We start from the raw sequence: 263332 nt of genomic DNA, 5'->3' as shown, positions 1-263332 counted from the left end.
GCTCGCTGGCACAGACCGCCTACACGCCGCGCGCTGGTCGGTCCCCGCCGCGCTGGTCACGCCCCGCCCCCCCGCCCCTGCGGGGTATTTTCAGATTCCTTTGGGTACCGCCCTCCTTTGGGTTCTGAAAAATGGTTTTATGCAAAACAGGATTTAAAAGCCAGGATACATTTTTTCCCCCCAGTCCTGGCAGGTTACCGGGGGCCCTCCCCCCCAAACGGGGAAGGGTAAATGAGGCAGCTTCCTCCTCTCCCGACCCCTGCGCAGGGCGCGCCCCTTCCCAGCCGCTCGCCCGGAGCCGGCTTCGCCCTTTCCTCCCCGCGGTCCTGGGCGGTGTTTTGCACGCTTTTGACCTCTGTTCCTTGGGCCCTATGCTTGCCCTTCCTTCCCAGGCCAGTCGCGCCAGATTTGGCTGCCTCCCACTGGAGACCAGTGGTTGCAAGGACCACGTTTGACCTTAAACCCAGACAGGTCGCCTTTCCTGTGTTATAGGTAAAAAGATCGTGTTGCTTTCGCCTTCGAGTCAAGATCACTAGCAGGAGAACAGCTCCTCTGTGCCTTCTTGCTCCGCTGTGTTTCAGCTGGGAGAACGTTCTGCCGCCCCATTTCACAATTGGCACGCCCTCGCCAGGGCTTTGTTTTTCTTTCAGTAGCCATGTGATTTATAACCCCCTCCTCTCAGAGTCCTCGCTAGTCCCTTTAAGGTTCAACCAAGTAAACGGCAGGGCCTCTGTCCCAGAAAACAGTAAAAAGGAACAGGCCAGGGTCCATAGATTAAACAGAGCGGAGCAGGGAGAGCACTGGATTTTTCCAGCCTCGGTGCACGCCCTGCACCCTTCCTGCCGGTTAAACAGGCTCTGCCCCATTCCCCAAAGACAACCCACACCTTTCCATGATAGCCCTTCCTGGGCCCGCAATTCCACTCTCCGACGTCTACCTGTTGAAAGCATCGGCCTTCTTCCTCTGCTCAATTAGATGTCAGAGCATCACCTCCCGAAGCCCCAGAGTGCAGTTTCCCACCATAGCGCTTGCTCCTTTAGTGATTCCCATATGCTCTTTATGGCACTGAGGAGACTTCAGTAAGCCTTACTGCAGGGCCCCCACGCAGGGGAGACCTCAACATGCGTCTGCAGTGTCACTTGTCCGCCCATCCTTCGTTCGCAGCCCCTGCTTCAGCGAGGCAGCCCTGTCCCACTCTGGTCTGGTCCACTCCACTCTGTTCTGCACTGCACCTGCGCTCCCGGCTGCTCCAGCCAGGGTAGCAAGTCTTCAGTGGAAAGGACAAGTGTGTTTCCAGCGCCAGAGGGGAGCTGGGTTATATAGACAGAAGTGCCCCCTCCAGCCATCCCTGATGGATCCGTCCTCATGCAAATGAGGACTCCAAATCCTTTCAGTTTGACTGGTCAGGGTAGAGATGCTCTGATTGGTTGAAATTGTGCAACTCCATGTGGAAAGCCTCAGTCCTATTGGTTGAAATAGGATTCCAGGAACTCCCTTATAAGGGCTGGCTCAGATGGCAGAAACAGTGCAGGCAGGCAGTTCAGTACAGAGGATGGTAGTTCGGTGCGCTCACGTGCAGTTTGTGTGAGAGGCCTCTGTGAAGGAATGGCTGTTTGGCTCTGTTTTGTTTGTTTGTTTTTGTTTGTTAAATTTGAGCACAGTTAACCACCAGGAGCCCGTCTTAGTAGGTATCTCCTCTCTCAGGGTCCATATACCGAATGAAACCAATTATGCTAGGTTCTGGTCCTAGTACTGTTGCTGTGGACTAAAGTGTAACCTTCCCCAAGTTTATATATGTTGAAGCCCTGACCCCATCCCCACCCCCCACTGTGATGGTGTTTGGAGGTGGGGTCTTTGAGAGATAATTAGAATTAGATAAGGTCCTGAGGGTGGGGCCCTCATGATGGGATTAGTGCCCTTATAAGAAGAGAACAGAGAACTTGCTTCTTCCTCTCACCCTTTCCCAAACCCTCTCCCATGTGAGGACAGAGTGAGAAGGAGGCCAGGAAGAGAGCTCTCATCAACAAGCCATGATCTTAGACTTCCCAGTCTGTAGAAATCAATTCCTGTGATTTAAGCCACCCAGTCTGCAGTAATTCACTATGGCAGCCAGAGCTGACTAGTACAGCTGTGCAACTATGAACAAGCCACACCATTCATCACGTGGACTCTCCTCTGTCAAGTGTGAAAGTTAAACACCTATCTGCCAGCTGGCGTAGCTCAGTGGTTGAGCGTCGACCTATGAACCAGTAGGTCACGGTTCGATTCCCAGTCAGGGTACATGCCCGGGGTTGCAGGCTCCATCCCCAGTGTGGGGCATGCAGGAGGCAGCCAACATCATTGATGTTTCTATCTCTCTCTCCCTCTCCCTTCCTCTCTGAAATCAATAAAAAAACATATTTTAAAAAAATTAAACACCTGTCTCACTTCACTAATTTGTGTAATTCCATGAAAAATGAATGTACAATAATGGAGATCATGAAGAAACTTTAAGAGGTGAAAGGAGGGTGAAGCAACACATACCATGTACAAGTGTTTCTAGGAAAGTATGTGTGGAAACAGTGTCAAGTGACTGCGCAAGTTGCAGATCTGTTGTGGAGCCTTGAGTGTGTCTTGTAGTCCCACTGGGGCCTGTTTCCCTGCCCAAAAAATCAAGGACTTGAATTTGGGGTTCTCTCTATTCCTGTGAATCTAAATGCAAGTGACATTACTGAGTTCAGAGCAGTGGCCCCGATATTTGTGCTTTTGGGGCTGTCTATTCAAGACTGAGCTTTAGTATCATGGGATTCGACAAGGAAATATGGAAAAATGATGTAGGGAGTGTTCCTTCTAAAATTAGTTATGTCCTGAAAAAAGTTTAGTTGCATTTTCAAGTCACTGAACGATCATTAATAGGAGTCTATTGCCCCATTTATCAATATTCTTAACTTTAAAGTGTTACCCTCATACCTATCCTTGCAATCCTCAAACAATAATTTTTCATACTAAATATGCTCAGGGCAGTTACCAAGTCATTTGAAGAGTACTGTGTTTTCATTTCGTCACCCTCTGTGCGTCAAAAAGTCCTAAAATAATCCCGTTTCTTTTGTCTTCTTAAAAATCAGACTATCTCCTAAGAGTTCTCTCTTCCATGTACACTTCAGAAGTTTGCACTTCATTTTGGGGGTGGCGGTGGGGTAAAGTTTATGTCCCTAAATGTATACTTAGATGTATACTTAGGTGTATACTTAGATGAGCAGCCCTCACTCATTCATTTGACGCTTTCTTACCTAACACCCATTCAGGTGAGGTAAACCAGGTTTTTGCTCCCAAATCAGGATGCTTTTCCAAATCAACTAGGAAATTGTATAAAAAGGCAAATTCCTAAGCCCCTACCTCAGAAATTCTAAATCACCAAGGATAAGGTGATATAAAGGAATCAGATGTCAGAAAATATTAATCTAAAAAAAATCCCTCTGTGGAGCCCAGCCAGTGTGGCTCAGTGGTTGAGCATTGGCTCATGCACCAGTTCAATTCCTGATCAGGGCAGGTTTTGGGCTCGATCTGCAGTGTGGGGTGTGTAGGAGGCAGTTGATTAATGTTTTAATCTCTCTATCCCTCTCAACTTCCTCTCTCTAAAATCAATTATACACACACACACACACACACACACACACACACACACACACTGAGTGGCCAGAGTATTATGACCGCCTGACATTTGTAGGCAAATTAGCTATTACGGCCAGGCCATTATAAATAGGAAAGCAGGTTGTTTACTACGACAGTAGAAGTGATTTTTTTCTGAAGATATGGGTAAGCAACGCGATTTAACAGCTTTTGAACGTGGGATATATATATATATATATATATATATATATATATATATGTATTTTTTTATTGGCCATTCTTTTTGCTTGCATTTTAATATAGCTTTGTCATAGTCTTTAAAATCACACTTCTATTCATCAACAGAAGCCACTCAATAAAAATGTGACTCAAGGGGTTAGAAAGTCACCCAGCTGTCCTGTCTTTCTCTTCTGCTTCGAAGGCTGCTGTGTTTCCTGTTACTGATGATGGGATCGCTTCTCAGAGGGACATGGGGCTTGAAGCAGAACAGGTTTAACCTTATATGATTCATATCTTTGCCACATGACTAGGTAATTACGATTTAAATATTTTAACTTAGAGTCTTCTTTCTACCTCCTACGGGTCTAGATGACAGAACACCCAAAGTCAGTCATGCCAGAGCAGGGTCTAGGCCTGGGAAGGGATCTGGCCCCGGAGTATACATGTAAATACCTTTGTTTCCAAAGATAATATCGATTTAACTGATCACAATCTGGGTGTGCGGGCAAGTCTGAAAATACAGGCTTGAAAAACAACTTTAAACACACTACACGTATCGTAAGTTTTGTTTCGATGGCGAACTGGTTTACAGGCTTAAAGGGAATAAGGGTTGTAAGGCCTAAAACTTATGACACTCTTGGGGGCCCTGGTAAAGACAAACAGTGTAAGGTTGTTGCGGGTCTCTGCCAGGGCCTTGGAGGAGACTGGGGCAAGAGTGGCCCTGAAGCTTAATCTTTATTAGCTCTGAGAAAACTGCCTCAGGCTGCAAATCCCTTTTGGAGGAGTTGTTATGGCATCTGACTCTGTCTCTTTACTGACTTTCGTTTGTTGTCCCCGAGTCTTTATTTGAAAGAAGCCACCTGTTCCTTGTACTTGGTGAGTTCTGCCTCTACGCAATGGCCACTTCTCCGCTGCCCAGAACGGTGCCACATGTTGTTAGTGCCTCTCGTTCGGTGTTTCTTTGAACGATTTCTTCTGCTTTCCGTGTAAAACATATAAAATGAGGATTAAAACAACCTCAGTGTGGGGAACTCCTTGCACTAAAACTTCTTTAAAAAAAAAAATTTATTGATTTCAGAGAAGAAGGGAGGGGGAGAGAGATAGAAACATCAATAATGAGAGAGAATCATTGGTTCGCTGCCTCCTGCACAACCCACACTGGGGATCTAGCCCACAACCCAGGCATGTGCCCTGACCGGGAATCCAACCATGACCTCCTGGGTTCATAGATCGATGCTCAACCACTGAGCCACTCCGACTGGGCTAAAATTTCTTATTATTGCTGACTTCTATATGGTATTGCTTTTCCAAAAAGCTGATATGAAATAACTCAGCTTGAGATGCCCCAAATCAAACAGTCTGAAGATATTTGGGTCATCTTTCTACGCCATGCAGACGTTCTTTCTATAATATCCATAATGGAAGGCTGCAGAAACACAGCTCTGTGCTTAGAAATGTTGTCCTTTTATTGAGCGAATCTTCATCATATATTTGAAGATGGCTGTCATATCCCACCCTCCCCTCCCCATTCTCAAAGTCTTTTCTTTCATGTGAACAGACTCATTTCTATAATTATGTTTCTGGTGACATTGTTTCTAGACCTCCTTGCCATCAATGTGCCTCTGTAGACATTCTAATTCACCTATCAGCCCCTAAAAATGTGGATTCCAAAATTCCTGGTTGTGTGACTTTAAATGATTTAATTCCATCAAAGGTCAGCACTCTCTTTGCAAAATAAGATAAGGCCTTTTTAGCAGAGATCTTATACAGACTAATTGGAACAAAGGATAAAGCTCTTACACGTTTTGCCCAGTGTGTAGCACATAATAAGTACTCAACACAGAAGAGTCGGTAATTGTGGTTGGTTGTTTATGGTGGTGATTATGCTGGTGCAATTCAGCAAAAGAGAGAATTCAGGGGGAGAAGCAAGTTTGGGGAAGAGATAATGAGATTACAGCAGGAGCTCATCTTTGTATCGTGCTTTTCAATTTTCAAATTTCTTTTGGATCCATTATCTCATTTCATGTTCAGAAGAACCCTGTAAGTTTCACTTATTCCATTTCTAGGACTCCACTCAAGGAAAATAATCCAAAATGTGAATAAATAATGGAAAATGCTTCTAAGATATGGTAAATTTTTAAAAAGCAGAATGCAAAATTGTATATATAGATTTCTTTCAAGTACACATTTAAAGTAACCTGAAAGAAAAAAAAAAAAACAACATATGAATTTTTTCTGGAGAGTTGGATTGTAAATGATTGTTTTATTCTTCTAAATATATTTCTGTGTTTTTCAAATGTTCTATAATGGATATGCATAGAGGGAGGAACGGCACACTTTTTTGTCTTATTAACAATGTCTTCTTTTTTTTTAAATATATTTTATTGATGTTTTACAGAGAGGAAGGGAGAGAGATAGAGAGTTAGAAACATTGATGAGAGAGAAACATCGATCAGCTGCCTCCTGCACATCTCCCACTGGGGATGTGCCTGCAACCCAGGTACATGCCCTTGACCGGAATCGAACCTGGGACCTTTCAGTCCGCAGGCCGACGCTCTATCCACTGAGCCAAACCGGTTTCGGCAACAATGTCTTGTTAAATAGATAGGTTAATCATTATTACCTCCATTTTATAATACAAGCACTTCTATTGATAATAATAACTAACACTTACCTACTACTTACCATGTACCAGGCATTGTCCTATGCATCTTAATGTATATTATGTTTAGATATGAGTTTAGAATTTATTAGAATTGTCTGATTTTTATGTATTTGCCTGTAATAACAGAAATGTCTACTCAAACTGGCTTAAATAAAAATAGTACTTATTGGCTTACGTAACTGGAAAGATCTACAGGTGAAGGGGCAGAGAGCAGGCATCGCTCCTCCAGGAGTTCAGTTCGCACCTCTGTCCTGGTCCTCCTCATGGGGCAGCTTCATCCACAGGCTGACCATGAGTCATCTGCAATGGTTTTGGATCCTACTCTACATCAGCACAGGAGATTGGCCAGAAGAAAAGACAGCTCCTGCCCCAGTCTCCCAAACAAGAGTCCTGAGGTTCTCTGATTGAACAAGTTAGGTCCCATACTCACTCCTGAATCAGTAACTGGGATATGGTGCAGGGGGAGGGGCAAAAATATGACCTGATGTGTGTGCTAAGTCAACCAGGACCTCCCAACGCTACGGAGGTGGGAGCAGCTTCGGGGGAAGGGTGAAAATCAAATAGGAAGGGAGAATTGGGAAGAAGATATTAGGTAGGAAATTGACAATGTCAATGACTACATTTCTCAACATTTAGTTTACCTTGGATCTCACTGCCAGGTTAGCCACAAATTTCATCTTCCCTCCTTTCCAACTGCCCTTCCTGGGGTCCTCATTTTGGTCCTCTCGTCGTTGTTCTGCGCATCACTAAATGTACGTTTATTAGGTAATCTATGAAACCACTCAGCTTTAAATGACTTGAAAACCTTTGAGTTGAAGATAAGATGTAGAGCAAACTAATAAGTCATATTCTTCTTTCTGGACAGATATTGGCAGTGTCTGTTTGTTGTTTCAATTAAGACATGTCAGAGAGTGAGCCGGCCTGTCTCTGAGAGAGCCTCACAGCGTAAGAAGGATTTGGTGGGACCCCCAAGTTCCATCACTTCCTGGTTGTTTTTGTTTGTTTGCTGTTGTTTTGCTCTATTTTTAAACATAGATATATAACGACTTCATGGAGATGTGGTTTACATACCACACAACTCACCCATGTAAAGTTCACAACTCAACTGTTTTTTAGTTTATTCAGCGTTGTGCAAGTATTATCACAATCCATTTCAGAACATTTCCATTACACCCCAAAGAAACACTGAACCCATTAGTAGTCGCTCTCCATTTCCCCCAGCCGCCCTCCCTCAAGCCTTAGGCAACCGCTAATTTACTTTCCGTATCTCCAGAATTGCCTCTTCTAGTAGACATTTCCTATAAATGAAATCATAAAATATGTGCTCTTTTTGTGACTGGCTTCTTTCACTCCGCATAATGTTTTCAAGGTTTAACTATGTTACAGTGTGTGTTAGGACTTCATTCCTTTTTATTGCCAAATAATACTCTGCTATATGTGTATATCACATCTCATCTATCCATTCATTGGTTGTTTCTACTTTTTAGCTTTTATGAATAATGATTTCATGGGCATTTGGGTACAGGTTTTTGTGTGGACATGTGTTTTTATTTCTTTGGGGTACATAGCGAAAAGTAGAATTTCTGGATCACATGGTAGTCTTCTGTTTTGCAGATCAGAAATTTGATCTTATTAGAACCTTTGCAGTACTATCTCAAGGTAACCAGAGTCAAAGAGCTTGCCATATAGAACTAAAAGATAGTACACCAATTGACGATGGGATTACAGATTTCAGTAGACTAGAATACTCACACAAGCTATTTTGGGAACCCTTTTCATGCCAAGGCATGTGAGAAACTAAAAATTATTTCATTTAATTTTAATTTATTATTTTAAAATATACTTGCATTGATTTCAGAGAGGAAGGGAGAAGGAGAGAGAGAGAGAGAGAGAGAGAGAGAGAGAGAGAGAGAGAGAGAGAGAGAAACATCAATAATGAAAGAGTATCATTGATCAGATGCCTCTGCACCCCCACACTGGGGACTGAGCCCACAACCCAGGCATGTGCCCTGACCAGGAATGGAACCGTGACCTCCTGGTTCATAGGTCAACGCTCAACCACCGAGCCACGCCGGCGGGGCCGTTTAATTTTTAATTTAATACTAACAACAAGTCTCTGGGGCTCAGAGAGATTACAGCACTTGTTCCATGTCACACAGAAATTCGGTGGAAACAGTAGGATTTGAACCTAGGTCTGCCTCTTTCCAGAACTGTCTCTCTTGGGTACAGACTAGACACATGCTGCTTTAAACACACATATTTCCCTGTCCGTTTGTCGGAAACAGGTATTTCCCGTCTCTTCACCCACAACACTGTCCCTTCTGCAGGGGCTAAGTCTCAGTGGCTTCACTCTCCGAAGGCGGCCTGGCATCCAAATTCTGGGGGCGCTTTCCCGGGGCTCTTTTTTTGCGGGAGCAGTTGCTCTGATCCCACGTTCTGGCGCAGTCAGCAGCCTTCCGCGCGGCTCCTGGACGCCTGCCCTGGGGACGTTGGATGATGTCTGTGCTATTTTGAGATGAAAAGAGCTCTGCATCCAGCAGTCCAGCCACCTAGTCGAAATCAGCTTGTAAAGCCCCTGTTCCATTTGACATGACGAGGGAGGGCTGCTGCAGACCCGAGCTGTTTCCAGATAATGCGATAGGAAACCGGTCTCGCTCCTTTTGTGGATGGTGGCAGACCAGACAGGAGCCCTTCGCCGCGGGGTGAGCAACCCCACCGTCATGCCTTCAGATGTTGCTGATCTCCGAAGGACCAGATTGGCTCCAGATCTTTCCAGAAAACCGGGGTTGTGGCACCTGCGCGTTGCTGGTATCCACACGCTCAATTACACTCTTTCTTTTGGGTGTCATTTAAAAATGAGAAAATGTCATGAAACGAAGATGCATTGGAGTTTTGTTAAGTGTGTTGGATGTGACATTGTTGTGGTTATGTGAGAAAATGCTTCTCCTTGGAAATGCACACTGAGAAGTATCTAAGGGTGAAATGGAAGAATAAAGGGTGGCTCCTAGATGAAGAGCCTCTGAGGAGCAGGCAGAATGGAATGTTTGATGCAAGTTCAGTTAATCCTTGAACAATGGGAGGGTTGGGGAATCCCCATGCAGTTGAAAATTCACATGTCACTTTTGACTCCCCTAAAATGTAACTACTAATATAATAGCCTGCTGTTGACCAGAAGCTGTACCAATAATGTCAACAGTGGCTTAACACATATTGTGTAGGCTATATATATGGTATACTGTATTCTTACAATAAAGTAAGCTAGAGAAAATGTTATTAAGAAAATTGTGCCCTGACTGATTTGGCTCAGTGGATAGAGCGTCGGCCTGCGGACTGAAAGGTCCCGGGTTCAATTCTGGTCATGGGCATGTACCTTGGTTGTGAGCACATCCCCAGTGGGGGAAGGGGGGTGCAGGAGGCAGCCAATCGATGTTTCTCTCTCATCGATGTTTCTGACTCTCTATCCCTCTCCCTTCCTCTCTGTAAAAAATCAATAAAATATATTTTTTTAAAAAGATAGTGCTCTCCTACTAAAAAAAAAAAAAAAAAAAAAGAAAATTGTAAGCCCTGGCCAGTTAGCTCAGTGGTTAGAGTGTCGGCCCGAGGACTGAAGGGTCTTGGGTTCGATTCTGGTCAAGGGTATGTACCTCGGTTGCAGGCTTGATCCCCGGCCCAGTCAGAGCTCATGCAAGAGGCAACCAATTGATGTGTCTCTCTCGCATTGATGTTTCTCTCTCTCCCCCCCTCACTTCTACTCTCTCTGAAAATCAGTGGAAAAAATATCCTCAGGTGAGGATTAACAAACAAAAAAAATTGTAAGAAAGAGAAAATATATTTATTTATTGAAAAAAATCACGTCTAAGTGGACCTCACAGTTCAAACCTGTATTGTTCGAGGGTCAAGTGTAATTTAAAAGTGCATTACCTGGATCATTGAGATTTGACTGTGTGAATAGTCTTCCAGATCTGCTGGAAATATTTACTCTGACGTGCACAGAGAACAGTAAAGATAAACTATAGGACAAATGCATCAACCGACATGTTTGGTAAGGATAAGTGATACTTGACTACTTGAAGATCAAGTTAATATCACCAAATAAAAAGATTAGGACAATTTCAAGTCGTAAAGACGATGTATGGGGCAATAACCCTTCCTTGCAAGAGGAGTTATTCTTGTCACGGTTGTTGTTAATCTTTTGCTCTTGGCTGCTGCCCTCCACAGATTAAGGTTGAAGCTTTCAAGACCCATGAGGTTGAATTATCACTGATAAAGGGTGCAGATAAGTCTAAAAATTTGTGCTTTCAACAATAGGTTTTCTATATAATTGTTCGTCATGCCATTTTGCTTAGTTCTTTATGAAATTTTTTGGGGTGTTCAATCTTGCGTTCTGGTTTTTCTACCACTCAGCTAGAAGTCAATTCTAATTTGAGTTCAGAGGTGTCTGATGAAAACCAAACAAAGTGAGTTCTCCACTGTCCATCTACTTTATGTTATCCATGACCTCTTAGTTCCTCAAACTGCTAACTCCCTTTATAGCCACTCCCTTGAGGAAATGCAAGGACTTCTTTTTGGAAAAAAAAAAAAAAAAAAAAAAAGTCCGTTTACCCCTGCTTGAGAAATTCTGCCATAGGGAGATCTGGGAGTGAGAACAGGAAAGAAAGGGCTAGGTAAGACGAAGAGAAAATCATCATGAGACAATCAGTTAAAGTGAACTTCTGGGATTCTTTGTGTCTTTCCATTATTTAAGTTTCCACTTCTTATCAAAAATTGATGTCGTTTTTAAAGTAAAAACAAATAAAAACAAACAAACAAAAAGCCGATGCAGTGCCATTTGGCTTGTGTATGTTCAGTAAATACCGCAAAATTTCCTTGGAGTTAGTAGCTATTTCTGCTTGCTACTAACTAAGTCACTTGGAATCACTGAGCACTATCAACGTTAAGGGAAACTGGACATTCTCAAGCAACTGGTGCCACCTTAAACACTAACAGGCTATAGCTACTAAGTTCCTGGGCTAAAGACAGTCTATATTTGTGCGGCGATTGTATTTTCTGAAGCTAAAATTGAGACTTCTAATCAGATGAGATGAAATATTTTATTTTTTTCATTGATTTGTAGAGAGAGTGGAAGGGAGGGAGGAGGGGGAAGAGAGAGACACACATATGGATTGGTTGCTTCTCGCCACCCCCACTTCCCACTGGGGGTTGGGAACCTGCAACCAAGGTTTGGGCCCTTGCCTGGGAATTGAACCCCTGACCCTTTGGTACACAGATGGATGCTCTAACCATTGAGTCAAATTGGCCAGAGCTGAAATATTTTAAATCAGAATATTTAGCCAACATATATACTTGGCAGTTAAAATAATATTTTCCCATTCTACCCCCCTATTAATAGCTGCTTTCATTGTTATGTATTGGGCAGCCTTGATTGTAATCAAACTTTTGCATTAAGATAGAGACCCAAACAATGAACATGTGTTAAAGAGGAAATAATGTATAAAAATAAAGAGCAGTAATATAACTGGAAATCACGGTGCTTAAATATTTCATAGTTTTCAGCAATGTTAGGTCTTAATTTTTAATACATTTAGTTGTTTAGAACAGTTGTTAGGCCACTTTGAAAGACCGGTTTACAATTCTGGCAGATCTGACTGGCAAGAACTAGAGAGTGAAAAGCAATCCTGTTATATTCAGCATGGGGAAGATTCTTCTTAGGGTTTATGTACAATTTTGGTTTCTCTAATTGAAGAGAGGTGTGCACAACTTGCGATTGTCCCAAAAAATCAACCAAAACATGCAGAGGCTAGAAAATGAGCCATATGGAATTTATCATCCAGATACACTCATACAAATGTGAAATAATGAATGTTCAAGTTTAGTCATTACAACATACTTACAATAACAAAAGGTTGGAATGCACCTACAAGTTCATTAAGTTGAGACTGGTTTGCCCTAACCCCGTGGTCGGCAAACTGCGGCTCGCGAGCCACATGCGGCTCTTTAGCCCCTTGAATGTGGCTCTTCCTAAGCCTTAGGAGTACCCTAATTAAGTTAATAACAATGTACCTGCCTATATAGTTTAAGTTTAAAAAATTTGGCTCTCAAAAGAAATTTCAATCTATGTACTGTTGATATTTGGCTCTGTTGACTAATGAGTTTGCCGACCACTGCCCTAGCCGGTTTGGCTCAGTGGCTAGAGCATCTGCCTGTGGACTGAAGGGTCCCAGGTTCGAGTCCAGTCAAGGGCACATGCCCGGGTTGCAGGCTCAATCCCCAGTGTTTCTACCTGTCTTTCCTTCACCCTTCCTCTCTGAAATCAATAAAAATATATTTTTTAAAAAAGATGAGACTGGTTTGATGAATTATAGTGCATCTATACAATGGAATTTACTGAAGCTGTAAAAAAGGTTGAATAAACTCTTTCTATTGTGTTAGGGAAAGATCTCCAACATACATTGTTAAGTGGGACAAGTTCAGAATAGTATATGGATTATGCTGGCATCATGTTAAAAAGTAAAAGAAGGGATAATATATACTTATACCTGCTTGTGTGTGCATAAAAATAATTTATGGAAGCATACACAAGAAATCAATGAGGGTGATTACTTATAAAAAGTAGGTGGGAATTGGAATAAGTGGGTGATGGAGAAGCAAAGAGATTTTGTATATTATAGCTTTTTATACTTTTTGATTCTTGCAAATTGTATTACTTATTTAAAGACCTAAATACATAATTTAAAACAAATAGCAAAAATGAAAAGAGCTCTGGCTGGTTTGCTCAGTGGGTTGCAGCGTCGTCCTGATACGCCAAGTTTGCGGGTTAGATCTCCAGTCAGGGCACATACAAGAATCAACCGATGTGAGCGTTGACCTATGAACCGGGAGGTCAAAGTTCAATTCCCAGTGAGGGCAGGTACCCAGGTTTTGGGCTCAATCCCCAGTGTGGGGCATGCAGAAGGCAGCCAATCAATAATTCTCTCTCATCATTCATGTTTCTATCTCTCTCTCCTTCCTCTATGAAATCAATAAAAATATATTTTTAAAAAAGAATCAACCAATGAAGGCATCAATAAGTGAAACAACAAATTGATTTTTTCTCTTTTTCTTTCTTTCTTCTTTCTTTCTTTCTTTCTTTCTTTCTTTCTTTCTTTCTTCCTTTCTTTCTTTCTTCCTTTCTTTCTCTCTTTTCTTCTCTCTCAAATAAATAAATGAATAAATTTAAATGAAAAGAAACAGTATGAAGAATCATGAGAGGAATGAGGTCAACACTTATGAAAAGCCCTAAAAAACACATCTTATCTGAATACCTCCATAATCGGTGCCGATTGCCACATGGTTAATTCAATTACAAAGACAAACAATGAATGGATGGATTGTACCATAATACAGTGCACTCACGATTCAAAGACATGGCCCTAATTTACAGAAGAGAAGATTGAATTAATAACTGATTTTTCCAAAAATGACAAAGATTAGTCAATGAAAGGATAATACAATTCACTGCTCTCTGGACCCAATAGTGTTTGCAAAGCACCTTACAGTTTGCAAACTGCTTTGACATGTATTATCTCATAGGACAGAACTTTCTACTTCTCATTTCACAAATACAAATGAGAAATAGAAATAAAGAGAAGATGAACACTTGCACATGATCTCAGCCAATAGGACAGGATACTTGCAACCGGAACCAACTGGAAACACGAGGAGTATAGGATCACTGGGCTTACAAGTCACTGGACCCCTTAAAAGTACTTATAGCTTTAAGATTCATCTACTTCTGCTTTTTGCCCAGAGTTATTTCTCCATTATGAATTGTTTGCCCTGGTTCAGAGATGTAGCTGAATTTCCCACTCATTTCTTCATAGTAAAAGGCATAGAAGACCTTTTTACCTTCCATCCATTTCATCTTAAGTTTTAATGTCAGAATGGTGGAAAAGAGCTGTTCAAATGCAGATTCCTGGCACCTCTCTCCAAAGGTTCTGAGTCATTTGGGTCTCAGGTGGAGCCTAGGAGTTTGCTTTATCGTAAGCATGTGGCTATACTTATGCCGGTGGTCCCAGCATTGCCCGAAATAATATGCTCAACCACAAGGGAGATGATTTGGAACTAGGAACTCTGTGTGGCTGAGTCCTCTCTCCAAAGCTCATTATTGTTCCTGCAAAGAGGCTAAGGGGATGAGCTGGGAGTGACGATTGGCCTCCAGTGATTTGAAGAGAAGCAATGGTAACTACACGTGGTGCTAACAATACTGGCCTAACTTTCAGGAAAGATTCACAGAATTAGATGAAAACTCATCAGATTTGTTTCCTTTACTTCTGAAAATCTGAAAGCAGGCGATGAACTCACCTTGGAGGGTCTGAACAAGCTGCCTATTAGCTTCTAAGGAGAATTTTAAGTGTTGACCATGTCTATTAAAGACCTAAGTGGTTTGAGATTTGGTTACCCTAGTGACTGCCTCTCGTCTGCAGCGTGGCAGCAATTTGCGATCAGGGGGAGCATAGCAACTCACAGGGCCCCAGTCCACCTGCAGGAGAGGGAGCCAGAAAACAACAGGCCTCCTCGGGAGGACCTCCCTCCCACGTGACCTCCTCCCACTCCAGTCTTGCTGAAGCCTCTAGTTTGGCTGCCTTCGGAGTTTGGACCAACATTTATCTTTCTTCTGCTGGCCTCGCCATAAGAGAGTATTTTTGTGAAGGCTGCTTTAAAATTATTTAAAGTGGCTTAATGCCTGAAGTCTGTCCTTGACTGGAGGCTTTCACAGTGTTAAATACCATTCTGCGTGCCTTTAACTTTGTACTCATTCCCCAAGGTGGTGATTCAAAGGACATGCTTATATTAATTGAATAATAAATACTTTATAGGTATTCTAATAAAATCTGATTTAAAGTTTAAGTGGTGTATTGACTCATTCTCAAATAACCGTAGAGCACACATCTGTAAAAGCCAGATAGAAAAATGCAGATGAGAATAAACCCAGTGGAAAAATTAAACAGTGGTGCACTCGGCGAGAGATCACAGAAACAACGGAGAGAGTGGTAAGAAAAATCTCATGAATTTGGGAAAGACATATTCACCAGGAATTTTATATGCTATTTCCCCCCCCCAATTCAAAGATTACCTAGTGTTAGCTGATCTTGTTGCCCTCCCTACCTGCCAGTAGAGCAAGTTCCCTACAAAAATAAGAGGCGTTTCACCCTGGCTGGGGTGGCACGGTTGGTTGGAGCATCATCTATACACAGGAAGGTCATGGGTTTGGGCGCATGCGGGAGGCGCAGGGGGCAACTGATCGATACTGATGTTTTTGTCTCTCTATTAGTCTGATTTCCAAAAAGAGAATAGATAGATGCAGTGACTAGGAGTTTGTCTAAGGGTGAAACTGGATTGGCTATTACATAATTGCCTATTATCATATCCTTTTTAAATATATATATATGTAATTTCAGAGAGGAAGGGAGAGAGAGATAGAAACATCAGTGATGAGAGGGAATCATTGATGGGCCACCTCCTGCACGCCACACTGGGGATCGAGCCCACAGCCTGGACATGTGCCCTGACTGGGAATCCAACCATGACCTCCTGGTACATAGGTCAACGCTCAACCACTGAGCCCCGCCGGCTGGGCCTTCATATCCTTTAGAACTCTTTCCTCACAAATAAAATGACAAGGAGCCTTAGGTGGGTGAATGCACTTCTGACTCTTGGTAAGATCTTTACCTGAAAATCTTATAAGGGCTCCGAGATGCTGGCCAGGACAGAAGCCCGAGCAGCTCAGCAGACATAGCAGCAGAGGAAAGGCGAAGAGGGCTCTCCTCAGCTTTGTCTTCCTCATTCACGCATCACTCACAGTCTCCTCATCCGGAGTTGCACCTGCAGACCTCTCTCAAAGTTCGGAAGATGGAAGTAGGAGCCCTGGAAAGCGCAGGGAGTGGCCATGCTGCTGCCATAGATTCCAGACCAGCACTCGCCACAGCTCTTTCTGAGACGCGGCCCTGCTCTGTCCTGTGCTGTGCAACACAGAAGCCACAGGCCACCCCCGGGCGCTTGGAAACGTGCCTAGTATGAGTGAGGAACTGAATTTTAAATGTTGTTTAGTTTAATAAATTCAAACTTAGCCACACATAGCTGGTGGCTACTACATCAGACAATGCAACTTTATACCTTTGGGTGGCTTTTCCAGATATTACAGGCCACATCCAGATTTCTTGACTATTGGAATATCCTCAGGTGAGGATTTAAAAAAAACAAAAAACAAACAAACAAAAAAAAACAGGAGAAGTAGGCGGCTGAAAAGTGAAAGGCTGGAGAGAAAAAAAAAAATCCTTATCTATTTCTGAGGAGAACACATATACAATTAATTCTAAATCAGGTAGATAGAAAAGGAAAACGTCGTCACTGACCATTTGGTATCTCTACACCGCCAAAACACGATTTTGCTTTCCCCCCTCCAAACCGAATGGAGTGAATGGACAGATGAATTTGGCATTATGTAACACAGTGAAATATAAATGAAAAGCAAACACCAGGCAGGCCTAAGTGGATGTGGATTAAATTAAATATTTACACTCTACACAACAGAGCTTTTGTAAAGGGCAATTTTATAAACCAGAAGCCTCCGTAAGAAAAGGGTGGGGGAAATGGTTTTGTTTGTAGAAGACCCGGCTGTTTGACACCCAGGCCAAAAGCAATCTAACCCAGCTGCCAGCAGGCGCCTCGGGTTTCACAAAATGAAATGACACAGCTGTGTTTACCTGCATTCGCCTAAGTCAGTGGTTCTCAGCCTTGGCTGCACATTAGAATCCCCTGGGAATCTTTTTAAAATCCTGATTTCTGGGCCTCATCCTCCGGAAATTCTGTTTCTTTGTTATGGGGTGGGGCCACAATATTAGTAACAAAGAAACAGAATTTCCGGAGGATGAGGCCCAGAAATCAGGATTTTAAAAAGATTCCCAGGTGATTCTAATGTGCAGCCCAGGTTGAGAACCACTGGCCTAAGTGAATAAAAGAGATGGGAGGCACCTATATCACTCAATGTTGATAGCAGTTGTTTTAGTTAGGTTTTTTTGTTGTCATGGACTCAATTCTTTTGTGTTTTCTCCAGATTTTCAGCATTGAGCTAAAACATGTATTAAGAATTTTTTTTTCTCAACTGGAAGAAGATATTTGCCAATGACATACCTGGTAAGGGGTTACTATCCAAAATTTATAAAGAGTGCATAGAACTTAACACCACAACAAGCTAACATTTGGTATCTAATTAACAAATAGGGTAAAAGACCTGAATAGATATTTCTCCAAAGAGGAGATAGAGATGGCCAATAGACATGAAAAGATGCTCAATGTCACTAATCATCAGAGAGATGCAAATTAAAACCACAATGAGCCCGGCCGGCGTGGCTCAGTGGTTGAGCATCTACCTATGAACCAGGAGGATATGGGTCAATTCCCAGTTAGGGTACATGTCCGGTTGCGGGTTTGATCCCCAGTGTGGGGCGTGCAGGAGGCAGCCAATCAATGATTCTCTTTCGTCATTGATGTGTCTATCTCCCTCTCCCTTTCCCTTTCTCTCTGAAGTCAATAAAACAAACAAACAAACAAAACTTCAACCACAATGAGATATCACCTCACACCTGTCAGAATAGCTATCATCAATACATCAACAAAAAAGTGTTGGGAGGATGTGGACTTTTGGTGGGATTGCAAATTGGTGCAGCCACTATGGAAAACAGTATGGAGTCTCTTCAAAAAAATTAAAAACAGAACTACCGTATGACCCAGCAATTCCACTTCTGGATATTTATACAAAGAAATCCAAAACACTAATTTGAATAGACATATTATGTTCATTGAAGCATTATTTATAGTTGCTAGGATACGGAAACAACCTAAGTGCCAATCGATAGACAATTGGATAAAGAAGGGGTGGTACATATATACAGTGGAATATTACTCAGTCATAAAAAGAATAAAATCTTACCCTTTGTGGCAACATGGATGGGCCTAGAGCAGGGGTGGGCAAACTTTTTGACTCGAGGGCCACAATGGGTTCTTAAACTGGACCGGAGGGCCGGAACAAAAGCATGGATGGAGTGTTTGTGTGAACTAATATAAATTCAAAGTAAACATCATTACATAAAAGGGTACGGTCTTTTTTCCCCCCAGTTTTATTCATTTCAAATGGGCCGGATCCGGCCCGCGGGCCGTAGTTTGCCCACGGCTGGCCTAGAGGGTATTATGCTCAGTGAAATAAGTCAGACAGAGAAAGAGAAGTACCATATGATTTCACTTATATGTAGAATCTAAATAACAAAATAAACAAACAAAAAAAAACACACCAGAAACAGACTCACAGATACAGAGAACAAACTGTTGGTTGCCAGAGGGGAGGGAGCTGGGGAGCTGGGTGAAAAAGGTGAAGGGATTAAGAAGCACAAATTGGCAGTCATGAGGATGTACAGTACAGCACAGGGAATATAGCTGATAATATTATAATAACTAGGTATGGTGCCAGCTGGGTACTTGAAATATCAGGGGAATGGCTTTGTAAATTATATGATTGTCTAAACACTATGCTGTATACCTAAAACAAATATAAGATAATATTGAATGTCAACTGTAATTGAAACATTTTTAAACTAAAGAGATGAAATATTAAAAGAAGAAAGAATAATTTTTTTCAAAAGAGAAAAGCATAGAGAACAACATAGTTAACATTCATGTGCCTACTACTCAGATTGAACACTTGTTCATAAGTTGTTATATTTGCTTTGAATATTCCTCTCTCTTTTTTCCAAAGAAATAAAATTCTCTAGCTACACCTGGATTCCCCTGTATACCCATCCTCAGTTCCGTTGCCCCCTCCCTTTCCGCAGGAGCAACCATTAGTATAAGTTTAATGTGTTTTCCTACACATTTGAAGTACTCTTCCTACATCTATATCTATATATATAAAAAAGCCAAGCAGCCGGAACGACCAGAATGACTGGTTGCTATGACATGCACTGTGGAGGCCAACCAGCCCAATCGGGGCCCCAATTGGCCCCTGCCAACCTCCCATGGTCCCTCCCCACAGTCATGCCCCAATCAGCCCCCCCACCCCAATTGGGGGCGGGGCCAGCCGGCCAACCTCCCGTATCCCCTCCCCCACCCCGCCCTCCTGGCCTCGATCAGCCCCCATCTGGGCTGGCCGGCTGGACCCCACCAGTACATGAATTCATGCACCAGGCCTCTAATATGTGTATATATTCATAAACAATAGATATCACTGTTTCATGTGTTTTAAAATTCACAATGTTTTCCAAAAGAGACATACAAAAGGCCAATAGGTACATGAAAAGAAGCTCAACATCACTAGTCATCAGGAAAATGTAAATCAAAACCAAGATGAGATATCACCTTACATCTGTTTGAATGGCTATGATCAAGAAGCTAAGAGATAAGTGTCAGTGAGATTGATGCGCTGTGACTGGGAATATGAATTGGTGCAGCCACTATGAAAAACAGTATGGAGTTTGCTTAAAGAGTTAAAAATAGAACTACCACATGACCCAGAAATTCCACTTTGGGGTATATACCTAAAGAAAATGAAATCAGTATCTCAAAGAGACATTTGTGCCCCCATATTCATTGTAGCATATTCACCCAACCAAAGTGTCAGATAAATGGATCAAGAAAATGTGAGATATACTGATATATATATATATTTCAGCCATAAAAAAAGAAGGAAATCCTGCCATTTGTGACAACATGAATAGACCTTGAAGCCATTATGTTAAGTGAAATAAGGCAGACAGATAAGGGCGAATACTGTATGATCTCACTTATATGTGAAATCTAAAAAAGCCAACTCAGAAAACAGAGTAGAATGGTGGTTTCCAGGGGCTGGTCGTGGGGGAAATGAGATGTTGGTCAAAAAATACAAACTTCCAGTTCTGGGGATGTAATTACAACATGGTGACTGTAAGTTAACAATACTATATTGTTGTATCCTTGAAAGTTGCTAAAAAGAGCAGATCTTAAATGTTCTCACCACAAAACAGAAATGGTAATTATTAGGTGATGGAGATGTTAACTAAGCCTACTATAGGGTTATACATTTCATAATACATATATATCACATATATTATCACATTCTATACCTTAAACATGTCAACCATATTTCAATAAAGCTGGTTAAATCCATGTTGAAATACATGGCATAAATTTCTACAAATTACTCTTGTTTTTTAACTTTATGTTTCTGAGAGATGTTGAAGCATACAAACATATCATAATTCGACAAGTTACTTTTTTCCCCCCATTGGCCCCTTCCAGCCGGCGGAAAATACTTTCAACAATAAAGATTTTTTAAAAAATTAAAATAAAATAAAAAGCACCACCACGATGATAAAAAGTAACATTTTTGTAGAATTGTACCGTGTGTAGTCTCATGTTACCTCATTTGGGCTTTACAACAACCTGGGAGGCAGATACTATAATTAATCTCATTTAACAGATAGAGAAACATAGTCCAAGAAGTTCAGGGACTTGCCCAAGGCTAAATAGGTAACAAGAGGCAGAACCTGAACTCAAACTCGGGCCATCGCAGGCAGGAGTTTCTGTGCCCCAACATTTTCCCTCCCAGGGGCAATGGAGAGTGGCAGGCAGAATTCTTCCTTGCTGACCAAGAACTGAGAAATCAGTAAGAAACAAGGAAAACAGAGAAAGTGAGAAAAATCGTCTTTTTGTTCAGATGTGTAGTGTTACTAAATTTTGCCCTGATGTCCATCACTTGGAAAAGACAGACCAAAGTTTATGAAGATTGTAACTACGCCAGGGCTACAAGTGTTACTCAGCAATTACGCAGGTGAACGAACATATGTCTATCATAGCAAGCCACTCTAAGCCAATAATCGAAGTTCAAATCCTTATCTATGGGAGACACACATTCAGGGTAGTGGGGTATGTGTCCTTAATATCATCCTTTAAGTTTCAGGAAAGTTAACTAAACATTTAGAAACCTTTTTAAACATTTTCAGACATTTTTAAACATTTCTATATGTTACCACAACAGTAGCTTAGATATCATTCTAGCGCATTTTCTTTTTCTTTTTTTAAAATATGTTTTTATTGATTTTTAGAGAGAGAAGGGAGAGGGAGAGCGGAGGGGAAACAGCAATGTGAGAGAAACACTGATCAGTCACTCCCCTACGCACCGTGAGCTGGGATCGAACCTGCAACCTAGATATATCCCCTGACCTGTCATTAAACCCACAACCTTTTGGGGTATAGGATGACACTCCAACCCAGTGAGCCGCCTCACCAGGGCTGAATATGAGATCTTTTTAAGTTGTTTTAGCCCTTCTCTACCCAGTCAAGTGGAGTACAGACACGAAATGTGGACATGGACAAAGTAGTAAAAGTAGTTATTTGAAAAACTAAAACGTTTGTGAAACTTCGAAATGTGCCTTAGAAATAGGAGTTAAGTTGAATGAAGGCATGTGATGTGTTTAAAGTCGCTTACTAATAAATGTTTATTAAACGTTAGTGATTCACTACAGTATTGAGTATCTTCTACATGCCTGGTAGGTTTTTAAAAACAGCTTTATTGAGTTATTTATTTTTAAAATATATTTTTATTATTTATTTCAGAGAGAAAGGGAGAGGGAGAAATAGATAGAAACATTAATGATGAGAGAGAATCATTGATCAGCTGCTTCCTGCACACCCCACACTGGGGTTCAAGCCTGCAACCGGGCATGTGCCCTGACCGGGAATTGAACCGTGACCTCCTGGTTCATAGGTAGATGCTCAACCACTGAGCCACGCCAGCCGGACGAGTTATAATTTACATACCATAATGTTCTACCAGTATAAGTGTATATTTAGTGACTGTTAGTCAATTTACAGAGTTATGCATCCATCACCACAACCCAATTTAGAGCATTTTCATCGCCCCAGAAAGATCCCTCATGTCATTTGTAGTCACTCTCCTTCCCCTTCTCCCAGCCCTAGGCAACTGCAACCTACTTTAAGGTCTCTCTTCTCTGGATTTGCCTTTCCTCGTGTAAACTGACTTACACAAGATGTGATTTTTTTGGTCTGGCTTTTCTCACTTAGCATAATGTTTTCGTGGTTCACTCATGAAGAATGCGGCTATGAACATTCACACACAAGTCTTTGTGTGAACATATGTTTTCATTTCTCTTGGGTGGATGCCTAGGAGTAGAATTGCTGGGCTGTATGGTAAATTTATGTTTAACTTTTAAAGAAACGGCCCAACAGTTTTCCAAAGAGGTGGCACCATTTTATGTTCCTACCAGCAAAGTATGGGAGCGCCAGGTGTTGTACATATATTCTTTTTTTTTTTTTTTTTTCCTAGAGAGAGTGGAAGAGAGGGAGAGAGACACATCAATTGGTTGCCTCCTGCACGTGCCCTGACCAGGGCCAGGGATCAGAGCCTTCAACTAAAGTATGTGCCCTTGACCAGAATCGAACCTGGGATCCTTCAGTCCATTGGCCGATGCTCTATCCACTGAGCCAAACCAGCTAGGGCCATATATTCTTCCGCATAGATATGTGTGATCATATCATAACCACTATTTTATCGGTGGGAAACCTGAAGCTGAAAGGGGTTAACTGACTGGCAAGAGGTCACACAGCCTTGACAAAGCCCCTATGCAACCACATCTGACTCTACATCCCATTCTTTCCTCCCATTCCTGTGGGACTGGGCTCTGTGCTGCGTGTTCCTTTTCATTAGCAAATATGCAGTCCATTTTCCACACTGTCGCCTGAATTATCTTTCTGAAACACACTTTTTTTTAATTCAAAGAGAAATGATGGTATTTTATTATTTATTGAGACTCATGGTGTTGCAAATACAGCAAAGGGTGCTGCGTTAGCTCTTCTGTTGGCCCAGGAGCCTGAGCTGGAGCCGCACAAGAGCACAGGTGAGTGAGTCAAGGAGCCCAGGGCCAGGGAAGGAGTCTAGACGGTCTTTTTGCCACCTGGCCCCGGACACCAAGCCCCGGATACCAAGCCCCGGATGCCAAGCCCCGGAAAGGATTGACATGACTCACTTATTTCTCTGAGTTTACTGTGAAACCCAGTCCCGCTTCCCGATGACACAGCAAAAGAGCAAGCTGGGCAGTGGGGAGAGGTCCCCATCACCGTGGACTTTAGCATCATTGTAACCGCTTGGCTGGCCACAGAACAGAGAGGAGATTTTTGCTTTCCTCTGGTCTCTGAGTCAGCAACTAGTTAGTTACTGAAAGCTCATCCGCTAACAAGTCCAGGCAACTGCTGCTGGCTTTGTTCCCGTCGCCTGGTCCTTTATGGTTGGTCAAAACACACCCAGCAGGGTGTGCAAATTGATTACATAAAGACATGGGGGACAACATAGCCAAATTGAAAAGATCAAGCAAGAATTATTGCTCTCTATCATTTTTTTCCTTCAGCAGGAGGTTGATAAAAGTCTGTCTCCTCTCATTCACATCTGTTTACATCACCGTCTCCAGGGGCATCCTGTCACAAGCCCGCAGTGTGACATTTTCATTCATTCATCCTTCACGTGGGGTCGCATCTTGTTCAGCTCTCTGTTCCCTGCGGTGCTCAGCGTGATGTCTTACAACATTCGACCTTCGTCGTGTCTCACCTGGACTGTTGCAATCAATTTCCCGGTGGTCACCCTCCACCCATATCTCCATTGTGCAGTCCATTTTCCACACTGTCGCCCAAATTATCTTTCTAAAACACATTTTTTTTTTAAATTCAAAGAGAAATGATGACAGTTTATTATTTAACTGGACTCATGGTGTTGCAAAGATGGCAACGGTAGCCCCGCACATGTCTGTGCATTTAAAGATGCCCACTATATATGCATGGCCCAGGGACACAGGCAATGGGGTGGTAAGGGCCTGGGGCAGGGGTGGGGGCGGGCTGGAGGGAGTCAATGGGGGGGGGGGGAGGGAAAGAGAACATATATAATACTTTCAACAATAAAGAATTATTTTAAAAAAATAAAGATGTCCACTGATTTATGGTATGTCCAAAAGAAAGGAAACAAATATTTTAAGGCTTTTGATTGCTGTGGAAAAAACTCCATATTCTTTAGCAGGTTATGAAAGACCTGGTGCAGCAACCCGCAGTTTGATTTCTCACTTTCCTCCTCCCCTCTCTGCTGAACCTTCAAAGGACCACGTATTCACTTTCCTTACATTTCCTAGCACCTGTGGCGGGCCTGATCCTAAAGCAGTGTTCAATAAATACTTTTTGGTAGGTTGGTAGTTGTTTTGACCTGTTAAGAGCTATATTAATTCTATAAGTCTTCAAAGAAGATGTCTACTAATTCCCAGGAGTTTCTTCATAACAGAGGAAGTATAAGAAAGGTCAGTAAATGATACTTTTTTCTTCTCTTCAGAGTGGAATCACTGATCCATTCAATCTATGTCTTAAATTGTTTTAAAGGTCAAATCTTCTTTTTTTTTTTTTTTTAAATTGCAAAAGTTGACCGACTGGTGAGGTCACCAGTTCAATTCCCAGTCAGGGCACATGTCCAGGTTGTGGGCTCCATCCCCAGTAATCCCCAGAAGGAGGTGTGCGGGAGGCAGCCGATGGATGTTTCTCACATCAATGTTTCTATCTTTTTCCCTTTTCCTTTCTCTCTCTCTAAAAAATTAATAAAAACATATTAAAATAAAAATTTAAGCTCAGCTAGCGTAGCTCAGTGGTTGAGCAACAACCTATGATGAACCAGGAGGTCACAGTTTGATTCCCCGGCTGGGCACATGCCCAGGTTGCGGCTTGATCCACAGTGGGGGATGTGCAGGAGGCAGCCAATCAATGATTCTTATCATTGATGTTTCTCTCTCTCTCTCCCTCTCCCTTCTTCTCTGGAATCAATAAAAAAAATATTTAAAAAAATAAATAAAAAGCCCTAACCGGTTTGGCTCAGTGGATAGAGTGTCGGCCTGCGGACTGAAAGGTCCCAGGTTCGATTCCGGTTAAGGGCATGTACCTTGGTTGCGGGCACATCCCCAGTTTGGGGTGTGCAGGAAGCAGCTGATCGATGTTTCTAACTCTCTATCCCTTTCCCTTCCTCTCTGTAAAAAATCAATAGAACATATTTTTAAAAATAAATAAATAAATAATAGAAATTTAAAAAAAATTGCAGAAGTGTTCACCTCTCAAAGTAGAAGACATTCTTAAAGAAATAGTAAGAGTGCTAATTTTCCTAACATTAGACAAGTTTAGTGGAATGTAATTTGAAAGGCTTTAATGGTCATTTAAACTTGAACTGCTAATTATTTTCTTAAGAAAACATGAAAATAAAGGAAAGAAAAACATAAATGAGAGGTCTCTATAGGCTATCAATGTTGCTCACACTCGACAAACTACATGAGTCAACATTTAACAGTTCTGCAAATGCTATTCTGGGAAATGGATGTGTTAAAGCCACTAAAAGAACTTAAAATTTAGCAAGTTTCAGATTAGCATTTGTAAATTTAATGATGTATAAAAGCACTTGCAGAATTCTGGGACAACAAACATGCTGTTTTTTTCTACCTAGTTATGCTGCTGATAGTTTAGACTCTATGCCCCAGACCGGCCTTCTGGCTAACATTTTCTGCTCAATAAAACCTTACTTTAAAAATGACTTCAATAGCTAAGAGCTGGAAACAGCCCAAGAGCCCATCAGTAGATGAGTGTATAAAAAAGCTGTGGTACATTTACACCATGGAATACTATGCAGCTGTAAAAAAGAAGGATCTCTTACCCTTGAGACAACATGGAGACACCTGGAGAGTATTATGTTAAGGGAAATAAGCCAGTCAGAGAAAGACAAGTGTCACATGATCTCACTCATATGTGGAACCCGAAGAACAAAATAAACTGATGAACAAAATAGATGCAGAGACATAAAAGCCTGGAACAGACTGTTAAATCTCAATAATTATTACAAAGTAGTGATTCTAAGTTTTTATGGGATCTTAAACTCCTCGGGATGCACTGGGAACAGAAATCTGTCCTTGGGAGAAATCACACATAAAGTTGAACATGGTATTTTTTTTTTAATTAAATTTTAGAGAGAGAGGAAAAGAAAGAGAGAAAAACATCAATTTGCCGTTGCACTTATTTATGCATTCATGGGTTGACTCTTGTATGTGCCCTGTAATTAGCTAGTTTTTTTTAAAAAATATATTTTATTGATTTTTTTTACAGAGAGGAAGGGAGAGAGATAGAGAGTTAGAAACATCGATGAGAGAGAAACATCGATCAGCTGCCTCCTGCACATCTCCTACTGGGGATGTGCCCACAACCCAGGTACATGCCCTTGACCGGAATCGAACCTGGGAACTTTCAGTCCGCAGGCTGACGCTCTATCCACTGAGCCAAACCGGTTTCGGCATTAGCTAGTTTTTTAATCATAGGAAAGGAGCAGAGGGGGAAGCCAGACATTATAGGCATGTCATTTGGGCAGCTTCACCAAGAAGCTGAAACTTTGCATTCCCCAGGGAACCACTGGCCTGTTCCCTGCAGGTCACTGGGGGAAGGAGCCCAACAAAGGGGAGACAGACACATGCACAGTGAAGGTGGGGTCATGGGGAAGGTACCTGCCAGTCAATCTAGCCAAGGGAACCATGTGTTGACCAGAAATGGTGGAGCCAACGCAAGCCCGTGAAAATTTGGGGATACATAATCCCCTAACCAGAGGAACTCTCTCTTGGCTCTCGCATTCACCCATATGGCCCATGTGGACTCACACACAAGGGACTAATGGACCGCAGCAGGAAACAAGCTAAGCTAGGCTGATGCTGGACTGGACTCGGTTCCAGCATGGAACGGAAACTCTGAACACTGGCTCTGCTTTTAGCTCTGCTGAAGCCCCAGCTACACTTCCTCTATGACTGGACTAAGGGAAATGGACCTTTGAAACTCAGGGCTTGATTCCACAGAAATAAGACTTTCTACAATAACTCATCCTTCCGAGGGTCAGAAAATTCTTTTTCTTCTGCTATCACAAGAAATTCACCCCCAAGAGGAACAGGTGGGGACGAGGTCTTCTCCCTGCTGGTAACCATGGGATCGAACCTGCAACCTTGGCATATCGAGACGATGCTCTAACCAATTGAACTACCTGGCCAGGAACTGAACATGGAATTTTGCATAAAATGTTTAGAGGGATTCATAGTCTCAAGGTTAAAAACCAGGATTTTAATGTTCTTCTCTAACCTGGAGGAACACTGCCAACAATTCATATATGAATAGACTGAATGATCAGGGTATGAACACAACCTGAATAGTTGAGATGTTTGAATGTGTAGGTTACTTTGTGTGAAGAAACAAACAAAAAAATGTATGTTTTTCTATGGACCTAGTCATCAGCAATTATTACATTTGTAGGTATTGGTAATTAATGTTTCTTTGTTGTGAGGAAATTAAAAAAAATTAACTTAAAATTTTTGCTTTTTGACTTGACTAAAATGAAAAGAAATTGGGTTCCATACTAGAATTTGAAAAGACTCCTTGAGGGAAAAAAATTCCTGCCTAATTTTCAAGCTCTCTACTGGTTATCTATATATATAAAAGGCTAATATGCAAAGTGTCCCCTCAGGAGTTCGACCGGGAGACTGGGAGTTCGATCGCTCGCTATGACGTGTGTACCGGGGGCAGCGTGGGATGAAGGCAGGCCCTGGTGGGCAGCTGGAAGACCCTGATCAGCCCTGATAGCCGGCCAGGCCTAGGAACCCTACCTGTGCACGAATTTCGTGCACCAGGCCTCTAGTTTTAATATGAAAAGAAGGAGAAGTTAAGAGAATATTTATATCCATGACCACAGGAGTAAATAAAAAACACTGGTAAGGAGGCAAAAGGTCCTACTAAAATTTAAATCTAGGCAGTACCTGTCTCTTGCTAATGTTTGACGAGAAGGAGCAAAAAGCTCAAGCAACTTAAAATCCAAACATGAAGTATCACGGTAGGCATTTAGAGTCCAATAGAGTTTCCTCTCATTTCTTACTGGTCTCCTACTTTTTATAATCAGAGAAATTTCTCTAACCAGAGGTGCTTATTTCCTCTCAGTCTTTAAAATTATGCATCCAGGGCCTTGGTAACAGTATCACTGTGTTTCCTCTTCTATAGTGCCATATGTGCTGAAAAAATCCATCTAATTTTTTTTTCCCATCTGATTTGCATCAATTAAAAACATCAATATAAAAAAGCATTTACATTTTAAAAAAATGGGACGAGGTGGAATCTCCTCCCTCGTATGTTTTTAGTTGCCCCATTTTCTGCTGGCAGATCTTCTTTCGGTTCCTGGTCAGCCACTTTGATCTGTTTTACCTTTGCTCCTCTTTTTGGTCTGTGGATTTATCCTTTTTTGCAGCCTTTAAAAACAATTTTTAAAAAAAATTGACTTCAGAGAGGAAGGGAGGAGAGATAGAAACATCAATGATGAGAATCACGGATGGGCTGTCTCCTACACGCCCCACACGGGGTACTGGAGACCACAACCTGGGCATGTGCCCTGATGGGAATCGAACCAGAACCTTCTGGTTCATAGGCCGAAGCTCAACCACTGAGCCACACGGGCCGGGCTGTAAATCTTATTTAATCTTCACAATAACGCAGACAGGTAGATGTCGTGGATGGGAAACCTGCTCCCTGAGGGTGCAACGTTTTCAGGTCTCTTGGAGATCCAGTCGCCATCCATTCATATCACGGGTAGAACGAGAGCTGCGGTTCTTGCTCCAAAGCTTGAGCTTATTTCCATGCACTCGATTACCCTTGGAGAAGGCAATTTTAAGGGATGGTAGGGTGTGGGGGCCCTTGGTTAAGAAAGGGGTTAAACTACTGGTTAACCAGCATTGAATAATACTCCACGTTTCCGAAAAGCCATTGCCTTTATCTGAATGGTCAGGAGAAAGGACAGACGCAGTGAAGCGCTCCAGGGCTGGGCAGGGACCTAAGAGGGGGCGGGTCAGAGGTGGAAGGAAGCCCTCGGGCCCGGGCACAGCCCCGCGACCCTGGAGCCCGAGGCCGGGGCGCGGCTTTCCGCGCCGAGCACCGGTTCAGCTGCGCGCTGGGCAGGAACGCCGCTGCAGGACACGTGGCCTCTCGGGGGCCTGGAACCCCCACCTGCATGCAGCGCGTCCCCTCCACCTGGAGCTCGGAGGCTGGTGGTTTCCCCGCCCCGGAGCCCGCGGGACCCCGAGAGCCTGGCCGACTCTGCATCCGAAGAGTCGGCTTTTCTGATTGGCTTAGAGTGCGAACGCAGGCGAGCCCTGCCTGAGACCCGCTCTTTGATTGGATTTTCAAAGAACAGCAGAGCACGAAATAAAGAGGCCTTCCGTCATTGGGCCATTGTGTGGATCTCCTTTTGCCTTCTCCGCCGAGTGAAAAAGCCGCTCGGAAATCTTCGTCATGAGTCTTAAATCTGGGCCTGTCAGTTCGTCCCAGCGTTACTGGTATCTAGGCTGGGCATGGGGTTTATAGAGTTCAGCCAATCACATAACGCCGAGATCAGGTTGCCAGGCAGATTATGGTAATGAGGCCCCGCCTTTTATGCTGCTCCCACTCTGCGGCGGGAAGAACCACCTGGAGGTGGCGGGGGGGGATTGATTTCCATCACCCCTAGGGAGAGAGGATCGGGGACCCGCTGATCTTCCAGCTCCCCTCACCCAACATCGTGTAAGTACCTAAAGGATTAAGGGAACCGGATAAGCCGGCGTCCAGAGTACCCCAGCGACTGGGAGGGTGTTTCGTCTTTGCTTAGTCCCACCCAAAATGGCGCCAAGCGCTTTCCGCGTCTCAGAGCCCGGCCGGGGCCAACCGACCGCGGACCCGGGTTGGGGGGGGAATGGATGGTGGTGGTGGGGGGGAGAAATCCCGGCGGCACCGCCCGATGGTACAGTCCAGCCGGGGCTGGGACGCGGCACCTCACTCGGGGTGGGGGGGTCAAACCATCGGCACCTTCTTAGGGGAACGGGGCAGACCCCCCTGCAGGCGTCCCTCCCGGCGCTGCGTCCCGCGACCGCCTCGGCGCCGCTGCGCCCCCGTCTTCCCCGCGCACACGTCCTCCCCGCGACCCCCGATGGCTCGCACGCTCTGCCGGCCGCGCGCACCTCTCTCCCCTGCCCGCGTTGGTTGGGCCGGGACGGCGGTTGGGCGCCCGGCGCGCTCCTGGGCGGCGGTTGGGCGGGCGCACGGGTGGCTGCGGGGCGTCCCCGGCGATCGGGGCCGGGTTTGGGGGGGGTGTGCGGGGGTGGCGGCGCGGCCCGATCCCAGGGGCCGGGTGGGTAGCGGGCCTGCGCCGTGGAGCGCCCTGCTTTGTCCCCGGAGGCCGCGCCGCCACCTGCCATGGATGGCCGGACCCCCGTTCCTTTTTACGAGTGGGCGTCCCTGGGACCCGGGAGGCCCCGTTTCCTGGAGGCGCGCGGGGATGGCGCGCTGGGGCTCGTCTCCGGAATGAGTGGCCGGGGGCGCGCTGGTTGGAGGCCGAGGTCCACCTGTGCTGCATGCAGAGTGCAGAGGCGGGCGTGGAAGGCCGCGGGGGAGCGGGGGGATGGTTGGTGTTTCGGCTTGCAGCCCATCCTCCGCGTTCCCGAAGCCTTGGTTAGCCCGTGGCCAGGTGTTAGGTCCCCCCCCCTCCCCCCCGTCTCCTAAGGAAAGGGAACGCAGCGCTGCAGAGTTTGGGGTGCGTGCGCGTTCGGCCCGGCTCGGCGGGTTTGTTGGCTTTGCGTTTTCAACCTTTGCGTACGGCCAAGCACCCGCAGGGCTGCCGGGGGTGCTGTCATCGAGGATGAAACGCGCGCTGCGTCCCACCCAGCTCAGCCCGGTGTCTTCATGCGCCTGTTCAAATCTTGCCGGGCGCATCGCACCCAGAACTTCTCTAAACTGTTAACTTAACCTTCATTAAACGCAACATCACTCGGGACTGGTTCGTGGCCTCTTTTTCCGACCCGTTCCTCTGTTGCTTTCAGTAGGAAGGTCTACTCTATGTTGTTAGCACTCTCCCACCCGCCCCTCACCCCCAGCGCCTAAGGAGCGTCATGTTGGTGAACCAACCATACGTGTTGCTGTACAATCGAGAAACAAACAAACGAAAAACCCCAAAACGGATTGGTTGGATGGAGCAAAGCCGACTTTAAAGCAATGTTGATTCAATCTGGTATGTTTAGAAAGGAACTTGTAGGCTTACTCTTTTAATAAATTGAGGCGAAACGGGCATAAAGGGAACCATGTTAAAGTGCAGAATTTAGCAGTAGATGCACATTTTAAAAACTTGGACCAAGACGTTTTCTTCGCCCGGTGAACGTAATTGAGTCTGTATTCTAGAAACGGCCAGGTATCCATGTCTTCAAAAGCTCTGGATGCTTTTTCATTCTTTAAAATAATTGCAATATTTGAATCATTTTACCTTTCAAGCGCATAAGCTAGTGGGAGAGGTTTCTGAGTAACAAGCGGAGTTGTTTAAAGAGTCGAGAAATATCCAGCTATAATTTTGATTTCCTTAATTTTACATGGTCAGCATTGGTAAATACATAATTTCATCGGGTAAAAATAGTAAACTGTTGAACATGCTGTCACTGCAATGTTTGAACTGTTTAGTCATCGTTTGCGTTAAAATAGAAGGCTGATGTACTTTGACCTGTTCACCACTAAAGTACAGTCTTTCCCCACCCCCGCCCTCACCTCCTTTCCAAAATGTGTAGACATACCAGAAATTTGTATTCTTTTTTTTCATGAGCAGAATTTATCAGCTACTGTTGAAATTTATCATAGGTACTCTGAGAATAAATGAGAATTTGGTCTGGTGTCGAGTCAATGAGTTAAGAAAAACCAAATGCTTGCCACAACCAAATCTTTGCAGAATGGTTCTGCTCGGATTCTCCTGGCGGGAAGGCAAGAGGGGGGCTCCCCTCTGACTTGACCAAATCTCTGTGGCAGCCTTCCTCTCCCTCGTCTGGCGTTTATGAGATGTAGTTGAATCACTACTAAAGTTGAGTCACTAGACAGGGCGAGGGCGTCTGGCCTTTGTCCTTCTAGTATCAGTGTGAGAACTCCGGTTCAAGACTTCTGTGGAACACACTGAACTGGCGCCTTTCCAGCTACCTCCTGCGGCTCCCCCTGTGACATTGGTACTTGACTCTGAAACATTGTTTCCATTCCCTCTTCGCAATCCTGCAGTGCCTTCCATTGCCTGTACCTGTGCAGATTTTTAAGTTTGTTCAGGTTGTGGAAAACACCTGGAAGTATGTTTTGTTTTATTTATAATTTTGAAATAGTTTAGAGAACTAGGGAGTGCAGAAATGGAAAGGGAGGAGGAAGAAGGTTATGGATAATCCCAAGTCGTCACAACTACAGCAAGACTAGTTAAAATGTGGTGAAAACAACTGCTAAAAATATTTTTTAAAAATTCATTTCTTAGTTGAAGTCTTGTTTTAACAGAATGATTGGAGCTAAATGCCCCCTTTCTTTACCCAGGTCCTTCACTTCTAGTGGCAGGTTGCAGGCCACAGCCTCTTTCCTGCTGTGATCCCTGAGATCTGTGCTGTCCCACGTGGTCTGTGGGGCACTTGAAATATGGCCAGTGCTGCAAATATGAAATACATGCCAGATTTGAGACTTAGAATGAAAACCCCCAAATACTTCTGTTTCTAAAATACTGATTACATGTTGAAATATGTTGCAGATATTAAGTTAAATATATATTATTACAATTATGTTAGCCTGTTTTTTATGTTAAGAAAACGTGGCTACCAAAACATTTAAAATTACCCGTGCCTGGTGTGGCTCGGTTGGCTGGCTGGGCATTGTCCTGCCCACCGAAAGATTGCTGGTTGGATTCCTGGTCAGGGCATGTGTCTGGGTTTGAGGCTCGATCCCCGGTGATGTTTCACTCTCCCATGGATGTTTCTCTCTCTCAAGGCATCGTCCTCCGTACTCCAAGGTAAAATAAAAAAATAAAAATAAAGTTACATGTGGATGGCATGTGTGATTCTCATGAACTGTGCAGCCTGAGACTTAGTCTGGTACGGGTGGGCGTTCCCAAGTAGCAGTGCTGTCATCATACAATTTTTTTATCTTTTTGTTTTTATATTTGTTTTTGCATTTATCTTTTTGTTTCTTTAGTTTCTACTAATAGATACTGCTAATATGTTGATGTATTTGATCATTTTAGTGCTGTCAGCTCTCACAGAAGCATTATTATTTTGCAGAACACCTTAATCTTAAGACGACCAGAAAATTGAGTTAACTGTTATGGAATTAACATATTCAATTAATCCTTTGAACTTAAAATAATAAAATGACAGCTGCTGAGCACACAATCCGTTAACCAAAAAGTTGAGCTGCCCTTGCCGATTTGGCTCAGGGGATAGAGCATCGGCCTGTGGACTGAAGGGTCCCAGGTTCGAATCCGGTCAAGGGCACATGCCTGGTTGCAGGCTCGATCCCCAGTAGAGGGTGTGCAGGAAGCAGCCGATCAATGTTTCTATCTTTCTCTCCCTCTCCCTTCCTCTCTGAAATCAATGAAAATATATTTTTTTTTAAAAAAAAGTTGAGCTAAGCATAAGCAACTAAAATTTCCCAAACTTGGTCTGTTACTTACCCATTGATTTTTTTAATGTACCAATTTTCAAAGATTTAAGAAAGATCTCTGTGAGAAACTTAAAATTGAGAAAATCAAGCTCATAATTTTTTTTCTCCGGTGATTTAAGAAAAGACCGTAAGTCCAGCCAGAGTGGCTCAGTTGGTTGAGCATTGTCATGTGCACCTGAAGGTGGCCGGTTTGATTCCCAGTCAGGGCCCATGCCTGGGTGTCAGGTAGCTTCCCCAGTTATAGCATCTACAAAAGACAACCGATCCATGTTTCTCTCTTACATCAATGTTTCTCTCTCCCTTCCTCCCTCCCTCCTCCTCTCTCTAAGCATATCCTCCCGTGAGGATTAAAAACAAACAAATCATAATAGTTTCATTCTAAGTGTGAAAGTCTTTGGACCAACTTGTGGGACAACTGTCCTTTTAAACACAAAGAATCATGGCCTACAGGTAAAAATCATGTTGTTTCACACCTGTATTTGAAAACATTGACCGTTTTGCCCTCCTTGACCTTTGTAGATGTGTTTCCTTTACTATCTATGGAGGTTTGATGCTGTGTAGCACTTAACACCATGGGCTCTAGAGGCAAAGGAACCTAGGCTGATTCATAGCTCAGCTCAGTTGACTTGCTGTGACCTTGGGCCCATTAACTTCTGTGAGCCTAAGTTTCTTTTTTTAAGCCTTCGTTTCTTTAATCATTAACTAGTTTCTTTATTTTTATTTTTATTTTTTAAAAATATATTTTATTGATTTTTACAGAGAGGAAGGGAGAGGGATAGAGAGTTAGAAACATCCATGAGAGAGAAACATCGATCAGCTGCCTCCTGCACACTCCCCACTGGGGATGTGCCCGCAACCAAGGTACATGCCCTTGACCGGAATCGAACCTGGGACCCTTGAGTCCGCAGGCCGACGCTCTATCCGCTGAGCCAAACTGGTTAGGGCCTAGTTTCTTTATTAAAAAAATATATATTTCTTTATTGATTTCAGAGAGGGAGAGAGAGAGAGACAGAGAGAGAGACAGAGAGAGACAGAGAGAGAGAAACATTAATGATGAGAGAGAATCATTGATCTGCTGCCTCCTGCACACCCCTTACTGGGGATCGAGCCCTCCACCCAGCTATGTGCCCTTGGCTGGAATTGAACCTGGGACCCTTCAGTTCCCAGGCCGATGCTCTGTCCACTGAACCAAACAGGCTAGGGCGACTAGTTTCTTTATTAATGGGAATGATAATAGCATCAGTCTCATAGACGAGGTGGGAGAGTGCTTGTGTTCACGTGCCTCAATAGTATAAATGGCTCAACAACAAAGAAGAGTAATGGGGCTCAGTAATGTCTACTGATTTTTGGACCCATTGCTTCAGCCAAATTGGTCTTCCCATTGTCCCTACAGCATTCAGGGGTTTTCCTTCATGTTTTCACTCCTTCATTTCTTGATTGGGATGTTTGTTCCTCTCTGCCCACTCCTTTCTCCCGCCCCAGTTCTGCCCACTGAAATCCCACCCATTCTTCTGGAGCAGTGGTTGGTAAACTTTTTTTTTTTTTAAACCAGTGACTAAATATTTGTGGCTTTGTGGGTGGTATGGTCCCTGTTGCAATTATTGCCCTCCCTCCCTATAGTGCGAAAGCATGTCTGTGTTCCAATTAAACTTTATGGACCCCCAAACTTGAAGTAACATATCTTTCATGTGTCATGAAATATTCTTCTTTTGAGTCTTTTCAACTATTTTGGAAAGTATAAACCATTCTTAGCTCACAGGCCCTACAAAAGCAGATGTCCTGCTGCCCTGCCCGTGGGCTCTGGTTTGCCAACCCCTGAACTAGAGCAAATTGAAAGCACACATTCCTGCCAGCGGCTCTGTTGAGCATTTTATTTGAAAGTGATTCCTTTTGTCTGCGAATGTCCTACAGTATTTTTGTACCGTTTGGTTGTAATAATGATGTTTATTGAGTGCTTAATTTGTGTCCTGTAGCAATGATTTGTGCTTATTTCTTGCTTCCTAAACATAAATTCCTTAAAGCAATGGATATTTTTTTTAGCCCCCCTCATATAGAATGACTTTTACTTACTGGACTCTAAAATGTCTGGAGGAATAAAAGAGTGAATACAATTAACTTAAGACATTCAAAGTGATTACGGAAGCCTTTTTCTTCAAAATTCTTAGCGTTGCATGCAAATGCTTCCATTTTCTTAGCATTGCTTGAAGATTTCGAGGCCCATCTCTTGGGGGTTATTTTCAGTCTTGCTGCAAACCACGATGACAGCTGTCCTCCTGATGGTGGGATAGCTGTAACCATTGCTTTGTGTTTGACTAACTTTTTAAGTGTCCTTTCTAAGGCACCTGTTTCTGTTAAATCCTTGATGCGCGTCATTGACAGAACAGTGTAGTAACTATATTATGAATGAGAAAAAGGAGGCAGAAGCTTAGTGAATTATGTGAGAGTGGTGGGAGCTAAGGCTAGGAGCAAGGTCTTTGTATTTCTCAATCTCAGGCAATGGTGTGATATTAATAAGATTTCAGTCTCTTACCTTTTATTCATCTCTTTCATTCTTTTTCTCTTGGAAGTTGATGAATTGAACTTAATCTGGGTTTTATGTATTTCACAATTTGATTAGTATGAGGACCTATGGCCAATAGATGTTTAGGACACTTGTCTATGTGACATGTAAGTTTTCTCAAGTATGTTGAACCTATTGAAATGACATAACTATAAAACAGTAGCCCTAGATTTAAAACTAAATTACGTAGCATTAATTGTGCTTTGGTGAACTTTGTTTCATTTAAAAATTTTAAGAAAGTTTATATTCAATATTTATATAGACTTATCCCAAAGCCTAGGTATCTCATCAAAATATATTTTTATACATTTAAAAAATCATATCTTTTTTCATGTTCATGGTTTTTCAACAGTTAAGTCTAACAAAATGTGTAAGACTTTTACAGAAATATTTTTAAAGGTTTATTGAAAGTGACTTTAATTAAATCTAAATAAATGACCCTAATCAGTTTGGCTCAGTGGATAGAGCATCGGCCTGCTAACTGAAAGGTCCCAGGTTCGATTCCGGTCAAGGGCACATGCCCGGGATGTGGGCTTGATCCCCAGTGGGGGACTTGCAGGAGGCAGCCGATCCATGATTCTCTCTCATCATGGGTGTTTCTATCTCTCTCTCCCTCTTCCTTCCTCTCTGAAATCAATAAAAATAAATTTTTAAAAATCTAAAATGGAAAGGCACACTGGTTCCAGGATTGGAAGATTCAATATTGTAAGGAGCCAATTCTTTGGAACTGACTTGTAGATTTAATGTAATCCCAGAAAATTAAAAAAAAAGCCCAACTAGACAAGCCAATATTAACATTTTTGTCAAGGCCCAATAAATTGCAAGACATTCTTTTTTTTAAAAAAAAAAATACTTGTTTTTATTGATTTCAGAGAGAGGAAGGGAGAATGAGAGAGATAGAAACATCACTGATGAGAGAGAATCATGGATCGGCTGCCTCCTGCACACCCCCCACTGGGGATGGAGCCCGCAACCTGAGCATGTGCCCTGACCGGGAATCGAACTGGTGACCTCCTGGTTCCTAGGTAGATGCTCAACCACTGAGAAAACTCTTTACTAGAGATCAAGAAGAGTTATAATAATTAGACAGTGTGATATTGGCATCGGGATAGACTAATAGGCCAATAGAACCGTATAAGGAGTCCAGAAGCAGTCCCACACATATTCAAACACTCGATCTATGACCCAGGAGGCATGGCAGATAAAACGCAAACAGTAAACCGTTTAGAGGTTAATATAGAATTCATGGCCTCAGTACAGAGAAAGGTTTCTTAACTAAGATGTTACCTGTACTCATAGAATACTGGGCAAGGGTCTTGAACAGGCACTTATCCTGTTCAAGAGAAATCCAAATGTCTAACTGACACATGGAAAGATGCTCAATCTTGTTAATGCAACTTACAGCCGTGTTACTGTGCACCTAAAGTAGTGGTGGCAATACCAAACCCTGAGGCTGTTGAGCAGTAGGAACAGTCATACCTGGCTGGTAGGAATATTCATTGGTCTGACTACTTTGGGAGATAATTTGGCATTACCTAGAAAGTCAAAGATATGCAAACTCTTTTTTTTGTTTTGTTTTTTTTTTAATATATTTTTTATTAAGATATTACATATGTGTCCTTAGCCCCATGTTACCCCCTACCCCCCCCCCCCCCCCCCGCTCATGCCCTTACCCCCCTGTTGCCCGTGTCCATTGGTTATGCCTATATGCTTGCATATAAGTCCTTTGGTTGATCTTTCCCCCTTACCCCCACCCTCCCCTACCTTCCCTCCAAGGCCTGACAGTCCAATCAATGCCTCTCCGTCTCTGGATCAGTCCCTGTTCATCAGTTTATGTTGTTCATTATATTCCACAAATGAGTGAGATCATGTGGTGTTTATCCTTCTCTGACTGGCTTATTTCACTTAGCATAATGCTCTCCAGTTCCATCCATGCTGTGGTAAATGGTAAGAGTTCCTTTTTTTTCTTCCTCTTCTTAAAGAATACCTTTCAGCATTTCATATAATGCTGGTTTGGTGGTGATGAACTCCTTTAGCTTTTTCTTATCTGTGAAGCTCTTTATCTGACCTTCAATTCTGAATGATAGCTTTGCTGGATAAAGTAATCTTGGTTGTAGGTTCTTGCTGTTCATCACTTTGAATATTTCTTGCCACTCTCTTCTGGCCTGATATGCAGACTCTTTTAAAGCCCAGCGATTCCACTCTTAGATAAATACATACACATGAGAGAATCAGAAAAAATATTTGGAGTAATCAGTTTTCCTGATGTGAATTGATTCAGTTAATATTTGAGGGCTGCTAGGTTCTGTTCTGTTTTTTTTCCCCCCCCACAACAGTGAATAAATGTTATTTATTTTTTCTCTCTCTGCTGAGTATTTTATTTATTTATTATTGAATTTATTGGGGTGACATTGGTTAATAAAATTACACAGGTTTCAAGTCTAATATTTAAGGTTTGTATCCATTTTGAATTTAATCTTGTATATGGTGTAAGAAGGTTGTCTAGTTTCATTTGTTTGCATGTATCTGTCCAATTTTCCCAATACCACTATTTATTGAATAGATTATCTTTACCCTACTGTATGTATGTTTTTGCCTTCTTTGTTAAATATAAATTGACTATGAAGGCATGGGTTTATTCCTGGGCTCTCTATTCTGTTCCATTAATCTATATGTTTGTTTTTATGCCAGTACCATACTGTTTTGATTACTATAAACTTGTAAGTATCATTTGATATGAGGTAGTGTGATCCCTCCACCTTTGTTCTTCTTTCTCAAGATTGCTGTGGCTATTCGGGGTCTTTTGTGGTTCCATATAAATTTTTGGAATATTTATTCTAGTTCTGTGAAATATGCCACTGGTATCTTGATAGGAATTGTATTGAATCTATAGATAGCTTTGGGTAGTATGGACATTTTAATGATGTGGATTCTTCCTGTCCATGAACACGGTATATGCTTCCACTTATTTGTACCTTTTTCAGTTTCTTTCTTCAGTGTCTTACATGTTTCTGAGTACATCTGCTCAATATTTTAATATTCAGTCTAGCTTTCAGTTCTTAAAACAACGCTAGGCACAGAATAGGCATTTAATAAATATTGTTATGTTTTTAAACAATTATTTGAATTTTTAAAATGGGTACCCTTCACTATAAGTTTATAGTTACCTCAACTCTCTATTGACTGATTTGCCCAATTCAATCTGTTTGCGGCCTGGAAAATTACAACCTTCCCTGGTTCCTTTGAGATCAAGCCTAGCCTGGTGATTGCATCAGCTGGTGGGAGACCAAGGGATTAGCAGCAGCAGGTCCAAGCCAAGCTTGGGTTTGGCAGTTTTGCCTAGGAGAGCGGTGCTGCAGAGAAGGGAAAAGATATCTAAGCTCGGTAATAAAAAGAATTTGGGTTCAAATCACACTTATCAGTGCCATGACCTTGGACAAGTAACAATTTTAGGTTGTTGTGAGGATTACTCAAATATCTGCGTATTTAAATATTTACAGACATACTGAGTATTTAAATACAGTACTCAGTACAGCTCACAGTGCCTGGCATGCGATAGGTACATAGTAAATGGCAGTAGCTATAATTATCACTATTGTACTGGTTTTTTACTTAAGTAACATTGAATTTCCACATTTTTAATCAGATGAACTATGATTATGCTGATATTTAAAACAAAGACCTGCATCTATTAGGGGATTCTAATGTTGTGGTCTCATTTAACTCCAACACTGGATTTGCAAATGAATCCAACCATGAAATGGATCAGCAAGTGTTTGCAAAGAGTAGATAAGGCTGAGATTTCTAAACAGGAGCATGATGCCATTAATTTTGTCTTTCCTTATGGAAGAAAATGCCAATCACATAGTTTTAAAATTCTGTCAATTTTAAGTTGAAATGTACATGTTTTCTAGTGAAATATATCATTTGAGAGAGCACTTGCCCACACTTAAGAGATACTTGTTCCCCTAAAAATTGTTTAATAATGAAAATATTAAAAATGTATCTTAATTGGAAAATAGACTTTTCTGGATAAAATACCTTCGTGATCTAATACTTAGCCTGTATTGATCATAATTTAAATAATTATTAATATTTGTAATACACTCTACCAGTGATTTTCAACCAGTGTGTTGCAAGAATTGTTAATACCTGACTGTTTAGTCAGGGCTACTGACTTCTTTTCCCTTAGCTTGTCAAATAAAAATAATGATAGCAGCCAACACAACAATAACAGTTCGGTTTGAATGAACCAAAATTACATCTACTTTTTTTTGGTCAGATCGGCAAAAAATATTATTTATTTTTTGGTGTCACAGAATTTTAATAGCTTTTGTATACCATGAGCTGAAAAAGGTTGTAAATCTCTGCTCTATACCACTGTGCTCTACTATAACAAGCATCCCACTATAACTTAACAGTGAGCCTGCGGATCAGGTAATACAGGTGGCATTATTCCAGTTGTCCAGATAAAGAACGTTTACTTGCCTTCCAATATTTTCCCACTCCTCTGTACTGAGAAAACATTTTAAGAAACATCCTGGCTTGTGGAAGACAACTTTGAATGTTAGACTAGCGGATGCTGGCCTGCCGTCGCAGTTTTATTAAGATGGAGGAGGTTCCATTTCGATGACAAATCTTAATTATATGCCAGTAAGATAGAGTTTTTAATGAAGGCAATAATAACTGCCTCACTGGGCTCACCATCTTGTCAATCAGATGCTTGCTTTGGACACTTCTGTGTTTCATATTGGACTTAGCAACCAAGGAACTGAGGTGGAGGAATGAGATTTTGAAAATGAACAGAAGGCGAAGCCCACATTCCCCTTTCACAGGGGGAGTGAATGGGATATGAAGGGAATTACTTCAAACCAGTAGCCGTTCGCTCCTTAGTCCTGGGCCAGTGCCATGGTTCAGCCTCCTGGATAAAAGGCTGTGTGTGTTTCAGGAGTTTGACGTAGAGCGAACATGTACTTACACTGTTTTCTTTTGTGTTATATGCATAGTGTGAAATTATGAAAATTGTGCTCTAGAATAATTTCCTCCAAGCAATTTTAGTATTCTTTTTCCAATTAAAACATTTTAAAGCACTTGAATTTTTAAAAAATATTTTAAAAATGGATTTCAGAGAGGAAGGGAAAGGGGGAGAGAGAGAGAAACATTAATGATGAGAGAGAATCATTGATTGGCTGTCTCCTGCACGTCCCCCACTGGGGACTGAGCCTGCAACCCAGGAATCGAACCATGACCTCCTGGTTCATAGGTCGATGCTCAACCACTGAGCCATGCTAGCCCAGCTAAAGCACTTAAGTGTACTGAGGAAACAGCTTATACTTTCTAGTAATTAAGATTATGCCTCATTACATTATCCAGTGTCTTATACTAAGGTTGTATTTGTGATTGTCAAGAGCCAGAGTTTACCACCCAGACCCACTTGTACGAAAGGCTGTCAGGGCCCCAGAAAGCCCACCTGCAAGTCGCTTATTCAGTTACTGCAATTGCTAGTTCAGCAACAGAACCTGAGATATGTGGGCCAGATAGCTTTCTGCGTGCAGGTGTGCCAGGGCCACAGATTGTACTTGTACCCCTGCTGTTTGTCTTGCAAATGAATGTCACTGTTCAAAAAGGTAACTGGAGGGAATTGTGCTGGAGCTATGTAAACCTATCATTCATAGTCGAAAAACATAGATAATATTATTTGGTGAGTCATTTGTATCAATCTTTCAGTTTTCAAGTGTTCCTCATAAAACCATATTTATAGACAGAGCTTATTTAAAATATTCCTGATAAGTATATGGAATAGATCTCCGTGTTGTCATGTGGTGAAGGGAAGCTGGACAATCAAATGCCCATGAGAGTAAATGGTTGGCAAGGAGGACCACCCCAGTGCATAGCCACCCAGCCTTTGCAGAATTCTAAGGTATAAATACCACAGACATACTGGGGAAGCTGGTAAGTCTTTAAGAAAGGTGTAAGGATTGTTGCTAAGTGTTATTCAGTAATATAAAAGTCTTTTTTAAGGTGAAGACTTTGAGCACTGAAGGTTTGTGTATGAACGTCTGTTCATACCACTAAGTTGGAGTAAGAATTCAGGGCTCTAATCTTTGCCCAGTGCTTACTGAAGACAGTTCTTGGCCTCATTATAATCACTCCCTCAGATTACTTACAGAATGACTCTCCAAAAGGAGTTCCTGCCATGAGAAAATATTTTTCTTTTCTTATTGTGGGAGAGTTAGCCAGATCTGGCTGACATCAGGAGTGCCTGGGGAGGTTTGTAAACAAAGATTCCTGCTCTTTCCTGGACCTCTGCAACTGACATTGGCCTTTCTCCTAGATCCCCAGGTGATTTTGATACAACTATGGGAATTGTAGTACTTAACTTGAAGTCTTTTAGAGGCCCATCCTAGCTACTGTTTGAAGCTTTTCTCTCATAGTTACTAGTCCCTGAGCATGGCCTAAATTTCTCTTGTCTCTAAAACTTTCTCAAGCTGTTTTAATCAGAAATGCCTTTACTGAAGTAGTAGCAAGTATAATTTTTTCTATCTACCTGTCTATTGCAACTGGGAAGGGGGGAAAAGGAACCCAAGTGTTCATTCCTTTTAACTCTAGGAATGTACATGAATTATTAGGGTGTATTAATAATTATATTAATAACCCGGAGGACCACAATCAATTTTAGAATATTTTCATAACCCCAGAAGAAACTCCATGCCTCTTAGCCATTACCCCTTAATTCCCCATTTCGTCCCAATTTCCCATGCAACCACTTACCTAGTTTCTATTTTTATTGATTTGCCAGTTCTGCAAATTTATGTAAATGGAATCATTCAGCATGTGGTCCTTTGTGACTTCTTTCATTTAAGAGAAAAAAGTTTTCAAGGTATTTTCATTTCTTTCTTTGTTTTTTGGTAAATAATATTCCATTATATGGATAGTACCCCATTTTATCTACCCACTCATCAGTTGATAGACTTTTGGGCTGTTTCCACTTTATAGCTGTTATGAATAATGCTGCTGTGAACATTCATGTACAAGCTTTTATGTGAACATATGGTTTTATTGCTCTTGGATTGTTATATCTGGTGACAGATCACTGGGTCATTTGGTAACATGTTTAGCCTTTAGAGAAATTTCCAGACTTTTCAGTAGTGGCTGCACCACTTTACATTCTTACCAGCAGTGGATGAGGGTTCTAGTTTTTCTGCACCCTCACCAATACTTGCTATTATCTGCTGCTATATCAGAATTTTGAATGAATTGAGAAGATTAAAATATACTACAAACATGAGTAGGGTAGAAACTAGAATAGCATTAACAAAGGCTATATGGTATAGTTAGTTGACATGGCTTTAAAAAAGTTGCCTAGTCCTGGCCAGTGTGGCTTAGTTGGTTGTCATGCACCTGAAGGGTCATGGGTTCGATTCCTGGTCAGAGCACATACCTAGGTTGTAGGTTTGATCCGGTAGGGGCGAGTATGGGAGATGATCGATTTTCTCTCTCTCTCTCTCTCTCTCTCTCTCTCTCTCTCTCTCTCTCTCTTTTTCATCAATTAAAACAAAACATATCCTTGGGTGATGATTAAAAATAAATGTTGCCTAGTGTTATGTTCAGAGATCAGTATTTTGCTGAAATTCAGGCTCTAGGAATGATGTTCAGCTATTATTCTGAAGCTGTAATATCCTGTACGTTTTCTTAGCTGGACAATTTTTAGTGGAGAGTTTACAATCTGTATGATTTGAATTTCAAATATTCTGCTTACACAATAGCAGGTAAAGAACCCAACTGCTTTGGGGTGGAGGGAAGGAGGTGTGGGCAGGGGCTGGGAGGAGGGGAGTAAAGAAGGGGAAATGGGAGATATCTGTAATACTATCAATAATAAAAATATATTTAAAAAAGGGGAAAAAAAGGAACCCAAGTGTTCATTCCTTTTAACTCTAGGAATGAACATGAATTATTAGGGTGTATTAATAATTATATTAATAACCCGAAGGATCACAACAATGAACATTTTCAAGTGTTTCCTTTGTGCCAGGTACGGGGTTTTATTTCATTGATTTCATAGTTCTGCCTCAGGGAGTAGAACAATATTATTCCCATTTTATAGATGAGGGAATTAAGGCTTGAGAAGTGAATTAGCTTTACCCAGTCATGTAGCAAGTAGACAGTGGCTGAAGAGTTTGACTCTCAGCTGGGTTACCTCTCGTCCACATTCATGTGGCAGGACTGGATGTGGCAAAAGAGGAAGTTTGATTAATAGTAGGCTACTGGAAGGCCATGTTAAAACATCAAATATTACATAAGAAATTGCCACAGGCCTGTTACATGAGGGAATACTCTATGAGTTATTTCCAACAGTTCCCACGGTCATTTCTGAACCTGTGCCCATCCTGTTAACTAAAGCAGGTGGGAGGCCTGTGGGGAAGAGTGAGATATGTATTCTATTCCCAGAACTGCTCTACCACTGACCTTGGCTGTGCCAAGTGGAGCCTGCCTCTTGACCACTATGCGCTCAGCTCCTCTGTGTAATGGAGATGGTAATATTTGAGTTAATCTTACAGCGTTGTCATGGCATGACCCAAGATCATGGATGTGACAGCTTTAGAAACTGTACATCATACATCAAAACACACCTTGACTTCTCAGAGGATTTCTTCTGACACCATATTTGGCTTACAGCGTGTTCTTTGCGCTTTCAAGGACTGACTTTGATGTTGTGTACCTGGGAAGCAGCTGCATTCCGCGTACCTCTTCCAATAGTGTAGTTGGCATCAGTTCAAGTTCTCTCAGGATATTCTGATGTGCTAGTCTATGTACCAGATGATGTCATGTATAAATTGCTTGTCTCCCTCTGTGTGTTTTTTCTTTCCTGCTCATTAAAGTTCATTTACAAACATTGAAGTCATACATATGCCCAGTTTCTTAACTGGGGAAGCAGTGTGCATCATCATTCTAAATGGCAGTACATTTTTTATTTATGAGAATTCATCCTAAGGGATTTTGTTAAGTAACAAATTTCTTCCGAAGGCAGGAGAAGACGGTAGCATGCATTTGTTCAAGAAACAGCTGTTGATGGCCAGGGTGTCAGGCGCGGGTCTAGGCGCTGAGGGTGAGGGTGCTCTCGTGTGATCATTGGGGGTGGGGTTGGAAGAAGACAATGCACAACTATATGCATCACTTAATTGATGATAAACACTTTGCACAGCTTTAAAGGAGAGTAATATGAGGGAGGGTGGGCAGGAAAGGCCTCCTGAGGAGGCAGCACTGATTCTCAGATCTGAACGTGGAGGAGGATGTGCTAAGCATTCAGGTAGAGCTCCTGCAAAAGCTCAAGGGCTGGACTGTGCCCCGGAGGAGTGGAAGCAGAAAACAGAAGAGCAGGCACGGAGCCAGCGGGCAGCACAGCCAGAGGTCAGGCCACGGAGGAGGCTGTGCCGGAACTGCCCAGACTGGGGGACACCGGGGAAGCTTCCCCGCTCGTGTTAGGAGAGGGAGAGTTTTAAGGAGGGTGTGGATGTTGTAGAGAGAGGTCAAGTAAGATGACAGCCTCCCCGTGAGCCTTGGACTTGGCAATAGACATTTAAACAGTGCACTCTCGTGGGAGACCAAAGCCCGGCTGGGAGGGCTTAGGAGGGGATGTGCGGTGAGGAAGGCAGGTGGACTGTAGATGTCTCTTCAGAGCTTTTATTGTGTGAGAAAGAGCAGGTAGTGTTGTAGGTGAGCAGGAGGCTGGGTTCAGGGGAAAGGTTTTGCTTGTAAACATTTTATCGAAATACATGTCTAGAAAAGTACACACTTAAACATTTTAATAAACAGCCCTGACCGGTTTGGCTCAGTAGATAGAGCGTCGGCCTGCGGACTGAAGGGTCCCAGGTTTGATTCCGGTCAAGGGCATGTACCTGGGTTGTGGGCACATCCCCAGTAGGGGGCGTGCAGGAGGCAGCTGATTGGTGTTTCTCTCTCATCGATGTTTCTAACTCTCTATCCCTCTCCTTTCCTCTCTGTAAAAAAATCAATAAAATATATTTAAAAAAATTTTAATAGAGAATCAGTAAAATGAAAATAAAGGTAGGAGATATTACGCAGATTTGCGGATGTGAAAGTTCCAGGAGGGAGGGAGAAAGTGACGCGGCAGAGGACTCCTGGTGGAGCCCAGGGGGTTCCAGAAGGCCGGCCCCCGCTCCGGAGCAGCGAAGTGGAGAGGCCGGTCTTTGGTAAGACTCCACTGTAATGTGTGTAGAAGGAGTATTTAATTTAACACGTTTAATTGCAAAGTTAGGAGAATTACATTTGAATAACAATATTTTTGCTGGAAAGACCAAAACTGGAATTAGGGTCCACCAAGGAACAACTCAAAATCTGTTGTCAGCCCTGGAAGGTCAAACCCGGGAGCAGGCCTACTCTTCTAGTCCATGGGAACTGACAACCACCCATGTCAGCTCCCGGGGGAGCTCTGGGATTGAGGGCCTGCCCTGCTGCAGCCGCCAGTGGAGGGAAGGTGTGGGTGCCCCCGGGAGAGGCCACCCTGAGGCTCCCAGGAGCCGCTGGTGGCCTGTTCCTTGATGCACGTCCATTCACTTTGTGAGCACCTCGCAGGCTGGGCGCTGATGATTTGTGTGCTTTTGCCTGCGGTACACTCTGCGGCTGTGAGGTTTGTACCTACAGTCCTGGGAGAGTCGAGCGGAGGCCTCCTGATAGACTTCTCCTTGAAATGGCCTTCCCGTTTTCCCAGCCAACCAGCGTCCTTTGCAAGAAGGAGAAGGCAGGCGTCAGGATTTATCCTTCTCTAGAACGGCCCCGAGTGCTGGCTCCTTTTACGCCCTCAGGGGTCTTCATGCAGACTCCTCAGGCCAAGACCCCAACAGGGCCCTGAGCCCAGGTTCTTCTTTCCCTTGGGTCAGTGCTGAGCAAGCTCTTTCAGGGACTTGATGGGGTTCCCATGCATCGCTAAGGAGCTATCAAATAGTGTGGGAGGACCAGTCTTTGTTCCTTGGTACATGAAACATTCTAATCTCAACTAGAAAAAAAAAAAAAAAAAGCTGTCTTGGGCTGACGTGAAGAAGTACTTGCCTGCGTGCCTCTTTTGAACCAGAAGAAAGGAGTGCGCGATCCCGATCAGGAAAGAACCTTCTTTCGCAGAAGAAAACCTTTTGTTCATAGTCTCTGAAGTCCTTTAGCGCACAAGGAAAGTAGGAGGAACCATTGTGCCGTGAGGATTTCTGCCCGGGAAGTGGAAGGGCAAAGGGACGCACATGGAGAGGAAAAGAAGGTCAAGGTCGCTCTTGCAGACCTGCTCGATGGCTTCATTCCTTGCAGGCTTTGGTCTCCCTTGTTTTCTAATCTGCTTGTTTTTCTGTTTTTTACTTAGACCTTACAGTAGTTCAGTTCTCTTCTGGTATCATCCTTGATGGTGACCAGAAACAAATTAGGCGGATGTCTTTAGGGTACATCCTATAACGCAGTGGTTCTCAACCTTCCTAATGCCGCGACCCTTTCATATAGTTCCTCATGTTGTGGTGACCCCCAATGTCATTGTGACAAATGGAACATAATTAAAAGCATAGTGATTCATCACAAGAACAATATGTAATTATATATGTGTTTTCCGATGGTCTTAGGCGACCCCTGTGAAAGGGTCGTTCGACCCCCAAAGGGGTCGCGACCCACAGGTTGAGAACCGCTGCTATAATAGTTCTTTGTAACTGAATAGTTCCGTCTCATGCTATTCAAGTGCTGCTTTCTCTGAAATCTATCTGCCATTGCCTGTTTACGTTATCCATTTTCTGCAGTGTTTTTTCTGGAGTTCTTTTTCCAGTGGCGCGTGATTTTATCTGGAGTTCTTCTGCAGTCTTGAGCATCTCATTGTTTGCTTTATTAATATTTAAAACAAATGTTAAATGTGAGTGGCGACAGTAGAAATACCTGGAGGACCCCATAAGATCACTTTTTTCATTCTTAACCTTTCCCTTTGGATCTCTCTGTATAGATGGAAATAGTCTGGATCCATCGTGGCCTAATCAGAAACATTTCTGGGGCGTGGGGACCTAGTCAAAGGCTTTCTGTTACCATTCTTAAAATTTGTTGAGAACCTTTATGAAAGCCTGGCTTCCCTGTTTATTTACTTTCCCAGGAACCTTCAGGTCCTTCGGCATATTTCCCCTAACTAAAATGGTGTTTATTTTGCTTCTGAGTGGAACTAACAACATATTTTAGTCCTATTACTCCACCCTCATTTGTGGTTTCCAGTCGCTCTTCGGTTTGGGTCACGGTAGGGTAAGATGACAAACAGAGTGACCTCAGCCTGACCAGACCCACGACTGTGGGCAAATGCCGTCACCTCTCCGCAGTCACTCCCCCCTCTGTAAAATGGGGAACTCCCACAGGACCGAGGTGAAGAGCAAGGAGGTTTCGGAGGGCACTTCGAGAACTTTCCCCGGCTGGGTTAAAGTGTTGTTACTTTTAACTACCCATGTCCACTTTTTTTCAATGCTGATAATTGGTTGTGAATGTTTTAAATTGAGAAACTTATGTGATGGATTATTTGGGCTTCCCCTTCTCAGCAACAATGGGGAATTTGTGCTGAAACTTGTATAATTTTGTTATTTGTTCATTGCTACTTCCGCTGCCAGTTCCTGTTCGCCATTTAGAACTAAGTTCAGTATTTTTTCTTTTCTGTTCTAAAACTGTTTGTTCTAGAAATCAGTTAAATGTTAAATCTCTGCTTGCCATTCCAAGTGAGTGAACATAATACTTGGTCTAATTTTGAAGCTCTCTCATTTCTGATTTTGTACTCTTTAGTTTTCTGAATTGTGAGGATGTGAGTTTTAAACAATTTAATTGGGGCATTGTGGACATTACAGTAATTAAATGGTAAGTGTTAATTGGACCAGTGTCTGGCATGCGGTAGGCATCCACTACACGTTAGCTACTGCATATCCTGCCCCCGCGACTGTCCTCATTGTCTTCCCTCGTCCACCCAAGGGGCTCAGTGCCAGAACCAGAGGACTGTGCTCCGTGGTAGGTTCTACGGACAGCGGGATCGGGAGTTTCCCAAGCCTTGCACTAAAAAAAGTGTGGAGTGAAACCCAAGATGGATCAGGTCCGGAGTCAGAGATCCAGGAAATAAACCCAGAACCAGAGCCTGAGAGTTTGTGAGTTTGGAACTGGGAGATGGAGAAAAAGGAGCAGTTGATATAGGTCCACAGGGCAGCCTGTGGTGACTGGGCCTTTAACTGGAAAGTGAATTGGACAAGGGCCTTCCTTCTTATCCTCCTGTCTTTGTCCCCTGTCCCCCAGAGTCTCAGAGGTAGCTTATGTGGGTGAGGTATTTGCACCTAAGAACTGGGAAGAATGAAATTGAGGTCTGACAGGACATTGGAAGTAATAGCAATCACTGCTATTTATTGTTCACCTACTATGTGCCAGATGGACCAGTATCTGGCACGCGGTAAGCATCCACTACATGCTAGCTACCAGATGGCACATAGTAGGATGCTCTTTATATGGTAGTTACCTTGCTACAAGACCAGTTGATTGGCTCTCAGGAATTCCGGGAGTGGGTGTGTTAGAGGTTAGCTCCTTTGCCCTGAGCTGAAAGTGATGGCAGTAATGACAGGGACAGCACAGGTTTATTTGGCTGGGCAGAGGAAGGACCAGTGGAGGTCAGAGTTGTTTGTGAATGTGAAGAGTAAGGGCTCTGTGTGGCCATGGGGTTTATTGATGATTGCAGTGGGAAAGGGACCAGTGAAGTCCCATCTCCACCCTGGTGGGGAGGGCTGGAGGTTACTACAAGGTCATTTACAGCATGTTTTAATGTGAAATTTTGTTATTGTGGTAAAATATGCATACAGTAAAATTTACCATTTAACTTTTTTTAAAAAAATACATATATTTATTGATTTCAGAGAGGAAGGGAGAGGGAGAGAGAGGTAGAAACATCAATGATGAGAGAGTCCCATCATGGTGTCCCCTTCCCAAACCCCAACTGTAACTGTTGAGTTTATGTACCTGGGAAATCTTTCTGATGGGAATAGTCTTGTAGATTGTTCTACCTGTACTTCCAATTCTTATCCAGTTGGCTTGGAGCAATCTATTTCATTTTCCCATTAATTTTACTCTTATTCTCTCCCTTCTCCCCCTCACTCCTCTTGTGCTTGTTTAGCTCTTGCTTTCTTAGACTCCCCCACTCTATTCCTTTTGTCCTCCTCCCTCATTTCCTTCCAATCTTATGTTCTCTTCCAGAATACTCTCTCTCCTTCTGTTTCTTCATTAAATTCCTCTTTTCTTCTCTTTCTTTTTACACTCCCTTCTCCCCTCCCACTCGTTAGTTTCTTCTTGCTCTACCATTTTAAATTTGTGACTCAGAATTGACCCATATCATTTTTTCATTTACCATATAAAATGCTCATCATAATGTAGATTCTGTTCAAGCACTTTGAAAATATTAACTCATTTAATCCTCTTTTTAAAAAAATATATTTTATTGATTTTTTTATAGTGAGGAAGGGAGAAGGATAGAGAGTCAGAAATATCGATGAGAAACATCGATCAGCTGCCTCCTGCACACCCCCTACTGGGGATGTGCTCGCAACCAAGATACATGCCCTTGACTGGAATCGAACCTGGGACCCTTCAGTCCGTAGGCTGATGCTCTATCCATTGAGCCAAACTGGTCAGGGCATCATTTAATCCTCTTTACAACTCTAAAGTAAAGCCCATTCTTGTCACCTTATTCAGATGATGACATTGAGTCATAGATCAGTTCGGTAATTTGGGTAAGGTCATCTGGTAGGTCAGGGGTGGAGCCAGGATTGGAATCCAGGTGTGTGGCTCTAGCATACCCACTTCACTGCATGTAGGAATGCAGCTCAAGGGCAGAGGGGCGTTGTAGTTCATGCTAAAATTAAACATAAAACGTGCTTGTCCCATCAAGCTCTAAAATGTTTAGAAGTACTGGGGATTGAGCCCACAACCCGGGCATGTGCCCTGACCAGGAATCGAACCCAGGACCCTTCAGTCCACAGGCCGATGCTCTATCTACTGAGCCTAACCGGCTAGGGCCAGATTGTTTATTCTTACAGCCATCAGCCTGGGCAATTAAGATTTTCTTTTTCTGTTTTCTTTTTAAAATAATTTTTTATTGATTTCAGAGAAAGGAAGGGAGAGGGAAAGAGAAACATCAATGATGAGAGAGAATCATTGATCAGCTGCCTCCTGCACACCCCCTACTGGGGATAGAGCCCACAACCCGGGCATGTGTCCTTGACTGGAATCAAACTTGTGACCCTTCAGTCTGCAGGCCAGCGTTCTATCCACTGAGCCAAACCGGCTAGGGCGACAATTGAGATTTTCAAATGAGGATATCCAGGCTCAGTTTGTGGCTTACTGGCATCGCACCCATTAAGCACTTGGTAGGTCTGGAAGCGTAGAATCCAGACAGGTCTGATTCTAAAGCTCATACTTTCAACTGTACAACACTATTCAAGAAAAAAAATAACTAGACTCGAAGCTTCTGGAAGCCAAGTATCTTTTTTTTTCTTCTGATACACTGATGTTTTTTTAAGGGTCTAGAACAGTACCTGACATATGCTAAGTTTCTTAATAAATATTTGTTGAATAAAGTCATTAGAGAGGATGGAAGGCAAGCATGACCTTCTCTTCTTGGAAATAGTCTGTAACATTTTGGACAATGGATGAGAGAACAGGATGTGGGTGACCATTTTCTAGACAACTCATCGTTTGGTTCTCTAGTTCTTTCAGGTCTGCAGAAGGGGCAACAGGGTGAGCAGTTGGAGGAAGTGTATCCCTAGTTAGCAGAGCCCGTCAGCACCGGCCTGGTGGACAGCGCTGAGGTAGCTCCCAGATGCTACCTCCCATCTCCTGTAAATCCTGATCAACAGGGCTCCTTTACACCTGAAACCAGTATAAAACAATACCGAATGTCAACTGTAATTGAAAAATAAAATGATAAAAATCACAGATGGAAAAACAAAGATCCACAGGGTTTTATAAATTATGTCGTTAAAAAGGAAAACAAATACGGCAAGCCTTACTATAAAGGACGTTCATGTCCAGGGCATTTGTTATTTGACACATGGCTAGGTTTTAAAAATATGACATGTTTTGAAAATTCTGAACCTCTTATAAGCTCATCTGTAAAATATAAACAGTGATGTCTTTGAGCGCCACTCTATGCCAGATCTTGTACCTAGCATTTTCACATATATCATGGAAGCTGCACCATAACTCTAGGAGGCAATTACTATCTCCATTTTACATGTGGTGATATTGAGAGCTTAAGTGATTTGGCCAAGGTAATATAAGTAGTGAGCAGTAGAGACAGTCTGGAAGCCAGGATTCAATTCAGATTCTGCAGATTTTCTACTTTACTGCTTACCATCTGAGCTTAAGGCTAGGATAGGCGTTAGAAAGCATTTTCTGTTCTTATTTTGCAGATGAGGACACAGATGCTAGAGGATTTTAAATGAATTAGTGTGGAGTCATGTTTAGAATTCAGTTTTCTTGAACAAATTTTTTTAAAAATATATTTTATTGATTTTTTACAGAGAGGAAGTGAGAGGGATAGAAAGTTAGAAACATCGATGAGAGAGAAACATTGACCAGCTGCCTCCTGCACACCCCTTACTGGAGATGTGCCCGCAACCAAGGTACATGCCCTTGACCAGAATCGAACCTGGGACCTTTCAGTCTGCAGGCCAACGCTCTATCCACTGAGCCAAACCGGTTAGGGCTTGAACAAATTTTTAAACAGTAATTGCAGAAGGCCATGCTGGTGTTTCAGTTTAGTAGTTACAGAAGCTCAGTAGGCCTTATAACTATGTCTTAAAGAACAGGAACTACTAACTGCGTATGCTGTATCTCTGTTTTGGATTCTAGACACTTCTTGAATTAAAGGGTTTCACCATCTTAGGCTTCCTTATTTGCTAACAGTATTCTAAAATTATTGGGAACTGCTGTTGTGGGCAGTTGTTGTTTTTTTTTGGCAAAATTGTGGGCAAAATTTATTGCTAAATTTTACTGACAGAGTTTCCTATGCGTGTATTAACTGTTCCGTTCTGCTCCACATCTGCTAGGTAGTTATTTCCCCTTTTCCTTGCCTGATGGAATTTTATGTCACGCATCTACTTCCTTATTTTGGTAGAATGAGAACAAAGATATTTCAGTCTGCCCCTTCCCATTTCTGCTTACTTGCTCCCATTCATCCTTAAGTTTCACCTTCTCGGAGAAGTCATCCCTGAAGGCTGTGGCTGGGATTGGGTGGCCTCTTCTCTCTCCCACTGCACATGGTGATACCTTTAAACCACTCCATACACCTGTCCCATACTGTCATGAGCAAACACATTCCCTGCCCTGAAAGAACTTAGAGTTGAGAGGGGGAGGCAGACCATTAGTCAGAAAAATGCAATATGATTGAATATCTTTTTTAAAAAAGCTAATTTGTGAGTATTTATTTTATAGCGGGCACTGTGCTAAGCATTTTACATGTATTATTTCATGTCATTCTCTCAATAACCTATGGTCCCCATTTTACAGAAAAGGAAGAGGAATTTAGGGAACTTCTGTGTTTTGCCCAAGGTCGGTAAAGTCTGAGAATTGCTACCCAAATCCAGGTCAGAGTCCAGGCTCTTAACCACTATTCCTCTTGAGCTAACTGCTGCCCCTCCACTGAGCCCTTGCCCTGTGTATCCTCAGGGCCCTCGTGCTCGGGGGCGGGGAGGAGGGGAAGATGAGCTCCAGTGTTGGAATTCATTCAGAAACTAATAATAATTTAACAGCCATTCAGCCACTTACCTGATTCAGTGTCTTCCCTCAGAGACCAAAAGAATTCAAGATACTAACATGCAAAACGATATATGTCCAAAGTTATTCATCACAACGTTGCTTGTAAGAGCAAAAGATTAGAAATAACCTAAATTTTTATCAACATGAGATTGATTAAATAAATTATGATATATTCTTACAATGAAATGATGCAGCTATAATAAAGAATGAGGATCCAGCTGGTGAGGCTCAGTGGTTGAGCCATACTGGTTCAACCATGAACCAGGAGGTCACAGTTCCATCCTGGTCAGCGTACATGCCCAGGTTGCAAGCTCAATCCCCAGTAGGGGGCGTGCAGGAGGCGGCCGATCAATGATTCTCTCTCATCATTGATGTTTCTATCCCTCTATCCCTCTCCCTTCCTGTCTCTGAAATCAATAAAAACATTAAAAAAAAAAAGAATGAGGAAATGCTGTATGGATGAGGACAATGTAAAAAGTATGGTATTATGTGGAATAAACAAGGTGTAGAAGAGATGCCACTTTGTATAGAATCAATATTATTTGCTGTATGTGGTTAGAGAGGCAAAGAGTATAAAGGGTATCCCCAAAAATGTATACATACACTTTAAATAAATATAAAGGCATTGTTTATTAAAATACATTTCATTTTCAGATTTCAGCTATCAGCTGTTAAAGTGTGTATGCATTTTTTGAGACACCCTGTTGTATATGTTTTGGGTTGTACATGCATAAAATATCTTTGGAAGAATAGACAGGAAATTGATCCTACAAGGTGCTTCTGAAGAGTCGCTAGGGGATTCTAGGTAGGGAGATTGTCTACTGTACATAACTTTTTGTGCTTTTTGAATTTTGAGTCGGTTGAATTTATTCCCTATTAAAAAAGATATAAATAAGATTAAAATAAAAGCAACAATAAGCACCTTTCTAGGCACTGAAACAAATACAGAAAAGCACTCTGGGCTTGTATGTTTCTTTAGTGTGTGGGATAAGCCCGCCTTCATCCTCATCACATCCAGTGCTAGCGTAGTATACACTTGAGGATTTGTGCAATCGATGAACCATCTTGGAAAAAACTCTCAAATTCCTGTATGTGAAGGACACATCTTTTTTGTGGTGTTCCTGCTAAAAATAGATCTTCTGAATGTGACCATGAAGAAATGGCAGACTGCCTCAAATTGAGACACATTCTAAAAAATAGATAGCCTGTGCATTTCAAAAATGTCAAGGTCGTGGAAAACTACGAAAGACCGGGATCTGTTCCAGACCAGAGGGGACTGGCGGACAGGATAACTCCGTGCACTGTGTGCGATACGAGAGGTTGTTTCTTTCTCTGCAAAGCACATTAATTAGATAATTGGCAACTTAAAAAAAATATATATATATTTATTGATTTCAGAAAGGAAGGGAGAGGGAGAGAGAGATACAAACATCAATGATGATGAGAGAGAACCACTCATTGGCTGTCCCCTGCACAGTGCCCACTGGAGATCGAGCCCGCAACCCTGGCATGGGTCCTTGACTGGAATTGAACCTGGGACCCTGCAGTCCGCAGGCCAAGGCTATATCCACTGAGCAAAACCAGCCAGAGCAAGACAGTTGGCAACTTTTGAAGAAGGTCTGTAAATTAGGTAATAGTACTGTTTCACTGGTAATTTCCTGATTTTGATATTAATACTGTGGTTACGTGGGAAAATGTCCTCATTTTTAGGAAATAAGCATGAATTTAGTAGTGAAAGGGCATTGTATCTGCAACTCACTCTCAAATAGTTCAGGTAGAGAGAGATAGAGAGGGAAGAGAGTATTCCGTTGTATATATGTACCACATTTATTTCTTTTAAAAAATATTTTTATTGATTTTTAGAGAGGAATGGAGAGGGAGATAGAGAGGGGGAATATCAACCGGCTACCTCCTGCAAGCCCCCAACCCGGGCATGTGCCCCGACCCCTTGGTGCATGGGACCACACCCAACCAATTGAGCCACTTGGGTGAGGGCCAGGTGTTTATATTATCATTGACATTTTCTCCTATGTTTCTTAATATTTTTGTTCCTTTTAAAAAACTAGCTTTGTTGTGGTATAATGAACATATTGTACAACTCATCCTGAATATCTTTTCAGATCTGCTTAAATAGTGGTGTTTGTAAGGAGTTTTTAAAAACTAACTTTATTAGGCTACTAGAGGCCCGATGCACAAAATTCATGCAAGGGGCTCGGCCCTCGGAGCCCTGGCTTTGTGCAGAAGGTTGTCTGGAAGGACATCCAGAAGGGCGTTCGGCTGACTGGTCTAATTAGCATATTATGCTTTTATTATTATAGATAATTTATACACGATAAAATTCACATATTTTAATTAAAGAGGTTTTTTTTACTTTGGACACATTATTCCCTGTGTAACCACCACTGCAGTTCAGATACAAGATGTAGAACCTTTCCATTTCTTCAGAAAGTTCCCTCTGTCCCGTTGTTGATGCGTTCACTGCTGGTGCACATGGTCCCAGGTGGAGAGCAGAGCGGGGTGCTTGCGGGGTGAGCACAGTGGTGGAGGGCGGTGAGGATGGTGGTGTTGAGGTGACGCAGAACAGGCTCCTCATGGATCCCCGAGGCTCCCCCCGCAGCTGGGACTTGGCAGTTCTGTGTTTCTTGGCAGTCTGAGTCAGGCCCAGACGTTGGGCGTTTCTGCATCTTTTCTTTCTTTCTTCTTTGGGCCTTAATGTGGTTCGGAGTTTGGAGCATGTGTAGTCTTAGAATGTGCTTCTCAGCTTGTTTCCATGGTGGGAGATAAAGGAGCCTGCTAAGTTCTAGCTGGGCTAATAAGCAAATGAAGAGAGATAGATGAACAGGGAAATCAACATTTTAATACCTGTGCACAGGGAATTCACATAAACATGAACATTTTGACGACAGGCAACATTGGGCATGTATGACCTTTTGGACAAAGGAGAGAAAGGGCTTGGGCAGGGTCTTAGGTTTCAGACGTGAGAGCAGGCAGTGTAGCTGTAGTTGAGGAAGAGCTGAGCACACAGGGCAGGCACCTCAGAAACAATAGGACACGGGTATCTAGTTCAGAGGCCTCTGCCTGGCGCCCTCCCATTTACCATATTGATTCAAATTAGGTAAGGCGAGCATCCCAAGATTCCTTTCCTGGAGCGGGTCTTTCCATCTCAGCCTCTTAGGCAGGAAGAGAGAGCGTCAAAGGTCCTTTCTGAGTCTCTTGTTTCTTAATAACCAGTTTGAAATCAATATCCCAAAAGTCAAAACTTTGGTCCCCTTCATCACTAGCAAGGGAGGAAATTACGTTTAGTTCAATGATGTTCTGGGCAGATTTACGTCTTCTGTCTACACAGGCCTCTTCGGTGGGGTGGCCGGAGGCGGGTTATCAGGCACGGCTGCCCCGATGCCCAATTAAACAGCAACCCCACGGGCTTGTAAAATGTCAGCATTCGCCTTAACCGGTTTGACTCAGTGGATAGAGTGTCGGCCTGCAGACTGAAGGGTCCCAGGTTCGATTCCGGTCAAGGGCATGTACCTTGGTTGTGGGCACATCCCCAGTAGGGGGTGTGCTGGAGGCAGCTGATCGATGTTTCTCTCTCATCGATGTTTGCTAACGCTCTATCCCTCTCCCTTCCGCTCTGTAAAAAATCAATAAAATATTTTTTTTTTAAAAAGTCAGCATTCTATCATCATCTAAAGCAGTGGTTCTCAACCTATGGGTCGCGACCCCTTTGGGGGGTCGAACGACCCTTTCACAGGGGTTGCCTAAGACCATCGGAAAACACATATATAATTACATATTGTGTTTGTGATTAATCACTATGCTTTAATTATGTTCAATTTGTAGTAATGAAATTAGGGGTCACCACAACATGAGGAACTGTATGAAAGGGTCACGGCAGTAGGAAGGTTGAGAACCACTGACCTCTAAAGGGACGATTGATTTCCCTAAAATGCCTGTTTTGGAAAAGAATAAGGTTTCAAGAGGTAGGCTCAGTGCGGGTTGATGTTTGGTAAGGCTTTGTTCACTCATCACTCCTATACTGACCAAATGGGAAACAAAGTTTATATTTGTGCTCCCCCAATGGGGGCCCAGAACATTTAGCCTCCTCTGCCTGCCATTTTTTTCTCGTTTTGTAACTTTTGTTATTCTGCTGTGCATTTCTGAAGGTGGAATGGGAACTCAGCGTGTAAGCAGGTGTGGAAGAGGGGGGCTCGGGCTGTGCAGCACTCAGACGTGGGTGTGAACCGTCACTACCTGCATTTAGAACCTCATTCTCCTAATCGGAACTAAGAGAACTGCCTTAAGTATTTAAAAAAAAAATTTTTTTTAATTGATTTTAGAGAGGAAGGGAGAGAGAGAGAGAGAGTTAGAAACATCAATGATCAGAGAGAATCAGATTAGCTGCCTCCTGCATGCCTCACACTGGGGATCAAGCCCACAACTGGGGCATATGCCTTGACTGGGAATCGAACTGTGACCTCCTGGTTCATAGGTGGATGCTCAACCACTGAGCACACCGGTCGGGCTGGGCCACCTTAAATATTTTGATGAGGGTTACATTATATCATGTGTGCCTAGAACATAGCCAGCATGCTAGACATTGCATTAGTATAAAAATTTTTCTCTACTTCTACCTTTTTGTCCAGGTGTTTTCTTTTACAGAGTTTTATTTTTCTCTCTTTGTGGTTGAAATGATAATTTATTAAAATGTATTCATCTGTTTAAAGCCTTGGTTCCTTTTCTCTCTTTTTGCAGGCACATCGCAGAGGCATCCCTTCGTCCTTCATGAACACCTGCGTGGTAGACAGGTGACTGCCCCCCGCCCCATGCTGCTCTAGGCGCCCCGACGTGAGCTGTCCAGGGAAAGGATGGATTCCAAAGACGAGAGCTCACACGTGTGGTCCGCGGCTGCAGAACACGAAGAGAGCGCCGCACAGGTGAGGGGGGTCTCCAGCGTGGGGACATGTGCTCACAGCCAAATAGCAGCTTCCAAACAGTAGTGAGTAGTCGGGAGGGAGCCGACCTGCAGAACCGGAGGTGAGGGACCCGCAGTGCGTCCCCATGCGATGCAGAAGGGCTGAGCTACCAACCCCGTGGCTTCTCTGCTTTCCCCAGCTCATGTCACAGTCTGTCTCACTCCTCATGTTCTTTTGTTATTGGTGCTGAAAGTGTTTTTTTTTTTTAAATTTATTTAATATATTTTTATTGATTTCAGAGAGGAAGGGAGAGGGAGAGACAGATAGAAACATCAATGATGAGAGAGAATCATTGATCGTCTGCCTCCTGCACACCCCCACACTGGGGATCGAGCCTGCAACCTGGGAATGTGCCCTGACCAGGAATCAACCATGACCTCCTGGTTCATAGGTCGACATTCAATCACTGAGCACGCCGGCTGGGCAAAAGTGCGTTACTTTGATGTTATCTAGTATATGGTTTTGTTTTTTTTGCGAGTAATGAAGTTCAAGGTATGTCTACAAAGTGAGTGGCTTTTCTTTCTTTTCCAATGAGGAGTGTAAACCTCTGGTTGAAAGTTGTCCCGTTGAGTTAGTAGCTCTGGAGGTTAGTCACTTACGCCAGTGCCGTGGTGATTGCGATCTCTGCCTTTGAAACCTCTGCCTTGGCAGCCGCCGGCTCTGGGCACGCTCCTTCCGGCAAAGCCAGGCCCTCTGCATGTTTGCTGTGCGCCGGGGAGCCAGCTTTTGTATGTGACCACAGTATAAAACTTAGTTTTTTCAGCATTATAGTAAATATGGAATTCTTATTTAATTTTTCACTGAATGACATGACCACAATAATATCAAAATGAGGATGCTAATTCAAACCTTTAGATGTACGCGTATAATTTAATTTAAACAATATAGTAAATATTACAGCGAATAAAATGGATCATCTGGTATGATTTAAATGTCTGAGTCTGAATACTTAAAATAACGTTCCGGAGATGCTTCTAGCAGAGCCATCGAGAATGCTGTTTTGTTCTCATGGAAACCATTTTGAAGGTACTTCAATGCAACTATATATTACCATGTATTTTCTTTATAAACAGAAATGTAGTGTATTGAAGAACAGAGTAAAAGAAAATGTGGTTACGGCACTGTGTGGCCAGGGTCCCCACACGTGGGTCACCAGACAGCAGAGCTCACCTCCCGCACTGCGTCCTCTCCCCCAACCCTGCCTTCTCCCTGCTGGGGACTCGGGGTTAGCAGGACAGCGAGGGGAGGAGGAACTGTTTTTTGCTTTTTAAAGCACTGAAACCAGGGCAGGGTTTTGATGTAAATGGGCAAATCTAAAGTCACAAAATTATTTTGCAGCACTTAAATGTGCAGCACAAGTATCTTATAAGCCTAATTCTTCCAATATATAAACTGCACCTTCATGGACAAATTAAATTTATGTAGAAGCAGGACTGATCACTGAGTGTGAAAGTGGAAGTTTGCTTTCTTTCTGTGGTGCTGATTGCATTTGCTCTTTAGGTTTCTGGGGATGAAATTAGCTTATGTCATCTTTGGGTCCTATTGTTCTCCATCGGAGAAAAAGAGTTAGGTCCAAAGACAAGACAGTATAGGAGTAAGGATTCCAGCCTATGCTTGGTGTGCGTCACGGACTGTGAGTGATCAACTTTAGTATCAGCACATAAATTATTTCTCTCCCCAAAGTGTGTTTGGCCATCTGCTTCTGTACCTTCAATATCAGACTCAGGCGGCGTGCCAAACTCGAGCCTTCTAGAATTCAAAACCTCTGAAGCTGACTACTCAGAAAACATGTTAGGAAATTCAATTTCTGCTTTAGTTCTTGGTAGATGGAAAATTATTTACCCTGTTGACAACTGAAAGAGTTGTCCAGAACCCCTTAAAAGTACTTGGTTAGAACTTTCTGTATGTTGATCTAGCGGGCAAGGAATTCTGGTACAGTCCTTGATTCAGCAAAAATTTACTGACGTGCCTCCAGTGCAGCCGTGGAGTGTGAAAGAATTCGGAGGAGAGAGGGTGACCTTATTTTAAAGTGTCTGCTGAAAGGCACGATTAGTTACAAAGTGGAGTTTTTATGATGTGTTAACAGCAATTGGCTTTTGAGTCTTGAATATATTTTTTTAACATTACAGAATAATTTTGATTTTGGGAATGTTATTGACCTGCAGCCTCCAGTCTTACTTCCAGGATTAGTTAATTCCCCCCATAAGCTCCCGCAATGAGATATCCGCATTGGATATTTGAGGCACAGGGGAATTTAAATCAGTGGCCTGATAGTGAGCAGTAGATCATGAGTGACGAGTTGGCCTGCCTCCCGGTCACTAACTCCGCAGAGGTGGGACTGTATCAATCCCCCTCCTTCGTGGGGGATATTTTAGGCTCACAGCTGTGTACTCCGCTTGGTCTGCACGGATCTTTGTGAGACTGGTTTTGTGCTGCAGGGGTAGTTGCTACAGACGTGGCTGCTTTTTGCCCCAGGTACACTTTGTCCCAGACGCCGGAACTGTGGCTCAGATCGTCTACACCGATGACCAGGTTCGGCCGCCCCAGCAGGTGGTGTATACGACAGATGGTGCCTCCTACACGTCAGTGGACGGTCCCGAGCACACGCTGGTGTACATCCATCCCGTGGAAGCCGCGCAGGCACGTGAATGACTGTTGTGTATCGTTTGTTTATTAATCCGTTGATTCACTCATGACTGCTGTTTACCCTCTGCCAGTCACCACGGTGGCTGTTGATACAGGAAATGTTCACATAAGATTTATGCTTTCAAGGAGTTTATAACCAGCTTGGCAGAGGAAGATACGATTTATTTATTTAAATTAAATGTAATGAGTTAGAAGAGTGATTTTCAACCTTTTTCATTGCATGGTACTAATGTAAACTAATTACTAAAATTCGGCACACCAAAAAAAATATTTTTTGCCGATCTGACCAAAAAATAGGTATATTTTTTATTGATTTACCAAAAAATAACAACAATAGTAATAATTACCTACCAGAGTGACTTTTTAAAAAATCAGGTGCCTATACTTGTGTATAAGGATTTCTGGCACAACGAATTAACCAATCAGACATAACCTTATTATGCAACATATCCAGTAAGATGCAACTCTATTATATGACCTATATATTTATAGTTCAAGACAGGGCACCCACACCAGACAGCTATTGTGGTGTTTTCTGTTGTTATTTTTTAATTTGACAATCTAAGGGAAAAGAGGCCAGTACCCTTGACTATGTAGTCAGGTATTGCACGTTTTTTTTTTTCTTTTTCGTTTTTTTTTAATTCTTGCGGCACATGGTTGAAAGCCGCTGAGTTAGAGCACTGGGCTTGTATCAATTCTTCTCCCCAGTGATCCTGGACTAGATCAACATGTTACTTTTCCTAAGTATCAACAAGCAGGCCAAAAATGGCATTTAGTTCTGCATAGCTTAATCAAAGATGGGTCAGGGAAAACATACAGAGTTGTAGTTAAATGTATAAGCAAAGGTCCCACTAGCTTATTCACTGCTATTTATTAGTAATTCATTACCGATTTGCAGGACTGTCACAGAGTGAAGGTAAAAGCTGTACAATTATAGGTTCTTTTTTTTTTTTTTTTTTTTTGCCAGTGACTTGGGGTATTAGTCTCCAAATGTATGACACAAATATTCCCCAATATATAACTTTGTTTCTCTTGTTAGCACTTTTTTTACACTGGACAAAGCACTTTTAAACATATTAAAAAAATTAAGTTCCATGCTTTTATCGTAGGATCCTGGTAATAAAAATGTGCCCTTATGTGCAATATTTAATCAGGAGACTCAAATCATTTCCAAGAAGAAATGGAGCCTACCTAATTGATACCTTTCAAATGGGTATAAACATGAAATTGCCAAACATGGAGCTGATAGTTTTGGAATGCCTCTGCTTAGGCATAGTCCCCTAACGGTATTAAAATAAGATCACATAGTTAATGTAAAGACTGTTCTGTGTCCAGCTTTTAGTTTATTACCAAATGTCTGAATTCTTTTTTTTTTCTTTATGGATTAAGGTATTACATATGTGTCCTCACCTCCCCATTGGCCCCCCCCCCCCAAGTCTGAATTCTGTTAATTTTTAATGTCAGATTTAAGAATCTGGCACTGGCTGAAACTCTCTTTTACATTCTTTTGCAATCGAAACGTAGCCATAGTTCTTATTCCCATGCGTTTACTCAAGGCCTGGGCAAATTAAAGTCTTTTAAAGGTTTTAGGGGAAAGAATATTTTTCTGGACTGGAGGTTTTCTGTGGTGCCCTGGGCTAAAATAATTTTGAAGATTTTTCTTCTGTAATCAGCTTTGCTGCATCATGACATAAATTATGTGTTTATGAGAACTTCCTTTTAAATTGTGATTTTACTGGCTCTTCTGAAAAAAAAAATCTATGGAACATTAAATTGAGCTTATTTTTCTTCTGCTCTTCTGATAATGTGTGCGTTTTATATTTGAAAGAGTTGCCATGGCTGCATGTGCAGTACTCTTCTATATTTTTATGTATGTTTATCATTTTCATTTAATTGTAGGTCTCCTCCTTGTGGTTCACAGTGTAAGTGTGAGCGAATGCACCCCCGTTCATGGCGTGTCTTTTATGTTTTCATGACAGGCCTTTTAAATTAGCCGTGACATTCAGCCTCAAGAGAGGCTTTGCTGACGAGTAAAATGTTGACGTATGTTAGCCAGTTGAGATGGTTAGCCTACACAGCCTCTGTGGTGCCATCTGAATGAAAGGCTTTAGCTAAATGTAAGATTGCTATCGTTATCTTCTTTATTAATGAAGGATTATTACTAGCTATATGGGAGTTAACTCTCCCACGAATTGGTGCTTAGCAATAGGATAATTTTTTCTGTGTAGGCGAGCTGTCTAAAGATCTATTGATAAATTTGTTGTTGTTTTTGTTTTTGTCTAGACTCTGTTTACAGACCCCAGCCAGGTAGCTTATGTCCAACAGGATGCTACAACTCAGCAGGTAATGAGTTCCTTTTTGCCTCTTTGCTGTTTGGGATAATATTACGAATGTTACCATTCCCTGGAATGTTCCCCAACCCTCTGCACTGTGTATTCTCTTGAATGCGTGCTTCTTATATAGGAAAGTAAAGTTGATGGCAGCCTTCATCATTCTAGCTTCTGAAAAACTGAGATTCTTTTTGGTTACCCTTTAAAACATTTCTTTCCTTTCATCCATATTTCTAATATAGCCTTTTTGACTTTGAGGGATTTCCTTGTTCTCCTCCAGATTGTGAAAGTGATAAAGAAGGTGCAGGAGCTAGATGTTGTCAGTCTGACTCCAAATAGTTTTATTTTCATGTCAGGTAGTATGACTAACTTAGCCACACCACTGAGCGTCTCGAGTGATTATTAAGTACATTCTCAATTGGTAAGCACTTTCTGCTTTTGAACTTAAAAAAATATATATATTTGTTTTTATTTATTTCAGAGAGAGGAGGGGAAAGGGAGAGAAAGAAACATCAATGATGAGAGAAAATCACCTATCGGATTCCTCCTGCACTCGCCCTACTGGGGATCAAGCCCAAAACCCAGGCATGTGCCCCGACCAGAATTGAACTGTGACCTCCTGGGTTGTGGGCTGGATCCCCAGTGGGGGCCATGCAGGAGGCAGCTGATTGATGATCCTCTCTCATCATTGATGTTTCTATCTCTCTCTCCCTCTCCCTTCCTCTCTGAAATCAATAAAAATATATTTAAAATATTTTTTAAAAGGAAAACAAATATAATAGATTGAAATACATTAAATATATTTAAAACCCATAAGCTCATACCGATATTAAAAGCAATAATGCACTGGCCACTTTTTGAGGATGCTAAGGGACCACTACATTCATTCTTCAGGAAACTGGTAAATGACCAGAAAGAATACGGCCTTTCTTCCCTGAATGTACTCAGGTAAACAATTACTTGATGAGGGAAATATCTTTTTAGAAGCATTCCAACTAATAAATAAAGAAGGGAGGCCTGGCTTAGAATATCACCATTTTTCATCTTTAATGAAATATGGACCTAGGCAGTGATCATTAACAATAGTCTGAAACCATCAGGAAAAAGCTGACGAGGCACCTTATAACGGATGGATCAACCCGACCCTCTGAACATTGTTAATATCATGAAAAAGAGAGAACCATTCATTATAGGCCTCCTGCTGTTGTGTACCTTCTACTTCATTTCATATGAAGTATTCCTCTCCCCAAATTGAGCCTGAATCTGATTGAGTCTCTGGGTTCTGCTACCAGCTTGTAGGAAGCCTGGTAGACAAACTAGAACAAGTTCAGAGACACACAAGGCTGTAGTCAGCAAAGTCCATACTGTGGGAAACTGTCAGGCAAAAGGCCTACTTTCTTCCACATATAAATTGCAAAGGAAAAGAAGAGGAATGGGGATTTACAGATTAAAGGAGACTTTGGACAAACCAGTTGTAAAAAAAAAGAAAAAATGAGACCACTGAGGAAATCCTAACATTAAGTGGCTATTTGATGATATTAAGGAATGATTAACTTTTTAGATATGCTAATATATCAAATTAAAAGTTATTTTTCTGTAGGCTTATCTACAGAACTATTTACAGATGAAAATGAACAATGCCCGAGGTTTGCTTCCAAATAATCTAGTGAGGGAGAAAATGCGTGGGAGAGTAGTTGAAGTAAGGTTAGCCGTGAGTTGATACTTGAAGCCGAGTGATGGGTGTGTGAGGTGTATTATACTATTCTCTCTATTTGGCATATGTTTAAAATTTTTCACTATAAGTGGGAAAGTTATTTTGACAAGATGCCCTAAACAGCTTTTCAGAAGGTGAAAAAATTTACATTCCTACCAACAATATATGAGAATGCCCATTACCACACACCCTTCCGTTCTTTTAATATTTTGCCAATCTGATATGCAAAATGGTATTCTGTTGTTTTACTATTAAGGCATATTTTAATTAGAAATGGTGTTGCCATTTGCACCTCAAAGGGCCCTTCATCTTCTTCAATCTCCAGAAACAATCTGTTTCATGTTCTGTACAAAAGGAAGGTTGGGCTCAGATAGCTCTGTGAACAGTGACATCACAAGGAAGTGTAACCGTGGGCTTAGCATCTTTCTTTATTACAGCTTCCTTTCAACCCTCACGGTTTTTATTCCTGGCTATAACACCTCATTGATTGTCAGCTTACTCTGTGACCTGGATACATTCCGGATAGAGAGTTGGATGAGCATTTAACACAGACGATAAAAGCTTCCCCCTCCCCGCTCCCCCTTAGCAAAAAGGTTCCTATTTTCAGTGGTGGCAAAACCCATTTGAAGCCTTTTTCTTTCTTTTAAAAAAAATTTTTTTTTTTATTGATTTCAGAGAGGAAGGGAGAGAGAGAGATAGAAACATCAATGATGAGAATCATTGATTGGCTGCCTCCTGCACGCCCCCTACTGGGGGGGTGGAAATTGAGCCCCCAACCCAGGCATGTGCCCTTGGCCAGAATCGAACCTGGGACCCTTTAGTCCGCAGGCCGACGCTCTATCCACTGAGCCAAACGGGCTAGGGTGGAAGCCTTTTTCACATGTGTCTTCCCTACCCGATAAGCAAGGCACCCGCGGTCTCCAGACCCCGAAGCACAGTCTCTTCTTTGTTTCTGAAAATGAGCATGTGCGACTCCCCACACGCTGAGGAGGAAATATGCTGCTGATCATGGGCCTCGGGGGGACCTGAAGCATTCTGTTGCGTTTGCTGCTGTCCAGTGTGGCTTCCTATTTCACTCCTCCCATAGATTGCCTCCTGAAACGCATTACATAGTTTCAGAGGTCATTACAGAGCGAGGCATTAAGTGGGACGGAGAACGTGCACCAATAAGTTTAACAAATTCTTTTTCCTCCTGCCTCCCGTGTTTTATTGTGGGTGACAAAATGCACAGGATTAAAGTACTTTTGTGTTGAATTCTCTTCCTGTGAGTATAATTGCCACTCGACCTTGCCGCCTGGCTGTTGTCTCCGGAGCAGGGGTGGGTGTCTTGAGGCTCTGGGGTTCAAGGTGTATGTGAGGCTCACCTCCGCGGTTGCTCTCTAAGGGCCATTGTGATGTAGCGGAAAAAGCAGAATCAGAATCTGAATTTTATCTCTGCCACTTAGGAGCGATGTAGTAATGTTACCTGGCCTCAAAGGAATTTAAAAATATGCCTCGCTCCCAGTAAGTGTCAGTTGAATTTGAATTAGTTTTTGAAAAATATGTTGTTTTTTAAAATTGATTTCAGAGAGAGGAAGGGAGAGGGAGAGAGAGATTCTCATCAGTGATGAGAATCATTGATCAGCTGCCTCCTGCACGGCCCCTGCTGGGGATTGAGCCCACAACCCGGCATGTGCAGAATTGAACAGTGACCTCCTGGTTCCTAGGTCAACACTCAACCACTGGCCAGGCTGAATTTGAATCATTAATTGAACAAATTTATAATGCATGCCTACTGTGTGTTGAGGTCTATGCTTTCTGGAAATAGACAGTGTGTCCCTAGCAATGATTGTCATGGACTCTTCTCATCCCTTTTCAGCAGTAGTTTGCGCGATTCTGCTGTGCATTCAACCTCTGCTTCAACATCAGCCTTTCCAGATAATGCTGAAGTGTCGGGCCTTTTCTTTGCCACAGTCTTTTAGGGGAGCTCAGCGCGGGGGAGGAGAAGGTTGCTGGTACTATTTTAATGTCAGCTTTCTCAGCAGTGGCGAGAAGCCAGCGGTAACCTTGCCCAACCACAGTCTTTCTAGCAGCATCTGCGGGGGAAATACATCTCCGCTCCGCTGGAATGCCTCTGAATTGCTGAATTCATTCTTTGAGGTTGGCTCTGCAGAGATATAAAGAATTTATGAGGAGCAGAGGTGGATATATGCTTTGGTTTGTTCAGTGTGTGATAACATTCATCACTAACACAGGCATAAAATTTAAGTGCTCAGAATAAAGGGCGACATTGAAACTGTGCTCTGAGATAACAAGTGGGGACGCAGCAGCTTTGCTGGAGGATCAGGGGCGGCTGCGAGGGGAGGTGGCAAACGCAGTCCTGCTGCCAGACAGGAGTCCCTGGTCTTTTTCTGGTTCAGGCTTCACTCGGCGGGTATTTCCTTCTGCTTTTATGGAAGCCGAAGCTGAAGCAGCCCCCAGCATGCTGTCCTCCCACGTAAAGCTTCTAGAAGGCCCTGAGCTGCAGAGGTGGGATGCCATGCAGGAGTCGGGACTCCTGGGTTGCAGGCATGCATGTTAAAACAGGCTCGCACTGTTGGAGGTAACTGATTTTTATCTGCTTTCTGGAGCCTGAGCATTTTATTTTATTTTTTACTTTTTAAAATATTTTTGTTGATTTCAGAGAGGAAGGGAGAAGGAGAGAGAGATCTAAACATCAGTGATGCGACAGGCATACCAATCAGTTGCCTGCTGCACACCCCCTACTGGGCATCAAGCCTGCACCCCGGGCATGTGCCCTCACTGGGAATCGAACCTGGGACCTCTTGGTCCATGGGATGATGCTCAATCCACTGAGCTACACTGGCTGGGCGAGCCTGAGTATTTTAAACGTTGGACAATGATCTTTTTTTTTTTTTTAACATATTTTATTGATTTTTTACAGAGAGGAAGGGAAAGAGATAGAGAGTTAGAAATATCGATGAGAGAGAAACATCGATTAGCTGCCTCCTGCACATCTCCTACTGGGGATGTGCCTGCAACCCAGGTACATGCCCTTGACCGGAATCGAACCCGGGACCTTTCAGTCCGCAGGCCGACGCTCTATCCACTGAGCCAAACCGGTTTCGGCGACAATGATCTTTTTAAAAAATAAATTAATTAATTAATTAATATTTTCTTTATTGATTAAGGTATTACATATGTGTCCTTATTCCCCCATTGCCCCCCCAACCCCCTCCACTCGTGCCCTCACCCCCCCTCCCTAGTGTCTGTCTCCATTGGTTATGCTTATATGCATGCATACAAGCCTTTTGGTTGATCTCTCCCCCTTCCCCGCACCCTCCCTTGCCTTCCCGGTGAGGTTTGACTGCCATAGCGTCAGGCTCTGTAAACACTCGCAGAACTTCCTCGTTATAGAGTTTAGGAAGCTCTTGGACTTGGTGCACAACTAACCCACCACGGGGGTTTCTGTGACCAGCAGCCCAGTTCCTTTAGGTGCCTACAGGAACTCGTGTCATTTCCCAAGGGACCGATATATTTTCACAAAGTAATCCTCATTGAACATAGAACGTTCAGCAGTCTTTTACATATAATGTTATCTCAGTCCTTACAGAATTTTTGATAATAATATATTATTATTAATGTTAAGCACTTACTAAATGCCAGACACTTTACTACTAGCCTCATATACATTATTGTTTCATTTAGTCCTCCCTCACAACCTATTGGTGTAGGTTTATTGCTGTGTCCATTTGACAGATAAGGAAGCTGAGGTTCAGAGTAGTTTGTTACCTTGCCAAGTAGGGGGCCAGGATTTTAATCCACATCTGACGCCAAAGCCCATGCGCTCTGCTTCCCTGAGTGGCAGTTGAAGAGTCAAGGTGGACTCACAGGAAAGCGCATAACATTGAAAAGCAGGTGGTGTTTGGCAGTGGCTACGAAGCTATGGGGCTTGCCAATGTGTGAGAGGTCAGAATCTAGCTTCTAAAAGATCTTGGCAGACTGGAAGGACAGAACAAGCAATAAAAGGAAATTGACTGGAGAGAAATGCAGAATCCTCTCATTTGAGTGAAAATCAGCTGTTTAAGTTCTGAGGAGGAGAGAAGTGGATTAATAGCTCTCTGAGAGGGAAGAGGGGCCTGGGCATTTAATGATCTGCAAATGCGAGATGGGTCAGCCGGGGAGCAGAGGCCGTCATAAATGCTAATGCTACATTCAGACAGATATGGAATCCACCGGGGAGCCCATGAAGACAGCAGGATGAAGAGGGGCTGGAAGTTCGGCCATGTGACTGGATTAGAGGTTTTGGTCTTGACGTAGTTGAAGAACTGTCTTCAGGTGTCTGGAGAGGGAAGATGTAGGGCCCGTCCAATGCATGGGAGATACGGACAGGGACATCTCCACGCCACCGAGACCATCACTGAACTCTCCAGCGGGGTCCGGCTGCTCTGGGAGGTGCTGACTGGGGAGCAGGGGCTGGGTGACGTGGATGGGATTCTGTGCCTCCAGGTGCACAGGTCAGAGCAGAGAAGTCAGGGAGGGCTAGAATGTCAGGATGGGTCATGGAGAAACTGGAACGGGATGTCTGCTTTAGAAGATTGGTGCGGGAAGAGGATTCTAGGCAAGGAAAACGCCAGGTGGGGAGATAAAGAAAAAGGGAGTAGACATTAAAAAAGACATTTCTGTATTTATTTATTTATTTTTCTGTTAACCCTCACCTGAGGATATTTTTGCATTAATTTTTTTAAAGAGAATGGGAGGGAGGGGGAGAAACACAGAGAGAAACATTGATGTGAGAGAGACACATCGATGGGTTGCCTTCCACAGAATCCCGGGCTGGGGATTGAGCCTGCAATTGAGGTTCGTGCCCTTGACCGGCATGGAACCCGGGACCCTTCTGTCCGAGGACCCATGCTCTATCCACTGAGCCAAACCAGCTAGGGCCTTGCTGTATTTATTAAATTGTAAGGGGACATGGCTTGACTGTAACTTAGGGTTAATTGGGACTAGTTGGGCAGGAGAAATAAGATTGGGTAAAAGGAATCTGGGTGGTCTGCAACCCATGGCACTCATTTAGGTGAGAAAACTCTCGGAGGGACCTTTTATGTTCTGCCAGCAGATTTGGTAAGGTGGCCTTAACCCAGTACATGACCCAAACCTCCCCTTATTTGCAAAAGACCGATTTCAGCACGCTGAAACACATAGATACCACTTTCATTCTCAAGACCTCAGCCTCTCTGAGGGGTAGGGGGAGAGCTGCTCACCATGGAATTTTACCAACTGCAGGTTGCACCATGTGCTTAGTTTGAGAAGTGAGTGGTGGAAGGTAGGTAAAATCATTACCTACAGTGCTGTGGCCGCCCTGAAAAGGCAGGAGGGACCTCCACCCAAAACTGAGTTCAGAGGTCGAGACTGATGATACCACACGCACACCACAAGGCTATGAAAAGGTCTGCTGCTCACATCCTTGCAGTCCCAGGGGAGGCAGGGCAGGCCTCTCCAGCAGGTTGGAAATGGCTGGAGAGGGAGTAAGGAATGGCTCAGGGTTTTGTTCAGATGCAGGGTTCGAGAGCACCTGGTCAGATGCTGGTGGGGTTTGAAACTCCTGCCAGTATCAAAGGAGGGAGCACCTGGGACTTCTCATCAGCTTGCCCGGATGTGGGGCAGAAGCAGCAAAACTGAGGGCAGACTCTGTTTACAGCTGATGGATGGAAATCACTTTTCCAGGACCTTGGAGGGGGCTCGTGTGAAGAATACCCGCTCCCACTACCTGAATGTCACGTGTGTCCGTGTCTACAGTAACTGTAAGGGGACGTGTGCTAACTTTGTCATGCGACTTTGTCCAGGCCTCGTTGCCGGTGCATAACCAGGTGTTACCTTCCATCGAGAGTGTGGACGGCCCGGACTCTCTGGTCACTCTTCAGAACCCTATGAGTAGACTGGAGGCCAAAGAGGAAGAGGATGAGGATGAGGATGAGGACACAGAGGAAGAGGAGGAGGAAGATGGTGAAGACACAGACCTGGATGACTGGGAACCGGATCCCCCTCGGCCCTTTGACCCGCACGACTTATGTGAGTACCGGCGAGTTCTCATGAGTGAGGCTTCCTGTGTGGACCGAGCTCCCTGCTCCAGGGCATCGAGCCTCAGCTTGGACATGTGCCCTGACCGGGAATTGGACCCTGACCTCCTGGTACATAGGTTGACACTCAACCACTGAGCCACACTGGCCGGGCTCCCCAGATTTCTCCTGGGACCTTCCGTGTGATGGTGGTAAAGCCCGTTTGCATGGGGCCAGAGTTCACCTTCATGTCCAACAGAGAACCATCTCATGTGTTTTTCCTTGAATGTATGTGTTTTCAAGGCCACTCTTTAGTCAAAATATGCATAAAGTCACTTTCTCTTATAGACATTCAGATAAAGTAACTCTTCACTATTGGAGAATTATTGAAATTGGAAATTCCTATTTCCTAAGCCAGATCATCACACAGCCAGAGTTGGTAAAATATGATTGGCTAATTAAATTAGCTAAGGGTCATGAGTATGATCTCCGTGTGGTCCAGTGGCTATATATACATCATTCTGACGGTTAGCTGACAGAGGGTGCTACGGGGAGAGAGGCAGTGAGTGTGGATGCTTAGTGCAAACTGATCACTCGGAGAATGAGCCAGCGCGTCCTCTCCGGGTGGGCCCGATTGTGCCATCCAGGTAAATGAAGGCTGGGATGTTAAATTCATTCATTGAAGCATGACCTTCACGGAGTGCATTAAACTCTCAAACTGCACAGCACGCTCTCTGTTTTTGTTCCCAGACAATGAGATTTCTATAATTTCTTTTGAAAAAATTGATTAAATGGTATTGTCAGGTTTTCTTTTTAACAGCTTTATTGAGACATAATTTATACACTATAAAATTCACCTTCTTCATCTCATCAGATTTTATAACATTTAGCCTAATAAGCTCTTCTTTTTTTCTTTTCAGACATATTATAATTGATTTGTAAATTTAGTGGCCACTATTGGAATTAATACCAGTAGAGAAATAAGTCACAGCCACAGCCTGCTTATTATTTTTGGCAGGCGTAGCTGATTTCTGCCTGATTTTAGAGGAGAAGTTCAGGATTTTATTGGCCTATGAAAGCTAATATATTACAATTGAATGGGTATTGTAATTATAGGAGTTAATTGAATTTTGGTCTGAAAACTTGGGGGTTTTTCAGCTTAGAACTTTTTAATTGATTTTTTTAGGGGGGGAAAGGGAAAGAGAAAGAAAGGGAGAGAGAAAGAGAGAGAAAAAGAGAAACATCTATCTGTTCCACTTCTTTATGCATCTACTAGAGGCCCGATGCACGAAATTAGTGCAAGAGTAGGCCTTCGCAGACCTGACTGCCTCACCCCTTGCAGCCCCGGCTTTGTCCCGAAGGTTGTCTGGAAGGTCGTCCGGATGGCCATTCCCCTTTTCAGCTGTTCGATCAATTTGCATATTAGGCTTTTATTACTATAGATTGGTTGATTTCTGTATGAGCCCTGACCGGGGATCGAATGTGCAGCTTTGGCGTATCAGGACGCTGCTCTAACCAACTGTGCTACCCGGCCAGGGCTCAGCTTTAGAACTTTTTACCTGAGATCAAGTCATGTTGAAAGGTCTGACTTGCGGGTTTGCTGTTTGTTGCAGGGTGTGAGGAGTGTAACAATGCACACGCCTCAGTGTGCCCGAAGCACGGCCCCTTGCACCCCATCCCCAACCGTCCCGTGCTCACCAGAGCCAGAGCCAGCCTCCCCCTGGTCCTCTACATTGACCGGTTCCTTGGAGGTGTGTTCTCCAAAAGGCGCATCCCTAAGCGCACCCAGTTCGGCCCCGTGGAGGGACCCCTGGTCAGGGAGTCCGAGCTGAAAGACTGTTACATTCACCTCAAGGTAAGCTATGCTTTATTCGTAGTTCACTCTTGTTCTCATTACTTGTAAAGGGCACACATTTTCCTACTGAGCCTCCTAATCCAGTTTCCAAGCAGTTGATTGCTAAGGCAGGACATGAGCAGCTCTCAAAGGTGTCAGTGTTAGGGGCTGTATTAGTTGGCTAGAGCTGCATAACAAAACGCCAGTTAAATGACGGAAAGGCATTTTCTCACAGTTCTGGAGGCTAGAAGGCCAAGATCAAGGTTTTTGGGGGGTTGCTTTCCTTTGAGGCTCCTCTCTGACGTGTAGAGGCCGCCTTCTTCCTGCGTCTCTGGTCATCTCTCCCTGGAAGGCTGCCCTGGTGTCTCTCTCTGTGTGTCCCGATCTCTTCTTGTAAGGACACCCGTCAGGTTGGATTAGGACCCACTCTAATGACCCCACTTAAACATAATCGCCTCTTTAAAAGCCCTATCGACAAATATAGTCACATTCTGAGCTCTTGGGAATTAGGTCTACAACATATGAAGTTTTTTTGTTTGTTTTTTGTGGCAGGGGTAGGGGGGATGGCACATAATTCAGCCCATAACAGGTGCTCTAACATCTCCCCCGCAAAATGATTAGAGCACAGAGGATTGTGTAAACCAGGGGTGGGGAACAACAGCCCTGGGGCCGTATAAAGCCCGCAAAATCCTTTGGTCTGGCCCTGCCAAGGCAGTAAGGGTGAGTTAATTAAATGTTTGACCAAATAGAGCAGGCTAATTTTTTTAAAAATATATTTTATTGATTTTTTACAGGGAGGAAGGGAGAGGGATAGAGAGTTAGAAACATCGATGAGAGAGAAACATCGATCAGCTGCCTCCTGCACGCCCCCTACTGGGAATGTGCCTGCAACCAAGGTGCCCTTGATCAGAATCGACCCTGGGACCCTTCAGTCCGCAGGCCGATGCTCTATCCACTGAGCCAAACCGGTTAGGGCTGGCTAATTTTTAAATTGATAATATTTTATGACCTGTGAATGAGGTTACAAATATCCAAATGGCCCTTGGCAGAAAAGAGGTATCTAAGTACCAAGAATGTTTTCAAGAAAATCACTTTTCAATTTTTGAAACTAATGTGGATTCTTTTGCTAAAGAATAGCTCACTATGTTAAAGTATATTTATACTGATCTTTTTTTTTTTTTTTATGTTTGATGCTTTTGCTTCTGTTTAACCAGTTGGGGACTGCCTCTTTGAGAGCCACTCTGGAGAGCCAAGAAAGGGCAGTGGGAAGGAAAAATATTTGGGGTGTGTGTTTTGAGAAATTAGGTGCTGTCACGGGGAGGTGTTCTTTGGTAAATGCTCTAGATCTCTAAGAAAGAATATTCGTTTATAAAGAGAAATACAGGCTGAACATTATAAATGAATGCAGTTGAATCCCAAATGAAAGCAAGTTGTAATAAATTTTGCTTGCATTTTCTGGCTTATTTGTAGCATTTTTTGATGTGTTAGTTAATGATAAAACATCATCAGAAGCTATACAATCAGGTTGTTAACTTTGAGGTTTTGCCATTCTCCTATAGGTGGGTCTTTGGAAGTATCCTTTCCCTTTTATATTTGGCAAGACACAATTCCAGGAGCTATGCAGAGGGGAGAATCGGGACATATGGTTTAATCTTTTGTTATTATGATGCGAATGCAGAGCCTATTGAAGATTTTACTTCTGTTGTTCGGTGTGGCTTTGAACTTTCTCTTCGGTTGCAGGTTTCCCTTGACAAAGGGGACAGAAAAGACCGGGACTTGCACGAAGACCTATGGTTTGAGTTGTCTGATGAGACCCTTTGTAACTGGATGATGTTTGTGCGTCCAGCCCAGAACCACCTGGAGCAGAACCTAGTGGCTTACCAGTATGGCCATCACGTGTATTACACAACAATAAAGAACGTGGAACCCAAGCAGGAACTGAAGGTACGGAGCTGCCTCAGTGGGGGCTCTGCTAGGAATTGTGATTAATTAATGCTTTCTCTACTCCCCCCCGCCCCCCGAATTTATAACAGCAAAACCACAATCACCTAAAAATCCAACCACAGGGTCATGGCTAAGTACATTTTAGAATACAGACTTTGTGGAATAGTATCCGCAGTTAAAAATGAAGTCTCTCAAAATTAATATTTTCATGTTGCTAAAATAATGTTCCATAACAATGATGTAGGATTCATTCATTTAGGGATTAATACACGGAACTCTTCCTGGTTTCAGACACGAGGAAAAGGTGGATGGTTCCCTGTGTTAGGAAACTTGTATTCTAGATGGGGGAGGGAGGCGGGGAGCGAGGAGGATGGGCAAAGGATATAAATAAGCAAATGATATCAAATAGTGGTGAACATTAGGAAGGAAACAAATGGTGCAAAAAAAGCAAATAGAAGGAACGGGACCAGTTTAGATTGCTGGAGAGAGAGGGCCTTGCTGAAGAGATAATTAGGCCGAGAACTAGCTAACGAGAAGGGGCCAGCAGTGGAGCAGGGTTAGTGGACGGTGAAGAAAAGAATCCAGCATTCCCATGGTGAAGCAGCAAGGGCAAGTGAAGGTTGGGGTGGGAAAGAACTGGCATGTTTGAGGAACTGACCCCGGGCCTCTTGGTTGAAGAAACAGTGAAGCAGAGTGATGAGGGCTGGGATTGCTTAGCAAGGTAGGACCAGATTATGTGCCCTGAGGAGGCTGCCAAGCATGTCAGGTTTGTCACCAAACAAGAAGCTGTTGCTGGCTTTTAAGCACGGGAATGGCGGAATCTGACGGTGTTTTAAGAAAACCACTCTAGCTTCTGTGTGGAGAATGGGCTGGAGGGAGCAAGAGTAGAAAAGAGGAGGCTCATTGGCATGTATCTAGTGGCAGAAACAGAGATGAAGAACATTCGAGCAATCACCAGTTTTTGCTAAAGGATTACAGAAGAAAACAGAAGTCCAAGATACCTTTTGCGTTTCAAGTCTGAGCAGTTGGGTGAAAGGTGGGGTATTTATTGAAATGGGGAAGGTAAGCAGTGGTTAGTAGGGGAGTTGGGGAGCATCTTGAATTCAGTTCTGGGCATGTTAAGTTGGAGCTGTTTGTGAAACGCCTAAAATACCAAGTAGGCGATAGAATGTACGTGGAGGGAACAGGGAGGGTCTAGGATGGAGATACTGATTTGGGAGTTATTAGCGTAGAATTGGTTGGAAATGGATATGACCACCTTCGTAACAATGAAGAAGGCCCCGAACTTGGACTAAGCTTTGAGAAACACCAGTATTTAGAAGTCAGGGAGAGGAAGAAGAGCCAGACATGGAGCAGATGCAGGGAGCGGGGAACAGACCAGGAAGGGCGGGACAGCATCTGGAGCCCTGGGTGAGAGCCGTTTGGTGACTGGTGGGGGCCGGAGCCGCTGTGATGACAGCTGTGTGAACACCCGTGTTTAATACAGATAAAAACATCAGGAGAGGCTGTGTTTTATTTAGATGGAGAGACATGAATATCACCTCTTGTGAAGTCGTTCTAATAACAAAAACAATTTTTTAAAAAAAAAGGCAAACGAAAACACGCTGTGTGTCTTGGCAGATGAACTTCCTGAGTGCCCATCTGCCGACTGGAGTTGGAGGGGTTGGGCCCAGTGGGGTGTGTTGTTGCTGTGAGCTGCTCTCCACGGGCTGTGGAAAGGCCCACATTGTTTCGTATGAGCAGGAGAAGTATTTGAGAAGTTAAGCTCGCAGAGAACGCCTGGTGGTAGCCCGCAGTGCCTGATGATGCGCTTGGTTTTTGCAGGTGTGGTACGCCGCATCCTACGCTGAGTTCGTGAACCAGAAAATTCATGACATTTCTGAGGAAGAAAGGAAAGGTGGCTGCCTTGTGTTTTTTTTTTATATATATATATATGTTATATATGAGTTCTAATTTACATAGATTGTATCTTTATGCAATCCCTAGTTTTTCTATCTCAATAGATTTAGAAAGATATTCCAGTAGGCTTTCTAGAGCTACACATCCCTGTCTAATTCTAGGATCAAATGACAGTGACATATTTACATCTCTTTCATGAGTGCCGGGAAATAGTATTTAACGTAATGAAAACCTGCACCTGCTAAATCAGAGGGTGATTCCTATCTAGATGTAATCTCTGGGGACATAGCCAGACAGGCATCGATTTTGTTTTTAATATAAGTGTTACGGTAGGATAATCTCCATACATAGAAATGCACAAATTAGAAGTATACAGCTCGGCGACTTTCCATGCAGTGAACATACCTGTGTCACCTGCACCCAGGTGCAGGTACGGAACAGGACCTGTGTCCCAGGAGGCCTCTGTGCTTCTTTCAGTTGCGCCTCACCCCAATGTGATGCCTCCTGCCTTCCCTCCCAGACACGACGAGCTGGCACCGAGCTTTGTCTGATAGAAGTGTGTGATGTGTACACCTCTGGTGTGCACCTTTTGCTCAACATTATGTTCATGAGCTTCATCCATATTGTTGTGTATTGTTATTTGATCGTTCTCATTGCTATGTGACCTAACTCCAAGTAGGTAGTGTCAGAATTGCTTTATATATACAACCCAAATTACGGTAAAATAGACGAATGAATTGTGGTATATTCATACAATAGAATACCAGATCGGTTCTTGGGCCATGTCACCTCCCTGGCACATTGATGTGTGCTTAGCAACCATGGACGATCACCTGAGCTTCGAGGCCCAGGGTTTTTTTGAGATCTCATTACCGAGGCGCCATGGAGTGACTCACTGTCCCTGGGGTTGAACTTACCTTCCAGCTCCTGCTCCACGCCCTGGCTGCTATCGCCTTGCTCAAAGCAATCTGTAATCAAGTGGCCTGGCTTTCTGGCACAGCCAGCCCTCATCAGAATCATCTCATTAGCATAAATTCAGGGATGGTCAGGGACTACTATCAGTCACAAGAACACATATTACTTGGGAAATTCCAAGGTAGAGTTTATCTCCCAGGAGCCAAGGACAAAAGCCGGTTAAATTCATCATTATATGGGAGGGTCATTTCCAGCTTTTGGATCTAATGAAGAGTGCCTCTGTGAACATTCTTATGCATGTCTTTTCGTGAACATGTGTGTGCATTTCAGGGGTGTGCCTCTCGGAGTGGAATTGCTGGGTCATAGGTTATGCATATAATCAACTCTGAACATTGTGCCAAAGTGGTTATATTGGGCATTGATTTTCAAGTTATTTGTGATAAAATATACCCTCAGATTTTGAAGCTTGCATCTGAATCACTAGGCTATCTGAATACAGATTCACACTGTAGCACTTTCTGTCCTTCCAGTGTGGTGAGGCTGTGTGTGTGTGTGTGTGTGTGTGTGTGTGTGTGTGTGTGTGTTGGGGGGTGGAAGAGGATAGTATGAGGATGTTTGTTCCTTTGATGTCTTACATCATGAATATATCAGAAAATAAGGTCCTAAAAATTGTTCTCTGTCAAACTTTAGCCTTTGATTTTAAACAGTAATGCAAGTAGCAGACACTCTGTATGTTTATGAACTTGGCTGTGGTGAGATGAGTGGGGGAGGATGCTTGATTTTTATTGGTGTCTATTGATCATCAGCCTTTATAACTTCTCTCCTGTGACTGTAGTTCTTCGAGAGCAAGAAAAGAATTGGCCCTGCTATGAATGTAACCGCCGATTTATAAGCTCGGAGCAGTTGCAACAGCATCTCAATTCTCATGACGAGAAACTGGATGTATTTAGCAGGTAGAATGATGGGGAAGGTTTCAGAAACTTAGGTTTTCAAGTCCAGATTCACTTCATACTGTCTATAAACTAATGAGTGTTTGTGTATATGTGTGTGTGTAGACAGATAACCAGGTAGGCTGCTGAGGGGAATTTTTTATGTCATTTCCCGCCCACTCCATCCTCACTTATCATAAAACTCTTTTCCAGCATAACCAGTCGCCAGCAATGGGAGGGCCTTTTACCTTAGTTAAATCTCCCCTAACTAAAGATCCTAAAGTATGAATTCTTGAGATAGCATACACCTTGGAAATAATCTGCACCTTTGATTTTCAGACTGTTTTTTTTTTTTGTAGTAGAATTCCTTCATTATATGTTTAATTCCACTATATCAAAAAGATAAACAAGGGAGAATCATACCGGATGGGGTGGGCAGGAGCCAGAACAGGTAGGCCTTATGAGTAATGGTGAGAAATGTGGATTTTATTCTGAGTGTTGGTAAGAAATCTTTAGAGTGTTTTGATCAGAGAGTATTGTGGTGTCAATTATATTTTAAAACATCACCCGGATAAAAATAAAACCAACTTAGCTTATATTGGAGCAAGAGTGAAGACAGGGAGTCCAGTGAGAAGCTCTTCCAACTGACCCGGTGAAGAATGAGTGGTTTGGAAGGGAAAGGACCAGAGGACAGAGGTAGGGCTACCAACCTCTGTAGGATTTGAGAAGAGAGGAGACGGTGTGGGCATTTAGGGAGTGGGAAGTAAATGGTCTGGGAAGTACAGTAGGATTGCCTGCAGCCTGGGGAGCTCGCTGAGGCCATGGCCATGAATTACAGGGAGACCACCAGCGTGGCTGTGCCATCTCCAGCTCCTTTGCTGCGAGGTGCCGTGCAGAGTGGGCGGAGGGTTGGGTTGCACAGTCCACTGACCCACGCCTGCCAGGGCTCTAGCTTCTTTTTTTTTTTTCTGAATAATTTGAGACATCTCTTTGAGCTCTCTAGAGAGCAAAGATGAGACATTTAAGAAGTGTACTATATATTAGCAGAAACAGTAGTTTCCATTTTTAAAAAATCAGGAAGAATATTAAAGTAAGGAAATTAAGATTTGGGAAAGTATTTGTTAATAGCGCAATACGTAGCCATGACTCATTATAACCCAATCTCTTGTCTTCAGAACAAGATGCAGAGGGAGGGGACGAGGCAAGAGGCGATTTGGCCCAGGTCGACGGCCAGGGCGTCCTCCAAAGTTTATCCGCTTGGAAATCACCAGTGAAAATGGGGAGAAGTGTGATGATGGGACACAGGTACTGGGACTGATGGGAAAGATGCTGGTTTAGAGGGCATACGGGCACTACTATTGTAGTTAATTAGAGGATGTACCGGCACTACTATTGGATTTAATACAGATGCCCTTCCGAGGATGACAGCTCTGCCAGGCCAGCCCTCTGCTGCCTGTTGCTTACAGTGTGGCTGGAGACCCAAAGGAGAACTTCACATCCACAGCCTGGGGCAGCAGCCCCCGCCCAGTGTAGGCTGGGAAAGGGAGTCAGGAGCAGTGCTCTCTAAGGCATCCATGAAGATGGAACAGGGCATGCTTGGTTTTTTTAAACTTGCTGTTAACATTTTGTAAAATGCAATAAAAATGAATTAGTAAAAAAAAAGTGTGGCTAGAGAAAGGCAAAGAAAACTGTATTTTCAGATATTACTTAGAACAAAAACCCAGCTTTCCTGCCCTAAAGCTTTGAATTTGTCTGGAGATATTGGGGGACTCTGTTTAATTAGTTTAAAAATTAAAAAATGATGTTCCAGAAGAGTCTTTTCCTCGTGAAGCGATCTGGAATGTCTCATAGTTTTCACGTTCTATGGGTAGTTATCTAATTAACTTCCCCAGGAGGAAAATACTTTTTCTGAGCATTACGACTCTAGTCATTTCAAAAAAGCAGTAATTCAAAACCATAGCTGACATTCTTTCAAAGCACGCTCATCTCTATCTAGGTGAGGGAATAATTCTTGGTTATTGCAATTTCAGGACTTGCTACATTTCTCCCCCAAGGAACAGTTCGATGAGGCTGAGCCAGCTACTCTGAATGGGCTGGACCAACCAGAACCGACCACCCTCCCGATCCCTCAGCTGCCACAGGAGACCCCGTCTTCCCTGGAGCAGGAGCCGGAAGCGCACAGCCTGCACCTGCAGCCCCAGCACGAGGAGAGCGTGTTGCCCACCCAGAGCACCCTGACCGCCGATGACATGCGCAGGGCCAAACGCATCCGAGTAAGTGGGAAGCAGGGGCTGGCCTTTCTCCAGTCAGCCTGCTGAAAGGCGCTGTGTTTTCCAACCTGTTCACCATCCACTTCAAAATCTTGCATCTAGCTTATCCCACGCTCAGTCCCCTTATTTTGGAAGAAGGTGTTAACTGGGTCTCAGTGTCTTTGTGCCCTGTGGCAGGCAGGTTGGGTGGCTGGTTCTAGAGTCCATCCGTTTATTAAGGATGCAGAGCTGGGCTTTTGGCAGCTCCTGGACTGGGATAGTTAAAGTCGCAGAGCTCTCTGGCTCCCTAAACTCACTGATTGGAAATGGAGAAATAAGTACATTTCATTATAATAGCTACATACATTTCAGCCAGGCTCATCTGTGTCTAATCATAGCTCTCAAGTTACCCTGGGGCACCTTCAGTTGGTTAGCTGCAGTTTTCAAGGGGAGACTGGCAAGTGTCATTAGCCATCGATGCAAAGGGACTGTGTCCAAGCTGATGTGGCAGGTACGACCCACAGCCCCCGGGAAAGCTCAAAGTTATGCTGTAGGTCCGGGAGCAAGTCAGCATCTCCCCTGTGTGCCCTGCATCTTGACTCGAGGCCACAGGGCTGTAGGGCCTCTCTGACTTCCAGGCGCACGCGTCTTATTCTTACTCTGCAGATAGCCTTTGAGTCCGAGTCAGGAGCTGCAGGGGTGCGTGTGGAGAGCAATGTGGTTTTGTGGAGTAAGTGCCTGTGCTGCCAGTTTGCATTCAGAAAACAGTGTCTTAAGCCCCTGTTTTTGAGCAGGATGTGTAAAGACTTTTATTAGTACTTTATGTGTGGACGATTGGACTCTTTCTGTATAACTTCCCAATTTCTAGATGGCTCATGGTTTTAGCTAATGTTTCTGTTGGTTTTCTCACTTGCATAGGTGCAGCTTATATTTCTTTTGGCCTTCTTATATGCCTATATGCTAGAAGGGACCTTGAAAAATAGTGTAGTCCATGTCTTATGCAAATGCGTTTAGTCATTAATAGCTACGTGGTAGCATCGAAGGGCTCTGAGCCCTCTGAGGCTAAGTGACATCTGTGAGGGTCCTGCAGTGGAAACATATAACACTTGTGGCTCCATGTATGTTATTTCAAAAGTGTATGTAAACACACAGAACTAGAGACCAGAAAGGCAAACGGCTGCGAACCAGTACCTTCCCATCCATCATTCCACGTTACTTCCTAGTCTGCATTTCATGCTCTTGCCCAATTATTGTCTTTTCTGCTTTGGCCATTCTGATTTTTCACTAAGTCCAGAGACATGCTTACTAGATTTAATTATTTTTTGACGGAAAAACCTCAACCCCACCCGTGTAGTGAAGATATGGACATACAAGCATAATCTAGCTGTGATTGTACTTGTGTTCTTGAGTGAGTGGGTTGCCGGTTTCTGTACAAGGCTCCTCCTGTCAAAGCAAAAGCCACGTGCATGTGGCTTCTTAAAGGTCAGTCTTAGTTGAGCTATTTTTCCCCCCTCACACATTCTAAAAGGTAGGGCTATGTATTTTTTTCATCTTTTCTGTCCGGGTTGGTAATGACCAACTGAAAGGAAGTCTTCCAAGCCAATTGGTAATGTAACTATTTTTCTCTCCTCTAATGCTGCCTGCTCAGCTGGAGCTGCAGGTAGGTTGGTTTCTGTGTTTCAATAACAGAATGTTCCTTTAAGTGTTTGCCTTACCTGCTGTCCTTTGCAACCCATACTGACTAAATCCTGGTAGAAACTACAGCTTGGTTGCAGCAGTGAATGCAAATTAGTTAATGGATAATGATCATTTATTTTCCAATAGATCAGCGAGTTAATCATGGGCTTCGGATTCCTCAGACACAAAAGGAAGGGTAGGACTAAGTGATCAATCCAAGGTCCCTTCCAGCTCTAAGACAGTTTGAGTGACGCGTGGACTGGTATTGAATTCTAACGCGTGTTCAGCATGTGCTGTGTACAGTGGAACTTTCCCCGAGGCCTGACTTCTCAGAGTTTGCAGTCTGATTGGGAAGACAGTGCTAATATAAGGTGCTAAGAGCTAAATATAAAAGTATAGCGTATAATAGTTAAAGGAACTTCGAAGAGTGAAAGGCAAAAAAAAGATGACGGCGTCAGGGAATAGATGAATTCATAGATGCAGTGAAACTTAAACTAGTCCTTCATAGAGAGACCGAAGAAGGTCGACCGTTTCAAAGGAGGGCAGCCATGGGATGCAGGCCGAGAAAGATGTGCATGGTGTGGTTATGGGACAGTGCGCACACTAGCCTGACCCTAGGGTGGGTGCCAGGGGAAGGACAGCAGTGACTGAGGTATGTCGGGCAGGGCTAGCCCACCCAAGGCTTTGAATGCAGGATCAAAATAATATGGAAATTAATCAAGAGTTTAGGTTCCTTGAGCTATTAATATCAAACGTTAGAAACATGTTATGGTCTTTGTCTGCAAAGAATCTGTGGTCTCAGAATTCACTGCCTTTGTAAGTTGAATCTCTCATCACAGATTTTAGCAACTGTACCACTTGGGCTCCCTTCTGTTAGCTTCTGCACCGTGTAGGGTGGTGTGGTTGCCTGGCTGTATCTCATTAATGCCAATGAGCATTACAGGGTCCATAATGGATGCATCTGTGCTGCCATCACCATTTTCCATGATTTCTCCTGGAAATGTGTGCCAACTGTAGCTCCGAGCTACAGGAGCTCCCGGAGTGAAATGCCTGCGTCCGTGGTCGGAATGGTCTCAGCACCCCTGCCGGGCAATGTGAGGATTTGATTAGGATCATCAGATCAGAGAAGGGCATTCTGGTTCTTGGGGACGGACACTGTACTCAGGGCTCCGTGGGAATGAACAAGACGATAAGAGCAAGGTTGTCCCAAGCACCAAGGAAGTGGAGCCAGGTGGCTGCTCAGTTAGATCTAGAGTCTGAGGATGCGCATCCATAATCAGAAGTGACAGGAGCCCTATGAGCGTAATGGATCAAAACAACACTGAGTCCTAGAGGTGACATCCAAGGAGAAATGGACTCTCCAGCGAGGCCAAGGTCAGGTGGTGTACACTGTGTCTGCCCTTGGGAACTTCGGCGACGTGGGTGAAGGAAACGATTCTTACCTGCCGAAAGCGCTCTAAATCTGGACTCTCTGAACCTCAGGACAGCATTTGCTTATTTGCCATGTTTCCATAAAATTTTGACAGGAGCTAAAATACTGAGAGCTTTGATGTAAAATAAGGATCTGTAGATTTAAAAGGTTGGGCAACTGCTGGGCAGTAGAATGAAGCGAAAGCGAGTTCTGGCTGATTTGAGGAAGGTGTACTCTTAAAGATCTCTGCAGATGCTATGGAAGGTTTGAAATAATTCTTTTTGATTTTCGTATGAAATACATTTCATTAATTCTCGAACTTCTATTGAACACTTCCTATGAAATAAGGTATTTTTAAAGGGCTCTCGATGCAAAGGTAAATAAGATCTGCTGCAAGCCTGGAGCAGCCCCAGTCAACTTGGAAGATAGGAGAATTCCTAAACACCTGCTCAAGACATGAGTGTAACGTGCACTCTCAGCCCTGCTGGAGAAGCCCTGAGGAGGAAGTTTTATATCGCAAAGTAACTAGGTCCAGAATTCTCACTAAATCAAAAACAAGTATTCTGCTTTTTCCAGAAATGATTATTTTATAGCAAATTTAGTTTAAAAGTTGCTGTGTGTAAGTAATTTGAACTGAAGGGTTTAAGCATTGTTCATTGCACTTTTTATTATACAAATAATGCATTAAAAGCTCCCCTAATTCTTCCATTACTATTCCCTTCTACTTACCTAAGCATACCTATTCATATATATATATATATATATATATATATATTTTTTTTTTTTTTTCTTTTTTTTCTTTTTGAGAGATTCCCCTCCCCTCCCCCCGCCCCTTCTCATAGCTATGCAGACCTGTCCCCTGGTTGTTGAGGAGCTAATGAATGCAACTTCATTATAGTTTAGCTAAGGTGTTGGTTCTGTACTATCCATGTGAAAGATGACTGTTAATCTGCTCTCAGGAGAGAAGAGTTGCTTTTCCAATAGTGGTGATGAATTTGCACTGACTATCCGTATTCTCTCACTCGGATCCCCCATAACAACTGCATGCATTTCCTAGGTGGCTAATCAACATTAGAAATGCAATCTGTGACTGAAAAGGGGGCAGGGGGGCAAAACTGACTGGTCTACACAGGGAACAAAGCAACAAGCTTAACTTGGTTAGCCTGGCATGCTAACCGGTGGAACTAACTAGCTGCATTGAGGCTTGTCCTCTGCATTTTCTGCGTAGAAGTGATTAAACGTACAGTCTCTATTTATCATGTGTGCTCATGTATCTTATCTCATGATATATAAACATGTTCACATAAATCTGTATCCTTTGTTTCTGTCTCAGTTCTTTTTCTTAAATTGAGACATAATTCACATACCATAAAAATCGCCCTTTTATGGTGGTTTTTAGAATATCCCCACAGTTGTGCAGTCATCAGCACTAGCTAATTCTGGAACATTTCATCACCCTCAAAAGAAACCCCGCATCCATTGCCTCCGTCACCCAGCCCTTGGCAAGTGCTACCCTTCAGTTCTTTTTATTACCATATTTTTTTTTTTTGCTAAACATTTTAATCAAGCTTTGAGTTCTTTATTTCTTTTTTTAACACATATTTTTATTGATTTCAGAGAGGAAGGGAGAGGAAGAGAGAGACAGAAACATCAGTAATGATAGAGAATCATTGATCGGCTGCCTCCTGCATCCCCCCTACTGGAGATAGAGCCTGCAACCCAGGCATGTGCCCTGACAGGGAATCAAACCATGACCTCCTGCTTCATAGGTCAACACCCAACCACTGAGTCACGCTGGCCGGGTCAAGCTTTGAATTCTTTTTCTCAAGGACTTGAACAAGTAACATTTGACTGACTTGCTCCAGCCTCATTCATGCGCGTGTGACTTAATTCCAAGTCATTTCTTCCAAGTGTGCAATTTTTATTCCACGTCACTTTAGGATTTGTCTTACTGAGCTAGCCCTCTATTGGGAATACGTTTTTGAATGTTGCTTAAATCCTCTCATAAGAAAACACACACATAGACATAAAACAAAACACAGGAAATGCTCGTCTTTTCAAGATGAACTTCTTTGCGAAGTCTTCATTTTTAATGTCTCGCCAGAAAAATCTTTTTTTTTTTTCCAGTGTGTCCTAGAGTTTCATTTCTATGGAAAATCTGTGATCGCAGAGATCATCCTCTTTCTCTATAAACGTGCGATCACACATTAATTTCCTCCCTAAATGATCATGTCTGTGTGTGTCTTTCAGAACGCAGCCCTCCAGCATCTGTTCATTCGCAAGTCCTTCCGGCCTTTTAAATGTTTGCAGTGTGGCAAGGCCTTCCGTGAAAAGGACAAACTGGACCAGCACTTGCGCTTCCACGGGCGGGAGGGGAACTGCCCGCTGACCTGTGACCTCTGTAACAAGGGCTTCATCAGCAGCGCCTCCTTGGAGAGCCACATGAAGCTCCATTCGGACCAGAAGACGTACTCTTGCATTTTTTGCCCGGAATCCTTTGACCGCCTTGATTTGCTGAAAGACCACGTGGCCATTCATATCAATGACGGCTACTTCACCTGCCCGACCTGTAAGAAGCGGTTCCCAGATTTTATCCAGGTGAGTGTCTGCCACTGAGATTCCCCTCTGCTCCCTTCTTTTGGTGAGAGACACGGATTTTTGGAAAATTGAGACTGCCGTCACCTGTCACCTGCATTTTCTTCCCTTCTTTGTAACAATTTTACAGTTGAAGACATTTCTTCAATCTACTTTATTTTTTTAAAATATATTTTTATTGATTTTCAGAGATGAGAGAGAGAGAGAGATTGAAACATCAATGATGAGAGAGAATTATTGATCAGTTGCCTCTTGCACACCCCCTATGGGGATCGAGCCCGTAACCTGGGCATGTGCCCTTAATGGAAATCGAACTCAGGACCTTTCAGTCCTCAGGCCGACACCCTATCCACTGAGCCAAACCGGCTAGGCAGGAACTCTGTTTTTAATCTTAAAAAGAAAGAAAAAGAAAAAAAATGATGGTTGCATGTAATCAGGGCCTTGACTACAGGCATCTTCCTTCTGCCTCTTCTTATGGGAGGTTAAGATTTGTAAGGCTTCTGGCTACTTGTTTTGTCACTTTGTCATATAAGGAAAGTGTGTTACTGAGGCCAATTACCAGTCACAGCTAATGGGATTACCTTGCTCAGCTTCTGAAAGCGCTTGGCAACGCCTCTGGCGCCCTCTAGAGTTGATAAGCTGCCTTGTCATTTCCTTTGATGCCCCAGTCCCCTGACTTGTCCGTCTTCGCTGGCAGGTGAAAAAACACGTGCGGAGCTTCCACTCAGAAAAGATCTACCAGTGCACCGAGTGCGACAAGGCCTTCTGCCGCCCCGACAAGCTGCGCCTCCACATGCTCCGACACTCGGACCGCAAGGATTTCCTGTGTTCTACGTGTGGGAAGCAGTTTAAGGTGTGTAAGCAGGAGCAGCCTGAGTCATGTCGAGCCCAGGATCAGTGCGTGTTTGCTTCATCAGCTCATCACCCACTTTCAAAGAACTGGTCTGGAGATGCATTTCGTGCCTCATGTTTGAGTTAGTTATTCTGATAACATTAAGGAAACAAGCTCACCTTCATTTCCCAAAATTATTCATTCAGATCCCTGAACAAACAGAGTAATAATGCATCTCCTAAAATAATCCAGATGTATAACTAGAACTAAATGGCTATGAGGCATTCCTGAGAGAACAGTCCGTTTACTTACCAAATCAAGAGATTTTTATTGAGCACTTACTAAGCACAGGAGGCTGGTGATTGAGTTCTGCAGCAGCAGGACCATCATCTGATGGAGGTGGGACATCTGTCGGGTGCAGAGAGGGCTTAGGCCACTCTGGGGAGTGTCAATGACGTCAAGGATTAAATTGAAAGATAAATTCAGTAACCTGCCTGGAATTTAGAAGCACAGGAAAAACCCATGGGAGGCCCAGAGATCTGAGTTAGACAAATAAATGTAAAAATGGTTAAAAACAATGCTTCATTGGGAAATCAGATGATTCTGCAAAGATTTGTGGGGGGACACCCTCCTGGCTCTGACAGTAGGTGGCTCCGTCATGGAAACTGGAAAAGTATCAGGAGGGGAAAGATAATTTTACAAGGATGTGTTTGTATGGAACGTGGAAATACCTTTCAAAGCTTAAGTTTTTTGGTGTGTGTGTTCCAGGTTGTAATCTCGATGGCCTTTCATATATAGTAGCCTGATTTAGAACTCTCTCAAGGACTCCAATGGGAAAGTATAAAGGGGTCTAGGTTTTTCTGGTTCTGAATTGGGAAAATGGCCATTTATCTAAAAGGATTCCTGTTCTGTGATGCTAACTGGTTGGCCATCTATCCAATCCACTTAACATTTTTTGGTAATCTATTTTGTGCCAGATACCATTTTAGCACCTAGGCATAAAACACACACACACACACACACTTTTCTGCTAATATATTTTACTTTCACCCAACATATTAGACAGGCTTCAGTCAGAGAAGCCAAACCACTATGAGTACTATGGAATGAGGGGTTTTATTACAGGAGGAGATGGAGAAGTAAAGGTCTAACAGGAGAAGTTGGAGGACCAGAGAAGGTCACTACTGCCCTTATGTGAAACCCTGGTCTGGGTGCACAAATGGGAACCGGGGAGTCTGGGAACCCAGACCCTTCCAGCTCACGGTGGGCTGTGAGGGAGAGCTGGTGCTGCCCGTGGACGACGGAGTGGCTGCCCATGGGGTGGACATGGACTGGCCAGCAGGGCTGGCAGTTGAGAGCTGGTGACTCATGGGAGACAGCAGGGATGCTCTGGTACCACCACATCTGACCGGAGAGCATCGCGGCTGCTGCTTCATCCCCACCTCCCAGTCTGTACCCAAGAGGAGAGGACCTAGTCTGCTGGGAGGTCCTGAACCTTCACAAGAAACTGTGTAATCATATGTCCAAGAGCAGAGCCTCATGGGGCAAGAGAGCTGGCGTGTTTTGTTTTTGCATTTGTTTTTGTTCAGGATGGGCTCTGCCTCATTGTTTTTCTAGGGACTCACACCAACATGTGCTCCTCTGACTAGACCTAGACCATAAGCTCTGTCCGTAGCAGGCAGTGGAATTGTTTGCTTGAACTACATTTATTTGGGACTTAGAGGAATATCATTATATTTGTTAAAACATCTGAGAATTGAGTTTACATACTGCTTTGTAAATTCCGTATTAGCTATCACTCACTATCAATCTGTCTTGTACTCCCTACTACCAAACTTATTCCATGTACCCTTCAATCTCTTCTACAAAAAATGCAGTCTTTTTGTTTTGTTTCTAAAAAATCAGTATCTTTCTTTTAAAAAACAAAACAGTTTTATTGATTTTTAGAGAGAGAGGAAGGGAGAGGGAGATAGAAACATCAATGATGAGAGAGTACCATTGATTGGCTGCCTCCTGCATGCCCCCTACTAGGGATTGAGCCCGCAACCTGGGCATGTGCCCTGGCTGGGAATTGAACCGTGGCCTCCTGGTTCATGGGGTCAACGCTCAACCACTGAGCCACATGGGCCGGGCAAAAATCAGTATCTTTCAAATTGAAGGGTCATTTTCCACCGAGGCTCGGTGAGATGCACTTACTTGCTAGTGACAGAGTCATTCCGAGCCACTTTGCCATGTCCTTGTATGTTCCAGCTCTGGCACCTCGGGTGCATCTCAGTAGGTTGTGGTCACTGCTAACTTGTGTTGATATTTTAAAAATATCCCTTCAATTAAAAACTTTCTAGCCCCACTTCTCACCCCGCCGCCTTTTCAACGATTTTCTCTCAATAGCGGAAAGACAAACTGCGGGAACATATGCAGAGGATGCATAATCCCGAGAGGGAGGCCAAGAAAGCTGACCGCATCAGCCGCTCCAAGACCTTCAAGCCTCGCATCACGTCCACCGACTACGACAGCTTCACGTTCAAGTGCCGCCTGTGTATGATGGGCTTCCGGAGACGGGGCATGCTGGTCAGTGCCGAGTGGCCGCGGGCTCCGCCTGCCACCTTTCCCCTCCCATTTCTGTTTTATGGTGATGGCTCTTGTATCTACCTGTATTCTCTACAGACTTGTCCATAGGTTCTGGCAGTGGCTGGGGGAAAAACAGGCGAACAATTCCCAATTTGGAGTTCTCTCCTTGCCAGTCTCCCTTCGCCCTCCTTTGCCATAGTTCATTAGAAGAGGTGTACAGCTAGCACTTTTCTTTTTTTTGTTTATTTGTTTGTTTTGTTAATCCTCACCTGAGGATATTTTTTTCCATTGACTTTTTTTTTAGAAAAAGTGGAAGGGAGGTGGGGTTGGGGAGAGAGAGAAACATCAATGTGAGAGAGACTCATTAATTGGTTGCCTCCTGTATGTGCCCCCAGCGGGGCGGGGGAGAACCTGCAACCCAGGTACGTACTCTTACCCAGGAATTGAACCCATGACCCTTTGGCGCATGGGCCGACGCTCTAACCATTGAGCCACCGGCCAGGGCTATCTATCACTTTTCATTGCTAGTTTTGTTTTGCTTTACCCGTCTCAGTCTCTGGTCTTACCACGTTTTATTTCCCTCTTCTCATTTGTGTTCCTGAGTGTACTTCCTCTGGGCTCTTTGCCTTCTTGCCGACGGTTCCTTTAATGCCTCTTTCCAGCTATGACACAGCAACAGAAGAAACTTTCATCAAGGCAGGCTTGCGACCAGGTTAGCTGGGACACCAGGACAGCCAGCGCACAGCAGGCCCCAATACAGCCTTCTGTTACAATCTCAATGAGATGCCAGAGGGACCTAATCCCTGTTTGTGTCAATTAGCCTGGAGTAAAATTGGTTTCCTTCTTGTTGTTTTGTTTAAAGTTGCAGAACCTGTTGACAGCTAAGACATTAAGTGAGGACTTTGTATTTCTGCCAGGAGCTAAAGTCAGAGAGCATCATTTAAAATTCAGAACCTTGCCTTAGCTGGTTTGGCTCAGTGGATAGAGCCTCGGCCTGTGGACTGAAGAGTCCCAGGTTCAGTTCCAGTCAAGGGGACGTGCTTGGGTTGTGGGCTCAGTCCCCAGCAGGGAGTGTGTAGGAGGCAGCCAATCAATGATTCTCTCTTATCATTGATGTTTCTATCTCTCCCTCTCCCTTCCTCTCTGAAATCAATAAAAATGTTTTTTAAAAAATAAAAAAATAAAATTCAGAACCTTAATTTTTATCTCAGTCAATGTCCTCCCTTAGGGAAGGGGACTAAGTAATGAAAGACAGGTTTGCTTCAGGAGAATTCACCAGAGAAGTTCCTGCTACTGTCATTTCCCTTTGCCAACAGTTCTTTCATCAAAGACTATTCATGGGATCCACAGTGGCCCAGTTCCCTTCCGTAATCTGCTGAGTTCCTGTTAACAGGGACTGCTAATGCTCTGGTGTCAGATGGGCCTGGTTCTGGCCAAACGCTTGTTGTTTCGGGGCGCTGCTGCAGAGAATGTCAGCTTCTCGCCGTCGCTCTGAGACCTTTGCCTGCTTCTGCTCGCCGTGGGCTCTCTTTTTCTCATTTCCTTTCTCCCGTTTAGGTCAATCACTTATCGAAGAGGCACCCGGACATGAAGATAGAGGAGGTGCCGGAGTTAACCCTGCCCATCATCAAGCCCAACCGTGACTACTTCTGTCAGTACTGTGACAAGGTAACGGAACCGCCCGCCGCGGCGGCCCCGTGGGAGCCTGCGCAGGGCCAGCTGGTCTGCGGGTGGGAACGTGGGCCAGGACCTTGCAGGGCTCTCGACAGATGGTTCCCCGGCTCTCAGTGTTTTTCCACCAAACAAGGGCTGCAAGTGTAGCCTCAGCTTAAGCCAAATTGTTTTTCTTCAGAGTGAGCTGGCTCTGTTGTACTCGTTTTCCCTTCTCTGTGATTTTTGCTGCAAAAGAAGAGTCTTATTACCAAGAGCTTAGTATATGGATTCATTTAAAATGTCTTAGCTCTAAAATGAGAGTGTTTATCAGCGGATTTGTAAGACATATGGTAGATTTTCGACGTCTAGAAGATCGAGTAGCACGTGCAAAAGTTTTGCGGTGGAGTACTCTGTGCTATTTTATTCTTTATTTCCGTACAGTTACAAAAAAGACCGAAGGAGAATATGTATTTATTGCTTCACTGTAATACTGTTTCCTTATACAATGGACATTCACCACTAGAGGTGCTGGTTGCTATTAGGCTTTTCATTGTGGAGGATTCTTTGGCATCTGGCAGTCTAGTCCATACATCATGTGAGCGCTTTCACAGAAAGGCTAAGGAGGACTGGCCTTAGGGGCAGTTCTCTTTCTCTGTGTAGCCACCTCTTTGACTGTAGGAGAAAGGCTGGTTTTGCTATTACTAGCGCAGATCTATAAATCCAAGGAGGATGGAGAGAGGGCTAGAAGCATCACTGGTGAGAGAGAATCAATTCTGCACCCAGGCATGTGCCCTGACCAGGAATTGAACCGTGACCTCCCAGTTCATAGGTCAACACTCAACCACTGAGCCACACTGGCCGGGGTAGATGATGTCCTTGTTTTATTCTAATCTATGTTATATATTATCTTCCATTTTATCTGTTTATTTTGGGTGCATGATATCTATTTTATTTTGGGCTATACTACTACTTTTTCTCTTTTCCTTGTACGGAAATTGTTAGAGGGTTGGCTTTAAGCAGGAAAGGGGAACTGGGTACGGCTTTCATGGCAGAGCATCTGAACTTGCAGGTTTACAAAAGTGCCAGCAAGCGGAAGGCCCACATCCTGAAGAACCATCCCGGGGCCGAGCTCCCACCAAGCATTCGGAAGCTCCGTCCTGCAGGCCCTGGAGAACCAGACCCCATGCTGAGCACCCACACCCAGCTCACCGGCACCATAGCCACTCCTCCTGTCTGCTGCCCCCACTGCTCCAAACAGTACAGCAGCAAGGTAGGGGAGCTGCTGGCGGAGTCCAAATTGGGCCTTTTGGCGGAGTCCAAAAGGGTCTCTGGAGAGAAGGTGGCTTCTCCCAGGCGCTCTGCTGGCTTCTTCTGATTTGATGGGGGCTGACTGTTATAAGGAGCTGCTTTCTGAGAGTTGGGAACCATAGATGGAACAGGGGAGAAGAGGGTGGGCCTGCCCCAGGATTAGCACCATCTGGTGGCCTGAGCACTCGACTGGGCTCCTTTTCCTTGGCCTGCAGCTGAGGCCTCCTGTGTGAGAGTCCAGCCCAGAGTTTGTGAGCTTGGGCATTCAAGTACTGCCTGGGAGCTCACGTAATGGCTCCTGAAAAGGGGGGCTGTGACTGACTGCGGTAGGTGCTGGTGGGACCAGGGGGTGCCGTGAGGTGTTCGTACCTTGCCTGATGGCGGGGGTCATGTGATTCTTTAATTTCTTTCAGCCTCTTCTTTTCCCTTTCGTAGCATGTGCCGCCTTAGGGAGGGCACAGCCAGCATTGCTCTTTTTTTTTTTTTTTTAAGTGGATAACATCAGAGACTTTAGGAGCCTTTGCAGGTTTGCTTTTGAGAAAGGCTGAGAATAGCTAATTCCAGCAGTAACTCATTCTCGGTTTTCGCCATAATTTTCCAGACCAAGATGGTCCAGCACATTCGCAAGAAGCATCCGGAGTACGCCCAGCTCCCTACCACCTTGCACACGCCGCTGACCACCGCTGTGATCAGCACTGCTCCGGCCGTGTTAACCACCGACAGTGCCACCGGCGAGACCGTGGTGGTAAGTGTGTGACCGGCGGGAGCATCTCTCCTTCAGGGCCAGAGTCCTGAATTGGCTGCAGATGTGGCCACTCTGCTTCTGATCGGGTCTCCTCGGTGAAGGGTAGTCAGTGCAGCTCCTCGGCCGCCAGGTTGTCCGAACCTTGAGGGTAACCCCACTGGGCCTGGCGTAGGCAGATGGATACAGATATGTAGGTAACCTTCCCACGTCCTCTCTGCTTAGGAATTTCTTCTATCTGAGCTCAGGACTAACTTGTAGGTTCCACGATCCACCAGTGATACCAATGAGCCTTTTGTAGGGTCTAAGTGCACTGAAGTAGCTACCAGCAGTACTGCCATCAACTAATGCGTCTTGTGTGAATTTTCTAGACAACAGACCTGCTAACCCAGGCCATGACAGAGCTGTCCCAGACCCTAACGACCGATTACCGGACGCCGCAAGGGGACTACCAGCGAATTCATTACATCCCCGTGTCACAGTCCGCATCCAGTCTCCAGCAGCCTCAGCACATACAGCTTCAAGTGGTGCAAGTGGCCCCGGTACTGTACTGCTCTCGTCCCTCGTTCCCTTCCTGAAGGCCACATTGTCACCAGCGCATGTGGCCCTGAGCTTAACGATTCTCAGAGCTGGCGCGGGGCCCTGCTATAATGTGCTTCTGCACGTACATTCGGAGTCTAAGGCGTTTGTAAAGCCCGCCGCAGGCCGTGCAGGGCTCCGACCTAGCAGTCAGAGGGTTTAGGCTCCAGCGCACGCTGCCATCTGCGCTGCTGCGGACAGTACCTGCGCAGACTCTCTGAGCCTCTTCTGCATCCTTATCCTGGGTCACTGGGGTGACTTCTTGGTGAGGAGCCAGAGTGAGAAGTCCCGACACAGGCACCAAGTGCCTTCTCTCAGTGGGAGCTTGTAAGAACAAACGTGACCCAGTCTCTGAATACCAGTCAGCGCCTTATTCGAATAGACCAGCGACTTACAACAGGGCTGCCGCAGGGTTTTCAAAACATGCAGCACCTCACTGTTTAGCCAGGGGCAGTGGCCTCTCTTCCCTTACATCAGCGGTTCTCAACCTGTGGGTCGCGACCCCTTTGGGGGTCGAATGACCCTTTCACAGGGGTCGCCTAAGACCATCGGAAAACACATATATAATTACATATTGTTTTGTGATGAATCACTATGCTTTAATTATGTTCAATTTGTAACAATGAAATTGGGGGTCACCACAACATGAGGAACTGTATGAAAGGGCCGCGGCATTAGGAAGGTTGAGAACCACTGCCTTAGATTCTCAAGTAAAAAAGTGACAACAGCCAACACAACAATAGCTGCCTGGCGTGAATGAATCAAAATTATACATATTGTTCTGTTAGATTGGCAGCAAATATATATTTTTTGGTGTGCCACAGAAGGTTAGTAATTAGTTTATGTGTGCCATGAGATGAAAAAGGTTGAAAATCGCTGGTATAGGCATAGAACTGTGTTCCTTCTACCAGGTAATTAGTAGCTCATTCTTCCCGATTAGGGAGCTGAGAGGAGGAACCCTCCCAGAACTGTTGTTTCATTTAATTACACTGAGGGAGGGTCCGCCAGGCGCATGAACAAGCCAAATGGAGATCATTTGGTCTCTGAAGACTGGAAGCTGATACCAGAGCAGGGAGTGGAAGCTGCCACTCACGGACTGTTCTTCCTCTCGTTTTTCTTTTGGGAGGGCTCTTAAGGTTGGGCTCTGGAAGAATCTATGGGTCCCTGGACTTGCCTGTAAAATACGATGTGCATGTACATTTTTCTGGGAAAGGGGCTCAGACTTTAGCCGGTTTTCAAAGATGCCTGCGATGTATAAAAGGTTACGAACCACTGTTCTAATGGTTCAGTCGAGACAAGCTAAAAGGCAATTCTCTCCCGTGATATCTTTTAACTCATAAAGGGTAGGTCATTACATTTAATTGAAATTGAAGGGGAAAGATTTCCGATTCCGGAGAGCGTCTCTTCCAGCTTTTATTAAGAGCTATATTTCTGCTGGCTCCTTCTCTTTCAGAAGTTAATAGCATTAGTGGCCCCTGTTTTACAAGCGTCGTTTTGAAAACTGCCTTTTCCCCTGACGTTTGCCCGCTCGGCTTAGGTGTGGGCTCCCTGGGAGCGAAGCGTCGGATCTAAAGTTCTCTTCCCCCTCTTCCTGTGTTTCTGTTGGGATATTGGTTGAGCTGAACTTCTCCCGAAAGACTTCCCTTCGCCTCGATCAGAATGGATCTGTGTTTGCCTCCCCCAGGCCACCTCCCCTCACCAGTCTCAGCAGTCCACTGTGGACGTGGGCCAGCTGCACGACCCGCAGACCTACACCCAGCACGCCATCCAGGTGCAGCACATCCAGGTCACCGAGCCCGCCGCCTCGGCCCCGGCCTCCCAGGTACACGACGCGTAGACGGTTCACGGACACGAGTGTGATCCAGGGACCCGGAAGAATTAATAAGAGTGAAGAGGCATTCCCTTCAGACCTGGTCTCCTTGACTACCGAGCTATTGTTAGCGTGGACCTTAATATTGGTATTATGGTCTCAGGTTAAGGGATCAGCTTCGATCCCAACGGGCCCTGTGATAGGACATCCTGCAGACGACATGGCCCTTGCTTCCTCTTTTCAGTGCCCGGGGGATGGACGTCTGCAATGGCTAAGTTGTTCCTGTCATTTGGAGCAGTGACTTTGAGGAACACTATTGAGCTGGGATGATTGAGTCCGTTGTTAAGATAGCATAGCGAGACCCATTAGGATATTTAGGAATTCCTTACCGTTTGCAGGAAGCTTTCCTAGGTCTTGTCCGCAGGAGCGTGGATTCTCGTAGGGGGATAACATAGGACGTGCATGCATAGGACGTGGAGGGGAGGTGCGTGTACCCTAAAGGGTGCACGTAGGCCCCCCTGGTGTTCACAGGCCCCAGGGTAAGAGTACAGATGAAGACCTGCGTGCCAGGGCTGGAGCACTTACGAGTCTTGAGTCAAGCTAACAGACCATTAAATAAAATATGTTCTGTCTTCCTACTTGACACGTACGCTTTTATAATGACAAAGTTGAGACGTGTATGTGAAGTAACGGTGATCATAATAACCTGATACGTGGGTAGTGCCAGTTCGAAATCAATAGCATTTTCTGCCACACACCACGATGGCTCTAGCACCTGCCGGGCTGTCGCAGGAGGAAACTGGGAGGAAGGCTTTCTCCCTCGTTTGCTAGCTCTTTGCCCTTCCAGTTTCTGTGGAAATCCATGGGGTACACACGCACAGTCTCTACTTTCCTGCTTATTGGGGGCAGGGGGTGGGGGCGGTAGAGGGAGGCCCCTCGGTCTCAGGAGCCCAAAACCCCTTGCAGCGGTTCTCAACCTGTGGGTCGCGAACAATGAAAATACATCCTTCATATCAGATATTTACAGTACGATTCATAACAGTAGCAAAATGACAGTTATGAAGTAGCAACGAAAATAATTTTATGGTTGGGGGTCACCACAACATGAGGAACTGTATTAAAGGGTTGCGGCTTTAGGAAGGTTGAGAACCACTGAAACCCACATGGAGGAGGCAGGACGCCTGCAGGAGGACAGGCCCAAGGAGGAGACTTGTACAGGCCCTCGAAGTGGGTGCAGGGCCATTTCCACAGGGAAGGGGGCTGTGGCCCCCTAAGGGGGGCCTGGAAGGGGCTCCCTCACATTCCAGGGGGCGTGGTCACTTGGCCTCATAGGAGGAGGGCACAGCGAATAAGGGCCCACCAAGATTCCCGCAGGGTCCCCTGGCCTGGGTCAAAGAGCGATATGGCTATAGAGATAAATTCTGGGAATTAAGATGATGTTTAGGACATTTTTGTAGAAGTGGTGTTTGAATTAGGTCTTGAAGGAGAGGTAGGATTTTGACGGGGTACTTGGGGAAGGCATGATGACTTGAATATGGTCTCATTCAGGTCAAGACACAGAGATGGGACATTGTGTATTTATAGAAAACTGTTTAGGTAGTAACAGGAAATGGTGTTTGGGGGAAAAAAAGCTGGAAAGGTGGTTTGGAGCTGGAGTATGGAGGGCTCGATCGAGGGGCAGCCTGGGAGCCTGGGCCTTACCCTGGGGACAGGAGTGGGCTCCGCAGCGGGGTCTGCACCTCGCCCTGTGCTCAGCTCCGCCAACGCTGGGTGTGTGCTGTTCACTTCAGTGGGAAGTAGGACTTCAGTTTGTGCGACAGATTAGCTTTGTGATGCAGGCAGGTTAGCTCGCTTCTCCATTGTTCTCACTTCCTGTAATACAGATAATCGTATTTTCACTCACTTATCTTTCTAACAAGATACTCTTGGAGATAATCCTTTGAAAACGAAGTAGGATTTCATTGTTATGATTACTTTTCATTGATCCTATTTGTATTTAAAATATTACTATTTTAGCAGGGGTATTTTCAGTATTAGAATTCATATTAGCCTGACTTATTTATGAGCCTTCGCTATATTGGGAATTCATGATTTTTCTACTCTCGCTTTCTCTCTCCTTCCAGGTGGCTGGGCAGCCGCTGAGCCCCTCCTCCCAGCAGTCTCAGCAAGGGCTCAGCCCCTCTCACATGCAAGGCAGCTCCTCGGCCCCAGGCCAGGCACCCCAGCAGCAGCAGAGCTCTGTGCAGCACACGTACCTGCCCAGCACTTGGAACTCCTTCCGTGGCTACTGTAAGTGAGAGACCAGGGGCCCTGGCCGGGTGGCTCAGTGGGTAGGAGTGTCTGCCTGTTCACCAAAAGGTGTCCGGCCGGCTTGATTCCCAGTGAGGGCACATACCCTGGTGGTGGGTTTGATCCCTGGTCAGGACGCCTGCGGGAGGCAACTGATTGATGTTTTTTTTTCTCACATCAATGTTTCTCTCTTGCTCTCCCTCTCTCCCTCCCTTCCTCTCTCTAAAGACATTAAAATAAAAAGAAACAAGGGGATAAAGCTACAGGTCATCAGTGGGGAACCTGCAGCCATGGGCCAAAATTTCATCAGCTTTATAATGGATTTTCTATATTAAAGTTTCATTGACCATTTTCTTCACTCAGCATATACTTGAATGAGTTTCATGACAGAATTCAAGGTAGCATCCTGATCAGAGAGCCACCCATTTCAGAGGCATTAGGAATATTGCTGGAATAAGTGTAGGCAGGTGATTTAAATAGTAGAATAGATGGTTGTAGGATCTGTCGATTATTGATTCATGTCTTCCACCAGAATTTATTGAATGTCTGCATATCCACCAGTGTGCTAGACCCTGGGTATATAAAAGGTTAACATTCACATCACTAGCACCACCCAATAATAATGCTAGCCAGCTTTCATTAAGCTCTTACTATGTGCCAGGAATGTTTTTAAGCCACGTATATACACATTCAGTATCCACAACCTATGAGATAAGTACAATAGTTATTTGTATTTCACAGATAACTTAGGCATGGAGGAACTTGTCTGAGGAACATAGCTTGTAAATGGAGGTTTGAACCCAGCAATCTGGATCCAGAGTTTACACCAAACCACCCTGCTTGGCTGCCTCTCCTAAGGAGATTGTCTTTGGCTCCAAAAGATCGTTAGCTGCTTGAGAGAGAGATATGAGTAGTTGCTTTTAAAACCCTGAGATTAGTGCTACAGAAGCAGTAAAAGGCTGGCTGCTGAAGTTCAGAATAGATGACAGTCTGGGGGATGACAGCCTTGGGTATGAGCTGGAAAGTATGGACCTCTATGACTGAAGATGTGGGAGGAACAGGACTAGAGGCCTCAGTACAGGGAACTAGGAGGGATAGGGGCTGAGAAGGTGGGAAGGCCAGTGATGATCTTCCCCTACTATTGATTTCTTTTGGGGGGGGGGGGGCGGTGGTTCATCTCTGTTGTGTTTGAGCATTGGCTATGTTATGTAGATTCGGTATGGAATTAGGCTCCACCCCATCCATTTAGTTATTTTACAGTCCATTCTCTTAAGTATTGGGGGGCACTACGAGGCCTGAGTCTAGTTTCTAGTCATGGGAAACGTCAGTGGGATCCTGGTCAACAGGCTGGCATTTATACTCAGTTTAATTCCTGTGAACGAAATACGGAATGATGAAGACAGTCATGGTGATAATAGTATGAACTAGCATTCTAACATGAAGAAAAAGTTTGTAGAACTGAACTTTTTTATTTAAGGGAAAAAATTTAAAAGATAGAAAAATATACTAGTAATAGTGTAATGAATGTCCCTGTACCCATTATCTAGCTGCAGCAGTTATCAACTCATGGCCAATTTTATCTCCACTGAACACCCCCATGTCCCTTCATCATTCTCTCCCTCTCTCCCAGTTCTCCAACTAGGTAATAATCCATGTCATTTCATCCACAGATATTTTGGTATGTGTCTCTAAAACCAAAGGAACATACTTTTAAAAAACACAACTCCAGTACCGTGACTGCCCCTAAAAATAAATGACGGTAATTTTTTTGATGCCATCAGATATCCAGTCGGGGCTCATATTTCTGTGACTGTCTCAAAAATTTTAGTAGTTGGTTTGTCCAAACTGGGTTCCAAATAAGGGCCAGACATTATAATTAATTCTGTATTTTGAATTTCTTTTAATATGTGTTCTCTCTCTTTTAAGTTACAAGTTATGCGTTGAAGAAGGTGGGTCATTTGACCTGTAGAATTTTTCACATTCTGACATTTCTCAACATCCCACATGGATTTTGCTGTTGACATCCCTGTATGATCATTTAAGATGCCTGCGCCCAGCCCTTTTATTCTCTGTAGGCTGGCAATTAGATCTAGAGGCCCTGTTGGAATCAGGTTCAGTTTTGTCCCCGACACTTCATAGCTGGCCATGTGTGTCCATCAGGAGGCACACAGTGTCTGCTGTCTCACTTTCCCTTTGGCCCACTATTTCATTAGGGATGGCAAAGTGGTCCTAGGCTGATTCTGTCATTTTTATACACGAACTAGAGGCCTGGTGCATGAAATTCGTGCACAGGTAGGGTCACTAGGTCTGGGTTAGCGATCAGGGCTGATCTGTGGGGCAACTGGTGGGACGATCAGGGAGCCCCCGCTGACACCTCCCTCGGCTGGCCTGGGGCCTGCAGGCTGGGGGCATCTCCTGCATTGAACATCTGCCCCCTGGTGGTCAGTGTGCATCATAGCGACCAGTCATTCCTCCAGTCATTCTGCCATTCGTTCGGTTTGCATATTAAGCTTTTATTATATAGGATTAGCTAGGAAACTTCAATGAAGAAAACAATTTTACCTTAATGAGCAGGTTACTCAGAGGTACAGTTTGTGCGGTAATGGCCGGATAAATGCTTGAAATACCTGGCTCATCACCTTTATTTGCCAATTTTCAAATTCATGCGTTGTTTCCTAGTACTACCCAGTAGACCAATGAGGGCTATGTGTGTGTTAGTGCTGTCATGTGCTCATGGATTTCAACACAGCTGACGTGTTCCAGATCACTGCAGCGGTTATCCTTACTAACGCTCAGATTACCCATCTTTAGCTACTGGGAGCATCTTTTTTTTATATATATATATACTTTTGATTTCAGAGAGGAAGGGACAGGGAGAGAGAGAAACACCAATGATGAGAGAGAATCATGGATCAGCTGCTCTACTGCATGCCCCACACTGGTGGGTGGAGCCCGAAACCTGGCCATGTGCCCTGACCAGGAATCGAACCATGACCTCCTGGTTCATAGGTTGATGCTCAATCCCTGAGCCATGCTGACTGGGAGTGTCTTTGGATTGGCTCCTGTATCTTTTCTACACAATCCTGTAGTCTCTTGTAGTATCTTGCATGCTGATGTGACACCATGTTCTAGGTTCCCCAAATCTGGAATCAGCCATTTTCCCAAGAAGCTCTGGTCCCTTTTAGTAGAAAATATTACTCAGAGACTCAACTGGGTGCTAGGGTGAACTTTGGTGAAATAAAACTCAAGTTTGGTTGATTCATGATTACTGGGCAATAATGGATACGTTATGCAACTCATTCAGATGTGACTGTAAGAGATAAAAATATTAAGATAGCAGGTAAGTTTTTGTGTCTGATTTTAGGGTTTTAACAAGCTGTTGTGTATTTGTCTTTATGGATATTCAGAAGCCACAGTTGAGGGAGGTGCATTGATCGCCTGCAATATTTGGTAACTCTCTAACCTTCATGTGGGCAGTTTGTGCCAGAGGTGCTTTTACTATATCAAAAAATCACGTCATCATAAGACTCTCTCAGCAAGCAAATCCATGGCAGTGTCTCGGTGGGGAAGGTGGTCACATGTTAGGGTTTTTGTCTACAACTTGTATTAAAATCTGAGGCCACTGGAATATGCATATTTCCTGTTTTTCAGCATCCGAGATTCAGATGATGACGCTTCCCCCAGGACAGTTTGTGATTACCGATAGCGGGGTGGCAACTCCAGTCACAACCGGCCAAGTGAAGGCGGTGACTCCGGTAAGCTGTGTGCTTGCGAGGGGTTTCCTGTCTACCCTACTGTACCCGACTCCCCTCCCCTGCCTTCTACTCCCCAACCTGCAATGTCTGAGTTAGAAGTACCCCTCCTGTGCTCCCCTTACAACTTGTGGAGCTGTATTCTAACCCTGTCACAGTTTATTTTCATTATCGGTTTACTGTCTATCTTTTCTCAGTAGGTGATGAATTCCTTGAAAGCCGGGTCTTGGTCGTTATCTCTTTATTCTCAGTGCCTTGCACAGGAGGCTGGGCTATAGTAAATGATCAATAAATATCTATCCTATGTGTAATTATAATGAACCTCCTAGATCCATATACATATGGATTCATAATTCATCACCTTTTTATGTGCTCCTTGGAATGTATATGAGCTGTCATTACTGTCGGTTATCACTTTGGGTTGGGAGAGAATGGCATAATGAATCTATTATAGAGCTCTTTCAAACTATTTTAAACAATTCAGCTTTCCCAGGGTGAAAAACATTACCATAAATTCTCTTACTATATTTAGATTGGGCAGGTCAACATTGATTGTAGCTGCTACCTCTGTTTTTATCTTCACTGGTTTATTCTGGCCTGCCTCTAAGTTATTAGAAAACAGAGTATATAAATTTAAATTAAGGAAAATACTCTTTAAGTGGATACGAATAGCAGGATGTTCCAGGGGAAGACTGATTCCCAAGAGGCCTCAAAGCGTAGCAGGATAGTCTAGTGGCTTCAAAAACCTGATTTTTTTTTTCAAGGCATACTGAGAGCGCACTCATTTTTTAGCATCCAAACTCACATTAACCAGACTGAGGAGAGATGTGTAATCCAGAGTAACACTATTGTCAACGAAAACAATAACTAATGTAAAATGGTAATGATCAATGAAATTTCTGCTTCCTGTGACTCTACCATTTTTTACCCAGGAACTTATTTGGGAATCAGATTATAGCCAAGGATGCCCCCTCCCTCACCACAATATACATACACATAAATTTAATGTATATTTTGGGGGGTTCATAGATTCTCGGAAGTCCACTTATGTACCCTAGGTTGAGAACCAGATCCATATGGGAAACCAAATCATAATCATAGTTGTGTGATGAGCGTAGACTCAGAGCATATGGCCCTAGATCAGGGGTGGGCAAACTTTTTGACTCGAGGGCCACAATGGGTTCTTAAACTGGACCGGCCGGCCGGAACAAAAGCATGGATGGAGTGTTTGTGTGAACTAATATAAATTCAAAGTAAACATCATTACATAAAAGGGTATGATCTTTTTTTTTTTTTAGTTTTATTCATTTCAAACGGGCCGGATCCGGCCAGTGGGCTGTAGTTTGCCCACGGCTGCCCTAGATCAATCAAATGGGTATTTGGCTATGGCTTTTTTTTTTTTTGAGCATTGCTTGAAAAGGCCAATGCTTGAGTTTTCAAACTGTGCCTTTTTTTAAAAAATTTTTTATTGATTTTCAGAGAGGAAGGGTGAGGGATAGAGAGATAGAAACATCGATGGGAGAGAAACATCGATCAACTGCCTCCTATATGCCCCACACTGGGGATTGGGCCCACAACCCAAGCATGTGCCCTGACCGGGAATTAAACGGATGACCTCCTGGGTCATAGGTAGATGCTCAACCACTGAGCAACACTGGCTTTGCTCTGTGACTTCCTTTTTTCTCAGCCTAGTAGCCAGCTAATCCCCCTTCTGTCCGCATTTTTTCTTAAAAATGTTAATGTGAGGATATAGCTAGCTGCAGTCTATGGGGGAGACTTCATTATTAGAGGGGATAATGAGGAAATAGAGAGACAGTGTATATTTTCATGAAGCTAATTTTTTCAATGTAAGGGCTTTATTCTAAGGCTGTGCTCTTCCTATGCTTTTGAGGGTTAAAGCGTCTTTCGTTGGACAGCAGCATTTCAAAAATGGCTTTGCTTGGCAAGATAACATTTGGAAACATTTATTATCACTTTTAATTTTGCCAGCGTTTGAAATTCTGAAGTCTGGGAACAGTTGATCTTAACTACCTGTCCTGGGGGCTGTTCTGCCTCTTTAACGAGACTTTAGATCAAGCATGTCAAACTCGCGGCCCGAGGGCCACATGCCTTGTTTGTTTGGCCTGTGTAAGCCTTTGAGTTTGACATGCTTGCTTTAGATGATAATTTTTCTTTGATCAATTTTATATTAATCTCAAAGTTTAATGGACAGATAGCAATCTTATTTTAGAAATCTAAATTCTTAAGAGTAGTACAAGGGCAAATGTTTTGTTTGCCATGTAGGTTACCATTGTGATGCCAAGCTCTGTCTCTCACTCTGTCTTTTGGTAGAATAACTAAGGACCCTTCCTAAGTCACCTTTGTCATCAGTTACTGTGACTGACCCATTCTCCCCAAAACACTTTGGTAGGGCACCTCCCCTATGTGCCTATTTTAGTTCCCCTTGTCACATTTCTTTACAGATTCCTCCCTCTTTCTGTCCCCAGGACCCCCTGCCCCCATTCGGCCTCAGATTTCTAAAGATCCTTTCTTCCTGCTCTAGGGTCATTATGTGTTGTCAGAAAGTCAACCGGAACTGGAGGAAAAGCAAGCCTCTGCCCTCTCTGGGGGAGTCCAGGTTCAGCCAGCTCCGCACAGTGACTTGGACCCCCAGGCCACCAGCCAACAGCAGCCCACACAGTACATCATTACCACCACCACCAACGGGAACGGGAGCAGGGAAGTGCATATCACGAAACCTTAACTGCCGTGCCACCCTTGAGCTAGAACCCACAGTCACATCATGTCTTTTCTCATTCATAAATCGGAAAGCTTCTGACACTTACAACTCTTTTTTACGATTTGTCATTCACTCAAGAGCTTGGAGGTTACAGTTTGGACACTCGTACAATTGACTGGGGTTTATTTTATCAAGGCCACCTTTACCAAATTGACTCTTGGGACCCTAGGAGTTGCTGTTGTGGAATGGAGATCTTTCAGTGGCAAGCAGAGTTCAAGGTGGAGACATTTGACCTTGTTCGTGGGTTGTTTTTTTAATACATTGATAAGCCTTACTTTTCCTTTGTGGAACTATTAAGTGGCGTATTGTGTTTGTACCAAAGGTGGAGAAAGGGTGTGACAAGTCCATGGCCATGGACTTCATTCCAAGCCGTGGCACCAAAGGAGAAGGGGCATTTTATGGGTCGATGTTAGGTCAGAACTGCTTCATCTTTTGAGTTGGCGGGAACTTAACCAAGGGGCCTATTGACTCTGAAAATAACAATGATGAAACAAAGGGTGACAGTGATGTTCTCAAGGGAAAACTGTCGCCTAAATTTTTTTTTATTGCTGATTGAAAAAACAACAACTTGCCTTTTTAGAAAAAAATCATTGTTGGGCGGTTGGTAGTACTTCCCAGAGATACTGTCCTCAGCACAGAAGGCCAAGAGACCATGCTCTGCTGGATCTTACTTTATTAGTCCACAACGGTGGACTCCCTGTAAGAAAAAGGTTGCCTGATGTCAGCAGAACGTAAACTTTGGCATTAAAGCATTGCCACCATTCTCTGATGCGGTGGTAATAAGGAGCTACTAGAGATAGCTGTACCAAGTAAAATGACGGAGACGGTATACATGAATATAAAGTGAGAAGCACTGAAACCTTGTCCTGCCTGGCAGGATCCATACCATTCATTGGTAAAGGCTGAATTCCTTTCTCTTACCAGGTGTATATTCGGCCCTCGCCCACAGCATTCAGTGTATTTTAGGATTTTTAATGCTTTCTTAAAATGAACATTCTGTAAGGTTGGATGGAAAGATGGCCCTCCTGATTTCTTACCACTCTTACCTTAAACATACTATAACTCATCTGGACCCTTGGGTATGACCAGCTTCACACTTAGGGGTAAAATAAGAACATAATTTATAATACATTAAGGCAGTGATTTTCAACCTTTTTCACCTCACGGCACACATAAACTAGTCACTAAAATTCTGTGGCACACCAAAAACTATATTTTTTGCCAATCTGACAAAAAAAAGTATAATTTTGATTTACCAAAAAATAATAATAATAATAATTACCTACCTTTTTGCTTGTATATAAAGATTTCTGGTACCAAGAACTAACCAATCAGATGAAACCTTATTATGCAATGCGACCAATAAGGTGCAACTAATTATTACATGATCTATATATAGGGTGTCCCCCCAAAATGTATACACCTACTTTGGATTATTATAAAGGCAATGTTTATTATAATACATCTCCCTTGCAAAATTGAGCTATCAGCTATTCAAATGTGTATACATTTTTTTGGGACACTGTATTTATGGTTCAAGACAGAGCCTTCATACCAGACGGCTATTGTTGTATTGGCTGTTGTCATTTTTTTATTTGACAATCTGAGAAGAAGCCAGTGCCCCTGACTAAATAGTCAGGTATTGAATGTTTTAAAAATTCTTCTTGCAGCACACTGGTTGAAAATCACTGCATTAAGGGATCTGGAAGAAATCCGATCTTTATGACTACTACACTATCAGTAGGGAAAGGGAAAAAAAATCTGCCTCAGTGATAGTTTTGCTTATATGCATTCCTCTTTGTTAGCTATGAATTCAGCGGGGGAAAACATTTCCCTCCTTTTTACTATACATTCCAATTGTACACAGAAAACACTGCAGAGATCAGTATGTATTTTAACAACTTTTTGTGAATAATTTTTAGAATAATTACTGCTAGTAGAATTTCTCACTGCAGAACAGAAAGACCTGACTTAAATTTCAAATGAAGTTCATTTATTTTATTTACATTTCTGGGTAAAAACTGGTTCTATCAATTAAGTATAGTAGCTTCTCTATAGTAAAGATAACTTTTCTGAAAAGTAAACGATTCTATTGAAATAACTTTACTAATATGTAGATTTTTGCACTTTATTTCTGAGACCTCATTTATTGAGTTACCCCTGAAAATTTGGGCACTAAGAAAACTTGAGAAAGTTACTTGGGAAATGTGTAGAAACTGAACATGGACTCTATCTTTGGTAACACAGAGGTAATGCCAATATTTTTAATAGAAAATATTGACCCTGAATGACGAAGTAGAGACTCTGGGTCCCAGTCCCACATTGTAATGATTGTGCATATCCTAAGATCCAGTCTAGAATGACGTGCTAGGTGAAGAATACTACACTTTCCCAATGGCCCAGTTTAGTTTTAATACCTTCAATTTGGCTCTCTTGGGTCCTTTTTAATTTGAATCAGCAAGGTACCTCCCCCCTCCTCTCCTCAGGAGTAACATTGATTAACATAGAAAACTAGCACTAAATGGAATGTTCATTTTATACCAGTTATTTCAAGTTTTAAAATACACAGAAGGAAATGTGGAAGGACCTCTTTGTCTATTTCCTATCGAAGTTTGTTTGTTTTTTCTTTCTTTCTTTTGTTCTTATGTGGAATAAGTACATCTCTAAAACTAATTTGTGTATTATCCACCGGAGATGCAGGTGGCAGTTAAGCCAAATAACACTGCTTTAAGATCAGGTATTCCGCACATCCATCCAAGGTAATAAATTTTCAAAAGGACTTGGATTTGAAGAGATGGCAGAGTATAAGTCATCTGAAAACCCAATTTTGGGAGAAAATGTTTGTAGCCAATGTTTATATTGTTCTGTTTCTTAAGACACATTGGCACTGTAGACTTCAATCAGTGCAGTGTAAATTTTGGAGTAACATAGATTTTACATTTTTATTGCTTGATTTGTGCCCACACCGTAGACATTTTATCATGTAAAATTCCTGTTATCCAGGAAAAAAATCTATTATTTTGATTCTTGAATTGTTTTTTTTTTTTTTTATTTCCAATTATCCTTTTAAAACTCTTAGGGCTAAGAAGCACTTGATGTGATGCTAAAGCCGACCCCCCGGGTTGAAAATGTTGACCCTATCCTGTTATTTAAATGTGAACATTTATTGTACATTCAGTGAGTTATAGTGTTAATAGTCTTGTGCTACTCAGCAGGTGTAAAAATTAATAAATATTTTTTTAAATAAACATCTTCCTTGTTTGTATGTGTGAAGCTTCAAGAGCTACTGAGACTGTTAAATTTTTTTTCTACTATTACAACTTACAGTGTTTTGACTCTGATTCACTGTGGTCTGGTCAGACTCCCTGTGAGAATTTGTGGATGACGACTGTGGAAGGATGCTCTTCTGTTTATTCACTTGGTGGTTTCTAATTGAGGAACCTACCAACTTTCTAACAGGAACTGAGGGCAGGCTTGCAGCCAGCAAGGGAGCTGAGAGGAGGCTTTTTTTTTTTAAACTTCTACTTTCCAAACAGGGAGGGATGTTTTGGGGGGCCCTCCAGCTTCTCTGACATGGTTGTATCGGAGCAAGAGAACTGAAGCCCGGCGGAGTGACTCAGCAGCTGAGCGTGGACCTAGGAACCAGGAGGTCACCATTGCATCCCCTGTCGGGGCACAGGCGGGGGTTGTGGGCTCCACCTCCGGCGGGGGGCGTGCAGGTGGCAGCGGACGGATGACTCTCTCATCATTGGTGTTTCTATCTTCCTCTCCCTCTCGCTTCCTCTCTGAAATCAATAAACATATTTTTAAAAACTTCATATAAAATAGAAAGAACTGAAGATGATCTATCTCTGCACGTCTGACGGGAGTAGCTGTGGAGTCTGAAGCTATTTTAAGAGCCAGTGAGTAAGAAGAAAGAGACATAGATTCTTAACAAGAGGAACGTTATCCAGTTTAATTTAAAATGTATTTCTTCAGCGTGTATACTTTTTCCGACATCCAGGGTCCTGGTCGGGAGGGAGAAATGGGAACACACGGGGGTGGGGGGCGGGGAATAGGCTCCAGTCGCCTTTCGCCTCAATGAAACTCGAGAAACCGCTGTTTTTTCAAAATGGGAATAGTGCATAGCACTAAAAATGCAGCTGTAGCACAAAGATAGTGGGTAGAAAATGCTTAGCATAGTGCCTGGAGCAAGGTATGCTCTCTGCAAACCTTACCTAATAAAACTGCATTCCGTGACTCGGGTTTTGGGGCCTCAATTCGCGGCCAGGTAAAAACTACCGACACCGCCTCCGCCCTCCAGAAACTTCTAAACCAGGTGCGACCTTCAAGCTGATTGCAAATTGCATCCTGAGACACAACGGAGGGAGCGCCTGCCGCTCCAGGCCCGCCCCGCCCCAGGTCCGGCCCCGCCCCTCCCCGCCCCAGTTCCGGCCCCGCCCCAGGTCCCGCTCCGCTTCTCTTCCGCCCTGGCCCCGCCCAGAGACACGCCTCCGCAGGCTCCGCCTCACGCAGCCCCGCCCCGACGCCCAAGGCCCCGCCCCTCTAAGACCCGCCCCCGGATCCAAGGCCCCGCCCCTTCCGCCGCCCGAGCCCGGAGCGTGCACGCATAGAGACGCCTTGCGAGGGCGAGCGCGTCCTGGAGCCCGCGGGCCGAGGATCGCAGCGGGCAACGAGGCCCGCGCTTACGGCCGAGGTGAGGGCGGGCCCCAGGCGGCGACAGGGTTAAGTCGTTGCGGGAGAGCGGAGGGAGGGAGGTGCTGGGGTCTCCAAGGATCGCTGCTCCGGTGGGCATGTGGCGGGGAGCGGGCCTGTGGGAGCTAGCGGCCCGGGTGGGAGGGGGTTAGGGTTGGGGCGGAGGGCCCTGGGCGCCGAGGTGCAGATTGGAAGGGCGGGACCTGGGCCTCGGGCTGGGGCGGGGTTGGCTAGGGGAGGCTTTGCAGCAGGGACGAGGGATCTGGAGCCAGGGGTGGCCCCGGAAGGAGCCTAAGGTTTAGCTTGTTTGGGGGGGGGGGAAGGGGGGGAGGGGGGCGGTCGGTTAGCCCTGGTGCAGGCGAAAGGCCATTGGGAGAGGCCTTCCTGGTCTAGTAAAGAGGTCCAGACGCCGCAAGACTTAGAAATCCTCGGCTTCCGGGGTGCCAGCCCCTGGCAGCTGCCTGCTTTTTATATTTGGAGAGCCTCTTTAGAATGGCAGCAGGGCAAAGGTTGCCCCTGGGTAAGATTCAATGCAGCTCCACGTCCACCGAATTGCAGACACTTGTGCGCAAGTTGGGAAACAGGTGATCCCCCTAAGAGTCAGGTGGGACGCTGGCTTTGCAGCTCTTACCCAGCTGCATGTCCGTGCTTTTAAATGAGGACTTGATCCTCAGCATCAGATTGCTGCTACATTTTTTTTTCTATTTCAAAGGTTTGTTAAACACATATGTCTTGTGCTTGCTCACCTGCTTCAGTCATTTAGCGCAGGGGATGTTCAGGGTATTGTAATGCACCATGGCTGGCAGGGTACACAGCTGATTGGTTCCACACTAACCCATCCGCTGGGTCTCAGATAGATCTGAAACCTCTTCAAGATAACTGGAAATCATTTAGTGGGGAGGTGCTCGTTTTAATAGTAAATTTACAGGTTTGCCGTTTTGTCGTTTGAGAATTTCAGAATGAGAAGTCATTGCATTACTACGTTACGTGACAGCGTTAGGTCACGGAAACTCATCCATCTAGAGATTATTCATTTCAGGAATCCAGGATTGGTCCAACTACCCTTCGTCAATTGACACCTGGTGAGGTAAGATTTGTCCAGAGTCACTGAGATTAGAAGTTTGGTGTTTTGGTTTGTAGTCTGTTTTTTTTTGTTGTTTTTTTTTTTCTTTTTTCTTTCCATTTTACTGTGCTTGTTATTGCTAGCCCGTTTGGTAGGAATAGGAAATAGAGCATGGACTTAGCCAGTGTTCTTCCAGTGATGGAGTTCAAGCTCCTTGTTCCTGAAAGCTTTGTTCAGTCCTGTGGCCATCGCTTTACATGGATTCTAGCCCTCAGCCTTGTGAAATGTTTTAATATGTACTTTTCTAAAGGTGGCCAGCTGTGTTCAGTTATTACAGGAAGGAGAAAAATAGCATTGCATTTACGTGGTTATGAAAATCGGATGGACCGACGGAAGGTGGGTTGGCCTCCACATTACAGGTGATCACGGTCAGGGTCTTGGAGCCTCTGGAGTTTATTTGGATGAATAAAGCCATCATAAAATGCTCCCTTTTCATGATTTAAATTGGAGGTTTAGATAGGGTGTATTGTGTGTTGTGTTAAGAAATGGCTGTGCAGCCAGGCAGACCTGAGCTTCAGTCCTATCCCTGGGGTTAGGCGCGTTACTTATCTACTTTGTCCTTGTTTTACTGTCTGTAGAATAGATGTAATAACCCTGTCTTTCACAGTTGTAAGAATTAAATGAGATTATGAAAAGCCCTGGCAGCTGGTAGGCCCTCATTAAATAACGTATTGTTAGTGTCTGAGCTTTATTAGTTAGTCTGTGTGAATTTTCTTTTGTGGAAGAACAAAGACTTAATTGCTAAAAAAAACCATTGTTAAATTATGTTATAGTGGAGATACTATTGGCCTGGGAAGTCTAGAAGTCTAAATTACGCGCTCTGCTGATCCGTTCAGCGAGTCTCCGTTTGCTTATGTGTAAAGTGAAGTTAGAAAATGTATAAATTTGGGAGTTAGAAGAGGTCTGATAAATTTGAGAGTTCAGATGAATATGGAGTGGTGGGAGGGAGGGAGAAGAGCTGTTCCGCTGTAGTTAGGGTGTGAAGATAAGGGATAAGAGTGGATTTGAGATGGAAGATTTTCTGGTCACAATATTTTCTGAAGGAGTGTGTCTACCAGGTCCCCCGGATTTCTGCCTTTCTGTCTCAAGGTATGACTGCCTGTTGTGTTTGTCTAGATTCCCTGTGGAACATAAAAAATGGATTCCTTGGACCATATGCTGACGGACCCCCTGGAACTGGGTCCGTGTGGAGACGGCCATGGCGCACGGATTATGGAGGACTGCCTCCTGGGGGACACCAGGGTTAGTCTGCCGGAGGACCTTCTGGAGGATGTGAGTTATGTCATCACCATCTTTTCCTCTCTCAGCTTCCCCGCAGCCACTGTTCTAATCCTTTTCGTGCTACCTTCTGTTTCATTTTCTCCACTGCAGCCAGAGTGATCTCTGGCTTTTTTTGTGGAGGGTCTATTTAATATTCTGAGTAAGGAAGAAATTATAAGCTACATTCTGCATGTTTAATAACTTGATACTATGTTATAAAGCCCTATTTTTAACAAGTTAATTTTCAGCGATGAACAAGAAGTTTTTTAAAGAGGAGGATTATGTGTATGTTTACATTACATGGATTACCCATGTTGTGATGCATGAAACCAAACCCAAGCATGCCCTCTCTGGCTATAAGGAGCCCGCTCGTCAGTTATTAGCATGTGCCCTGGGAAAGCATGTCAGCGTGCTGTGATCACTTTCACCGGCGGGCGCTGTGATCATCATCGTTACGGTGGCTGCCATTTATTAAGTGCTTAGTATGTGGAAGACTCTAGGTGCTGGAACACCTGTTTTCTCTGTCTTGGTTTATTTTGCATATTTCAAACATAGGTGCAGCGTCATAAAGCTGACATTCATCTGAACATCATCCAGTTTTAGGAGATAATTTCATTTAGTCACATTTGGTTCAGATTTCTCTTTCATAATTCGTCAGACATTTTAGATGAAATTAAAGCCGCCACTCTGCCCTTGTCTTATCCCCTCTCTCACCTGAAGTAACAACCACCGAAGTTGCTGTAGATCCTTCCATGTTTCCTTTGCATGCTCTTTCAAGTAAATCTGTGTCCTCCGTCAGCAAACACTTGTTTCATTAAGCACCTACTTTATGCCAGACACTGAGATGCTGGGAATGAAGTGGTGAGCACCAACAGGTTTGCAGGGGAAGATGTTGGACATGGAGCCACGGTGCTTTGGTGCACTCATGCTGAGACAGTTGAGGGTTCCCCATTGCCCAAAGGGCAAAGGCACAAGTACTGAGCATGCTCACAGGTCCCTTGTTCCTCCTGCTGGCTGCTCCCCCTCTCCTTCCCTGTCCTTGTGCCAGCCACATGTTGCCTGAATTTTTTTTGTTCTTGGGTTTTTAACCCTCTTGCCTCAATCTTTTTTTCTTTTCCTTATCCCTCACTGTCTTTAAAAAATACATATTTGTTTATTGATTTCGGACAGAGAGAGGGAGAGAGCAATAGAAACATCAATGATCAGAGAGAATCATTGATCGGCTGCCTCCTGTATGCCCCACACTGGGGATTGAGCCCACAACCGGGGCATATGTCCTGACCGGGAATTGAACCGTGACCTCCTGGTTCATAGGTTGACACTCAACCACTGAGCCACGCCGACTGGATATCCCTCACTATCGTAAATGTCACTTCCTCTGGTAGGTGTTCTCTGAAACCTTCAGTCTGGGAGGTATGCTTCTCCTGAGAATTGAGTAAAGATCAGTGGAATTTTAGTTTGTTTAAAAACACTTAAAGCTTGCATGGTGGTGATGGTTGCACGACTGTGAACGTACTTAGTGCTACTGAACCGTACAGTTAAAAATGGATAAAATGGGAAGTTTTATGTCATACGTATTTTATCACTCACACACAGAAAACTTAGAAACCTCTTTTTCTCTGGGTGACTTTCCTCCTGCTTCCCCTCGTTCCAGCCCGAGATATTCTTCGAGGTGGTCAGCCTCTCGACGTGGCAGGAGGTGTTGAGTGACTCGCAGCGTGCGCACCTCCAGCAGTTCCTGCCCCGCGTCCCAGAGGACAGCGCTGAGCAGCAGAACCAGCTGCTCCTGGCCCTGTTCAGGGGCGAGAACTTCCGCTTCGGGAACCCCCTGCACATCGCCCAGAAGCTCTTCCGAGGTGCGTAGCTTGGCCGGCTTTCGAGAGGAGTGGGAGGCGGGGATGCATTCAGTTATGTGCAGGTCTTCGTTTCAGTCTGTTTGTTTCTATGTACAGACTAGAGGCCCGATGCATGAAATTCGTGCACGGGTAGGCCTCCCTTCCCCTGGCTGCCGGCACTGGCCTCCTTCCGGGACCCGGGCTTCCCTCCGGCCGCCTGCAGGCACCTGGGACCTGGGTTTCCCTCGCAGTCCGGCTTCGTCCGGAAGGTTGTCCAGAAGGTCGTCCGGTCTAATTAGGATATTATGCTTTTATTATTATAGATACCGACTCAGCAGACTGGTCTTGTGCAACACTTGCTGCCTACGCCATTCCTTTAATTTTAAACTTACATAGGAAATATATAAATCCTAAGTGTATTGCTCAATGATTTGTTAGAATATGAACTCAGCTGTGTAAAACAGCCACCCAGATCAAGAAATAAAACATCACCAACATTGCCCTGGCCGGTGTGACTCAGTAGTTAGAGTGTCAGCCCGAGCACTAAAGGGTCATAAGTTCGATTTCCGGTCAAGGGCATGTGCCTGGGTTGCAGGTTGATCCCCAGCCTCGGTTGGGGCACTTGCGGGGGTCAACCAGTTGATGTTTTTCTCTCTCTTTCTCTCCCCTCCCTCCCTCCTAAAAATGAATGGAAAAAATACCCTTGAGTGAGGATTAACAAAAATAAATTAAAATACCAACATTTTATAGGCACCTTTATGACTAGTCTTTAAGTAATTTTTAGTAGTAGTTTACCATTTGCATTATTACATATATGTATGTGTGTGTTTGAATTACATACACTTCTCTGCAGAAAGCGTGATACTACCGCCAACCCCTTTAGCATCTATGTATGTCTTAACAAGGACATTCTCTCACATGATCACAGTCCTGTTATCACACCCAAGACATTGTACATTGAGCAAAAAATTTATCACAGGGTATCCCACATGCAAATTGTCTCAGTTCCCAATTGGCCTTTATAGTTGCCTCTTAAATCCAGGACCAATTCAAGGTTCATGCCTCGTGTTTGGATCTCATGTTTGCTTCCTGAATCTAGGGCCCTCTGCCTTTTTCCTGCCTTGTCTTTGAAAACACTGACGGTTTTTGAGGAGCCTCGGACACTTGACTTGTAAAACATCCTGTTTTCTGGGGAATTGTCTTCTTGTTTTCTCATGATTAGGTTTGGATTAAACATTTTTGCCGAGAACACTCTATGGGAAATGTTATTTCTTCCCACTGTCATCTCAGAAGGCAGGTGATGTCTGCTTTTCCGTTGTTGGTGATGCCGTGTGTGAGTCCTTGTTTAAGGGATGTCTGCCAGACCTCCTGATTGTAAGGGACCTTTATTCATTATATAAGAAGCAATCTGTGCGGTGATGCTTTGGGACCACGGGATACTCTTTTTTTTTTTTTTCTTTTAAAACAATATATATTTATTATAGAGAAATTACAAATATAGATAATCAAGGGAGAAAATAAAATCACTCTTAATCCTACCACCCAGACATAACCGTATTTAATGTTATGTGAACAACATAGAGAAATGGAAATGCTTTATTGGGGAGGGGGTGGGGGGAAGTGTTTTTATTTTTATTTTTTTTCGGGACCACATGATACTCCTTGTTTCCCAAAAGCCCTTGTTTTACTCTGGTTTTAGCACTCAATAATGATTCTTTCCTGGATCAATCATTACATTGGGGATTGTAAGATGCTTTGGAGCCGCTCTAAGTCACAGTTTTCTCTCTGTCCTGTAGAGGGGAGCAGAGGAAGCCGCTTCTGCTCCCCCTTGCTGGGGTGAGGCTGCTTGGCAGGAGGCCCTGAAAGGGCAGTGCGTCTCCTGGGGTTTTGTTGAACTGACTCACCTGACAGCTGAGAAGCCTGGCTGGAACAGGCTTGTTCAGACCTTCCATTACCTTAAGGCAGCGGTTCTCAACCTGTGGGTCGCGACCCCTTTGGGGGTCGAATGCCCTTTCACAGGGGTCGCCTAAGACCATTGGAAAACACATATATAATTACATATTGTTTCTGTGATTAATCGCTATGCTTTAATTATGTTCAGTTTGTAACAATGAAAATACATCCTGCATATCAGATATTTACATGACGATTCATAACAGTAGCAAAATTACAGTTATGAAGTAGCAACGAAAATAATTTTATGGTCGGGGGTCACCACAACATGAGGAGCTGTATTAAAGGGTTGCGGCATTAGGAAGGTTGAGAACCGCTGCTTTAAGGGCTTAAGGCTCGTGCTCTCTCCTTAGGTGGGTTGTTTGTGTGAAGAATTCCCCCCTGTGGTTGGCAGAGGTTGACTTCACTGAAACCCGGGGCCTCTGTGGGAGCTGCTTGGTTTTAGAGGGTCAAGTCAGGGACCTGTGTAATGTTACCACTGTCTAGTTTGCTGTCAAGTTTTCCCCAAAAACAGGATGGGCTGGTACGGTGCTCAGTGGCTCCCCTCTCCTTGCTCTGCTTCCTGCCCCAGCAGGTCTGAGCTTTCTCCTTCAAAAACGTATCCCACGTCTCTCTTGCTTCCATTCACTTAACCACTATTTACCGATCGGCTACTTTGTGCCAGGCATTCTTTGTGGTTTGGAGATAGAGTAATGACCTTACATTCTAATAGAGAAAAATAGGTGATAAATAAGCAAATACTTACTGGTTTAAGTGCTACAAAGAATAAGAAAGGGTAATGTGCCCTAACTGGTTTGGCTCAGTGGATAGAGCATCGGCCTGCGGACTGAAAGTTCCCAGGTTCAGTTCCGGTCAAGGGCATATACTTTGGTTGCAGTAGGAGGTGTGCAGAAGGCAGCTGATCGATGTTTCTCTCTCATTGATGTTTCTTTTTTTTTTTTTTTAATATATTTTATTGATTTTTTACAGAGAGAAAGGGAGAGAGATAGAGAGTTAGAAACATTGATGAGAGAGAAACATCGATCAGCTGCCTCCTGCACATCTCCTACTGGGGATGTGCCCGCAACCCAGGTACATGCCCTTGACCGGAATCGAACCTGGGACCTCTCAGTCCGCAGGCCGACGCTCTATCCACTGAGCCAAACCGGTTTCGGCACATTGATGTTTCTAACTCTATCCCTCTCACTTCCTCCCTGTAAAAAATCAATAAGATATATTAAAAGAAAGGGTAATGGGACTAGAGTGCTGGGCAGGAGCTGTTTTAGGTTTGGGCAAGGCTTCTCCAGCGCGGTGACACATGAACAGAAACTTTATGAAGGGAGGAAGAGCAAGCCATGAAAATATTGGTGTTAATAGGAAGCATTGCAGGCAGGTGAGCTTTAGATACAAAAGCCTTGAGAAAGTAGGGTATGTGGCCTGTTCAGGAAACAGCATGGAGTGGGGTAGAGTGAGCAAAAGGGGGACTGGTTGACGGTGAGGCCACAGGTGGCATGAGACAGGCCATGAAGGGCCGTATCGGCCTTCTGTAGGGTCTCGGCTTTTACTGAATGTGGAGGGAGACCGTGGGACCAAGTCACCATCCTCACACCTAGACCACTGCAGTCGTTTTTCTTTCACTCTTGCTCCCAGCCATGTCATTCTTCTGCTTTAAACCTTCATTGCATTTAGGATAAAATCCACGCGTGACCTAAAAGCTTCTGCGGTCTGATCTCGGGTCACCTTCCCAGGTCATTTCGTGCCGCTCTCAGCTGCCACCTACTCTGCTTTAGTCTTCAGACATTTCTGTACGCCCCCTACTGGGGATTGAACCCACAACCTCGGCATGAGTCCTGACTGGGAGTCGAACCGGCAACCTTTCGATGTATGGGATAACACCCAACCAACTTAGCCACACCAGCCAGGCATATATTCCTCCCAGTTTTTCATTTTGAAAACTTGTAAGCATATAGAAAAGTTGAAAAATAATATAACGAACATTCATGTAACGTCCATCTATATTTATCAGTTGTTGATATTTTCCTGCGTTTGCTTTAATCCGGCTTCAGTTTATGCGTCATTCCTTAGAGATCCCTTTCCTGATTGAACTCTCCTTACCCTTCAGTTCTCTGGAGTTAACTTCCTTATAGTACTTGAGAGAGTTGACTGTTACGTATCTGTTTAGCTGTTTATTTGCTGTCTCTCCCATGGGACTGTAAGGCTCCACATACACAAAGGTTTTCTCCTCCCCCGCCCCCAATACTGTATATCCCAGTTTAGTAGAGTTGACCGCATTTTCAGCACACATTAAATATTTGCTGACTGATGTATATGTACTGTACCTCTGTTCCTTTAAGATGGACACTTCAACCCTGAGGTTGTCAAGTATCGGCAGCTATGCTTCAAGTCACAGTACAAGCGGTACCTCAGCTCCCAGCAGCAGTATTTCCACCGGCTGCTGAAGCAGATTCTGGCTTCCCGGAGTGTAAGTGATCTCGGGAACTGGAAGTAAAACGGGCAGTGAACGCACAGGTTTCATGACCTCAAGAAGTGGGCTCAGGTGTAAAATACGAAAGATCCCACTAAAGAAAAAAAAAATGCTACCAATTAAGCTATGATACAATTAAGCTATATCATTCTTTCTTATGTTCAACTTTAAGATGTACCCTGATTTCAGAGATGTTAAAACAGGGGAAAAGGTACCTCTTAAAATGGATGAAATATTGTAGCTCCAGTATTTACCACGATAAATAAACGGCTCTCAGCTCCATCCTGGCTCATTCGGGAACCAGGCTGCTCTAGGGGAGGAGTGTGGGATACTCGGGCCTCTGAGAGGCTTGAGGGGTGTGCAGTGCGCCAACCTCAGTGCGCCTGGGCTGGACCAGTCTGCTAATTCTTCGAGACAGTTCTGGCTTTCAGTGGTTTAAGCTTCAGTATGGAAATATTTGGGTCTCTAGTGTAATGAGTATTCGCCATGCAATAATCAAAATAGGCTGTTTTTATTGGGCATTATCACATACACATCATTTTTGTAACCTGGAGGGAAGGAATGGAACTTATTAACCAATGAAGAGCAGAGAATGTAGACTTAGAGAAGGTACCAGAACAAGCTTCAGCGCTGACGTGCTCCCGTCTGGCCTTCCTAGGACCTCCTGGAAATGGCCCGTCGGAGCGGCCCGGCCCTTTCCTTCCGGCAGAAGCGCCCTTCCCCGTCTCGCACCCCCGAGGAGCGGGAGTGGCGCACCCAGCAGCGCTACCTGAAGGTCTTGAGGGAAGTGAAGGAGGAGTGTGGTGACACGGCCCTGTCGTCCGATGAAGAGGGTGAGTGTCCTGGGCACTGGGAGTGGCTGAGGTGCTGGATCCACTCCAGCAGCTTGTGTGGTTGGAGCCAGCGGTAGCCATTTATCTCCCCAGCAAAGAAGCCGTCCCCTTGTCTGTCGCGGGGGTGGGCGTTCCTGTTAGGTGGGGCGTGACTGCCTATCGTTTTTACCTGTGATGGGTACTTGGCACTGGTTTAGGTGAGCTGGGCCCCTGCATGGCAGGGCTCTCCGCAGTGGGCCTGTCTGGTCCCCGTGTGCCCCTTGAGAGAACTGCTTTTCCCCCCACAGGAGAGTAGTAGTGGCGGTTGGCCTGCTGCAGTGCGACCCGTCACTGGTGAAGTCTCTTCCCGGAAGAGCCATTTAAACAGCCTCAGTGCTCCAGCTCGCCTGGGGAAGGGTCAGGAAGGAATGGTGGAACCCTGGCCTCCCTGTTGTTGGCTTGCCCTTGTTGAACCCAAATGGCCACTTACCCAGTCTCCCTATTGGAGTCCACAGCCACGTGGGATTTACGAGAAACATTTTCTTTTGAAGATCTCAGCTCATGGCTCCCGAGCTCCCCAGCGCGCTCTCCTAGCCCCGCGGTGCCCCTGCGGGTGGTGCCCACGCTGTCCACCACAGACATGAAAACTGCAGGTGAGGACTCGGCGGCGGCTGCTGCATTCTGGGAAATGTGCAGGTAGATTGGAGGACTCCCTTGGAGGGAGGTGTGGGCCAGATTCTTACCTGCCAGGAAAGCAAAGCAGTGTTCCTTAGAATTGGAGACGTTTTTGGGTACAATTCCACTTTTTTACAAGTAGGTAGGCCTGCCTTCCTTTGCTTTGGAATTTTGTCTTAGGAGCGGATCAGCTGGTATTTTGGGCTGAAGCAGAATCTTAAAATAGCAGCACTAAGGGACATTTCAATGATAGAACGAAAGGGGCAACCAGGGCCATGGCAGTTTCTCAGAACATCGGTGAAATTGGAGAAGGACTTATTTTTAATATGTTTTTATTGATTCGAGAAAGAGAGGAAGGGGGAGAGAGAGGGACATCGGTGTGAGAGAGAAACACTGGTTGGTGGCCGCCTGCATGCACCCTCACCGGGGATCAAGCCCGCCACCTGGGTATTTGCCCTGACCGGAATTGAACCGGTGACCTTTAGGTGCACAGGATGACACTCAACCAACTGAGCCACACCGGCCAGGGCAGAGAAGAATTTTAATTGGGATAGGAATCAAAGAAGAATGTTAAGAACCTTGAACGTGTTTTAGGAGCAGCTAAGGAAATGAGGTCATGGTTATTGACCAATGCAGGGGTCCTCAAACTACGGCCCGCGGGCCACATGCAAATACAAATATCGTATTTGTTCCCGTTTTGTTTTTTCACTTCAAAATAAGATATGTGCAGTGTGCATAGGAATTTGTTCATAGTTTTTTTTTAAACTATAGTCCGGCCCTCCAACTGTCTGAGGGACAGTGAACTGGCCCCCTGTTTAAAAAGTTTGAGGACCCCTGGACCAATGTATAGAAAAACTGAAGAGTTGACCCTGCGACGGTTTCAAGACTGATGGTACTTGTAGTACACAGCCCGCAGGAGGGAGGCTCAGAGAAATACCTTCGTTTTGAATATCACAGGTGACCAGAAAGATTTAAATGTCAGCATCACCTGGTGAATGACCCTAGTGCATGTGGTTTGGTTCATTTCCTCTCAGATAAGATAGAACTGGGGGACAGTGACCTGAAGATCATGCTAAAGAAGCACCATGAGAAGCGGAAACATCAACCGGTAAGAGTGGGGCCGGGTGTGTGCTCATTAGCGGTCTTCAATGGCACGTCTCCGGATTGGCTATTGTGAGGAACATCGAGGTAGTCACCCCCTTATTTCTGCTTCCTTTCCTTATCGTTAGAGGGCAGGACAACTATAGACGCTAGTTCACACGAAAGGTGTGAGGAGACACGGGCTTTGACTATTTATTTTTACTTATTTATATTTTTATTGATTTCAGAGAGGAAAGGAAAGGGTGAGAGAGAGAGAAACGTCAGTGATGAGAGGGAGAATCATTGATTGGTTGCCTCCTGCATGCCCCCTGTTTCAGATCGAGCCTGCAGTCTAGGCATGTGCCCTTGACCGGAATCGGACATGGGACCCTTCAGTCCAGCGCTCTATCCACTGAGCCAAACCAGCGGACAATAGTGTCTGATTTAATCTTTGCTTAAGACCGGTGTTGAATCATAGCCATTTTACCAGTGCTTACAGGGTCGGGAGCTTGCTCTTGGCCCTACAGCTACTCAGCGGCTGAGCCAAGGTCATCCTGTGCTCTGCCCGCTCTTGCCTGTTTCTAAGCTCCACCGAATCCAGGTGATCCCAGTGTAGCCACGCCAGAGAGCACAGTAGGAAGAGGAGGCAGTTCGCCTAAGGCAGGTGGCGAGATGGGGAGACTCCCACAGTGGAAGTCAGAACTGACTGTCTTCCCCACCTGCTCTGTGGTCTTGGGCAAGTCCCTTACCTTCTCTGAGTCCCATTTTCAGACTGTAAAACGGGTGGGGAATGTTGGGCCCTGGGGCCATATAAGGCCTGCAAAATCATTTGGTCTGGCTCTGCCAAGGCATTAGAGGTGAGTTATTAAATGTTTGACCAAATATGGCAGCCTAATTTTTAAATTGCTAATTTTGTATGGCCCACGAATGAGGTTCTAAATATCCAAAAGGCCCTTGGCAGAAAAAATGTTCCCCACCCGTGCTGTAAAATATGATCTTTAACAAGACTATTTGAAGAGCACGCAAGGTGAGGAATGCGAGAGAGCTTTATAAACTGCAAATGCCGTACAATAGAAAAATTGGCCCTGGGTTCTCCTATGCCTCGTTATGAAGAGCAGTTTTTATGTTTATAGTTTTAATTCAGCATGCTTTTCTTAGGTTGCAGGTAGCATCTATTTATCTGTTAGGTAAATTGCCAAAACCCCAAGCAGTTTTGGCTCCCTATTTGGGCCTCCATAACAAATCTCTGGGTGTTGCATCTAGGATCACCCGGACCTTTTGACAGGGGACCTGACTCTCAATGACATCATGACTCGTGTCAACGCTGGCAGGAAAGGCTCTCTAGCAGGTAAGTGAGCAGCCATCATCTGGCCGCGCTGCTAAATTCCGTGAACCCGTGTACATGTTGAAAAAAAGAGAAATCACAGCTTTCTTCTTGCTGATAACCTTTTTTGGTTATTTCCTCTAGTGCAGCGGTTCTCAACCTGTGGGTCGCGACCCCTTTGGGGGTCGAACGACCCTTTCACAGGGGTCACGTAAGACCATCGGAAAACACATATATAATTACATATTGTTTTTGTGATTAATCACTGTGCTTTAATTATGTTCAATTTGTAACAATGAAATTGGGGGTCACCACAACATGAGGAACTGTATTAAAGGGTCGCGGCATTAGGAAGGTTGAGAACCACTGCTCTAGTGGATTTATAGGTGGAAAGTGAATATAGAATCAGAACAACAGATCATCGATGCCTGAATAACTGTTAAAGTTAATTTGTAAATCACTCTTGGGGTTTGGGAAACAAACCTGAATGTCTCGTTTTTGAGACTCTTCTTTCTTTGGCTGGTGGGCCTGAGAAAATAAAGGCAGATGAGACCCCCACACCCCCGGATGTAGAAAATGCACTTCTATGATTTGTGTTGCCTTTTCTTCGCAGCCCTATATGACTTGGCTGTCCTTAAAAAAAAGGTTAAGGAAAAAGAGGAGCGGAAGAAGAAGAAAATAAAAGTGATCAAATCAGAAGCAGAGGACTTGGCTGAGCCCTTAAGCGGGACGGAAGGGATCCCGCCCCTCTCACAGGCTCCGTCTCCGCTGGCAGTGCCTGCCATCAAGGAGGAGTAAGTGAGCCACAGAGCTGACCGCGCGGGCGGAGGACGAGGCTGAAGGGTGACCCGGTACCGGTGCTGGGGGTGGCCCGGTTGGTGTTGAACCATAAGCCCAGGGTCCCGGGGTTCTACTCGAGCAAGTGCATAGTGTGGCCTTTGATTGAACTCTTCTGTGATTGACAGGAGGCTTGGAGGGCTTAACCCACCTGGGGATGTGTTCTTGGTCCTTTTCGTTCTTATATTTTCCTCCTCCATTAGGCCTCTGGAAGACCTCAAGCCTTGCCTGGGAATCAATGAAATCTCTTCCAGCTTCTTCTCTCTCCTCCTCGAGATCTTGCTGCTGGAGGGGCAGTCTAGCCTTCCTGTGGTAAGAGTTGTGGGAAAGACAGATATGAATCAGAGTTTTCAAATCGTAGAAAATCTTAATGTTCTGTAGCAGGGGTGGGGAACCTATTTTTTTGCCAAGTGCCATTTGGATATTTATAACATACAAAATTACCAACTTAAAAGTAGCCTGCTCTATTTGGTCTAGCGTTTAATTAACTCACCCCTAATGCCTTGGCAGGGCCAGGCCTAATGATTTCTCAGGCCTTAGACAGCCCGTGGTCTGGACGTTCCCCACCCCGGTCTACAGCTTGAGAAGAGCTCTGGGTCGCTCCCAGAGCCCTGTGGCTGCCTTGCTGTGTGGCTTGTGCAGACTGGACAGATCCACCCAGCTTGCTGTGGCCGTCTTGGGGTGGCTGGTGTCGTACAGGACCCTGACTGTTCTGCCTTTGCTTTCCTGCAGCTGGAGGAGCGGGTTTTGGATTGGCAGTCCTCTCCGGCCAGCTCCCTCAATAGCTGGTTCTCTGCAGCCCCCAACTGGGCGGAGCTGGTGCTACCAGCCCTGCAGTATCTTGCTGGAGAAAGCCGTGGTAAGGTGCTTTTTTCTGGAGGGTCAGTGTTCTCCCCTGGCCCCCTTTGTCTAATTAATTCTCATAGTGAATTGCAGCTTTACTGGCTGAACCATCATGGCTTTGCACAGTGCCGGCCTTGGAGGCCTGATTCTGTGAAACTCAGGGACTCGGGGACAGTCACTATTCTGAGTTTCGCACTCTGACCTGTGTGGCTTGTTCATGGAATCCATTTCTTGCAGCCGTGCCTTCCAGTTTCTCTCCATTTGTTGAGTTCAAGGAGAAAACCCAGCAGTGGAAATTGCTTGGTAAGTGATTCCTATGACCTACCCGTGACACTAGGTCTTCGCTCTCTCATTTCCTCCCCTCAGCTTCCTTTGCCTTCCAGTCAGTAAAGGGCAGTGGTAAATCTTATGCTGTCAGAAGAAGACTCCTTCCGGATCCCTTTTGTACTCGGGGTCCAAATTTCACTCCCTCCACCCCCTCCAGTGGATTTGGGCTCACGGGCTGGGGTGGAATAGCCCTTCTATTACGATGCACTCCGGTGCTGGCCAAATTTAAATGCGTTTATATTAATTGTACTTACGGTTTTAGGTCAATTTGTAATAATGTAGTTATTTTTCTTTCCTAAAACTGGGACTGGCTATGGAGGATAATGTGCAGCAAGATGCCAGGCAGCTCCGAATAAGCTGCTTTTAAGGCACGGGGCCCTTGCTTTTGTTTTAAGTTTATAAAGTTCCACTTACTGTGTAAGCTGTGTAGCGTGCCCCTGAAGTAACTTGGTGACCGTTACCTGGTGATGGTGATGAGGAAAATCAGTGTTGGTTTCATGTTGATATCCATGAACCTTTCTTTCTCTTTACTCTCTTTCACAGTCTATGAGGATATATATGGAGAGATGCAGTCGATCCATCCATTACATTTGTTCAGCTTCTAGGCATCAGGCACTGTGTCAGGTGCTAGGGGGTATAATGGTTTGCAGCAGTGATGGCGAACCTATGACACGCGTGTCAGAGGTGACACGTGAACTCATTTTTTTGGTTGATTTTTCTTTGTTCAATGGCATTTAAATATATAAAATAAATATAAAAAATATAAGTCTTTGTTTTACTATGGTTGCAAATATCAAAAAATGTCTATATGTGACACGGCACCAGAGTTAAGTTAGGGTTTTTCAAAATGCTGACACGCCGAGCTCAAGAGGTTCGCCATCACTGGTTTGCAAGTTACAGACAGTGCGCTCCCCTCATGGGGGTTAAGGTTTGTTTGGGGAACAGGTAGTCCTTCAAGTGACATAACAGGCTTATCCATTCTGTAAGGAAGAGTCCCGAAAGGACAGAAGTTACAGTGAGGCGTTGGTGTGGTCGGGACCCGGGAGGACCTTCCTGAGGAAGTGATGTATGAGCAGAGATATCAGTGGTGATTGGGAGGAGGCCGGCCGATGGCAGGGAGGGCGTTCCAGGTGGAGGAGGCAGTGGCTCCGTGGTGCCAGGGAAGGTTCGGTTCAAAATGATCACGCAGCCTGTGCAGAGATGGAGATACTTGGATCTAAAATTTCAGAAGGTTTTAGGTGGAGAAGCCACAGGGCTTGGTATGACTTGGTTGTGGGGGTGAAAGAAGAGCACAGGCAAGCACCCCTTTGCTAGGTTTGTGTTTCGTGCCTGAAGGTGGTGTTTATGGAGGTAGGCGGCTGTGGAAGATGCCCGGACATGGTGAGGGTGAAGGTCATGCGTTTAGTTTGGGATGTGCTGAGTTTGAGCTGCCTTTGAGGCATCTGAGTGGAGGTACTGAACAGTCAGTGGTATATATGGGTTTAGAACCCAGACTGGAGTCGAGGTAGAGAGCTGTTGGCGTGTGTGTGTGTGTGTGTGTTTGTGTGTATATCATTTAAAGTCAAAGGCATAGGGGGAAGGTGCTAAACGAGGAGGAAAGAGGGTCGAGGACTAAGCCTTGAGAGGAGGCGGAGAGGGAGCACGTGGAGAGGAAGCGCCTATAAGAGAGAGCTGACTCTTGGAAGCCAAGCAATGAGAGTTAAGAATTGGGGAGTGGTCATTAGCCTTGACTGTTACTAGAAGGTTCAGTAAGATAAAGGCTGTGGACTTGTGGACATGGAGGAAGTGAAGAATTTCTTGTAAGAGCGATTCTTATCAGAATGACCTGAGTTCAGGACCGGGGAGAGGGAAGGCGACTCCCGCTGTCAGGCGGTGCTTGAAGTCGGCCGCGGTGGGCCGGCGTGGCACACGTTGTAGGGCCAGCTAGTAAATATCGTGAGCCTGTGGGCCAGATGCTTTCTGTTGCGAAGGCCGATGCTGCAGGTCCTGACGGGTTCTCTCTCGCAGATACAGCACGTGAGGAGACAGTGAGATCCCGAGGAAAGCCCTGGTTGGTTTCATTATTTTTTGCCTTTTGATTCTCCTAACAGGCCAGTCCCAAGACAACGAGAAGGAGTTAGCTGCCCTCTTCCAACTCTGGCTCGAAACCAAAGACCAGGCCCTCTGCAAGGTATGCTTTGTACAGAAATGTCAGCCTTCCTGACGGGGCGTCCAGAGCCCTGCGTCAGCCAGAATCCTGTAGTCCACATACCTGTTCATGTTTTCCTTTTCCGCAGCAAGAAAACGAGGACAGCTCAGACGCCACCACGCCTGTTCCCCGGGTGTGAGTATAACTCTACCTGCTGCCATGGCTTTTCTGACATATCTTAACCTGTTAGAGTTGTCGTGGGCTGGAGAGATCCTGGGGGCCCGCGGACTGTCACCTGCCCCAGCACACCTGAGGACACCACTCCCGTCACCCAGAGAGGCTCCCCGAGGAGAGGGTTCTGGGTCGGGGAGGGGACGCACAGCAGGGTTTCTGAGGGGGATGTGATCTGCCTTGTAGGTGGGCATGCTTTTCCCCCTGAATTCCCCTCCTTCCGTTCCCGTTTGAGCGTGATTCATCCAGTCCATCCTCCTCGCTTCACCTAGAAAGAAATTGAGGCACGAGGCTGAGTGACTGGCCGGAGCTTAGGGACAGGACTAGCATGTAGGCCTCTTGGCCTCCAGCCCTGAGCCCTTCATGTCACAGCATCTCACGTGACCATTCTCCGTCTGGGGTGGTCCTCTTACCCCCAGCTTTGTGAGAGACCGTTGACATGTAATTCTGTGTGTTGATTTGATACATGTATAGATTGTGAAGTGAGTACCACAGTAAGGTTAACACATCCGTCACCTCACAGAATTACCAGTTGATGTATATGTTTGTGTGGTAAGGTCTCGCTTAGCAACTTTCAAGTGTGCAAATCAGTGTTATGAACTGTAGTCACCGTGCTATGCGCTGGATCCCCAGACCTTACTCTTCTCATAGCTGGAAGTTGGTGCCCTTTACCAGCATTTTCCTGTTTCCCCATCTGCCAGCCGCTGGTAACCACCATTCTACTCCCCGCTTCTTCCTGTGAGTTCGGCTTTTTTTAGATTGCCCGAATTCTTTATGTTCCAGAAGAACGGACTATGTGGTGCGGCCCAGCACCGGGGAGGAGAAACGGGTGTTCCAGGAGCAGGTAAGACAGCCCGAGCCCAGGGGGATCTCTGTGCCCTTTCGCCTGGGATCCCTGCGGTGGGATTGTTTGTTCGGGGCAGCCATGGTGTTTGAATGATCTTTACCTCCAGATGGCAGAGTAGTTACACTTACCTTCCTGTCCCTTTGCCAGGGAGGAGGGCTTTGGGGGCCGTCCCTTTCCCACTGGCGTCGGCTCAGTGGTCCTAGTGGAATAGCCTGTTTCTCCTCGTTTTAATCTCTCCTCATTGGGTGGGAGCGCTGGAGGGAACCCCACTGATTCTGACTTAGGAGCGTGGCCTTTCCTCTTGACAGGAGCGTTTCCGGTACAGCCAGCCCCACAAGGCGTTCACCTTCCGGATGCACGGCTTCGAGTCCGTGGTGGGGCCCGTGAAGGGCGTGTTTGACAAGGAGACCTCCCTCAACAAGGCTCGGGAGCACTCCCTGCTGCGCTCCGACCGGCCCGCCTACGTCACCATCCTCTCTCTCGGTAGGTGGGATCGCCGCTGCTCTGGGCAGCTGTACTCCTCACGCCCGCCCCCCCCCCCCCCCCGCCCCCACTGCACAGGACAGCTGTGGGGCCGGCGCAGCTTCAGGAAGCTTTGGTGTTTGGGAAGGGGCGTCCTCCCCCCAGGGGTTTATCGGGAATCCGTGTTTCTTTCCTGACTTCTGCGCTCCAGTTTATTCAGGAATTAATTGTTCCCAGGCCAGCTAAATAGTGAGCTCAAGTATAGGCATTTGCTGCCTCCACACTATTGTTCCTTTCAAGATGAGGTTTTTAACCTTTATGTGTGTGTCATGAATCTTTGGCTCTGGTGAAACCTATGGACCCTCCTCAGAATTATGCTTTAAATGCAGAAAACAAAATGCATAGAGTTACAAGAGAAACTAATCATATTGAAGTAGTTGTCAAAATATTAAAACAAATTTCTTGTGCAGAAATATATGTGTCTTTATTATGATACTAGGGGCCCGGTGCACGAAATTCGTGCACTGGGTGGGGGGAGGGGAGTGTCCCTCAGCCCAGCCTGCCCCTCTCACATACTGGGAGCCCTCAGGCGTTGACCCCCATCACCCTCCGATCGCCTGATCAGCCCCTTGCCCAGGCCTGACGCCTCCGCCAGAGGTGTCAGGCTTGGACAGGGGACCCCCATTTCCCCCCGATCACTGGCTCTGGCCCCCGCCCAGGCCTGAGGCCTCTGGCCCAGGAATCATGCCTGGGCAGGGGACCCCCATCTCCATCTGATGGCTTGCTCCACCCCCCTCCCAAGCCTGACCCCTCTGACCCAGGCTTCAGGCCTGGGCAAGGGGACCATCATATCCCCCCAATCCCCGGCTCCGCCCCCCACCCAGGCCTGATGCCTCGGCCAGAGGAGTTGACCCTCATCACCCTCCGATCACCAATCACCGGATCGGCCCCTTGACCAGGCCTGAGGCCTCCGGCAGAGGTGTCAGGCCTGGGTAGGGGACACCCAGCTCCCCGCGGTTGCAGGCTCCGCCCCTGCCCAGGCCTAACGCCTCTGGCCTAGGTGTCCGGCCCAGGCAGCGGGGACCTGCAGTGGCAGTGGGGGGCGCCGCAATCGTGGGCTTCGCTTTAGGCCCAGGCAAGGGACCCCTAGCTCCTGGGACTGCCAGCTTTGACCGTGTCCAGCTCCCATCGCTGGCTCCACCCCTACTTCCTGCTATCACTGGCCAGGGCGGCAAAGGCGCCTGATTCTCCGATCATGGCTGGGGGGCAGGGCAAAGGCGGCCCCAGGGCCACCTTTGCCCTGCCCCCCAGCTCTTACCTCCCCCCTGGGTTTCTGATCACTGTCAGTGGCAGGGGGCTTCTTCCTGCTTTCCCTTTCGCCTCCCTGCATTGTGCCTATATATGCAAATTAGCCATCTTAGTTGGCAGTTAACTGCCAATCTTAGTTGGCAGTTAATTTGCATATAGCCCTGATTAGCCAATGAAAACGGTATCGCCGTACGCCAATTACCATTTTTCTCTTTTATTAGTGTAGATTAACTGATCAGATCTAGCAGCAGGTCTTACACCTTCTGTAATTTCCAAGTAGTGATGCATGAAAGTGGTATTTGGAGTCGTCTGCAGCAGCTGTAAGGTGGTATGAACATATCTGAGTCTGTTACAGCATCACAGCACTGCCAGTGTATGGTGTGTTACCTCTGGATAGTCCTGGGTGTCATGTTCAGTCTCGGCTGAGTGTGAAGAGTGTACACGTAGGGAACGGCCCCTAGAGGGCAGTGTCCACCCAACGCTGAGTGAGGAAGACACCCCAGGGCATGTCACCCCCCAGAGCAAGAAGGGCAGGGTGTCCCTAGGAGTAGCTCTGCTTGATTCTTGGACTTTCCATTTTCCGACGCCATCAGTTCGAGATGCCGCAGCTCGGCTGCCTAACGGCGAGGGCACGCGGGCAGAGATCTGCGAGCTGCTCAAGGACTCCCAGTTTCTTGCACCAGATGTCACCAGCACTCAGGTAGGATGGAGAAGAGATTCTTTTTGTTTTGTTCTCGAAAGGAATTACGGAAAATAATGAGGATATAAAATATAGTAACATAAATTAAAAAAAAAAAAACACGGAATGAAGAAGTGGAGAGAAGGGTGTCACGTGAAGAGTGTTAACCTAAGACCCTTGCTGTTAGTGAAGCACAGATTCGACCCCGCTGCTCCACCTCCCATGGGTCTTAGGGCCTCATCCCCTTTGTCCTGGTTGCTAGGTGAACACGGTGGTGAGCGGGGCCCTGGACCGGCTGCACTATGAGAAGGACCCCTGTGTGAAGTACGACATCGGCCGCAAGCTGTGGATCTACCTGCACCGCGACAGGAGCGAGGAAGAGTTCGGTGCGTGAGGCCCGGGCAGGGTGTCCGGCTGGACTAGGGATGCTCTGACTTCCTGCCCCAGTCCATGATGCTTCTCCCTGGCGTTTGGGCAGGACAGGAGCGCAGAGCAGGACTTGGCCCTCCAGCGAGGCCCTGGCTCTTCGTGGAACCACCTCCGTACTGTGCTGAGGTCAAACAGTGGCTGACGCTTGTCACTCTCGTTCACAGAGCGGATTCACCAGGCGCAAGCAGCGGCCGCGAAAGCCAGAAAAGCCCTTCAGCAGAAGCCGAAGCCCTCCTCTAAGGTGGTAAGTGGCCAGCCGAGAGCCCGCCTTAGTGGTTGCAGGGCGGGCGGCGAGGCTCAGAGCCCCGGGAAGCCAGGCCGAGCCTGCCTCCGTGCCCCCGTGTTAAATCTGCGCGTGGATCTCTCTCTCCTGCCTAGAAGTCCAGTAGCAAGGAGAGCTCCCTGAAGGCCCTCAGCAGCGGCCCCTCTGAGCAGAGCCAGCTGAGCCTCAGTGACTCCAGCATGCCGCCCACCCCCGTCACCCCTGTGACGCCCACCACGCCGGCCCTGCCCGCCACGCCTATCTCCCCGCCGCCCGTTCCGGCAGTCAGCAAGAGCGGCCCGACCACCGCCCCAGAACCTGCGAAATCCGGCTCCGGGTGAGCTCCCCGTCTCTCCTCCCGCGCTCTCCCTCCCCGTCCTCTCGTGGGCGCATCCTGAGCTCGTGGTTTCCTGTGTCCCCACTTTCCCTCCTAGCGTTCTCCTGGTCTCCTCGCCAACGATGCCACAGCTGGGAACCATGCTCTCCCCAGCCGCCAGCCAGACGCCGCCGACTTCCCAGGCCGCTGCCCGCGTCGTGAGCCACTCCGGCTCGGCGGGACTCCCGCAGGTACGGGTGGTGGCCCAGCCTGGCCTTCCTGCTGTTACCCAGCAGTCAGCGGGGCCAGCACAGACACTGCCACCGATTCCAGCAGGGCCACAGATCCGCGTGCCGGCCACCGCCACGCAGACCAAAGTCATGCCCCAGGTAAGCAGGGACCGCGGGCCCAGAGGTGGGCAGTGGGTGCCGTGGGCAGGCTGGGTAAGCTGCTGCTGCTGCTGTGTTTTCCAGCTCGTTTACTGTCCACAGCTGGGGAGTGTTCTTACGAGCTGTGCTTTAATGGAAGTTGTACTTGACACGTTGAGCATCAGAACTTGTGAGAAGTTGGTTGGTTTACCCAGGATGGTAACGTTAGGCCCCTCGTAGAGCTGGAGCTAAATCCAGACCTGTGATCCGAAATCTCGGGCTCCTTCCCTTGTGCCTCTAGTCTCAGCCATGCCACTAGCTACTTGTGTGATCCTAGAGAAAAGTCTTACCTTTGCCTCAGTCTCCTCTACTGTAAAATGGGTATGCTATTTGTCCTTGGTGTAGGAGTGAGGTGTTAAATGTGGAGGCATTCTGAAAATTAACGATGCTACACCCAAGCACGAACCTCACAGCGTCCGCTTTAGGGAGTGGTGAGGGTTGAGCACTGTTCCATTAGGAGCACTTCCCGAGGCGCCCTTCTTGGGTGGGGGCGGCCTGGTCTGCATCTCAGTCTCTAATTAAGCTCTTGGCCTCATGCTCTGAACCAGACAGTCATGGCCACCGTCCCAGTCAAAGCTCAGACTGCAACCGCCACTGTGCAGCGGCCGGGAGCCGGGCAGACGGGCCTCACGGTGACAAGTCTCCCTGCCACCACCAGCCCTGCGAGCAAGCCAGCCACCAGCTCCCCCGGGAGCTCTGCTCCGAGCACGTCCACAGCCGCTGTCATCCAGAATGTGAGCGGGCAGAACATCATCAAGCAGGTAGGTGGGTCCGTCCTCCGGCCCGAGCAGAGGACAGTGCAGAGCTCGGACAGTGCAGAGCTCGGGCAGTGCAGAGCTCGGCAACTCGTGACCGTGACCCTTAGTTCACAGGTATTTCAGGTTCTAGTTCCCACCGAGGGCAGTGCCGGCCCTGCAGGTGCCTGAGAGATCCCTCTGCTCCTTCCATCTAATTCAGCGTTTAGTAGCTGAGCTTCTGGGTTTGGAGGAGATTGATTGAGTTAAAATCCTGGGGTCTGACTTTACATGCTTTATCGGCGTTTCAGTTTACCACTCGTAGACGCGTATGTTTGTGCTTTCGTGGTTGGGAATATGCAAGGCTAACCATTGAACTTCCAAGAATTGGGCAAATGCAACTATTGCCTGCACGGTGCCAAGCATTTTATACTCATTAAATAATTTAATACTCAGAACACCGTGGGGCAGGCACTTATCCCCATTTTACAGCTGAAATGGAACCACAGAATGATAAAGGAGCATTTTTCTTCATTAAATATTTATTAGAACCTTTTGTGTGCCAGGCACTGTCCGCAGTGTTGGGGATTTCGTGGTATGTTGCACAGACTAAGTCCCTCCCTCGTGGAGCCCACTCTCCCGTGGAGCTGGGAGACAGGCAGGCGCTCCAGGGGCAGGTGTGGGAGGTGAGAAACAGTAGCGGGAGGGAGAGCGCATGTGCTGTCAGCTGGGGCGATCAGGGGGCCTGGAGGAGCTGGTGTTTGAGAGGAGTGAGGCGGAAAGTGCCCTGTATGACAGACAGCTGGAGGTGAGCCATTCCAGGAATGGGCAGAGCAAGTGAAAACATCTTGAGTCAAGAATATATTTGAGGACCAGTAGGAAACCTGTGTGGCTGAGGCCTCGTGAGCAAGTGCGGGAGTGTCGGAAATCGGTTTCTCGAGAGGTTCAATCATGTCGCACTTTGATTTTAATTCGAAGGTGATGGGGAACCACTGAGATTGTGACGCAGGAGGGCCTGATTGGTTTTACACTAAGGAAGGCCTGGCTGCTGTGTAGAGTGGACTTTAGGGGGCAAGAGCGGAAGCAGGGAGGCCAGGTCGGGGCCGTGGCAGTGGTCCCGGGGAGAGGTCACACTGGCCTCCTGCAAATGGTCATCGCAGGGTGAGAAGGGCTGGGTTCTGAATGTAGGGTTCAAGGTAGAGTCAGTGTGATTTTCTGGTTTGATTGTGGGTCTGGGAGAAGGGAGGCCATGGGTTTTGGCTAGAGTGACTGAGCAGATAGTGACGGTCTTCTCTGAGATGGAAACACAGGCGCCAGACTAAGGCAAGAAAGAGAGAGGGGTGCTCCAGTCAGTGCGTGCACCAGGGGTGCCAGATGCGTGATGGGAGGCCTGGGAACTGACCACTGCCCGGGGTAGGTCATGAGTGAACTTGACGGGGTCCAGTGGCTTAGTGCCTTTTTGGGAATGTGTTCAAGAGAACGTAAGGCGAGGAAATGGAGATGTGAAGGTAGAATCTTTTCAGAGTAATTCTGTGTTTGAAGAGAGCAGAGGAAGGGGCTGCAGTGGAGATTCCAGTGGAGTGAGCTGGGGAGGGAGATGGGGGTGAAGCGAGGGTCTGTGGTCTAGGGTGGGAAATGCGTTCCTGGATGGTGGTGGTCCAGCAGAGAGGGGAAAATGGCTCATGTGACAGAGAAAGTCCCGAGGCCAGAAGGGCTGCGATTACTACACATGGCGTTTGGCCACGCTGCTGCTCTCCCAGTGGAGACATTTTTAGGACGGTTGCAGAAATGTGAATATGTATTATTAGGTCATAATAGGTGCCTGTTTTTTAATTTAAAAGGCCCTTGTCTAGGTTGGAGATATGTACAGAAGTATTGATCAGCAAAGTGCTATCTATTATTTTACTTAAAAATATTCCCACTCCTCTTCTTCTCCCCCCCCCCCTCAAAAAAACAACAAAAACACAGGGAAGGGTAGATAAAACAAGACTGACAAAGTGGTAACTATTGAAGTTGGGAGATAGGTACATGGGTTTGTTCCACTATTCTTTTGTGAATATTTATCATTTCTAAAAATGAAAAGTTAGAGAAATACATGAAACACTAACGGAGGTTTGCCTAACTGTGCGGTGTAACCAGTGCCGCGCTGGGGATCCCTCGGTCAGTGCCGTTTCTCCCCACCAGGTGGCGATCACGGGGCAGCTTGGTGTGAAGCCCCAGACAGGCAGCAGCATCCCACTGACCGCCACTAACTTCCGCATCCAGGGCAAGGATGTGTTGCGCCTGCCACCCTCCTCCATCACCACAGATGCCAAAGGCCAGACGGTTCTGCGGATCACACCGGACATGATGGCCACGTTGGCCAAGTCCCAGGTGACCACAGTCAAACTGACCCAGGACCTCTTCGGGACAGGAGGCGGCACGGCAGGCAAAGGCATCTCCGCCACCCTACACGTCACTTCCAACCCCGTCCACGCCACGGACAGCCCTGCCAAGGCCAGTTCCGCCAGTGCCCCCGCGTCCACTCCAACTGGCACCACCGTGGTCAAAGTGACGCCCGACCTCAAGCCGGCGGAAGGCTCGGGGTCAGCTTTTCGCCTGATGCCCGCCCTCGGTGTGAGTGTGGCCGAGCAGAAAGGGAAAAGCACCGTGGCCTCGTCAGAAGCGAAGCCGGCTGCCACCATCCGCATCGTGCAGGGCCTGGGCGTGATGCCTCCCAAGGCCGGCCAGACCATCACGGTGGCAGCCCACGCCAAGCCAGGGTCCTCGGTGGCCAGCGGGTCCGGGACTGTTCACACGTCAGCGGTGTCCCTGCCCAGCATGAACGCTGCCGTGTCTAAGACGGTGGCCGTGGCCTCGGGGGCCGCCAGCACCCCCATCAGCATCGCCACGGGAGCCCCCACGGTGCGGCAGGTGCCCGTCAGCACCACGGTGGTTTCCACGTCCCAGGCTGTGAGTACCATTGGGGCGCGGCACAGCTAGCCCTTCCGCCAGGGACTCCTCTTAGGAACGGGAATGTCTGGGTCACCATGTGACCCAAACAAATGTGTGAAAGTAGACACGCATACATTCTTGGAAAATATTAAAACAGTTCAGGGAGTCAAGTACAAAGTTTCTTTCACGCCCTCTAGCTCTCCCATTGTGGGTGTTTGGCCTTTGTCCTTCTAGGCCTTTCCCAGAGCATCTTCATACATACAGACACAGTTAAGAAGTCCTGTGAGAGACCTCAGTCTATAGGCTGCCCTGTGGTTTGCCTTATTTATTTAAAGAGATGTCGTGGGGGTTATTCTAGATCAGCTGTGGGCAAACTACGGCCCGCGGGCCGGATTCGGCCTGTTTGAAATGAATAAAACTAAAAAAAAAAAAGACCGTACCCTTTTATGTAATGATGTTTACTTTGAATTTATATTAGTTCACACAAACACTCCATCCATGCTTTTGTTCCGGCCCTCCGGTCCAGTTTAAGAACCCACTGTGGCCCTCGAGTCAAAAAGTTTGCCCACCCCTGTTCTAAATCTTCCACAGGTACTGACTGCATCCTTTTTTATGACACCGTGGGAGTCCCTAGAAGGGATGTGTTTTAATCGCGCTTCTACTAAAGAGAGCATTTTCATTGTTAAGACCAGCGCGACAGCGAATGCGTGGGTGTGCATATGTGATCGCGTAGAAGCATTTCTGGAGCCGAGGGCTAGCCCGGCCACGGCGGTTCACGCGCTGGAAGTCTTGATACTCCAGTTGTGCTCCCCAAAAGGCCATCGCAGCTTTCTGTCCAGCCAGCAAGCCTCCTGGCTTCCCCAGGGCCGGGTGGCGCTTGTTTGAACTGTGTGTGGCTCTCTTACTCCTGAGAGAGTCCTTTTTCTGTTCTGTTTCCCTGGTCTGCAGTGAGGTTGAGCATCCAGGCCTGTGCAGCCTGGCTGTGCTCTCCAGCAGTAGATAAATCTTTGCCAGTTTTCTTTGGGGTTTTCTGTTTTTTCTTAGTGTGAGTGACCCTTTCTGTCTTCTGGGTGTTAGTTCTGTGTGTGGAAAGTATTTTTTTCCCCTCGGTCATTTTAAAAAAATGTTTTTATTGATTTTTTTAGAGAAAGAAGAAGGGAGAGGGATAGAGAGAAAAATATCGATGAGAGAAACATCATTGATCAGCTGCCTCCTGCACGCCCCCTCTTGGGGATCGAGCCCGCAACTGGGCATGTGTCCTGCCCGGGAATCGAACCAGTGACCTGGTTCGTGGGTCAATGCTCAGCCTCTAAGCCACACTGGCTGGGGTCCCTCTGTCACTTTTTAACCTTGCCTTTGGAGCCTTTTGCTTTACAGGTATTTTATCTGATAAGATCTGTCTATCAACATACCTTTTATGGTTCCTGGGTTTTATGTTTTTTGCCTTTCTTACCCCAGGGTTATAAAGATATTAGCTTGTATTTTCATAAACTATTTTCAGAGTTTTAAGAAAGGTATAGCTGATAATTCATTTGAAATATAATTTTGTGAATAGCCTGTGGTAGAGATCTCATTTTATGTTTTTCACATTATTCCAAAATCACTAATTTATTGCTTCCCATTAACTTGAAGTGCTACGTTTATCCTAAACCAAATTCTCGTGTCAGCATAGGTGTGTTTCTGGATGCTTCTGTGTCCATTCAGCTTCTAGATCAGGAGCACTGTTGTATATGTTATGTGGGCAGAGTAAAATATAGTTTCCCTTTTCTAAACAAGCTGTGTAGTAAAACCTCAATAATTCGGGTAAAAGCCAGAGTAGAGTGATGGAAGTAGGAGGGAGGAGGACATATACTTTAGTAAAACCACCAGCCAATACACCCTGATACGTAGTGTGGCTTCAAAGGAAATATCTAGGCCCTCATATCTCGGAAGTTAGAAGGAGGAAAGGAAACTGCTTACTTGACCCACTTTTGTTTCCCTTGAATCCTTCTCATACCAGGGAAAGCTCCTACCCGGTGGCATCTACCCTGTTATAATTGATCGGGGTGAAAACCAGGGTGGGGCAGGAGGAGGTTTGCAGTTGTTTGTATGGAAGAGGACACAGTAATTAATACATAATGCACCAGAATGGACTGTTTGGCGTGCTCACAACTGTAAACCTGCCTCTGCCCCACGCTGTGGACCAGAGAGCACCCCGTGGGGCAGGAAGTGTTGCCTCTCCCCTGTCCAGTCAGCTGTCAGGAGGCTCGCTCAGGAAGGGACATTTCCGGTTGGTGTACTGGTGGCCTGACGTGTCTTTGAGCAACTACGACTTGAAGACACTAAAACCACACGTCAGTCCACCGGAGGCGCCATTCTGCTGCCTGTTGACACCTTTCAGCGCTTTCCAATGGGCTCCCCTGAGTGCCCGACTTTAGAACCAGTTGGCCCACAGGACATCCAATGCCCTTTCCTAGCAGCCTAGCAGACCACCCCTCTTGAATCACTTCTTAAAAACATGTTTTTATTGATTTCAGAGAGGAAGGGAGAGGAAGAGAGAGACAGAAACATCAATGATGAGAGAGAATCATTGATCGGCTGCCTCCTGCACGCCCCCATTGGGCGAGCCCGCAACCCGGACATATGCCCTGACCGGGAATTGAACCATGACTTCCTGCTTCATAGGTCAGTGCTCAACCACTGAGCCACGCCAGTCAGGCTTGAATCATTTTTAAAAATCAGATTTACACAGCGTTTTGCTGAATGTAAATTTTATGGCCCACCAAGGGCTAAGAAGCCAGGCAGCCTAAAAACAGGGGATGCAGTGACCGAACCTTAGCCACCCGAAAGCCCAGATAGGCCTTCTCAGCCTTTTAGTTCCTCTTGGGCTTTATCAGCTTTGGGCTGGGCTTTTCACGTGGCTGAGTTTGTGATTGGTGTCCTTCGCTGACCTCTTTATCTCTGGCGGAAGCGGAAGGCACCTGGAGAATGTGGCCGTCCCCCCGGGGCACGCCCTGCCGTGTCCCAGCGAAGCAGCAGCTGTGCACCTTCTGTGTGAACTCCGAGTGCCCCTGGCCCCGCTCCCACTGCCTCCGACAGCTGCTGCGCGCCACGGCTCGGGGCTCCGCAGATGAGGAAGGCCTACCCTCCAGGACAGCCATGGGCAAACTACGGCCCGCGGGCTGGATCCGGCCGTTTGAAATGAATAAAACTAAAAAAAAAAAAAAAAGACCATACCCTTTTATGTAATGATGTTTACTTTGAATTTATATTAGTTCACACAAACACTCCATCCATGCGTTTGTTCCAGCCCTCCGGTCCAGTTTAAGAACCTATTGTGGCCCTCGAGTCAAAAAGTTTGCCCACCCCTGGCCTAGGAATTCGGCTCTCTCTGTGCAGAAGTGAACACACATCCTCCTTTGGGGGTGAGGAACACACATAATCCTGACGACAGCATTGTGTGTGGTGACGGCTGCTGTAGGCAGCATGGAAGAGATGATAGCGATCAGGTGGCCCCTCAGTGTAGCACAGGAGCCCTGAACTACCGTATGTGACTGGTCTCATGAGGCCTCCCTGGGCCACACCTCAAGAACACAGCACAGGCGGCGAGAGCCTCTGGCGCTGGCTCCTGGGCTCAGCCCTGGAGGAGACACTGGTCTTCTCATCCGTGTCCCATACACTGGCTCCTCCTTCTCTCTAGGGGAAGCTGCCGACGCGGATCACAGTCCCGCTCTCTGTGATCAGCCAGCCTATGAAGGGCAAGAGTGTGGTCACAGCCCCCATCATCAAAGGCAACCTGGGAGCCAAGTAAGTGCCATCGGGAGGGCGGCAGGGCTTCCGGGGGCTGGTTTCCTGGGGCTCACCCTGGGTACCTCTCCTTTGTTGTGCTCCGCGAGGCGTATTGAGCAGCTAGTATTGTTTTAGGTGTGGGGGATATAGCAGTGATTAAAAAGGACAAAAGCCCATGCTGGCTTCAAGCAGGGAGTGAAATAATAAAGTAAAATACTATGTGGGCGGTAAGGTGCACTGTGAAGAAAAAGCAAGGAAGGGGACAGGCAGTGCGTCATGGGTCGCCACTGACACCGCTCAGGCAGCAGTTTCGACTGCGGCTGCTGGGAAAGCATGTTTTCTGAGCCCGGTGGTGTGGTCAGTCAGGAGGAGGAGGGTTGGTTGGAACCTGGGCTGCCCGTGGCCCTGAGTGAAACGGGACAGGGAGAAAGGGTGTGATGGGATCGTTCTGATGGTCTCAAGGCAGCTGTGTGGGGCCGGGGATTCTTGACAAAAGCGCACGCCTCCCCGGGACCTTGTTCGGAACTCCCGCTGATCAAGGTCTGGATCTCAGGGTCATTTTAGCCAAAGCACTGGGGGCCTTCGGCTTGCTCTTATCTTGTCGTGGGACGCATGGAAAGTGGAACAAACGTCTCATCCGCTAGTTTCCACTTCAGTCCAGAATGCTGGGATTTTCAGGGGCCCCAGGCCCCCTGGTTTCCTTCAGTGCGTGGCCTGATTCTGGCGGGAGCTAATGCCCTGTCCTCCTGCTTTTCGTCCACAGCCTCAGTGGGTTGGGCCGCAACATCATCCTCACCACCATGCCAGCGGGCACCAAGCTCATAGCTGGCAACAAGCCCGTGAGCTTCCTCACCGCCCAGCAGCTGCAGCAGCTCCAGCAGCAGGGCCAGGCCACACAGGTGAGGCCAGGGCGCACTGCGGGCCACACCGGCTTCTCTCCTTGCCTTTGCTGTCTGTGCCCAACCGGCGAGCCTGTTTGCAAGCTGCTGACCAGACGTTCTCTTTGCGAACAGGTGCGCATCCAGACTGTCCCCGCGTCCCATCTCCAGCAGGGAACAGCCTCGAATTCCTCCAAAGCGGTCTCCACTGTTGTTGTGACCACAGCTCCGTCTCCTAAGCAGGCACCCGAACAGCAGTGACTCTGAGAGAAGCTTCCATCAGAGCCCAGGCCTGCTCCGCCCTGCAGGCTGCCAGGAAGGGAGCAGGGAGGCCCCTCCTTCCTCTGCGGCCAGTGGCGGGCTGGCGGCCACAGGGCTGCCCTCCGCTGCCACACCCCACGAGGAGGACACTGAGGAAGGCTCGCTCCAGGTCTGTTCCGTACCGACCCAGGGAGGCTTCTCTCAGCACCGTGTGAGGTCAGTGTGTCACACAAGCCAGGCTCCCCGAGAGCGGGCTTACGGGGGGAGCGCAGACAGCGACTACGCCGCATTCTGGACGCGGCTCGTACCTTTCAGCTAGTGGTCTTCTCCGTGACGAGTGGTCTGGAGAGGAGCTTTGTCTCCAGAAATTTTTATGTAACTTATTTTTTTTAAAGAGCCTATTGTACGTCTTTGTCAAATAGAAACTTGGGCGTTAGCCCCCTAAACGGATTCATTCTTTTGACCAGAATGTGAGAATGGCAGGATTCTAATAAGTTGATGGCTGACTGGATAACTCCGTGGAGAGGCTCTGAGATGGGAAAGAAACACAAGAAGTGAGAGTGTGTGGGTTCCCTGAAATGGGACTAGTTGGGCACTACCTCTTAAAGAGGGGGTGTCAGGATCCTGGCTGTGGCCACCAAGCCTGTTCACACGCCCGGGCTGGTGGGCACGGCGGGTGGATGCCAGCAGGGATGCTGCTCTTGCAGCACAGACTGCATTTCAGTTCCGAGACTCTACATTCTGCTTTGCTCCAGAACAAGAGTCAGCGAGCCACCGCCCTTAGGCTAGCTTTCCGTTTTTGTAAATAAAGTTTTATTGGAACACAGCCCATGCCCATTTCGTTTGTGTATTATCTATGGCTGCTTTCAGTTCCAGCAGAAGCAGAACTGAATAGATGCCACATGGTCCTCAAGTCTAAAATACTTTCTATGTGGTTCTTTAAGTAAAACTTTGCTGCCTTTTATTCCAAAGTAGAGATGGTGTCCCTACTGGACAGCACCAACCACAAAAAGATCAGTGCTGGTAAGCAAGTTATTTAATCCTGGCTGTTTCCTGCTTCTCAGGCCCACCGAGCTGCAGGCAGAGAGCTGGGCATGGTGCTTTAATTAAGGCACTGGGGGTAAGAATATATGTCGCTTCTGTGCTGGAGCAGGGCTTGGGTGGGAAAGCTTTTCTGCAGGGGCAGAGCTTCCCTAACTCTTGGGAGGATCCAGATGACTGAAAAGGTATCTTCATCTGTCGAAGTCTAGCGATGGTACTGTATGGCGACTGCATGTGGCAGTGGATCAGGGAGAGTGGGAATGGCCTGCTTCAGAGGGGCTTGCTGGGTGGGAGCGGAGGGATCAGGCAAGTTGTCGAGGGGCCGACACCTTTCGATGGCTTGGTGGTGACACAGTGGTTGTACAGGCATCTCATTGGATTCCTAAGGAAGTTCTGTGAAACAGTTAAGCTGTTCTCACTGGGAGAAAATGCGCATTTCAGCTGGAGTTAGAACCAAGAAGTAAGTCCAGTCTTTGGATTCTAAGTCAGGTGCCCTTTCTGCTGCCTTCCTAAGAAGGGAGTGGCTGTGATGTGTCATGGTGAGACTTGGGGGCGATCCAGAGCTGAGGGTGGAAGTCTGGATGACAGGGCAGAGGTGAATCGGCCGAGGCGGGATTGAGCTTTTGAGGGGAGTGGAGGGCTGGGCAGAAAGGGATGGGAAATGGCCGGAGGCAGGGACTGCAGTGAGGAGAAACAACTGTTTCACCCGAGTAAAGGTGGCTGCACCTGCTATTTCATAATACTTTGGTATTTGCATGTCAGTACTCCCTGGAGTCACATTTCACACGGAAAGTTCATGTGACAGGCTCTAAGTGAGCAACAGGTAGAAATTGGAGGAATCCTGTCTTGGGTATTGACTGCTGGTTAAACTTCCTCTGAATTTGTTTAATAAATGATTTCATAAAAGTCGTTCTGGCCTTCAGCCCCAACCCCACCCCACACTGTTATTGACTGAAGTCACCTGACCGCTCGTCTCCTTATTGGCTGCAGACTTTGACATCTGAGGGGAACAGTGTAGGACTGAGCCCTGGGAAGTGAGATGGGTCCTGGCCAGCCTGTCGGTGGAGTATACAGCGGAAACCCCCTCTTGGAGTTGTTCAGGTGACGTCACCAGCATTTGCACCAAACATGGGTCCTGGATGCACACCTGGGGCCATGAGAGATGTGGCTCTGGGGGTGTTTGGGGGGACAATTCCAGGAGGACCTGTGGCGGCCTTGAGTCTTTGAGCCTCTGGTGGACAGAAGTTGGCAAAGTTATTCCGACCATGTGTCTCAGACTGGATTTGGTGCGTAGCGTTGTGAGGGGTTTGCACCGTAGCCCAGAATGTTCATGTTAGTGGTGATCACTTCTGTGACGGTGTCCCAGCCATGCTGGGAGGAGCATTAGAATAGACTTGGATGTTTTATAGTTGATCCTCGCTCTGGAGAAAATACCACCTTTCTCTAAAGCCTGCTGCCTCACCCCCTTTAATTCAAAATGGAGAGTGCTGCTTTGAAAGTAAAACCCAGAGTAGGTTCCTTCTTCCCACCTCCAATCGCCGAGGAAAGGACATGTTTTACATTCATTGCCAATAACGGGTCCTCTGGTACTTGTTGAAAGGATGTTGGGTTTTACTGAGCAGGCAAACCCACTGGATGCTGAAAGGGTACCCATGGGCTCGCCTCTCAGTACTAAATCCCGCGTTTTCAGGGACCTCATTCTTCTCCTGAAGCTGTGCCTCCAGCTCTAAGTGCTGGCTGAGCAAGGGAGGTGCTGAGTGCAGAGTTTCTCCCAGAGCCGTCCAGTGCTCCACGGGAATGACCCCGGTGCTCCATGGGAACGACCCTAGTGCTGACCTGAGTGCTCCACGGGAATGACCCTGGGCTGACCTCAGTGCTTCAGGTGAATGACGACCTCGAAAACAGAGTCTGAAAAGTGCCCAACAATTGAGTGGTACTATTTGGTCTCAACGGTAAGAGCTTTCAGATTCGTCCTAACCCACCTTTATCCATTCATGTTTTCTCTCTGCCTGGAATGTGCCTTTTCTATGGGCAAGCTCCTCCCTCCTTGTCTTCCCTCCTTTGTGTCATGGTGGTTTCACTTACCATCATGGCATCAGTCACCCCGTATGAACTGCCTGCATAGTTCTCCCATTAGACTGAATTCCTTGCTGGGCACATATTTAGTTAATCTGTACAACCATTCTAGTCCTGGTGCAAAGGAGATGTTTAATAAGCCCTTGTTGAAGGAAGCTTAAAAAAAAGAAAAAAAAAAGAACCAGAACCAAGACTAGAGTATCAAGATTGTATTACCAGTTCCAGCTTCAGATCCTTTGTGGGATTCTTGCCCTTTGCGGTAGTATTTAAAGTCAAGGCCTCCCCTACCTGACATTTTCTCTCCCTCACTGTCCAGCTTTCCTGTCAGCATCCTCATGAGGGCACTTTTGAGGAGTCAGACCAGCTGAGTTCCAGCTCTCATCTGGGCCACTAACTAGCTTCCTGGTTTTAAAAACAAAATGCACCTTTGGCCCAACTTTGTCACTGACCGACAGTGGTATTGCAGTACTCTGGAGTGTCATGATTAGTTAGGAGTTGTTAACAAGTGACGTGTAAACACCAAAACTTGTGGGTGACTGCTTTTTAAAAATCCACGCTAGACTTGAATCTCTGAAAGAAAGGCACTGTGACTCACTTACTTCCTAATAAGAAAGTTCCTGCTTTCTTGGGAGGGAAAGAAGGGGTCAGTCATCAGCAGCAGTGGGTCTGGCTGGATTCACATCCTGGATTCGTCGGTGAGGCTCCGTGCTGTTCTGACACTTCAGAGTCTCTGATTTCTCTCCCGAGACGTAAAGGCTTGCTTCATTTTTCTTTATGAAGGATACGCACCAACACGGTCTTCAGCCGTTAAGTGAGAAGGTGCAAATATAGAGCGCCTTCAGGGCAGACCAAGGCAAGCATTAACACGGAGATGAGCCACAGCTGTGGCACTCAGCTAGTCCTCACGGGGACACGCCACCCCGTTTGTGACCGAGGGCCCCGTCTCATTCCTCGTCGGAGCCATTCAGCAGGGCCTTCTGGTAAGTGGTGTCTGACTTCAGCTCCTGAATGCCAATGATTTCTCCTTCTCTGCGCCTCTTTAACCGGGTCAGAAGGCTGTAATGGAGAAACAGTAACGAATTAAATCAGCCCCCAAACTCCCTATTCCTTCCCTGAAGGATGTGAGGGCGTCTAATGGTGTTTAAAGCATTTACTTCCTTAAATATTGTGATTACCTATCTGACGTCTCGGTATTTGTCGGTAGATAAAGGGATCGTGATTAATGATATTTGACAGTGAATGTTGTAATTGAGACTAAACTCGGGTCTCCCACCTCCCTTTTTATTATTGCACTGACCCGGCAGTAGAACTGGTAGAAACCAGGGCACCTTGAGTTGTGTTCTGTTGGGCCTGCGTGGAAGTCTTTCTGGCGGAAGTGGTTTCTGCTTTGGTAGGGAAATCAGGAGCCAGGGACGGAGATCGGGCAGCTGAGACAACAGCTAATGCTCTGTGCCCGCAGCCTCTCTGGCACTGTGGTTAAAGGCTGGAGCTCTGCCATGTGCTGGTTGGGCGGCCTTGATCACATTAGTCTTTTGAAGCCTTGGTTTTCCCGTCTGTACAACATTACATATTTCATAAAGTGATAAGGATTAAATCGGGTGGTGCCAGGGACAAAGCACATGACTGGGCACTGTTGGCTGTCATCTTGGAAGAGCACTTCAGCTGCAAGCTGTATCATCTGATTGCCGCCAGGCCTCTGGGAAAACAGGCGACGGGCTCGAAATGGACAGGGGCAGAGCAGGACTGCAGTCCAGAGCCCGGGCCTCATTCCGTGTGTTTGTCGCAGCACAGGCCTGAGCTCGGTCAGAGCTGCCTCTGCAGCCTGGGTCTGTCCCAGGTTACTACGACCAGTCAGGCCCTTAACCTTTAGAGCCCCATCACCCTCATTCATAGTCTAGAGCTGTGGTCAGCAAACTGCGGCTCGAGAGCCACATGCGGCTCTTTGGCCCCTTGAGTGTGGCTCTTCCACAAAATACCACGTGCGGGCGTGCATGTACAGTGCGATTGACACTTTGTGGCCCATGCACAGAAGTCGGTATTTTGTGGAAGAGCCACACTCAAGGGGCCAAAGAGCCACATGTGGCTCGCGAGCCGCAGTTTGCCGACCACTGGTCTAGAGCAACAGTCGCCAACCTTTCGGACCTCACGGGCCACGGGTGGTCCATGGACCTCTGGTTGGCGGCCACTGCTCTAGAGCACCTAGCACAGGACTCGGCCTTTCGCTGGTACTTGCTAAGTGGTGGGAGTGAGTTGTGAAAGGGGCCCCTGGAAATAAAAATGGTGCAGGGGGTTGGTAAGGAAGGAGAACGCCGACAGACGTCTCGGGGACGTACCAGTGAACAAGAGAGTAGTTGACGGCCACGATGCAGAGCGCGGCCAGGTAGTGCCAGCAGAAGCACATGGTGATGAACATGAGGTTCGCGTGATCTTCCTGGTCCCACTGCGGGCCTCCGAAGGGCGGGAACAGCACAAACCCAATCTAGTGGGTCACACAGAGAAGACAGCTTGTCATTAGTTGCCCCCTGCCTGTGGTTACCAAAGGCATTCGGACCGCATTCCCCATGCCTGCCTTAGCGGGGAAAGACGTTTTGCACAGGAAAATGGCTGGGTTAATTCTGGTTTTAGCAAAGGCTTATTTCCAACCAAATTTCAGGGGAGCAGTTTGGCAAGTGGAGCCTTTAGATGGTATCAGTACCTCCACTGGAGCGGGCAGATGGGGAAATAGTTAATCTGCTCACTGTGGACACTCCATAGACTCCGCTTAACGCATCAGCAGGCTATTCATGGGTAAGGCTCCCCAGGTCCGGGGGCGGCATGCCAGACTCCACCTGGACACGCTCCGTGGGCCCCGCAGTCCCTACAGCGCTAGGAGCAGTGTTTGAACAATTACCTGCCAGAACCAGGTGCCCTGGAGAATAACGAGCGAGGTTCGGAAAAGTTCCAGCACAATGTTGTCCCGAAGGATCACCTCCAAGAAGATGCTGAGAGCCCCTCCAAACACAGCGCACAGCAGCAGCGAGTGGATGAACTGGTCCAGGGGCGGCCGGTTGTGGACGTGGTGGTAGAAGAGGAAACCTGCCCCAGAGCCAGGCACGGCCGTCAGAGATGCCCGTTTCTCCGTCAGTACCACCCTGCACGCCCCACTATAGGATGTCCTCAGCCAGGGGCTTCTGCCCGCGGAAAGTCAGTTTCTATGACATTACAGGACAAGCAATGGGCAGATGAAATCTGTGTGTGCTGCCCCCGCCGCCGTGGCTCAGTGTTTGAGCGTCAACCTATGAACCAGGAGGTCACAGTTCAATTCCCGGTCAAGGCATATGCCCAGGTTGCAGGCTTAATCTCCAGCAGAGGGCATGCAGGAGGCAGCCCATCAATGATTCTCGTCACTGATGTTTCGATCCCTCTCCCCTTCTCTGTGAAATCAATAAAACTTATTTAAAAAAAAAAATCGTGTGTAAAGTGGGTCTAAGCAGCAAAGGATATATCTGTCTTTTTACAGAATTGATGGTAGGGTTCAGTACAGGATGGGTAAGTGAAATATTGCTGATTGGTGACATATTGTGTGTGTGTTTACTTGAAAGTTGGTTTTGCCCTCATTCACCTTTTTTAAACTCTTCCTGAGATAACATACGTCAGTGAGGCTGTTGGGTTACAAGATGCTTTTTTTACGACCCCAGTGAACATGAGCTGCGTTGGGAGATCTGCCTGGCTCTCCTATTTGTGACGGAGTCCAGACAATGACACTCCGCGTGGGGGCTGGAGTGCAGTTTCCCTTCCCAAACCACAGGGAGTCATAATCTGGCGCGGTGACATTCACCCCGTCTTCAGACAGTTCTGTGTTTCCGTGTGGATGTGCGCACATGCGCTCACACGTATGAGGGGGCGCGGGGGAGTGCAGCGAGTTTGTACCCTCCTAGCCAGTGACTCTGGCTAAAAGCCTTGTGCTTTCCTGGGTTCTTTTTTAAAACAAAATTTTTTATTGATTTCAGAGATGAAGGGGAGAGAAGGAGAGAGAATCACTGAACAGCTGCCTCCTGCAAGTCCCCCACTGGGGATCAAGCCCGCAACCCAGGCATGTGCCCTGACCAGTAATTGAACCATGACCTCCTGGTTCATAGGTCAATGCTCAACCACTGAGCCAGTGGCCGGGCCTTTCATGGGTTCTTTAAGGAATATGTCACCTATACCATCCAGAGCATAGGACTAAGCCTGCTCAGGTTGTTGAAGTTCAGAGATTTGGATTTTTTCTGGGGAAGGTGGTTGTATCTGTGATAGTTGTGGTGTACTGTGCCCAGATCCCTCATAACCACAACTTGTCAGTTTCTTCCCTTTTCCCATCCTTACCACTCAGTTACCTTCGTTGAACGCTGCCACAGCCATCACCAGTCTGTCCACCCCCAAGGGCACGTGACTGACGAGATAGGTGAGCATGTCAGTGATTCCTGAGATGGCGAAGAACAGATACATGGTGCTGTGTTGCCAGTTCATCAACTTGATCCACTCATGTTCCGAGTACAGGTGGAGGTGGGGCCCATCCGGAACAAACTGCTCTGCTAGGATCCCTGCAGGGAAACGAGAATGGAAATTAGGCGGGGAGAGTAACTCTAAGGCAATAGGAGACAAGCCAAAAATAACCCGAGGCGGGACTGAAGTCAGGATCTGGGTGACAGCCTGTGGCTTAGTGGCCCTACTTGGCTACTTCAGTCTAAAGTGAGGTCTTTGCTGAGGAACCTGTGTAGATGTCGTGTCTTCTTTTTTTAAAAAATATATTTATTTTTTACAGAGAGGAAGGGAGAGGGACAGAGAGTTAGAAACATCGATGAGAGAGAAACATCGATCAGCCGCCTCCTGCACACCCCCTACTGGGGATGTGCCCACACCAAAGTACATGCCCTTGACCGGAATCGAACCCGGGACCCTTCAGTCCGCAGGCCGATGCTCTATCCACTGAGCCAAACCAGTTACGGCTAGATGTCGTGTCTTAGTTGCTGTTCCTGGGACGGGCACGTGGAGGGAGGTGCAGCAGCCACCGTCCACAGGAAGCTTGTTTGGGGCATTGCCACCTAAGCGAGAGTGTGGCAGATAACTTAATCTTGGGGCTCCCTCTGCCAAGTGAGCAGGGAAAGGAATCCTGGAAGGAAACCATTCGGTTGGAAATAATAGAATCTGAGCAGACACTGGTGATGGAGATACCTGTGTACGCCCAAGGGAGGGAGGCCGCGCCCAGGGGCGCCTGTAGGACGGAGTGGGCTCTGTGGTCTCGGCTCCTTCCCGTAGCTTTAGGTTTCAGTGTCCTACACATCAGCTTGGGGTTTCTCCCATACGGTGTCCCAGGAGAGGCAAGCTTTAGAGACGGCCAGGTGGCTAAGCTGTGCCTCAGGGCGGGTCTCGGTTCTCATCCCTCCTACTGTCACCTGCGTTGAAGGCGAAAGCTTTGCCTTTATGCCTGGTGCCCAGAGTGTTCTTGGGGCTACAGTAACTCCTCCATGGCACATTCTGGACTCTGCTCCCCAAACACTGTTTCCCCAAAAACCAGCCCCTGTCTGAATGTGTGCATAAAGGATCCAGGAGTTGGTGAAGACAACCCAGGGAAGGGAAGTCCTGTCAGAGCTCTAGACTAGCTGTAGTTCCCCACTGTACCCCCTTATCTAGAACGATGAGTTCCTGGCATGTAGTGAGAACTCAGGAAATAATTGGTGAATAAGTTATTATTTCCACCCAGACACAGTTCTTTGGCTTTGTTTAGGCCAGTGGTCAGCAAACTGCAGCTCTTTGGCCCCTTGAGCGTGGCTCTTCCACAAAATACCACGTGCGGGCGCGCACATACAGTGCGATTAAAACTTCGTGACCCATGCGCAGAAGTCGGTATTTTGTGGAAGAGCCACACTCGGGGGGGCCAAAGAGCCGCATGTGGCTCGCGAGCCGCAGTTTGCCGACCACTGGTTTAGGCCAATACCACGTAAGCCATATGGTCCCTGTTTACTTCTTGGCCCCAGAAAGATGAGACAGCCTTTCTGATGCCCGAGGGGCTGGTGAATGGGAAAGTCCCACTGGACCAGGAAACAGAGCCATGTTCCTGTGCCAACTCCCAGAGAAGCCACTGGCCTGGCTTCAGCTGCGCCCAGGAAGCTGGAGGCCAGAGATGGTAAGTGGCAAATGCAGTTGCCGAATCAGGTCCCTCATTGGTACCACTCATTCTTCAGGGCCCCCAGCAGAGTGGATAGATGATGAGGAAGGGGGCGGGTTTTGTTGGGAAGGGCACCGTAAAGGAAGACCCCTCGCACACAGCCTCTGCGGGCTTCTCTCAGTCACATCCGCTGCCTCTTACCAGCCCCAAGCATCACACTCCTCTACCTGCTTGAGGTTTGGGGGTGGAGGATATGCCAATGAGTAGGGGTTTACTCTTGAGATTCTGGAGAAGAGACAGTTGGAGAAAAAAGAATTTTCTAAAACTCAACTTCATTTTCTCATAATTCATGATCTTACTCTCAATTTGGTTTTTTCTACTTTTGTGTTTTGTCCTTTTCATAAATTATGTCTTCTGTTCCTACAATCTACACCAGTGATGGCGAGCCTATGACACACATGTCAGAGGTGACACGCAAACTCATTTTTTTGGGTTGATTTTTCTTTGTTAAATGGCATTTAATTATATAAAATAAATATCAAAAATATAAATCTTTGTTTTACTATGGTTGCAAATATAAAAAAATGTCTATATGTGACACAGCACCAGAGTGAAGTTAGGGTTTTTCAAAATGCTGACACGCCGAGCTCAAAAGGTTCGCCATCACTGCTCTACACCCATGTCTTTCTAGGGCAAAGGATGTAATTTATTTGGTACTTTCTCACAGTGCACTGAGATGTGAGGCACTGTTCACTATTGATATGACAAGGTTCAGAGCACAGCATATGTTGCGATGAAATGTTTAGTGGCCAACTGACACTATTATCTCTCTATTATCTCTGCCCGTGGAGACATCCATCCACAGGGTCCAGAGAGTGGGCTGAAGGCTCTGGGTGTGATGGGAGATCCCCTGGACCACGTGGCCCCCATCTTTACCAATGACTGGAAGTAAAGTTCTGATGGCAGCCTCGATGATCTCCAGACGCTCATAATTATGACTCAGTTGTCTCCTTTTCCCTTTTTGGTGAAAATACTTCAGTGGGTACTTCACTGACCACCACAGCCCAACGATTAAGAAGAAGCTCCCCGGGAGAGCGTGGCCCTTGAAGTTTGCCATCGGGGCCCTGGGTCACCTGAAACACAGGGGCAGCTGTCAGGTGGCTGAAGAGGAAAACAAATGGGTATGTTGGCAGGAAATGCAACCATGACGGGAGTCCAAATCACAAGCCGTACGGAGAAGGGTCCACTCATTCTCATAAAGTAAGCCTGTCTGTCCTGTCACCAGGTCACCAAAGTCATGTCCGCTGAGCAGTTACATGCTGACCCTGAGGCCTGAACAATGCTGGCAAATAGAAGGGGGGAGGGGAAGCGGAGGATAGGTAAATATTAATTGACCTCAGGGTAGAAAAGCCTTCCTAAACATAAAGGAGGGAATAAGAAAAATGGTCGTGGACACTGGTATTTTATAGATCAAAACACGAGGAGACAAGCCAGTGGGGCGAAGCTACCACCTGTGGGGTTATGACCGACCGCCTGTCAGAGTCCTGCCCAGGCTGAAACCAAGGGCAGCGCCTCAGGTGGCCCCAGGTCCCCCGCCCTGGTGGCCCTCAGCGTGCAGTGGCACCTGGTTGGTGCAGAGAGCCCCTCGTCCAGGGAAACGGGTGCAGCAGGGAAGGGGGCCGTCCCTTGCCCTGCATGCATGGGTTTTTATAGATTTGATGGCAACAAACCGTGCAAAATGATAATATTAGCCGAATAAAGGTAGGACCACCAGGAGAAAGAAACCCTGAACCAACACTCGAGGAAAGCTACTTCCACATTCACACATTTTCTTGTTAAGCATTCCAAGCAATGTTTCTGGAATTCAGTATGAGGCCAACAACGTCTGAAAACTATTTTGCTGAGAGACTGGTCCAGTGTTTGAAACGAGAAATAAGAGACTGTTTCAAAGGCGTCACGGTTCAGCTTGTGGAACGTGTGCTCCACCCGGTTTTTCTGCAGCTGAGAAGCTGAGCGTCTGTAGACATTAGGGTCAATAAAGAAAGGAAGCAAAGGGAATCAAATACGGTTTAGCTGAATGGGCTGGGGAGCTGAATGGGACACTGAGCCTGCAGTTTCACCAGGAAGCCAGCTCTCCGACCCCTCCCCGCCCCCCCCCCCCAACCCAGGCGATCACAGTACTGCCCCACCAAGGATTAACACCCCTGCCTTCCCCCTCAGGTCCTGGATTGTCTGGGGGGCAGGGGGAGGTGAGCACACGTGCAGTAGAAGTCAAAATGGCCCACGGGGAGGTGCTTGGCCATAGAGGCTTGTCAATCTAGCCTGGGAAAGGGATCACTGGTCGGGTGGGTCCATCAGAGTCCCATGAAAGCTTTGGAAGTTGATCAGTTATTTTGAAAAAGCACCTGGTCCTTCCCAAGCCCAAGATAATATAATCCCAGGGATGCCCGGCTGGTGTGGTTCAGTGGTTGAGCCTTGACCTATGAACCAGGAGGTCACAGTTTGATTCCTGGTCAGGCACATGCCCGGGTTGTGGCTCGAGCCCCAGTGTGGAGCGTGCAGGAGGCAGCCCATCAATGATTCTCTCTCAACACTGATGTTTCTCTCTTTTCCTTTCTGAAATCAATAAAAATATATTTAAAAAATTACATATATACATACATTCATTCTCAGGGAATATGCAATCATCCAGTTGGTTTGCATGCTCTCTCCTTAGCAACCATGTGGCCTTGGCAACATGGCTGATGGGGACAGCGGACGACTTCAAACGCCGGCTCCAGGTGGGAACCTGGATCCAGCAGCACCGATTGCAGCCGGAACGGGAGCTAAGCTCCCGATGGTGAGAAAGGCTGGCCTGGACTAGCTTTAACGTGGCACAGACTCCCTGGACATTGGCCCTATTTCTGGCCCTGATTTTCCATGTTGGGACAGACAGAGACGGGACATTGGGGCCTTCTGTTTTCACCCAAATAACTCTTACCACCAGACCTCCCCCTCCCTTGTGGGTCTCTGCTTTTCCTCACGACTCCACAAGCAACACAGATGGTCCTTCTCCAAAGAGGGGACCCAGGGCACGTTTGTCGTTGTGGTAGGCAGTGCCCCAGCCAAGGGAGAAGGCAAAGGCCCAATGACTCAGTGGACCCCCCGGGTCTTTCCCTGCAGGCAGCTGTGGTCCCGTGGCCCCTGCACAGCCTCCGCCCGCTCCTCTCGTCGGGAGCCATTTCGCCTCGAATGGCTGTAAAGTCTCAGGGAGAGGGAGCCTCTAAAGGTGGCACGTACAGCACAGCTGCCTGAGCCCCCCAAACAGAGACTCCCTATTTTATTTTTAAATGTATTTTTTTAATTGGTTTCAGAGAGGAAGGGAGAGAGAAAGAAACATCAATGATGAGAGAGAATCATTGCTCGGCTGCCTCCTGCACGCCCCACACTGGGGATCGAGCCCACAACCAGGGCATGTGCCCTGACTGCGAATTGAACTGTGACCTCCTGGTTCATAGGTTGATGCTCAACCACTGGGCCATGCCGGCCGGGCTGGAATAGTTATTTTAAAAGGCACCCCAGGAAAAGCAAAGCCGGAACCTGGGGCGGGAGTCCTCAGCTCAGGTCTTGTCTAAATGTCTAGACTCGGGGAATGAACTCCAAATAGCTGTTTCCTCATCATAATATTCCCTTCCAGAGCCTTTTCAAATTAATGAGGAACATACCATAGAAGAACGGGCAAAGACACGAACACAATTCACAAATAACACATCGATAAGGAATCTCACTGGAATTAAGACATGCAAACAAATGCACAGTATCATTTTCAGCTAATTGGGATATAGTTTGAAAAATTAGAGATTGGATGCAGCTCTAACATAAATGAATATGGTCAATAAGATTCAAGTTCAGTAAAAGTCAAAATAGTTATATCAACACCACCTTATTCCACACAAGATTTCAGGCATGGTTTCTTTTATCCTGTTTACAGTAGCATCGGCTATGGGATCAGCATGGTGAGTTACATAGAATTTATGCAGAAGGAAAGTGCTTTTTTTTTTTTTTGTGGCCTGGCTGATGACCTAAAGCAATGTAAGCTGGGAAAAAAATAGCAGTTGATGGAGATCTAGAACATTCCACTTAGGAAGATAGAGCACCACGGTCTGCACAGCCTACTCCCACCCTGACATCCCTGCGCCACTGGCTGCATCGTCAGGGCTGGTTCACGCCTGATACATTTGCAGTTGAGGTTTCCACCCTTCATCAAGCGCTTTCACAAGCTTTTAGAAAATGCTTACAGTTTTTAAAATGTCAAATAGTATTTAAAGTTTTACAATGAAAAGCAGCAGCCCCATGTTCCCTCCTTCTCCCCAAACCACTTTAAATTCTTCCTGCTGTTTTTTTTCTGGTAATTACCTCCATCGTTCTAGTTAATTCGTGCACACTGCCATCTGTTAATTTACTGTTGTCGGCATTCTCTGTCAACTTCCTGGAGCCCTCGTACAGCCTCTCCCTTCACTTCACGGGAGTTACATTACACACATTTACTGAAATCATTAGCTACATTATTATGGCTCTGTAAATCCAAAGTCCTTGCCAGGGCTCCACGTGACCTGAGCTCTCTCTTTGATCTCTCCTCCCCCTCTGTTGCTGCGACACAGGGTCCCCCTCCATTGCTTCAACAAGGACAGCCCACTCCTGCGTCTGGGCTGTGCACTATCTGTTCTTGCTAGACCAATTTTCCCACAGAGAGCCGACTGCTTTCTCCTTCACTTTACTGGGGTCTCTGCTCAGATGTTTCTTTATTCCCTATTTTATGCCAAGTAGCAGGTGTGTCCCACGTTTCAATCCATATATACTTCTAAATTTCTTTAATGAATCACTATCTGATAGTACGTATTGATTCTTTTTTTTTTTTAAGCATCTATTTTGCCCACTAGATCGCAACCTTCTGGCCCTTTAAATACAGTTCCTCATGTTGTGACCCCAACCATAAAATTCGTTGCTACTTCATCACTGTCATGTTGCTACTGTTATGAATCGTCATGTCAATATCTGACATGCAGGATGGTCTTAGGCGACCCCTGTGAAAGGGTCTTTCGACCGCCAGAGGGGTGGCGACCCATAGGTTGAGAACCGCTGCACTAGAATGTAAGCTCTGTGAAAGCAGACTTGATCTGCTGTTATTGCAGGTAGCCCAGTGCTCACACGGGGTCTGACACTCCAGTATTTGTGGGGTGAATGCTGATCCAAATACTGTATTATGGGTTATGTGCTCAACATTTTCCTTTTGTTCTGGAGTTAATAGTTGCCTTGCTTCTCATTTGTTTAGTTTCCCATATACCTAATCACTTTGTCCACAAAAGGGCTAACAGATTTGTCAAACGTCTACCAAATTAATGTCCAGACATTCTAACATCAGATAAATTATTAGTTTTGTTTTATTCCTGGATTCCTCTCTCCAGAGCCTTCTAGCTTCCTGCTCCCAACCTGGGCTGGGTGGCTGCCAAACCGGAGGTTTAGCACCATCTCCCGAATTCTTTTTTGCCTTTTTCTTGCTTTGGGTCCATTGTTTTTTGGATGCCATTTATTTTTTCTTTCTTGGTTTACTTCCATTAATATGCATCTAGTGCCATAACCGGTTTGGCTCAGTGGATGGAGCGTCGGCCTGTGGACTGAAGGGTCCCAGGTTCGATTCGGTCAGGGGCACGTACCTTGGTTGCGGGCACATCTCCAGTGGGGAGTGTGCAGGAGGCAGCTGATCGGTGTTTCTCTCTCATCGATGTTTCTAACTCTGTATCTCTCTCCCTTCCTCTCTGTAAAAAATAAAATATATTTAAAAAAAGATGCATCTAGTTATTTCCCCAAATATGCACAAAAGGTAGCTTCTTTGAGAATTTGCAAGGCTAACCATCTCCACCTGCTTTAATCAAAACGGTTTATTTAGTCTGTTGATATTTAATATCGTTATCCATGTGATTATGTTTTATATCTCATTTTGCTATTTGTTTTCTCCGTCTCTCATGTATTTTTTTTTAATACATTTTATTGATTTTTTACAGAGAGGAAGGGAGAGAGACAGAGTCAGAAACATCGATGAGAGAGAAACATTGATCAGCCACCTCCCGCACATCTACTGGGGATGTGCCCGCAACCCAGGTACATGCCCTTGACCGGAATCGAACCTGGGACCTTTCAGTCCGCAGGCCGACGCTCTATCCACTGAGCCAAACCGGTTTCGGCGTCTCTCATGTATTTTTTAAAGACTTACTTTGTTAAGAGCAGATTTAGGTTTACAGCAAAATTGAGAGGAAGGTACAGCGATGTTTCACGTGTGCCCTGCGCCCATACATGCACCGTCTCTCCCATGATCGACATCGCTACCAGAATGGCACTTTTTTTTTCTTTTTTCTTTTTTTTCCACCAAGGATGAGCCCACATCCACACATCATAATCACCCAAAGTCCACAGTTTACCTTGGGATTTACTCTTGATGCTGCACGCTGTATGGGTTTGGACAAGTGTATAATCATGTGTCCATCATTATAATATCATACAGAGTATTTTACTGCCCTGAAGGTCCTCTGTGCTCGTCCATCCATCCCTCTCCTACCCACTCCCCTGGCAACCACTGATCTTTTTATTGTCTCCATAGTTTTGCCTTTTCCAGAATGTACAGTGGAACCTCGGTTCTTGAACTTGATTCGTTATGGAAGGCTGTTTAACAAGCCATTTGTGTGAAAACCGAATCATTTTTGTCCCCACTAGAAATAATGTACATTGAATTAACCTGTTCCAGACCCCCAAATTATTCCGGTTTTAACCTTTCTTATATACAGTACTGTTTAGTCTATAAACAAACACTTCCTTTATTGTAAATAAATTTTTATTGATTTCAGAGAGGAAGGGAGAGGGAGAGAAATAGAAACATCAATAATGAGAGAGAATCATTGATCGGCTGCCTCCTGCACATCCCACACTGGGGATTGAACCCACAACCGGGGCATGTGCCTTGACCGGGAATTGAACCCTGACCTCCTGGTTCCCAAGTCAGTGCTCAACCACTGAGCTTGGCAAACAAACACTTCTTAAATGTATTGAACCACCCTCTTCTAGACTTAGATGCATCACTTTCAGCACTGAATGGGTGCCTGCAAAGAAGGAATGTAGCATCTTTGCTTTTTGCCTCTGAAATGCTATCACTAAGTGCTTTTTGTTTATCTAAATCAACTACAGTTTTTCTACCTCTTCAATTGCCTGTGGTCATTGTTTCTTTCACATGATTAGCAACATTAGCACTCTTGATGATTAGCACTCAAATTGTCTATTTTTGCCAGCAACACACACACACATACACTCATGCACACTCACTCATACTTATGCACAATTTCATGAGATGTTAGTGGTAAACCGACTCATACTGGCACATTCTCTCCTTTGGCCTGAAATACGCTTTGTGTCATGTTGATGGATCGGTATGAAGGGGTTGTCAGGCTGAGAACTGAAGTTAACCGAGACATTTTTTTCCATGAACAACTTGGTGGAGAACTGAATTGTGGGAGATGGGAGACATTTGAGAACTGATGTTTGACTGTACTTGGAATCATACAGTATGTAGCCTCTTCAGATTGGTGCCTCTCTTGGAAACTTGCATTTAAGTTTCTCCCATGTGGGTTTTTTTTTTTTTATGGCTTAATAGCTTATTTACTTTTAGTACTAAATAATATTCTAGCCCTGGCCAGCATGCCTGAGTGGTTAGAGCGTCGGCCCGCAAACTGAAGGGTTCAATTCCGGTCAAGGGCATGTACCTGGATTGCAGGTTCCCCGCCCCTGTTGGGGTGTGTGCAGGAGGAAACCAACTGTGGCTCTCTCACACTGATGTTTCTCTCTCTCCTCTCTCCTCCTCCTCCTTCCCTTCTACTCTCTCTAAAATCAATGGAACAAATATCCTCCAGTGAGGATCAATACACACAAAAAATATTCTACTGTCTGGACGTACCACAATTTATCCATTCACCTACTGAAAGACATCTTAATCGCTTGCAAGAATTGGCAAGTATGAATAAAGCTATTACCAACATCTGTGTGCAGGGTTTTGTGTAGACGTAAGTTTTTGTCTCCTTTAGGTAAACACCGAGCAGTGAGATTACTGGATTATAGGGTAAGAGTACGCTCTGTGGAAACTGCCAAACTGTCTTCCACAGTGGCTGCACCACTTTCATTCCCACCAGCGGTGTATGAGAGTTCCTGTTGCTCCCCATTCTCCCCAGCATGTGGTGTCTGATGCTCCAGCCACTGAGCCAAACGGCTAGGGCTAGAGTAAGTTTTTTTTTAAAATGTATTTTATTGATTTTTTACAGAGAGGAAGGGAGAGGGGGAAGGGAGAGGGATACAGAGTTAGAAACATCGATGAGAGAGAAACATCGATCAGCTGCCTCCTGCACACCTCCTACTGGGGATGTGCCCTACCAAGGTACATGCCCTTGACCGGAATCGAACCTGGGACCCTTCAGTCCGCAGGCCGATGCTCTATCCACTGAGCCAAACTGGTTAGGGCTAGAGTAAGTTTTTAATAAATGCCCGTTTCCTCTCCTCTCTGGCATTCTTAAACCTGTTCCCACAATTCATAGGGCAGAAGCCTGGGCATCTATCAGGAGAAGTATACTTACTGAACTAAGGCTGCTGCCCTTTGCTTTTAGCAGCTGACCTCCCCGAAAAGGTGTGTGCGCGCGCGCGCGTGTGTGTGTGTGTGTCTCTCTGTGTGTGTGTGTGTCTGTGTCTCTCTGTGTGTGTGTGCGTCGCTGTGTGTGTGTGTGTCTGTGTGTGTGTGTGTGTGTTCTAATCCTGGAGTGGGATGTGTATTGGTCAGTAGGGGAGTAGGTCCTGGGGAGAATAGAGCATTTTACTGCAGAGCCTGGTCTTTATACTCCCTGACCCTGTCCTCCCAACAGAAACACTCACTGCTTTCCAGTCCGAGTGTACTTTGGAATACAACCAACCCTGCCTGACTCAGCTTTCAGTTCCTCTGCAAATAACCAGGCAACACCCTCCTTCCTCTGTGAGCTGCTTAGTAATAGGAGGCAGGGGAAGCACAGGTACCGTGTTGGCAGCCCTCCACTGCCCACTGGCCGGTGTGGCGATGGCCTAGTCCTGAACTCCTGGGAAGGTGTCTCCCCGCTCCAAGGCCTGAGCGACTCTGGAGTCCATCCCTCTCTCTGAATTGACAGCGACTACCATCACTGTTATTTTCTCTTCAGGTGCACGACCAGAATAACAGTGTGAACCTTGTTCTGGCACGAGCTCACGACGCTATTGAGCAAAATTACCATGAACAAGAGCTCATTTACCTCCCAGCTCAGTTTGGTTCCTATGCAAAGTATGGTCTCATTCCTGCTTTACTTTTGTTTTTTTTCCCAGGGGAGCTTATTAAATACGAGACTCTATGCTGGGTGCTGAGGAAATAATAACACATATAAGAAATGAGCCCTACACTCAAGTTTATAATCTAGTAGGGAGCTATATACTTGTGAAACAGTGCATGTCATGGGATATGTGGATAGCAGTCCTTGTGGACACAGAAGAATAACTCACCAGACACTCTTGAGAGGCCTTCACAGAGGAATCTGGCATTTGCGTTGGGCCCTTGATTGCTTCTTTCAAACTGTCATGAAAATTAGGCAGTCTGATTGGAATCTTTTTTTGTTTGTTTTTTGTTTGTTACTCCTCAACCAAGAGTATTTTATCATTGATTTTTAGAGAGTGTGGAAGGGAGGGGGAGAGACAGAGAGAAACATCAATGTGAGAGACACACATCGATTGGTTGCCTCCCACACGTGCTCCTGCCAGGGATGGAGCCTGCAACTGAGGTATGTGCCCTTGACCGGAATCGAATCCAGGACCCTTCAGTCGGCGGGCTGGCACTTTAGCTACTGAGCCAAACTGGCTAGGGCTGGAATCTTAAAGACTGAAGAACAGATCTTGTCAAAATTCACTTCTCAAGATCTAATAAAGAACACCGGCCTCTGAGTTAGAAGACCTGGGTTCTAGTCCAAGTTCTGCTATGAGCTCACTCTGTGATCTTGAGCAAGATATGTAACCTCTCAGGATCATAATGTCCTTGTTTCTTAAAGGGGTAGTTTGGAAGAGGTAATCTCCATGGCATTTCCTGGTCCTAAAATACCTTTCTTCCTTTGTTCCTAACATATTACACAAATGAATGAAATGAAAAAGGAAAAGAAATTAGAAATTAGAGCAAGTTTAGTCATGGCGGGGGAAGCATGGAACTAAGGTTATGGATTCTACCAACAAAGAAGCAGTCACCAGCGGTCACTTCAGCACGTATTAGACTGAAGAGGGCATCTCTGAACTTGAAAGGTTGGTTCATATTTTTAGAAACAATATATTTTTATTGATTTCAGAGAGGAAGGGAGAGGGAGAGAGAGATAGAAACATCAATGATGAGAGAGAATTATTGATCGGCTGCCTCCTGCATGCTCTCTACTGAGGATTGAGCCTGCAACCGGGGCATGTGCCTGACTGGGAATCGAACCATGACCTCCTGGTTCATAGGTTGACACGCAACCATTGACCCACACCGGCCAGGCAAGGTTGGCTTATTTTGTAAGCAAAAAGGGAAAAAGTTTAGTATATTTTTCCTATTTTCTCTATCAGGGAACTTGGTCAGCACTTACATCAGTGAACAAGGTGGATGCTGGGCCTTCTACTCCACTCAACAGCCCTTGTCACATGCAAGCTCCTCCTTCCATTTCCCATAGACTAGTTTTTGAAAACTCATCACTTCCCTAAAAAACTGAGTTCACTTCATATTGTTTCATTCAATGGAAATCTTTAAAACATTATCTTCGTAGACCTCTCTTGTTCTTGACACTACTTTGTAGTCGACAGGGTCAACTAGTCACTTATCTTTGAAATTATCTACTTCTTTTGGCTTTCATGACACTATTCTCTCCTGGTTCTTCATCTTCCATAATCTTTTTCCTCCCCTTTAAGGAGTCCTCTTCTTTTGTCTGTCTCTTAAACATGAGCCGTCACTGGCCCACTCTTCTTTTATATGTCTTTGTCTTGTAAGAATGCATACACACCCATGGCTCCATTAACAGTTGCATGCTGATGACTCCCATGACTATCTCTAGCCTTAAGCTCTTCCCTAAGTTTCAGACTCCTGAATCTAACCTACTGAACAGACAAGCACACACATAAACACAGATACTTCTCAGTCACCTTCACGTCAACATGTTCCAAACTGAACTCATCTTCCTTTCCCACCAAACTGGCTTTTCTGTATCCCAAACTTGGGCAATGGCTTAACATCCAGTCACTCTTACAGCCAGAATCCTGGGGGTCATCCTAGACTCTTCGTTGTCCCTCACTCTGCCCTGCAGTGTCCCTGGTCCTCCAAGAGACTAAAAAAAACTCTGCTTAATTTCTTAACATTTTCTCTCTTTCCTTTCTGTTCTGACAATTATTTCACTTAGGCTCATAGTATCTTTTGCTTGGACTACTGCAATGCTTCTAAGTCCTGTTGCCCATCAATCTTTCCACTTCTGCAGCCACAGTCATCTACCTACAATGTAAATCTGACTATACCACCATAGAAGTTAAAATATTTCATTGATTGCCCTGGCTGGTGTGGTTGGAGCAATGACCTGTACGCCAAAAGGTGAGGGTTTGTTTCTGGTCAGGGCACATACCCAGGTTGCAGGTTTGATCTCTGGTCGGGGTGCGTGTGGGAGGCAACTGATTGGCCCACTCCCCTTAGCATTTCATTTATAGTAGTCTCTCCGTATCTGCAGGGGATACATTCCAAGACCCCCAATGGATACTTGAAACCATGGCTAGTACCAAAACATATATATATTTTTTTCTATCCTATAATAAAATTTATAGATTAGGCACAGTAAGAGACGAACAGCAACATTAGAGTAAATCTAAAAATATACTGTAATAAATAATGTCAATGTGGTCCCTCTTAAAATATCCTACTTGTACTCTACTACCCGCCTCTTCACTTAAAGGAAGCACTTCCTGGCTTCTCTTTGGCATATCCAAATAGTCAGCATCACTACTCTTACACTTGGGGGCCACAGTAAGTAAAATAAGGGTGACAGGAACACAAGCATCGGGGTATGAGACAATCAACCTGATAATTGAGGTAGATGCTCTAAGTGACTAACGAGTGGGAACAGTAGTGTGGAGATGTTGGACAAAGGCATGACTCACAGCCAGGGCAGAAAGGAATGGAATGGCATGAGATTTCATCACACAACTCAGAATGGCATGCAACTTAAAATTTAGGAATTGTTTCTTTCTGGAATTTTCCATTCAATATTTTTGGGCCGTGGTTGACTGTGAGTAACTGAAACCAGGGAAAGTGAAACTGTGGCTAAAAGGATCTACTGGTCCCAGGACTTGGCTCTTTGCCCGTCTCTCCATCCTCCTCTCCCATTTTTCCCCAACACAAACCTTCAGGGTACACTTTGCTCCTAATGGTCTCCCCACCTAGTATGTCCTTTGCAATTTTCTTCACCTGACTTACCTTTGCTCAGTTTTTAATACGTGGGCCTTATTTCCTTTAGAAAGTCCTCTGTGAACTCCAGGTTGGGTTACGTGTGCCACTCCTGGCTACCATAGCACCTTATGCCTATCTCGATTTGTATCATTTACTTGTCACGTTAAAATTACACACTTATGTGTCTTACTCACTAGACTAGTGGCTCCTCAAAAGCAGACCTTATCTGCTTCATCTTCAACTTCCCAAGGCTGAGCACAAAGCCGGACAGATAATAACAGTTCTGGATCTGAAATGAACTGATGCAGCTTAGCCTTAACCCCAAATCACGAGGAAACTATCATCTAAATCCAGTCATTAGTAAGATTGCTGGGACCAGTACTTCCTCATATAATTTTTAGAGCTAGATGTGTTCTTAAAAGTATCATCTAGTACTGCGCCTCTTGGCAGTAGGTAAGCAAAGGAATCTCTGAAATCACAGGACCAATATGGTACGTCATCCTGGAGTATCAATCTCACCTAAAGATTTTGGGGAATGTGACTTTCATGGTAAAACAGATAGAGGTGGATTTTAGAGTAGCATGCACATTCAGGCATGAAGAACGACTTCAGCTTATTCTAGGCTGTCCTCAGCCAAGCCTCCATGTCGTGGGGGCACACCTTCGACGGTGAGTGGTAGGGTCTGAGAAACACGAATGGACAGATCCTTGTTCTACACGGTAGTTTAGTTCTTGTCTAGAGCCTTTCATATAAAAATAAATAGCACCCGCGAGACTAAATCACAGAAACGACCTCAAAAGCAGCCAGAAGAGAGAGGTTTTTCATCCTGGGCTTGGGTTGGGCAGGCAGGTCTTCTGAAATAACACATCACTGTGTTTTATTATTACAGAACAGTCCAGATGTTAGATAAAGGTAGGGGAGAGGACGCAGAAAAACAACATTAAAACAGAGCAAAGAGAAGGCTTGGTTCAAATTGGGGGCCAGATGAAAGAGAGTGGGAGGAGAGGAAGGACTGTAGAGGTGAGATGTGGAGCATGAAGAAAAAAATCCCAAATAGGACTGTGGTTAAAGATGGGACTATTTGCAGGGTTTTTGGGGATAACCTAAGACATTATTACATCTTTAGTAAAATGACATGGGGAGTTTCACCCCTGGAAGTTCTACCTGGAGTCCTGGTAGTTTGACAACTTCCTGGTCTGTCATCTTCTAGTTGTTCCATCTATCAATTCTGAGGATGAGGTAGCACCAGCCAAGGGGAAGTGACATAAAAAGATGCAGAAGAGCCCAGACAGTGTGGCTCAGTGGTCGAGCGTTGACCTATGAACCAGGAGGTCACAGTTTGATTCCTGGTCAGGGCACATGCCCGGGTTGTGGGCTCAATCCCAGTGTGGGGCGTGCAGGAGGCAGCCGATCCATGATTCTCTCTCATCATTGATGTTTCTATTTTTCTCTCTCTCTCCTTTTCACTCTGAAATCAATAAAAACATAGTTTTAGAAAAAGGTGCAGGAGAAACAGAGGAAACAGCAAGGGGACAAGTAGGAAGGGTGAATTTACAAAGGGTAATGAAATCAATTGAAGTCAAGCTACATTAATCCAGAGCGTATTATGCATCAGGCACTGTTCTAGGATCGGTGATGGAGGAACCGGGAGAGCAAGACTGAACCTCAGCCTTCGAGGAGTTTGCAAGTCTTTGAAGGTGCCTGAGCAGGAGAAGCCCACAGTGGAAACACCAGTATCTAACGCGGAGGCTTTCCAATGAAGAGGTCTTGGAAAGCGAGACCAGGAGTCATGCCTGTAACACGGTACCCGGGGTCTCCATGACCTAAAGCTTCCCCAGCCGAGAGTGATGAATCGGCCTCACGCTTTGACTCTCACGTCAGGCTGCACAAGGCGGAACGGCATGGATTCCGAGAGTGACCTTCAGGGACAGAAATTCTCTCCCAGATCCTATAACAAAGAAATTCTCCAGAGGTTCTAGGACGATCTTTCCCCAGTAAAGCCTCCTAAAGAAAAGTTACCAGGCGAATTATGCTTTTCCATCTCAACGAAATCTTCTCCGAAACAGCCTGTTAGGACAAACACTGGCATGAGTGGAGCTTCTTCCAAGCCCCTGATTCATTCTGGGTCCCTAAGTATTTCATTCTGGGTGGGGAATGCATGTTTTGAAAATGCTTACTCCAAAACAATTATTTGCACATATGTACATTGCCCTAGAATCTTTTTATTTAAAATATATATATATATATATTGATTTCAGAGAGAAAGGGAGAGAGATAGAGAGATAGAAACACCAATGATGAGATAGAATCATTGATTGGCTGACTCCTGCACACTCCCTACTGGGGCGGGGGGATCTAGCCCACAACCCAGGCATGGGCCCTTGGCCAGAACCGAACCTGGGACCCTTTAGTCTGCAGGCGGATGCTCTATCTACTGAGCCAAACCTGCTAGGGCACTTTTTTAATTTTTTTAATAGGAAAGAACTCAGTCTTCATGGAAGCCTCTGATGGTCTCTGTGACAGACAGGGACGTGGAGGGGCACACAGGTGACAGAAGCACCAGGTATTCTAAAGTGGGTGGAGTCCAGAACAAAAAGTCTGATTTTGAACCCTAGACTACCACTTAGCTTCCATAAAACAAGAATCTCTACTGCTAAAGAAATTACATAATAAATAAATAAGTTATTAGCGGCCTTTTCTCAAATGGCTAGAGATAGGGCCTTTTTAAAATTCTTTATTGATTAAAGGGCCTTTCTTTAAAAATATATATATATTTGTATTGATTTCAGAGAGGAAGGGAGAGGGAGCGAGAGATGGAAACATCAATGATGAGAGAGAATCATTGATTGGCTGCCGCCTGCACGCTCCACACTGGGGATCCAGCCTACAACCTGGGCATATGCCCTGACTGGGAACTGAACCATGACCTTCTGGCTCATAGGTCAATGCTCAACCACTGAGCCACACTGGCCGGGCTAGATATAGGGCCTTTTTAATGAGAAACTAATTATACTAGAAAGCTGCTGGAAACATAACGATAAGAAAAAAAACCGTGCTCTGTCTGATCACCCTGCAATGATTGCCACTCTACAAACACCCCAAGACTGCATTTTCGTATGCTATTCTTATTTTTAGTATACCATCCTTAAACTTGGACATCTCAATAAAGCTCCCACATAAAAGGCAGAACCAAAAATAACAGAGAGGCTTTGAAAATAAACAGACGCTGTAGGCAGCTTAAAACTTAAAAGTGTAGAAAAAATACCAGGTTAATATTCTCAGAGAAATCTGAGAAGATATTGTATCTGTGAAATAAAAACAGGATGCCATAAAACAAAACATGTAGAAGGCTCCGTACCCGAGTAAAAGCCCTTGGGAATTACACATATCATGGTAGAAGTAGAAAAATTTCATAGGAGGGTTTGGCAGATTTATTAGAACTAAAAGACAGGCGACAGCTTTGAACTTGGGGAAAGATAAGCAACTCAGAGGGCGGATCCAACAGACTCAACTTCTAAGTAATTAATGTTTCAGAAAAACAGGCCAGAGGAAATGATATAACAAGAAAACCACCCAGAACTGCAGGATATGATTTTTAGATGGAAAAGGACTTGAAAGTACCTGGAACAATGACTCAAACAAACAAACAAACAAACAAACACATCCTATCAGTAATTAATGACGTGGTGAAATATCAGAACAGGAGGAATATATATAGAAAAGAAAACCCTACAAACTCCCAGAGATTAAAACAAAATCCAAGGGACCAGAAGTCAGAATGGCATCACCTCAACAGCACTCTAAGGAGGCAGGAGAAAATGGAACAGTGATTTCAAAACTGAGAGGAAGCTATTTCCAGTTAATACCCTCTATCCAGCCACCATCCGCCAAGTGCAAAGGAAGAAAATGGACATCTTAAATGTGTAACATCTCAAAAAGCAGCCATGTCCTGTGGGGCCTGACTTCTATATAATTTGGGGAGCACTCTTTACGAAAAAAAAAATCATAAAATTGCAAATAACAAAATTGGGTGTGAAAGTGAATATTTATTCAGACTGAGAGAAGAAATCACAAGAAATCGGAGCCATGGAGGTTCAGGACTCTTTAAAAATCTCTTTAGGAAATTTACCAAAAATGCTTCTTTTAGAAAAAAAATATTTTTATTGATTTCAGAGAGGAAGGGAGAGGGAGAGAGATAGAAACATCAGTGATGAGAGAGAATCATTGATCGACTGCCTCCTGCATTCCCCACACTGGGGATCAAGCCTGCAACCCAGGCATGTGTCCTGACGGGGAATCGAACCATGACCTCCTGGTTCATAGTTTGATGCTCAACCACTGAGCCACACCAGCCGGGCCCAAATGCTTCTTGGTGGCAACCTGGCTTTTCCTCCCCACCCAACACCTGGCAGCAGTTGTCAACCCTCCCAGGGGCCTATGAGCTTTGTAAGCTATCGGATAACCCTGCTCTGTCTCTATGTGCCTTTTCTCAGGAAGCTATGCTCCAGCAAAACCAAGGAGGGAGAAGGCATGGAATCCAAGGAACAGGAATCCAGGCATTCCCAGGCTGGCAGCTAGGGAGCTCCCAGTGTCCCAGGGGCTCTGAGAACAGCCAGTCCCAGAGGGTGGGGGCTGAGCTGGGAAGTTTCCAAGAGAGAGATAAAATCAAAGTGGCTACTTGATGCTCAGCCACTGAGCCACACTGGTAAAATTCTTCTGAGGGGAATTTTACCATCCTGTCAACGTCTGAACAAGAATTGGTAATGGAAACTCAAAAAACGAAGCAAACTGAAGAAGGTGAAGCAATGACTAACTCCAGGGGATGGAAAAGTTTTACCAGGAAAGAAGTGTAAAAATCATGGTTTATTGCCCCAATTGGTGTGGCTCAGTGGGTTGATTATCAATTCCTGGTCAGGGCAGATCCCAGGTAGGACCTGCTCAGAGGGAGGGGATCAGTGTTGTGCTCTCACATTGATGTTTCTCTCTTCTCCCTTCCTCTCTCTCTAAAAATCAATAAACTATTCTTTTAAAAAAACATGGTTTATCGTAAGGCACAGTTGTGAATAATATCTGCATAGTCATAATAATGTAAACACTAATTAAACACTGCTGTATTCAATGGAATACTATGCTGTGGTAAAAAAAGGAGTTCTTACCATTTGCAACAGCATGGATGGAACTGGAAAGCATTATGCTAAGTGAAATAAGCCAGTCAGGGAAAGATAAATACCACATGATCTCACTCATTTGTGGAATATAATGAACAACATAAACTGATGAACAAAAACAGATCCAGAGACAGAGAAACATCGATCAGACCGTCAAACCTCAGAGGGAAGGTAGGGGAGGGAGGGGAAGGGGGAGAGATCAACCAAAGGACTTATATGCATGCATATAGGCCTAACCAATTGACACAGACAACAGGGGGGTGAGGGCATGAGTGGGGGGATGGGGGGTAATTTGGGGATAAGAACACATATCTAATAACTTAATCAATAAAGAAATAAAAAATAAACACTACTGTATTACACATAAGCAGAATATATTGGGATCTTGCAAGAAACAGAGGTCAATATGACATAGAATAAAGGAAGCCAAATCCTCATCCTCTAAGGTAGGAAGTTCACAGATAGTATCTAGAACTGGAAAAAGAAAAATAAATAGCCAGTAGCATGCTATTTGGCAATATGGTGGTAAATATGAGAAAAAAAGCCCAAAGCATTATAAGTCGTCGCCTATAGGGGGCAGTCAGTATAGGCTCCATAAAGACCTTAGAACTATACATTTACTTAAGTTGATCAAAATATAAAATTTAAAAAATGAAGTAATGAAACAGGAATTTTAGGGGAATATAGGCAGGCTTAGGGAATTTTTAGAATTGGGGTCCATGGGAAAACACAGGGATTCGGATTGGGAGAAGGTACATCTCCATAACACAAGGAAGCCAGGTGCAGGGAGCCACAACAGTTGCATTTACATAAGACAAGGGAGCTGGAAGTAGCCAAAAAGGTCTATATTTACAAAATGAAGAAGGAAGAAAGCCAGAAAGAAAAGAACAATGAGGGAGGAGGGTATCACGTGTTCCATGTGGTGTTTGACCTTTGAGCTCAGGAGTTACTATAGTGACCAGTCTAAGGGAATAGTGACCCATCAGGGGATACCAAGGCACCAGGATCTGCAGCCTTGATAAGCCCTAGGGGAGAAGAACTCAGTGGGACCCCTTTCCCCCTCCCCATGTGGGAGTCCATTCTGTGGGACTCTTCCCCTTGCCCCACATGGGAGTCTGGACTTGTTCTTCAATAAATCTCCACCTTTGCTATACTACTCTCTGTCTGTCTGTGGATTCATTCTTCGACTCTGGCGGACAATCTGGGTTCCAGTCCAAAAATTCCGTTTCAGTAATATCCTCAAGAGGAGTGATACAGAAAGCTGTTGGAAATACAATGAGGTGTCCCTGCTAAAGCACCCCCAATTCAATGCTTGTTAAGTTGTGCTCTGGCAAACACTTGCATTTCAATTACCCAGAGGGCTGTTTATTATTCAGATTTACAGGCCTGTCCCGGACTTAAGTTACCAGCATTTCCTGGAATGAGCTTCAGACTCTGTAATTTAAAAAAGTTCCTCCAGACCCACTACGTATCTATTGCTTGTTAGTAAACCAAAGAACAAAATAAAGAAACAACCCAACAACCGATGTAGAAGAGTCATTGACTCAGAAAACATACGTGGGCAAACTCCGGTAACTGCCCACCCAATCAGATCCTTTCTCCCCTCTTCCTTATTAACAGAGCCCCTGTTTTGTTGTATTGGCAATATGTCTGACAAAGCACTAAATCCTCTCAGGCTCTCAGGAGTGGCGACGGGACACTGTCCTTGTGTGAACGAGATGTAGGAAGTTGACTGGGTGGGGCTTTCAGGAAAGATCTTGTTTTATTAAAAAAAAAAAAAAAAAAAAAAGGACAGACTCAGCTGGTACCTGCCTTCTGCCCTCTAGATGACACGGAAGAGGTGCCTGCCCTTCAGTGAGGACGCAAGCTGCCTGCCAAGGACAGTGGTGCAGGAAGGCAGAAAAACTGCCCAGCCCAGACTTCTCAGCTCCAGACACCCAGTTGTTTGCGAAAAACAATCTCCTTACTTAAGTCACTGGATCAGGGAGATCTGTGACAGTAGCTGAATGACATCTCACAGGTATTCAAATGTTTATTTGATAGTTGTGTTTGTTTGTTTTTATCATTTGAGGAATTTAATATACAAAGAATTGCAAACAAGAACATACAACACCCAGAATTCATAATGGTGAACATTTCTTTATATTTGTTTCTAGATTTTTTAAATTGGATGAGATCATTATTATCTATTATGAATAGTACAGATAGGACTAAACTCACCTTTTCCCAACACCTAAATTCCTGGTATTCCTCTAACCCAAGAAGCAACTATTTGCGAGCTATTGAACGTGTTTCATTGAGTGCCTACTACGGGCACTGTGCTGGGAATAACACACGGGCCAGGCAAATGAAGCTCTTCCCTTCGTGGAACATGGGACACAGCAAGAGTAGAATAATCACCGAACCGGTTTGGCTCAGTGGATAGAGCATCGGCCTGTGGACTGAAGGGCCCCAGGTTCGATTCCGGTCAAGGGCATGTACCTTGGTTGCGGGCACATTCCCAGTAGGGGGCGTGCAGGAGGCAGCTGATTGATCTCTCTCATCGATGTTTCTAACTCTCTATCCCTCTCCCTTCTTCTCTGTAAAAAATCAATAAAATATATATATTTTAAAAAAAGAGTAGAATAACCTACAGAAGTTTGAGTCCCGGATTCAGGGAAGCTATAGTTTGCTGTCACAGACGACTCCCCTTCCCCCCAAAGCAATAGCGTCAATCAAACTAAACCAGCCAACTTATGTATCTAGGGAATCCTCAAGGGACCCCATGCCAGAAAGAACAGGAGTCTGAACACCAGGAGACCTAGGTTTGAGCCGTAATTCTTCAGCAAAGTAGATTTGGGGAAGCCACATGATATACTTGCTCAGTTTTTCCTGAATCCACCTTTTTTTCCCCTTTGGAAAACAAGAACATTGAGCTTGAGCATCTTGGAGACTGTCCTCAGTCTAAAATACATTGTGGTGACATTGACAAAATGATGGGCATGACATACACCAAATGAGAATGTCTCTAAATTTACAGTCCAAGAGTTCAAGTCAGAGAATATATCAAATACATGTTCAGGAAAGACGAATCACAACTCCTCACCCCACAAACACACACACACACACACCACCCTGGACGGGCTGTGATATTTGGGAGAGCTCTGCTTTGCATTCTAGCTGCCACCTGTCAGATGGATAAGCCCAAGCCAGAATCTCTGTATCTCGAAGTTTCAATGTCCTTATTTATGAAATCGGCTATTCCTCTGCCCTCACAGGGCTGCTTGCAGGAACCACCTTGTTCTCTGTAAAGCCCCCTTGTGATATGATACCCACAAGACACTGAACATGGCTTATAATATCTAAATCCTGCCAGGGAAACACGGGTGTGCGCTTTGATAGCTTCCGTTTAATCCGTCATCACCCAAGGCTGACGGATCTTTTGAGTGTCCTTCTCCCTGGCGACCCATTCTATTTTCACACAAGAGGACAGACACGAGAAGCAAAACCAGCTACAGTGCAAATCGCCTACTTGCTTGAGCCCCCGTGACGGTGTGGGGGAGAGGGTGGGTGGCTAGAAGGAAAGCTCAGTTCAAACACAGTGCGGGGATTCCCGACCCGTGGCCCCCGATGGCTCACACGCAGCATCGCATCGCGCTGTGAATAATCTGGTTTTTGTTTTATGACCCGTCTATAGAAAAAAAAAACATCGATACGAACTCTGTCTCCATATGCAGTCATTAGCTGATGACACAGGAGTGACTTTAGTTCTCTTACCCACAATTATACAAAGTTTCACAACAGCAGGAACTTTGGCTATGGGAGTGGCTCCACGTCGGGTAAAACTGCCCTTATCGTATCAAGCAGCAGAGGTGTTTGAGGACAAGCGATAACGCTTCCATTATAGCTGACCTAGGAGCACCTGTACTTTGACCAATTAAGCGCAGCAGCCGAGGTTAACCCGAAGGTGGCGGGAGAAAAGAAAGCAGGTCTTTCTCTTTACGTTTCCTCCCCAGCCCTTGCCAAATCCCAACGATCTCCAAGTGCCGTTTGCCGAGATTAGGCAAGAGACACAACCATGGACACACGGGGGGTGGGTGGGGGGGGCGCCAAATAGAATAACGTGCAGAACGTGAAATCAACAGCTTCTCCGTGGCCATCACAGCCCACGGCCGCCAGGTGGGCGAGGGAGGAGCCCACGGGATAGAAGGATGAATGCACCCAGGAGCTAAGTCACTGGCGGTGCTGTGTCCACCTCGCAAGGAAGAAGTCAGAGGAAATCAAAGCTCCTTAATAAAGGAGATTGTATGCCTGGCTCCCCAGACACTCAAATAACGCACAAGCAGAAACCACGCCTCACCATGCCTCTGGGAGGCACTCTCCCCGGGAAACCAAGGGGCCACACTGGAGAAATCCCACCTAAAATTCCACCTGCCCGTCATCACCAAGCCCACAACGCGGGGTCATGGAGGACCGGTCCTCGGAAGCGCCGGGCCTCATTATCTCTGTATCAGGATTCATTTCTTCTGAACAGGAAGCCACACTCCCTACCAAAGTGAATGTAAAAGTACAGGGACAGTTCCTCAGCCACTTTATGAGCTAGGCGGAGTGATGGGTGGGGCAGTGGGGCAAAGGGAGGAGGAAGAGGGGGGCCATGGTAGAAACTGGGGGGCAGGTGGGAGAGAATGGGAAGGAAAGGCTCGCTTCTGGGACGTTTACAAGAGGCGCCTGGCTAACTTTCCATAAAGCCACAGGTTTCCTTACTGAAACACAAGTGTTTCCTGCATTTGGGCGGGTCCTATCTCCTCTAGACCCAGACAGGGTCACCCAAACCTGTGTCTACGTTCTGTAAACCTCTCCACCCAGCGCTAATGGCACCCCTGGCTCCTGGCTCCGTTTCTACCCACCTGGCTACTAGCGGAAGCGGAATAAAGGCTCCGGAGACGTTATCAATCAATTAATCAATCGACCAATCAGGCAATCGCCTCTGATTAGATTCCTGGCTTCAGGGCAGGACCTGGTTGGTGGGTCTGTGGACGGGCGCCCCAAGAAGTGACAGTGGGACTGCTCAGCCCACCGTCCCGTCGAGCCACGAAAGCAGCTCCGGCCTCTGCGCCAGGCACCAGTCGCCCTGGCGTCTCTAACCCGCGGGGTGGGGGTTGGGGGGGGGCGGGTGGACGGCAGGGCTTCGCACTCCCAGCTCCTCTCCCGGGCAACGCGGGCAACCCAGCAAATTCATCCCAGCGCCGCAGGCCAGGGCAGAGGGGCGCTGGGGTGGGGGGAGCGTCCCCAACCGTGAGCCTTCCAGCTTTTCCCACTTCGGCAACGTCCGAGGCCGCTCCCCATCGAGCCCCCTCCCCCGTCCGAGCCCCCTCCCCTCCAAACCCCCTTCCCGCCCGAGCACCTCGGCATCCGAGCCCCTCGGCATCCGAGCCCCTATCCCGTCCGAACCCTCTCCCCGTCTGAGCCCCTTCCCCATCGAACCCCCACCGCGTCCGAGCCCCCTCCCCGTCCGAACCCCCACCGCGTCCGAGCCTCCTCCCCGTCCGAACCCCCTCCCCGTCCGAACCCTCTCCCCATCCGAACCCCCTCCCCTCCAAACCCCCTCCCTTCCGAGCCCTCTCCCGTCCGAGCCCCCTCCCCGTCCGAGCCCTGCCCACGGCGGGCCTCTCACCTGAGCTGAGTGCCCGAGCGACCCGCTGGCGCGCTGCCGCCGAGGAGCAGGTGCGAGCCCCTCCCGCGGGCGCCGGGCTCTTTCTGGCCCGCACTCCCCGCCCCCGCCCGCCCCTCCCCGCCCCCGTTCACGTGCCGGTCCTTCCTTCTTCAAGTCCTCGCTTTCCTCCCCGCCCCTGACCTCTACCTGCCGTGTTCCCCGCCCCGACGCTCCTCAGAGGTGCGCTCCACGGGGTCCGGTCCATGGGCAGCGCTGCGAGCAACTGTGACCTCCTGGGATGCAAAGCAATGACAGAGCCCGGGAGGCGGCGGCCGGGCCTGGGAGAGAGGCTGTGCTCAGGGGAATGTGTCATATCCTGGACCAAGCCAGCCTGGTAGTTTCAGCTGGGTGCAGCCACACCAAGCTTCCTCCCTTCGCCGTCCTCCCCTCCGTCCTCCCTCCCTCCCTTCCATCCTTCCTCCCTTCCTTCCTCCCTTCCTCCCTCCCTCCCTCCCTCCCTGGCCTTCCTTCCTTCCTTCCTTCCTTCCTTCCTCCCTCCCTCCCTCCCTCCCTCCCTGGCCTTCCTTCCTTCCTTCCTTCCTTCCTTCCTTCCTTCCTTCCTTCCTTCCTTCCTTCCTCCCTCCCTCCCTGGCCTTCCTTCCTCCCTGGCCTTCCTTCCTCCCTGGCCTTCCTTCCTTCCTTCCTTCCTTCCTTCCTTCCTTCCTTCCTTCCTTCCTTCCTTCCTCCCTCCCTCCCTGGCCTTCCTTCCTCCCTGGCCTTCCTTCCTCCCTGGCCTTCCTTCCTTCCTTCCTTCCTTCCTTCCTTCCTTCCTCCCTCCCTCCCTCCCTCCCTGGCCGGCCTTCCTTCCTTCCTTCCTTCCTCCCTTCCTTCCTTCCTTCCTTCCTTCCCTCCCTCCTCCCCCCTCAAATCTGCCACTACTAGGCAGACACAGTTCTGGGTGCTGGGGTCAGAGCTGCGACGGAGAAAAAGTCCTTGCCCTGAAAGAGCAGCTTCCTACTAAGAAATGCTAATGTCCGTTGTTGCATCAGGTGGCCTCAACGTTCTCATCTGTGCCTTAAGGGTTGGCTGAGTTGAATTTCCCACCTTGTTGCTCATCAATCCCTGTGGCAGGTGGAAGAATGCAAGAGCCCAGGCTCCATCTCAGAGCTAGCCATGGGAATCTGGGAGGAGCGCTGGCAGGTGTTCCAAGCAGGTCAAACGCGGAGGCCGTTTGCCTCGTTTAAATATCCCAGTCCCGGCCGCCTCCCAGGCTCTGCCATGACTTTGCTTCCTAGGACAGTGGTCGGCAAACTGCGGCTCGCGAGCCACATGCAGCTCTTTGGCCCCTTGAGTGTGGCCACAAAGTTTCAATCGCACTGTACGTGCGCGCCCGCACGTGGTATTTTGTGGAAGAGCCACACTCAAGGGGCCGCAGTTTGCTGACCACTGTCCTAGGAGGTCACAGTTGGTCGCAGTGGGTGCCCATGGACCGGACCCTCCGACTGCGAGATTGACAAGCGTGGCCGTGGCCAGAGGAAGCCAGACTGAGATCTCTAAAACACCTTCCAGCTTATCCATTGTCGAGGGCGCAGGAAACCAAGAAGGTCTTCCTGGAAGAGATGCTGCATTTAGGTTTAAAAGGCAAAGGATACACACTAGCTGGGTGGAAGGGAAGGCTCCCAAATGCAGCTTCTTTTGATCCAATAGCTTTCCTTTTCTACAAAGGAAGGCACTTTTGAGGATAAGGCATAAATCTGAGCAAATCTCCTCTATAAGAGAGTGGGTGCACCCCCGCCCCTAGCACACCTGCATTTTCCCCTCCCCTTTTACTTCCCCCACATAGGTGCATCTTCTAAACTCTGAGGAACCCCAGGAGACCTGCAACCAGGGGAGCAATGGTCAGGGGTAGCCTGTCCTGGGCTAACTAACCCCTCTGAACCTGTCTCCAGGGCCCCCTTTTCTCTGCCTCTCCAGGGAGCTGACAGCAACCCCGCCTTGGCTCACTTCTCTCCCATAATGTTTCCAGAGAGCCAGAGCAGCCCGGCCTTATCTCTCTTCTGTTGCGTCTTCTATCCTGAGTCTTTCCTTGTTCCACTGTCCCTGGCTTTAATAAACACACTCTAAACAAATAAATAAATAAGAGGAAATGCAGCCTGGTGGAAGGAGATAATGGCAGAGAGGCACTGAAACCAGTTAAAGGCTGATGGAGCCACACACTTCAGATGGATAATGCGCCAGAGCCAGAGCTGGGAGAGCACCTCTCTCATTTCCCATCATCTTGGGACTTGCTCACACCCATTGTTTTTCAAATGGATGACAAGGTGGTGACTTGGACGCCTGTTACCCTGGGACATCCTGTTCCTTGTCATCAGATCTCTGCTATGGTCAGGCTTTCTGTTTAGTGAGGTTTTCTCTTCCTCTAAGGCTCTGATGATGAACAAATGTGTGACCTCTTAGTTGTAGTTGCTGGTGGGAAGAGATGCTTCTTAACATTGAAAAATTGGAACTAGCCTGGCTGGTGTGGCTCAGTGGTTGAGCATCCATCTATGAACCAGGAGGTCACGGTTCAATTCCCAGTCAGGGTACATGCCTGGGTTGTGGGCTCAATCCCCATGAGGGGGTGTGCAGGAGGCAGCTGATCAATGATTCTCTCTTATCATTGATATTTATCTCTCTCTCTCCCTCTTCCTTCCTCTCTGAAATAAGTAAAAAGATAAAAGAAAAGTCAGAATTAGGAAAATGATCTCTGCCTCAAATTATAATATCCAAGTGCCAGAACAAACCAGTTTTTACAAAACAAGTTGATCATCTTGAACTTGATCTGTAAAAATAATGTAAATCAAATAGCAAATCAAACAGTTAACAAAAGATAAATTACTAATATATCAACAACTATAAATTAATAGAATAAGAACAGCTAACAACTATTATAAAGCTATTTTAATATAATAGTGTCTAGAAACAGTTCCAATTGTATGTGGGCCTTAATAAACCAGAGGACGGCATTTTAATTCAATGGAAAATGGTTTATTTTATAAATATTGCTGACACTATTGACCATTCTTTTGGCATAGTTTATCAGAGAATTGCTCGGTATCTAGTCTCTCTTGGCCATGATGGTATTAATGGGGCACATGGCCACCTGGAATGAGTGGGATTTTCCCCAGTCGTCCTTTTTAGCTAGGATGGATTACATGACTCAATTCAGGACAATAGGCTATTAGTGGAAGCGGAACAGGCAACTTTTAGGTAGAGTCCTGAGCGGAAGTAGGTGTGCCCATCTTCTCTCTCTGCTGCTCAATGGAACGTGGACATCACAATGAGCCATCTTGGACCACGAAAATGCAGGGTGGCGTAAGAGGATAAAAAAGGCTGGATCCTTGGATGATCTCATGCAGAAGTTTCAACACTAGTTTCCACACCAGTCCTGAAATGCCCATACAATGATATCCTGTATAAGTCACAGCTATTTGAGATTTTTGGTATATGCAGCCAAATGGTAGGACATCTTGCCCTTAGTTTTATACCAGGAACAAATAAAAACAAAAAATGGCTTAGAGGAAGATCTAAATATACTATTTACTTTGCCCACTAATCACAGTGTGGAGACTCCTAATACATCATAAGAACCTTAAAGATTTTGACTGCAGCACTGTTTATAACAGCAAATGTTTGTCAATATGGGAGTAGTTAAATATAGTATAGCGTGCCCTTTCTGTAATATATTGTGTAGTTATTAAAAAGGATGAATTAGATTTATATTTGCTGACCATGAAAAATAGTCATGATGTATTATTAAAGTTAAAAAGCTTGCAGAGTAGTGTGTGTGTGGTAAAATATATGTAACATAAAATTACCATTTTAATAATTTTACATTATACAGTGGCATTAAGTACATTCACATTATTATGCAACCATCACCTCTATCTCCAGACTTATCCATCATCCTATATTGAAACCGTAAACCCTTTAAGTAATAACTGCCCATTTCTTGCTTCCGTAGCCCCTGATAAGCACTGTTCTACATTGTCTCCATAAATTTGATTACTCAAGCTGTTTCCTGTACATGAAATTATACAGTATTTGTTTTTTTAATAGATTTTTATTGATTTCAGAGAGGAAGGGAGAGGGAGAGAGGTAGAAACATCAATGATGAGAGAGAATCATTGATCAGCTGCCTCCTGCATGCCCCCCACTGAGGATCGAGCCTACAACCCTGACCAGGAACACAACCATAACCTTTTGGTTCATAGGTTGATACCCAACCACTGAGCTACACCAGCTGGACAGTATTTGTTCTTTTCTGTTTGGCTTAATTCACTTAGCATAATGTCTTCGTGGTTCACTCATGCATCAAAATTTCATTTGTTTTTAAGGCTGAATAAGACTCAATGCATGTGTATACTACGGGTTGTTTATCCATTCATCTGTTGATAAACATGTAATTTGTTTCCACCTTTGGCTGTTGAAAATGATGTTTCTATGAACCTTTGTCTACTAATATCTGTTTGAATTTCTGCTTTCAGTTCTTTGATGGAATTGCTGCATCAATTCTATGTTTAAGTGTTTGAGGAACTGCCACTCTGTTTTCTTTGTATTTTTTAAAAAATATATTTTCATTGATTTCAGAGAGGAAGAGAGAGGGAGAGGGAGAGAAACATTAATGATGAGCATCACTGATTGGCTGCCTCCTGCATTCCCCACTGGGGCATCGAGCCCGAAATCTGGGCATGTGCCCTGACCCAGAATCGAACCTTGACCTCCGAGTTCATAGGTCAACACTCAACCACTGAGCCACACCGGCTGGGCTGCCACTCTGTTTACACAGCAGCGGCACCATTTTACATTCCCACCAGCAGTGCCCAAGGATTCCAGTTTCTTCACATCCATGCTGACACTTGTTTTCTGCCTTTTTTTTTTTTTTAACTTTTAGTCTGTCTTTATTCTTTCATTTTTGAAAATTGGTACCTGGGGGTCACCTAAACTAGTGGGGGCAAAAGACCACCCACAGGTGTACATGCTGTCTCCAGTGCCGCCAGGGGCAAGCATTTTTTGCTTTACCGAATCTGGGCTGTTTCATTGGCTTCCCGCCCAAGTGGCCCTTAGGAATGGCACCTGCTGTGCTGGGCCCTGGGCTTTATCTGGGTTTAGAGGCCAGCTGTCACTAGTCCTGGTGACTAACTGCAGCACCCCCTCCACCTGGTTTTCGGTGGGCCCTACTATCAGGGTGTCACTGATACGAAGGATGACCAAAACGCCTGTGGTGACCTGGACTGGTGGGAGGCCAAGCCCCGCCCACTGGTGGCAGATTGCCAGGGGGTCGAGGGGTGCCTGCGGAAGCCTATTGGAAGTCTACTGCAGGTCGGTCCAAGTGAATGCAACGTGGTCCTCCTCTTCCTCCTGCAAGTGGAGTGAGAAATAAGCATTGCCAGATTGATGACAGATATGCCAATCTCCAGGGTAGGCTGTCACTATCTCAGTGATGGAGATGATGTCTGGCACCTCAGGGGCGAAGGGCACGGCCTTGGCATTCAGCCTGTGATAGTTCACTGTCAGCCTCTGTGCCCTGGAGGCCCTTTGACTGGCCTAACCAGGCTGTTAGATTGTGACACTGTAAGTCTTGATATCTGATAAGGTAAATCCTTCAGCTTTGTTTTTCAAATTTGTCTTAGCTATTCTGATCCTTTTTTGCATTTTCATATTCATTTTTAAAAAGCTTATTGTTTTACACACACACACACACACACACACACACAATCTGCCAGTGATTGACTGAGATTGCATTGAATCTATAGATCAATTTGGGGAGAATTAAATGATATACTGAGTCAACACATGAACATAGACATAGGTCTTCTTTAAATTCTCTCAGTATTGTCTTATAGGGTTCACTATAGAAGTCTTGGGCATATTTTATTAAGTTTATATATTAACGATCATTACCTGAATTAGTTATTTCATGAGAAATTGCCAATGGTGACTTTCTATCATTCATTATGCATTTATTAGCTAGACCATGTCTACACGTACTCACCTTCATCCCCTAAAGCAGCAGTTCTCAACTTGTGGGTCGAGACCCCTTTGGCGGTCAAATGACCCTTTCACAGGGGTCGCCTAAGACCATCCTGCATATCAGATAGTTACATGACGATTCATAACAGTAGCAACATTACAGTTATGAAGCAGCAACGAAAATAATTTTATGGTTGGGTCACAACATGAGGAACTGTATTTAAAGGGCCAGAAGGTTGAGAACCACTGCCCTAAAGGAATCTGATTTCCCTGATACAGAGTTCATACCAAAAGGCATGATAAATGTCTAACTCTTTTTCTTTACTTACTGATTTTTAAACTGATGAGTTGGTGCCCCAGCAACACCCCCAAACAACCTAGTTTTGTTTTTGTTGGGAGAGGCAGTCTCATGCGCACAGTCCTTCAATCCCACTTCCCCGAACATTTTCTCCCCCAGATCAATGATGAAACTGGACTAAATTGTCAAAAACAGCTATTTAAGGGCTCTGGGAATTGACCAAAGGGGCGGATGACCGAGTTAGAAGGGGTTATTAATGAGACACTGGACTTGGTAAAAACAGTAGGTTCTGTGGCGATCCTCCTGGGATTGTTTCCATTTCTTCCAAAGTTCGAGGGAGGCACTACCAGGCGTTCAGGCTGTGAGAACGCACAGCTTCGCTGCCAGAGGGGTCTCACTTGACTTGGAGTGAGCTGGAAAAACCCACGCCCAGCAGCGCTGTAAGTAATAATTGTGATCTCGGTGACAAACAAACAGGTAAAACCAGTGACTCCGCTGGTAGTCCTGGATGGGACAAGTGGGAGACTGCCAACAATTTAACAGGAAGATCTGGAATAGGAGACAGTCAAAAGGTCTGGATAAGTTTCCACATGTCTGCACAGGGCAGACCAGAGAGGACCCTACATGCTATCTACATCAACAGCATGGTTGATGAAAGAAAAATCTGATAAGTTGGACATCATCAAAATTTAAAATCTCAAAAGAGACACTGATAAAATGACAAGTCAAGCCACAGACTAGGAGAAACTATTCCAGGTTATAGATCTGATAGAGTTCTTGTGGCTGGAATTACAATGAAGTCTTATAACTCAATTAATAAGAGGCCTGATTAAAAATGGGCAAACTATTTGAATAGATACTTCACCAAAAAACCATATGAATATTTAAAAATCCCATGAAAAGATGGTTAACACAATTAATATTAGAAAAAATGTAACTTAAACCATAACGAGATACCAAGGCACCCACTAGCATGAGTATAATAAGAAATACAGAAAATGTTAAGAACTGGGGTGGATGTGAATAAAATGAATCCTTCATCTATTGCTTATGGAACTGTAAAGTGGTATTGCCACTCTGGGTTACTATTCGACAGTATCTTAAAAAGTTAAACAAACTTAATATATGGCACAGCAATTTCACTCCTGGGTATATATCCAAGCGAAATGAAAACATGTCCATGCAAAAACTTATATGTAAATGTTCGTAGTAGCATTATACATAATATTCAAAACTGGAAACAATTCAAATATCCATCAACTGGTGAGTAGATCACCAAAATGGGGTACATCCTATATAATAAAAGGCTAATATGCAAATTGTCCCCTCAGGAGTTCCACTGACCAGGAGTTTGACTGCTTGCTATGACGTGTGCTGACCATCAGGGGGTGGCATAGAACGAAGGAAGGCCCTGGCCGGCTGGCAGCTGGCAGCCAGGTGAAGGAAGGCCCTGATGGGCCCTGATCGGCGGCCAGGCCTAGGGACCCTACCTGTGCACCGGGCCTCTAGTTTAGCTATAAAATGAAATACTATTTTACAACATAAATGAATGAACTACTAATATAGTCATGCATATTGATGTTTCAGTTGATGATGGACTACATATACAATGGTGACCCCATAAGATGATAATGGAGCTGAAAAATTCCTGTCACCTAGTGGCATTATCGCCATTACAACAGCACAGCACACTGCATCACTCCCGTATCTGTGGTGATGCTGGTGTAAACAAACCTACTGGGCTGCTAGTTGTATAAAAGTAAAGCATGTGCAATTATGTATAGTACATAATCCTTGATAATGGTGATAAACAACCGTGACTGGATTAGGTATTTACTATACTAGATTTATTGTTGTTCTGTTAGACTGTACTCTTTCTGTTTATAAAAAATTTCGCGGTAAATCAGTAAGCGTGTTACCCCAGCAGCAGCCTCCAACATCTAGTGTTTACCTTTCTCTTGATTGCATCATTTCTCTTATGCTTGATTAAATTTCATGTTGGTTTATATATTTTGTATAGCCTAGGTACACATGATTATGAAGTCTACAATATTTTTTTAAAAACGGTGAGTTACCTAGAAACCTGCCTTTAATATATTTTTTTATTGATTTCAGAGAGGAAGGGGGAGGGAAAGAGAGAGAGAAACATCAATGGTGAGAGAGAATCATTGATCGGCTGCCTCCTGCACACTCCACACTGGGGATCGAGCCCACAGCCCAGGCCTGCGCCCCGACTGGGAATCCAACTGTGACCTCCAGGTTCATACTAGTAGGTGATGCTCAACCACTGAGCCACACTGGCCGGGCTTTTGAATTTTTATTAGAGTTTATTTGAGTCAAAACTGAAGACAATTGCCAGGAAGCAAGATCTCAAAATGCCAGGGAATAATAGTTTTATAGCTACTTTTGTGTATTTGAAAGAAAGCGGTAGAGATCCAGGATGTGGCAGACTAGGTGGCTGCTACACTCACCTCCTCCCATGACCAAACTGGAATTACAACTAAAATATAGAACCATCAACCTGAATAACCAACTGAAAACTAGCTGAATAGAAGTCTTCCAACCAAAAACTTACAGAAGAAGCCACATTGAGACTGGTTTCCGAGACTGGCCCCAGTCCCATGAGCTCCAGGGGGGATATTCCAGCTGCAGAGGTTCCCCCTGAGAAGTCTGAGGTCTCAAGCCCATGCCAGGCTCCCCACTCCAGAGGACCAGAGCTGGAGAGAAGTCCCCATTTGGCTGAGAAAATCTGTGGGGATTCTATCTTCCAGGGAGAGACAAGAGTCTGCTGGAGACACAGGTGTCCTCTTAAAAGGCCCACACACAAAAATCTCCTTTGCAGTCAGTCACTCACCCTGGGCTCCAGGGGAGGGAGGGCAGAGCAGACTGGAGTCATTTGAGGAGAGACCAGGGCTTGTGGCTCTAGGGCAGCCGTGGGCAAACTACGGCCTGCGGGCTGGATCCGGCCTGTTTGAAATGAATAAAACTATTGAAAAAAAAGACCGTACCCTTTTATGTAATGATGTTTACTTTGAATTTATATTAGTTCACACAAACACTCCATCCATGCTTTTGTTCCGGCCCTCCGGTCCAGTTTAAGAACCCATTGTGGCCCTCGAGTCAAAAAGTTTGCCCACCCCTGGTCTAGGGAGAGAGCTGAGTGCTCCACAGGCACCATCTTTCTTAGGTGGAGCACTCACCTCCTTACAACATCATCCTGGAAAAAGCAACAGCAACACCCTCTGTACGCTCTGTGCCCCACCCTGCAGGGATGGTGCCATGCTGAGGAGTCAGCTGCTTGGGGCAGGGTGTAGAGGTCTGGGCAGACTCAGGGGGTGTCATTGACTGAGTGGTGTGGCCTTGGGAGGCGAGAGATATCCCCGCTGTGAACCCAACTGGCGCATCCCCCTCATGGGAGATCCACTAGCCACCCCTCTGGGCTCCAGGTGACCCCACCCTCTCCACTCCAGAGGGCCCCACCCTGGCAAAGTCTGGTCAGATTCCAGGACACACTGAGTGGCTGTGTGACTCTGGGGCGGGGGCCACTCCTCCCACCTTCCCCGAAGCCTGACCAGCAATCTGGCAACGCCCCCTCACAGGACATCCCCTGCCCCACCCTTCTGACCACTAGCGGCCCTGCCCTGTTGAGAACAGGCTGATGGAAAGAATCTTGAAGAGACTAAGTGTGGCTCTAGGATTGGGGCTATTTTTTCCCGTGGATGCAGAGCCATCCCGTCACATGGCCAAATCTTGGTCAGTGTGGGCCTCATAAACCCTGTTGGCCTCTCCCTGATGACTCCCTGGGGCCCCACCCCACCAAAGGCCTATAGGCACCCAGCAGGTGACAGATGGACTTGGAACACCCTGGGACATTGGCTGAGTGGCCTCAGGCCCAGCACTGGCACTGAGTTTGAACCTGCATCTATTTGGTGAATACCACCCACCCCTATCTGGTGGCTCACTGAGAACCCACCTCCTGCACCTCAAGTACCGTCAGAGGCTCTTTCAGTGACTGAGCTATCAGGCAGATGGCAGGGGGTCGGGGGGGGGGTGGGCAGACGGAAGCAGATGTTGGGGTCCTTGGGACTTCTGCTCACATGCCCATGGGCCTGGTGCTGGTAAAACCCAGCCTTGGTGCACAGCTTGGTCCTTCCTGCGTACACCCAGGCCCAGTGGAGGCAGTCACAAACTGTGGGCCACTTCGTAGCTCCGAACAGGTTGTCCAGGGCCAGTCATAGGCCATGTATGACTCTGGTCTTTATCAGAGTCCCTCCCAAGAGGCCCCAGAACTAACACACCCAGTGGCCACCTTCAGGCAACATCAGAACAGGGTCCAATTAGCTACACAAGCAGCAGATCCAAAGGGTATCTCTCTCTCTCTCTCTCTCTTCTTTTCTGAAATCAATAAAAGTATATTAAAGAACTAGAGGCCCAGTGCACGAATTTGTGCACAGGTGGGGTCAGGCCAGCCCACCCTGAGAGGGGCTGATCAGGCCAGGCTGGCCGGTGGGAGGGGCCGAGGGAGGTTGGTGGGCTGGCCCTGCCCCCTGGTCGAACTCCCGGTCGAGGGGACAATTTGCATATTAGCCTTTTAATATATAGGATACATATAAAGCACATTCGACCAGCTAACTGTGGAGGTGAACAATGTGGAAATGAGGGAGTGGGGACAGAGAAAGGGTATAGAAAGGTATGTATATGTACATTCATTTGCAAAAAATAAGAGGGGGATGCAGATTGATTGGATGCTAAAAACTGGGCAATATGATTTACTCAGGCGTCTTCATCTGAGACCCAAAGGTGGGGGGAGGAGAGGGGGAAATCCAGTAGAGAACTGTCTGCGTCTTAAGATGAGTGGCTGCTTGGTGAGGTAGGGAGGGGAAAGAATGGAAGGGATCTACCGCAGTTACATCTATGTGGTTTCATTTTAAAAAAATAGCCTGTGTGTTAGTTAGAGGCACTACAGCACAGACATTAAAATCACAGGCTCTGGTGGTAGACTACCTGAATTCAAACCCCAACCTGCCAGTTATTTGTTGTTGTTGTTTTGTTTTTAATCCTCACCCTAGGATATTCTCCCATTGATTTTTAGAGAGAGGGGGAGGGAGAGGGAAAGACAGAGAGAAATATTCATGTGAGAAAAGCACATTCATTGGTTTCTCCTGCACGAGCCCTGACCAGGGCCGGGGCCGGGGAGGAGCCTGCAACCAGGTATGTGCCCTTGATCGGAATTGAACCCAGGACCCTCCGGTCCACAGGCGGATGCTCTATCCACCGAGCCAAACCAGCTAGGGTCCAATCTGCCAGTTATTAACCGCATGACTTGAGGGCAAGCTTCTGAACCACTGCGTGTCTCAATCTCTTCATCTGTGAAATGGAACTGATGATAACATCTACCAGGTAGGGTTGCTGGAATAACCAAAATGTGTGTGTTTTACGTGAGAATATATACATCCTTCCACGGCACTTACCGTGCTTGGCACAGAGCTGCCTCTTACCCATTTATTCTACTATTCAAGAGACCTAAAGCGAAAACGACAAAACAGAAACCTCCCTTTCATGGTGGACATGCATACATTAGTTTAGGTATGTTTTTTGAAGTTCTGTTTTTGAACTATTTTTGAATTGCTTACCAAAGAGAAAGAATACAAAAAGAATGGAAAGGAGTAAAGAATGAAGCAGGGTTTAAAAACGGGAAGATTAGAGAACGCGGAGGAAATAAGACATCTGTGGGGCTTTTGTTTTCCTTTCTTCTTAATGACGTTTTGATTTATTAGCCCTAAAATTCAGGGGAAGGAAACCGCTAATTCTGTAATGTTGGCGTCAGCGTCTGCTGCCAAAAGCTGTGATGAGGCGAAAGTGTGAGATCTTAGCTAGAATATACTTCATTTTGTTCTCTGTGTTCTTTGGAATTGCTTTATTGATCAACCGACAGGTTTTTTTTTCCCTCTTGGTTATAGGCTGTGTTCCTACTTATTTGCATACCTGGTAATATTTGATTGGGTGGCAGACATTGTACATTTTATGTTATCGGGTGGTGGATTTTTTGAATTCCTTTACCTTTTTATGGGCTTGGATTAGAACGCAATAAGTTCCTTGGAGTCAGTTTCCTTCTTGAGGCTGTTTTTTTCTTTGTTCTTGTGGAATTTTACTAATGGGGTGGATGATACAATGATCCCTAAGGAGAAAAGACAGAATTGCAATTAAAAAAAATTCTAACCACGCATATATGCATTATCTATGGACACCGACAATAGGGTGGCGAAGGCCTGGGGTGGGGTGGGCACCGGGTGGAGGGGGACAATGGGAGGCCAAAAGAAGGACATCTGTAATACCCTCAACAAGAAAGATTAAAAAAAAACACATAAATAATTCTAACCACGGTGAAAGATTTAACTGTTCATCATCAATTCTAGATTTCTATGTATGCCTATTTTTAAAAAATCTTTTTTAAAAAATTAAATTTATTAGGGTGACAGTGGTCAACATGAACATATAGGTTTCAGGTGTGGGTTTCTATGTTACAAGATCTGCATGTTGCACCGTGTGCCCTCCACCCAAAGTCAAGTCTTCTCCTGTCACCTTATATTCGGACTCCCTTCTCCCCCTACCCGCTTCCCTCTGGCAACCACCACACTGCTGTTTGTGTTCATGAGTTTCAGTTTTATATCCCACATGTGAGTGAAATCATATGGTTCTTAGCTTTTTCTGGCTGACTTATTCCACAGGCATAATGTTCTCCAGGTCCATCCACATTACAGTGGGGCCTTGACTTACGAGTGTCCCGACTAACGAGTTTTTCGAGATACGAGCTGTCTCTCGGCCAATTTTTTGCTTTGAGTTTTGAGCTAAAATTCGGGTTATGAGCCAGCTTCAGATACCCCACCGCCAGTTGGCGCAGTGAACGTCACAGCGAACACCACAACATCAGCCCAGCATCACGTGTCTCACTCATTCACTGTTGATTTGACATACGAGTAATTTGAGTTACGAGCTCCGTCACGGAACGAATTAAACTCGTAAGTCAAGGCCCCACTGTACTGCAGATGTCGCTATTTCATCCTTTCTTGTGGCTGAGTAGTATTCCATTGTGTGTATACGTACCACATCTTCCTTACCCAGTTCTCTATCGCAGGACACTTTGGTGGTCTCCATGTCTTGGCCACCATGAACAGCGCTGCAATGAACATAGGGGTGCATGAATCATTTTGAATACATGATTGCCGGAAGCCAGTTCCAGCATGTCATAATTGCAAGAGTTTCATCAAAAGGTTGATGGAACTTGGGGACTCAACAAGGGTTGAGTCACATATGTTGTCACCTGTTGGGAATGGCTGAAGGCATTTCCCCAAACCTGAAAAGGGATGGGTTGCTTGCTGCCAGACAGCTCAGGGCATCTTAATCTACATGTTATTGCCTCCTACTGGCCAAACACCTGAACAGCTGAAGGCAGTTTCTCCAAAACCTGATAATCTGACAATGGATTGTGTATACGAAATCTGGTCCTTTGATGTATATATCTACCTCGCCTTAGGACAAACTGTTAATTAAAAGCAAGGGGTCCTGAGACGAGGAGAACTTAGTTCCTTTAGCTACGTCTTCTCTGACTCCCCATATGCCTTTCAAAATTAGGTTTCGTCTCTGGACTCTTATTTAATTCATGCACAGCCCTTCTCCAGATTGCTGAGCTCTTCTAGATGCCGGATCAAGACCACTGGCGTTACATGATTTCGAGTTTATCGGGACTATACACAGGAGGGGGATTGCTGGGTCGTATGGTAGCTCTAAATTTTTTGAGGAATCGCCAGACTGCTTTCCATAGTGGTTGTACCAGTCTACATCCCCACAACCTCTCCAACTCTTGTTATTGCTTGTCTTGTTGACAATGATGAGGCTTGTTTTTTAAACCTTGATAGGACAGGTCTAACACAACTTGGCATCGGGAGCCAATGGGGCCCCACGGAGGCAGTATGCTTCTGAGAGCTGAGCCCAAGTCTGATGCTCTAACCATCGAGCAAACTGGCCAAGTCTGGCCTGAATCGAATCCGGTTTTTGTTATTTGTTTCCCTGACTTCATCTGTCCTTGGATTTGGATGGCACAAATGGCATTAATGGGGTCCCTGTCCTCTATGTCCCCAACCAGGGGGATTTCAGCTATGTGTTCTCTGGTTAGGGAAGAGAGGGAGAAACCATTTGCTCTCAAGTGTCCTTGGTTAGGAGAGATAAGGTCTTGCGATTCACTGGCTGGCTGTAAGCTGTTCACATTGTTTGGCCTTGCTTAATGATCTTGCCTCAGTTTCCCCATTCCATCCACCCAGGAATTTTCCTTGCTCTTACCGTCCGCCTCACTTGTCCCCTAATTCTACAATCTGTGTCATTTCTGGGTTGCTTGCATGTTTGCTTTTTCTCCTCATCATGGCTGGTATTTTTCTGGGTTTTTTCTCTCTCTCTCTCCCTCTCTCTCTCTCACTCACTCTCATGCCTGGTAATTTTCTATTGGATGCAAGATATTATAAATTTTACCTTTTTAGGTGCCACACCCAGGAGAGCAGAAGAGGTGTCCTGGCAGCTGCCTGTGTCTGGAGAAGCTGGCACCTAGCTCCCTCTTGTGGATGCAGCTAGGAAAGAGCCAAGTGGCCACTCTCCAAGCGGCAGCCTCCAGTCCCCGCGCTGGTCTGAGGCTCCCACTCGCCTGCTGTGGCTTAGCTGGGGGTCTGTGGCGCAGGTTGGAAGCAGAGATGGCCACGGAGAGAGAGAAAGGCAGCTTTATTAGCAAACGGAGAAAGAACAAATTGACCAGAGGAGGAAGCTGCTTGCAAAGAAGGTTGTAGGTGGTGTCTAGTGGCTGCGGGGATCATTCCTGGGAGACGAATTGGTTGCCTCCTAAATGCACCCCAACTGGGTCCGGGAATTGAACTCGCAACCCTTTGGTGATGGGGCTGACACTCTAACCACTGAGCAACACCGGCCAGGGCATGGCTGTGCTATTTTTTAATGCCATTATCTTTTTAAAAATATATATTTTATTGATTTCAGAGAGGAAAGAAGTGGGAGAGAGAGAGAGAAACAACAATGATGAGAATCATTGCACGCTCTCCACTGGGGGTCGAGCCCGCAACCCGGGCATGTGCCCTGATTGGGAATTTAACTGTGACCTCCTGGTTCATAGGTCGACACTCACTCACTGAGCCACACCAGCTGGGCTTAATGCCATTATCTTGTCAACCATATTCTTTGATATTAACCCTCTAAAGTTAATGAACGTGAATATCTGTTATAGATGGAATAAAATTCTGAAATGTTTATATGTGATATGTTAATATGTAACGACTAAGGGTGGAGAAATATAGCCTGGAAACTTAATCATGCCAGCTAACTTACTCCCTATGCCTAAAAGGACCAGGGGGTCCTTAATTATTATTTTAGTCTGTGCTTGTCTTTTGACTGGGATGAAAGTCTCACATCATAATTCCTAGAGGCCACATGTAAGAGCAATCTATGCTAGCTTTGATGTTTGTTGTGTGGATGAAATACCCACAAAAGGATTTCTGTTTTTATTTCATTATTTATCATATGTTTTCTGTGTCCCGTTTACATGTCTGCCTCCCCTACAAGAATGGTCAGTTCTTCAAGGGATCATGCTTTGTATTTGCCATGTGCGGAGCAATGACTAGGTTGACAAACATTTCATATGAAGAGCTATCCCTCTCTTATTTTTATCTCCATTTTCAGGTTTAGGACACTGAGGCACAGTGAGGTAAAACAAACTGCCCGAAGCCAGACGGTGATGAAAACTTGAACTCTAAAACTGTCTACTCATGTCTGTATGCCTGGCACCTACCCTTCTAGTGAGGCATAATACTCAACACGGAATAGCTGAAGAAAGCTTGACAGACGGTGTATTTAAAAAGTGGCTGCCTCCCTGTGGACACAAGGTGGCGCTGTAGGCCCAGCCAGCTGCTTTGCTGGGCGGACGGTTGAGGGTTTCTGTCTGGTTCACAGGTTGGGTCACTTCAGTTACTCAAACAGAATTTCCGGGATGTCAACCAAAACTGAAATGAGAAAAATGTAGGTTCCCTGGTGCTTCGCTTTTCTATTTTTATAAGGGGAAGATTAATTCTGTCACTTGCAAAAAGAATGGGAATCCCATAAAATTGCTCATAAATATTTGGCATGTGTCCGTGAGGGGATCTGCTAGCACAGTGGTCGGCAAACTCGTTAGTCAACAGAGCCAAATATCAACAGTACAACGATTGAAATTTCTTTTGAGAGCCAAATTTTTTAAACTTAAACTATATAGGTAGGTACATTGCTATTAACTTAATTAGGGTACTCCTAAGGCTTAGGAAGAGCCACACTCAAGGGGCCCAAGAGCCGCATGTGACTCTCAAGCCGCAGTTTGCCGAAAGTCTTCTTTTTTTGAGATAACAGAATATCACCTGCCTCCTAACCTCCATCTATAATTATTTTTTTAAAATATATTTTATTGATTTTTCACAGAGAGGAAGGGAGAGGGATAGAGAGTTAGAAACATCGATCAGCTGCCTCCTGCACATCCCCCACTGGGGATGTGCCCGCAACCCAGGTACATGCCCCCGACCGGAACCGAACCCGGGACCCTCCAGTCCTCAGGCCGACGCTCTATGCACTGAGCCAAACCGGTTTCGGCCATCCATAATTATTAAAAAAAATCTCCCAGCTCAGATTCCTTGTAGAGCCCACACTCTCCCCTTTTCCAAGGACTCGCAGCGCTCACTGCCTGAAAGCTGAGCATATTCATAGGCGGGAAAACAGCAGTGAAGGAAAAGGGGAGTTGGAGCCAGAGAGCTTTCTTATAAACACGGAATTATTTCTGTAGGGTTCTCACGTGTAGGGTTCTCACGATTATGCCAAGTGTGAGAACTCCCATAGGCCCTAGCTCCTCCCATAGACCTTCCCAACTGGTCCTGTTTGTTTAAAGCTCCAGTTAGTCTTTATCACCAGGTATAACTGGACTCCACTCTGGGCCCTTTAGAGACTGCAGTTTGAAGAGCGCTAGCCCTTCCAATAGGCCGTCCCCTTTGGTGACCCAGGCCCAGCATCCTGGTCACCCTGTGAGGATAATGAAGGCAATTTTAAGGGAAGCCATTTCTCTGTCTTTACAGTCTTAGGGATGGGAAGCTGTGGGGCCCTGGCTGTGGTTTTAGCCTTATGCCCATCCATTCTCTGGTCATCCTTTAGGAAAAATGCAGGTTTTGAATTCATCGGCCCCCACAGCGTTCCTCCCCTCCCCATTGTCTTTCCTGTGTTGTTCTGAGTCTTGGCTGCACAGACCTTGCAGAATAACTGCGCAGTTGTCCTCATTGTTTGGGAGACTATTTTGGAATGTTGGCTTGGCTTGGTGATGGGAGGGGAGCCAGGAAGGACCCAGCTGTCGGGAGGCCCGGGACCTCAGGAAGTGTGGGGTAGACAGGAGGTTCCTGCGGCCCAGACAGAGGTAGCACAGTGTCTGACAGGTGCTCAGCCTTGGTGTGGGGAATTGGAAGGAGGAGAAAGGATGGGGAGCATTGTGTGTAGGTTGGAGGGAGGCTGTGGAAGCTCATTGGAGCTGGAGGGAGAGGAGAGGAGCAAAGTGGTTGACAGAGGTTGAAGGGGAGGCGAGTGATGGCGGTTGTTGAGGGGGCACCAATGGTGTTTTGATTTATTATCTACAGAGTAGTTCCTACCACTTGGAACTTGGAGACAGCTGCTAGGGACCTTCTCTGGGATGACAGACATGTCCGTGGGAGCCTCATGTTGAGTCAAATGAGATCCTACCACCACCTTTTGCAACGTGATAGGTGGTCGGACAACCTCCCAGCTTCCAGCTCTGTGAAACGGCAAAGATGAGTCTTGAAGGTGTCGGGGTGGAGCAGAGGGGCCGATGGCTTCTGAGGGGACTAAGTTTAAATTCCCTGCTGGGGCTGACTGGCAGACCCTGAATGACGGATGAATGATTACTCTGACACATGTTTCTGTGAAAGAGAGGCTAAAGGACTACTTGCCTATTGCCACCAAATTGCCTTGCTCGCCTGCCTCCTTTGGCTTTTACTGGCACAACAGCTTGGACTAAAATTAACTATTAGATACAACCAGCAGGGTAAGCATCCTTGAGAAAGTATGTGCTTCTACAAGGTTGGGCCTTTAAAGACTAAACAGAGATTCTAGCAAAACACCCGGGGACTCAGACTTGTTGGAAAAGTCAAGGTAGGGGCTGCTGCCTTCGGCAAGGTCCCCTCAGAGCCCCCCGACCTTTTGGAGAATTCTCCTTACAGACTTTCCAACCAAGTCCGGTGCTTCCCCACAGTTTCCCTTTCTACTTAAACTTTTCTCATGTCTTCACAGATCTGTGGAAGCAACATATCCCGAGTTAACACGCCAATGTCACTGGTTCTTGTCCCCCCGGATCTCAGGGGATCACTGGAGCCCCCTCAGAGTCTGCACCAAATGTCTGGGGTCTTGTGATGTTGGGATTTAGAATAAAAAATATGTGTTTGGTTTTTGCATCCAGTTGTGGCACAGAGCTCCTAAAACCCTGGGCATTTTCTGATGGAAGCAAAAAGGGTGTCTTTTGTTATGTTAATAAGATGATTTTTGGAAAGTGCCTGAGGGGGACCAACCACCTGGTTAGAGGGTTGGCACTTTCAGTCACAGCCCCCATCCCCACCTCAGGGAAGGGAGAAGGGCTGGAGATTGAGTTCACCATCAATGGCCTGTGGTTTAATCAAACAGGGCTCTGCCCAGCTGGTGTGGCTCAGTGGTTGAGCATTGACCCATGAACCAGGAGGTCAAGGTTCGATTCCCAGTCAGGGCACTTGCCTGGGTTGCAGGCTGGATCCTCAGTGTGGGGTGTACAGGAGGCGGCCCATCCATGATTCTCTCTCATCATTGATGTTTCTATCTCTCACTCGCTCACCCTTCCTCTCTGAAATAAAAATATATTAAAAACAAACAAACAACAACAAAAATGTGTCTCTGTATTGAAGCCTCCATTAAAACTCAAGTAGGAGAGCTTCCAGGCTGGTGAACAGGTGAAGGTGCTGGAGTGGGCACAGAAGCGAGACCCTTCCCATCTGGCTGTTCCTTTTATAATAAACTAGAGGCCCAGTGCACAAAATTCGTGCACAGGTAGGGTCCCTAGGCCTGCCTGGCAATCAGGGCCAATCAGGTTCCCTGCCTCCTCACCTTCCCGCCTCCTCCTTCTCTCACTCCCTCAGCGCCCTGTTCACCCGCCATGTTCCGCACTGCCCCCTGGTGGTCAGCGCACATCATAGCGAGTGATCGAACTCCCTTCTCCTGGTCGAACTCCCAAGGGGACACTTTGCATACTAGCCTTTTATATATATAGAAGATTGGTAGTCTAGTAAGTAACCTGTTTCTTTGAGCCTATGAGCCACTATAGCAAATTTATTGAACCCAAGAGGGGGGTTGTGGGAACCCCTGATCTACAGTCAATTGGTCAGAGCTCAGGGGACAAACTGGAGTTGCAGTTGGTGTCTGACGTGGGGAAGGGGGGCAGTTTTGTAGGACTTTGCCCTTAACCAGTGGGTAGATAGTGTCAGAACTGAGTTGGGTCGTAGGACACACAGATGGTGCCTGAGAATTGCTTTAACCCACTGAGCCACACCAGCTGGGCTATGTACGTCTTTTTTATCCATTCATCTATATAGGGACACTTAAGTTGCTTCCATGTTTTGGCCACTATAAGTAATGCTGCAATGAACATAGGAATGCATATATATTTTTAAATCAGCACTTTGGATTTCTTCAGATAAATACCCAGAAGCAGAATTGTCAAGTCATATGGTAGTTCTAGTTTTACATTTTTGAGGAACCTCCACACAAAACCACAATGCAATATCACCTCCCACCGTCAGAATGGCTAACATCAATAAATCCACAAACACAAGTGTTGAAAAGATCATCTTTTCAAGAAACAATGTTAGAATAACTGGACATCCACCTGCAAAAATAAGTAAATACTTAAAAATACATCAGAATGCAACTGTTTGCAGCCATTGCACACCAGGCCCCCGTGGGGAAGAGAGCATGGTCGGCTTAATGCAGTGGTTCTCAACCTTCTGGCCCTTTAAACACAGTTCCTCATGTTGTGACCCAACCATAAAATTATTTTCATTGCTACTTCATCACTGTAATGTTGCTACTGTTATGAATCGTAATGTAAATCTCTGATATGCAGGGTGGTCTTAGGCCACCCCTGTGAAAGGGTCGTTCGACCGCCAAAGGGGGGTCGCGACCCACAAGTTGAGAACCGCTGGCTTAATGGCTGCAGCCAAACCATTTTGTACGTTCGCTTTCTTTATTTCACAAGTTCACTTCCAAAAGCCCAACACTGCCTCCTTTAAGTAGGTAAATTGAAAGTACCTGTGGAAGTTTGGTTGACAAATCAGCAGGCCCCAGAGCGTGCAGCAGGTGGCACCGTTTCCAGGAAATTGCAATGACAGTCACAGCCCTTCGCCACCAGGGGGTGCTGCGTTGCTCCTGGAGAAGCGTTACGGCGAAGAGGCTCCCTCTGACTTCTATTTCCCAGAGTTGGCACCAGACCCAGCGAGTCCATCTCAGTGTATTCTTTCCCTTCAGCGTGGGACTCATCTCCCTGTGTCTCCAGCCAGCCAGAGCTCTTATGGGAACAGGTTTCTGGGCCAAGTGTAAATCATGAAATAGGTTTATGTTCAGCTCTCCTGGAAAAGTATGAACTGTGAAACCCTTCTCTCTTGCCCCCCCGCCCCCCCCCCCCAGCCAGTGGGCAAAAGTCCATCCCCTCTTTTCTTTTCCTCTCGTCTTCCAACTTATATCTTTGATCCCGCACCCTCCAGTCCAATACAGTATCACAGATGTCTATTCTGGGCAGTTGTGTATTCTCTCCTGGCTACTTATCACTCTGAAAGGAGAGAGGACAGCATGTTTTCAAAACGTGAGGCATGGCCCAGCCGGCGTGGCTCAGTGCTTGAGGGTCGACCTATGAACCAGGAGGTCAGGGTTCGATTCCTGGTCTGGGCACATGCCCGGGTTGCAGGCTCGATTCCCGGTGGGGGATGTGCGGGAGGTAGCCAATCAATGATTCTCTTTCATCATTGATGTTTCTAACTCCCTCTCCCTCTCCCTTCCTCTCTGAAATCAATAAAAATATATTAAAAAGAAAAAAAAAAAACACGAGGCATGAGAGGGTATTCTGAACGAGTCACACATAATGATCGTTAGGTGTTCCGGCTCTACCCTGGCATGTCCGTCAGCAGAAGCCTGTCAAGCCTGTCATTGAAACACAAAGCTGGATTCTCCTGACATTCTGTCACTTAACAAATACGAATTTCTTGGGCCAGTGTTTCTTATCAAGGGCAAACGAAGCACACCTCCTTTGCCCTGCTCTTGCTAAGTGAGCACCCTGGAGGTTTGATCGGAGCGAGGTAGACACGCGAGGCCAGGGAGGCCGCGAGATCTCGGCCAGAGGCGAATGCTCAAGCCCAGGGTGCCCGTCCAAAGCCAGCTGCTCCGGCCGCCCTGGGCAGACAAAAGCAGGCGACAGGTTCCGCAGCGCCTTCCCTCCCAAGTTATTCCGCAATTTCAGGGAGTCCCAAAGGCCTTTTATTTCCTCTCTAGGTGTGTGGCTTCTAGGAAGTTCTTCTCTCTCTTGGGTAGGGGCTAGCCCAGCCGTGGGCAAACTACGGCCCACAGGCCGGATCCGGCCCATTTGAAATGAATAAAACTAAAAAAAAAAAAAAGACCGTACCCTTTTATGTAATGATGTTTACTTTGAATTTATATTAGTTCACACAAACACTCCATCCATGCTTTTGTTCTGGCCCTCCGGTCTGGTTTAAGAACCCATTGTGGCCCTCGAGTCAAAAAGTTTGCCCACCCCTGAGAGGGAACAGGGAAAATTCATTGAAAGTGAAGGGATGTGAATCTGGTAGGGACTGGGCCAGTCTGAGTGTCAGAGGACGGAAGGAAATTTTGGATGGAGAGGAACCTAAGAAAATGGTGTCTTATCTGGACCTTTGCCCCATTTCCAGGGGGACGGGGCATAAGAAAGATTAGAAGGAAACGGAAATCACTTCCTAGGCATTGAGTGCAGCCTGTGGCCTGTGTGAGCCCCGTGCCAGCCCAGGACGCAGGCGATGGAGTGGGGAGGCTGCATCAAACCATCTTCCTAACTATGGGGAAAGGCAGAGGGTCCAGGGCTCACCCGCTGCACTGAAGGCCAAGAGCGAATGGTCCAGCTCCGGGGTCAGCCTCTCCCCTGGGTCTCCCCACATCGTGGCTACAGATGACTGACTTCCAGGGCGGGGGAAAGTCCCTCCTCTGAGCTGCCCTTGTTCCCCTCCAGAAGTCTGCAAAGCATTAGGCACGACATGGAAAGAAAAATGCCCACCACTGTGTGTCCGGACGGGAGAAAGGATTGTCACCTCGGAGACACCCAACTATTGCTCACCTCGGAGCCATGGGCGCACAGGCCCGGCCTTTTCAGCTCCTCCCGGCTCTCTCTCTAGCCTTTGGGGAGGCTCAAGCGAAGCTGGGTTGATGTTGGCGACTTGGGTAGTTAAGGTCCGGCTGGCGGGAGTGGGCAGAGCTCGGCCCTCTGGCAGAGCCCTGGGGTGGACCCCAAACTCAAGGCCACGTGGGAAGCACATGAGAAACTCATCGAAGTTGCATGTGATGGGGGCTCACGTCCGGTGCTTCTGAGTCAGGAGGCCTGGAATGACGCCCTCGGACCTGCCCCGGTAACAAGCAAACCAGGTGATTCTGGTGGGGGTGGATCACGGCCCACACATGGTGAAAAACATACAGAAACTAGCAAATGGGCATTTGCCAAAGGAGGCCAAGGAAGTGAAATCGCCAAAGGTGGAACCTGCCCAAGGGGGTGCAGAGGAGCACTTTGTGGGAGAGAGAGCTACCAGCAGCCCTTGGGGGATCCCCAAAGAGAGCCTTTCTCAGAGCAACTCCAGCCCCGGCCCGTCTCTCAACAGCTGTCAACCATTTATTAGCGGGACTCCGCTGTAGCCAGGGGAGGCGGAGGGAGAGCAGACACAGGAGAACACAAAGTTGTGTTAATTACCAGCGCATTTCCATGATGCCAAGGTGACCCGGTCTGTCATCTCCGTGCCCGTGGCTGGCGTTTGGCTGGGTCTGCCATTTGCAGCCAGCGCACCCAGCCGGGCATCTGTTGCCCCCATTGCCATGGCGACAGCAGCTGCTGCGCCCGTCTCCTTTGAGAATGTGCTGGCCCGAGACCTCAGGAACCATTTTGGAAGCATTTGTCCCGACAGTGCCCGCTAATCTCCCTTTCATTTGTAATTATTTTATCGCCTGGGTTCTCTGCTTTGGCACGGGTCCCATAGCTAACTCCGCTCCCCGCCACCACCGGGTCCGTGGGGAGGTGTCAGCCGCCTCTGCCCCGTCTGGGCAGAGATGAAAAGGAAGAGGAAGGGAGAGAGAGTCTGACTGGGAAGCACTGGCCCTTCAAACAGACCCTGTCTCCTGGAGGCAGCCCTGGGAGGGCCCGGCTGATTGAAGTCGCCCGAATTCTACATCCCGAAGCCTTTGAGGCGAGCCGCCCCATCCAGGCCAAGAATAATTGAACACATAGTTTATCGGGCTCACCAACAGCTGTAGAGCCTAGGCGATTTGGAGAGGATTAGGGGAGCGCAGTGAAAGATACTCCCACCGGGTCCTCCAAATCCTCGTCCTGAATTCTACCAGCAAAGAACACATGTTCAAGCCCCGGAATGGCTTTTTAAGTCCGTTTTTCTCTCTTTCCAAGCGACTCCGTCCAGGGCTCCCAAGAATTTTAAGTGGCTGAGGCAACCGACGTCGGGGGTCCCTCCCGCTGTTGAGTTCCTTCCAGTTGCCTCCTCCAGTTCCCCAAACCTGTTTCCCCGCAGACAGCTCAAGTTCATGGGGGGATTCTGATCGCTCTGGGAGGTGCCTGAGGGGCGCAGGCTTTCCCTGAAGTCTACATGGCTGGCAGCTGTTGTCATGTCTAAGCGAGTGCAGGGCCAAGTTCAGGTTAGGATGAAAGGGGGGCTCTGAGGGTGGCTGGATGGAGAGAGGACACAAGGGACCCCCTTCCCCGGGTAAGAAAAAGTTGAAGAAAAAAATAAAAGCTTCAAACGGACCAAAGACTTCAATGTTTGTTTGTTTTTTTTTTTTTTAAAAAACCCATATAAACACTAGAAGAAAGTTGGGGAGAATTTCTTTGTTGAAATCTTTCTAATGGTGGGGTCAGTCATGTGTTTCTAACGATTTCTACTTTAATTTTGTATCTTTTGTTAATTTTGCAAGATTTTCCTTGACAGCCTGGTTGATATGGCTCAATGGTTGAACATTGACCCATGAACCAGGAGGTCACAGTTCAGTTCCTGGTCAGGGCACATGCCTGGGTTGTGGGCTCAGTCTCCAATAGAGGGCATTCAGTAGGAAGCAGATGGATTGATGGATGATTCTCTCTCATCACTGGTGTTTCTGTCTCTCTCTCTCCCTCTCCCTGAAATAAATAAAACATAAAATAAAAAAAAACGAGATTCAGTGACAGGCTGAGTTGACACGTCAATGCTTTATGGTGACTGTTCTCGGAGGGAGGACGTCTTTGGGGACATCCAGCATTCACCAAACGCTGAGCGAAGACGAGAGAAAAGGCTGCCCGAGACTCTGAGAGCTCCTCTCTCATGGACTCCACGCCTGCAGCAGCCAAGGAGTTAAAACATGTTGTGTGTCTCAGAAATCGGGTAGGAACCGAGAGAACGGGAATGACAGCATTTCAGGAAAGGAAGAGGGAGGACTTTTAAAGAGAGAAATGGGGCGAATGTGGGTGCACGCCTGTGTGTCTGAATGTATGTTTATGTAGCTTAGTCAACAAGCTGGAGTGAATGTGCGCAGATGAGGAATTGAGGGTGTGTGTGCTCGTACGTGACAAAGGGAGATGCTGTACCCGTGTGTCACAGGAAGGGTTCTCTCAAGTCCCCCTTTTAAGGTGTTTACAGAGTATTTATGAGGCGCCTCCACCCCCATTGTCAACTAGCTTTTGACTCTTGCCTGATGTGTCTGCCTAGAGCTCTCTCACCCAAGGCTTCCCCCTTCCTCCCTGTCCACAGTCTCTGTTGGCACAGGACACATGCAATGACTCGAAAGCACGGACGGAGGGTCTGTGACCTGCTTGAGATTGTCCTACATACTGGGGAGAGAGGGTGACAGAGGCAGGTGAGGCCACAGCCCTCATGAGGCTTTTATGCTGGTGCAAGAAGACGGGCCATGAAAACACAGACACGTGGGATGACTTTAGGTGGTGGGTGTGTCCCATGAACATGCTGCTGGGGGTAGGGGTGGGGAAGGTGGTGGTGGAGGGTCTTAAGGCAGCAGGGTGCCCATTGGTACGATGACCAGGCTGCCATGCAGGGACTGGGGGGAAAGTAAGTGCAAAGGACCCAAGTGAGGGCAACTTGGACGTGTTCTGAAACAGAGCCGGGGGCTGTGCCAGGGCTGGGTGGGGAGCACCGAGTAGGGAGGAGGGCGCTGTGGGCCTGGCCTGCGGAAAAGGATTGGATTTTATTCTAATTGCAGTGGGAATCCACGGAAAGGTTTTAAGGAGGGAAGTGCTATAGTTTGATTTACATTACAGCCATGGTTTATCTTTTGTCATATACAATAGAAATTAAAACCGAGACATTTAAAAAAGTGTTAGATAAAAAATAAAATCAACAAACCCATTACATGTCAACATATATAACATTTTTATTAAAAAATAACTATATTTTCCAAAGCAAAGAAACTTTAATGAGGAGAGTGGCAGTGTTATTATTATTATTATTTTAAATTGGTTTAAGAGAGAGAAACATAGATTTACATCGGCTGCCTGCCACACGCATCCTGACCAGGGACCAAACCTGAAACCTGGTCTGTGCCCTGACCAGGAATCGAACCCATGACCTTTTGGTGTACTGGATGACACTCCAACCAACTGAGCCACACCGGCCAGGGCAGAGTGGCAGTGTTTTAGATGTTTGTAACTTTTCTAAGTTTGGCTGAAGAGAAGACAGTTGATTTCTCACATTTGTTTCTGAAAAACAAAACAAAACAAAATAAAGGAACCCCACCACCAACAAAAATGTGTTGTGTTGTTTCAGTTGAAATATATGGAAAAAAATCTGACTTCACACAGATATGTACTTGTAAAGAGAAGAAGTATTTAATAGATAATGACAGATATTTGTTAGCTGAAAAACTGACGAGTGCTCGTTTCTTAAAGGGTAGTTGCAACGCGGCATCTAAAACCATGTCAAGGCCCAGCCACAGTAGCTCAGTGGTTGAGCGTCGACCTATGAACCAAGAGATCTCCGTTCAATTCCTGGCCTGGGCACATGCCCGGCCTGGGTTGTGGGCTCAATCCCCAGTGGGGGGCGTGCAGGAGGCAGCCAATCAATGATTCTCTCTCATCATTGATGTTTCTATCTCTCCTCTTCCTTCCTTTCTGAAATCAATACAAAATATTTTTAAAAGAATATCTTAAAATAGCATTCATTTTGTAGGTACCATAAAATGTCTACAAGCAAATACCTCCCATTTCATATGATTACTAAATTTGACCAGAGAGAGTGTCGCCTGTGTGCTATTATGTGGGTGACGGAGGTCTGCTAGAAACGAGGCTTTGCAATGCTATTCCCTCTTGAATAACTCTGGGAGCTCAGGGGTCAAGCTTTACCTGTAGGCAGCTGGGCTAGAGGACTCCTAACAGTGCTGCCAGGTTTACACCTAGTGATTCTGGGCGTGATTTTGGAAATTGCTGACAGGGATCCAGATGGTTTTTACAGAAGCACTCATTGTCACCTCTAGGGGGCGCGCCAGCCCTCCGTACAGCCTCGAAAAGCGAAGTAGCTAATTCCTCAACATCTCGCAATGCTCTGGGGGCTTTTGAGTTTCTTGGTGAGATGGAATTTACTGTCTAGGGAAGGAGTAGGAGACTGAGTTAGTGGGGGGAGTAAGAAAAAGTGACGACAGCGGATATTTCTCAGGGAAGTGGAACAGGTAAATTGGTCTAGTGCGACTGACTAAAAGGAGGATCCCAGATATGAAATGAACTCAGAACTAAAGACTGACATTGGGCAGGGGTTCTGGGGAGGCAACAGAGAGACGGAGAGTCATAGCTGCTCCGAAAATGGGTTTAGTTTCCACCTAGCACACATCTATTGACCCAGGAATGTGCTGGGCGTTGGGAAAGCAGTGGTGAGCAAATGAGACCGACCAGGATTGACTCAGTCATGGGAAACCTGTCACTGGAAAGTGTTAATGAGGGTCAGACAGGCTAAGTTCATCTATTATTTATATTAAAATATATTTTTTATTGATTTCAGAGAGGAAGGAAGAGAGAGAGAGATAGAAACATCAACCATGAGAGAGAATCATTGACCAGCTGCCTCCTGCACGCCCTCCACAGGCAACCCAGGTATGTGTCCTGATTGGGAATTGAACGGTGACCTATTGGTTCATGGGTCAATGCTCAACCACTGAGCCATGCCAGCTGGGCAAGACGGGCTAAGTGTAGACAGATGATAATAGGTAACAGGGGGACGTAACCTGGTCTGGAGGCCAGAGAAGGTCTCCTGAAGGCAGCAGACTAGAAGGATGAACAGGAGTGCGTAAGTGAAGAGGTGGGTTGAAAGCAGTGGGGAGAGAGAGAAGGAGGGAGGGAGGTGAGTGATGGGAATGTTGCTGTGGAGGAAACAGCATACAGGGGGGAATGGAAAGGAGCTGAGTATGGCTCTTTTGTTGAGTGACAGATGGAGCAGTGGGAAAGAAATGAGGCTGGAGTGATTGGGAGGAGTCAGGTCAGGGTAAGGACCACGGCAGGCAGCTGTGGGAAGGTTTTAGGGGAGGAATCCAGGGGAGATCTTTCCAGCTGGAGTGGCACATGGAGGGAAAGAGAACAAGACCGCAGGCTGGGCACAGGGCACCTGGGAGCTGATGTGGGCAGAGTGCTGTGGAGAGAAGTGGAGGGAACTGAGACATTTAAAAGGTAGTCGCACTGGGTTTTAGCTGAAGAACTAATGGGGATTTTTTTTCCCCCCCAAAACTTATGGCTATCCCTGGCTGGTGTTCGATGGTTAGAGCGTTGGCCTGCACTTCAACCTGTGGGTTCAATTCTGGTCAAGGGTGGGTACCTGGGTTGTGTGTTCAATCCCCAGACCTGGTTGGGGTGTGTGTGGGAGGCAACCAATTGATGTGTCTCTCTCACATGGATGTGGATCCATGCCAGAGAGCTGGGGTCCCCCTCCACCCCTGAGCCAGGAAGTGCTATTTGGAAAGGTGGGGGAGGCATCCTGAAGCAATGGCTTGCTTTCTATGGGGTTCATGGCCCTAACTTTTGCTTCTCCTACCGACTATGTAGGGAGAAGCCTGCTGAGGGACAGAGATGCTTAGAAAACTCTCGGATGGCTGACATGACCGGGCAAAAGGGCTGAGCATGGGCGTCATCTCATGTGTCCCCGCTCTTTTTCTTCCTGACCTTTAGTTACTAGGGGTTTAGATTTGGGGGTTTAGTTATTGCCAGGGAAGCAGGAGTTAGGGGCACTCCCTGACCCTCCTGCTGTGCTGGCTAATAATGTTCTCCCAGTTCCTAGTGGACCCTGCGGGGCTCCCTCTTCCTTCCATGAACCAGTGGGGTATTCTATTTTGTAAGGGTGATGACTAACTCCGCCTGGCAGGTTCAGAGCCGCCCTGTTGGCACTTGACCGGCAAGGGCTGGGCCCCACTTCAGCCCAGTCCATTCAGGAGCATGCATCATCCTCTCTTGACATTGGGCGTGGCGAGGGGCAGTGCCGGCCGGGGGCCTGGCCTCGGGGGGCAGAGATCTTGCCGGAGCCACTGGGTTGGGAAGGTGGTTCTGTGCATGACCTGCGTGGAGAGTGAGCAGAGACAGCCAGTGAGTAGGACCCCTGGGCCGGGGCCACAGGGGCGAGGCTTCCAGGCACATGGTAGATGCCTCAGCGGCAGAGCCTCCTTAAATGCAGACACTGAGGCTCCTGGGCACCCTGTCGGAATCCGGCTCTCAGTTCCTCCGGGAAGGGGAGCCATAGTTCTGCCTGACTTCTTCGTACCCTCAAGTTCTTTCCTGAAATTGTTCTTTATCCATCCGAGTGTCTCCGTCTTGCAGTAGCTGCATATGTTTGCCCCTGGAGTTTCTGCATTAAAATAAAAAGTTTATTGATTTCAGAGAGGAAGGGAGAGGTAGAAAGAGATAGAAACATCAGTGATGACAGAGACCCATCGATGGCTGCCTCCTGCACGCCCCACACTGGGGATTGAGCCTGCAACCCGGGCTTGTCCCTGACAGGGAATCGAACCGTGACCTCCTGGTTCATAGGTCGGCACTCAGCTCTGGAGCCACACAGGCTAGGCAGTTTCTGCATTTTTATTCCAGTTTTAGTCTCAACTTCTACTTGGAATCTTATGAAGTTTAAGGTTGTTGGATTCACACTTGTGGTGGGTGATGAAGACGTGTAAGGCAGCGTTGATCTCCAACATGGAGTAGATTCCAGGACACGGGCCTCTCCTGCAGTAATCTCTTGGCTCTCTGCCCCTCCCAACACGCAGAGCTGGCCTCCTCTCCCGTCTGTCCTTCACAGGGGACTTTACCTGTAAGTCTTCAGCTTGGTACACAGGCCTGGCCCTGATCTGGCCCCGCCCTCCCCATCCCTGCTGCTGGTCCACGTGATTGAGTCCTGGGCGCTTGGGGGGCATTATTGGAATAATGATGCCGCTTCAGCCTCCACATGCTTTGTTTGCTCCCAGGACTCTCAGCTCCCAAACTCGTCCTCTGCTTGGCTCCTCATACCCTTGCTCAAAGGTTGTTGCCTCCAGGAAGGCCTCCTGCCTCCTGCCAGGCCCAGGGTCCCTCCATTCTTTTCCCAGAGCACCCACATCCCAGAACCCCCTGTGTGGTAATTCTCTGCTCTCATGCCAGCTCTCCCACCAGATTAGTTCCCCCTCAAAGCTGGGGACTGGCCCTTATTCATCTTTATAATCCCAGGTCCGGCAAGCCCTTTGTCTCAGTGGGGAGTGAGTCCCTATTTCTTGTAGGAATGAATAAACGCAAGAATGAATAAAGCAGGAATCTCAATCCATCCTTTATTCCAATAAAGATGTACATTATTGCACCACTGGCGTGGCTCAGTGGTTGAGCATCGACCTATGAATCAGGATGTCAGGGTTTGATTCCTGGTCAGGGCACATGCCCAGGTTTCGGGCTCAATCCCCAGATCAGTGCAGGAGGCAGCCGATCAATGATTCTCTCTCATCATTGATATTTCTCTCTCCTTTCCTCTCTGAAATCAATAAAAATATATATTAAAAAAAGATGCACATTATCCAAGAACAAAACTTCCCCATTTTGAAAAACCCATGCCCTATTTTGAGAAACATAATTTTTTCCCCTTTCTCTGTTATGAACATTTTAAAACAAACCGGATATTGTTATGACACGAAACGGAAGCAAGGGGACTGGAGTGCGCCGTGCTCCCTCCGCCGGCACAGTCATCCCTTCAGAACCCAGCCTGCCCTTCCCCTGAGCAGGTATCGTCCTGCCTGGCCCCCCCTGTGTGGCTCTCGGTCAGTTCCCCGAAAGCCAGTTTGCTGGAACTCAACGGTTTCTGGCACTTTGGCTGCCTGGCAATTGGCTTTCAGCAAGGTGGCCCACTGCCCATCACAGAGCGAGAGCAGCCTGGCATGGGGAAGGTACCTCACCCGTCTGCCAGGCAAGGCCCTGCCCAGGCTTCCCCAGTTCTGAAGCATCTCCTTTCTCCCCGCTCAGAAAAGGCACTCAGAGCTCCTTTCCACCGGCTGGAAGTCATGCGCACATCAACCTGACCCTCCCTGCCTGGGCAGAGGGAAGAGAAACCAGCATCACCTCATGCCCAATAGGCTATCCCTGCAGGGAAGGGGTCCTGCAGAGGGAATTCGCTTCTACATTTGGCCTCATCACCCCGGGGAGGGTGTGTGTGTGTGTGTGTGTGTGTGTGGCTGGGGTGGGGTGCAGGTAGGGGCTCATCTGCCTAAGGGGGCGTTTTGATTGGCCCAGATTTATGAGGATGGGATTAGAAGGAAAGGGGAGGGGGGAGCTCTGATACCCAAGTCAATTAAGAGAGTTAGGAGAGTGCGATCCGGAAGAAGGTGGGCTGTGGGGCAGCAGAGGGGGGACCCGTTTGGAGGGACAAGAGGAGGCGGAGTAAACCGCGCCCTCCTGGCCTCGAGGCCTTCTCAGAGCAGCTGTGTCTGAAGCAGAACCCTGGGTTCTGGGAATTTGGAGGCGGGGGGAAGGGGCAAGTGGACATGGGCACAGGTGACAGCCACCTGGGGGGAGTACCTTCTCAGACCCGAGAAGTTCTGCCTTCGCTCCAGGTTTAGAGGTGCGCTTCCACCTCTTCCAGACCGGATCTCACACCCTGTACCAGAACCTCTTCTAGAAAATTCCTTGGCCTGGGTCAGGCATTTGGTATATGGTGCTCCTCCCATCCCTCCATCCCACCCCTGATGCTCCCTCAATCCCTCATCTGGGGGCCTCTGAGGAGCCCTAGTCCACACGCCATCTGTACCCCCTACTCCCCTCCTTTGCCATGTACCTGCCTTTCTCCAGGTTGCTGCACCCAGAGAATCGATTAGCCGAGTGGATTAGGCTCCAACAAGGTGAGTGGAGCCGGAGCTCCTGGGTCACTAGCTCTGCCTTACTAACCCCCTTAGTTCTGCTGGGCCTTGACCTTCCCCTTCTGTAAAATGGGCAACATGTCCTTTTGCCTCCCTCGAGCTGCCCAGTGCATGGTCCCTCTGAGTTCCCAGGGATCGCGATGGCTGCAGCTCGCCAGGATGCAAATCGGTAATTTTTATGTTTTTGCCAAGCCTCTCGCATCAGCTCCCGTTTCATAACCTCGGTCACCTTCCCCTCCCCTCCCTTCCTGCACGTACAGGTCCTCCCTCGAGCCCAGATGCACACCTGCAGGAGAAATTGGCATGGGCTCCTTCCCATCTGTCACCACTTCAAATGGCTTAAATGTGCTGATGACAGATAAAGTAATTGCAGAGCGCACGAATGACTTAATATGTGATGTGTTCAAATACCTTCTTAATGCCAAGCATTTGTATAATTTATAGCTGGAATCCACAGTTTTCATCTTGCTTCCCACTGCTCACCTACTTGCTCCCCCATTGGAGTGGCGGGAGCCCTGGCCCCGTGGCTCAATGTATTATGGGAGGAGGTGGGAGACACGCTGCAGAGTTAGTGATGCCCATGGATCAACCTCTGAATCTCCACGGCCTTGTTCTGTGCTGAGCATGTCAACATTTTGAATGAATGAATTTTTTTTTTTAAGTTTTCCTTCTTTTTTTGGAATATATTTTTATTGATTTCAGAGTGGAAGGGAGAGGGAGAGAAACACCTATGATGAGAGAGAATCATTGACCGGCTGCCTCCTGCACACCCGTTACTGGAGATCGAGCCCGCAACGTGGGACCCTTCAGTCCACAGGCTGACACTCTATCCACTGAGCCAAACTGGCGAGGACGATGAATGCATTATTAAATGGAAGTCGGGGATTCATTTAACAACTATTTACTGAGTGCGTATGTGTGTCCAACACCATTCTAGGCAGTAGAACCCAACCGTGAACAAGGTGGACCAGGTCCCCGGCCTCAAGGGGTTTATCATTTGGTGAGGGAGACAGACGATAAGGAGGCAATAGCAACAAAGCACACTGAGTGCTCAGTGGCGTCTTGGTAACTTAGGGCACCAAGGCCTCATCTAGGCTGGAAGTAAGCGATGAGCCTTCTGGGACGGGGGGGGGGGGGTGGGGGGGTGGGGGTGGGGGTGGGGGGGGTGGCAGGGATGAGCTAACCGGAGAGCTGGTGGGAAGCTTGGGGCAGTCAGGGGCCCTGAAGAGATAATGGAGCGTCAGCCATGAGCACACACAATCCTAAGTTTGTGCAGGAACAATGTCAAGGTCACCACCCAAACATCTGCTGTGGCTACAGTCCGAGGAGAGTTGGTCATTCAATGCAAGAGCCAGTCCCTGGCCTCTGTAAAGGCTCTGAGGAGAGGGGGCCACACAGGACTGGTTGGAGGTTTTCAAAACGTGACTGTTACCGTAGTTCGCTAGATATTAACGGAGGAGAGGAAGCAAAGGGGAGGTCGGACATCGGACATCGGACATCGAGCCTGTTTGTTTCACCAGGGAGACAGCTCCCCACCCCCCAGGGAATCACAGCCTTGTCCCTCCAAGGGGATGGACAACCCTACATATGCCCTGACTGGGAATCGAACCAATGACCTCTTGGTGCCTAGGTCGACGCTCAATTGCTGAGCCACACCAGTCGGGCAGTCAGGATTTTCTAGAGGGTAGTGAGTTGTTAGGGCGTGGAGAGAAACAGAGAAAGTCAGCCACCACAGTGCAAGCAAAGGCCAGGTGGCAGGCAGGTCACTGGCTGGTTTCAATGGTACCTGGTACCGAGGGTAACTCAGTGTTTGCCCCCCCCCCCACCCCCCGGGTCTGTTCAGATTAATTCCAGGGGCGGGGAGAGGCCTCCCAGTGAGAGTCAGACGGGCCCAGCTGTGGAGAAGCAGGGCTGTGGGGTCTCAGAATAAGTCAGTGCCCACAGGGCTGAGGCCTGAACTGGAAACGAGCCCCTCCCTCCCACTTCGCAGCCTGTCAGAACTCCAACCCAGATGGGTCCCTTCTGAACTGTGTGTGCGTGACGCCTGTTCCCTGCCTGTTTGCACACAGTCCCTGGGCAGGACTGGCCAGGGGAGCCCTGCGCACAACCCTGGGACACTCAGGGCAGCGTCCCAGCTGGGAGAAGGCCGTGTCTGCGTGGGCTGCGGCTCAGCCACAAGCTGCAGGCGGCCATGCCTCTTCACTCCTGTTCATTGTCTCCTAACCGCAGGAGGAGTCCATAAAACCAGCCGGTGCATCTCCCCCTGGCGCCCTGACAGCCTCCCCAGCGTGGGAACTCTCCGCAGGAGCCTCCTTTCGGGACAGGCCTCCTCAGGGCCCTCCAGCCCTGGCCTCCATTGCTGTCAGCTGCCCGGAGTGTCCTGCTCAGCAAGTTCAGGCAGCTCGCTGGGCGGGCAGGAGGGAGGTGTCAGAGCCTTTGGAGGGGACACCAGCTTCTCTGCTGCGGCTGAGTCCCCTCTAAGCGTAACCTCTCCTTCAGCAGTTGGTCTGGTCTCCCCTCTGCACAGGGAGTGAGCGCCAAAGTGGGAGTCAGAAGGAGAAGGACTCTGAGTCCTGGCTTGGCCTTCGCTAGCTGTGTGGCCTGGGGTGGGTCAGACCCTTCTCTGAGCCTCAGGAGGGGGTACCTGTAAAATGTGAGTTATACACCTGTCTACTGACAGGCTGGTGTTTGCCCGGTGTTTCGAAGGTGCCAGGCACTGAGGTCCCACCTACCCTGCTCAATTTTTTTCAAAGCTTAAATCATCTCCTAAGATATAATACAGTGTATTCCTTTATTAGGTCAATTTTCTGTCCCCTAGCGCAGTGGTCGGCAAACTGCGGCTCGCGAGCCACATGCGGCTCTTTGGCCCCTTGAGCGTGGCTCTTCCACAAAATACCGACTTCTGCGCATGGGCCACGAAGTTTCAATCACACTGTACATGTGCGCCCGCATGTGGTATTTTGTGGAAGAGCCACACTCAAGGGGCCAAAGAGCCACATGTGGCTCACGAGCCGCAGTTTGCCGACCACTGCTAGCAGGAGAAGGCTAGCTTGTTGGGGAAATACTTTGATCTGTGCTTTGGGATAGAAGCTCATATTAAGGGGCACCTGGGCTTGGGTGGAATGTGCCTGGGGATGTTTGTACCTTGTCCTAAGCAGGGGTTCTCAACCTTCCTAATGCCGTGACCCTTTCATACAGTTCCTCATGTTGTGTGACCCCCAACCATAAAATTATTTCTGTTGCTACTTCATAACTGTGATTTTGCTACTGTTATGAATCGTAATGTAAATATCTGATATGCAGCATGTATTTTCATTGTTTGAGACCCACAGGTTGAGAACTGCTGTAAGGGGATACGGGGGAGGGGTGGTGAAAGGCTGAGAGGTGCATGAACTGACTCCATGGCCACCTTGCCCATATTCTGTTTCTCTGCATTCACAACGTGCTTGTATATACATCAGTTTCTAGTTGGCAATGGGGGCTGGGCTGGCATCCGGGTTGTTGTGGGGCAGAACAGAGGTAAGACACACCAATGTGGTACCTACCTGGTGGCAGGCAAATTCACAGAAACCATGTGAAGGCCTTTGAACTCTTACAGGCCAAGGAACGGGTTTAGACCATGTTCAAGAGAATGTTTGCAGGCCAGGGAGGTACCACGGCCATCCTGTGACATCTAGCCCATCACCAACTCCATTCTTCTTTTGGGGAGAGAGAGAGAGAGAGAGAGAGAGAGAGAGAGAGAGAGAGAGAGAGAGAGAGAGGGAGAGAGAAACAGCTTCAAACGAAGAGCTTTCCTCCGTCAAGGTCACATCACACCGATGGTGACAAGGCTGGTTTTAAATTCCCTGTTGCCTGCTTCCAACCCATGGCTGCTCCCTCTGCGCCAGACCACCTGTCCATCACGAAAGGCTCGTGGTCTCAGGTAACAGATGAGGAATTTCATCGCGAGGGGTTGCGCAATCTGCCCAAGGTCAGACCTGGCTTCCTGCGGGTGCTGGGAATGGGCAGAGATGCCAGCAGGGCACACGCAGGCCACCAGCTGGGCCTTCAGGGCCTGTGGGAGCTGTTTTCCTTGTAGACAAATTACTCCACTTCTCTGGGATGATCACCCCTCCTAATCCTGTCTGCTAATTGCACTAACGTTGCCCTCTGTGTGAGTGGATTGGGATTAATGGGCCAGGGCTGGGCACCGGACCCTGCTTGGACGTCAAGGCTGCACCTGTTTGTACTCGTGGAGCCCGGCTTCATCGGGTCACACTTCAAAGCCTCACCTCAGGTCTACAGCTAAATTTAGCTTTCATCAAGTAATTGCTGAACACGAACTCATCCAACAATCATTACCCGCTCCAATTATTGATGACTAAGAAAGAATGCTCTAGTCTAGAAAAAGAGGGTGAACCCTCACTGAGGTTTTAACAGCTAATCCTCTGTGCAGACAATTGTCTTCTTGAAATCCCTTGGTCTGGCCCTGCCAAGGCATGAGGGGTGAGTTAATTAAATGTTTGACCATCTATGGCAGGCGAATTTTTAAGTTGATCATTTTGTATGGCCCGAGAATGATGTTCTAAACATCCAAAGGGCCCTTGGCAGGACAAAGGTTCCCCAGCCCTTGCCCACGGTAATATGCCCAAGGTGGTCCCGTGACTGTCCTGCCATGCTGTGGTGGCGGGACCTCCCAGAGGTACAAACACGCGTTAGCCCGCAGCTTCTTGATTCCTCATCACAGTCTTCCTCAGAGCCGCAGAGAAAGTCCTGTGTGGTGGCCTGTCGTTTGGCCAACTTGACTGTTCGTTCCATGGATACACCTTCGCGGTCCCAACCTCATGCCTACGTTCAAGCGCTCCTGCTGGCCGCCCCGCACGGCCCTCCTCTGAGCATGAGGAGAGGCGAGTGCTCTGTGAGCCATGACACGCCCATTGGTCCGGCATCCCTTAGGACACGATCATTTCCCCTGCACCTAGACCTCCGATACCCTGGGAGAAACAAGATCCCCCCAAAGAAACAGAATCCTCTCGCGTGGTCACCGTTCCCCTGAGCGAGACCACCAAGGAACCGGGCTTGGACACTTTCCGTTGGGGACCCTTAGTGCCTCAGCTATCGCGTCTGCCCAGTGAGGATAAAGATTGTACTGACTGACAGAGCTTCATGGGGATTAAATGAGTGATCCATGCACAGTGCTTAGTTAGCATAGAGCCTGGCACAAGTACACACACACACACACGCACACACACACACACACACACACACGGATGCTCTGATTAGGGAGCCCCTCTCAAGCAGGGTGGAGTCGGGGCACATGGTCTGAGAGCGCTTTGCTGAGCAGCCGCCCAAGCCCTCGTCAGTTGCATGAGTCCCTCCAACCTCAGTTTGCCGACCCATGAAACGAGGAGCTGGCAGACCTTGGGTTCGTCCTGGCTCCGACATTACAGCGTTCTGTCCCCAAGCTGCCTTGAGAAACCAGAGAGGAGGGGGGTAAGTTAGCATCTGGGAATTCAGGCTGCTGGCAAGGTGGGCACGGGAGGTGTCTCTGAAGCCAGTTCTAGGGCAGGTACTAGAGTGAGAAGACCACACATGATGTGAGCAATGGATCCGCATACTTACTTAGTGCCGGCTGTCTGCAAACATTGCCCACATGCATCAGCCCATGTAACCCACACCGACTGGACGAGGGAGGCATTTTTCAGATGAGAGGCTGGGCTGGGAGAGGCTAAGTGACATTACTCATCAGCAGCAGAGGTAGCAGGGCTGGGACAGACCTGAGCGAGCCCCTGACACCTGCTTGTCCCTTGGGCCCATGTAGCTGCATGGCTTTTCGGGGGTGGGGGTGGGGGGGGACCATTCCAAGTGCTGGCTCAGGTCTGCTCTCATTCTTGGCTACTCCAGCTCACTGCCTCCTCTCTTCTCTGAGATTTTTCCCAGCCACACAAGTGCTTGGTGTATTTGTTACAGAGCAAAATGACTTCTGCCCTCTCAGGGCTTACATTATCCTATATAATAAAGAGCTAATATGCTATTAGACTGAACAGCAGAGCGACCGTCCAGCCAACCTTCCAAATAAAGCTGGGGCTGAGAGGGCCGAGGCAGCCAGGGCTGTGAGGGCCGAGCCCCTTGCACAAATTTTGTGCATTGGGCCTCTAGTCTATATATATAAAAAGCTAATATGCAAATTGTCCACTCTGGAATTCCACCAGGAGAGCGGGAGTTCCATCCCTCACTCTGACGTGTGCTGACCACCAGGGGGCAGCACGGACCACGGCAGGTGACCAGTGGTGGTGGCGGGGTGGGGGGAGCGAGGGAAGGAGGAGGCAGGGAGGTGGGAAGGCCAGGCTTAAGGACCCTACCCTGTGTGAATTCATGCATCAGGCCTCTAGTAATATGAGAAAATGAAGGAGGCAGCAATCATCATGACAGAACTTTGTCATTAGGAAAATCACCTAAGGGCACTGAGGGGGAAGGGCAAGTCAGGCATTGGGTGGGGGTAGCCACACTGGTTTAATCTAGAAAAACTTCCTGGAGGAGGAGGTGGTATGATTGATTGATGATATAAAAAGAGAGAAAAATGTAGTAGTTGAGGCTGGAGGAACTGAGCCACCTAGGGTGTTTCCCTCCCACCCTGACCCTCCTCATCTCACCTCCCACGGGTCTAATAGTCCTGCTCAGGCCAACTGAGGCACAGCTCAGTGGCCAAGGCCAGAAAGAGATCCCAGGGCATTTGTTGTCTGTAATCTAAGGCCCAGGCTGACATGCTGCTCCTCCCCCGCCCCATCGCGAATCTTGCTCAACCTCTTTTGCAAACGGGGCTGTCAGCAGCAGCGAGGGAGGAGATGTGGGAAGCGCGCTTGCACACGGCCAGCCCCGGGAAGAAAGAGGCAGTGTTTGTGTGCGGCGCTCCCTCCCCAGGTGCCTGCGCAGCTCCCTGCACTCCCATTCATGCCCTGAACCCGGGGGCTGGGCACGGCTGCCAAGTGTCACTGCCACACACCAATGAGCTTCAGGAGGAGCGTGTTCCAGCAGGTGGCGGCTGGGGGCCAAATCCCTCCCGGTTACAATGCAATCCATGATGAAGACCAATTAATTTTTTAACAATGGGGGAAATAGCCAGAAGACTAACAAGCATTAATTATTTATTGAACTGCTGCCTATGCAAAAGAGGGGGGGAGATTTCCTTGTATGGGGACAGTAATCGCTCCCACAATCTCAGCTCTTTGCTCTCCGCCTTTGCGTGGAGGTCATGCAATCGTCGGCAGGCAAGGAAGACGATCCTTTAGAAAGCAAGGAGTGGCTTTTAACAGTTTCTTCCCGGGCTGCCAAAAAAACCGGTGAGAATTATAGGGGTGCCCACCTTTCTATCCTTCCATCTTTCCAGCCGCTGTATAGAAGGAGGAAGCGCTAGAACCCGACCTTCAACCCAGGCCTGCAGTTCTGACTCCCAAAGAGGCAAGCTGGGTTGAATGACTGCACGTCGCGGGAATCTGCCCCTACCTCCCGCAGTGGGCCCTGCACATGTGGGCTCAATACAGGGGAGGGGGGCTCTTTAAAAATGTTTCTTCTATTGATTTGAGGGAGAGGAAGGGAGAGGGAGAGAGATAGAAACATCGATGATGCAGGGCCTCCTGCATGCCCCCTCCTGGGAATCAAGCCTGCAACCTGACCGGGCTCTGACCGGGAATTAAACCGTGACCTTCTGGTTCATAGGTTGATGCTCAACTACTGAGCCACGCCAGCTGGGCTGGTGGGTTGGGGGGGCTCTTTTGACTAAAGACAAACCTTCTAGTCAGGGGCTGTCTTAGGAAGAATAACTTGTGAGGAATTAATTAACTAATTAATTAATATTTTAAGGTGCCTCTTAAGTGCTACCTATGAAATATTGTTACCAATGAGACTATTGGAAGTCTTACCCTAGTGCAGTGATGGCGAACCTTTTGAGCTCGGCGTGTCAGCATTTTGAAAAACCCTAACTTAACTCTGGTGCTGTGTCACATATAGAAATTTTTTGATCTTTGCAACCATAGTAAAACAAAGACTTATATTTTTGATATATTTTTTTTATTATTAGTTAAGGTATTACAAATGTGTCCTCATCCCCCCCCATTAACCCCCAACCTCCCTTTGATATTTATTTTATATCTTTAAATGCCATTTAACAAAGAAAAATCAACCAAAAAAAATGAGTTCGCGTGTCACCTCTGACACACGTGTCATAGGTTCGCCATCACTGCCCTAGGGTTTCTGACATATCCCTCGTTGTCAGCAGATATTGCTGCGATATACGGAGTCTGATCAGTGAGCTGGGTCTTTGGGCTCCGAGGGTTTATGGCTCAATGAGTGAGGATTTGTGGGGAGGTGGTGGCAGGAAGAAGTGGAGTGCTTGGCTTCTGTTCTCCGTCACTGACATCCCCCCTACCCTCCTTCAATACTGAGCTCCAAGTCCCTTTCTCTAAATCTCGCTCGACTCCATCCTGCTCTGTCCACATCCCTGGCGGGTCCTGCTCCAGGCCCGCCTTCAGGGCACCAGGCTCAGGCACATGATGGCTGGCCAGGCCCTTTAGAGGGATGCTCCGGAGGCAGGGCAGGGCTCGCATCGCTGGTCCCACTGTTTACAAGGATCCGACTCTCCCCTGAGGCAGAGGGGTTTCATGCAATGGAGCTGGGACACCCAAGACTTTTACACTCTTTCAAAAAAGCTGGTTATGAGCACAGATAATGTGCTAGAGCCCAACCTTATAACAGGGTCAAGGCTTTCTCCACAGAAATGGACTCTGGAACCATATGATTACAATTGGGAGGAGTTACTATCCTATATAATAAAAGCATAGTATGCAAATTGTCCCCTCAACCGGGAGTTCATCCAGGAGTTTGACCAGGGGGCGGGACTGGCTGGGGGAAGGGAGGGAGGCCCCAGCCAGCATCTGGCAGCTGCTAGGGAACCTACCAGTGTGCGAATTTCATGCACTGGTCCTCTATTTTATGAAAGAACTCATCAGGTTCTATACATTAAATATGTCAGCCAATGTGCTATGAGATCTTGTCACTGGGAGGCCCCACATGGTGGGGTCAGAGTAGTAGTCCCTAGGTAGTGACAATAACAGGAGTTCAATTCCCATATGGGGAGTAATTTGGTTCAATTCTTGAACCCACCCACCCTGCCAATAACCCCTCTGACCACCAGGGGGAGAGATTGAGACTGGCCCAGCACAAGAGCTTCCCCTCCTAGAGAAAACTTTGCAAAGTGTGTATGCCCTTCTGTCCTGCCTGGAAGAGCCAACATCTGTCTCCAGAGGTCAAGGCCACCTTGAGGGCACAGCGTGCCTGGTTGCTCCACAAAGGAAGGCAGGAGGGAGCTCTCTGGCTGGGCGAGTCCTGGCATTGCAGTGCCTGCTCGGAGGCCATGACCCTGCCTGCCTGGGGTTTCTGCATTTAGCCCCACGGCCTCCCCCAGAGTGTCCAGGGAGCGGCTTGCCCAACGTTTAGGCTGAAGGTGAACAGTGAGAGAGAGAACCCATACGTGGAATAACTGAAACTACAGTGGACCCTTGAGCAACATGTGCTTGAACCGTGTGGATCCACTTCTACCCAGATTTCCTTTAGCCCTGGCCAGTGTTGCCAAGTGGTTAGAGCATTGGCCCGTGCACCGAAGGATCATGGGTTTGATTCCTGCTCTAGGGCACATACCTGGGTTTCCCGGGTCAGAGTGTGTGAGGGAGGCAACCAATCCATGTGTCTTTCTCACCTCTCTCTCTTTTCCCCCCTTCCTTCTACTCTCTCTAAAAGATCAATGGAAAAAATATCCTCTGGCGAGGATTAACAACAACAACAACAACAACAAAAACAGATTTATTTTAATATAAACCTATACTGTTCTCCATCTGTGGTTGGGAGTCCGCTGATGCAGAGGCCAACTACTAGTATATGCATTGATCTACGCCATTTAGAGAGGGAACTTGAGCATCTGCTGACCTGAGGGGTCCTGTAACCAACCCCTCGTCGATACCAGGGTAGTTCAGCTTTGGGGGAGTCAAAAGTTCTATGCCGATTTTTGACAGCCTGGGGTGGGTGCCCCTAACAGCTGCATTGGTCAAGGGTCAGCTGTATTTGGGGCTCTGTTCCCAGCTTGTGCCCCTGTGCAAGGCACTGAGCCAGAGTCCATCTTCCTCTCAGGCAGCTGTGGCCACCTCCTTCCTGGGGCTGAGGGAGCAAGACATCTGAGTCCACCTTCGGTCTGGAAGCTGGGGCCTGTCTCTGCTGGGAAAGAGCAGAGCAGCGCAGGTTCTCTCAAACCCATCTTCACACTCGGGCAAAATGGGTGAGTCAGAGGCGAACCCAGGTGCCCAGGTGCATGGAGAGTGAGAGCCAGTGCCCCTGGGAGAGAGGGCTGACTTCCCCGCCCTGCCCCGCCCCCGGGAGCTGAGTGCCACTCTTCCCACGGCAGTCCTCCTGGCTGTGACCAGCAGTGAAGCAGTTTCCCATGGCGGGGAAGCCCATGGCCTGCCCCCTCCTTCCCCTGCTCGGCTGGCGGGTAGCATCAGGAGAGGGAACCCGCGACAGGCTTGGACAGGTCCCTCTGGGAGGGGACAGGATGTGGCAGGGGAGTCCTTCCTTGGGCAGTGGCAGGATTTGGTTGCAGCATTGGTGACCGGCTGTGCGGAGAAGGCTGGGAAGTTGCCTGTCACCAGAGCTGCATTTGTTTTACTCCGAGGGTATGAGACCAGCACCCCTGCCAGGAGACGGCACACCTTCCCCATCTGATTGCTTGGAGCAGCGGCCAAAGACTCGGTGCAGGCTGGTCAGAAGGGAGGAACTTCCGTTTTGGTGGCAGAGGGGATGAGAGGAGACCAGGGTGCTCAGGGCTCCTTTTCCCTTCTCCCTCTCCCTGCCTAGCTGCCATCTCTGCCTTTGGTCCTAGGCACCTCCCACAAACCATCACCTCCCCTTCTCCATCACCAGCGAGCAGGTCCCCATTGGCCAGGTGTTCAGGGCTGGAAGTGACCCCAGGCTAGACCCTTGTTGGAAATAAAAAAGTGCCATGCAGCCAAAGGCCTCCAAACCCACAGCTAGGGGTGGGCCTGCCTGCTGGGGCTGTGCGAGGAGAGAGTCAAAATGCAGGACAAGTTAACTTCTCTGAATCCGTGGTATTCCAAGAGCCTAGGCCAGCATTCCTGCAAGATGAATAGCTCTTAGAGATTTACCTCACAGAATACAGAACAATATTGTATTGCATACTTCAAATTAGCTAAGAAGGTAGATCTTATGTTGTGTTCTTTCACAAAATAATAATAATAATAAAAGGGTAATATGCTAATTAGACAGGATGTCCTTCCGGACGTCCTTCTGTTCTTCCAGACAAAGCCGGGGCTGCAAGGGAAGCCCAGGTCTCAGGTGCCAGAGGGAAGCTGGTGCCGGTAGCCAGGGGAAGGAAAACCTACTCTTGCATGAATTTCGTGCATTGGGCCTCTAGTAATAATAATACAGAGGGCAGGAGAAAAGTTTTGGAGGTGATGGATGTGTTTAATGCATAGATCACGGTGGCGATGGTTTCATGGGTATATTCTTACCTCCAGACTCATCACGTTGTATACATTAAGTATGTAAAGCTTTTTGTATGTCAACCATATCTCAATAAAGTGGTTTTTAAAAGAGTTTAAAAGTAAGGGATGGAAAAATATATGCCACGCAAACCCTAATTATAAGAGTGTTGGAGTGGCTATATTAATAAAAGGCAGAGTTCAGGACAGGGAAAATTACCTCAACCTCCCTTCCAGTCTCTCTAAAAATCAATGGAAGAGATATCCTCAGGTGAGGATTAACAACAACAACAACAACAACAAAGTTAAGGACTTCTGTGGAACCTCTTCCACCACCACTTACAAAATCCGGGAGAAAGAAGCCATTCCTGGGATAGCACAAAGGGCACCCCAGAAATGAAATTCCTTTGTTCCAGCATCACACAGAAATGTACCTTATTCCAAAATAGGGTAGTAAAAATTGGAGCTATAAAAATAGAATTGTTATATTTATTTAAAGACAAGATTGCAGACAGAAAAATGATCATTTTCTGCAATTAGTCACAACCTGATATATGGTAATCTATTCATTAATAACATAAAAAATAAAGGGACTAGAATGTTAACAACATTATATCTACCTACGTGCTCCCTCCCATTTTGTCCCAATACGTCCTCTCCTCCAAAGTAACCACTACCCTGAATTTTGTGATTATCAGTCCTTTACTTAAATTTTAATATATTCTATTTTAAGAACATCTGTTTCTGAAAGCACACTTTTCAGTTTTTTATTTTAACTTAAAAGTTTTTGTAACTTTATAAAAATAATCTACGCTGAGATAGTCTACCAGGACTTACTGTTTCATTCACAGTTATGTTAAAGTCACGTATCTTGCTGCATGTGGCTGTGATTCATTTGTTTTGACTGCTCTATAATGTTCCGTTGTGTCATTGTGTGACTCTCAGTTTATTTATCCACAGTTCTGTCAGCAGCATTTTGGGCTGTTTCCAAGTCTGTGCAATTGTGAGCAGCACTACTGTAAATACCATTATTCATGTCTCTTGGCTTTACTGGGTTTTGTTCCAAGAAATGGATTTGCCGAGAGGTAGACGGTGTGAATGCTCAACTTTCAAAATAGCGCTGCACTCTGCTCCTAGACGGCTGAGCCACACACGTCTGCCATGGAACCCGTCTATGGAGTTGTTCATTTTCAGCGACCATGTTCCTCACTTGTAAAAGCATGATGCAGTTCTTTATCGGATTTGCTTTTACATCTCCAAACCATCTTCACGGTCTTTGTAGCTTTTATTTCTTCGCTTACCTTTCTAATCCGTTTAAACATCCATATAGTATAATCTCATTCGAATGTGTCATTGTCTCCGGGTACTGAGGTGCTAAGTCCATTTGCTGCATTTACTTAAGGTCCATGTACACTCGCTCACCCCACGGTTGTTTGTTTCTTCATAAGGTTTACAAACTTTGGTTTTGAGCTTATCTTCATCACAACATTCCCTCCTCTCCCCCACCCCCCCCCACCCCCCACCCCTCAGGAAACGTCTACTATGGCTTACGTGCCTCTATGAAGCAACTTTTCAATTGCTTCTACGGGAGCCACAGGAATTTCTAGGGTTCAGGACTTGTGTTATGTTATGTTGATGTCTTGGTTTGGAGTTCCCATGTGCACGTACAGCACACATCTAGACACCACACCGTCCCATGACACAGGTCTGGAATTTGGCCTTCTCATACACGACTTTTTTCTTTGAACTCTATCAAAGCTTCAAATGGATGTCAAGATTCCTTGCCACTTCCATAGATGGCAGATGAAGTTTCCTTTCCAGGGACTGGGAACCTTTCAAGTCATTGTGCTTTATCGAGAGGATTCAATTATGCCCGTTCCAGGCCATTCCCTGTGCCAAGGTAACCTGGGGCCCACAGGCAGACTTAAACTCCTCTCGGGCCATTATGATATTAGCTCCCACTCTCCACTCTCTCTGGGTTTGCGTTCTTTCTTTCCTTCTTTTGTTTCGCTGGCATTTCTATGTGCAGACAAAACAGGGGGGAAGCCTACGCCAGTGTAGGCAGGCTTGTTGCTAGATCATTCCTCCTTGGATGTTCGTTAATTGATTAACTCAAGTCTCACATTAAGGGCAAACTCCTTGAGGGCAGGCACACTGTATTCATCTTTGTCTCCTACACACACACACACACCATGTTTGCACCAACATTAACACATAATACGCATTTGAATGTAATTGTGAGATGCAGATGTAATGCATGAACAAATGAATGAATGAATGCTACCTGGCACCATCATCTTAATACTCCACATGCGCTTTCCAAGAAAACCCCATTTCTACATTTTATTTTTATTTTATTTTTTTTATTTTTATTTTTTAAAAATATATTTTATTGATTTTTTACAGAGAGGAATGGTGAGGGATAGAGAGTTAGAAACATCGATGAAAGAGAAACATCAATCAGCTGCCTCCTGCATGCCCCCTACTGGGGATGTGCCCGCAACCAAGGTACATGCCCTTGACAGGAATCCAACTGGGACCCTTGAGTCCGCAGGCCGACGCTCTATCCACTGAGCCAAACCGGTTAGGGCCATTTCTACATTTTATTCAAAGAACTCCCAGGGTACAGAAAGGCAGGGTTCAAGGTCAGCCAAGGAGGGCAGGGAATTTGGGAATCCTGCAGCTCAGAGAGCTGATGTCTCTGTTCTCCAGGAAGGGAGAGGACAGGTCTGCTGAGCTGTGCCCGTTACAGGATCTGTACGCTTGATGGTTTGTTTCAGACTGAGTGAGCCACGGCTTGTGACATTTCAGGAGCGAGAGCTCATTCTAGAAGGTGGCGGAACAAAGGTGGCTTTAGTGCAAACTCTCCCAGTCTCAGCGCTGCCAGGGCTTCTCCTGCTCCGCCTCACATGTGCCTGCTCTTCCAGTCACCAATGGGGGTATAGCACGATACAGAGCTCATGTTCTGAGTGAGCATGCGTGTGCACCAATGTGGACATGTGTGGGGGGGAGTTACTGCCTGTGTCCTCCACACATAACTTTGCCTCGGCACTTGCCGTCACTTTGAGGCTGCCTATGTCTGCCTCTCCTGCTAACTGTGAGCTCCTTGCAGGTGTGTGCCATGTCCTTATCATCTTTGCACCCTCTGTGTCCACAGAGCAATTTTTGCTGAATCACATGATCAGACGCAAAGCCTGGGACAAGACGCCGAGAGAGTCCAGCTGCTTTTCTGGGCCAGGGTCTGTCTCTCATGTCAGTCCAAGCCTCTGAAGACGCAGGAGGGATCCCCCTTACCCCCTTTCCCAATAAAAGGACAGACGCCCAAGCAGCCCCCTCCCCCCTTCCTTAGCTAATTCCCTGTCAGCTGTGCGCATGGCGATTAAGTAGGCCTAATTCCACCTCTGAGAGTTAGAACCAGTTTGAGCTTCTTCGTGAGGTGTGTGGCAATGGTGTCCCCAAATAGCTTGGGGTGATGACAGAAATCGGTTTGGGAAAGACACCTCCCTGTTTGTCTCTCAGCCTTGGGAGGGGGCCCCAGCAGGGCTCTGCCCCAACCCTGGCCTCTCTCTGCCCAGGGCTATGAGGTACTCGAGTCCTTTGCATTCTGAGTGTGTGAAAAGAGCAAAGGGAAGGTGAGTCAGAGAAATAACTCCCAGGGCCAACCTCACCCTAGAACTGTTTCATTAAAACAGGGAGCTCAAGAGGGGGGCAGAACCCTTTGCCAAAGTCTCCGCACTGTTTCAACTTGCCTCTGAGTAGAGGACTCAGCACACACTAGCAAGGCTGGCAAAGAGAGAAAGGCTTGATTTACGGAGCCCTCCGCGCCCCAGGAAGATACAAACACCGTCAATCGAGGTTCGCAAGTACTCACACACATGAGCCCTTCTGCTCCTCTGTCTGCCTGGCCCCCTGGAGTAAATTTCCAACGGGCGACAGGCCCTTCTAAGGGGCAGGGTGGCCAACAAGTTTCCCAGATGCCACTGGGCCAGGCAGACAGGGAGCCGAGTCAGCTTCTGCTCTCCAAAATGGGGATCCTGACTCCACTGGACAATTTTCACAACGGCTCCGGCTCTGGCACCAGCTCTAGGGGCTCCTGTCAGCACTAGGGTTTATGTTGTTTAGAGAGACAACCCTAATTTTCACAGCTTTCTGATGAAACATCTGAGTTTCTACAAACTTTTTTCCAGATGGGCTGCCCAGTGAACAGCGGCCCACTGCCCTAGAACTCTGGAGTGTGCCCCATGTTTTTCTGATAATGGCGACTCCGAATTTCTGGAGTGAAGCCAGGGAGTTTGTCTTAAAGCTGGGTTTTTATGAACCATCAGCTTAGCTAATTAGAAATGATCATCAGAAAGGAAACAAATGTCAAAGTTCCATTGATGAAAAAAATACTTTGTGTACATCCATGAGATACACCCTTGGGTTTTAGGGAAATGGAATTTGGGATTTCCTTTTTTATAGTCAGTTATTCTAGTTGTATTTTATACCATTTGCTTGGCTTAATTTCTTTCTATATTATTCTGTGACCTCATAGACTTGGGAATTTAAAATACATATCTATTTATTTTGCTGAAATATACTTATTTGCTGACTGAATTGGTTGGGACGTTGGGTATGAGGTTGAGTAGATGAGTGTGGGGTAGGTAGGTAGTAGTGGCCTGCCGGTGCTCCTTGACTCCCTGGGGCCCTGGGAGGCACGCCGTTGTTTTAGAATTAGCTCGACTCTATCTAAAGCAGAAGCGCAAAGCATCAGATTGAATCTAGGAGCTTAAGAGAGCAAGTCACTGCTTCTTTCCAGATTTCAATTTCCTGTAAAATGAAGCGGTTGGCCTGGATGACTAAGGTCTTTTTCTGCAGGCTCTACCTAGTGACCCGCCCGTCCATCCTCAGCGGAGTGGGTGACAGGACTTATTACTCAGATTATTTTCATCTCTCCCCTCACTTACTATAACCCCACAGCAAGTGCTTCCGTGTCTCTCTGATTTCATGTTTTCTAGATGCAAAGTAGGGACACCTACATTGGCCTCTCCTCCCATAAGTATTGGCAAGGAGCCTGAGCATCTGACAGGGAAGGCAATTTGGTCCATTCCTTCCTGAATAATCTCTAGAGCACAGCCAAATCTGGGGAGGAAGAGCCACAAGAGCAACAGGGGACACTTTCTCTTTTTGGAAGAAGAAAAGAAAGGAGAGAAGAGTAGCTCACACATGGGACCTCACAGGACAGCCTGGACCACAGGGTAGTGGGCATCTACCCACCTGTCCCCATGGGGTCTTGGTTACTCTTACAATTTCAGAGTGTCCAGCAGAAGGTCTGCAGAGATTAACTCAACAGCCATACTCTTGGAGGATGATATGAGCTATGATGAATCGTTATTAAGCCCAGGACCATTTTTCTTCAACAGTTAATCCAAAGGGAGCCTGTTAAGGGCACAAATTCAGAGTCCAACCAAATGAAATAAACAAAGGTGCCGCCTACCCTCTGAGAGTCTATAATCTCAGTGAAACAGCACAAACTCCCAATGGGGGCAACAAATCCCGCACAGCCTTCAGGAGCATTGAGTCCAGTGTGGATGTTGAGTAGATCAGGTCAGGCGTTTGATATACTCAGGGTGGGGTGTGGGCTGTGGGGTGAGATATGGGGCAGCGCTCTCAGCAGGAAGAACCGCTAGGCCGTGCCAGGCAGTCAGGAAAGCTTCCCTGCTGGAAGGAACTCCAGGAGGTCAACGGGGTTGACTTGACGTGGCAACTGGGAGGAGAAGAGGTAGTGCCGGGAGGTAGTTCAAGGCAGAGTGGACAAGCTCATCCAATGAAGACCAGCATGTTCCAGGGCCTTAACCTGTGTGGCTGCTTGAATGGAGAAGCTGCCAAATTGACTTCTTTCTCTCCTTATTCCCATGTCTCAGGAAATCCCACTTCCCCCACAAGGCCTTCCCAGGATGTGTCCACTCAGAGCCAGCATCTCCGCCTTGGCCTATGGTGTTAGAATGCAAATGGTCAGGTTACATTTGCTCTCTGCCTAAATCTGCACTGGCCTCTGGCACATATTTACATGTTAGTGGCTTGGTGAATTATACCTACTGTGTTCTTTCAGCAAGCGGACAGCACAGCTCAGAGAGACGTAGGAAGTTAGAGGAGGAGGACTCATCTCACAGATGAGAATACTGGGGCTACCAGCGGTTCTGCAAAACTTGTCTTGTCAGTGAATTTAGGAACACCGACGCCAGTCATGCTTGTCAGCGCCGTGCTGTTACCGCACGGCTTTGGGTCCGCCTTCCCAGTGTGCTCCATCCCAGCTTCCCTGCCCTGCCCAGGGCAGCCCCTGCCCTGTACGTGTCCCCAGCACTTACAGCTCCTCCTGTTCGGCTCCCGCGTGGAGGCAACAGGGTAGAAGGGAAACTGGACTTTGGCAGATAAAGGGGAGGGGAGGAGCTGGAAAGAGGGAGAAAGGAAAGGCTGCAGCCCAGTGAAAATTGTCTTGTGAAAAATAGGTGGGTGAAATCGAGCATCTTGATGATTGTGACTCTAAAGGCAGTTCACAAAGAGGAACTGCAGAAATGTGTAAGCTAAGGCAGCCACTCCCGACGAAGGCTCAGAATTTGGGTCTCTGTGTTCTAACATGCTATGGAGAAGAGAAGGAGCTCTCTAAGCTTGTAAATATTCTAACTATTCACTCTTTTAGAATCTTTTAAAAAATATATATATATATTTTAATTGATTTCAGAAAGGAAGGAAGAGGGAGATAGAAACATCAATGATGAGAGAGAGTCTCCTGCATGCCCCCCACTGGGGGTTGAGCCCACAATCCGAGCATGTGCCCTTGACCAGAATTGAACCTGGGACCCTTTAGTCCACAGGCCAATGCTCTATCCACTGGGCCACACCAGCTAGGGCAAGAGTCTTTTTTTTTTTTTTTTTTTTTAAATAGAAGTACATTTCTCCACTAGAGAATTCAATTCAACTATAGCTACAAAAGGATCTCTCTGGACTCTGGGCCACCCCACTGATGCATATTAATGAGTATAGCTGTAATTCCTGAGCATACTGACACTCTGAAATAATGCGGCAAGTGATAAAATGATGGAAATTCCAGTGCAAACAAAGATTAGCTCGTGCATATTAAAAGCAATTTAAAAATAAAGTATGCCTAGCATAAGATAGGTAGCAGGTAGTGGCTAGTGCTTGCAGAACTGTAGTTCAGAAAGTGACACACTGAATTCACACACGGAATGACCAATCATTTGTCACTTCATACTTTTGCTGGCTGGCAGCAGATCTGCACCAACAGCTTGGCAGCTGAGGTGTACATCCCTGGATTTATTTCTCAAAAATCATCTCAAACTCCTAAGTTTCCTCAACGTTCTATGTAAAGATTCTCATCAGAATCTACCCAAAGGTTCCCTAGAGAAATGCAATTTTATGTTCTACTCATTGTGGTAATATAACAAAAAAAAATCATTAAAAGACATGAACAGTTTAATTGATTATTAGATTGCAGCGATTGGCTTCTATATTGCCCTGTTTGCTCTCTATACATTGTGTAAAGCTTTATGCTGACTGTGCATGGGAGCATAATTAGAATGTAGTTAGTTGTGGCATCTGTGGTCATCTTCCTATAAAATGTTGGTCATCCAGGGTTGGTAATGCACGTGGCTGAGTTGCTACTGGAAAATCTGACTCAGCTTACATCATTTTGACTTAGAGCACCTTTGCCAGGAATGGAATCTAGGATGGAAGGCTGCCCTGTTCTTCTGTAGAGGCCTGTTGGTTTTAATAGGTTATGTGTAGGACAGAAGGATGTGACTCACCTATCCACTTGACAGTCATAAAGAAGTACACAAACAACTCAGCTTCAGTCATAACACTCATCGTATGGACCAGATTAACTGTGCAAGTTGTGTGTGTGTGGTTTTACAAGAAAATGAGCAGTGGTGTCCAGTAAACAAGCAAAATATCTATTAAGTTCAGTATCATCCAGTCTCGTTGGCATCACTGTTTTAAGTGGTCACAGGACAAGTGTGCTGAACTGTGGTGGTCAACTGAAACCACTGACACCCTTTCTGATGTCTTCCCACTCTGCAGAAGAGAAGCTGGTGGTTGCATTTCCCAGAATCCCTTCTCTCTGTCTGGTTCCAGGAGAGATCATCCAATGAGAGGCACCTAGGTGAGCAAAGGAGAGACCATTGTTCTCCGGAGGCAGACACCGTAGGCGGGTACACAGAGAAATGCAAGTTTCAAATAGCTGTCAGGTGGACTTCTTGAGAATTGTCCACATGCTGGAAGAGTGAGTGGCATCATCTTAGAGATCCGTATGTTTTGTTGTTCCCAGAGAAGCTCTTCAGAGCCATGCCCTTCAGTGCTGCATGGATGCTGGCCTTCTGGGTCTTTGCTTGCCCAGTGGTTGCATAAGTCCTACTTCTCCCACTTTAAAACTCTTAATACCAGCACTTGGACTAGACAGAGTGGCTTCTGTTTTCCTGATAAAACCCTGAACCCGTACAATAAGTAATTACACACAATTTAATACAAACTTACTACAGCAGAATGAATAAGAGAAGTGTATTGTGTTACAGGAACACCTACAGCTGAGACTTGAAGGATAAAAGGGGTTAGGAAGTCCAAGTGCAGGGAGTGGAGGAGATGAAGGTTGTCTTTAATCCAAGCAAAGACCCAGAGGCAGAGGAAGCTCAGAGAGTGTCTTGGTAGGCGCCCCACTGGAAGGGATGGGAGGGGGGTGATAGGGGGAGGGGGTGGAAAACCCTAAAGGCAATGGGGAGAGTGCAGAGTTGTAAATAGCAGAATGACATGTACAGGGTTATGATTTCAAATGATCGTTCTGGTTTAGGATCAAGAATGGATTTCAAGGGAGCAAGACTAAGTGTGTGAAGACCAATCAGGAAGCTGTTGCAATGGTCCAAACGCAAGATGTTTACATAGCCTGGACTTGGGGACGGGGAAACAGTAGCAGATACAAGAAATGGGTAGTAGGTACAGGCGGTGGGGTTAAGAATGGGAGAAGTCTAGGGTGACTCATTTTGCGTAAGACGGAAACTGAAGCTCAGAGGGATTTCACAGCTCATCTGAGGTCAGGTAGCTCGGCAGCAGCAGAGGCAGGACTGAAACCACGGTTTGTCTAACTCTGGAGCCTTCGCTTTTTACTCTGAGCTCTAGAGCAAGCAAATCAGAAGGTAGTCACACATGTTCAGGTTTTAAAAATTAGGTAGAATGAGGTGCTTGCAGCACACAAGTTTACCATTTGATATTAACACAACATTCATCTCATCTCTATGCTACATTATTTCCTAGTTTATTGAACTTCTTTTCCTCATCTTTCCATCTATATTTGTGCAAATGTTGTTGCAATTAAAGGAAAAGGGATGGGTAAAGAAGAATTCTCCTCCTCACTAAAATTTTCGTTTCAATTTAAAATAAAACCAAAAGGCATTCCTGCTTTATTTTTTTGACATACATAAATCTGTAATTCTGGAAGGTTTTGCGGCTAAAAGCCACAGCCAGCTGTCAGATTTTGCTTGCCAAAATGACTAAGATGATGTGTAAGGTTGGGAAAGCTATAAAATATGTCTTCCCATATTGCTCCCAGACACCCACCTCTTCTGTTATATTTTAGATGCATCAAGCAAGTCCAAAGTAGTTGGAAACAAATACTAACTTGCCCATGATTCTAACTCCCATCTCTTCTCTGCTGAGTCTTCAGCTCCCGAACACACCTCTTTGCTGAGCCCAGATACCAGAGGACACCCCAGCCCAATGACTCAGGCTCCTTAAACTTTGTATGTTCCAACAACCTCACCGCCCCACACTGCTTTTTTCCTGAAATCTTCATCAACCACGTCAACAAAACCGGACACTTCGGAGTTATTTTAGAGTCCTTCTTCCTTATTTCTCACATCTACTCAGCCACTAACTTTGATGATCCTACCTCTTACAACCTCTCTGTTCTTCTCTTTCTTCTCCACTTCCACTCTGGCTGTCTGAGTACAGGCAAGTCTTTCCAAATTCCTGACAGATAGCAATTTTTTTGTGATGTAGAAAAAAGAAATTGGAATTCCCAAGGGATTCTCAAAATCATGTTGTTCTGTATTTTTCATAGCTCTCTACTTATGTGTTTTTAAATAATAAAGATTGGTCACAATAGTAAGCAATGAATAGTTTTTCTATGATAGGTTATACTAAAAATGTGAAGGTTTTCTGTAAAGAAGAAAAAGATAGAATAAATAAGTGCTTGGTTATTACTTGTATGCACCCAAATATTGTGACAAAATTACTTCGTTCAATCACATGTAAAAATAGCCTCTACCTAATATAGACATTGGATAATAATTAGAAGATAAAATTAGAAGCAGGGAACATTAACACAAAATAAACGCTTAGTAAAATCATTTAAAAAATTGAAAGGTAATATTGCAAATATTTAATATTTAAAAATTATTCTTAGGCCAAGCCTGCACCATGCACAGGATTGGAGTCTAAATATTATTGAATCATATGGTTCAGGAACCTCAAGGGTGAGAAGTTAACATAAAAATTGGAACTTGGCCAGTAATAAATCTCATTTGTCAAAACAAATGCAGGACCACTCTGGGAGGAATTCCTCCAAAATTCAGGTTGTACAGGACTTGCACAGAAAGTAAAATCCCACTGAAAATGAACTCACCATTAAAATGTACAAAACACACAAAGAAATAACTTACCATGGATAAGAGCTAACAAACAAATTTTTAAGAAATTTCACCTAAAAAGCTGTACTTTATTGGAAAACAAAATAACTATATAGAGATAAAAGAATAGAAACTAAAAAGCAAAATCAAGATGAAAATAAAAAATTAGAATATCCAAATATGAAAATGAGTTGTTGAAATGAAAAACTCAATGCACTATTGAAATAACAGATTCAATCCAGTTGGAGAGAGAACTCGTGAAATAGAATATAGAGCTGAGAAAATTACCCAGAATATCTACAAAGGAACAGTTCAACTGATATCCACTTATTAGCAATCATAGAAATTAGAATACTATGGGCTAATATCACCAATGGGATGAGGAAAAATAATTGTCAATTTATGCTATGTGAATATTTTCCATTTGCTTCCACAGACTATGTCCGCCTTTCTGCACACTGCTTTTTGTCCCAGGAGGCTGCCCTCTATAGACCACATTACTCAAAATCACTTGTCTTTCTTTTGGCTTCTGGCTGGGCTCAGTCACTATGAGGGTGGGAATAGTAGGATCTTTCAGAAAAGAGATATTTATTCTCCTGGCTAGTACATCCAGACAAACAGGACTCCTACTCTAGGCCCTACACTCAAGGTGGGTGTAGCGACATGCTTTGTAGTGCCTTCCTCAAAAATTTCCAAGTTCCCTTCTAGTGCTTGGGACCAGCTAGGACCAGCAGTGCTGTGGAGGCAGGACAGCCCAGGTCTGCCTGTAGTTCTGTGTGATTTGGGGTCACCAGAAACATCTACTTCATCATTTTCTAACTCTCCCTTTGGAGGCTGAAACTGGCTGTCCAGGCAAAATGCCCCGGACCAGATCAAGTCCCACCTGAAAGGTCAACGCATCTAACTCAAAATTTTCTAAGCCCTCTTCTAGTGCCGAGGACCAGCTGGACAGGGGGCTCTGAGCCAGGGCTGGGACCTGCATGGGCCCCAGTCCCCACTGATTTCTTTGGAGGCATTTTTACCCACATCTGGGTTTGGGGCCACCAGGATAGTACTAATATGCTGATTTGAGGTGCCTCTCACTCACAACAGACAGAAGATGAATTCAGAGCTCTAGGCACTGGACTCTTGCTCTTTGGGCTTGTGGCTCTTATGTGGACTCATTATATGGCTCTTGACTGAATGTGTTCTGACTGTAGCACTATAATCACCAGTACCCAAGGGCAGTGGGGGTGACAACAGGTGCCCTCTAGCCTGTGCACCCTTCACTCTGGCTCTCGGGGTGACCACCCACCCCTTTCACAGGCCAGGAAATCCAGGATGGCTGTGTTTGTCTCCTCTGAAGGTTTTTGAGATTGTTGTTTATGTCCTAATTCACACCCTCTATTGTCCTTGATCGACATGGCATCATTACGCTCTCCCAGGTGAGACTTACGCCATGCTGACTGAGGGCTAGACCTCAATGCACACAGTCTCACTCTGCTCATAGGCCTTTTGCCTATTCTCCTCCTGGTGGTGCTGTGAGGGTGGGGTGGGGTAGGAGCGTGTGAAAGAGACTACATTCTAGGAGTGCAGTTGTTATGGCCTAAAGAGTCCAAACCATGGCTGGAAGATGTGCTCTTCTATATTTACAGTATTAAATTCTGAACGGAAAAGTTAACATAACCAGAAAACAAACTGTCCTTCTCATTCTGCAGACTCTGGATAGACTCGTGCTCATGGTCACTGTGAGTGAAGCACAGTAACCATTTTCAAGAAATGCCTTGGCAGCAGAGTTCACGATGGATGATGAGATATCATAGTGATGTAACCAGCATTCGATAAGAGGTTCTAGGAATTGCAGAGGCAAAAGATCTACATGTTACAATATAAACAGGTTCCAAAGGGGTGTGGATATAGTATACATTACTTCAGCTCACACGTGCCCATGATATTTTGCAATTCATTTTAAAATGATTTTGTTGATGTAGACAAAACCCCTACTATATCTTCCCAGGGGTGGCACTGTTCCTCGCTTCCTCTCTGCCAGGTCATATGTTAGGGCGCTTGTTTCCTTATAGAATGTGTGGTAATGGACTCTGAAGGTGTGAGACTAAGAATATAGAATATAGAATATAGAATATAGAATATAAGATTAGAGCAGGCTGGATTTATTGGTATTAGAGCACTCACCTGGAATTCTAGATGTAATATATTGACTCAATGATCTAGAAGTAGTACTTACAGTAGCCTGGACTCAACAGTGGTAGACAGCAGGGTTCCTCAAACTTTAAGATGCAAGGATATCACTTGACTATCTTGTTAAATGCAGATTCTGAATCTCTGGGTCTGGGCTGGGCCTGGGATTATGCATTTAGGACAAGTTCTGATTCATGGATCATGTTTAAATAGCAGAAATGTCCAACCAGTAATGGTAGAAAATGGAGTCTAAAGGCTCTGGAGATGGGAATGTTGGAATGGACTTATGAGCGACTTGCTCAGCCACTGTTTACCTATCCTCTTAAGGAGGGTTAAGAGAATATCCCCTTCATGAAGGTGAAAGAACTGCATTGCTCAAGAAAGCACCAGAATTATTGGATCAAATGTCATGGTGACAGATGTGTCAATGCAACTAGGTTCCCTGATTTCAGTGGAAATAATGGATCTTGGTGTGTGGAGGCCTGGCAGGGGTGTTCAGTCATCGGAGACATGCTGGACAAAATTACCATTACAAGCTGTTGGGAGAGAGGGGCAGGCTATGCTTTTACAGATCTCCCAGCAAATGTTTCTACATGAATCTGTACCATAACCAATCAATGAGGCTTACCAAGGAATAGCATGGAGAGTCCATCTGCTAAGGTGCTAATCGAAATGTGTAAGTGAAGCTTTCTGGGACTGGCGGACCACAAAGTGGCTCAAGATACCATAGGGGTTTCATAGCCTTTGACCTGTTTCTCAGACATCACTCAGTTCAAAAAGACTTAGAGTCGCTTGGTGAAGGAGAACATTGAGTCCCTTAGGAAAAGGGTCCTTCAAATCTTTTCCTGAGAAACGAGTACCCATTTGTCAGGATGACTGTGCGGAGGTGAAAGAACAGCATGCAGACCTCCTGGGTGTTCTTAGATATTGACTTTGAGCTGATTTTAATATCTTGAGTTCCAAAAGGCCTCCAGCACCCACTGGTAAGAGTGGAGACATATGAATGCCAGGTGATGGAGCCCTTCCTCCCGCTCAGCTCATGGTGGGTCTAGTGAAATAAGGAACCTGGCATATTTGTTTCCCCAATCCATAAAGGTAGAGTGGAATTTAGACATGCTTAGTCACTAACAATCTCCACATTGCTTCTCTCATCCATGGAGGGAGAGCTATGAGGGTGTGATGAGCAAAAAAGTCCTTGGAACTGCCCTTCCATAAGCGAATTTCAGATATATTTTCTGAATATATTCAGACTTAAAAAAAGTTTTTTTTATTGCTTTCAGAGAGGAAGGGAGAGGGAGAGACAGAAATATCAATGATGAAAGAGAATCACTGATCAGCTGCCTCCTGCACGAGCCCACAACCAGGCATGTGCCCTGGCCAGGAATTGAACCGTGACCTCCTGGTTCATAGGTTGACACTCAATCCCTGAGGCTGTTAGACTGTTCCTCTTCTGCTGAGAACGACAAGAAGCAGTTCTTGGTTTGCGAGTGTGCTCTGGTAGAGACTGGGTGTCTGACCAGGAGGACCAGGTAACTGTTGACCTGAAACCCCATCATAAGCTGGCTGTGCTCTGGTCCCCGCATCATCCACTGGCCATCAGAGACATGTTGGCTAAATCCTAAAGTTGGACACATGCAGTGTGTTTGATGGAAGAAAGCCAGTTGATAACTATGGAAGGAATGATGAGCCACAAATCACTATTGGAACTTAGTGTAATAACTTATGCAGACAAAGCTCATCAATGAATGCTAAAATGATTGAGTGAAAGGTATTTATTTGTTTTCAAGGTAAAACTCCACAGATTGCTTTTTAGTGAGAAGAGAGAACTTGCACCTTTACAGTGGAGAAACCTGGGGAGTTACTTAACCAAGGAGTCAAGCTTGGCATTACCCACAGAGAGACACCATCTTCTGTCTGGTGTTCTCACGAGGAATGCTTGAAATTAATCTAATGATAGGTGGAAAGTCAGACAGATCCACAGTGTAGAACTTAGTGCAGAACACTAGGTCTAGACCCAACAAAGGATTCAGCATCATAGAAAGCAGAAGGGAGTCTGTGTGCGTGGGATATCTAGGTTGTTGAAAATTAAAGAGGTATAGTGGCCAGAAGCAATTCCTAAATTTTGAATGGATCCTAAATCAGAGGGGAAAACCAACCGGGGAAATCTGAATATCACAAGATATTACTGAATTAATGTTGTTTTCCTAGGTGTGGCTGTGGTGATGAAGTTGTATAAAAATGACTTTGTTCTTTGGGAATGTGTGTTGAAATAGTTAGGAGTGATGTGTCATGATGTGTATAGCATAAATGACTTGTAAAAAAAGATAGACAGATAGGGAGAGAGAAAAAGAGAGGGAATGAGAGAGGGAACACAGATTTGGCAAGACTTTAGCAGTGGCGAATCTTGAGAGGTTGAGAGTTAGAGGCATAGTGGTGCTCACTGTATAGATTTAAACGTTTTTTTTTTTTTCAAAAGAAAGAGAAACTAACTAAATAAATTTACCCAACAGTTCTTAGCACAATCAGAATTTCAGCTGGATGCTATTGAAAGCAATACAAGTGAAATATAATGACACAGAGGGTTTAAAAGTAAAGGACCAAAGAAAAGATAAGCCGGGCATAAACTAATTTTTTACAGTTGCTGTGCAGCTCCTATAATGTCACACAAAATATATTTTTTCATTCAAAAGGTAGTATTAGTCATAAGCAAAGTCAATACACAATAATAGAAAAAGCAGTTCACCAGGAAGATGACAGCATTTTAAACGTGTAGGCATGTGCTAAAGGGAACAATTTTTGGCTCCTAACTTCCACGAGGCGACAGTTCCTGAATCATGCTCCACCTCCCTCGGCCTCCTACTCACTCCACCCATGGGACCAACTAGTCTGATGGGTACCTGGGCGCTGATAAAAGGCACGGGTAGTTCAGCGGTGCCCGCGCCTTCTCCCTTGTGGAAGCAAAGCTGCCTGAGGAGAGTGTCTGTTCCACGTTCCTCAAAGGCTCTGCTCCCCATGGGGGAGGACTGCCCTGCTCTAGAGCTGCCTGGAGCTGGGGGAGGATGTTGGCCCATTTTCGGGTTCATTTGCAAGCCCATTCTGGTCTCATACCAAGATATGTCTTTCAACTTAGCCTTTTTAGCGAATGCTTTGACCTACATCTTTGCTTTTTGTTTTATTCCCCAGTGTATTCAGACCAGGCAAATCACACAGCTTCAGAGAGAGAGAGAGAGAGAGAGAGAGAGAGAGAGAGAGAGAGAGAGAGAGCAAGCAAACATGTACAGATGTATGAGGAAACAATGAGACTCTATAACCATGTTGCAAAGTGTAGAACAGGACAGGCGATAAATTTGATCTAGAACTTGGCTCTCAACAAGATTTCTTTCAAAGCATTCTGAAATATGTATAAAATGTTACCATGCACTAGGCCACAAAGCAAGTTTTAATAAATACCAAAAAACCTAATTTATATAATTAGACTGCATTCAGTGTAATTAGATATGAAATTAATAACTACAAATAGACAAACCTCACCACTCCCTTACCGGTGGACAATGTAAGCATACTTCTAAATAATCTATAATTCAAACAAAAACTCACAATGGGTATGTTGTTAGCACTTATAACAACAACAATTAAAATAACAGAAACCAAACCTGTGAGACATACCTAAGGCAATAGCTAAAGGAAATGAATAACAAGAGTGAAACATCGAAGGGTTAGCTGTCCAGTTCGAGAAGTTAGAAAAGTAAAATAGAAGAAACCCCTCCTCCCTTTAAATCAGGGATTTTGATGGGATTTTAAAGGCGATCCTGTTTATTTGGTAGGATAAAGGGCCAAGGATAGCTTTGACACTTTTAAAAAAACGTAGGAGGGGAAATTGACTCTACCAGACAAAGAAAAAAATAAAGCTGTAAATGCCCGGCCAGCATGGCTCAGTGGTTGAGCGTCGACCTATGAACCAGGTCATGGTTCGATTCCGGTCAAGGGCACATGCCCGGGTTGCAGGCTGGATCCCCAGTGCGGGGCGTGCAAGAGGCAGCAGATCAAATATTCTCTGTCATCACTAATGTTTCTATCTCTCTCTCCTCTCCTTTCCTCTCTGAAATCAATAAAAATACATTAAAATATATTTTTAAAAAGCTGCACAGAATTGAAACAGTGTCCTATTGGTGCAAGGATAGAGAAAGGGCCTAGGGGTCACCACACCGGGGCCTGCGTGCAGCCCCAGCCCATTGCCTGTGTTGTAATGAAAGCCTCCTTGGAGCACAGACACACGCATTTAGTTGCTTTCGCACTGCAACAGCACAGTTGGGTAATTTGACAGAGACTCTATGGCCCGCAAACCATAAAATATTTACTGTCTGGCCTTTATGGGGCAATTTTGCTGACCCTAGAAGAAGATCATTGAAATAAAATAACAGGCCAATGGCATTTCAAAAAATTGGGAAAGGATGACATATTTAATTAATGGATTCGGACCAATTGACTATACATATGGGAGTAGATAAAAGTAAATTGCCTCTTTAAACCTTACCAAAAAAATACATTTTTAGAAGAATTAAGGATCTAAATGTGAAAAGCAGAACTCTTAAAAGTTTTAGATGAAAATAGATGGAATAGCTTATGATCTTGGGTTGGGGGAGAGTCTGCTAAGCATGATGCTAAAAGCTTAAACAAGAAAGAAAAAGATCGATCGTTGGATCGTATTAAATATTAAAGCTTCTGTGTAATGGGAGACTCCACAGACCAAGTTCACAGACTCCTCACACACAGGGAGGAGAGATCCGCAATGCACGCAGCAGAACAAGGCTAGTATCCAGAATACATGAAGAACTACACATCAGTAAGAAAAAGACAACCCCAACATCCACAAAGGCTATTTCTGAACAGACAATGTACAGAAGAAACCTGAGTGGGTTATGGAACGATTTTTTAAAAAATATATATTTTATTGATTTTTTACAGAGAGGAAGGGAGAGGGATAGAAAGTTAGAAACATCGATGAGAGAGAAACATCGATCAGCTGCCTCCTGCACACCCCCTACTGGGGATGTGCCCGCATCCAAGGTACATGCCCTTGACTGGAATCGAACCTGGGACCCTTGAGTCCGCAGGCTGACGCTCCATCCACTGAGCCAAACCGGTCAGGGCTATGGAAAGATTTTTACCTCATTTGTAATTAGGAAACTGGAAACCAAAAGAACAATGAGATGCTCTTTCCCAGCCATCAGCTTAAAACATGCGTCTGATTACATTGTGTTGATGAGAATGTGGGGAAATCAGGAGGTTTAATTTATTGCTGCTGGTGGTATACGTCGGCGCAACTGGTTTGGAGAAGAACTCGGCAATACTTGGTGAAGGTGAAGAGACACAAACCCTGTGACCCAGAAATTCCCCTTCCAGGAATCTCCTCTCGACAGCCTCTTGCACAAGTGCCCCAGAAGACATGTACCAGCACGTCCAAGGCGGCTTTGTTAGGAACAGAAAATAATGTATGTAAAACAGTTCATTTGCCTAAGATTAGGGAACTGTCCACAATTCACCCAGGTCAGGCCTGCAGGATGGCTTGGAGAGCCGGCACTGAAATGTCACGGATGCTTGGATAGAAGTAGCTAGGGACACAAAGGTGGGAGTGATCGAGTCTTTCTGATGGGGTCCTTGGGGGAGGGGGCTGTTTCATTAAAGGAGAAGACAATAGTGCGTTTTGAAGTATGAAAGGCAGAAAAAGGACAAGACAAAACAAAATGAGAAAAACTCAGTTCAGGCAGAAGGTGAGTGAAGGCATAAAGGCAGGAGACAGACAGGCACATGGGGACGTGGATGCGGCCTGGCAGGGCTGGGAGGGGAGGTCATGGCATGCTGGAGTGTTGGCGACAGCACAGTACTGACAGCAGAGGCTGGAGAGATTGGTGGAGGCCAAAGAATGAATGACCTGATATGTTGGACAAAGGAGTTGGAACCTCCTTTTACCATGAACAAAATTCCTGTAAGAGCTACATCTGTAAAACTCTTAGAAGAAAACATAGGAGAAGAGCTGCATGCCATGGATTTAGCAACGATTTCATGGACGTGAGACCAAGCACAGGCAACAAAAGAAAAAAAAAAAAAAGGTTCATTGAACTATATTAAAATAAAAAAGCTTTCTTCTTTATCAGTAAGGCAAATTATCATTTATTTTAAGGATGAATATTTCTCAGATTTGGAGATTTAACTTGGTGGTCAAAATCCTTTTCCAAATTACTATTATTTATCAGCCATTAGCTTTTTTACCTTAAACATTCAGAGTCAAATTAATCTGTAGAATTAAAATAAACCTTAAAAAATAAAAACACTGAGGAGAAAACCAATTTGGACCTTAATCCTATAGGTCAGCAATTTTAAAACTAAGTTTCCTTTGCACTTTATTTTTTTTTTAACATATTTTATTGATTTTTTACAGAGAGGAAGGGAAAGAGATAGAGAGTTAGAAACATCGATGAGAGAGAAACATCGATCAGCTGCCTCCTGCACATCTCCTACCGGGGATGTGCCCGCAACCAAGGTACATGCCCTTGACCGGAATCGAACCTGGGACCTTTCAGTCCACAGGCCGACGCTCTATCCACTGAGCCAAACCGGTTTTGGCGTCCTTTGCACTTTAAAAAATTATTGAGGATTCAAAGAATTGTGTGTTTATGTGGATTATAAACCTTGATATTTATTTTATTCAAAATTAAAACTAAGAATGCTTAATATTTTGTTAATCATTTAAAAATACCAATAAACTCATACCTTGTTAACACAAATAACATATTGGATTGTTCAATACAGAAAAGTTGTAAGAAATGTCTGGCTTGATGGAAGATAGCTGAATTCTCATATCTGTTTTCAGTTTTCTACAATATGTTGTTTTGGTTGAGGTATATATAGACACTTTTGCTTCACATAGATATGTAGTTGGAAAAGGGAGAAATATTTTAATAGCCTTTTTAGATCATTATGGATATTCTTTGGTAATACACTAAGATTTGATAAGTGGTAGTTTCTTCAAGGTCAGTTGCAATGTGTAATCCAAAACCATATCAATGAACATTTGAAACCGTTACATTAAAACCCATTGGTCCATCTTGCACCTGAATACATCTTTTTTATTTGTACATAATTTTGTAACATCAACCACTGGCAATTCGAAAAATATTGGCTTAATGAGTTATGTAGACCTTCCAAATGTTGATACATCTCATTATACAAGATCCAAGACAAACCCCACACATTTGTTAATATCCCCACCAATCTATCAGAAAAGTTGTTAAGTATTGGGAAACTGTCATGCTCATAGTGGCAGATGTATCTTTCCTAAACTTCTAATTTTTGCTTGAAAGATCACATTTTATCATTGCCAACAAGCACTGTTGGAGAGGGTGAGTGCACACACTTTTTAGGGACTTGATTATCAAAGGAAGAAAAGAGCCTGGCTGGTGTTGCTCAGTGGTTGAGTGTCAACCCATGAACCAGAAGGTCACAGTTCCATTCCAAGTCAGGGCACATGCCTGGGTTGTGGGCTTGACCCCCCAGTGGGGGGCGTGCAGGAGGCAGCTGATCAATGACTCTTTCTTATCATCATTGATGTTTCTATTTCTCTCTTCCTCTTCCTTCCTCTCTGAAATCAATAAACATATTTTTTTTATAAAAAAAAAAAGGAAGCAAAGAGATAAAAAGGTAACTTGCACCTATCACAGGATGAGCAAGGACTTATATTTAGTTAGGATGAAAGAGACTTGGAGTGTGTTTTATAAGCTCCGGGGAAGTTGCTGGTCAAAAGGGGAAGAGATTGACAATCATGATGAATTATAATCCTTTTCTTTGTCTCTTGCAACTTTCTTAGTCCCCAAAGCCACAAATGGCTTGAAGAGACAGAGATTCTCCTTGATAGGAAAGATATTTGGGGCAAACTTTTGTCTGTGCCTAGTACTTTTAAGGAAGGCACTGTGGAGACATTATGCTCCCTACTGTCCTAGCACCAGACTGTCCATCCACTCCATCCTTCCCAGCCCGGCGTCTGGTGCATTACCCAACTTCAAGGCACCCACCCAACAAGCAGCACCGACATCTGTCACAACGAGTCTGGCCACGGAAACTGCTTTCGGCTCTGCAGGAGTGAGTGCCTTCCTCTCTTACTCTGGGCTTCCTCTGCCTGGGACACTCCTCTGTCTCCGCTGGCTAAGGGCTACTCACACAAACCCCACACATTTGTGAATATCACCACCAATCTCTCAGAAAAGTCGATTAAGCTCTCAGCCTAAATAGCCTTCTCTCCACAGGCTTCCTGTATCACAGCGTAAGTTCCTATTCACAGCCATGGCTTCAGCCATGAGGCTCGGAGCTCTGTGACGGTGGTTACCATGTCTGATTCTCCGTGTATCCCCAGTACCTACCACGTGGTAAGGCAATGTGTGTTGCCTGAATGGACCCCTGGGGTAGATTCCTTATCGTTTGTCATCCTGACTCTCTTCATGGGGAAGGAAGACCCAGGCAAAGCAACAGACTTGGAAAAAGGAATCCAGAACGTTGTGTTAGGTCCCATGCAGTTTCCCTCCGGAGTCTCATCCCCTCGAGCTGCCGACTTGGGCTGCAAGCAGCCTGCAGACTTGGAGGCGTGCAGACTACATCAGAATAACCACCCATTAAACTTCAAAGGGAGAAAAATGGAAAACACGACTGGAACTAATTGCTGGCTGCCACAAATTGGTTCCTGGGCATTTTAAATGGTTTAATCGTTGGTCTACATACCACTGCGATAGGTTGGTGCCACATATAACTTGTGAACACAGAGAGATGCAGAGATAACCGAGGGAGCCTGTGACCTCGCCACGTCGCAGCTCCACAGCCTAAAGGGAAGAATTTTACCTGTTCTGGGTGTTTGGCATAATTATGTGCCACAAAGTAGCCAAAAACGACTCTCTTATTTACCAAGTACATGACCTAAAGCCACCGAGTCTAAGTGACACAAAGAAATCAGCTACTCTCCTGGGCTGGGAGTCAGGATGCCTGGGGTCAGATCAGGCTCTGAAGCAACTAGCTGTGTGCCCATAGGCCAGTCGCTTGTCTATCATTCAGTATTCTTTTTAAAAAATACATTTTTATTGATTTCAGGAAGGAAGGGAGAGGGAGAGAGAGAGAGAGAAACATCAGTGATGAGAGAGAATCGTTGATTGGCTGCCTCCCGCATGCCCCACACTGAGGATAGAGCCCGAAACCTGGGCATGTGCCCTGAGGGGGAATCGAACCCTGATCTCCTGGTTCATAGGTCAATGTTCACCACTGAGCCATGCCGGCGGGGCATAGCATTAAGTATTCTTGCTCTAATACATGGGCTCATGCATTCACTTTTCCATGTATTCAATACATACTAAGCACCTACTGTATTCTTGGCACAGTGCTAGGTACTGGGGATTGAGAGAAATAAGACAGAGTCCCTGACCTTACCACAGTCCACTATGAGGTTATGCGGAGAAACAGAAAGAATAGGACAGGACAATGTGCAGGTGCAGGTGCTGTGGGGATTCAGGAAGGAGGTGAGTGACACTCCCAGGGAGAAGATAGGCAATGTCTTAAAAGGAGATCTTTGAATCCGGCTTTACGTGATTAGTAGGAGTTTGCCAGGCAGAGAAGTGGAAACCAAGGCCATTCGAATGAACAGGAATAGGGTATCGATGATACATGAGAAAGAAATGCTGAGGGGACAGTGAGTTAGGTGGGTATAATAGGCTCCCAGGGACCTGTTGGGGTCATTGTATCCTGGGCCGGTGTCTAGACATTCTCCTGCAGGCTCTACAGCAGTGGTTCTCAAATCTGAGCGTGCACCGGCATGAGCTGGAGAGCTTAACCACAGAGGGTGGGAGACAGGCTGAGGGCAAGCCTCCAGGAGGCTTGTAGGGGCTCCTCAAAATAAAACCTCCGTCAATGTCTGTAATTCAAAAGATCTCAGTTCCTCTTCATCACTATATTTATTTTCTTTATCAGCCGGTTCCTGGGGCCTAACATTTTTTTTCAAACCATTAGCCCTTTCTGCTTTTGGATTATGAGTTGTTTTCTATTTAAGTGCAAACCCTTTTGGAAGGGGCATCCCATGAAACCACCATCAGCCACTGACGACAGAGCACCGATTTCACGACGAGTTCATTTCCACACGGAGTTGGATGAGATGATGGCCATTGTTAATGACCTGGGAGGGGACGTGGGCTCAAATCCTAGCACCCCAATGGCATGACGTTACCCACGTCACTTCACCTCCCCGAGCCTTAGCCTCAGTTTCCTCCCAGGTGAAATTGGGGGTAATAAAACATCTGCCACACTGTGGGTTTTTTTAATTTTTATTTTATGATTGCATTGAGAGAATGTGCAAGAGCTCTTGGACTGTATCAAGTGCTAAACAGAAGCCCTCAAAGATGTATTTGTGCACACTCACACAGAGCCTTCCCTTTCAGTCATTCTTTTAGCATAGTGAGAACTCCAGGAGTCGTGACGAATCCAAGAGGTTTGTCAAGTCTGTTGGGTTGTTGTTGTTGGTGGTGGTGGTGCTGGTAGTGGTGAGAGATAGAGAGAAAGAGAGAGAGAGAGAGAGAGAGAGAGAGAGAGAGAGAGAGAGAGAGAGAGAGAGAGAGATGAGAATAAGTCAGCATGGAAGGAGAAAGCTGATGTAATTCCATTTTAGCCCTTGGGCTTCTGCTCTTATAGGCAATATCATTTTAGAAGATGACTAAATTAAAACAGATCAGGATTTAGCCATCTTACAGTTCTCCTTGCTATCAAATAAAAAGGCTTCCTGGGGCCTGTGGGTACTTCCTGGGTTCTCCGTGGAACCTCGGCACTGTTTTCCACAAGCCCAGACACAGGCAGTATTGATCAGGCTCAGACTGAATGCACTCAATCCCTTCAGATAAATGCATGCCTAGCCAATTCTCGGAAACCTTTTCTTAACTTGGTGTAATTCTCCACCTCCAGACAGGCCAGGTTTAAAGGGCTCCTTCAACTAAATATGACTGACGTTTTCCCTTCACCAGGAAGGGCTGCACGGAGGACGGAACATGTTATTCTGCAGAGTGTTGGCAGGCGCACCCTGGAACGGCAAGCTATCTGCTTACCCACAAGCGAACAATTACCCAGGTGGCGTGGTTAATCCAGCAGCTTCCCCATGGTAAAAACAACAACATCCTTCCCATCTTGTCCAAGGAAAAGAAAGGAGACATCTACTAATTTGTAAGAGGATAGTTTCCTAATAACAACCTCATGAAGGTTGTTATTTCTGGTGAGTCCTGAAATCAGGTCGAGAAGGGTGAAACCTGATTCTTCCTTTAAGTGATGAAAAATGTTATTGCAGGCTTTGGTTTTCACATAGTGCAGCGGTTCTCAACCTGTGGGTCGCGACCCCACTTTGGTGGTCGAACGACCCTTTCATAGGGGTTGCCTAAGACCATCCTGCATATCAGATATTTACATGACGATTCATAACAGTAGCAACATTACAGTTATGAAGTAGCAACGAAAATAATTTTATGGTTGGGTCACGACATAAGGAACTGTATTTAAAGGGCCAGAAGGTTGAGAACCACTGACATAGTGTCTCCCTCTACAGCTGAAGGGAGAATTTGCGAATCTCCTCCATGCTAGTCGTGGAGGCAGCCGGCGTGGCCAGGGGAAGGTCTCCAAGTGGCAAGGCCAGAGCTGGGCACTTCAGGTCAGCTGCCACCGGATGGTTTAATTGCTTGGAAAATGTCCCTCTGGAGTGTGGTGAGGCCCCAGCAGAATACGTGACTCATAGCATATGAACTCCTGAATGTTTTAGGAATGAAGCTTGCCTTGGTTTTCAGCAACCACTCAATTCCCCCCAAGGCATCTTGTGAAAAAAGAAAGGGGGTGTGTGTGTGTTCAGGTAGCGATTCTCAAACCACAACCAATCCCCACCTGCGTGGGGCACTCCCAGGTTGTACTAGTGGGGAAAAGAAATGAACATTTCTATAGGACCTGCCACGTGTTCCAGAACTTTCCTTCCACTGTCTCCTTGACTCTTTACAACAACCTTGTGAGGCAGATGGTAGAGGTGCTATTTTAAAGTGGGGAAATGGAAGCTCAAAGTCTAAATTCTCCAATGGAGGAGCAGGGGCACCGCGCCCCATCTCACCCCAGCATACCATGTGCTTCCGGAGGGGGCGGCCACCGTGGTACCTCCCCATCAGCAGCGCTCTGTTCCCCTGCATCCCTGCCTTCCATGCTGACAGCTGTGGGCGAACAGGAAGGGGACAGTGGGGAAACCAGTCAAAGGGAGAGGGTGTAAGAGCAGGAGCAGAGAAGAAAACGTGGTGCAACCTGGATATGGAAAAGGGTTGGCCTTGGAGGCAGAGCCAGGGATGGTACCAAGAATAATAGCCATGTAGGTGAAACGTAGCTTGTTCCCATTCTCTCCAGTTCCAGGATGGCCTCCCTCTACCCTGGGATCCACTCATCAACTCAACAACTATCTACACTAATAAAAGAGAAACATGCAAGTTGGTGTCACTCCGCTACACCCACCAGCCAATCCAAGCAACTATGCAAATTAACCCAACAAAGATGGAAGTTAATTTGCATATGCAGGCGGGAGTGAAGACTGAAGACTGAAGACTGAAGAGGCTTGGCTTCTCTGCTGTGGCCGGACCAAAGGCCTGGGTCCCAGGTGCCGGAGGAAAACCGGTGCCAGCACACAGGGGAAGGAAGGCCTATTGTGCGGATCTTCGTGCAACGGGCTTCTAGTTTACTAATAAGCACCTGCTAGGTACCAGCTACCCTAATGGGCACCGGGGATATGGCAGTCACCAATCAAATATCCTCCTTCAAAGAGCAATAGTTCTAGGGGTTTCTATCCAGTGGCTTCAGGCTGGCTCTAGGCTGCTTAGACTTCTCCATTAGGGTGCCCCCTTCTGGTCCCTGTTTAAGCGCACCCGCTCACGCACACACGGACACGCAGGGGCTCACATAGGCGCCCTCACATGCACATGCAAGTACACACGCATTCTTGCATGCACACGTGCCCATGCCTCCTGCCTTGCAACCCCCTCTCTTGCTCATGCCCACACGCACACACACGCACTGACACACATACACATGAGTGTGCTCACACACACACGCACCTACTCCACACAGAGGTAGCGCAGAGGCGGCGGTGGGTCCCAGCACTTCGCCTGCAGCAGCCCTGGAGGCCGATTGCGCAGGAAAGAGGTCGGCGTGGAATTCCCCTGATTCTGGGCGGTCACCACCTGCCCAGCTTCCTCTCCGGGGGCCCACGTGCAGCGTGGGGTCCCGCCTGGCATGCTGCGGGGCAGGCGGGCAGTCCCGGGTCACCCCCAGGTCCACAGCCCAGTGCCCGGAGGGAGACAGGGCTTCCCCACCCAGACCCAGATTCCTCCCTTCTTAATAATGATTTCTGGGGCCCGGCCTGGTGGGAGGAGGGAGGGAAGGTGCGCTCGGCAGTAGCTCTTGGGCAAGGCACAGGTGGAAAACAATTATCGAGCCATTTGGAAACAGCCTGGGCCCTGGGTCTGTGGCAGAAACTTGGACTCAGTGGCCTGAAACCAGGCCGAGGAGCACCGTCAGGAGGTGCGGACGTGTGCCTCTCGGGTGATGGATTAGATGCTCCTTCCTCCCAAGGCATTTTCCGCCAGTTGTTTGTTTGTTTCTAACCCTAGCAACCGCCTGCCTCTGCTTCTCGGGTGCAGAACAGCCCCCGCGAGTCTGCGCAGAGGACAGCGCGCCCGGTTCAATCTGAGACCCAGCCTTTCCCACGCGCCCCCAGCTGTTACCAGGTCACCTCTGTTTCCTGGGCCAGTCAGCACTTTTGAGAGGTTCTCTGAAGGCCATTACTACCTTTCTGTCCTCCCAGGGAGGAGAAAGAAGGGAGCGCAAGGCAGGAGAAGAGCTCCCCCACCCCATAGGACTCCTGGCTGCATTCATAAGGGCCCCCAAGTCGGCGGTGTCTATTAGGCCCCCACAAGGTCAGGGTCAGGCTGCGGTCATGCTTTCTGGGTCTGTGGGCTGGAGGCTTTCTCCTTTTGCACCTCCTATGGCTCAATGTCAACTCTGAGAGTCTAAGACAGAGTCTGGGTCTCCCTTTGGCATGGGCACAAGTCCCAGGAGCAAAGAGAGCTCTGCCTTTGTCCTCTGCCCCCAACACGGTTGAGACAGAGCAACGTTGGAAGGAGAGATGGGCACTAGCTCCTGCGAGAGCACCGAGGGCGTTTCCTCCCGGGGTGCACCTGAGCCTGGAGCTGCTGACCTGGAGTTGGAGGGAGACTGGGCTCCCCTCATTACCTGTCTCCTAGCATGTGCCCTGGCAGCCTCCAATGAGCACCCCTGGGCCTCTGCTACACATGCGTCGTCACCTCCATGCTGCAGGGGAGGAGCATGAGTTCAGAGGGGTTAAGTGACCTGTCGAAGTGCATGGATAGCTATCCATGTGGGAGGCAAAACAGGACATACCCGACCGCCTTGGACTAGTTTTATCACCAATGGGGATTTATTTTCCTGGTTCTTGCAACGCAGGGGGTGGGTTTGGGAATTAGGGTGCACGCACTCCCTCCATGGCAGTCATGCCAATTTCACTATAAACAGCCCTCATCTACCTCTCACAGTTTCCCTGACTTGGAATGCCCTCTCCCTTCCAACAGGGCAGCTCTTACACACCCACCAAGGCCCAGCTAACAAGCCTCCTCCTGCACACGCCTCCTCCTGCCCCCTTTAGCTTCCATCCGGCTGGTTCACTCTATACTCCCAAGTTTACATTCTGTGCTGTGAAATCTAACCTTCCATTACATCATTGTTTTGGTTCCAGCGGTCTTATTCCAGCAGCCACACTGATCTCCATAAGGGCAGGGACCATGGCACAAGACACTTCCCTGATGCACCCCATTGTACCACGCATGGGGCTGGGCACAAAGCCGGACTCACTGGCTCTCATCTGGCTAATTGATCGGACGCTTACTAAACCTGGCCGACTGGAGGGCCAAAGAGCTTTTGCCTCAGGATCTTGACGGGAGGTACTATTGGGCTTTCAGCCATCAATCAACCAGCGGCCACTCCTCCTCACTGGGTGGCTGACCTGCCTGGTTCCTCCAGACTGTCAAGAATGATTGCACCTGGATTACCTGGTACAGCCAGACAGAGCATAATTGTATTCTCCGTTCCCATTAAGATATCCGAGGTGATATCCAGGCGCGGCTCCTAACAAGGCCTAAACTGCGTGCAGTGCACACAGCTAGAGAGAAAAGACCTGCTCTAAAATGGAACTAGAACAAGCAAACAAACAAACAAACAAAAAACCAGAAGGTGAGCGATTGCTTTTTGGAGAAGTAGTTCTGTGTTTCATGTTGAAGAATTGGAAACGGTTCAAATACATTGTCTGAGGCGAAGTCTTTTTTCCTGTTACCCTCTCAGCATAGGTGAGTGCTCACCCCTGACCTCTGCAGCGAAGACATGCTTTCACACCCCTGGTCTCATTTACTTGCCACCAAACCTTGAGAGGGAATAATAGTAACAGCAGCAGCAATGTTTCTACACTATCTCTGTTTAATAACGACTGTGTAGTAGGCACCATTTTAAGGGTCCACGAGGTCCAGGCTGAAGAGAAAGAGGCCGAGGCCCTTGAACTCTCTCTCCCACCCAAGACCCGCCTTTGGACCAGTTTGGAACATTCACTTGTTCCCATTTTCCAGATGCGGAGACTGAGGCACTGAGAGTCAAGATTTCAGACCCATACGATCTTCCAGGTGGCGAAGCCTGCACCCAAACCCAGGTGTTCTGGCCTCCAACCTGGCAGAGAAAGGGGCAACTGCCAGGTCCCCTGGCCTCGTGCCTGTGGCTCCATCCATTGCTCATTTCACTTGACACTTTCCGGGAAGCCCTCTCTCACGCTGGTCGGTAGGAGCCCTAGGTTCACTCCTCGGGAAGGTGCAGCTGTTGGGGTTGGTATCCTGGGCTCAAGGGCTTGGTGACCAGAGAAATGGGCTTGGAAGGAGATGACTGAGCTGCGGTGCTCTCCCTGCCCCCTGCTAGCAGGTGTGGCCTTGCCCAGTTCACGCAACCTCTCCGAGCTGAAACGCGCTTCTCTGCAGATTAGGAATGATAACCCCCAAATACTTGACAGGGCTGTTGTGAGGTTCCAGGGAGGCCGCATAAAGATCCAGCTCTTGCCCTAGCTGGTTTGGCTCAGCGGGTAGAGCACTGACCTATGGACTGAAGGGTCCCGGGTTTGATTCCAGTCAAGGGCACATGCTCAGGTTGCAGGCTCGATCCCCAGCAGGGGGAGTGCAGTAGGCAGCCAATCAATGATTCTCTCTCATCATTGATGTTTCTATCTCTCACTCCCTCTCCCTTCATCACTGAAATAAATAAAAGTATATATTTTTTAAAAAATCCAGCTGTTGTAATAACCCTCCCTCTTCTCTTTCGCCTGCCAGTCCAGGCCAGTCTCTCCTGTACGCACGCAGGGTTGGCTGTGCGGGGTTGATGCCATTCTCCTGAATGTAAGGAGGTGGGGCACCCCGAAAGGAACGCTTACTCCTGTTATCATCCGGGGAGGAGGTCTGGGTTCAGATGGGAAAATAGGTCCAAAGGTGGGTCTTGGGTGGGAGAGAGAGCTCGCGGGCCTCGGCCTCTTTCTCTTCAGCAGGGACCTTGAGGACCCTGGCCAGGCTGGAGGGCGCCCTGAGCAGGCTGGGTAGATGGGCCACAAGGTCCAGAAGTAACCGTGTGGTGGACCTGCATGTTCGTCCGGCTTTGTGTCTCCTTGGTTGTTCCCCATTTGAGTGACATCTTGTTACAAAGCCCCAGCCTGGTCCCGCCGTGCTGCTGTGGAGGCAGTGGGCCCATGCCGGCCAGCCTGGTGAGGTGCCGGCAGCATGCGGGCTGGGAATGTTCCCGCCTGCGGAATGGGCTGCCAGGGGTGTCACTCTGTTAAGTGAGACTCTCCAGGGAAGCGCTCAGCACCAGGCCCGACAGGCCGTGAGTTCTCCATCAGCAGCAGCTCTTACGACATCGATGGGGTAGGTGGCTTGTACCCCAGCTGGAGTTTTGGGGTGAGGGAAAGCTCTGCGGCTAGGGAAGGGGGACTTTTGATTGCACTGCCTCACGGCTGTGTGGCTGTGACGGCCCTGGTGTTGCTAATTCCCCCGAGATGGCCAGGAGGTGTGGCCTCTCTTGAGTTCTTTAAATGTCTGTTTCTTAGTCGATGGTTGGCCTTTAGTCCTTTTTTTTTTTTTTCTATCTTTATTGTTGAAAGTATTTCATATGTCCCCTTTCCCCCATTGACCCCTTCTAGCCCTCCCTCACCCCCACCCCAGGCCTTCACCACCCTATTGTCTGTGTCCATGGGTTATGCATATATGCATACAAGGTCTTTGGTTGAACTTTTCCCACTCACCCACCTTCTCCCTCCTTCCCTCTGAGGTTCAAAGTCTGTTCCATGCTTCGATGTCTCTGGATCTCCTTTAGTTCTTTATTCCAGGGAGACATGAGGCTTCCTTGGGGCAAAAGACACGAAGGGCAAGGGAAAGGCTGCACACCAGAGTGTCTGGTGAACTGCACGCAGTAGGAGTCCTATACGTGCTGACCCACTGGGAAATCTGGGGCCCGGTCCCTCCGGACCCACAGAGGGGCTGCTGTCCCGGCATATTAGCCTGTGGAGTTCAAGGGACAGAGCCGCAGCCACAGTGGGTAAGATGTCTGGGTGCCGAGGGGGCTGCCATGCAGGTGGGATGCACAAGAGGTTCTTTCAGCCCCTGGAATGCGCACCTTGCTCATCCATAGCTGGACAGCGAGTGACCAAGGGCACGCGCTGCCAAAAACTCCTTTGTTCCTTCTTGGCAGGGCTCTCTGCTCAGCACAGGCTTCATGCTTAATGGCCTATTTGGGGTGTGTGTGTGTGGGGGGGGGGAATCTGCAGAACTACAGGAGAAAAAGATTAAACTCGTCCTAAAACCAAACCCAAATCCAAACATCACTGCCCTCCCTCTCATCCTCCCCAGCCCTTACTTTACACCGTGAGCTGTCTCCCGGCCAGTTCCCCTCCCAGGCAAATAATATTTATTCCATGAGGCCCTGACACACGGGCCAGAACAAGACAATGCTTGATTGTTTCTTCCTTCCCCCTGCGGCAAACGCTGGGCTGGAGCGAAAGACGTGAAAAGGGAAAGGAGCGATGTTGAGGTTCTTCTCATGGGACCCGGCTCTGAGCTGTCAAAACAAGCCTGAGATAAGGGCAGGGGAGGGGTGCGGGCACGGAGATTAGTGCAGCTACTCCCGACCTGCTCGGAAAGTTTCCCTCTTGAACCGAGTTCCTGGCAGCTGTGACCACTTAACCGGCTTTGGCTTCCATTAAACAGGAGAGTCAGTAAGTCACGGAGCTTAATGAGGCTATAAAGGGCCCGGGAGTCACTCCTTGGTGAAAAGTGCCAATTCATTGCTTAGTAGATAAAAAATCTGGAGATTCTGACTAAGAGGTGAGTTTGTCTAGTGCTGGGGATTGACAGCTGACCCCGCCATGACCCCCCTGCTAAGAAACAGGCTTGTAGGTGTCAAAGGCTCGGGTGCTTGTGATGAAGGCAGAAGTTGGAAGGTGGGCGACCACTCGGAGGGGCTGGGTTGCTGGTTCCCCCAGGTGCTTAGCTGGCATTTGGGCTGGAAAGGTCTGGAAAGGTCTCTCGTCATTGTTGGATATGGTCCATCATGGGCTCATTGAAGGCCCAGGCAGCGTTGTCCCAATCAATGGGCACATCGCCCTCATGGGCTACAGGGAGTTGTTCTACTCGCCCTCCTTGAAATGAGCGACTTTGTACATTGCACCTTTGAGCAATGCCTGCCCCAGTGCTAGTAGCATATTTATTTATAGGAATGAGGGGGGCAATCGGAAGCCTCAGGACCCACTTCCTTTATAACCCCCCACCCCCGACAGGAGTGAAATGAGGGCTCCACTGAGTACTCGTCAGCCTTTCAAAGCTTTCATTTATCCCAACTCATTGGAAGGTGTGTCCATCCCATTTTGCAGATGATGACACTGAAGTTCAGGAAGGTTTGGTGACGCCTGAACAAGCGTGTCAGGCCCTGGGGTTCCGTGTCCTAGCCTGGTGCCTTTGACATGTGCCTTCCATGAGGTCTTGCTCTCTCCCAGGCGGCTGGGAGGAGGGCATGCCAGACACGAAGACCTGACTTCTCACCTGGACTTGTCCACCTGCAGGGCCCCTCCTCACCTGTGAGGACCCAGCAGACTGCCCCTCTCGCTCAGAGGCCTGGCATTGTCAGCAAATCCGAGGAAAAGGACCCCAGAGCCTGTCTCCTGGCCCATTTTGCAGGTCAGAAAGCCGTTAGGAGAATAAGTTTGGGGTGATGTTGTGCCTAAGGGACGGGGAGGGATTTAAAGGACAAGTAGCAGCTCCCAGGAACCCATCCAGCACTGAGGTCAGACACTGGCTGGAAACCCTGGGTAACTGACAGTCTGGCTCATCCCCTGTGGATTAATCAGCCTATAAAAGTCCTTTTTATTTGTGAAGGGAGGGGCACACCTATATCCCATCTGTTGACACCTGGACCGAAGAGGAGAGAGAGCTGCACCTCTTTGCCCATCCCAGCACCCGTGTGGCACTCCCTGCCAAGCTGATGCGGTTGCTGGGAAGAACACCTGGGTGGGTGAGGGATGGGAGAGCCTCCGGCTGGCAGCTGCCCCCTCTGCCAAGAGCCACGATCATCGCTCAGTGGATGGAAGGCCCAGGAAAGAGGCCTGAGAACACCTCTCTCGCCACCTCTCCCTGAGGCATCTGCCCCAGGGGGGTGGACTGGGCAGGGAGACCAGGTTCGCCAGCACAGAAGCTGGGTCTCGGAGCCTTCCCAGCTGGTCTTTCCACGGCTCTGTTCATTTTGGCTCCAGAAGCAAATGAGTAGCCGATAGGGGAGGTTTTCAGTCTTAGATCACAGGTCTGAGCAGGGCCCACTGCCCCTTCGCTCTGGTTCCTTCACGCCATTTCAGATCGGATGGCAAGACAGCAGAGGGGAAGCACTTGAGGCCATTGCTTGAGGGGCTGACTGACTTGGTTTCAAGGTGCTGTCCAAGGACAGGTGATTCTGGTGAGGATTTCTGGCATTTGGAAGGAGCACAAGGTCAATGCCAAGGTACATGGGCTCCAGTCCTCGCTCGGGCCTGAGCCAGCTGCGTGACCTTGAGCAGCGAGTCAATCTTTCTGGACCTCCGTTTCCGCACCGAGAAACAAAACAAACTGGTGAGATGCTCTCCCAGGGCTCCTTCCAGCTCCAGCATCTTATGGTTGCGCAACCACTCATCTCAGCACTGATGTCCTTCATTTACAGAGAAAATGCCACCGACACACCTCACGTAGGACGCGTGCTCGGAGTTGTTTTCCCTGCCGGGCTGGCGGATGGGCAGTTCTCCACCCTGGCACCTGCCCTGTCCCCTTGGTCTGTCTCAAGAAGTCCCACACAAGGAGGCTTGCCCATGGCCTCTGCGGTCCTCTAGAGTCCCTCGGGGAGGCGGGGGTGGCCACCGATGGTCACACCACTGGGTTGGGAGGTCTGGGTCTCAATCCCGCCCTCCGGAACCGACTTGCTGGGTGGCTGCAGGCAAGACTTGGCTTCGCTGAGGCTCATCCACCTAATGGGATAAAGACCCGCCCTGGGAAAGCACTCGGGGACGCTTCAGTGGAAGAAGCCAGAGGAGCATGAAGCAGCCGCATTGTGGAGGCTGAGTATCTAAATCCCAGGCCTTTGGGAGCCAGCAGCCCTTTACTAATGGGCTGTGGCTCAGCAGCACTTTGTGAGTTTCCCAGCTCGCGTGGAATGACGGCCTCCTGGCAGATGCTGGGCCACTTGTTCGCGTACGCTGTAAACTTGGATCAAGGCACCCTCTTCTTGGATGGGTGCTGAGCCCGGTCTTGAAGCATGTCGATGGGACAATGGACGCTATGCTCTGCGTTTCCGTGAGCTCTTTACAACCTCACTCAGGCCTTGGGGGACTGTGCTTCCTTCATCCGACTCCACTTGGCTGCCATGCGGGAGGCTGCTGAGTCACACAGCCAAGGCCCGTTACCTGCTAAACATGACTTTCTTGGACCCACCTTTCCGGGCGTAATGAACCCACAAGATGAATCTGAGAGCTCCTCCCTCCGCTCTGTCTTCACTTCCTCCCTTCCCCTGGCCCTTTCCTTCCCCAGATCCCCATCCCCACTCCCAACTTCTGCCCTTCAGGTGGGAGCTCCTGGGCTGGGAAGAAAGAGCAATTAGCCAGTGCAGACTGCAAGACTTTCTCCCAGGAACTAGCCACATGATGGCCCGAACCCTGGAGCGAATTTTGTAAGAGACCCTTGAAAGGACATGGGTATGGATGGAGAGGGTCCTCAAGAGTCATTTAGACCTACTTGTAAGTTACTGAACCTTCTAAGTTCTCACAGGTCTTTGTGACTCATGTTGGAGTTGACTGGGGATGATTTTTCTCCCTGTCTAGAATCTTCTTCCATTCTCACCTGCCTGGTAATTCTTACCTGTTCTTTAAGATCCACCTCCCTCTAGGAAGTGAGCCATTCATTCAGTAAATACTGATTAATCATCTACTATCATCCAGGGACTATTCTAGTAACTTGGGATACAACAGTGAAGAAAATACCCCCAAATTCCAGCCTTCATAGAGATTACAAGGAAGCAGGGGCAGGCAGATCACACAGATACATAAATAGAGAAAGTGCTAACTGCTCATGCATGTAGTGAAGAAAATAAAGCCAGTTAAGAGGACACAGAGTAAGGAAGTAGCATTTTTGCTAAGAAGGCTTCCCGAGGCTGCACCACTGAAGCAGAGACCCGAACAAAGTTAGCGAGTGAGCCATGTGAACATCTAAGCATTTCCGGTAGAAGTTGTGGGCTTGGTGTGTTTAGGAAAAGCAAAGGAGGCTAGTGGAACTCTTCAGTTGAGTGAGGGAGGAACCTGTACTAGGCAAAAGGGGAAAGACATAGTGAGAGATCGCAAAGGGTCTTGTGGACTCCTGTAAGGACTTTGACTTTTCACCGAGAAGCTATTATTGAATGTTTTATAAAACAGAGGGTGACATAATCTGATCTAGTCTAGGATCACTCAGGACTAAGTTGCTCTGAGTTCCAGCCCGGGGGCAGCAGCTCAAAAGGCACCAGGGACCTATGGGGAGGAACTGAACTGTCTGGCATCAGGGTGAGAGCTGGAATGGCAGATTTCTCCTAGACAGAAATGCCGGCAGAGACCATAGTTCCTTTCCTGAGCCCTTCGTGTCTGAGTCTCCAGTAACCTGGCTATCACGATTAGCCACACCCTGGTGAGCCTGACAGCTCAGGGACACCAGTGATCATGTCAAGATCAGTTTCAGAGGCTCAAGAGAGACATGGGGAAGAGGTAGGAGAGATAGTTCATATAAACAACCCTTGAAGAATTTTGCCGAGAAAGTGATTAGAGAGATGGGTGACTATATGGAGGAAAATGTGGGTCAAGGCAGTTTTTTTTAAATTAAATTAACTCATTCATTAATTGCTTACAGGGCTAAGGGAGCCATTGTCACAAATTTTGAGAGCTTAGGCTAGGGCCAGGAGAGGAGATGGAAGAAAGGTCGTGTTCATCTTCTTCCCAGTAGCTCCTATCGCCCAAGTTCTGCCTTGTGCCCTTTACCAAATGGCAAGAGATGTATTCATTTTTGTAGCAACATCATGTGGTATTTAGAAAACCAAGGAGACCACCTGCCATTTCATATTGGATATCTGTCTACCATGCCATGTCACCTCTTTTCTAGAAGACTGATGTTTGGCTAGATAAATCACTGGATGCATTGATAATGCCTGATGCATGTGTTAGAATATAATCTGGCTATTATATGGTGAAGTGAGTTATCACTTCCAGGGTAGGCACAATATGGTTCATAATCTTTTCAAATAGTCCATCAGTAAGGATAGTGCATGAAGGAACTATTTAAATAGTCTTTGAGGGCTGGATTCTTGATCTTTCTATGTCTGTCTACACCAGTGGTTCTCAACCTGTGGGTCGCGACCCCTTTGGGGGTTGAACGACCCTTTCACAGGGATCGCCTAAGACCATCGGAAAACACATATATAATTACATATTGTTTTTATGACTAATCACTATGCTTTAATTATGTTCAATTTGTAACAATGAAATTGGGGATCACCACAACATGAGGAACTGTATTAAAGGGTCACAGCATTAGGAAGGTTGAGAACCACTGGTCTACACCATGGCTAAAGCTCTTCTATGTATGATGGAGTAGGCATCAGAAGACTCGACTCCCGTTTCAGAGAAGATATCTATGCCTAGAATTAGATATAAATTAGTAGGAACCCTTACAAATGTCAGATCCTGCCTTACAAACTTGACATGAATTCTAGAAGACTATAACAGTAGCCCACAATACCAATCCTACAAATTATAACATTAAAATGGAAATGGTGGACTCACGTTGAAGTTGACTGGGGATTCTTTTTTTCTTATAATAATAAAAGGGTAATATGGTAATTAGACCAGACAGCCAAACGACCTGCCAAACGTCCGAACGTCCTTCCTGACAAAGCCGGGGCCTAAGGGAAGCCAGCCGGGGTCCCGGATGCCTGCAGGCGGCCGGAGGAGGGAAGCAGCCTGGGTCCCAGGTGCCGGAGGGAAGCCAGCGCTGGCAGGCGGGGTAAAGAAGGCCTACTCTTGTACGAACTTTCATGCATCGGGCCTCTAGTATTTAATAAAACTGTAACTGTGTGGCTGTAGGTCATGGCAGCCAGGTGTTTCTCCCTGCAGGTCTCAGGCATGAATGCTTGTCTCCTGGCTGTCAGTGTGAGTGTCATGCGTGGACAGTGATGAGATGGTGGGGATGCGTTTGACACCGGCATGAACCCGTCACCTACAACTCAACTCCACCCCAGGGATTTCTGAGCTGTCGAAGAACGTTTGACGACTTTCTCTGCTTAATCAGGCCCTGTTAAGCTCCCTTCGGGCTAAGTACGGAAGAAGGGGCCATGAAGTTTGTGTCTTTCCGTGGGAAAGTGTAATTTCCAAAAGCAACAACCCTTTCTCCGAACAACTGTGTAATCAAAGAAAAAACAGTGCTCTCCACTTTGTAAAATTAGTACAAAAACACCTTCCCAGGTGCCCTCTTCCAACAAAAACACTCGCCCTTCCTGTAGAAATTCTAGAATCATGGCCTAGCCCAGTAGCAATACACACAGCAGTTTAAATATATGTGTTACTTCAATTAGGTGGAGCTGGTCCCCCACGCACTTCTCTGTTGCCTGTCGTTTCTTTCCAATAGGCAGCGGGAGCTGCCCGGCACTCAGAGAAAGCCCACCATTGCCCAGGGAAGAACAGCTCCTGCTTCGTTTCCTTCACACCCACAGGAACTCAGAACAGAAGGTGCATCCTAACTGAGCACCAATAATGAAGGACTTGGGAGCGCTTTATCGTTTTTACCAACCTGTAAGTCAACAGCCTCCTGCTCATTCACTGGCACATTTCCCCCCGCACCCCCCCCCCCATACATTTTTATTGATCTCAGAGAGGAAGAGAGAGGGAGAAAAGCATCAATGATGAGTGAGAATCATTGATCAGCTGCCTCCTGCAGGCCCCACACTGAGGATTGAGCCTGCAACCCAGGCATGTGCCCTGACTGAATGGAACCGTGACCACCTGGTTCATAGGTTGACACTCAACCGCTGAGCCACGCTGGCTGGGCGGCACATTTTTTCTCAAGTGATAATTGCTGCTCTTCCCACTGGTACATTTTTCTAGAAAAGAAGATTCAGTATAAATAACATTAGTCAGGGAAAGAATCCTTCAAGCCAGTAATCCTGATTGATTCCAAGGGAAACGGCAAGCCAGCCAGAACAAAAAGTCATTGTTTAAAAATTAAGCTAATTACTCCCCCTCTCCCCAAAAGGTAGAGCATTTCGTTGTGCACAGGGACGTGACCAGGTAATGATTACGATCCCAGATGCTGGAGTCAGACAGACCTGAGTAGGGATCTCTGCTTTGAACCAGTAACCACTCATGTGACCTTGACCAAGTGGCTAGGCTTCTCTACGCCTGCTTCCCAGGGCACTGTTAGACTTGGGTCAATAAGACGGCATATTGCAGCACTTTGATGATAGATAGTGCTTCATCATGGAAAGGAAAATGATTTTCGTGGTCAGGACTGCAGCTAGCATTAACACGAGCAGCCGAGCTGCAGATGTTTGAAGGCCAACAAGTGATAACTGGAACGGTAATCCCAGGTGTTTTCCTGGGGTCAGTCTCTCGACACCAAAGAATGAGCTCCCCGGACCAGAAGATTTAAGCAAAAGCGTGGAAAATTTATTACAAGCAGATTCAGACTCCCCGCAAGCGGAGGGGGACCCAATAATGGTCTGCCCGTTAAAGTTGGTAGTCCAGGAGTATGTACCGTATTTGCCCCAAGCCTGCTCCATATCTGTCTATATCACCACCTAATAGATTCCCTACATTGTTCTTGCCCAGCAACGGACCTGAACGTCCTCTGTTTCTATGTGTACGTACACCTTGTTACTGCAGGCCCTCCCTTGGTTTCCCAGGCCTCCTGCTGTGTATCCAAAAACATTTTGTTGTGTTTTTTTCAGCATGGTTGGTATCTGTGGGTAGCCTTGCTCAAACTGCCGTGTCTGCCCCTGTCTATGTTCTGCCTGCCTTTGTTTCCCGCTGAGCCCCTGCCCTATCCGCCTGCGTTTCAAGCTAACTTCTCTCCCAGGGATTTACACGGCTACCCTCTAAGAATTTCCCCTCTAGGGAAGGATAAAAATATTAGCTCCCATCACAAAAGACAATGTGTTATATGACTCCATTTATAAGAAATGTCCAGAACAGACAAAGTCACGGAGACATAAAGCAGATTAGTGGTTGCCTCAGGCTGGAGTGATGGGCACAAGGTTTTTTTTCTTTTCTTTCTGAGTGATGAAATGTTTTGAAATTGATTGTGCTGATGGCACAACTCTGAATACTCTAAAAAGCACGACCTTGTAGACTTGAAATGGGTGAATTAGATGGGATGTGAATGATACCTTAAGAAAGCGCTTATAAAATATATTAGCTCTCATTTTTATTGCTCAGTTTTAATCTCTATAATGACTCATGGATTTTAGTTCCCCACAGTCAAGAAAACGGAGATTAAGCTATGTTAAGCAACTTAACTTGGCCCATATAATTAGCATGTAATGGGCCCAGGATTTCCTAGTTATTAGTTGACTGATTGAGCCTTGGTTTCATAGAACTGGATGAGTCATAATCACTGCTTCATGGCACAGTGTCCCCGTCAGTCCATTGGAGTCCATCTTGGATCTGACTATATTTTATGTATGTGTGCTTGCTGAATCACATCACCAACACTTCTGGACCCACCGCCTAACCCAGGGCTGGACTATTGCCAATAAATTACCAATAACCTTTGTTTTCTTTTCTCATACCGTCTGTGTCCTTCCCAGAGATAAGCACTCCCCTGAGTTGCCATGCCTGTCATTTCCTTGCCTCTTTTTTTATTGTTGTTGCAAATCCTCACTTGAAGATATTTTTCCATTGATTTTTTTTTTTTAGAGAGAGTAGAAGGGATGGGGAGAGACAGAGAGAAAAACATTGATGTGAGAGAGATACATCAACTAGTTGCCTCCCATTCGGGCCCTGACCTGGGCTGGGGATCCAGCCTGCAACCAAGGTATGCGCCCTTGACTGCTATCAGGAGCTGAGGGCCACACTGGGTCCTTCTTCTAAGCGATTTCTTCCACTTAGGAGTTTCATGTAACACATTCCAGGCCCTATTGGGGCATTGGCAGTTCCATAGAGCGGTTCCCGTGGTCAGCCCCGAGTGCCACTTCTTTTTTTAAAAAAAATATATTTAAAAAATATATTGATTTTATTGATTTCAGAGAGGAAGGGAGAGGGAGATAGAAACATCAATGAGAGAGAATTATTGATCAGCTACCTCCTGCATGCCCCCTACTGGGGATCGAGCCCACAACCTGGGCATGTGCCTTTGAATGGAATTGAACCTGGGACCCTTCAGTCCGCAGGCCAACACTCTATCCACTGAGCCAAACCGGCTAGGGCCCGAGTTCCACTTCTTTATTCCTTGTTTCCTTCCTTTCCTGGAGGGTCAATGACGCTGTGGAAAACAGCTCAGGCCCAGAGCCGGGCAGGCCTGGTTTGCAGGCTCAGCTCTACCACAGCAACCTGGCAGACATTAAACTCTTTCTGAACCTCAGCGTCTTCCCTCTGTGTCCCACTTAAAACACAAATCCTTGGCAGAAACGGGGCTGTCTCACTCATTTGCTCCTCCGCTAGCGGCTGGGGCAGCGGAGGCTGTGGTGGCCGGCTGCTCCAGGACCATCTGCAGATGGTCCATCCTCACAGAACTAACAGAAGTGCTGCTGTTTCCATCCAACACAGCCTCCAAGGACAGTATCTGCTCTGGTCCGTTTCCCCTGCTCCTTGGTTTGAGGATCTTGTCCCTACAGCCAGCCTGTGAGCTTCTGGTGGTCAGTCCTCCTCCTCAGCTGCCTCCAGAGCAGTGGTTCTCAACCTTCTGGCCCTTTAAATACAGTTCCTCATGTTGTGACCCAACCATCAAATTATTTTCGTTGCTACTTCATCACTGTCATGTTGCTACTGTGATGAATCGTCATGTAAATATCTGATATGCAGGATGGTCTTAGGCGACCCCTGTGAAAGGCTCGTTCGACCGCGAAAGGGGGGTCGCGACCCACAGGTTGAGAACCGCTGCTCCAGATACTTCACAGCGCGCTGTGCACAGAGAAGCCTGGATCCACGAGCTCTGAACGACCGAGTGGGAGAAAGAGTCTCTGATCTCAGGGTCTTGGACTTAAGAGGGAGCCTTTTGGTTTGGTTGGCATTTGGCTTCCCAGTACAAACAGAAACAGAAAACAAAAGCCAGCCATCAAAACAGACAGGGGAGAGAGGCCTCCCTCCACAGGCTCCCAGGTGCCTGGAGCTGGCTTCCAGAAGCTTGGGTGTGACAGGCGGACTCCCACTCAGGCCCTAATTGATCGCCATCACCTGACAAGAATGTTTGTTTACTGCCTGTACTTACCCCTTGGCAGGGAGTGTTCTCTGGTTGGGCGCACACAGCAGAAGTGGAGGGAGCAAGCCCACAGCACCCAGCACCACCTCAAAGGCCACAACTGAGGCAGCGCTCTGTGCATGCGGCCTAGTAATTAATCAGTGGGTGATGAGGTTTAGGAATATCACCAGGTCCTGTCGCTGCCCAGGGCGCTTTGCATTGTCACCGCGTCCATTCTTCATCCAAGCTAAACAGAGTGTTGGGTGGGGTGCTGTTTCTTGCACTATTAACAGGCCCCACAGACTTTCCTTCTCCTAAAGGACTGGGAAGGGAACAGGCTGACTCCAGCAATTTCGGTGATGAGGTCAGAGGGCTCTAAAAGGGTTACATGAGCGCAGGCGTCTAAATCCAAGACCACTGAGCTGTAAAGTTAGAGGTGGGGTTACAGAGAAAGACAGGCAGAAAGCGGGGGTGGGATTTGAGTCAATGAAAGCTAAGATTCATTTAAAATTCATTCGGTAAGGTCCAATTATGCTTCTCAATAGAGCAAATTTTTACAAGGTTCCAAATGTAAACATTGGAAAGAGACTACAAGTAAAACAACCAGGTGACATCTAAAACTGAGAATAAGCCAAAACTGATCCTGAGTATTGAACTCTTCCGGGCTAAGTGGAGTTAGAAAAACCTGCATGCTGGAATGTAAATCGACTTTCTTCTCCCACAGAAAAGTAGAACTTGACCTTCGAGACAGTGGGCTTATGTCTCAGAGGCACCACCTGCTAGTTATGTGGTCCTGGGCTAGTAGCTTCACCTGTTGGTGACTAACGATGGTCATCTGTAAAATGGGAACAATCGGCCTGGCTCCCCCAAAGATTGGTGTAGAGATTCAGAACAAGCTAATGTAACAAGAGCCCCCTGAGAAGCAAGGCTTGCATTGAATGCTCGGACCTCACAGTGGCATCCAGGTGGCTCCAGTGAACACCTTTGTCAGGATCTTTTCTCTTCAAGTCCTTTCTTTTCCTCCTTCTTCAAATGTCCCTCCTACTCCTCACTTCTCACCAGGTTCTTCTTTTTTGAGGTTCCTTTTCTCGCAGCCTAAGCCTTTATTAGAATTTCCCAAAGGTATTTCACGAATAATGGGTCCCCCCAAATGGCCCACAACCAAAGGGAGTCCCGAGGACAAACCAATTTGAGAAATAATGAGCACTATAACCCCCTTTCAGAAAGTCGCAGTTCTCATGAGGGCAGAAATCTTGCAGGAAGAAAGCCTGTCCACCTTTGCTCCTTAATTACTTAGCACTTCCCTAGTTAATTTGCCCAGTTTTCAAATATTGCCTATTAACACCCCCCGCCCTCCCTTCACTCCCTGCAATACAGCTTGGGGAATGTCCCAAAATAATGATGATGATGATAAAGAAGATGAGGAGGAGGATGACAATGCCCATTGATTGGAAACTTGCTATACGTCGGAACTGTGCTAGTGCTTTATAAACATTTAACTCCCAAAGGACCCAATGAGGTGGCTGCATTACACACAGCTAGAAAGTGGGACTGCGTCGAAAACTCAGGCCTGGCTACCTCTGTTTAAAAAGAAGGGAAATGGGACTCAAGGAAGGCGAGTATTTTACCCAAAGTCACAGAGCTAGTAAGTGGTGGAGTTGACCCATGACCCTGGCCTACATCCAGGTAATCACTGAAACATAATGTGGGCCTGTGCCCTGTAGGCCTGACTGTGTAGGGCCTTTGGAGTAGTTGCCGAGGCGTGACCTTCACTCCAGAGTCTACTTGATAGCAGATGGAATGGAATCAGTGGCCAGCCGACCCAGCGTAGGGCCCATAGCCCTCCTGGGGCCCACGAAATGGGGCAGCCACACCCTCTCCCTGCACAGACTGGAAACCCAGGCTCAGTGATGGAGTGGCTCTGACCAGTGCGGCTTGACCAGAGCAGCCAGGGTGAAACCTGGAGCGTTCAGAACGTCTCTGATGGCTCTCTCCCCACCCTCTTCCTTCAGAGCTGTCCTCCCGTGTTCACAGCACCCAACGTGCGCAGGGTGCCGGGCTGCTCTGTACTAATTGGGACCTCAGGGTGCTGTTGTGGTACCTGTTGCTATAAACACTTTGCCGATTTGCATAAGTATGTGACATTATGAAATTTCCTGAGAGATCTTATCCATGTTACTGGCACACGGCCCACATGAAAAGCCAGGTAGAAAGACAATGTGTGTGTTGTTAAAAGAAAAAAAAAAGGAAGGAGAAAAACACGTTTCTTGTTTTTGTTCCATAGGCAGGTGAACAGCGTAAGAAATGGAAAACGTATCCAATCCAGGAGCAGGGCCTGCAGCTTGCTTTGTTTTGTTGTGAAATTGTTTAAGAGCTGTTTTCCTTCTGCTTCTTCAGCTGTCTGTCACATTGGAAAGGCCAGCAGGAGACTGTGGAGATGATACAGATGAACTGATGTTTGGGAACACCAGGTGCCTTGCAGAGCGGGAAGGAAGGTGAGAGATCACCGAGCCCAGCCGTGTCATGTCACAGATGTGGAAACGGAAGGCCCGTCACCTGGACAGGACAGCCACGGGCCAGCTGACTGCCACGCCAGGGCCTCTCACACTTTCCAAAACACTCCAGAGCCGACCAAACTGCTCACCCTCATTTTCACTGGAACAAACGCCCATTAGATGCAACAAGACAAAACCGAACCCTTCCCAGGCCCAGAGCCGCAGGCCTCCCTACTTCCTGCTCACGCATGAGCCAATCCTGAGCCACCAGCCCTGAGCCAGGAGGTGCTGTGTTCTTCTTTTTGTAAAATATGTTTTTATTGATTTCAGAGAGAAAGGGAGAGGGAGAGAGATAGAAACACCAGTGATGAGAGAGAATCATTGATTGGCTGCCTCCTGCATGCCCCACACTGGGGATTGAACCGTGACCTCCTGGTTCCTAGGGTGACGCTGAACCACTGAGCCACACCAGCTGGGCAGAGGTGCTGTGTTCTTGACAAGCTTCCAACCTCTGAACTCCTCGGTGAGATGGGTGCTGTCGTCGCTGCTTTTCAATGTGAAGTTATGGCCGAGAGAGGTTAATAGGCCTCGGTTACACGGTTGAGACTGTGATTGAAACCCAGGACTGGCTGACTGGGCACTTTGGTTTCATCAGCTTTGGCGGGTGGTTGGAAAGATTGAGCAAGAACACACACACAAAGCGCTCGCACAGCGCTGCGCACACAGCAGGTCCTTGCGAAATGCCAGGTCCTATTCCAATGTCTTCCCTGCGTCCGCCTTCCCTTCATTTACATGCAATAGAGAGAGGGTGTGCAGTGTGCAGGTTTGCTAACTTCTGGTTCCCCGACCGTGACCTTTCCTTCAGGAGGACGTCGTAACCCAGTTCATTCACGTCCATAACCCCCAACACTAATTTGCAAATGTGTTCAAAATTGCTGACACGTGAGAGGGTAGGCGATGGTGGTTTGCAATCAAGAGGCTATGAAGCTGTTCAATTACCCAGACACCGGAGGGACGTTTTCAAGGAGAGATGAATGTTCCTCCTCTCCCATCTCGTAGTCAGGACCGAAACTATGCATCTTATCTCTCCATCTCAAGCAACCTGCTCTGAGCAAAGTTCTTGCAGCAAAAGCTTGACCCCTACCAAGGAGCCTCCTGATGCATACTGTTGAAGGCCTCCTACTGAACAACGAAGCAGCACAACTCAGCATGTGAGGCAGTTTGAGTGAAGAGGGTGGAGAGGGAATAAGGAACGCAAGAAACCTAAGGGCCAAGGACTGGGGCCAGGGCTAGATCATTCCATGAACGGGGTGGGGAAGTGTAGCTTTGTCTTTCCGCTGGTTCATGATGGGGCTTCCTGATCAGACCTCACCCCAGCAGGGGAGCAGATTTGTTCTGCCACCCATGCTGCTAGCATCAGCAGAGGCAAATGAGAACAGTGCCAATCTCTCAGGAAAGCCAGATTCCTTCTCCTCCTCCACCCTCACACCCACCCCCCAGTTGGCTCCAACACAGGACACGGAAGACCAATGTCTGGAGGGGACCTATGGGGTGAGGGGAGGAGTTGAAGCCATAGGACCACGGAGGTGATGTGAGGGGTCCTGGAAGGAAGGAGATGGGGAGGGGAGGGAACCAATGTTTACTGAGCACATACTATGTGCCAAGAACCTGACACATATAATCTTATTTAATCCCCACAGAAATCCTGTGAGGTAGGAATCATTATCCCCCTTTGTACCAATAAGGAAACAGAGGCTCAGCAAGGTTAGGTAACTTGCCTGTGGTCACATGACTACCGGGGCGGAGCCAGAATTTGAATGCATGTCCTTTGATTTCAGTCCTATGTTCCTTCTACCAGCACTACCACCTATGAGATCAATTTCAGAGTGCTGCGTCTGTCATTTGTCCGTGCTACCTTATGAACTTGAGCAAGCTGCTAAACTCCTCAGCTTCCAGATCTGCAAAATGGGGATAGTGTCCCTACCATACAGGTTTGTTGTGAGAATTAAGAGAGATATGCGTAGAAAGTGCTCAGAGCCATGCTCAACGTGTTGTTAAAAGTTCTGTAAAAGGCCCACCTGGGGTGGCTCAGTGGTTGAGCGTCAACTTATGAACCAGGAGGTCATGGTTTGATTCCTGGTCAGGGCACAGGCTGGGGCTGTGGGCTCCATCCCTAGCAGGAGGCAGCCAGTCAATGATTTTTGCGAATCATTGATGTTTCTATCTCTTTCTCCCTCTCCTTTCCTCTAGAAATCGATAAAAATATATATTTTTTAAAAAGTTCTCTAAAAGTCAGCCATTGCATTGATTTTTCCTGCTGCTGCTGCTTTGTCTACCACCTTGGGGAAGCAACGCTCCCTCTCTGTGCCTTGGTTTTCTCATCTGTGAAACAGAGTGGGTTGGATTAGATGATGCCTAATCTTTCCAATAAAAAGAAAATAAAAATTTATTTCCAGCAATAAAATTCTATTAACTCTGCTTGGCATTTAGGTCCGCCTATTGGCGAGTCCCAGTCTTCCCACCCTGCCTCCCATCTCAGAACTCCTGTGTTGGTTCCTAGTTCTTACCTGTGCCCTCACCCCAGGGACTAGTTCCTGTTTTGTTTTTTGCCATGGCGTAATTCCTTCAGGCCTTCACTCCTACTCTTCACCCTTCCCTGCTTATCCCTGCTTTCCTCTGCCAATTTGAATTCTATACTTCTTTCAAGGCCCTGATTAAAACTCAACTCTTCCATGAAACCATCTCGGGCAAACCCCACCCTGAAATGACTTCCCCTCCATTTAAAATTCCCTCAGCTATTGTGCCCATCATCTGAGTCACACTGATTCCAAATGCTTTATATTGTCTCCCTGAAGTCTGTTTGATTCACTCAATTCTCTCAAAGTAAACTTCCCAAGGGCCAGGGCCCTGTTTTCCACTTTGGAGTTGTCTTTGTACCCGGACTGTGGATTAAGGGGCCCATGTGCCAGTCATTCCCTCCTCTGCCA

The 263332-nt window shown here is 46.6% G+C and overlaps 3 protein-coding genes across 3 annotated transcripts; 2 read left to right on the top strand and 1 right to left on the bottom strand.

Annotated features, from left to right (window-relative positions):
* The first annotated feature begins 30039 nt into the window (after positions 1-30039).
* On the top strand, positions 30040-107148 carry PRDM10 (PR/SET domain 10). The gene is made up of 22 exons (XM_081113432.1): positions 30040-30154; positions 59178-59359; positions 61874-62038; positions 64328-64387; positions 71914-72139; positions 73740-73981; positions 75701-75904; positions 77729-77801; positions 79554-79671; positions 80823-80952; positions 81678-81920; positions 87235-87582; positions 88277-88432; positions 90800-90979; positions 92537-92647; positions 93702-93902; positions 94542-94685; positions 95054-95224; positions 96946-97083; positions 99195-99360; positions 103012-103115; positions 105655-107148. The coding sequence occupies exons 2-22, from the start codon at positions 59291-59293 to the stop codon at positions 105853-105855; spliced, it is 3450 nt and encodes a 1149-aa protein (XP_080969558.1). The 5' UTR covers positions 30040-30154; positions 59178-59290; the 3' UTR covers positions 105856-107148.
* Positions 107149-110508: 3360 nt separating this feature from the next.
* On the top strand, positions 110509-141610 carry NFRKB (nuclear factor related to kappaB binding protein). The gene is made up of 27 exons (XM_081113981.1): positions 110509-110587; positions 111537-111673; positions 112826-112981; positions 114624-114825; positions 119091-119218; positions 119880-120054; positions 120549-120686; positions 121743-121816; positions 123052-123136; positions 123726-123906; positions 124153-124261; positions 124682-124808; positions 125030-125095; positions 127210-127289; positions 127396-127442; positions 128262-128322; positions 128634-128808; positions 130689-130795; positions 131037-131160; positions 131368-131447; positions 131582-131802; positions 131900-132170; positions 132758-132970; positions 135128-135895; positions 139557-139663; positions 140409-140544; positions 140659-141610. The coding sequence occupies exons 3-27, from the start codon at positions 112847-112849 to the stop codon at positions 140782-140784; spliced, it is 3936 nt and encodes a 1311-aa protein (XP_080970107.1). The 5' UTR covers positions 110509-110587; positions 111537-111673; positions 112826-112846; the 3' UTR covers positions 140785-141610.
* Positions 141611-144090: 2480 nt separating this feature from the next.
* On the bottom strand, positions 144091-151160 carry TMEM45B (transmembrane protein 45B). Its single transcript, XM_081113982.1, has 5 exons — positions 150965-151160; positions 148257-148463; positions 146792-146976; positions 146235-146380; positions 144091-144957 (listed from the first exon to the last, which is right to left on the bottom strand). The coding sequence occupies exons 1-5, from the start codon at positions 151143-151145 to the stop codon at positions 144846-144848; spliced, it is 831 nt and encodes a 276-aa protein (XP_080970108.1). The 5' UTR covers positions 151146-151160; the 3' UTR covers positions 144091-144845.
* Positions 151161-263332: the final 112172 nt, after the last annotated feature.

Source organism: Myotis nattereri, assembly GCF_964212035.1.
Source record: "Myotis nattereri genome assembly, chromosome: 19".
In the NCBI taxonomy this organism is placed as follows: Eukaryota; Metazoa; Chordata; class Mammalia; order Chiroptera; family Vespertilionidae; genus Myotis; species Myotis nattereri.
The sequence above is the reverse complement of the archived record's forward strand: the minus strand, read 5'-3'. Positions and strand labels throughout refer to the sequence as shown.

Coding starts and splice junctions, on each gene's coding strand:
- TMEM45B (XM_081113982.1), bottom strand. CDS start 151,145: ATGGCAAACTTCAAGGGCCACGCTCTCCCGGGGAGCTTCTTCTTAATC. Junction 146,977..148,256: donor TGTGGCAGCGTTCAACGAAG/GTAACTGAGTGG, acceptor GCTCTGGGGCAG/GTTTCCTCTTCTACCACCAC. Junction 146,381..146,791: donor AGGGCACCTGGTTCTGGCAG/GTAATTGTTCAA, acceptor GTGACCCACTAG/ATTGGGTTTGTGCTGTTCCC.
- NFRKB (XM_081113981.1), top strand. CDS start 112,847: ATGGATTCCTTGGACCATATGCTGACGGACCCCCTGGAACTGGGTCCG. Junction 120,055..120,548: donor CCTGTCGTCCGATGAAGAGG/GTGAGTGTCCTG, acceptor TGGAGTCCACAG/CCACGTGGGATTTACGAGAA. Junction 120,687..121,742: donor CACAGACATGAAAACTGCAG/GTGAGGACTCGG, acceptor ATTTCCTCTCAG/ATAAGATAGAACTGGGGGAC.
- PRDM10 (XM_081113432.1), top strand. CDS start 59,291: ATGGATTCCAAAGACGAGAGCTCACACGTGTGGTCCGCGGCTGCAGAA. Junction 59,360..61,873: donor ACGAAGAGAGCGCCGCACAG/GTGAGGGGGGTC, acceptor TTTTTGCCCCAG/GTACACTTTGTCCCAGACGC. Junction 77,802..79,553: donor TTCTGAGGAAGAAAGGAAAG/GTGGCTGCCTTG, acceptor CTGTGACTGTAG/TTCTTCGAGAGCAAGAAAAG.